General features: G+C 44.5%; 2 protein-coding genes and 1 pseudogene across 3 annotated transcripts; 1 reads left to right on the top strand and 2 right to left on the bottom strand.

The window, feature by feature from the left end:
- Positions 1–31,658: 31,658 nt before the first annotated feature.
- LOC120918346 lies at positions 31,659–36,844 on the bottom strand (annotated as a pseudogene).
- A 1,478-nt stretch (positions 36,845–38,322) lies between these two features.
- Positions 38,323–39,936, top strand: LOC120918345 (uncharacterized protein K02A2.6-like). The gene is made up of 3 exons (XM_040329885.1): positions 38,323–38,405; positions 38,532–38,781; positions 38,938–39,936. The coding sequence occupies exons 1-3, from the start codon at positions 38,323–38,325 to the stop codon at positions 39,934–39,936; spliced, it is 1,332 nt and encodes a 443-aa protein (XP_040185819.1).
- A 32,858-nt stretch (positions 39,937–72,794) lies between these two features.
- On the bottom strand, positions 72,795–232,752 carry LLGL2 (LLGL scribble cell polarity complex component 2). 2 transcript variants are annotated; one of them, XM_040331683.1, is made up of 26 exons: positions 232,650–232,752; positions 180,524–180,626; positions 168,419–168,516; positions 140,756–140,837; positions 137,017–137,132; positions 136,617–136,775; positions 136,372–136,534; positions 127,139–127,271; positions 126,944–126,998; positions 126,671–126,825; positions 122,047–122,264; positions 119,817–119,884; positions 118,643–118,796; positions 118,409–118,540; positions 117,181–117,473; positions 115,645–115,786; positions 115,395–115,545; positions 113,404–113,520; positions 112,167–112,333; positions 109,952–110,216; positions 104,837–104,978; positions 104,709–104,740; positions 89,794–89,844; positions 89,297–89,339; positions 74,162–74,223; positions 72,795–73,278 (listed from the first exon to the last, which is right to left on the bottom strand). In XM_040331683.1, exons 2-26 carry the CDS (start codon positions 180,596–180,598, stop codon positions 73,274–73,276), a joined length of 3,078 nt encoding a protein of 1,025 aa, XP_040187617.1. In that variant the 5' UTR covers positions 180,599–180,626; positions 232,650–232,752; the 3' UTR covers positions 72,795–73,273. The 2 variants fall into 2 exon arrangements, with proteins under 2 accessions (XP_040187617.1, XP_040187618.1); XM_040331684.1 differs by having other exon boundaries at positions 118,409–118,513.
- Between the last annotated feature and the right edge of the window lie 18,844 nt (positions 232,753–251,596).

Below are 251,596 nucleotides of genomic sequence, written 5' to 3'. Positions count from 1 at the left end.
GCAAAGTGGATGATCTATTTGCCTTTAGTAAATCCGCCCCAAAGTTTCCCATAGTATATATACTCGCTAATAATAGCCACAGAGATGGCGTTGAACACATGGGGGGGGTTATTTACTAAAGGCAAATCCACTTTGCACTACAAGTGCAAAGTGCAAAGTGCACTTGAAATTGCACTGAAAGTACACTTGGAAGTGCAGTCGCTGTAGATCCAAGGGGGAAATGCAAAACTGCATTTTAGCTTGCACATGATTGGATAATAAAATCATCAGAGCTTCCCCTCCTTTCAGATCTACCCCTCAGATTTACAGCGACTGCACTTCCAAGTGCAATTTCAAGTGCACTTTGCCTTTCGTAAATAACCCCCATAGTTCCCAGTGCAAAGGTCATGATCCTTACAAAGTAATTCACCTTTACACAGAAAACCTACTCATATTTTTGGATATTAACTAAGAGGAAAACTCTTTCTATTTTTCCACACCATCATTTATTTCACTGTGGAAGCAGCCCTAGTTTTCCCATTACACAATTAAAGGATTTTTTTTTGGGGCTCACGAAAAAGAAAGAGTTTGAAAAGAAGACTAATTTAAGAGAATACGAACCCCCTCTTACCCCTGGGCAGCTCAATGGCAGAGTGATTAAAACATCATGGCAAATTCTCTGTGGGGTGAAAGGCACCAGTCACTTTAGAATATTTTATAAATTCATTCAGCTAAAAAAAAGAACTCATGGTGAAGCAGGATACTGAAAAAAAGCCCCAGACTAAGAGTGCACTCAACAGGGAGGAAATAAGGGCGCTCTGGTGGAGGTGGATAGCTGTTCAGAGGGATGATAGTGATGAGATTGCACTTCTGGCAGCACTTTGTTTAGAGGAGAAGCAACTCTGAAGATATAAAAAAGGAAAAGAAAGGCACCTCTAAGTGCAGTATGCAAAATTGTATAAAGTGCACAAAGGGTTAAAAGCACTTATAAGATCGTTGAGTGTAAAAAGATATGATAAACTCAGGAGTCCTCATCTGTGGCATGTGTCCATCCTTGGCACGGTGGTAGAGAGCCGTCCAGCAGCTGTAAAGTGTTCTTTGACCTGGTCTGACGAAGGAGCCGCACATGCTCCGAAATGAGTTACCTCTCCCTTTTCCCCACTGACACCATCAGCCTTGTGTGTCCCGCAGTAAACCCGGAACACAGGCTTCAATGCTGCCTCCTTTCTCCAACACGTACGAGAACACTTTACAGCTGCTGGACGGCTCTACACTAAAGCTCTCTACCACCATGCCGAGGATGGACACATGACACAGATGAGGACTCCTGATTTTATCATGTCTTTTAACACTCAACGATCATGTAAGTGCTTTTAACCCTTTGTGCACTTTATTAAATTTTAACTTTTATACTGCACTTAGAGGCGCCTTTCTTTTGCTTTTTTAAGAGTGCACTCACACTGTGGCAGGTTAAAGTGAACCGTGCTGGAGTTTGATTCTGCCCTGCTGATCTGCACTCACACTGGACTATAAAGAATTGTTCCTGGGCAAACTCCTCTGCTAACTAGAGCAGTGAGCTGTGTTTCAGTACACTGTGTTCTATGAGGAGTCCTGTGCTCCAGCATGGTTTGCACTCACACTGAAGTAGACCATACTGGACCAAAAGTGAACTGTGCCTGGGACCACCTCTCCCAAGTTTTCCCCTGCACAGTACACTTACATGATCCAGGGCACAGTTCGGAGCCCTCACACTACACATTTCAGCCCTAGGGGTAGAACCGTGCCCAAGACTGGTTCAAAATGCCAGTGTGAGTACACCCCAAGAACCAGAGAGGAATAAGTATTCATAACTTCAGCGATATTGTTTCTTAGGTTTCTCTTTGCCAGGGACAATGCCTAACAACTAGGCAGAGGTAAACAATAATTTGAACTTAGGATAAACCCAACGAGCACAGAAATAATAACAAGTATAGCTCAAGCTGACTACAGCCCAGCTTCCCACCAAATTTGAACTAGGGACATTCCAAATGAAAGCAGATCCAGCTTAGACCAATGTACAGGTATGTATATGCCATACCTGTGGGATCCCTCTAGAAGCTGGAAATCAGTGTTGTAGACACCACTACTAGAGTGATCTCCATTAGCTTCCGGGTCCCATGCTGAGCAGTGTACTGCTGTATTGTGAACACAGGAAATCGTTTGCTTAATACTAATGCAATTCAGGGAACACTTTTCATTGTCTCCATGAATGTGAAGTGTTCTTTCATTGGATGAGGTGGAGAGGCAGGCTGGTGAATCACAATCTTCACTTTGTCCAAACAGACAGCACTTTTCTACCACAGGGATCACACAGGTATGGCGCATACATACTTACATTGATCCAAGCTGGACCAATGTAACTGTGTAACAATTGCTATGTCTATTTTTCAGCTTTAAGGCTGGGTCCCTTTAAATACAGTGGGACAAATATTTATTTGATCTCCTGCCGATTTTGTAAGTTTGCCCACTTAAAAAGAAATGAAAGGTTCTGAGTTGCAGTTCAGTGAGTAAAATAAGTATTTGAGCCCCTATCAACCAACAATAGATTTCACTTAATGAGGTAAGGATGACTATGAGAAAAGTGAGGGATCATCCCAAAACTACACAGGAGGAGCTGGTTAATGATTTCAAGGCAGTTGGGACCACAGTTGCCTAACAAACCATTGGTAACACAGTATGCTGCCATGGATTAAAATCCTGCAGCAACCGCAAGGTCCCCCTCCTCAAGAAGGCACGTTCCAATGAACATCTAAATGATTCAGAGAAGGATTGGGCGAAAGTGCTGTTTTCAGATGAGACCAAAATTAATCACTTTGGCATTAACTTGTCTCGCCATGTTTGGAGAAAGAAAAATGCTGACTATGACGCTAAGAACACCATCCCTACGGTCAAACACAGAGGTGGAAATGTGATGCTTTGGGGCTGTTTGTTTGCTAAAGGTACAGGCTGACTTTGCCATGTTGAAGGGCCAATGGACAGGGTCATGTATTGTAAAATCTTGGATAAGAACCTTCCCTCAGCCAGAACACTGAAGATGGGTCATTGATGTGTCTTCTAGCATGACAATGACCCAGCAAAATACCGCCAAGGTAGGGACATACAGTCAGGAACATAAAAAAATACAAACAAAAACATTGAGCTTCAAGGGTCACAGCTCAGAGACCTAGGGAGTAGGTAGCTGAAGTCCTACCCCATCACTGATTCAAAATTTGGGCTCCTGTCACCTATAGTTTCGGAGATCCGGGGCTTTTTGTGCAGCCTATCAGACGCTACATACAGAGCAGCCAGTTTAAATACAAGCTGGCACACTGTTTGCAGAAGACTGAGAGGATGAGCTCACTTCTTGTCTGAGGCAGTGAGCTTAATGGACAGCTTGGAGCCTTGGATCAATGGTAAAGCACCATTGGAACAAGCTGTCCAATAAAAATGCTGTAGTGGAGCATGCCTCTCAATGCAGTGTCACAGAAAGAAGGGGACATGTGTCTAAAAGACAAATGCTCCCTTCCAGCCCAGCCCTCCTAACTACAAGGGGAAACAAATGGGTTTTTAAGGTTAAGACTTAACCACAATCCCATGTTTTTGTCACACAGTTAAGAGGGAGAATGATAATCTGCTGCCTGCTGAAAAGGTACTGTTTTAATCAAGCTAAATAATATATTATGATGCTATATGTTATAACATAATAATTTATTATTTATCTATTTACTGTGAAATTACTGGTTTGAAGTTATAACTTAAAACTTCAGTAATTTGTCCAAAAAGCCACCTGCTTGAGTACAGATTTCGAAAATATAGTATATGACCTGAAAAACAATATATAATATTTATTTGTATATTACTTACTTATGGTAATTAACCCCTTGCCACCCAGGCCAATTCTCTCCTACATGTAAAAAATCATCTTTATTTGCTAGAAAATTACTTAGAATCCCCACACTATATATATATATATATATATATTTTTTTAGCAGATACCCTAGGGAATAAAATGGTAAAACTTTTTATGTTACACAGTATTTGTGCAGCAATTTTTCAAACGCTCTTTTTAGGGGAAAAAAACGGTTTCATGAATATATAAAAAAAACACTAACGTTAGCCCGATTTTTTTTGTATAATGTAAAAGATGATGTTACGCAGAGTATATAGATAAATAACATGTCACACTTTAAAATTGTGCACACTCGTGGAATGGCACCAAACAGAATTATTGCTCTCACTCTGTTTGTGGCATATGTAACCTGTGTGTATCTGTCTCTGATACTAGCCAGTGCCTCACCAGCCACTGACCTCACCGCATGTCCCTGCACCAAGGCAGCGAGGGAGTGGCTCAAAAATAAGCACATTAAGGTAATGGAGTGGCCTAGCCAGTCTCCAGACCTTAACCCCATAGAAAATGTATGAACGGAGCTGAAACGTTGAGTTGCCAAGCGACAGCCAAGAAACCTTAAGAATTTAGAGAAGATTTGTAAAGAGTGGATCAAAATCCTTCCTGAGATGTGTGCAAACCTGGTAACCAACTACACGAAATGTCTTACCTCTGTGCTTGCCAACAAGGGTTTCTCCACCCAAGTACTAAGTCATGTTTTTCTTTGGGATCAAATACTTATTTTAGTCACTGAACTGTAACTCAATTTATAACATTTGTATCATGTGTTTGTTCTAGATTTCTGGTTAATATTTTGTATCTATCATTTATAATACACATATGACAAAAATTATAGACCCTTCATTTCTTTGTAAGTGGGCAAACTTACAAAATCTGCAGGGGATTAAATAATTATTTTCCCCACTGTATAAGACCACTTTCACACTGAGGCAGTTTTCAGGCGTTTTAGAAAATCTCCTGAAAACTGTCTCCCAATCATTGCAATGGGTGCTTTCACACCTTTCATACCTTGTAAACATAGCCTAAGCCCACATTTACACTGGTAGTGTGAACTTTAGTTTTAGGACCGTTTAAACACCCACTGAGAACCACAGTAAGGTCTGCAGGGTGTAAAGAGGGGCTATATGGAGAAAAAAATGCCTAAGGACCCTAAAAGTAAAATTCATAGTGGTATTCTAGTAAATATCCAAACATGTCAAAGATGATTTACTCTACACGATTAACACAAAGTAGATCTCATTAATTAATAATTATTATCTAAACAATCTGTAGAAAAAAACGTCATACCCCGTTCTGTGAAATATGCCCTATAGGCTCTGCAATATGATTGTTTCCTCTCACACCCACCATACTGAGCCACCCATAAGTCCCTTTCATACTTCCCTGCACTAAATATGAGTAGATGATTTTGCCAAATTGGATTGTTTATTAAACTGACCAATTTTGGCCTCACATTTTCAACTGCTTAGGTGAACGTTTCTTGAAAGAAATAAGAACAAATAATGATAAAGCATCCTCACAGTAACCATAAATTAACTTTAACACTAACTCAAACTTTTAACCTCAACTCAAATGCAAACTCTAACCCTTAATGCTTGCCCTTGACCCTGGCCCTAACTTCAATGCTAAGCCTATCACCAACCTACACTTAGTTTTATAAGAAAGCCATTGACCATCTCTTTTTGTGCTGACATTGGGATCACATGGCTTTATTGATAGACAAAACCATGGTACTCACATGATTTTGTGATTTTGTTTATCAACAAAGCTACCACTGTATTCAGTTTTGAGGTGCACATCCAGTATAGTATTTTATTAAAAGTAGTTTAACAAATGTTCAAAAAATTGACAAAAAATTATAATAATAATAATAATAATAATTTAAAGGGTTCTATGTGAACCTTGGGGGGCAATTGAAGCTCATTATACCCTTTGTACAACCCAAAACCACATTAATTTTCCCTTTGCCAAAATGGTGAATTTTACTGAAATGTGGGAATTGATGCTGAAATTTTAATGACCCAAAAACTCCCAATTTCCTTCATCTTTTTTCTGCACTAGGAATCCATTTCTCAGCTGGTTTCAGCAACCACATTTAAAGCCTTCCTCAACAGTATTGTGTTGGAACAGGATGTCCCACAACAGGCCCTTGCTTCTTCACACACTATTTCTCTTGTTGTGCCCCCTGTTGCGATGCCACTGGGATCTTGCTCTTACATGTAAAGCTAAACTCACAGGAAATAACAAACTACCCTTGCAATGGGACACCCCCTGTACAGCAAGGGTTAAATGCTAAGGTACCATGAAAATACGTTTTATTTACTTACCGTATTCTTCACTCCTATAGGTTTCCCTCTTTCCTTGCAACTGGTCCCTCAAAGCTGCTTCTCTTTAGGGCTCCATCAGTCATTTGTACCATGAAAACATCACTTATAATAATACGAGATCAGCCTGCATTTTAAGTGAGGATACTGAGGGATCATCCACAATATCAGAGGGAAGAGGAACGCGTCTCAAGCTAGGGAAGTGAGACATTTTATTTGTTCCTTAGACAGACACAAGCATTTAACCCTTGCAGTTAGATGGGGGGGGGGGAAGAGAGTGGAGATCCACTGCACTGCAGGGGTAGTTTTGTAATTTCCCCAGGTATTAGCTTTAAATGCCTTGTGTTACACCCTATAATGTTTGCATGCGTCTAGAAGGGCACAGACTGCATATCGTGGGGGTACAAGCAGATTCTTGATGGCTATTAACTGGTTTAATGCCAAAAGATCCAGTGGGCAAGTGTGTATGGTGCAAAAATGTAGTGTAGATACATCAGAATATATGCATTTACCTTTGTGAATTATAGTGTGTATATGTAGATCTGTAATTTAATATTGTATATAAATCAATACTGTACAAACATGAATAAACATGTATCATTATATGTATACATAGTCAATTTTACATCATCCAGTCTGGAAATACTATTTTATAATAAATAATGTTTTAAAAATGATACCTACTGTATGTATTTTGTAATCCAAAAATTCAATTGCTCATCCTTCTACTTCCATTTAAAAGACAGGAATCTGCAACTAAGGATTAAATGTTGATATTTTCTGGTTACTATTTTCTGGTAGTACTCCTGGCTAAAAAGAGGTAGCAAGAGTGAAATAAGACACGTCTAGCTGGTCATCTTTGTGATTTCGCGACAGATGTCAAGAATCTCAACTGAGAGTCAGCCATGTGTAGACACCCATCCCCGATCTCATGGCAGACAACTTCCCATCCACTATTAGGCCCTACAACCAATTAAAACCCTTTTGAGATTGACAATCGTATCTCCTGTAACTTCCAGCCCTTCAAACCCTGATCTGGGATCCCAACTTTTCCCTCACAGTTCTACGGATTCCCGATTTTGGAATTTAATCAAACAGGCCAAGATTTTGATTCTCAGATTCTTGCCTATCGCATCTTGGAGTACACGCCCTATTTTATCTTTTGAAACACTATGTTTACACAAAGCCCCTGTGCAAAATTCATTGTCCTGAATATGTTCCATGCTAATCTGTGGTAAATACACTCAGGATCCTACATTTTTATGGAAATGGTGCCTGCCACAATACCCAGGCTCTAAGAGATCGGATACTTCTCTTAGCACACAAAGCCTTAGTGGGAAATACCATGAGAACAGATAAAAGCTCTTACTACAACAGTAGAAAACCCCCACAACTACTACATAAAATATATCTTTAGGTATCCCCTCTCTGTTGGCGGTGTCAGGAGACTGGAGGGAATACTTCTACACATTTTCTGGGACTACCCTAGACTACGGGACTTTTGGGCTTGTCAGAGAATGCCTGAATGATTCATTTAATCAGCTAAATTGATCAAATCACAGTGCCTCCAATACAAGAATAACTTGTAAAAATAATTTAACTGCCTTAATTATTTTGAGTTATTTTTAAAAGCGGAAATCTTTAGATAACACGAGAAGATGAATGTAAGTATAGACTGCAGACTATCAAAATAAATGTATATTTATTTACAATAAGTTACTTACAAACACCACTAAGGCCGCGTACACACGATCGGTCAAAACCGATGAAAACGGACGGAAGGACCTTTTCATCGTTCCAAACTGATCGTGTGTGGGCCCCATCGGTCAGTTAACCTTCGGTCAAAAAAATGAGAACTTGCTTTAAAATTTAACCGATGGACACCTAACCGATCGTTGGTACGCAAAACGATCGGTTAAAAACCTGCGCATGCTCAGAATCAAGTCGACGCATGCTTGGAAGCATTGAACTTCGTTTTTTTTCAGCGCGTCGTTGTGTTTTACGTCACTGTGTTCTGACACGATCGTTTTTTTAACTGATGGTGTGTACGCAACGACGGACCATCAGTCAGCCTCATCGGTTAACCGATGACAACGGACCGTTCTCATCAAATGGACTGATCGTGTGTATGCGGCCTAACAGTTTGCTTAATAGGTTGACACAGACGCTATAATTTACAACGGCTTGCTAAAGTCTTGGCATATCTGTTGGATTAAACAAAATATTTAATTTCCCCTATTGTAGGATATCCTAACTAGTTTTTATAAAATTATGCAGATAATAATCTGTGCTTGACAAACTCGCTGCATTCATACTTCTGGCTGAAGTCCGTCTAAAGTTATGCCAATAAGGCCAATTAAAATTACCAAATGTTGGTGTGTTAGGATATTTAAAGGAGTAGCAAATCAGCTAGCATAAAATAATTGCACACAGAAAATCAATAAAATATATGAAACTTTAGTTACCCATTAAAAATTGATATTGGCCAGACTCTCCTAAGATGGCTGCTGACTAATGAGTGGAGTTGGCCTTCCCAAAATGGCATCTAGATAGATTGGCTTCAGTGAGGTGAGTGATTTGATGGAGTTGGCCTTCCCAAAATGGCATCTAGATAGGTTGGCTTCAGTGAGGTGAGTGATTTGATGGTAAAGTCTCCCAGATGATGCGATCTCTAGATAATAGGCGTGTGTGTGTCTTGATGGTGTGATGATGAGTGTCCTTCAGATAATGTTATTCCTAGATGACTGTCATCTGTCCCCCCTGTCTATCTGACTTGCTATTTTATCTACACATATAAAATATGTATACATTCATAAGACTTTTGATAATGCTGGCCCAAATGGTAAAACCTTCTCTCTGATTGGTGAGGCAATATAATCATCAACCCTGTGTTTATCTATGTATTAGCTCACTTGGCCACCAGATGGCACACCAGGATCAGAAATGTTTATTTCCCAGGAAAAATTGATCTTCTGGTGATTAATCCATATAAAATAAATGTATCTTTTCCTACACAGCAACAATTATGTCAGTATGAATAAAGGTGATTGATGAGCGCAAAAACAATAGTGTAAAGAAAATTCAATAACAGTGAAACGTCCAATGAGGAATAACTCTAGTAAAGAGTGAACTCCAAAAGTGATGCAAAAATTAATACCACTTAGGTAACATAGGTGACAAGTAGGCACAATGGATATAAATAATCCAGTGTGTAAGTATGATACTAGAAATTAAAGCAAATTGTGATAAAAGTTCATATGTGGCAATTCCAAAAAACAGGAGTGATTAGAAATTCCAAAACGGTGACTGGATGTCCGTGCAGAGTGATGACAACAATCCACAAAAAGCAGCTGAGCTCACAGTGCGCTTACCTCACCCACATGCAATGACAGCATGGTATCTCCACAGATGGAATGTCTCCCGAGAAACGAATCCTCCTCACCTTTCCTGTAGTGACAGTAGCTGGAAGCCTGTATATTATGGAAATAGCGTCCTTCTGGCTATGTCTGCAGATGCGGTCTTCACAAAGATGGAGGCTCCGTGTGCAGAAACCACATTCAGATGACCCAAAATAAACGGAAAAGAACTCCAATAGTGAAGTAATTCCAGATGGATTTAATAGCGTCCACAAAGTAAAATAAAACAAAGCAGGGTTCAGTTGAACAAAATCTGAACCAAACGAAACAGCGAGTGAAACGGCTGTGTGATCGGGTAGATTCGACACTTCCGGTCACGTCTTTCGATGCCTTACGCGTTGCGTCACGTCACGTGACTTCATCAGAGGTTAGTGATTGGCTGAGCTGCCTACACCTTTATACAGCAAAGCCGGAAATGCAGTTGTGGCCATTTTGGAACCTGGTTACCCATAGAGGACGCCGCGGCCATAATGCTAATGGGCACAGGATATAGGAAAATGTTGGCAAAAAGTGTAATGTCACAGAACATGTGTACAAATCAAATATAGAGGACCGTAAGGGCCAATCATGCACTGGACTCATTACACAAGTATATAGATGGGTGTCATAAATTAAAATAGAAACGTCTATATTAATATAGTTCCACCTGGCAAAAAACGCTAAAAAAAGGGGGGTACATGTCCAAAAGAGAACAAAGTTCACCCTGGAAGAATTAAAATGTATCGTAATATCATCCATATAAACATAATGGGTATATTACCAATTTAATATAAAAAACTGTTATATTAAGATATTTAAAATATGTTTAAAATATTAAAAGAGAATTAATAGACAGTAGTGAACAAGGTCACCCTCCTTCTGATACTTCTTCATGAAGTTATATTGGTAGGGAAATATTGAGCTTGCAATGTCAAGTGTGTGATTAGAAAAACGAAAACAAGGTCTAACAAGAAAGACTAGACCAGAGTGACGTTTCATACCTTCATCACAACCTCCTTGGTACAATAATACAGTTTCAATTAAAAATTGCTTAAAAAACAATTAACATCAAAGTCCACGTTGAGGCCATCAGGCACCAATGTGTGGAGGGTATGTATCCAATGGGACTCTTTCTGACTAATGGTCCTAACTAGATGGGCTCCCCTCCATGGTTTTTTAAATTTATCAATGGCCCAAAATGATAGATGTCGTGGATCTTTGTTGTGAACCTCAGCAAAGTGTCTACTGACACTATGCTTATCGAAACCTTTTAGGATGTTCTTAATGTGTTCCTTGATGCGGACCATTAATGGTCTTTTCGTTCTACCTACGTATTGGAGCTTACAAGTACATTGTAGTACATAAACCACACCCTCAGTGTGACAGCTAATAAAATCCTTAATGGGGTACCACATGTTGGTATGGGTGCCCAGAAACTCTGTTCTTTTGAGTTGTGGGCCTTTTGCATGCAAACAAGCAAAGCAATACTTACATGGAACAAACCCTTTTGTATTGAAAAATGTGTAGCCACTCTTTGGGGGGGATCTACTACATTTTTAACCAACAGATCTCTAATTGTAGGTGCTCTTTTGTAGACAATATTCGGCCTAATTGGTAAAATATTTTTTAGATGTTTATCTGTTGTTAAAACATGCCAGTGTTTTCTCAACACTTTCTCCACATCCTTATGTTGGACATTATAGTCCAAGATTATAGCTGGTGCTTCTACTTTCCGTTGTGTTTTAACATTGCCTTGTAGCATCGAGTTCCTGTCAAGATCAGCCACTGTTTGTATTTGTTGTTGTATAAATTGGTCAGAGTATCCCTTCTTTTTAAACCGTTCTCCAATAAATTCAGCCTGAGTGCGAAAGTCCATTTCCTTTGTGCAGTTACGTTTGATCCGAACTAGCTGGCCTTTTGGGATATTGAGTAGCCAGGATCTATAGTGACAACTCTTTAATGATAAGTAGCTATTAGTATCTACACTCTTGAAATGGGTCTTGGTGACCAATCTCTCTTTTGAGATCGTAATATCCAGATCCAAAAAATTAATGGACTTATCACTCATATTTGCCACTAATTTGATATTATTATCATTAGTATTGAGACTTGAGAAAAAATCTTCTAGAGTGTCCTTGGTACCATTCCAAACAATCAATACATCATCGATGTATCTTTTATACATGATGAGTTGTGGTGGCGTATTGGAATAAACCACACCTTCCTCCCACTCGGCCATGAATGCATTGGCCACAGATGGTGCAAATTTAGCCCCCATGGCTATACCCGTCTTTTGATTGTAGTAGGTTTGGTTATACCAAAAATAATTGGACTTCAAGCAGAACTCTAAACACTTGATTAAGAACTTACGCTGCTTACATGGAAGAATGGTATAATTTCTCAAGAGCCATTTAGTGGCACTACAGGCTTGATGGTGTTTCACGATTGTGTACAGGGACGACACGTCTGCAGAGGCTATGATTGTATTGCCTTCTGTGACGGGTACTTCCTCTAATAACTGTAAGACATGCTTAGTGTCCCTTATATACGATTTGGTTTGCTGGACAGCTGGCTGCAAAAAATAATCAAGGTATTGACCCATCCGGGCCGTAAGGGAATCAATCCCGTTAACAATCGGTCTACCGGGAGGATTAATCTTGTCCTTGTGTAATTTCGGGATGGTGTAGATGACAGGGATTCTGCAAGTTTCTGGTAATAAAAAAGTCGCCTCTTTTTTATTTAGAATGTCCCTTTTGAGTCCTAAACGAATCAATTGTTTAAGTTGTGTTTTATAATTCACAATAGGGTTTCCGGGTAGTTTTGTGTATGTCTCTTCATCCATTAATTGGCCAAGGAGCTCTTCATGGTACTGCTCTTTGGACTGCACTACTACCCCTCCCCCTTTGTCCGCTGGGCGGATAACAATATCTTTTCGCTTTTTTAGACTTTGTATCCCTCTTTTTAAGTGTGGAGGGTCTGAGACATTTTTCAATTTAAGCTGATCCAGATCTTGTAGCACTAATTTTTTAAAAACCTCTATATGTTGGTTATTGCCAACCTGAGGGTTAAACACAGAATTGTTGCGTAAAGTGCTGTGTTGTATAGCATTTCTTACTGGAGATGTGGAGAATGGACTTTTTGATGGGTTTCCTATGAAGTATTTTTTAATGTTAATCTTTCTAATATATTTTTGAATGTTGATATATGTATCGAACTTGTTTAGGTTTTTTATTGGTGCATGTTTAAGGCCCACATCCAATACTGCTAATTCATCTGCAGTTAGGATTTTACCACTTATGTTGAAGACCCCCTCTCCTTTTCCAATCTCTTTCTTTTGGGATCTCTTTCCCGCTCTACATCCCCGTTTTCTTCTTCTGGTGTGCGGGTTGCCCTTGCCTCCCTTGGTCTTCTCGGGGATCTGGGGGGTTCCCTGATGTTTCTTGATGGTGATTGGTTTTCTTGTCTGTGTCTCCTCGGGGATCGATATGTTTCCTGAGGGAGTCTCCTTGGTGAATGGTCCCTCCGATCCCGATCTAAAAAAGACCTTTGGGGGTCATAGTTATAATGATGTGGTTGATAGTAATGCTCCTGATATGGTCGTAAAGTATCATAACGATTGTAAGTAGAAACAGGACTCCGTTGTGAATAGTTGTAATACTGGGGATGATAGGGTGGAGGAATGGGAGGTGGTGGATGATACACAGATCCTCTATTATCCCTATGGTCCCTTTCCGAGTTTCGACGGTTCTAATTGTTCTTTTTAAAAGGTTTCTTGAAAGGTTTTTTCTGTCTATTGTTGTGAGGTGTTTGCTGATTATATCCCTCACCATTTCTCTGAGGGTGTTGTTGTTCCTGTTGATTTCTTCCAGCTAATCCTTGATCTTGCCAGCCCATGTGCTTTATGGGTCGAGTTGAAGTGGGATCTTGTACTTGCACTTCTTTTTCGGGTGTAGATTGCGTAGATGCAGGTAAAAGAGAAGAATTCTTTGTCTGCCATTTAAAAACCTGATCCGCTGTATAGTCCGTTATGTCTCGTTGATATTTTTTAGCTTTTCTTTTTTGGACTTCTAAGTCCTTGGTGGCTCTTAGCCACCAAGGACTTAGAAGTCCAAAAAAGAAAAGCTAAAAAATATCAACGAGACATAACGGACTATACGGCGGATCAGGTTTTTAAATGGCAGACAAAGAATTCTTCTCTTTTACCTGCATCTACGCAATCTACACCCGAAAAAGAAGTGCAAGTACAAGATCCCACTTCAACTCGACCCATAAAGCACATGGGCTGGCAAGATCAAGGATTAGCTGGAAGAAATCAACAGGAACAACAACACCCTCAGAGAAATGGTGAGGGATATAATCAGCAAACACCTCACAACAATAGACAGAAAAAACCTTTCAAGAAACCTTTTAAAAAGAACAATTGGAACCGTCGAAACTCGGAAAGGGACCATAGGGATAATAGAGGATCTGTGTATCATCCACCACCTCCCATTCCTCCACCCTATCATCCCCAGTATTACAACTATTCACAACGGAGTCCTGTTTCTACTTACAATCGTTATGATACTTTACGACCATATCAGGAGCATTACTATCAACCACATCATTATAACTATGACCCCCAAAGGTCTTTTTTAGATCGGGATCGGAGGGACCATTCACCAAGGAGACTCCCTCAGGAAACATATCGATCCCCGAGGAGACACAGACAAGAAAACCAATCACCATCAAGAAACATCAGGGAACCCCCCAGATCCCCGAGAAGACCAAGGGAGGCAAGGGCAACCCGCACACCAGAAGAAGAAAACGGGGATGTAGAGCGGGAAAGAGATCCCAAAAGAAAGAGATTGGAAAAGGAGAGGGGGTCTTCAACATAAGTGGTAAAATCCTAACTGCAGATGAATTAGCAGTATTGGATGTGGGCCTTAAACATGCACCAATAAAAAACCTAAACAAGTTCGATACATATATCAACATTCAAAAATATATTAGAAAGATTAACATTAAAAAATACTTCATAGGAAACCCATCAAAAAGTCCATTCTCCACATCTCCAGTAAGAAATGCTATACAACACAGCACTTTACGCAACAATTCTGTGTTTAACCCTCAGGTTGGCAATACCCAACATATAGAGGTTTTTAAAAAATTAGTGCTACAAGATCTGGATCAGCTTAAATTGAAAAATGTCTCAGACCCTCCACACTTAAAAAGAGGGATACAAAGTCTAAAAAAGCGAAAAGATATTGTTATCCGCCCAGCGGACAAAGGGGGAGGGGTAGTAGTGCAGTCCAAAGAGCAGTACCATGAAGAGCTCCTTGGCCAATTAATGGATGAAGAGACATACACAAAACTACCCGGAAACCCCATTGTGAATTATAAAACACAACTTAAACAATTGATTCGTTTAGGACTCAAAAGGGACATTCTAAATAAAAAAGAGGCGACTTTTTTATTACCAGAAACTTGCAGAATCCCTGTCATCTACACCATCCCGAAATTACACAAGGACAAGATTAATCCTCCCGGTAGACCGATTGTTAACGGGATTGATTCCCTTACGGCCCGGATGGGTCAATACCTTGATTATTTTTTGCAGCCAGCTGTCCAGCAAACCAAATCGTATTTAAGGGACACTAAGCATGTCTTACAGTTATTAGAGGAAGTACCCGTCACAGAAGGCAATACAATCATAGCCTCTGCAGACGTGTCGTCCCTGTACACAATCGTGAAACACCATCAAGCCTGTAGTGCCACTAAATGGCTCTTGAGAAATTATACCATTCTTCCATGTAAGCAGCGTAAGTTCTTAATCAAGTGTTTAGAGTTCTGCTTGAAGTCCAATTATTTTTGGTATAACCAAACCTACTACAATCAAAAGACGGGTATAGCCATGGGGGCTAAATTTGCACCATCTGTGGCCAATGCATTCATGGCCGAGTGGGAGGAAGGTGTGGTTTATTCCAATACGCCACCACAACTCATCATGTATAAAAGATACATCGATGATGTATTGATTGTTTGGAATGGTACCAAGGACACTCTAGAAGATTTTTTCTCAAGTCTCAATACTAATGATAATAATATCAAATTAGTGGCAAATATGAGTGATAAGTCCATTAATTTTTTGGATCTGGATATTACGATCTCAAAAGAGAGATTGGTCACCAAGACCCATTTCAAGAGTGTAGATACTAATAGCTACTTATCATTAAAGAGTTGTCACTATAGATCCTGGCTACTCAATATCCCAAAAGGCCAGCTAGTTCGGATCAAACGTAACTGCACAAAGGAAATGGACTTTCGCACTCAGGCTGAATTTATTGGAGAACGGTTTAAAAAGAAGGGATACTCTGACCAATTTATACAACAACAAATACAAACAGTGGCTGATCTTGACAGGAACTCGATGCTACAAGGCAATGTTAAAACACAACGGAAAGTAGAAGCACCAGCTATAATCTTGGACTATAATGTCCAACATAAGGATGTGGAGAAAGTGTTGAGAAAACACTGGCATGTTTTAACAACAGATAAACATCTAAAAAATATTTTACCAATTAGGCCGAATATTGTCTACAAAAGAGCACCTACAATTAGAGATCTGTTGGTTAAAAATGTAGTAGATCCCCCCCCAAAGAGTGGCTACACATTTTTCAATACAAAAGGGTTTGTTCCATGTAAGTATTGCTTTGCTTGTTTGCATGCAAAAGGCCCACAACTCAAAAGAACAGAGTTTCTGGGCACCCATACCAACATGTGGTACCCCATTAAGGATTTTATTAGCTGTCACACTGAGGGTGTGGTTTATGTACTACAATGTACTTGTAAGCTCCAATACGTAGGTAGAACGAAAAGACCATTAATGGTCCGCATCAAGGAACACATTAAGAACATCCTAAAAGGTTTCGATAAGCATAGTGTCAGTAGACACTTTGCTGAGGTTCACAACAAAGATCCACGACATCTATCATTTTGGGCCATTGATAAATTTAAAAAACCATGGAGGGGAGCCCATCTAGTTAGGACCATTAGTCAGAAAGAGTCCCATTGGATACATACCCTCCACACATTGGTGCCTGATGGCCTCAACGTGGACTTTGATGTTAATTGTTTTTTAAGCAATTTTTAATTGAAACTGTATTATTGTACCAAGGAGGTTGTGATGAAGGTATGAAACGTCACTCTGGTCTAGTCTTTCTTGTTAGACCTTGTTTTCGTTTTTCTAATCACACACTTGACATTGCAAGCTCAATATTTCCCTACCAATATAACTTCATGAAGAAGTATCAGAAGGAGGGTGACCTTGTTCACTACTGTCTATTAATTCTCTTTTAATATTTTAAACATATTTTAAATATCTTAATATAACAGTTTTTTATATTAAATTGGTAATATACCCATTATGTTTATATGGATGATATTACGATACATTTTAATTCTTCCAGGGTGAACTTTGTTCTCTTTTGGACATGTACCCCCCTTTTTTTAGCGTTTTTTGCCAGGTGGAACTATATTAATATAGACGTTTCTATTTTAATTTATGACACCCATCTATATACTTGTGTAATGAGTCCAGTGCATGATTGGCCCTTACGGTCCTCTATATTTGATTTGTACACATGTTCTGTGACATTACACTTTTTGCCAACATTTTCCTATATCCTGTGCCCATTAGCATTATGGCCGCGGCGTCCTCTATGGGTAACCAGGTTCCAAAATGGCCACAACTGCATTTCCGGCTTTGCTGTATAAAGGTGTAGGCAGCTCAGCCAATCACTAGCCTCTGATGAAGTCACGTGACGTGACGCAACGCGTAAGGCATCGAAAGACGTGACCGGAAGTGTCGAATCTACCCGATCACACAGCCGTTTCACTCGCTGTTTCGTTTGGTTCAGATTTTGTTCAACTGAACCCTGCTTTGTTTTATTTTACTTTGTGGACGCTATTAAATCCATCTGGAATTACTTCACTATTGGAGTTCTTTTCCGTTTATTTTGGGTCATCTGAATGTGGTTTCTGCACACGGAGCCTCCATCTTTGTGAAGACCGCATCTGCAGACATAGCCAGAAGGACGCTATTTCCATAATATACAGGCTTCCAGCTACTGTCACTACAGGAAAGGTGAGGAGGATTCGTTTCTCGGGAGACATTCCATCTGTGGAGATACCATGCTGTCATTGCATGTGGGTGAGGTAAGCGCACTGTGAGCTCAGCTGCTTTTTGTGGATTGTTGTCATCACTCTGCACGGACATCCAGTCACCGTTTTGGAATTTCTAATCACTCCTGTTTTTTGGAATTGCCACATATGAACTTTTATCACAATTTGCTTTAATTTCTAGTATCATACTTACACACTGGATTATTTATATCCATTGTGCCTACTTGTCACCTATGTTACCTAAGTGGTATTAATTTTTGCATCACTTTTGGAGTTCACTCTTTACTAGAGTTATTCCTCATTGGACGTTTCACTGTTATTGAATTTTCTTTACACTATTGTTTTTGCGCTCATCAATCACCTTTATTCATATTATTCATTTGTTGTTATTGCAATTTTAGATTTGAGCAGCACTAATTTATTCATTATTTCATTTTAAGTCATTATTTTCCACTCTTCACTTTGGGTTATTGGCTAGCGCTTTAGTTCCCCCCTTTCAATTATGTCAGTATATATAAAATATGTAGAACACCTTGGAGTTTCTGGTGATTTCCTATTTTATGGTAGTAGCAATTAAATGGAAATAATTTTTCTGCACAGAGGTGTCATTTCAGACATAGCAGTTAAAATACAGAAACATAATTTGCATACTTTAAACTGCTATTTAACTACATGCCGACCAGCCGCCACAGTTCTACGGTGGCAGGTCGGCTCTCCTGCGCGAGAGCACGTAGTATAACGTCGGCTCTCGAAGCGATCAGTCATTTCCCCTAGTAAGTCCACCCCCCCTACAGTTAGAACACACCCAGGGAACATACTTAACCCTTTCCCTGCCTCCTAGTGTTAACCCCTTCCCTGCCAGTGGCATTTTTATAGTAATCAATGCATTTTTATAGCACTGATCGCTATAAAAATGCCAATGGTCCCAAAACTTTGTCAAAAGTGTCCGCCATAATGTCGCAGTACCGAAAAAAAATCGCTGATCGCCACCATTACTAGTAAAAAATAAAAAAATAAAAATGCCATAAAACTACCCCCTATTTTGTAAACGCTATAACTTTTGCGCAAATCAATCAATAAGCGCTTATTGCGATTTTTTTTTATGACAAATATGTAGAAGAATAAGTATCGGCCTAAATTGAGGAAAAAAAATGTTTTTTTATATATTTTTGGGGGATATTTATTATGGTAAAAAGTAAAAAATATTATTTTTTTTCAAAATTGTTGCTCTATTTTTGTTTATAGCGCAAAAACTAAAAACCGCAGGGGTGATCAAATACCACCAAAAGAAAGCTATATTTGTGGGAAAAAATGAACGCCAATTTTATTAAGGAGCCACGTCGCACGACCGCGCAATTGTCAATTAAAGCGACGCAGTGCCGAATCGCAAAAAGTGCTCTGGTCTTTGACCAGCAATATGGTCCGGGGCTTAAGTGGTTTAATATGGTAACATTATAACACACAGATATTCCTAACAATATTGATTACAATTAAACAAACATATGATGATATTAAGAACCCTTTTTCCAGTGTCCTGTCGAGAAATGCTACCTATTGAAAAATGCCCAGGGGGAGCTGCGCATGCGCAAAACGGTCCTCAGAACAACTGAGTTTGCATCAGCTGTTGTCTCACGTTGCCAAGGCACATTCATGTAGGAGAGGAGCGGATATTTACATGAAGGGGGCGTATTTTTCAATGATGCACAGTGCTGAGGGCGGTATTTTTATCAATGGCCAAACAAATCTACTAAAGAAATGTTTATTTAAAGTGGTTGTAAACCCACTTTTTTTTACTTTTACCTACAGGTAAGCCTATAATAAGGCTTACCTGTAGGTCTAAAGAATATCTCCTAAACCTGCACGGTGCATATTAGCTCATTATGACTTTTGCCTTGCAGGAGAAAAAAAATTGATGCGGGTTTACAACCGCTTTAATATAGAAAAAGCCGCCCTTCAATTGACTAAACACGTCCCGCAAGCGTTGATGAAAATGAATAGCAGATAAAGATTTCTTTGAAATCTTTCTTCAATCAAAAATGTTTTAAATAAAATAATATATATATATATATATATATATATATATATATATATATATATATTATAATTGTTTTCATAAACGTTCTGAAAGTCTGCAGTTAAAACCTTCACCTAAAACTTTGACAGATTTGTCTCTTGCAGATAAACCTCCAGTATACTTAAGCCCCATACACACCATCAGATTTTCTGCAGATTTTTGTCTTCAGATTTACCAAAACCATCTAATATGAGGTCAAACCTTAAGGCCCCATACACACGAGAGGATTTATCCGCGAATACGGTCCAGCGGACCGTTTCCGCGGATAAATCCTCTCGAGGATTTCAGCGGATTTCTCTGCGATGGAGTGTACTCACCATCGCATTGAAATCCGCGCCGAAATCCTCTGGCGATGACGTGTCGCGCCGTCGCCGCGATTATGACGCGGCGACGTGCGCGACGCTGTCATATAAGGAATTCCATGCATGCGTTGAATCATTACGACGCATGCGGGGGATCCCTTCGGACGGATGGATCCGGTGAGTCTATACAGACCAGCGGATCCATCCGTTGGGATGGATTCCAGCAGATAGATTTGTTTAGCATGTCAGCAAATATCTGATCTGCTGGAATCCATCCCAGGGGATAAATATCCGTGGAAACAGATCCGCTGGAGTGTACACACCATAGGATCTATCCGCTGAAACCCATTCGCTGGGATTTTTCAGCGGATGGATTCTATCGTGTGTATGGGGCCTTAGAGTTTCAATTTGTATGCAATCAGGCAGGCCCTTGTACTACATGGTTTTGGTAAATCTAAAGACAAAAATCTGCAGATAATCTGATGGTGTGTATGGGACATAACTCCATAATACTCTGTTATTATTGAAACGTTATAAGAATTTTTTTATGTTGCACAATATTTGAGCAGCCATTTTTAAAGCATTCATTTTCAGGGGAAAAAAATACACAATAACCTCTTCCTGCCAACGTGGTGCATATATGCAGCCTCTTGGCAGGTGGGCTTTAACGTTGAGAGGCCACATGTATGTGGCCCTATGTAAACCCTTTTCTGTGCTGAGAGCGCACACCCTGTCACGAGCGGGGACCGGAAAGCTCCCAATGCATACTTGTGTAGCACTTACTCCCATAGAAGCCACTGGAATTTTGCCCAGGTTCTTCCCCAGTGGATTGCCCCACAGTCAGGCACACAATTTTAGCCACACTTCTTCTCAATTACCAGTCTAGGGGTGTTGTTTTTGTTTTCTTTTCGAAGAGGGTTGAGGAAATTTAGTTGGATACTCCAAAAACAGAAACTATTTACAGAATGAGGACAATAAACTCCTTTCTGAGAAGCTGAAGCAACAGTGGTTACATATAGCAGCAAACTGTGGACTTGGATTGTAGTGGAAACAATTAAAGAGGTTGTAAAAGTTATTTTTTTATTTTATAAATAGGTTCCTTTAAGCGAGTGCATTGTTGGTTCACTTACCGTTTCCTTCAATTTCCCTTCTAAATGTTTTTTTTTTCTTTGTTTTCTTTGTCTGAATTTCTCACTTCCTGTTCCTCCTCAGTAAGCTGTTCAGTAAGCTGTTCTGGCTGACTAACCAAAGCTCGGATGATGGGGGCAAGCTTACTGAGGAGAATCAGGAAGTGAGAATTTCAGACAAAAAAAAAACATTTAGAAGGGAAATTGAAGGAAAAGGTAAGTGAACCAACAATGCACTAGCTTAAAGGAACCTATTTAGAAAATAAAAAACAAACCTTTACAACCCCTTTAAGTGTAAAGCTGAAACAAAAGTCCTTGCATATAGCAAACTGTAGACTTGGCATGTAATAGAAGCAGTTAATAGCAAACTTCTTTCTTTAGAGCACTAAGAGCAGAGTCTCTTTACAGAGACTACATAGACTAAGCTTCTCAGAACACCAGCCGATGTCCCCTTTGAAGAGACACACATAGCCGACTCTCTAGCATAAGAGTGATCAATGACTAATTGCTTAGGAATGCAAAATGCTGGAAAAGCTAACTTTATAAAAGTCAAATATCCCAAGAGATGCTCGCCACGCAATAGGGACATCAATACGGACATCTTGTGGGCATTTATATTATTGCAATTCCCACTTCAAACCATTCATCAAATAAATGAGTTCGCAAAAATTGCTCACTGTAATTATTACATATATGTGTGGGACTTTCTTTATCTCCCCTGCATAAACTAAAAATACTACTTATAAAAAGTACTAATTATAAAAAGCAATAATTATAATTTTTTTTTGCTCATTTCACATATTTAAAAAAATATATAAAAAAAATTAACTAGAATATTGTTATAAAAAATATATGACACACAAAAAAAATAGCTCCATGATTGTCTCCTCTTTACATTTGAATGTCTTCCCACCTTAATACTAACCGATTTACTGATTGTTCCTCATAAAAGGTTATCAATAATAAATCAACTATCCACTTATTACTACTCCTATAGCTAGATTCAAATAGACCGCCGCATCATTGCGGCAGCGTAGCGTATCATATTTACACTACGCCGCCGTAAGTTAGCTAGGCAAGTACTGTATTCACAAAGTACTTGCCTGCTAAGTTACGGCTGCGTAGCGTGAATAGGTCGGCGTAAGCTTGCCGAATTCAAATGAGAATGTGGGGGGCGTGTTTTATGTAGATTAACTGTGACCCGACGTGATTGACGTTTTTTACGAACGGCGCATGCGCCGTCCGTGTACATATCCCAGTGTGCATTGCGGCAAAGTACGCCGCCAGGACGTATTGGTTTTCGACGTGGACGTAAATCACGTCCAGCCCTATTCACGGACAACTTACGCAAACTACGTAAAATTTCCAAATTTCGACGCGGGAACAACGGCCATACTTAACATGGAATAACACGGAATAACTTTACGCCTGAAAATGCCTTACGTAAACGACGTATCTTTACTGCGACGGGCGCAAGTACGTTCGTGAATAGGCGTATCTAGTCATTTACATATTCTACGCCGAACGCAATGGAAGCGCCACCTAGCGACCAGCCTAAATATTGCACCCTAAGATACGACGGCGCAAGCCGTCGTATCTTAGATAGGTTTGAGGCCCCGTACTCACGACCAAACATGTCTGCTGAAACTGGTCCGCAGGCCAGTTTCAGCAGACATGTTTGGTCGTGTGTGGGCGCGAGCGGGCCGAATTCCAGCAAACATTTGCCCGCCGGGCCTTTTCCCAGCAGACAAATATTCCTGGACTTGTTTTAAAACAGTCCGCTGGAATTCTGCCCGCTCGGACATGTACGGTCGTCAGTACAGACCTACCGTACATGTCCAGGCGCCCGCCGTCCCTCGCATGCGTCGAATGACTTCGACGCATGCGTGGAAGCATTTTAAAGGCGGGCCGCCCACGTCGCTGCGTCATTGTCGCGGCGACACCGCGTCATCGACGCGGCGACACCGCGGACACGCCCCGCGTATTGTTTACGCGCGGACTTCTGTACGATGGTGTGTACAACCATCGTACAGAAGCCCTCTGGCAGACATGTATGGTGAAAACGGTCCGACGGACCGCTTTCACCATACATGTTTGGTCGTGAGTACCCGGCCTAAGTGTATCTCTGTTTGAGAATACACTTAAACTTAGGACGGCGCAGATTCTGAGTTAGGTCGGCGTATCTGCTGATACGCCGGCCTAACTCCTTATGAATCTAGCTACTAGTGTTTAAAATAATTTACCTCTCTTAAATAATTAGATAGTCCAAATCTTTATTCAACCTTCTGAGCTGAGAGTACACAGTTCATGTATCCAAAGTGTCTCGCTCTGTGATATGGCCCTACACATGTCAATCAATACCCCTCCAATGTCGCTCTTATTTATACCCTATTGTGATATAGTCAGAAGTGTTTAGACAGGCTGTGTTTTTTGTACCCCTTTTTGATATTATTTAAGTGTTCCCCCAGTCTAACACTTAATTTATTTTTATTTTTGTATATATTGGCCACATGGACAAGCTAGCAAGTATGTCCATTTGGTATACCTTTTGGGTGACAAAAGGATTTATATGTTGTAGTCTTTCTGGATTGATTTCTGACAGTAAAATCTCTTATAGTCTCTACATGGCAGCTTAAAATCTCTATAAAAAAACACCCTACCTTCAGAAGTGTGATGTGCAGTCTGTGTCTCTGCTCAACCTGCCTGGAAACAATTACAGCATTACTGAAATGTATTTTATTGGCTGAAGTTCCTCCATTAACCACTTCAGCTCTGAAAGGGTTTACTCCCTTCATGACCAGGCCATTTTTTGCTATTTAGTACTTTGCTACTTTAACTGGTAATTGCTTGGATATGCAATGCTTTTCACACAAATAGAGCTTTCTTATTGGTGGTATTTGATCACCACTGTGATTTAAACAAAAAAAAGGCCAAACATTTTGAAATAAAAAACAAATTTTACTTTCTGCTATAAAACATATCCAATAGAAAATAAAGAAAACCAAATGTCTTCATAATTTTTTTGCCAAAATGTATTCCGCTACATGTTTTTGGTAAAGAAAATCCCAATGAGTATACAGTATATATCCAATAGTTTGTAGATGCTATAACTTTCACACAAACCAATCAATATACAAATTCTACTTTTGGCGGTAATCAGCAACTTAAAATGGGACTGCATTAGTGTGGTGGTCAATTAAACACTAACTGACTCTGGGGGGATCGACTAACTGCCATTGACATCACCAGTGACACTAATAAAGTGATCAGTGCTTATACTATACACTGTCACTGTACTAATGACAATGGCTGGAAAGGAGTATTTCTGCAATTTTACTTTATTTTATTATTATATTTATCAGCAAGCGAATAAAGTAATATACGTGGATACCATCTTTTGTCTGTATCAGAACCTAGGCAATGCAGCTCTTACCATAAAGTTAATAACAATTTTAACATATTTACACAGAAAGAAATGTTTGCTATTAATTAAATATATAAAATTATAAAGTAGCTGGTATATCGTTAAAAAAAACTGTGATGTTACAGATTAAAATACAAAATGTTGCCAATGGACAGAGACAATTACAGAAAAGAAAGTTACAGATAAAGAAAAATAATAATGTGGTTCTGTTACACAGACAATATAGGCATGGTTGAGGTGCAAATGATACAAATACAAGGCCAACAGAGGATATACTGTACTTAAACAACATGGAAATTGGACACTATTAGCCAGATTCAGATACAAGTGTGTATCTGTCGGCGGGCGTAACATATCTCATATACATTACGCCGCCGTAAATTAGGGCGCAAGTTCCGTATTCAGAAAGAACTTGCGCCCTAAGTTACGGCGGCGTAGCATATGTGGTCCGGCGTAAGCCCGCCTAATTCAAATGTGGATGATGTGGGCGTGTTTTATCTAAATTTAGTGTGTCCCCACGTATTTGACGTTTTTCACGAACGGCGCATGTCGTGAAAGAATCCCAGTGCGCATGCGTCGGATAGAATGCCTAAGATACGTCGAACACTGCCTACGACGTGACGTAACTTACGCAGAGCCCTATTCGCGTACGACTTACGCAAACGACGTAAAAAGATAGGCCTGTTCCGACGTCCATACCTTGCATGGGCTATGCCACCTAGGGAGCAGCTTTATCTTTACGCCGGCGTATCTCTAACGTAAACGGCGTAACTAATTGCGACGGGCGCACGTACATTTGTGAATCGGCGTATCTTGCTCATTTGCATATTCAACACTGTAAACAACGGAAGCGCCACCTAGCGGCCAGCGTAAATATACACCCTAAGATACGACGGCGTAGGAGACTTACGCCAACTTAGCCTAATTTAAGCGTATCTGGTTTCCAGAATACGCTTAAATTTACGACGGCGTAGATTCAGAGTTATGACGGCGAGAGGACACATAGTTGGTCAGATAGAGCTCTGGATATTGTCAAATATGTTAATGGACACTCCACTAATTGTTGCTTACGAGGATGGTCTTGCATGTAAACATGTATTGAAAATCTCTAAATAAAACTGTTATTGATAAAAAGAAATGAGGGGTTGAGCTGTGATGGTAGATTTGAGGTGTGGGTCCTCGTAGTATAGACCAAAGTTTTTGGAATATGCATTCCATGTTTTTGAATTTAGTATGGAAATTGGTTGTTAATATCAGGGGTTGCCTTGGGGGAGTAATGTCGTTATGTTTATCTGTTGGGTTATGTTGTTGTTTATAGAACATGAAGGCTTTGTCAATGAGAATGGGTGGATAACCTTTATCTAAGAACTTTTGTTTGAGAAGTTGACCATATGTGACGTAATCTTCATCTTTGGTACAATTGTGTTTGAGGCAGCAATATTGGCTTTTGGGTACGTTTTTAATCCAGCGTGGGTAATGGCAGCTTTTGTAATGTAAATAAGAATTACCCACAGTAGGTTTAGTGTAATTTTGTGAATGAATGGTCCCATTGTGGTGGCTACATGTAAGATCAGGGAACGCTAGTGTGTTCTCATCACAGACCGAGGTGAACGACAGACCCATGTCGTTGGCATTACAATGGGCTACAATTTGCTGGATGCTGATTTTGGGCCGTCCCAAATGATGATGACATCATTAATGTAGTGACCGTAGAAGATCAGGTTTGAGGTAAAGGGATTATTGTTCCAAATGTATCTGTTCTTCCACAGACCCATGGTGAGACTGGCATAGCTTGGGGCAAAGTTCGCACCCATTGCTGTGCAGTTTGTCTGTAGGTAGAAATCGCCATCTAATTTGAAGTAGTTGTGGGTTAGACAAAAGTTGGTGGCTTCTAGTATAAATTGGGCTTGACTGGAATTTAACATGGGATTATCATTGAGAAATTGTAATACAGCTCTTAAACCTACCTCATGGGGTATGGAAGTATACAACAAAGCTACATCTAAAGAGAGCCATGAGTAAGATGGTTCCCATGAATAATTTTGGAGGGTATGTAATAGATGTATACTATCTTTGATGTAGGATGGTAGCTGTTGTAAAAAATGATCTATATATATATATATATATATATATATATATATATATATATATATATATATATATATATATATATATATATATATATATATATATATGATATATATATATATATATAGAGAGAGAGAGATAACTGGTGATACTCTCCATGTTGGCCACGATAGGTCTACCGGGTGGATGTCTGGGATTTTTGTGAATTTTGAGCAGATGGTATCATTGACAAATCAGAAACATCCTTCCTGAAACATCAATTCTACCATTGACCGTATTTTGAGGATCTGCCCAAAATTCATAAAAATTTCACACATCTACCAGGTAGACCTATCGTGGTAACCATGGAGAGTATCACCTTTGCAAACAAAAGTTCTAAGATAAACATTATCCACCCACACTCAATGACAAAGCCTTCATGTTCTATAAACAACATAACCCAACAGATAAACATAACATCACTCCCCCAAGGCAACCACTGAGATTTACAACCAATTTCCATACTAAATTCAAAAACATGGAACGCATATTCCAAAAACATTGGTCTATACTACAAGCTTGACGCCTCATTTCTTATAGACGCTCTAGAAACCTAAAAACTAAAATTGCACAGAGTAAAATTAAATCAACTGCTTTCACCTCCAGTGCCCCTTTTAAGTTCTTCAAAATTCAAGGCATGTACCAATGCCATAAGCCTTTATGCCTGACTTGTTCACACACTACCCACAGACAAAAATAATTTAATTTGAAGGGCAAAACTTACCTCTATGCATGTTCATCAGAATTTGTAGTATATTTTCTGTCCTGTCCATGTGGTTTACTATACATAGGCTGCACGATTCATACTCTTCATAAAATATTTGAGGAACACAGGCACCTAGTCTGACGAACAGAGTGTCCTAAAACTAAAACACATTCCATCATGTACATTCTTCCCAGGATCTTAAAGTTTAGGTAATCAAAGCGATACCAAAAAACCTTCCAGCAGCTGAACGCTTCAAACGCCTGAGCACATGCAAATCCACCGGGTGGATTAAACAAGGGGTTAGAAATCAATCCCTTACTTTAATTTTAGATTTTTAGTTATTCATTTTAACTATTAGGCCCCTTTCACATGGTCGATCTGTTCAGGTCCGCCTGTCAGTTTTGTCCTGACCCGAATAGTATGCTTACTGTCCCCTGGCCCCCACTGAATACAGGGGGTCCAGGGAACTTTTTTCTAAATAGCTGCACATCTATTTTTTTCTAAATAGCTGCACATCTATTCCCTGCCCACCCTACCTCCAGGCCCCCCTGCTAAGATCCGGGCCCGGTACGGGAGGACTGGTGGCCCCCCTCATCAGCGGCTCTGACCACTCTTGCTTCTGAGACCACCAGATTTCCCCAGTCCTCTGGACTCACCTAGTGTCCCAAGCTCTCCCAGTCTCTCAGACTCACTTAGCAGCCTCAACTCTCACAGTCCTATGGGCAAAAATCTTCCCTCCAGCATTTATTACGGTCTCTAAAGGGAACACACAATTCTCTCCAAACGGGAGCCCCATACTATGGTCTGGTCCTTGCTTATAACTCACACAGCCTGCACGTTTTCAATAAGACCTGGGCACAGGACTGAAGGTTTTGTTCCACCCAAGACCCTCGAAGCCTTTGGACCCTGAACTCTGATCCGGGTTTACAAAACCTGGAGAACACCAAATATCCATTTTAATCCACTCAATACAGATACTCTCGAGCCTCAGACTCCATATTCGTGAGAACCCTGCATTTTGCCTGCTTTCACCTAGTGGCAGGGAATAGCACTGTCACTTCCTTTCCTCCCCCCCTCTGTTTCAATCCGGAGGGCAAAACGCATGAGCCCATTACTTTGGTCGGGACACCTCTGTGTCAACTGTCAGCCAGGTATTCCCCACCCTTTTTTCCGGGTATGTTTCCAGATACACCCTTCTATAAATCTGAACCGGATCCCACTGATCTTCATACCAAGCCTTCTCCCTCTTTTTATGGGGTTCCTGAGCTTATCCTTTTTTTCTAGGGGTATGCTGGCTTACCTGACACTAATACTAGCTTTAGGCTACATCAGTAGTTTTCCAGATTCATCAACTTTTTGTGGTTATCCTTGGCAACCAAAACATCAGCATAAGATACAGTGATATCTTTTACTGTTACCAATACTGTCAGTATTTTTTTCACAGTGTCTCCGGATACCTTAACCTGTACCTCTTTGTGGGACAAGATCTCTGCTGCTGCTGTATTCATTTTAGGTCTTTCCATTTTTTGAGGTCTGGTGAGAGGTATACACGCCTTCTAACAACCACTGCTCAGCCCTGAAGATCCATTGGTCAGCTTAAGATGGGATGTCTTCATTCAAGACCTTTTTTAGGGACATGGAGGGGCTCATTTAATGAGGCTCGAGAATCTGAGACATCTAAAGAAAGCTCCTCCTCATTGGAGGTTGCCAACATCACAGCCCGGTGTTCCTCCGGAGCACTGCCAGATGCTTAACTCACTCTCTTCCCCTCTAGCTCAGCGTCAGTGAGCCACTTCAAGTCATGGCCAGTTACACTGTCCTTCTGACACTCAACATTAAACATTTGTTGGGCTGTGGACAAAACACCTTCCATGCATACTTACCATTAGGTGGGGATTAATCTTGGCAGCAGCTAACGTGCCTTCAACTACCGGCTGTCCTGTAGTCCCTCCACGTGCATCTGCAGCTGAAATGACAGAGGTTCTATGTGTAACAGTGATGTGGACAAGTATTGTGCACAATCTTGTGGTCCAACTATCTCAGACCATTGTGGGTGCTCCGCAGCAATACATCACCTGCCCAAGGTACAGACAGATCATGGGGTCAACAGCAGGTACATTGCATCTGTCACTTTTATTCACATCAAGTAGAAATAAAACATTTTCAACCCCATACACCTCAAGTTAGAATTCCCCCTACATCCCTCTTTACCCATACCAAATCTTCCCGATAATAACAGATTATCCTGCTCACGAATAGGCCCACTTAAACCACCATACTCAACAGGGTTTGCTAGTGGTCCAGATACCACAACCCTACGAGATTCAACCAGTTCGAAACACAGCTGGTCTACAAAAGTGGTAGATGCAATTTATAAATTTATACTGTTTTGAAGTTGTTTTATTTTTATTTATTTTATTTTTTTACACATAATGGTGTGTTTTATTACAAGCAATACGTCACTTAAAAGAAGTGGCGGCTGGTGCTCAACATTTTTGGGGGGGGACACAAACAAACGAAAAAAAAAAAAAAAAACAATTGCAGCCTCACTGTGCCCATCAAACGCAGCCACTGTGCCATGAATTGTCGCTACTGTGCCATGCTTTCAAACACAGCCACTGTGCCATCATTTATTGCCACTGTGCCCATCAATTGTCACCACTGTGCCATCAATTGTCGCCACTGTGCCATGCCAAACACAGCCACTGTGCCATCAAACGCAGCCACTATGCCATCAAACGCAGCCACTGTTTCATCAATTGTCACCACTGTGCCATCAATTGTCTTCACTGTGCCCTGTAAAATGCTGCCAGATTTGCCCCCCTCCCCCCACGGCACTTAACTTTCTAGGGTCAGCCATCCTCCTTCCACGGTCCCTAGATGTCTTCTCCCGCCCTCGATGTCGCTTCAGCCAATCAGGTTACCGGTAACCAGAACCGGTGAACCTGATTGGCTGAGACGCCTGTCAGTGTTAGCCAGAGAACGCACCCCCCCGTGCGTCCCCTGGTTAACTATTTGGAAGCCTATTACAGCCCTTAGGCTTCCAAAGCCAACCAGCTGCCGTTATTTAGATGGCCGGCGCTCAACAGGGGGCAGCAACAATACATGGATTCATGCAATGCATGAATCTATGTATTGTTGATCAGTGGCGGTGCAGGAGAGAGAGGGGGCGGCGGTCCTGCGCCCTCTATGGAAGCACCGCCACTGGTGCCATCAGTTGTCGCCACTGTGCCATGCCATCAATTGTCGCCACTGTGCCATGCCATCAATTGTCGCCACTGTGCCATCAATTGTCACCACTGTGCCATGCCATCAAATGCAGCCACTGTGCCCATCAATTGTCACCACTGTGCCATGCCATCAAACGCAGCCACTGTGCCCATCAATTGTCACCACTGTGACATGCCAAACGCAGCCACTATGCCATCAATTGTCGCCACTGTGCCCATTGTCACCACTGTGCCATTCCATCAAGCGCAGCCACTGTGCCGTCAATTGATACCACTGTGCCATCAATTGTCGCCACTGTGCCATCAAACGCAGCCACTATGCCATCAAACGCAGCCACTGTGCCATCAATTGTCTTCACTGTGCCCTGTAAAATGCTGCCAGATTGCCCCCCCCCCCGGAACTTACCTTTCTGGGGTCAGCCATCCTCCTTCCACAGTCCCTCATAGTCTTCTCCCACCCTCAATGTCGCTTCAGCCAATCAGGCTACCGGTAACCAGAACCGGTGAACCTGACTGGCTGAGACGACTGTCAGTGTTAGCCAGGGAACGCACCCCCCGTGCGTCCCCTGTTTAACTATTTGGAAGCCGATTATAGCCCTCAGGCTGTAAATCGGAAAGCCTATCAGAGCCTTTGGCTCTGATAGGCACTTCCAAAGCCAACCAGCTGCCGTTATTCCGATGGCCGGCGGTCACCAGGGGGCAGCAACAATACATGGATTCATGCAATGCATGAATCTATGTATTGTTGATCAGTGGCGATGCAGGAGAGAGAGGGGGCGGCGCTCCTGCGCCCTCTATGGACGCACCGCCACTGCTTAAAATTATTTATACATTTAGATCTTGTTCATGCACTGTTGCCTGAATTTTAAATACTTAACGGTGTTAAAAACTTTTCATCATTGAACACAGATAAAGTGATGAAATACCAGGCACCAATCCAGCACAAATTTTAAGAATATTCAGTACATGCTGTGCTGTATAAGTAACATCATCTTCAGTATCAAGTTCAGATTGGATCAAGGTACTCAAATGTTTGTCTGCAAGATCTTCCACTGTGACTATATCTACTACACACAGGATTGCCTCTTGTAGCCAGAAAGCTAATTTTTCCAAGATAAAAATAGGCATCCAAATGCATCATGGAAGACAGAACATTGTTGAGGCTGTGTAGATTTATTAAAACACAACCAGGTCAAAACGTGGAAGGAGGTGATCTCCTTCAAAAGACAAAGGCAGGCTCTGGGTCAAATGCGAATCTTCACATCAAAGATTTTGGGCTCTTTTAGCATTGACTGGGCAAGGCGTTCAATGACTTTCTTCTGACACAACTAACAGAACGGCAGCAGCGTTAACTACAGGCATTTTCTCAAACGACCATAATCCTCAATGCCCCCACCCGGGTGTCACACTGCACTAAACCGGGCCATTTACATTCAAGCTTGAAGTTGTTTTTCAATGATCTTTCACCACATGTATATTATAGATGCAAAAACTATTATTGCCATTTGTTTTCCTGACAGTACCTATTGCATTTATATGTCCGATAATTCTGTATACCTATAAAATTCATACTTTCCTATACAATAAAAACGTATTGCAAAAAAAAAAAAATTCTATCATGGTAGCGTGCATTACTCCACTTTTACCAGCTTGCTCTGGTGGCGCTTCACCAACCTTTGTACTTTCAGCTTTGACAAGCTAAATTAACTCATTAACAGGCTTACATTTAGTGTTAAAGGGGTTGTAAAGGTAATATTTTTTCCCAAAATAGCTTCCTTTACCTTAGTGCAGTCCTGTGATGGAGTTAATAAAATTATTATTTTGTGTTTATGTTATTTTTCTCCTAAACCACTCAAATATTGGTTTCCTTTCTCATATTGTTTTATTTCTTGAGAATATATATATATATATATATATATATATATATATATATATATATATATATATATAGTGTGTGGGTATATACAATAGTGTTATCTTCCTTGAATAAAGTTATGATAGAGTTACAGTAAATCTCAGCCTGGAAGGAAAACTGAAGACAGATGGCCCCTTCTACTCCTTACTCCAAACCCCTCGCTTCTACTCCTTATTCCAAACCCCCTCCATCGAGTAAAGCAAAGATGGCCCCCGTGAGTCTGAGTGAAGGACCTCATGTCAAGAATAAACGTCACAAGAAGAAAACCTTATATGGACTGACGAATCAGATGTGCTCATATGAATGATGTCATTCTGTCTATAAAGCTGTGATAATAAAAAAGGTTCCGTCTCTTTACGGCTGGACACTGAAAGAAGCAGACTGCTCCTCGTTTTCTGCATGCTTTCACAATTTCACTTCCCGTTCTTCTGTCTGTAACTACACACAGTAATGTGACACTTTCTCCCTGGTGTGGAGAAAGCCTCTTGAGGGGGGAGAGGCGAGCAGGAGTGTCAGGACGCCCACTAACACACAGCTCCTTTCTCTATCTGCAAAGAAGAGAGTGTCCTGACTTGCCTGCTCACCCCCTCCAGAGGCTTTCTCCACACCAGGGAGAAATCCTTGCATTACTGTGTGTAGTTACAGACAGAAGAACAGGAAGGGAGGATTTCTCAGAAGAAATAAGGACATTTAAAAGCATAATCGAAGGATGAGGTAAGTGAAGGAGGACTGCACTAAGGTAAAGGAAGCGATTTAGGGAAAACATTTTTTTTTACCTTTACCACCCCTTTAATGAACATACTCTCACTGTATGGTGCAGATCCACTCTGTTTCACCAGAGCAACATCAGAGATGTCTTGGATAACCTCCTGGTTGCCATGGGAGACATCCCAAATTTATCATCTGCATTCATAGACATAGCCGTTTTGTTAGCTATAGTAGGTTGCCCTTCACCATTACCAGCCAGAACCTGTGATCTGCTTATCAAACAACTCTTCCTCTGTAAAGGGATACTCTTGTGCACTAGGGCGGCTCCACAGTTGTCCTGGGAAACCTTAAGCTCCAACGCTGCAGCCTCCTAAATATTTCCAATTACCGTATTTATCTTAATCTTATCTTAAAATCAGGGGAAAATCGTGGGTGCGTGATATATGCCGATCCCCGCGCTGTGTTTGAACGCCGCCGCTGCCGACATATACCGAGCGCAGTACACTCGGTTACACTGTGCCAGGCTCGGCTCCCCTCGCGGTCACGCCCTGTGCCGCCTCCTAGCCTTTATGCAAGAGGAACCGAGCGTGGCGAGTGTATTGCACTCGGTATATGTCGGCGGCGGCGTTCAAACACAGCGTGAGAAGCGGGGATCGACTCAAAAACAGCGCGGGAGAAGCGGGGAGGACACCACCAAGGCCGCAGACGGACGCCGGACCGGGCAAGACACCGACGAGGGGCATTCAAACTAAGTATTTTCTTTTTTTCCTGAAATTTCCCTTCCAGGTTGTAGGTGCGCGCTATACGCCGGGGCGCGATATATGAAGATAAATACGGTACATCTCTGTCACGGGAAAATGGCATACATAGTTCATGGCCACCCCTATATCTGTCTCAGCACTCTGCGGTTGTTTCAGGCACATACAGAGAAGAAATGTTTTTATCAGTCCTCAATATCGCTGCAGGTTTAGTGCTAATCCATTCTTTCCCACTACACATGGTACTACACAGCAGCAAGTCTCTCTTTACACAAATAATGGATCAGCTAGACTCACTCTCACTATACTGGGATCAATCCCACACACAGTCTTTTGCCCATTTAAAATGGCAATAGTCTTTCCCTTCTCCAAGATAAGTGTTGTGATATTCAGTTCAGAGCATTGTTTTTCTTCTCTGCTGCACTTTCACAGGCTAATTATCCCATATGGCCACAGTGCAGAATTGCAGCCTAATGCTTTAACACCCCCTGAAAACCAAACAGGTTTGATGTTGCCAGGGGTAACAACAGATCCAAAACACCTGGTCATACCTCTTGCAGGATGCTGCAGTGTGTCACAACTCCTTGGCTGACAACTTCACACAAGCAGCCATAATGCAAAACTCTGCATTTCTCATGCTCACTGGTGCTTTGGCCTCCTGGTTAAACCTCTACCATTGGTAACTGACACTTCTCCCATACTGGAGTGTTGCTGACAGTCCCAGTCAAGCCAGGTGTTCTCCTCTGATAGGATAACGGCTTTGTACTGGTCATAATCTTGCCAATTTTAGTCTATCCAATGTTGGGTTCCTCAAACTGCCTCTGTAGTACATACTGTAGCAATTCTGATCACTAGGTCATGCACTCTGTCTGGTAACCACTGTCACTATAGCTTTTGGAGAAGAATGGGGGCAAGCCTTCTACCCACCGATTATGGCCCATGAGGGAGACCAGGGATTTTTTTTGTTTCTCCCGGTCAGAGCATGGAAAAGAGCTCAGTCCAGTCTCTGATCACATGGAGAAAACAGATCATTCTCTAAGGATAGGCAACAATGTGATGAACATTCCTGGGCACTGATTGACATATCCCTGGTTGTCTAGGATGGCATACCTGGTGGCCCAGTGTGGTGGCCATCCCTGGACATGGCTGATTATGTGGTAAAGAGCCTCCGTCAGAGGCTCTTTACTGAGATTGGTGACTGACACACCGCACCACCAATTGCCACGTGACTGTTATCCTGCTGGACGTCATATGACGCCCAGTCAGGATAACTGAACCACCGCCCAGTCGTCATTCTGCTATAGATTGGGCGGGAAATGGTTAAAAAAAGGACATAAAAAAAATAGGATTTTTTGTACTCACCGTAAAATCCTTCGGTCGTCCATGGACAGACACAGCCTTCACAAGTCTTGACATATGGGTTATGTTCCTGTTCATAGGAGAGGACTAGGCAGAACATGTTCGATATTTAAACACATGTTACTTTAACAGAGTTGAACAGCCCCGCCCCGGGGGGCGGTCTCTCCGGACATAACCCTCCGCCGTGCAGCCTCAGTTCTTAACAAGTTCTCAGTTCTTAACAATCCATGGACGACAGAGAAAAAGATTTTACGGTGAGTACAAAAAATCCTATTTTCTCTTTTCGTCCATGGACAGACACAGCTCCTTAAATCTTGACTTGTGGGACGTCCCCAAGCAGTGTCAAAAAAACGAGGGGTGGGAACAGTATCAAAACAAACAATTAACTTCACACCAAAACAAGCAGCGCTCCTCAACGGAGGCAACTTTAAACAGCCGCCTGCAAAACCTTGCAGCCAAATGAAGCATCTGAAGATGCACTCACATCAACCCTGTACAATTTGGAAAAGGTGTGCACTGACCACCAAGTAGCCGCTTTGCACACCTGTAAGACAGACGCTTGATGTCGGAAAGCCCAGGAAGCACCAATTGCCCTGGTTGAATGTGCCGTGACCGGAAAGGGGGGGGGGCACCCACCCCTTAAGAGCATAGGCCTGTATGACGGTCTGCCTGATCCACCGAGAAATGGTCTCCGACGAGACCGCCAGGCCCTTTTGTGGACCAGACACTGACACAAATAGTGAGTCAGACCTCCGAAACTGAGCCATAGCATACAGGTACACCCGCAAGGTACGTACCTCGTCCAAAGTATGAAGCGCAACCTCTCTGGGATGCGCCGGCCGAGGACACAAGGATGGAAGTATAATGTTCTCGTTAAGGTGGAAGGCCAAAACCACCTTCGGAAGAAAGGAAGGCTGAAGGCGCCTTATCCTCATGGAGGACCAAGTATGGCGACTTGCAAGACAAGGTCGCCGATTCAGAAACATGTCTGACAGATGTAATGGCCATTAAAAAGGCCACCTTCTGAGATAGTGTCGAGAGGAATTTCTCTGATATTTTCAAAGGGAGGTTCCTGAAGAACCGAGAGCACCAGATTCAAAGCCCATGGAGGAAGAGGTGGTCTAATAGGGGGAAGCACATGACGAACTGTGATGTTTGTGATAGATCACTGTGACCTTTACCCTCTGTCTCCTGATGCATGATGGGAGGGGGAGGAGCTGTACCAGGAAGTCAGACAGTGTGTGAGGAGAACTGGAAGCAGACACATGAGGCTGAGAAGGGATTACATCTGATAAGGACAGAAGCTGTTTGGAATAAGACTCCTCCATGTAAGAATGCCATAATGTTCTGAGTAATAAACCTCGCTCTGGTTAAGTAGTACATTGGACTGTGTGTGTAACTTGCTGAGCAGATACTGGCAGCATTGCCAGCAGCACCTGAGAGACACAGAGCGGCAAGGGGACATAACAGTGGCGACGAGGATTGTGGATTTTAGCACACATGGCCTTCATAGGGTTTATTCAACCATTTGATCCTGCAGCTGAGTCATGGAGCTCCTGGGTGGAGAGGCTGGAACAGTATATGGAAGCAAATAATGTGACTGTTGAAAAGAAAGTTGCAGTTTTTCTCACTGCATTGGGTCAAGCTGCATATGGAACCCTCAGAGACCTTGTTTCTCCAGACAAGCCGGCCTCTAAGCCCCTGCCTGAGTTAATTCAGACGCTACATGCACACTACAACCCGAAGCCGTTAGAAATCGCAGAGCGGTTTAAATTCTACAGTAGAAGGCAGCAGGCCGGGGAGGATATAAAGACATATATCATCGCTTTACGTAAACTAGCTGCCACTTGTCAGTTTGGAGACTACCTGCAGACGGCTCTCCGTGACATGTTCGTCATGGGACTCTGCGACCCAGCCATACAGAAACGTTTACTCACAGAACCCGACTTGACTCTGACGAAAGTCACTGACCTTGCTACGGTCATGGAGTTGGCAACACGGGACGCCACCCTACTAAAGGCACCACCTACAACTCCTGCAAGCCAGGGTGAGGAAATATTCCACACTGCTATCACTCAACGCTCGAGACGCCCGTCCCCTGCCACTCAGCTTAAACCTCGCCACCCTAATTCTTCTGTCTCTGGGACCCCGACTTGCTACCGTTGTGGTAACACTACTCACAGTGCGCCTGCTTGCAAGTTCAAGGATGTCGTTTGTTTTCGCTGTGGAAAGACTGGTCATATTGGGCACGTTTGCCGCAGCTCTCACTCCCCGAACACTACCACAAAAGATAGACATAAACAGACATTCCGTGTGGATATGGACAATAACGGTTTCAGCTCTGATGAGGAGACCTGTGTCCAGCATGTTGGACTGTTTCGAGTAGCTGGGAGTACTCCTGCGATTAAAGTGGATGTCACACTCAATAGCTGTCCTGTCTCCATGGATGTTGATACAGGGGCAGCTGTGTCTCATTTCATGGACTGATTTAAAGGCATCGGGTCTGTCCCTGCCGCTAAAACCTACAAAGCTCACTCTACAAACCTACAGCAAGGAACTACTACAGCCCTTGGGTTATGTAAAACCCCTTGTTACATTAGGCAACCGCAGTCAAAGTCTACGCCTTTATGTTGTAAGGAAAGGAGGTCCTCCGCTGTATGGAAGGGACTGGATCAAAGCCCTGGGCATGCCTCCTTTTACCATTGCCCAATGTACATTGCTTTCTAAAGTAGACCATTGGGTGGAATCCCTGAAGTCACGTTTTAAAGAGGTTTTTGAGGACTCTTTGGGCACCGTAAAAGGAAAGATGGCCCACCTCCTCTTGAAGCCTGGTGCTACACCTCGTTTTTGTAAGGCAAGATCAGTACCTTTTGCCTTGCGGAAGAAAGTGTAAGCAGAGCTGGACCACCTATTGGCTGAAAAGATCATAACGAAAGTGGATAGAAGTGAATGGGCATCACCAATTGTGCCTGTCAAGAAAAAGAATGGAGACATTAGGATTTGTGGTGATTTCAGGGTAGCTCTGAACAACCAACTTCTTGTGGATCAATACCAATTGCCTCGACTTGAAGATCTATTTGGCTCACTGGCTGCGGGGCAAAAGTTTACAAAAATAGACTTAAAGCAAGCTTACCTGCAACTGCAAGTACACCCAGATTCACGCCATCTGTTGACCATTAACACTCATAAAGGATTATTCCAGTATAACCGCATGGTTTTTGGCATAGCCCAAGCTCCAGCCATCTGGCAGCGGATCATGAATGAGGTACTGGCAGGAATACCTTTCACCCAATGTCTACTGGATGACATGCTCATCACTGGTCCCACTGATGAAGAACACAGAAAGAATGTTGAAGCTGTGCTAGAGAGACTCTAAAAGTATGGTTTACGTGTCAATCTTTCAAAATGCGAATTTCTCAAGTCTCAACTGGAGTTTTGTGCCCACACGGTGGACCGACATGGGTTACACACTACTGAAGAAAAGGTTAAAGCCCTTACCCATGCCCCTACCCCCCGGAATGTCACTCAGCTCAGGTCCTACCTTGGCCTCCTAAATTACTACCACCGTTTCTTGCCAAACCTAGCACACCAGCTCTACCCATTACATCGCTTACTGGATGCAAGAGCTAAATGGATATGGACAGACAAATGTGAAGAAGCTTTTCGGCTTACTAAAGAACTCATTCTGTCTTCTCTTTTCCTGTCTCAGATATTCTCTTATGTTCAGACTGGATGGCCAGAGAGAGTTTCAGGTGAATTTCGTCCGTACTTTGCCAGAAAATGTGAGCTTGTGACTAATGCTGGTTGCCTACAATGGGGCAATAGAGTGATTGTACCCCAGTACTTGCAATCAACCATGCTAAGGATACTGCATGAAGGCCATCCTGGTGTGGTGCGCATGAAGCAGCGAGCCCGGAGCTATGTTTGGTGGCCACAAATGGATACGGCAATTGAAGATTATGTTGCTCAATGTCCTGGGTGCCGTCAAGCCCAGCGACCCCAAAAGAGAGGAACCCTGCAACCTTGGCCATGGCCAACAGAACCGTGGTCCAGACTCCATCTTGATTTTGCTGGCCCCATCCAGGGTAAAATGTATTTGATCGTGGTAGATGCGCATTCAAAATGGCCGGAGGTTTTTCAAATGCCTTCTATTACCTCAGCTGCTACCATTCTAGTCTTAAGGAAGCTCTTTGCTCAATATGGCTTGCCAACAGCCATAGTCTCCGACAATGGAACTCAATTTACATCGCATGAGTTTCAATCCTTCCTTAGTGGCTTGGGCGTCCAACACTACAAAACAGCTCCTTATCATCCAGCTTCAAATGGGCTGGCAGAACGATTTGTGCAGACATTTAAGAAGCACTTACTGTCCACTCTGGACCAGGTTGGACTGTCAGAAGAAAGCTGCTGGAATTCTTGATCATGTACCGTAACACGAAACACGCTACTACTGGGCTGTCACCGGCTTTTCTTATGTTTGGCAGGCATCTCCGCACCAAACTTGATTTAGTTCGTCCGCAGGAACAGTCACCAACACCTCCTCCGCCGGGCCGTCTGGGATTCCGTGCCGGTGATCTTGTATGGTCTCGGAATTACAGAGCTTTGCCTCCTTGGCTTCCTGGCGTTATTGATGGAACTCTTGGCAGAAGAATGTACCTTGTCCGCCTGGAGGAAGGCATTTGTGTTCGGCGACACCTTTCACAATTGAGGAAACGCATTTGTCGGCCACTAGTGACAAACCCGACCCCTCTTTCTAACCACCCAACAGAGTCTACTCTGAACTCTGCTGGTGACATATGGCATGGTGTCTGGCATGATCCCACAAGTTTACAACCAAACCCTGAACCGGTTGGTGACCATATTCCTGAGGAGCCCGGACATGTGCCCGGAGTTACAGAGACTGATTTGTCACGCCCACTGACCTCTCCAGAACCTTTGACTGACTCTATCCCTCCCGGTGCTGTGCTTCTTCGTAAGTCTACCCGTCAAAGACGTCAAACGCCTCGCTGGCAAAGTGCTGAAATCTTACGGGACACATTGGAGGTCAGGGAACAGAGACAAAGGGCTCATGAAGTGCTGCGGAAATCACAGAACTGAGTTGGAGATACTACTTGCTGAACTGATCTTGCTTGCCTTGTTATGTGTTCAACATTTTGTTCTCTTGTTATGTTTTGTTATGTTTTTTTTTTTTGGGAAGGAAAGGAGGTGTGATGTTTGTGATAGATCACTGTGACCTTTACCCTCTGTCTCCTGATGCATGATGGGAGGGGGAGGAGCTGTACCAGGAAGTCAGACAGTGTGTGAGGAGAACTGGAAGCAGACACATGAGGCTAAGAAGGGATTACATCTGATAAGGACAGAAGCTGTTTGGAATAAGACTCCTCCATGTAAGAATGCCATAATTTTCTGAGTAATAAACCTCGCTCTGGTTAAGTAGTACATTGGCCTGTGTGTGTAACTTGCTGAGCAGATACTGGCAGCATTGCCAGCAGCACCTGAGAGACACAGAGCGGCAAGGGGACATAACACGAACCCCCTGCACAAAGGTACCCACCAGAGAATGGGCCACCAAAGGCTGTTGAAAGAACACCGCCAAGGCTGAAATCTGCCCCTTATTGGTGCTTAAGGCAAGTTTCTGATCTACTCCGGGCTGTAGAAACAGCAGGACCCTGGAAACCGAATACGTCCGTGGACACCACCCCATCTCTTCACACATAGAGATGTAAGCCTTCCAGGTGCGATGGTAGATCTGGAAGACTTCCATGCCCTCAGCATGGTTGAGATGACCGAGTCCGAAAGACCTCGGTCCCTCAGCACCTGGCTTTCAATAGCCATGCTGTTAAAGCCAGCAACTGTAAAGCAGGATGCAGTATGGGACCTTGAGACAGAAGGTCCTCTGGCATTGGCAGCCGCCAGGGTGCATCCGCCACCAGGCGCATGAAATCGGCGTACCAAGAATGCGTCTGCCCAGGGATCTCTGGACCTGGCCACGAACCTCGACACCTTGCGGTTGAGGCGAGAAGCCAGGAGATCCACGTCCGGTGTGCCCCACCTCCTGCAAAGGAGTCAAAAACACCTCCAGATACAATGACCATTCCCCCTGGTCCAGCAACTGGCGACTTAGGTAGTCCGCCTGCCAGTTTTCTAAGCCCGGAATGTAGACGGTCGACAGAGCCAGCACATTTCTTTCCACCCACCGCAGGATGTGAGCGGCCAAAATCTGTGTTCCCCCTGATGGTTGACATAAGCCACCGCCGTGGCGTTGTCCGACTGGATCCTGATCGGATGATAGTAGCCTGTAGCTTCTGCAGCCACGAGGAGAGGCACAGCCTTATCACCCGAAGTTACAGGACATTGATCAGTAGAAGGGATTCTTCTAGAGTCCAGCAAACCTGCACTGACTGGACCCCCCAAACTCCCCCCCAACCTGTGAGGCTGGCATCCGTCGTAATCACCGTCCACTGGAAGGGGACAAAAGGACTTTGTGAAGGATGCTTCAGTTTAATCCTCCCTGCTGGTTTACTGCTGTGTGTGTGTGTGATAGAGGGAAGGTGGTTTCAGGTGGGACTCACTCCTCTAACAGACTATTGATATGTTAATGACCCTTCCTCAGCCAGCTCCCTATTTCAAAGGGTTAATTGATCTATTGTGTTGTGTGAAGAAGCCCTGTGGTTACTGTTTACTGTGATTAGAAGTGGCTCATGTTAATTATTCTGATTGCTTCATTGTGGTAATTATCTCTTCTATCCACTGGGCCAAGCTGTCTAGATAATGTATTCTGTTTGAACTAGTAATTAACGTCACTGATGTCATTATCTAAAGAAATGTCGTCAGGGTCGGCTCCGTCGTGTCTGCCTAATCATCTGTATGGGAGCCCCCACTGTGTGAGGGGGCGGAGATTTGTTATTGTAACAGTTTGTAAATTACATATAAGCTCTGTGTTATACCATTAAAGCGGTCTTGTTCTAGCAGTAAGCTCTGACTCATGTGTGGCTTATTATTGGGCGATTCCAGGAATATCCCTCCTCGTGGAATATTGGGGTGATTTGCTTTTATGGGAAGAAGGGAAGACTTTGACGGGGATATCATTCTAATACCGTCACAATTGGTTGGCAGCAGCGGGATTTTCCCTTCTACTCTCCTTTACACCCGGATTCCAAGCAGACACTGGAAGAACTACTGGAAGTTCGTGGAAGGATTGCTAGCAACAAAACCAAGTGGGTCATCATAGCAGAATCAATGGAGCTAGATCAGGAGAACTTGGTTGCAGCAACGCCAGCAGTACAAGAGATGGAGACACCAGTGATTCAGGAGGAGGAATCGCCAGCCAACAAAGTAATGAGAGAGAAGCTAGCATGGTTCGGTCCGAACCAAACGGCGGACGTGGTGCTGAAAGTGATGGACCGGTTAGTAAACGCAGAGCTACAGAAGGCTAAACAAATAAGAGACGCAGAACTACAGAAGGCTAAATAAATAAGAGACACAGAACTACAGAAGGATAAACAAATAAGAGACGCAGAACTACAGTTAAAACTGGCAGCAGTCCAACAAGCAGCCGCACATTCTCCAAACAGTGAGTACAGCACAGCAGACGCAAGGAAGATTCCGTTTAGCGCTTTTAAAGCTTTTGATGAAAAGGACTGTGAGATTGATAACTACCTGGCAGATTTTGAGCGACAATGTAACCTGCACCGAATAGCTAGAGGAGAGTGGGTTGCAATATTGTCAGGCAAACTGTCAGGCAAAGCTTCTGATGCTTTCCGGACCATGCCAGATCAGGATATCCATAGCTACGCCCGGGTTAAAGAAGTGCTCCTGGCTCGTTATGCAGTAACCCCAGAGTCCCACCGACAGAAGTTCAGGGACTCACGCAAAACCACGAAAGACTCTTACGCGGAATGGGCATGCCAGTTATGCCTGTCGGCCTCTAACTGTTTTAACATCAGCCAGGCCACCACCGCAGAGGACATTTTGCAACTAATGCTCCTGGAGCAATTTTACAATCACATCCAGACGGACGTCAAAGACTGGGTGAGAGATCGCAGGCCCATGACTCTACCAGAGGCCGCTAAGTTGGCGGATGAATATGCGGATACTCGCAAGACAAACCAGGTCACACCACAGGTACAACCTCCACGACCAACGGTGCCCTCATACCCACCAGCCGCTAGATACCAACCTCCTAACAGACCGGTGACATCTAGCCCTCGCTATCCCCGCCAGGAGGACAACGAACAACGCCGCTTCCGGTGCAAACAGCTGGGTCACTTCAAGCAGAATTGCCCCCTGAATGACAACACCAGGTCAAATTGGTCTCAACCTGGGTACCGCCCACCAGCAGCAGCCCATTGTGTAGACTCGGCTTGGGATCCCCAGGAGCTGGGCCAGGAAGAACCATTGGGCACCCCTTACGAAGCCCTCATGGTACAATCTGTTATTACGGACAACAGGGAACACCATTGTCAGCTGGTCATGGGCAACAGCCATGAGCCGGAGGGGCCCTGGAGGGAGCTGGGCAGAAAGAGGCACCGCCGGCTACCCTCCAAGAAGAAGAGGTCCTGGAAGCCGTATCACAAGCTGACCTGGGAGGAGAAGAAGCGACTGGAGGAGAGAGTCGCAGCGGGCGTCCCAGAAGCAGGCCGAGATGTTCGCCAAGGGCCCACCGGTGGCCCCCTACACCACCACCCAGTTCCTGATGATGGACCACGTGGAAAGCCTGCAGGACATGAGCAAGCAGGAGCTGATCCGTGAGTACATGGAGCTAGAGGAGTGCATCAGCCGCATGGAGGAGGAGAACAACCACCTGAGGTCACAGCAGGCTGACCCCCCCAGGCTCCATGAACTGGAGATGGAGCTGGAGAAGCTCAAAGAGGAGAACCGGCGGCTGCGGAGGGAGCAGGGGGTGGCTGACCCTATGGGGCACTGATCCCCCCCCCCGGACTCTGAGCACCAGTGCTACAGCATTCCAACAAATATAACTTTTTCTTTTTTATGAATCTCCTGTGATTATCACTTCAGAGCCATAACCTGCCCCCTCCCATAGCGGGACACCTAGACGGCGGCGCTCAGACCCATTCGCCGTCTTCACACTGACTTCTGGTGACTCTGCAGATCGCACAGAGACTTGGGGACTGACCGGCGTGTGATCTGACGACCCGGTGACATACCCGAGTCGGAAGCAGTTGCCAAGGAAGGTCAGTCACGCCAAACGGAGTTAACCTCGGACTAAAAGCTCTGAACCCGTCAACCCTACTGGACCAGGGAAGGTCCAACCGGGTTGCCGGAGCAGGGAGAAAAAGGGGGGCCATTGTGAAGGATGCTTCAGTTTAATCCTCCCTGCTGGTTTACTGCTGTGTGTGTGTGTTAGAGGGAAGGTGGTTTCAGGTGGGACTCACTCCTCTAACAGACTATTGATATGTTAATGACCCTTCCTCAGCCAGCTCCCTATTTCAAAGGGTTAATTGATCTATTGTGTTGTGTGAAGAAGCCCTGTGGTTACTGTTTACTGTGATTAGAAGTGGCTCATGTTAATTATTCTAATTGCTTCATTGTGGTAATTATCTCTTCTATCCACGGGGACAAGCTGCTAGATAATGTATTCTGTTTGAACTAGTAATTAACGTCACTGATGTCATTATCTAAAGAAATGTCGTCAGGGTCGGCTCCGTCGTGTCTGCCTAATCATCTGTATGGGAGCCCCCACTGTGTGAGGGGAGGAGATTTGTCATTGTAACAGTTTGTAAATTACATATAAGCTCTGTGTTATACCATTAAAGCTGTCTTGTTCCAGCAGTAAGCTCTGACTCATGTGTGGCTTATTATTGGGCGATTCCAGGAATTTCCCTCCTCGTGGAATATTGGGGTGATTTGCTTTTATGGGAAGAAGGGAAGACTTTGACGGGGATATCATTCTAATACCGTCACAGACTTCCCGGACCGAAGAGTCGGGGATCTCAGCCACCAATTAAGAGAGACTGACTAGGTGACCTACCTGAATCTGACGATCCAGAGACAATGGAGATTTGTTCCATTTGGACAGGATCGCCCTCTCCAATACTCAAGTGTGGAATTGGGCATACGGTACCGCCTCGAAGGAGGCTACCATGAGGCCCAGGACTCACATGCAAAAACGGAGAAACGACCATTTTCGGGATGCCAACAGTTTCACCGCAGACTGGAGAGTATGCAACTTCTCCAAGGGAAGAAAAACTCTCGCCTCTGCGGGGTCCAGAATCAACCCCAGGTATTCCAAATGCTGAGTCAGCACCAGGACCGACTTCTGGATATTTAAACACCCAACCAAAGTCTTGGAGGGTCTGGCTGGCTATAGACAAATCTACCTCTAATTCTGAGCCAGAAGCTGCTCTCAGAAGATCGTCTAAGGAGCCCACGATGTCAATGTCTCGCTGTCTCAACAAAGCTAGAATCGGGGCTAGCACCTTGGTGAAAACTCTTGGTGCTGACGCTAGGCCAAAGGGAAGAGCCACAAACTGCTAGTGGTCTTCGCCAATCGCAAAACGCAGAAACCTCTGGTGTCCTGCGCAAATTGGGACATGCAAGTATACGTCCTTGATATCCAAAGATGCCAGAAAGTCCCCCGGATGGAGCGCAGCCACCACCTAACGAATTGATTCCATACGGAACTTCCATACTCTCACAAAGGTATTTAGGGATTTTAGGTCCAAGATTGGACGGACTCTGTCCTTCTTCGGGACCACAAACAGATTCCGATAAAATCCCTGAAACCTCTAGTCCTGTGGAACAGGTAAGATTACCCCGCAACTTAGCAAGTCTTGTACTGCCCCCAATAGGGCAGACTGACGAGCCGGAAGGAGAGGAAAGTTTGAGGGAAAGAATCTGTTCTGTGGACAGGAAAGAAACTCGATCTTGTACCCAAAGTGACCACCTCGCAAACCCACTGGTCGGAGAGCAGGGAGGTCCACAGAGCCGTGAACCTGCAAAGCAGTCTCCCCACCCATGAGTCGGGCGGGGCAAAACTTCATGCAGTGGCGGGTTTGGTTGCCGGCTTGTTTGGCTTACGCACCCAGGAACGCTTCTGTCCCCCAGCTGAGCCTTTGTCAGCCTGGGAGGGTCTACCCGCGGGCCCTGACGGACAAAAATACCGCTTCTGCGTGGGAAAGGAAGGGGCTGGCTTACGGCGTGGCTCCTTCCCCTTGGTGGACTGAGGGAGGAGAGTGCTCTTACCTCCAGTGACATCTTTAATAATGTCGTCCAGCTAGGTACCAAAAAGTCTCCCACCCTTGAAGGGTAAATCTGCCAAAGCTTTTTTGGATGCTTGGTCAGCGGACCAGCATTTCAGCCAAATCAGGCGGCGCAATACCACCGCAGATACAGAGGCTCTGGAGATCAAGGGGGCCGCATCTAGAGTGGCATCACAGACATATACAAGGCCCTGGACCAACTGGTCGGCCAGTCTTACACACTCCAGAGGGAGCCGATGCTCCTCCAGTCTGGTGCAAAATCTTTGCCCATTCAGTGAGAGTCTGAGACACCAAAGTTGCAGCCAAAATAGGCTGCAACACCGGCCCCGAGCATGGTAAACATGGAGCGTGTCACAGCCTCGGACCTCCTATCAGTATGGTCTTTGAAAGCAGGGGTCCTTTCCACAGGGAGAGTGGTTACCTTATTCAACCGAGTGACCGGGGGGTCAACCACTGGAGCCGAAGCCCATTTTTTCAAGAGGCTGTCCTCAAAAGGGTAACGGACCGCCAGGCGCTGAGGGACCACAAAAGGACTTCTGCGGCTTTTCCCATTCCTTATCTATGAACTTATCAAAAGGATGATACATAAGGAAAAACTTTTACAGAGCGGTCCGATTTGTGCGACCCAAAAGAGACTGACCCCTCAGCTGCACCATCCAGTTTAACCAGTTAATCACCGCCCTATAGCCGAAATACGGCTACAAGGCGGTTGCTTAACTCCATGGACGTCCTCCCAGAGAATCTCACACGCGATCAATGATGCTTGCCGGGTCCACGGGACCCGCAGCAACAAGGATCACGGTAAAGGGCCAATGAAATTGGCTCTTTACCACGTGATCGCGCCGTCCAATGACGGCGCGATCACAAATGTAAACAAACCTGGCAAACAGGTCGTTTCCAGGTCATCTCTCTCCTCACACCGTTGCAGCGTGAGAGAAGAGGAGAGAGATATAGGACAAAAAGTGAGTGCCCAGCAGTGCCCACTAGTGCCCCATCTCTGCCCCATCTGTGCCCAAACAGTGCCATCTGTGCCTCACCAGTGCCATCTGTGCCCACCAGTGCCACCAGTTCCACCTGCACCACTGCAGTCCCGCCTGTGCCCGCCCGTGCCGCCTGCTAATCAGCGACCCTAGAGCCACAGCAGTTCAGACCAGTTCCACCTGCACCACTGCAGTGCCGCCTGTGCCCAACCGTGCCGCCTGTGCCCACCCGTGCCACTTGCTAATCAGCGACCCTAGAGCCACAGCAGTGCAACCAGAGCCACAGCAGTTCACACCAGTGCCACCTTTGCCCATCAGTTCCACCAGTGCCCACCAATGTTTTGCATTGCAGCCTCACTAGCCACAAGTATGGCAAAAAAATATTTTACCGCCGAGGAGGCCTTCCAGCAACTATGCGCGACTGATGAGAGCTGCGGGGAGCTCTCTGAGTCTCTGTCCGATTCAGATTCGGCCTATGAGCCCATAACAAGTAGCGGGTCTGATACAGAATCAGAGGAGGAATGTGTGCCCACTAAAATAAGGCGTTCTGGCGTGGAGCAGCAGCAGCCTACTACTAGCAGCACAGTGCCGTCCACCCCGCGAGCAGTGCCGTCCACCCCGCGAGCAGTGCCGTCCACCCCGCAAGCAGTGCCGTCCACCTAGCGAGCAGTGCAACAAAGGCCAGGCACCAGTAGGATGTCCTCTCCGCCCCAAAGGGATAGGGGCCACGCCAGCCTTCCCTATGGCCTTCAAAACCCCCTGTGGCTGCCTTCTAATTCTGGAGCAACAAATATCCCCCCTTTCACCGCCCAGCCAGGTGTCCAGGTGAACACCGATAATTTTGCCATGATCGATTTTTTTTATTTGCTTTTTACCGAAGAATTATCATCATCTATTGTGGCCCAGTGCAACCTCTATGCTCAGCAGTTCATAGAAAGCAACCCCGATTCCAGCTATGCGCGCCCCTTTGAGTGGAGAGAACTGACCGTAGAGGAGTTCAAAATATTTTTAGGCCTAACCTTCAACATGGGTCTCTCTCAAAAACAAAAAAAAACAATCCTACTCCTATTGGTCTACCAAAGCCATCCACCACATGCCAGCCTTCTCATCCCGTATGCCCAGATCGCGATACTTTATGATTCTACGGTTCCTCCACTATAATGATAACACCCAGTGCCCTCCCAGAAATTACCCTTCTTTTGACAAATTATTTAAAATTCGGCCACTCCTAAATTTTTTCTCTGAAAAATTCCCCCAGTTATATACCCCTGAACAGAATATATCCATAGAGGAGTCCCTTGTGAACAGTTCATCCCCAGCAAAAGGGCCCGATATGGGGTGAAAATGTACAAACTGTGCGACCGAGACACGGGGTACATCTACTCCTTCCTTGTATAGGAAGGGAAGGACTCCCAACTGCATCCCCCCGAATGCCCAGAGTATATTGGAAGCAGTGGAAAAGTGGTCTGGGAGCTTATCTATCCGCTCCTTGGAAAGGCATACCACCTTTATGTGGACAATTTTTATACCAGCTTGCCCCTGTTTTGCAATCTACACCAGAGAGACACCCCAGCATGTGGCACAGTAAGAACCAACAGAAAGGGCTTCCCACAAAAATTGGTCAATCAGAAGCTAAAACAAGGAGAGACGACATCTTTGCGGAACCAGGAGCTATTGGCTGTCAATCTGAGGGACATGCTCACTACCATCCACGACGACACCTACGTTGAAGTCCCCAAAAGAAAAGGCCCAGTCCAGAAACCATCTTGTGTCTACGACTACAATTTGTTTATGGGAGGAGTGGACTTCAACGATCAAATGATTGAACCCTACCTTCCCTCAAGAAAATCCCATCACTGGTACAAAAAAGTGTCCATTTATTTTTTCAGTTTGGCCTTCTATAACGCTTATGTTATATACAAAAAATCAACACCGAATCCCGCACCCTATCTTTACTTTCAAGAAGAAGTCATCACCGCCCTTTTGTTCCCTGAAATCCCACCAGAAATTCTTTGCACGGATCGCGTGAGCAGACTTCACGAACGCCACTTTCCTGACAAAATCCCCCCCCCCCCCCCGTGAAAATGGGCCAACGCCAGAAGAGATGCCGGGTGTGCTCCAGAGGAGGAGTCAGAAGAGACACCACAGTTTATTGTCCCGTTTGTCCTTCCCAACCAGGCCTCTGTTTAGGTGTATGTTTCCGCCGTACTGCTCCAGATTATTAGGTAAAAAAAATCAAATTTCCTGTCATTTTCCTCCACACCCCTGATGCCACTGCACTGTACATACCTCTGCCTTCTCCGGAACCAACCCTTGACTGTTATACGACCACTCTTTTTGCCTAACGCTAAAAATACCTCTGCCTTCTCCGGAACTGACCCTGGCTTGTTTTACGACCACGCTTCTGCCTAACGCTTAACTGTACCTACCTCTGCCTGCTCTGGAATTGACCCTGGCATGTTATACGACCACGCTTCTGCCTAACGCTTAACTGTACCTACCTCTGCCTGCTCTGGAATTGACCCTGGCATGTTATACGACCACGCTTCTGCCTAACGCTTAACTGTACCTACCTCTGCCTGCTCTGGAACTGACCCTGGACTGTTTGACCACGTTTTTTGCCTGCCTCTTGGATTGATCTTTTACCCTGCTATGCTAGTGGGAACACATGGGTCTCACATATGTGAGGGGCTCCAGAATTGTTTTTCTGGGTGAAAAAAATAATTTTTTAGTTTTCTCATTCCCGGATTAGGGTCTGGTTGCCCGGAGGCTTCAAAGAGATTTGGGTGGGAGAAGCCTCTACCCCTGTCCCCATTCTTTCCTGGCCTGCTACCTGGACCATGTTCCTGCTTACTACCAGGACCAATATTTTGGCACTGCTGGCAATGTTTCTACTTGCACTGGCCCTGGACTGTGATAGATTGTAAGGAAATTGGATGTGTATTTTATGCTCCTAGAACGCTTGAAGTTGCTACTTCGGTGTTGGGCCTCTGTATGTGGCCAGACTGTGTAAAAGTCTCACACATGCGGTATCGCCATACTCAGGAGGAGCAGGAGAACATATTTTGGGGTGTAATTTTTGCTATGTACATGCTATGGTGTTGGAAATATCCTATAAATGGACAACTTTGTGTAAAAAAAATAAATAATGCGTTTTCATTTTTTCCCCACATTTTCCAAAAACACCTGGAAAAAAATGAACCATTCAAAAGACTCATTATGCCTCATAGGTTGTACGTTGGGGTGGGATGAAAGAAAAATCCTGGATCTCCGCACTCCTCAAAACATGAAAAAACAACAAAAATTCATATGGAAAAAACAGCCAAAATTCATGCAGTCAAACAAGAAGTGGACTAGGAAAAAAGAGCTGACATGTTTCGTATCATGTGATGCTTACTCGTAGCTAGTGAAAAAATGACCAAAATGTGCTTAAATGGAGGAGGGAAAGAGGTGAATGGGGCGTTTCACCAAACACTCCCAGGTGATCATTAGTCAAAGAAACACTATTTTCCTTGATGTATCACACATGAGGTGCTCCTGTGTATGAGATTGAAAAGATTTGTGAATGAAAAAAATCTCTCGTTTCTCAATCTCTTGATGATGAGACTAAACAAGAGAAAGGAAAAAAGGAGAGACCCCATGTGTGAGACACATATATGTCATAACCAGTGTAAAGGACGAATAAAAAACAACAAATAAGACGGATAATAAAAAATTTGTGTGACGTTATAAAAAGATTGTGAAGTAGACATATGTGGCTATAGGATAAAATGGGCAATAGATAAAGAATGTGGAAATTCTGAAGACTGCAGCCTTTTGTATGTCTAAAAACAAACAAAACAAAATTTATATGTATAAAAATACGATGTTTTAATTAAAATGGTATATGTGTGGTTATGATACCATGCACTATATCACTGGGCATTTCTGGCTTACATGTCATTATTGAACGTATATAATGATTGTAATGTTTACATAAAAAGAAAAAAGGATGCAATATATATGCTCCGAAAAAACTTTCTTAAAAAAATGACATAATGAACAAAGACTAAACCTGAAAAGACCCAGTGGTATGTGTCAAGGGCAGAACCGCTTAAAAAGCTCCACTAACATTTATCTTCTATTTTTTTATTTATTTATTTAAATTGAGGCACAGATTTGTGCCTATTTAGAAGGAGAGATAATAAAGGAGCCACGAAGTTCCTAATGTCCCTAAGAGTATCCCACTACTGGAATAATAATTCCAGGTTGCAGAGGAGGCTATATATGAAAAAATTGAATAAATTGATTAAATAAGTACATGGATGGTGACCTGACATTTTTAATACGTCACCAAGTACTGTATGAAAAGAAAACGCCTGCTCATTTTAAGAGAAAGTGATCAGAATTTTTTTTTGGCCAAAGGAAAAGAGTATATACAATGAGAATATCTGAAACAAAACAGAGAATTATATGTTTCATATATAATGGGGTATAAATGATGTGGACCAGCCAGACCCAACTAATCAAAGTGGGACACATCCCACTCAAAGTTGAGCCCCGAGGGGCGTCTATACGTTGGGGTGTTAGATTTCCAAAATCGGGTCACTTTGTGGGCGTTTCCATTGTCCTGGTGCTCCAGGGCCTTCAAAACTGTAATAGGTGGTTGAGAGATTAGATGTGTCATTTATGCTCCTAGAACGCTTGAAGTTGCTACTTCGGTGTTGGGCCTCTGTATGTGGCCAGACTGTGTAAAAGTCTCACACATGTGGTATTGCCATACTCAGGAGGAGCAGGAGAATATATTTTGGGGTGTCATTTGTGGAATATACATGCCATGCGAGAGAAATAACCTGTTATAATGACAATATGGTGTGAAAAAAAAACCTCTTAATTTTGCAAAGAATTGTGGGAAAAAATTACAACTTCAAAAAACTAACTATACCTCTTACTAACTACCATGGAATGTCTACTTTCTAAAAATGGGTCATTTGGGGGGTATTTGTACTTTACTGGCTTGTTAGGGTCTCAAGAAATGAGAGAGGCTGTCAGTACATCAGATGTGATCAAATTGATCAATTTTCAGTAATTGGTACTATAGCTTGTAGACCCTATAACTTTCACCCAGACTAAATAATATCCCATTTTTTTTTTTTTTTTTTAACAAAGATATGTAGCAGTATACATTTTAGGCCAAATTTATGAAGAAAAATTACTTTTTTGCAAAATTTTATGATAGAAATGAAGAAAAATTCATTTTTTTACAACATTTTCGTTCTTTTTTCATTTATAGCGAACAAAATAAAAAATTAAAAAAATCGCAGAGGTGATCAAATACCACCAAAAGAAAGTGCTATTTGTGGGAAAAAAGGACAAAAATGTCATATGGTTACAGTGTTGTATGACTGAGTTATTGTCATCCAAACTGTGAGAGCAGTGGTCAAGTGGTTAAGGAAATCCCTCACAGCATTGATAACGCACTGACTGTCCTGCACTGACCCGGGCAAGGGGTCTTCCTCACAAGGAAGGTCCTGGTCCACATCCTCTGACAACCCAGAACCGGGGTTCTGTGCCTCAGCCATTCCCCAGGAGATGGTGGGGGGAATGGCTGAGGCGCATGCCGCTTCTACCCTGGCAACAAATGATTCCAGGACTGCCGAAAAGTGTCCATGGGAACCGCAGGTGCAGGGGCACCAGCTGCCACCTCTGGCATGTTTGGGGGAAGAAGGACAAGGCAATGACTCCATAACACCACAGACAGCTCTCAGGGACCAAATCAAAACCTGAAAAAGTCCACCCTCCTTGCTGCACTGACCGGGGGGGGGGGGGGGGGGTTACCCAGGGGACACACCAACCCAGCGCCGCTGCCCGCCCTCTGTACACAGCGTGTGTGCGAGGAAAATCTGTGAGGAAAGTCTGAGGAGAATTTGTGCTGCGCGCCGTTCAGGAAGCCGACACTAGAGGCCAAAAACCCACACCAAAATGGCCGCCAGACGCCTCCGAAAAAGGCCGGCCACAATATCAACCTGCACCACAGCGTGGCCACGACAAAATGGCTGCCAATGGGAAAATGCAATAGAAACAGCAGGCATACTAATAATGGCGTCGGCGCGGACAAAAGGGCGGCAGAGCATCGCGATGTGGATGAAAAGGCCGAGGTAGGGACTTCAGAAAAATGTGTATATCCAGGGCGCTCCAAGCATTTGAATTCTGACAGATAAAGTCTGTGTTGGAGAGGGTAGCAAATCTTCACACACGAGGTAGGGACTTTCCCAAGGCAGAGCACCCCTCAGAAAAAACGGGCCCCGACACCCCACAGTCCCCCACTGGGACCCAGAGTCCCCCCACAAGTCCGCCCGGGTCGCAGCGAGTCCTTTAGAGCAGAAGGGGAAATGTGACAGAGAGCAAAGAAAGGGAGGATAGGAGAAACCCCTCATCCCAGGAATGCCCAGCTATTGCAACCCGCCAAGGCAGGAGGGACTGTACTTACCAGTCCATGCGAGGACCCGCTGGTGCGTTCCTAAAAGGCCTACAACCAGTTGGAGTAGCTGTCGGCCCGGTCCACTGTGAGAGACAAAACGTCACATTCATATGTGGACCCTGGAGCAAAAAGCCCACCGGCCACCCCTGGAGCCATGGGGTATGTCGTGGCCGACCCAGCGCGTAGCCAAGGTCTGCTCACGCTCGATGGCTGGACTGAGGAGACTACAAGGATCCATATTATCCAGTCTGTCACCCAGCCGGCAGTTGATAGAAGAATCTCAAAAAAAAAAAAAAAAATGTCTTCAGGGCGCTGGGCCCAAAAGGGAGCCAGGTCCTTCTCTGCTAGGTAGAAAAAAATCTGAGGCTGCATGCTGCAGGGCAGATGGTTATGTCCGGAGGGACCGCCCCCGGGGCGGGGCTGTTTAACTCTGGTAAAGTAACATGTATTTACATATCGAACATGTTCTGCCTAGTCCTCTCCTATCAACAGGAACATAACCCATATGTCAAACCTGTGAAGGCTGTGTCCGTCCATGGACGAAAAGAGAAAATTGGTTTGCATTAGCCAAAAGACTGCAACAGTTGTAAAACGTTTTTCAATGCAATATTAAAAAATACAAAAGGCTTTGGAACCAACAAATAGTCCTCCTGGTTCAGCTGACTCGCACTAGGCTTGACGCGTTTCGTCATTAGTATGACGGCTTCTACATGGTTTCAATTTTTGTCTGATTGTTGTGTTGGCTGCTTGCACTCTTGGTAATCTATGGTCGGCGCAGTATTTGCGTTTTTTAATTTAACTCTTTTAAATGACTGCCCCACACGCTGGTCAAGTACATTTAACATGATCGTAAGACTCCCCAAACTGAAAGGGTCAGTCTGCCGAATCGCGAACATGGGATGGGACAGCTTGCTCCCTAGTGAATGGCAAAAGCTCACATAACCTACTGCCTTTTGCAGAACATACTAAAACCCTCCCGAGCTGCCTTCATTCTAGAAAGCTCTGACATCACACGCTGTTGCACAAACAGAATGTCACCATCTCCTCAGAAGGAAACAGCCGCCTTCCTCTCTGGCTCCTTGAAGCTTTCATAGCCTGGACTTGGGACTGCTCTGGACGCGCTCTAGACACCAGCAAAACTATCATGAGATGTTGATCTCCTACGAGCACATCTGTACTTACCCACATGTAAGTGTTGGATACTTCTGTTGTATTTTGTATTAAACATTGCATAGTGCTTTTTTCCATGTTGATATTCTGCATTGGCTTCACTCTTAAGAGCTGCCCTTAGTGCTTGTTACCTAAAAAAAAAAACCTCTGCCATCATTATCAGCCTTCAAGATCCACTATCTTCCATAATTGATTGGACTTTTTTTCCTTACAGTATGTTGGACGGACAACCCGGAAGTTGCGGGATCATCTTCACGATCATTTATATGACATACAAAAGGATCACAACACCAATATAGCCAGGCATTGGAATGACATACACCAAAAAGATGTTTCTAGTTTGGTCATTCAGGCAGTGCATAAAATAGTTATGCCAATTCAGAGGAGGGGACAAATTCAGACTTATGTAAAAGAGAGGTCTACTGGATCTTCTTATTTAATACCAGAAAGCCGGCCGTGATGAATCATGCCCATGGGATGTTTCTCCTTTATTGTGAATAGTGCTTTGAACGTTTCCTACTCAGGAATCTGAACATTTATGATTTATGTTCTGGTGGGGGTTGATGAACAAAAAAAAAAAAATTCACCAGTGGTTTTTGATTTAATGAATTTGATTAAATATAAGTGATTCAACATCCTACTGGTGACATACAAGAGTGTGACATGCGCAATACACATGATATTTTTAGGTATTCATGTGCATCTCATATATTAGATACATTTCTCTTTCCAAACTTGTATTCATTTTTGATCTTATCTTGCATGCTTACAGTGTAGATTTATTAATCTTAAATAAGGTCATTATGAATGAAGGGGGTCTCATGTTAGTGCCGTTGGGGCTGTCTAGCTGGAAGAACACAGATGTAGAAGAAGAACTATGATGATTTTATTTTCTCCATACATATTTAGAGGATAGTATAGATGGACAGATATCACTATATAGACGGTGTTAATATTGAGAGTGGGTTATTTATAAATCCACTTTGCACTACAAGTGCACTTGGAAGTGCAGTCGCTGTAAATCTGAGGGGAAGATCTGAAATGAGGGGGAAGCTCTGCTGGTTTTATCATCCAATCATGTGCAAGCTAAAAATAGGATTTTTTGTACTCACCGTAAAATCCTTTTCTCCATGGACGGACACAGCTCCTTAAATCTTGACAAGTTGGTTATGTTCCCTGATTACAGGAGAGGACTAGGCAGAAACATGTTAAATGGTTAAATACATGTTACATTAACAGAGTTGAACAGCCCCGCCCAGGGGAACCACCTCCCTGCAGCATGCAACCTCAGTACATAACAAGCAGTACAAACCTAAAAAAGGAGGGGTGGGGGCTGTGTCCGTCCATGGACAACAGAGAAAAGGATTTTACGGCGAGTACAAAAAATCCTATTTTCTCTTATCGTTCATGGACTGACACAGCCTTCTCAAGTCTTGACAAGTAGGACGTCCCCAAGCAGTGTAAAAAAAATGAGGGGTGGGAACAGTATCAGTAAAAAAACACACAACTTCACCCCAAACAAGCAGAGCTCCTCAACAAAGGAGGTGCAACTTTAAACAGCCGCCTGCAAAACCTTGCGGCCAAAGGAAGCATCTGAAGATGCACTCACATCAACCCTGTAAAATTTGGAAAAGGTGTGAACAGACGACCAAGTCGCCGCTTTGCACACCTGTGAGACAGACGCTTGATGTCGGAAAGCCCAGGAAGCACCAATTGCCCTGGTCGAATGTGCCGTGACCGGAAAGGGGGGCGCCCGCCCCTTAAGAGCATAGGCCTGTATGACGTTCTGCCTGATCCACCGATAAATGGTGGCCAACGAGACCGCCAGGCCCTTTTGTGGACCGGATACCAACACAAAAAGTAAGTCAGACCTCTGAAACGGAGCTGTAGCAGACAAGTACACTCGCAAAGCGCGTACCACATCCAACGCATGCAGCGCAACCTCCTTAGGATGCGCCGGTCGAGGACACAAGGATGGAAGTAAAATGTCCTTGTTAAGGTGAAAGGCCGAAACCACCTTCGGAAGAAAGGAAGGTTGCGGGCACAACACCACCTTATCCTTATGGAGGACCAAGTATGGCGACTTGCAGGACAAGGCCGCCAACTCAGAAACCCGTCTGACAGAAGTAATGGCCGCCAAAAGGGCCACCTTCTGAGATGGTGTCTAGAGAGGAATCTCTCTGATGTCTTCAAAGGGAGGTTCCTGAAGAACCGAGAGCACCAGATTCAAATCCCAAGGGGGTAGAGGTGGAATAATATGACAAACCCCCTGCACAAAGGTACCCATCAGAGAATGGGCCGCCAAATGCCGCTGAAAGAACACAGCCAAGGCTGAAATCTGTCCCTTGATGGTGCTTAAGGCAAGTTTTTGATCCACTCCATGCTGTAAAAACAGCAGGATCCTGGACACCACCCCATCTCTTCGCACATAGAGATGTAGGCCTTCCAGGTGCGATGGTAGATCTTCCTGGAAGACGACTTCTGTACCCTCAACATAGTTGAGATGACCGAGTCGGAAAGACCTCGGTCCCTTCGGCATTCCCTGATCTCCTGCTCTCCAGGATTGAGTCTGAAAGAGTGACTCCTCCCCAGGGCGAGAACTGAGCTCCAGTAGTAATCGGCGTGCGGTCCTAGCAGTAGGACGTACGGCTCCTGGAGCCAGACAGGCAGGGCTCTCCACCCCCAGCCTCACACCCCTCTCCCCCCCCCCCGTCACAATGCTCTGCTCCCCCCGGTCCTCTGCTTGTCGGCCTTTCTCTGCAGACTTACCACGCAGCTTCCCCTGGCTTAACCTGACGTCCCCTGGCTCTCTCCTTCTCCCCCTTTCCAGGAAGCCTGCAGGTAAGCCCCGGTTCCCAGGGCCATCCACCAGCACCGTTGGCGGCCGTCCTTTTCAGGACAAGCCGCCGCAAATAGCTCTCAAACAGCACGGCTCTCCCCTCCTCCTTACCCCCACAGTACCTCCGTCACTCGGGACATCCCCCTACCACCTCCCCGCCTCAATCGCCTGCCTTCTCTGGCGCCTCTCCAGACATCCACGCCGGCCTGTGTGAAGCCGCGGCAGCCGCGATCTAGGAAAGACCGCGGCTTCACCCACGGCCTAGCGGAGCGCCGCTTCCCTCTCCCGGGTATCTCCTCCAATCCGCCAGAAATCCCCCCTCCCATACCCCAGAAGGATACCTGGCTCTCCCGATTATCCATCCAGTCTCCCCTGGCAGCACGGATCTCTACAGACAATCCCAGCCTGGATCCTGCTGCCTGACCAGCAGCCATCTTGCTACACCCAGCAACAAGGGCACCCCTCATCCCCATCTTGCTACACCCAGCAACAAGGGCACCCCTCATCCCCATCTTGCTACACCCAGCAACAAAGGCACCCCTCATCCCCACTCCCCCCTTCTTAAATCACAACCAAAAACTTGATCCAGGGCTTGGCCCGATCGCCTCTCTAGGGGTCAGGAAGGAATTTTTTCCCTGCCGTAGCATATTGGCAGAGCTCGGCCAGGGTTTTTTTTTTTCCTTCCTCTGGACCAAGCTAGGAGAGAAGATTAAGCTAATCTTCCCTCCATCACCCAAACCCCCCCCCCTCCCCCCGGCGTCCATGGTTAATCTGGAATATTCTGCAGAAACCATTTGGGGCCTGAGGCGTTTTGCCGCAATACTACCAGCCATCACCAAAAAAGCCCTAAGATTTGAACGATTGAGAATCGATCAACGATCGACTGTCAAAAACTTCAGCCATTTACCCCAGCCTAAACACATATTATGTGCTCTGATCAACACAAGATCGGCAGTAAAACACCGACTAGAAATCCACAATTTCATTCGACAATATGATTTAGACTGCCTCTTTATTACAGAGAACTGGCTCACAGCCGACTGTAACACCATACTGGGAGAACTGGTGCCTGAAAACTATCGTATCATAACCGAAAACAGAATAGGACAAAGAGGAGGAGGCCTGGCAGCGATCCACAAGAATCACCTTGCGATCACTAAACCGGTCCTTCAAAACCCTCTTCCATTCATGGAAACCCTTACTCTGCAACTACAAACAAGTTCCCAGCAGACCGTTCGCATTCTTCTCTGCTATAGACCACCCGGCCCAAAATCGCAGCTTACTTCATCATTGACGGAGTTTATCTCCACTTACACCCTTAAAAGCAAACACCTTTTGCTGCTCGGGGATTTCAACCTTTGGGCCAATTCTTCACAAGACCCCGTTGCCGATGCCTGCATTGACCACCTGGAAGGATTAGGGCTGCAGCAATTAGTATGTGGGCCCACACATACCTCAGGTCACATGCTTGATCTCATTTTCAGACAAGATCTGGAAATAAACATTTTGGAAAATGAACCGTTGCCATGGACAGATCACCATGCAATTAAAATTCATAATCTCCAAAATCCCCCCTTAACAAAAACATCAAAACCAGTGACAACACACTGGACTAGATGTCAGAAGAAGCTCCATTCGGAACTCTTCAAAACCACATTAAGGGAAAAAATAAAAACAATTCAACCCCTTCAAACGACCTTAGAAACACTAGACGCCATAAACACTGCCCTATTACAGTCAGCTGACTTAATAGCGCCGAAACGTAAAACCTGCATCCGGAAAAACACTTCCAGATGGTTTAACAACCAGATGACGTCCCTGAAGCAAGAGCGCAGAAGGGCGGAAGCCGCCTGGAAAAGAAGCTCCTCAGAAGAAAACCTCACCATCTACAAAGCAATAACAAGAAAATACCACAAAGAAATCTTCATAGCCAAGAAAAACTATTTTTCCAAGGCTATCAACAGCGCCCTAAACCGCCCCCTCGAACTCTTCAAGATGGTCACTCAGACCATGAATCCCGTCTGTAGAGAATAAAAAAGAGTTGGCATATATTAGGGGAGGACAGTTCCTCTCCGAATATAGGGATTTTTTAAGTGAGATGTGTTGCTCTTGGTATATAAGGTAGGCGCACAAAACACAAAGTTTAAAGTAGTATCAAAAATAATTTAATTATGAAAATATAAAATATCATATTTCATATAATTTACACAATAAGATATACATATGGTCAGAAACCACAGTTTCATGAAAAACAAGGTAAAGGGAAAACAGGTTATTTGGAGGAAGATTCATGCGAGTTTGCCAACTAGTTTCGCACTATGTGTGCTTCATCAGGGCTTGCATAATGTTCCTGTTCCTTTTATGTATGTAGCAGTCTGCGTACGACATAAAGATTCATCATTAATACAACAGTTTATTATATTTATGTGATTTTAAACTTTGAACAAATGTGTTTTAAACACATATATATAGAAGGGGGAGTATATAGCGCGCTTACCATTTCTGTTAAAAAGCTCTTAGAACTGGGCAGAAAGACCTGCCTAAGATTCAGCGAGGGGGCACTGGATGCAATCAGGAGACTCGTTACTCCACTTATAATCAATGGAAGCCAGATCCACTTGATTTTAGCAGGTGCGGACAATGAAATGTTTGAGGGATTCAACACAAAAGAGGATACAGATGACTAATAGTTGTATTTATATTCTTTCTAAAAACAAGCAAAAAGGTTTAAATAATATTAAAGAATCTAAAAAAGTATGTATATATTAATTAATATATTAAGTGTCCATGCATTTAATGATTGTTATAGAATAGAATATATCCAATGAGAGCTTAATGGCGATGTTTACCTCAATAGTAGCAAGATTAATTTTTGTACTGTTAGATGGATCCTAGGGGGTTCCCAATAGGTTTTCACAAAATTCTATGAATGGAAAGTAAATATATATATGTATAAATATAAAAGTTTTAATAACTATCCTATGAAAAGTAATAATAAACACAGTGCCTGTGACTGAATGTCATAATGAGGCAATTGTCTATATATATAAGCAGGAGTTTTTTACCTTAAGTAGTAATGGAAAAAGATATATTAATATTTCCAGTTGTAATCCAGGAATGTAATGCCTCCGTTGAATTACAATTAAGGGTAGTATTGATAAAGTGGTCCAAGGAAAGTACCATATGTTACCACTTGAATTCTACAGGGAAATAAATACAGAAAGGGAATTAGTATTTTGGAATAGTGGAGATGGCTAAATAGCCTGAGTGGGGCACTAATTAATCAGAGTAAAGAATCATTACCTTTGTTGAATAGTGGCAGCATAAGGACAGAAGGGTCCGTATGCTGGCTTCTCAAATATAGTTGTGTTGTCCTTCCTCCAGCTGTCCAAGTCAGCGTCTGACATATACACTGTCCGCGCTGACTTAAATAGCTGCATTTCCACCGGAAGTGAAAAGAGTCAAGACTGACTCCTGGCATCACCTCCGGTTCACGTGTCCCAAAACGAATGCGCACGCAGATGATGCGCTTCAGCGTGATGACGTATGCTGGAGCGCATAATGAAGAGACATAAACAGGACGTCTCTTACCAGCCAAAGGAAAAACGATCGGCTGGATGTGCGTGTGCGTCCCATCTGATGAAATTGATGGGAAACAGAGGCGTCTAGGATATCGCGCCCCCTGTGTTGGGACATGTGATTGGCCGCACCACGCTTAGTGTGAGGTCCAATCTCGCTTTGCATCAAGAAGCCCCCTGCATAATGAATCGTACAGCTCAAAGCTCAAAAAACAGAAATAATAATTTAGTATACAATAATAAGTAAAACATATATAATTAGACATATATTTAACTCCAGAGAGACAAACCAGAGTCTGTTCTTAGTTTTACATCACAAAACATCCAATAGTGGTTCAATTTTACATTGCCTGATATGAGGAGAAAAATGATAGAGGCAGTGTCCATAATAGTACCGATTGTTTAGAGATTTTACTACCGTCCAGCTATTTTATCATACGGCCTGACAGAGCAAAAGAAATCATTATAGTCATAAAATAATAATAGCAGGATTAAATCAGACTGGAATGAAAGGTATCAAAATACAAAGAATACATACAAAAAATACATACAAAAAATATATATATATCTATATATACATATAGATATTTGACGTAAGGGGCGAAGCTATAGAGCCAACCAAACAGATCAAGAGTTGTATACCTATCGGAGCATCCACTAAATATATAAGAGCAAAATAAAGTTAAGGTAGACCTAGCAATGACCCATATGTAGCAACTAAAGATGGTTATATATATACAGGGTCCTTAAGTGACATCTCTGTGATTCAGAACCAGTAACAACTGGTTGTAATAATAAACAGCTCAAAGGCTTTGCCTATAAAAAGGGTTTGAATGACAGAGATGTATTAAGCCCTGGCGAATATGTGGCTCGCTGGTCAAAGATCCAACGAGCTTCGCGTTGGAGGATTTTTTTGTCGAAATCCCCACCTCTTTCTGGTAAGGGAATGACTTCCAATGCAAAAAAAGAAATAAATGAGGGGTCATAGCTATGGTGCAGGCCTACATGTTTACAAATAGGAGTATAGAGCAATCCCGCATCTAAGTAATAGAGATGGTCCTTAATTCTTCTCGCAAAGGTTCTTTTCGTCTTTCCTATATAGAATGCTCCACAGCGACATTTGGCAAGATATACAATGCCTATGGTTGTGCAATTGGCATGCCTCTTGGACTTAAGGAAACCTCCTCTAGGGAGTGAACAGCCGTCTCCTTCCTCAATCCAAGGGCAGATATCACATTGTCCACACTTATAGGTACCTGGTATCTCAGGCTCCTGAAGATCCGGAGCATCAGGTACCAGGTGGCTATGTGTGAGACCGTCCTTGATGGACCTACATTTCCTATAAACAATTTCAGGTCTCTGGGAAATGTATTTTGAGATAATGGGGTCTTCGGCAAGAAAATGCCAATTATGGCTGACCAATTGGCGGAAGATGTTTTGATCAGAGCTAAAAGTAGTTATAAGTTTGGTTGTCGGATTGTGCTCTTTTTCCTTCTGCTTAAATAATAATGCATCTCTAGTATTTATCTTAGACTTTATATATGCTTGTTTCAAAACCTTTTTACTATATCCTCTCAATAGGAGTCGTGAATAGAGGGCAGATGCCTCTTTTTCAAAATCCTCCTCCTTTGCACAATTGCGCCGAAGTCTTAGGTACTGACTGTAAGGGATGCTTCGCACCAAGGATCTTGGATGCGAGCTGGAGTAGTGAAGAATAGTATTTCCTGCTGTTTCTTTTCTATATAAGTTAGTGTATAGAGTACCGTCATCATTTATTGAGATTGTTAGATCGAGGAAGGGGATGCTTTTTGTATCTGATTGGATCGTAAATTTTAGATTGTAGTCATTGAGGGATAAGTACTCCATAAATTTGCCTAGTAGGTCTACTCCACCAGTCCAGACGACTAAAATGTCGTCGATGTACCTCCGCCACAGTAAAATGTGGCGGAGGTATATCGCGGCGGAGTCATGAATCCCGTCTGTCTTGAACCCCCCAATTCAGATACCCAGGAGTTTTGCGGTGAATTGTCAGATTACTTCATTAATAAAATTGAGGGAATCCGGGAAAGCATTCAGCAGAACAATAGCCCCCGAAACCCCCCCACAATTATCCTCATAACACCCATAGAAATTCACCACAAGCAGGAAAGTTCACCCTAAAACCCATCTCCATCGATGCCACTAAAAATATCATCGGTTCTCTGCGAAACAGCACAGCGCCAATGGATATCATCCCCACCAAACTGCTGATGGAATGCGCCGACATCCTGGCACCTCCTATCACGCAGCTCATAAACCAGTCTTTCAAGGAGGGCTCAGTGCCCTCCCAGTTGAAAGAAGGCATAATCCAACCCATCTTGAAGAAACCCACCCTAGACCCCAAGGACCCACTTCACCGCCGTCCCATAACAGGCCTAAGCGTTCTCTCCAAGGTAATGGAAAAAGCATTGGTACAACAGTTGCAACAGCATCTACATACCCACAATCTACTTGATCCATTTCAATCGGGTTTCCGTCCCGGATACGGGACGGAAACAGCATTGCTCAAAATATGGGACGACGCTCTCGAGGCCGCAGACGAAGGAGAATCTTGTCTTCTGGTTCTGTTGGACCTAAGCGCAGCCTTCGACACTGTAGACCACAAACTATTACTGACTCGGCTAGCTGAAGTAGCCAGAGTCGCAGAAGGCGATTTATCTTGGTTCTCCTTTTTTTTGAAAAACCGATCACAAATAGTGAAATTGGGACCTTTCACTTCTGAGAAACGCACATTATCGTGCGGAGTCCCTCAAGGATCGCCTCTATCGCCGGTGTTGTTCAACATCTATCTTCGTCCTCTTTTTGAAATTATTAGTAGCCAAAAACTACTTTATCACTCATATGCAGACGACACGCAACTGTATTTCCGCATTTGCAACAAAAAGGATCATCACCTCAATCTAGAGACATGCCTCTCTTTAATAGAGAACTGGATGACAAAGAGTTATCTTAAACTCAACGGCGCGAAAACAGAACTTCTCCCGTTTCATGCCAAGCGTCTGAATCAACCTGCAACAACTTGGATACCGCCGCCCATTCTGGGCAAAATCATCACCCCAAGCGCCAAAGTCAAAAGTCTTGGGGTCATCTTCGACTCTCACATGACAATGGACGCACAAATAGGGTCAGTAGTCAGCGGATCTCACCATCTGCTGCGCCTACTTCGCAAACTTACTCCTTTTATTCCCAAAGAAGACATAGCGGCCGTGGTGGGAGCGATTGTAAACTCCAGATTGGATTATGCAAACGCCCTTTACCTCGGACTCCCAAAGTACCAAATCGCTCGTCTGCAAGTCGTTCAAAAATACGGCCGCCAGACTAGTGACTGGGAAAAAAACATGGGAATCAAATCTCACCTTCACTGAGATCCCTTCATTGGTTGCCAGTAAAAGACAGAATTGCTTTTAAAGCACTCTGCCTAACGCATAGATGTATCCATGGGAACGCTCCCCATTATCTGTGCGAAAAAATAAAAGCTCACAACTCCAATCGCGTTCTGCGATCCACCAACCAAAATCTGCTTCAGATACCGAAAGCCAAAGGAGAAAGAAGATTCGCGGTCCAGGGTCCCAGACTATGGAATGCTTTACCAACCAACCAGCATTCGGTTGGAGGAAAACCATTTAGCATTCAGGAGAAAGATCAAAACTCATCTCTTTTGATATCAAAGGAGACAGGAACAACAAGCGCCCAGAGGCGATTTAGTTCGCATGTGCCGCGCTATATAAGTTATTCATTCATTCCCTTAGTACCTGGCTTTCAGTAGCCATGCTGTTCAAGTCAGCGACTGTAAAGCAGGATGCAGTATGGGACCTTGAGACAGAAGGTCTTCCCGCATTGGCAGCCGCCAGGGCACAAATTAGCCGATACTGACCGCACAGGGCTTACAGACTCCACTACAGACAGCTCAAAGGGCCCTATTCAGACTTTAACAACCCACCCTCATGCTGCACTGACTGGGGGGTTACCCAGGGGACTCACCACCACAGGAAGAGACTGTACAGCGCCGCTGCCCGCCCTCAGTACACAGCATGTGTGAGGAAGAAAAACCGCAAGGTAAAGCTGTGAGGTAATCTGAGGAGATCTGTGCTGCGTGCCGTAGGAACCAGCACTAGAGGCCAAAAGCTCTTCCAAGATGGCCGCCGGACGCCTCAGATAGAGCAGGACATGGCCACAGTAAAATGCCCAAATGCAATAGTAAGCTGCGCCATAGTGCAGCCACAACAAAATGGCCACCAATGGGAGATTACAATAGAAACTTTAAAACCACCTGAAAATGGCACTGGCGCCGCCACCAAGAAGAGAAAGCCAATTAGGGCTTAAACAGTGGCAAAGAGCTCTCTTTTAAAAACAAAAAAAAACAGCAATATAAGCGCAGGCCAGACACACCACAGTCCCCTGGTGAGGTCCCCCCCGACAGCAGCAATAGTAATGCAGTAGAGGGAAAAAAAGGAGGAGGGAAGGGAGGATAGGAGGACCCCCGAACCCCAGGAATGCTCAGCCGTACCAACCCGCCTAGGCAGGAGGACCTGTACTTTCCCGTCCACGCGAAGACCCACTGACGCAATCCTGACAGGCATACAACCGCGTTGGAAGTAGCTGTTGGCCCCGCCCGGTCCACTGTGAGTGAGACAACACCACAGCCCAGTCATATGTGGACCTTGGAGCAGAAAGCTCACCGGCCACCCCAGGAGTCATAGGGTATGTCGTGGCAGACCCAGCCTCTTTGCAAAGGTGTGCCCACGCTCGCTGGCCGGACTGAGGAGACTACAAGGATCTATATATCCAGCCTGTCTCTCAGCCGACCAGTGGCAATTGGTCCATAGAGGGCACTGGAGCGCCACCCCCTCTGGCTCTCACCGCCACATGAGTCTTATAACATAGATGCATGCATTCCACGAATCTATGTTATTGTCACCGCTGCGCTGTTCTATTCAGATGGCCAGACATGAGGCGCCGACCATCTGAATAACAGCAGCTGGTTGGCTGTACGGGTCCCCGGAAGCTTATCCTCGGAACGCACGGGTGTGCGTTCCTTGGATAAGACTGACAGGCGTCTCAGCCAATCAGGTTGGCCGGTTCTGGCTACCGGTAACCTGATTGGCTGAAGCGTCATCGAGGGCGGGAGAAGACATCGAGGCGAGGGTCGAGGACGTGGATGGCTGACTCCAGTAAAGGTAAGTGCCGGGCTGGGGAGGGGGGGAAGGGGCACAGCGGCGACGAAGGGCACAGTGACATCAATGGGGACAATTGGCACAGCGGCGACAATTAAAGGGCACAGTGACGACAATAGGCACAGTGGGGACGATTGGCACAGCGGCATGAGCACAGTGGCGACAATTGATGGCACAGTGGCTGTGTTTGATGGCATGGCACAGTGGTGACAATTGATGGCACAGTGGCTGCATTTGATGGCATTGTATAGTGACTGCATTTGATGGCATGGAACAGTGGTGAGAATTGATGGCACAGTGGCTGCGTTTGATGGCATGGCACAGTGGCTGCGTTTGATGGCATGGAACAGTGGTAACAATTGATGGCACAGTGGCTGCGTTTGATGGCATGGCACAGTGGTGACAATTGATGGCACAGTGGCTGAGTTTTGATGGGCACAGTGAGGCTGCAATTTTTTTTTCCCGTTTGCACCCCCCCAAAAATTTTGAGCACCAGCCGCCACTGCAGCTGACAGTTGATAGAAGATTCAAGAAAAAAATAAAAATAAAACAAAAATAAAATTTTCCTCAGGGCGCTGGGCCCAAAGGGAGCCATATTTCGTCCTCCTTTGCTAGGCAGAAAGAAATTGAGGCTGCATGCTGCAGGGAGGTGGGTTATGTCTGGAGGGACCGCCCCCTCGGTGAGGCTGTTCAACTGTTCAATGTGTTTAAATATCTAACATGTTTCTGCCTAGTCATCTCCTGTGAACAGGAACATAACCCACTTGTCAAGGCTGTGTCTCTGCGTAAATGTGTACTGGATGGTGGCATCGCCACACACACAAAAAAAAAAATATTTTAACATTATACTTCTGTCAAAATAGCAATATTCTTGTAAGGAAACTTGGTTTTACTTAGACGTTCTTTAATGACTAAATCTGTAGTGCATGTTTAAACCTTAATACCATAAAAAATAACATTAGATTTTCCACACAGGAGTATGCAATGAGTTTGGAAATTGTAGAGAAGTGCTTAAATAATGCATTACAATAGTCTACTAAAATGTACTGGAGAGTTTAGTCGACTACATACAAATAAAACAATTGCAAATGACTAAAATGGGGCTAAAACTAAAATGGCATTTTAGTCAAAAGACTAAAACTAAATCAAAATTTGCTGCCAGCAAACAAATGGTTTGAAGCCCTATATAGCAGATTATACCTTAGACATGCAAAAAAATAAAAATAAAACAAAAATGAATTAGGTGCAGAAACAATCTTTATGCTGCATTATCTAGCAAGAATTGTAGCTGTACCAAACAAATAACTATGATGTTCTCATAAACATTTATAAATAACACCAAGTGACTACTATATTAGGCATACCTATTTGTTAACAGCCGAACCCGTAAGGGCCGATTCACACTGCTACGATGTCAGAGCGGATGTGATTCGCACCGCACTGCAGTGAAAAATCACATGCAATCTCTGTGCAATGCAATTCCCACCATAAAGATCGTATGGCTGAACTTGAATCAAAACAGGACCCTTTTTTTGTCTGCAGTGGAATCGGATCGCATGGGTGTTCAAACCCATGCGATCCGATTCCTATCCAAGTTTGCAAATCGCACTGCAATATGCGAACTGATTTGGGGGTGTCATTAACTTAACTGACATTCCCAGCAGTTCGCATAGGGCAGTGTGAACTGCCGTCGGGAAACGTAATGCAGTGGATTCCCAGGGTTCCCGCAACGCAGCAGTGTGAACCGGCCCTGAAGCATGTATAGCTGTTAATCCATAGCTACACCCATTCCTCATGTTTGCATTCTTTATTACAGAGTTAAGTATCAGAATGGGGAGGATGTGTAAGCTGTATGGCCGAGTATGAAATGACAATGGGTGTAGGGACAATATATCAGAAACTACTGACCTTCTGGATTTTTTTTTTTATGCACTACAGCAGCTTTGAGATGGAGGTTGTGACATCATGTGCCCCATTCTCCACCTCAACTAGAGAAGTCTTGTATCCATTGAAAAAAGTCGTAAAGGAAATGGTTCATTTTGGCCACCTTGACCTAAACAAACCAAGTACAATAAAACGTAAACCATGGAGTCAAGCTTTAAAGTGGTTGTAAAGTCCTCTGTGCAATGGTATTGTACAGAGCCTTCCCTTACCTCTTCTTCTGGTGTCTTTCATCAGCGCTGTCGCCGCCTCCTCTTCGCCGAGTGCCCTCACAGCAAGCCAGGCTGCTGTGGGGCACTCATGCAGGCCGCGCTCCCAAGCTGGTCTGTGCGAGTCCAGACAGACAGACACACACACACACACACACACCAGCTTGGCCACACTCTCCTCTCCCTCCTTACAGGATCTGACTGATAGCAGGAGGAACCAATGGCTCCCACTGTTCTCAGAGTCACTTGTGAGATGTGGAAGAGGGAGCACAGCTGATGTAGACAGGCACAGCACTGGATCGAGAGAGGCCTCAGGTAAATGTTTAGGGGGGGGGGGGGGCACGGCTATTGGAAGTTTTTTTTTACCGTGATGCAGAGAATGTGACAAAAAAATTAAATAAAATAATAAAACGTGTAGAGAAAAATCTCAGCCACCGCACACCATACAATCCCAGCATGTAAATGGGTGGTAGCAGCCCCAGTCCAACTTCATCCAGGCCACACTCCCCGACATGTTTCACCCCATCCATGGGGCTTAGTCGTGGACTAAGCCCCGTGGGTGGGGCAAAACTTATCAGGGGCGAGGCCTTGGAGTTAGACTGAGGCTGCTATCACCTATCACACACTGAGCCTGTATGCTCAGGATCATGTACCTGGTACCTAATCCTAGACTTCCAGTCTGGGTCATGAATGCACGCCGCTGGTGATCTGCCTATGTAAACAAGCCATATTGCCGTTTTGTCAGTGGGGAAGGCACTGCTCCTGTGTTCATGAAAATCAGGAACCTAGGTCAATGCCTTCTCCTTGTTTTTAAATAAAGGGTATCAGGAAACAGACCTCTTTAAACAAACGCGAGAAGCTAAAATTATCGATAGAAATGTGTTGTTGCAGGATAAATGCGTTTCTAGTGAGGAAAATAATCAATACATATCTCCTTTCATCACTAGTTATTCAAATCAGCACTATCTAATTAAAAAACTGGTTAAGAAACATTGGCATCTCATCAAAGAGGATGCTATCCTTGGCCCTGCGTTACCAGAACAACCTCGGGTAGTCTTTAGAGGGGTCCCCTCATTAAGGGATTCTCTGGCTCCAGGAGTCGTGGATCCACCATTGAATAAACCCATGTTCTTTCAAAATATAATTGGCTACCATAAATGCCAAAAATGTGCGGTATGTAAAATCAATGCCATTAAAGAACGCAAGACCTTGAATTTCATTTCAAATAGCACCTCACAAGTGTTTAACATCAAATCTTTTATTACATGCTCTATGACCCATGTAGTTTATTTACTTATCTGCCCATGTGGGTTACAGTACATTGGACGTACTGTAAGAAAGTTCCAGGTAAGGGTCAATGAACACATTGGGAACATAAGGAGAGGATTTAGAGAACATTCTGTTTCTCGGCAGTATAGGGAGGTGCATGCCAGGGATCCTAGTGGCACTTCCTTTATTGCCATTGACATCCTCAAACCCCACTGGAGAGGTGGATCGAAAAGGATAGCGATATCAAAACTCGAGATGAGTTGGATATATCGCATGAAATGTCTTAAACCGCAGGGTTTGAATGTGGACATAGAGGTCAATGCCTTTTTAGACAATTCTTAGTGATCTCTTGCTGAACTATTCATTTTCTTCCCCCCTTTCTTGCCACTCCAATTTTCTGGGTCCATCTGAGGATTGTATACTATTGAAATTTGATACTAAAGATGAGGATAGTATACGATTATCGGTTTAATTTTTTGCCTTTAAGATCCGTGTGGGACCCCTTGGGGAGGTAGGTTACCCTTCTGGGGATTGTTCTTGTCTCCAATAGGGATTTACCTACCTGTAATACTCACAGATGCTGGTTAAATGGCAATGTAATTTTTTTATCAACCACTAGAGGGCTCTCAATGTGATATATTAGATTTATTAATTTTTAGATTTTTTATGTTTTGACCTTTATGATTTTAATGTATAGGGAGAATACAGATGTTAGCCAACTGCGATTTCTCTTTCAGATATTAAAATCCCTGTTTTGGCTGATATGATATTAATTTGGGTATAATGTTCATGCTGCTATCTTTCTGGCGTTTTTAATAGATGCTATAAAGTGGTGACATGAATTTACCCGTTTTTAGGTTAATATGGCGTTATCTGTTTATGTATAGTAAGAACATACGATGTGACAGACAGTGACTCTTTAACTAAAACATTTATATGAAATGAATGGTGGGATGTCTGCTGACCATTGAGAATATCCTCATGAGGTAGGACCTTACCCTGCTGACATAGGATAGTCCTATCTATGTCAAGGGCGGTCTTACTGGTAGGAAGTTCCGGGTCATTCAGATCCTCCCCTTCCGGGTTCATTGATCCTGCGGCCGTTCCTGATTGGAGGCTGCTAGCTGAGAGAGAGGCTTGGTTGCCTGCTCTGTAGGCATATAAGGCTGACGTTCAGTGCGTCGCCCGTGCCCTTTGACAACGCCATCTGTGGTGAAATCGATCAGGGCGGAGCCACGCACTGAACGTCATTGCGTTTTACGTGACCCCGGATGCACGGGCGCACGTTTTTTATTTGTATCTGTTTGCTTGTTTTAGCCGGCAATTTTAAATTATATGTACCGCTGTGTATATGTTGCACAATTTTTAATAAATATTTGACGGTACTTCACATTCTGAGCCTATTTCTTCCCCTGGTTCGCCGGATGGACGTGGAGCCGTTAAACACATTGGAGAGGATATTCTGCCTGTCAGCTGTGACCGAGTTTTCTCCATGACCTGAGTGGATCGACACGCTTTTTATGATCGTGGATCTGGTAAGAGCACACCCTTACTTACCTCTCGGTGGGAATATATGTTTCTTCTGACCAGAGACCAGAGGCTGTTCAATATTTGGATCATTTTATTACTCTGCAACTGTTTTTTGCCCATCTATTTGGACATTCATATGTTTTGGGGTTCTGCTGTTGATTTCCCCTCTCATTTTGGACTGCCTAACAATTGATTAGTATGCAATTCTAATGGACTAACAAAGTTTTTTAAGCGTTTGGTCCCAAATAGCAGATTGTTGTAATTACCCCGAAAGGTTTTTCCCATGACTGTTTGGGCATCATCCCTTTTTTTTTTTTTTTTTTTTTTTTTGCTATTTTTTGCACTAGCACTTTATTCATTTATTCATTTATGCATTTATTTATTTATATTATTTTCGCATTAAGTTGCGACTCCTAGCGCAACTCATCTTTTTTCTTTTTACTTTTTGCGTGTATATCACATGTTTAGCGTTGCTGCTGGAATTACTCACTATTTATTTATTCACTTATCCATTTGAAATTCATTTATATTCATTCTCCTAGCGCGAGGAAAACCCCCCCTCTTTCCTTTACTTCTCCTTGTGTGCACCTCACACACAGTTCAAAAGCACTGGCTAGACAGTTAACCCTTTGATCGCCGCTAATGTTTAACCCCCTTCCCAGCCAGTGTCATTAGTACAGTGACAGTGCATTTTTTAGCACTGATCACTGTATTAGTGTCACTGGTCCCCAAAAAGTGTCATTGTTTGTCTGCCGCAATATCGCAGTCCTGCAATAAATAGATGATCGCCGCCATTACTAAAAAATAAAAAAAGTTTGATTTTTAATAAACTTATTTTCTAGGTAAAGAAAGTGAAATACCCACATGTAGCTGGAATGTATAATTTATTGGTGTGCAAGACAAACAAAATAATTACTTCCTACAAAAATAGATTGCATGGCAGCAAGATCACTGGAAAGCACAATAACCCAATAAATTTAAAGCACCCATTAGGGTGATTTACACCACATTTTACAGTATAAAAACAGTACTCCTAAAATAATTCAAGCAGCTGAAAATACCTTAAAAAAAAAACATTATAAAAAAACAGTTTGGCCATTTTCCATTTCTACACACAAACTGTACAGGATGGGGAGTAAGGCAGTAAAATTTATAACTTATAAAATGATTTCCTGTAAAATCAGCTAAAATGAACATGTGCAGAATGGACATCATATGGCCGCAAAGATTTCAAAAGTCTGGAGAAAAATGAATAGGTCTTCCATCTCCGCTGACTTCAGATTAGTGTTTTGACAATGGAGGGGGGATGGGGGATAATGTCAGTATCAGCAGTCAGTGTTGGCATCTCATTCTGTTTCACAGGGAAATACAAAAAAGAAACCGCATTAAGACTAGTAAAAACCAAATCTAATCCTCATACACAAACTATAATTCTGTGCATCATAACAGACTAAATCAAATTGAAAACCCCTTTTTTACATAAAACAATCCACCTGTAGGCATTTAAACTTTGTTTGCCTTGAATGCCCCATTAATGTATATCTGTCATTAAACAGAGAGACAAAACTAATCTAAAAACCCAAATAGTAGATTAACGGACACATTTCATTTACACCAGTGTGCTGCAATAACGCACATTTTCTTTGTTGTGGTAGTGTTCATTCTGAAATTCACCCCAGTGCAACTGTTTTGCAGTGTGCTGTACATGTGTTATTTGTGGCCTGCTGTGGTACCATATAAGCCCATTCAAATGATCAGGGTCCCTTGCCATATTGTTTGTGTGTGTGCAATTTGTGGGAGAAGAACCAACACTTCACACAACAGCCCAGATGTCTTCCAACGTGACCCGACAGTGACACAAGTGTGCGATTAGGCAAAGTAAAAAAACAAACAAAAAAAATGCAGTACATCTCTGCAAAAGACGAACAGCGCTACATGTTTGGTCTCTTTATCGATCCCAGGATAAAATTTAGGAAATGTGCATGCATTAAAGATGTCCTTAACAAGTTTTTTTTGTTTGTTTTCATTTTAGAATTTTTCAGACACACTTTAAATCTGTTCTACCCTTTGCAGCGATGGGACTGCATATGGCCACTGTCAGCTTTAGGTCTACCTGATGTTCCAAACTATCTGTATGCAACATTGTTAAAAAATAAAATAAAATTGAAAAGCATTCAGGAGAATAAATAGCATTACCATATAGAACATGCCAAATACAATTTAAAATATGTCACCTGCTCCATTACTGAGACGGCTTCCTACAGTGATGTGTCGGGAGTTTCTCTCACCAAAACTTCTGCAAAACAAGAAAACTAGTGTGAAGACCAGCAGAGCAAGTCACCAGAAATGAGATAATATGCTATAAAAATTGAAGCTTCCATTAAGGACTTGAATTTGCCATGGTCTGACTAATAGAGCTAGTGCTAGTTCCAAGGCAGAGAACAGTGCATCATAAAGCACCCTTGATCTAGCACTGTCTCTCTGGGTGGCAGGCAATAAAACTTCACAGCAATGAGTAGGAGCTACATATGCGCTAGCTGGCTTTACAGGATTGTTTACAAGCAAGAACAAAAGCATCCTAAATTGCAAGCTTCTTCCAGGGATATGAACTAATGGGTCAGCATTATATATAGGCATAAAAATCTGTACAGTTTATACATTTTTCCACTGAAAACAGCAAGTAAACCTGGCACGAGAAAACCACAAAATTTGGATTTTTGGCCCATTGCTTGAAGTTCATACACTGTTGGGTTATGCTCCTACCAACAGTGGCCAGCCCCTATAACCATACTCCTACTCCCAGCATGCCTCAGTTCTGTGGAAAGCAGTACCAAGAGCATGACCAGAGACAGAGGGGTGGGACCAGTGTCCTTCAATGAACTGGTAAGTGCAAAAATCCCATTTCCACCCTCATTGATTGAGGGACACAGGAATTCAGAGATTATTGGAATGTCTAAAAAAACGGTTCAACTGAGGGGTGGGCAGCAGCAACAAAACAGTACAGGCCCGCGAGAAAATAGAACTGGGGGCTGCTTACAGCTCAAAGAGCCTCCTGAAGATTCTTACACCTAAAGCTAGCATCAGATGAGCCGTGCAAATCTGGGAAATCGTAACCCATTGCTGAAAGCCCAAGAAACACTCACATCTAGATCTAGTAAAGCTCCTTGACAGGAAAGGGTGGAACCTGATCCTTAAGACCATACACATAAATGATGATCTGTCTGAGCCATGAAGAACTGGTTCATTAAAAAGCTGGTTCCCCTTTACAAGGACCATCAGGGATGACAAAGTCAATATTTGTAATAAATAGCAGTGGCTGAGAGGTAGGCATGCACAACATGAATTACAACCAGGCAATGGAGGGATATCTCCCTCCAATGAGCTGGACAGAAGGACAAAAGAACAATGTCTGGGTTAGAGTGAAAGGTCAAAACCACCTTAGGAAGGAGGCTTTAGGCCTTGACACCACGTCCAGGTGTAAGACCAGAACAAGCCACCAGCTCAAAACACACGCCTCAGAGGTGATGGCAAGAAAACAAAAAAAAAGCAACTTTTTGAGTGCGAGTGGAAAGGAGAATCTCTTAATAGGTTATAAAGGAAGTTTTTCAAATTCTGGGAGAACTACAGTATATCAAGATCCCATGGAGCCACATGAGACACCCTGTAAAAAGTCTTAAAGAGTGAGAAGATAGCGGGTCTCTGAATCGCCAACACCAAAATGGATCCCTTGACAGTACTCGGGAATTGCCGATTCAGAGATGTCCCTCAAGACCTAGGCTTCAACAGCTATGCCATTAAAGCCAGTGGCCCGAAAACTAGATGGTAAGCCAATGCTTGGGACAGAACATTCGGACAAATCCACAAAGCATCAGCCAGGAGAATGATCTGATCAAAATGAGAAAGTCTGCCTGCCAAATTGTTCTCATCTGGGAAGTAAATGACAGACACGTCTAGAACATGCAGTTCTGCCCAGGACATAATCCTAAAGCTCATGGTGTGGCAAGGCTTGCCGTTTCCTCTTAGAGTTGATGTATGGCAAAACTGTGATGATTTAACTAAAGCCTAATCGGATGACCATCCAGTTTGGATGTCCAGTGTTGTAGCGATAAACCAAACTAGCCAAAGTTTGAGAATGTTTATTAGGGAGGCAGGATTCCTCCAAAGCCCAAGTCCTTCGTACTAGCAAGGTGTCCATGACTGCTCTCCAGCCCCATAGGTTGGCATCTGTCAGAAAGATCTTCCTAGACATCACAGAAAGGACTCCCCACTCCAAAACAGGGTTCCTAAGCCGGGTTCCTAAGCCACCAAGCAGGGGACAACCTGGTCTTTAACAACAGGTGAATTGATGATAGGATGTGGAGTTGTAGGGGACTCGGGTCGATCTAGGAAAATGGGACAGCCTTGATGGAGGCTACCCCATCAGTCCCAGAACTCTCATTGAAAAGTGAAGAGTGAGCATGGGTGCAGAAATTTTAATTTTTCCTAGGAAACAAAAAACCCTCAGCCATGTTTATGTGACGAGCGATCGCTCGTCACCCTGCTGCTCCCCCCTCCATCCACGGTGAGGGAACCAGGAAGTGAAGCGTTCCGGCTTCACTGCCCGGTTCCCTACGGCGCATGCGCGAGTCGCGCTGTGCCCGCCGATTGGCTCCCGCTGTGTGCTGGGAGCAGAGTGTTCCCAGCACACAACGGGGGACGGACGAGATGTCAGAAAAAACCCGTCTTTTGCCCGTGACGTGTGGCCGGAAGTGGGTGCAAATACCTGTCTTTAGACAGGTATCTGCACCCCCCTCCCCCCTGAAAGGTGTCAAATGTGACACCGGAGGGGGGGAGGGTGCCGATCAGCGCGACTTCACTTTAGGGTGGAGATCCGCTTTAAGGACTTTGAGTCTGAGTCTCAGCCGATAGCTCAAAAGCCTGGGGCAAATAAGACAATCTGCAGAAGAAGCCACAGGAGCTCAGCACTCAGTCCCAACTGTTTCAAGCCTTTCTGTAGTAAAACTGGCAGTACTAAAAAATCTGAAAGGTGTCCAGTGGTGCAAATTACAGGGTAGCTTCTGGTGCTCAGTCTGCTCAACCTACTCACATTGGAGAGTCTTTATAGACCAGGCAAGCGACAGGGACGGAGGGGCCTACTGCGATACAGGGAAATTTCCTCGTAGGCCGTCTGCCCTGGAGCCGCTTTGAGTTGCGGCTGCAGTGCTCCCCTCTCCTGCTCCTGTGTATCACGGGGCTGGCTGTGTCTGTTCAGCAGCGGCGCTGTAACAAGGTCCCGACCCCTAGACCGGCTTGTGTGCTAGTAGATAGAATCAGTGTTTCGTCTATCACACAAGCCGGTCTAGGGGGCTGGGACCTTGTTACAGCGCCAAACACAGACCCAGCCAGCTCTGTGATACACAGGAGGAGATGCCTGTACCGCCCGCCCTGTGTGCCTGGATAGGAGGATCGGCAGGGGGATCGCATTTAGGAGGACATTCACTTTCTATATTCCTCCATGCAGCCGCTGAATGCTTGCAGGAGGGAGAGGAGAATCAAGCATTTAGCTGCTGCATGGAGGAATATAGAAAGCTCAATTCCTCTATATGCAGCTGCCCCTGCTACTCCTCCTATTCAACTTATTTTACTGGTCCCTTTCCCATTTCTCCTTGTGCTCCCTGGTCCCCCCCCCAGTGCTTTCCTCCCCCACCACACTCTCCAGCCCCTCCCCCAGTTCTTTCTGGCCCCCTGCCACCACCCCAGTGCTCTCCACTCCCCCCCAGTACTCTCCACCCCTGTTCTCTCCCCAAATACCCCCCCCCCCCCAGTGGTCTCCAGCTCTCCCCATCACCCATCCCTGTGCTCTCCACTCCCCCCCAGTGCTCCCCACCCATCGCTCTCCAGCCCCCAAATTTGCTCTCCACTCCTGTTCTTTTCGGCTCCCCCTCCAGTGCGCTCAAGCTTCCCCCCAGCACTCTCCGCTCCCCACCCCTGTACTTTGCCCACAGCCATGTGCTCTCCAACCCCACCAGTGCACTCCACTCCCCCTGCATTTTTCCCCCACCCATGTGCTCTCCGCCCCTGTTCTTTCTGTCCCCCAGTGCTCTCAGCCTCCCATGCTCTCTAACCCTGTTCTTTTTGGCTCCCCCCCAGCAGTCTCCACTACACTCCCCTGTGAAATCCACTCCCCCTGCTCTTTTCCCCCACCCATGTGCTCTCCAACCCTGCCAGTGCTCTCTGCGCCCCCATTTCTCCAGCTCCCACCCAGTGCTATCCACTTCCCCAATACCAGAGGACAGGCTGACTGGGGCCGGAAAATGAGGACGGCTGATGGTGCAGGTGGCCAGGGACAACTCCATCTCACAGCAAACAGATCCTCTGGAAGAAACTCCGCCCCCATCCAAAACTAGAACAGACCCGTCTGCTGATGGCCATTATTGATATCCTGCTGGCATGGAAGGTACCATACCGAGCATCAACACACCTTCCTACAGACAGACTGCAGACTGGGAAATGGGGCACAGGAGGGGCTGCAATGATGGGCACTGGTGAGGCTGCATTGAGCTCTTGTATAAGGTCTGCAGTCTCTAACCATCACCTGTATCATGTCTGCAGTCTTTGAGGGAGTCTGGAGAGGAGACGATAGTAGGAGCACCGCCGGGATGGGGGTCATGGAAGAAGTCAGATGTGTGGACTGTGGTGAGGTGACTATACTGTAGCACTACCCCCGGAGGAGCTGCTGGCTTTTTGGGTGGCACATTTCCCTTATGGCACCTCCGAATTCCTAGGGATGCATGATGCGTATTGCATATAGTAGAAGTAAAGGAATGTCCACGACAGGTGCTCTTTGCTGTGCTCTTTATTACCCAGCCGGGTAAAAACAAACTTGTGGTGAGGAAAGTAAAGTTGAAGGAGAAAGGAGAATAGCAGATTCAGGCATCATAATAGGAAACAGTCCTGCTCCCAAGCGCAACACTTCTCTGCGCCACTCCCGCCGGAGTGGGTTTAGTGTACCCGGACAGGCCTCTCTCACTGACCTGGCAGCCGGAGTATCACTCGGACAATTGTAGGACAAAGTCTCTGCCACAGACCCTCCTTGGTGAACTTGAACTTGAGGAAATAGTCTGCCACAAACGCCCCTCAGTGAGCCCCAGAAAGACACCTCTGCCACAGGCCCTCTCTGGATTGAATTCTTGTAGATATCCCTCCTTGGATAAGTTACGCCTGGATCTCCTTCAACTTGTCGCCCAGGTGCCGACTGACAGGTGATCAATCCCTCAGTGTGCAGCTACCTTGATCCCCGGTGGTTTGGCCATGCCATTTTGGACCGCCAGCCTCTCAATGGCTCTCCTCAGACTGACTCCCCACTGAACAGCAGTACAGCTTGGGATCTTCAGAAGTGGGAACCCAGTCACTCACTGGGTCCCAGTTGCTGCTCAGATGCTCCGGGCCAGCATGGTCCCGGAACCAGGAACACCGCGTGGCACGCACGGCCAGGTAGGCCATATCACCGGGGCGCCGTGATGTGGTCACCCTAAAAAGGTGGGTGCCACACTGGACGAAGAAAAACCCAGAACCCATGGAGTCTGCCTCATAAATACCCCTCCCCAGCATGCACAGTGAGGACAAATCCTTGCGATTGGCTGCTGGGAAAGAGCACCCAAACCTTGACTCCACTGCTGCCACCTGCAGCACCGGGGCTGGAAGAACACCCCAGTACAACAGAATAAGCCCACAGCACAGCCAATCTGAAACAGAGACCCTGTTTTGCACTTAATCTGGATCAGAGTTTAACTACACTCTGAGCTAGCCTTAAATTTAACTAGCACCAGTACCATAAAGTACACAGGCGCTACAATAGGATAAAACCAGAGCCACTGAGCTGGAGCCGACTAACTGAGCCCTGCACGGTGCACCCGAGAGGTCAGTGACAGCACCACTGGGCCAGTCTTTTACTGATGTAAGAGGGGAGTGAATACGATAATGTAAGGCGGCACTGATATAAAGGTTTCCCCCTTATATCAGTAACCCACCCCACTTACCTCTTAGTGTATTCTGAGTACCTGGGGTCCCCCTTGATGATCAACCACTTTTAACTGGAATTTGCTTTTTTATATATAGATATATATATCTCTGAGGAAATTAAAGATTAATTCCTCGATTAATCTTACATTTTTTTTTGATTGATCAAAATTCTTGACGTCACCGGACAGCCTGGGCAGTGAGACTTACCCTGCTGGATGCGAGCAAACTGCACCCATTGGATTGAGGTACCTTTGCATCTGTGGAGCAGGAGGATGCATCAGGCTCCATCAGGGGAAGGGAGCAAAAATAACCATTGTTTTCCTGTCCTAAGCAGTTTTGTGCAGACAATTCTTTGTGTATCGGCAACATCTGTTCCGTGCGAAAGACTGTTCAGTTCTTCAGGGTATATTGTCAATAAAATGCGATCATGTCTGCTTCCAGAAAATGTAAACACTCTGGTATGTCTGTGTGACTGGCTAAAGTGATGCCTACAATAAAGTGACTAACAGTCAATATACTAGATACTGTACGCTTTAAATTAAAGTTACACTAACTTTCTACGTTTTTCTTAAAGTTTAATAAGAAAAAATTACTTATGTCAGTGCTACAGTTTAAATTTAAAACGTATTTGTGTGAACTGTGAAGTTAAGTCATGGATTGTGTTAACCAACTAGTGTCGGGTGATTGTATATAGTGTATACCACATTTACCACTGACTAGTGCAGAGTTGCAATGCAAGGAGATCAGCTAAAAGTAGTTGGATCTGTATGTGCGTTATAATTAAATCGAAATTAGTCGATTAATCGATTAAAAAAAATAACGATTAATCGAACACGAAAATTTTAATCAGTAACAGCCCTAATATATATATATCCCTATGTGATTTCATATCTGTCTTATCTATATATAATACACTCTTCAAATGTGCTTTAAAATGTATAGTTTTTCCCTTTCATGAACAAGAAAATAATGACGTTATGCTGTTGCGCTGGTATAATAATGCTATGGGGCTGGTATATTTTTTCCAGGGCTGGATTTTATACCGAGTCTGGCCCTGGCAAGCACTGAGGCAATGCCACAGCTCTGGACCTGGAAAGTGCTCAGCGACTAACTTTTACTAGTACAGAATGTCTGAAAAGTGACACGAGCGGATCCTGATGCCAAAGGTCACATTCCAAGCTAGCTACAGATGTCCAGCCCAGAAGGGCCTGGGTATGTCCAGTCGGGCCTCCATATAATGACCAGTTTAAGCAGAAAAAAGCAAGCAAAACTTTGTACTTCAACTCTGCTGAGGAAAGTCTGACAAGCATCCGTTTAAGACCGTAACAAAAAAATTAAGAGGGGTTATCCCGGGGCTAACAAGCATTTTTGTTTGCCAAGTGTTCAGTTCATCTGTAGGTGGCAGTACAAGCCAACAGTATCTTTCAATAGACAAAAAAAAAAAAAATACATTTACAAAATACTGCAAAGATCAAAGCTGGGCTGGAAATCTCAGGAAACTCCCACCAATTTGATGGAATGGGTATGTAAAAGCACAGGAGGATATTGTTTCTGGAGTGTGTAAGGTCCAACAATCAGATTTCCCATCAATCAAGCTACAGTAAACTTGTTAGCAGGGCGTTGCTTGCATGATCCTGAAAACAAAACAGGGAATCAGTCTTACTGATCTAAGCTGTTGCTTTAGATCAGACATGGGCAAACTACGGCCCGCGGGCCGTATACGGCCGGCGGACCTTTTAATCCGGCCCCCCCCGCCGCTGCCACGTTAATCACCGCGGCAGGGAACATTACAGACAGCGTTCGTTTGAACAGCTGTTTTCCCCGCCGCGCATAGACACTCCCCCTTGGACGGATCTGTCCAATCGCGAGCAAGGGGGAGTGTCTATGCGACTCCCCCTTGCTCGCGATTGGACAGATCCGTCCAAGGGGGAGTGTCTATGCGCAGCGGGGAAAACAGCTGTTCAAACGAACGCTGTCTGTAATGTTCCCTGCCGCGGTGATAACAGTAGGCAGGGGCGGGAGGGGTCACTGTGCCCATCACATGCAGCCACTTGTGCCAACACATGCAGCCACTTGTGCCAACACATGCAGCCACTTGTGCCAACACATGCAGCCACTTGTGCCAACACACGCAGCCACTGTGCCACCATAAATTGTCGCCACTGTGCCAATCACACGCAGCCACTGTGCCAATCACACGCAGCCACTGTGCCAATCACACGCAGCCACTGTGCCAATCACACGCAGCCACTGAGCCAATAACACGCAGCCACTCTGCCCAAACGCAGCCACTGTGCCCATCAAACGCAGCTACTGTGCCATCACATGCAGCCACTGTGCCAACACATGCAGTCACTGTGCCATCAATTGTTGCCACTGTGCCCATCACACGCAGCCACTGTGCCATCAATTGTCGCCACTGTGCCCATCAAACGCAACCACTGTGCCATCACACGCAGCCACTGTGCCATCACACGCAGCCACTGTGCCATCACACGCAGCCACTGTGCCATCACACGCAGCCACTGTTTAATCAATTGTTATTGATTAAACAGTGGCTGCCTGTCCCCAGCCTCTGTCCCCCTCCTGTATCATGTCCCCAGCGTCTGTTCCCCTCCTGTGTCATGTCCCCAGCGTCTGTCCCCCTCCTGTGTCATGTCCCCAGCGTCTGTCCCCCTCCTGCGTCATGTCCCCAGCGTCTGTCCCCCTCCTGTGCCATGTCCCCAGCGTCTGTCCCCCTCCTGTGCCATGTCCCCAGCGTCTGTCCCCCTCCTGTGCCATGTCCCCAGCGTCTGTCCCCCTCCTGTGCCATGTCCCCAGCGTCTGTCCCCCTCCTGTGCCATGTCCCCAGCGTCTGTCCCCCTCCTGTGCCATGTCCCCAGCCTTTTTCCCCCTCCTGTGCCATGTCCCCAGCCTCTGTCCCCCTCCTGTGCCATGTCCCCAGCCTCTGTCCCCCTCCTGTGTCATGTCCCCCAGCCTCTGTCCCCCTCCTGTGTCATGTCCCCAGCCTCTGTCCCCCTCCTGTGTCATGTCCCCAGCCTCTGTCCCCCTCCTGTGTCATGTCCCCAGCCTCTGTCCGCCTCCTGTGTCATGTCCCCAGCCTCTGTCCCCCTCCTGTGTCATGTCCCCAGCCTCTGTCCCCCTCCTGTGTCATGTCCCCAGCCTCTGTCCCCCTCCTGTGTCATGTCCCCAGCCTCTGTCCCCCTCCTGTGTCATGTCCCCAGCCTCTGTCCCCCTCCTGTGCCATGTCTATAACAAGTACTTGTACCAGTTGTCCAACAATGATATTTACTGCTTTTTATAAAGAAATACAATTGATTTTATGCAGTATTGAGTTTAGCCTTTTGGCCCGGCCCTCCAAAATATTTTTAGTTTCTTATGTGGCCCCATCGAAAAAATAATTGCCCACCCCTGCTTTAGATTAATGCTGATGCAGCCCACAATGAAATTGGGTTTGACACCCTTGCTTCAGAGGTAGACTAAGGCTGCTTTCACGCTGGAAACGCCGGTCGTACGAGCTAAAGCGACGCTCGCTTTGGCGATGATTTAGCGCCGTTTAAGCTGTACTTTTGCGCCACTTTTTGGTCGCTAGCGGGGTGCTTTTAACCCCAACTCCCAAGTTGCGGTGCTTCCAAAGCATTGCCCATTCATTGCAATGGGCAGAGGCATTTTGGGAGCGCTGTATATAGAGCTCCCAACCCACCCCAAAGATGCTGCTTGCTCCAAACTTCCTGCATGCGAGCCGCACCGGTGTGATAGCACCCATTGCAGAGAATGGGAGGCAGTTGTCAGGCGCTAAAATACCCAAAAACTGCCTCAGGGTGAGAGGGTTTTTTTGACTGACTTTGTCCAGGCAAGGAAGAGGTTTTTTTGTTGCTTTAGAGAAGGGCATAAGGATAGTAGAACTATGTCCTCAGAGGTGGAAGACTGATACCACCCAAGGAAGAAAGGACTGTCTTGTCATTGTAAAGGATTGAATAACGGCTACTTTCAAGAGAGCCACCAACTATCACATGTGACAGATGTGGCAGCATCCAAAACGGACAAGCCCAAAACTTGACCTTTCAGAATGCATAAGGCTAAAATTCTGGTCAAGTAATCTCTAGGGCTGAAATACCCATGTTCACATCAGGCAATAAAGGATTTCTAGGTATAATAGATATTTCTGGAAGTGTTTTTTCTTGCTTTCAGCAAAGTATTAACAGACTGAGAGGCCCCTCTATGTCACAAGACCTTGGCTTCAACAGCCATGCGGTAAAGCAAGAAACTGAGAAGCAGGATGGAATAGAGGGCCCCGAATCACATTTGGCTGCTAGAAGTCTGAGTAGGTTTGTGTACCAGGTTCTTCTGGGCTAGTTTAATGTAATGAGAATCAGTCTTTCCCTCTTGCTCTATCTTTTTTGAGTAGACAAGCCAGAATTCACACACTAGGAAAAATATATATTAGCCTGAACTGAGATCAGGTAATTAAGACATCCAAAGTCAGCACTAGAGAATCCTTGGTCCTGGCCACAAATTTCAGTGGTTTGTTCCTGAATCTGGAGAACAGAAAGCCTACGTTTCTGACAAATCAGATTGAAGATGTCTTGATCCAGGCAGTGGCAGCTGAGGTAGTTGGCTTTCCAGCTGTCCACTCCTGGGCTGTGGAATGCAGAGATCACTGGACAGTGAATTACTACTAATGCTCTGGATTTCGAGGGACTGGTACAGACTTTCCAGTGATGAGGAAAGAAAAACATCCCTATTGTTAAGGCTGAGTTGAAGATCCAAGTTAGGGAATTCCTTGTTTGGCTGCATTGTACCATGGGTAGATCAAAAGAGGGAGCATGCTTGCTCCAGGGTGAAAAGATGTACATGGAGAATCTCATTGTGTGATAGCTCTTAGAGCTCATGCTCAGGAGTTGAGGTCAGAGTGAGGGAAATTTCTTCTCTGCAAAAGACCCTTGATTGGAATATTTCCAGGACCAGACCCAAATATCCTAGGCAAAGAGAAGGCTGGAGAGCAGACATCTGAAAATTGATCACCCAGTCAAAAGCCTGGAGCATCTGACTTGCCTTGTGGACATTTGCAGACAGCTGGAAAGGTGATGAGTCTTTTAGAAGGTGGTCTAGATCAGTGGTCATCAACCCTGTCCTGCAGGGCCCACTAACAGGCCAGGTTTGCAAGATAACTGAAATACATCACAGCTGATATCATTTGCTCCTCAGTGACTGCAGTATTTTAGACTGCATCTCCCCAAGGTAATACATAAAACCTGGCCCGTTAGTGGGCCCTGCAGGACAGGGTTGATGACCACTGGTCTAGATAACCTGTAACCTGACCCTTAAGGGCAAGACTACTGTGCTAGGATCCTTTTGAATACCCTGGATTCACTGGAAGTGACTGTCTGCCACTGCAGGGCATGGAAAGCATTGATGACATGGATAAATGGGAATATGCAGATAGGCATCTTGTCTGTCTACAGACTCAAGGTATTCCTCTTGTCCCAGAAAGGCAATCAAATAATTTGGAATTTGAGTGTATTTTAAAAAAGGAGAAGTTCACCTTTTAATAAATAAAACAAATAAATGCCCATGCATGAATTTTGACCATAGCTAAGCCTATTATGGAAAGAGGTTTGGGACTTTGCATGAAGCATACAGCTGGGGGGGGTTGACCATGATGCAAATTGTGTATGACCAGTTCGCTATATAACCGATTACTACATTTCAATACAATGCACATAACGAGTATAATAGAATAAAAATGTATTCCATATATAATGAATGTGTACAACTAAAACATAACATGGCATAATAATCCATAATAATATCAGACACACCACATATATAAGGCATGATTGTTACAACATATTGCAATAAAACCAAATAAAATTGATGGAATGATGCCAACTGTAAACATAATGGCATCAACATAGCGCGACTCATTAGGAGCAGATGTTTGATATACATCTATAATTAATAAGTTGTACACATTAATAAAATCGGTCTCAATGTAACAGGGCAGGGGAAGGGGAGGAAAAACAAAAGTATGGAAAATATCCACCCATACTTACAATATAGCTACGAGTCTGAAATGGAGCGATGAGAGCCGCAGGCCGGCCAAACAACTGGACGGTGTGTGTTGGTCTAGAAGTTTCAGGTAGTTCTATGGTAGAATTTCTTTCCTTGGGTGTGTGGTTTCTATTTCACATGTAGCCCCATGGGTTGGGGTACATTAAGTCACCTCTTATACTTCCTTTTACTCTACACTTAGATATGGCATTTTCCCCCCATACAATCACATGTTCACTCACTACCTTTCTGTGATCGCATTGGCCCACACTCTTTCAGACTCATAGCTATATTGTAAGTATGGGTGGATATTTTCCATACTTTTGTTTTTACTCCCCCTTCCCTCTTACAATAAGACCTTTTATTAATGTGTACAACTTAATTATAGATATATATCAAGCATCTGCTCCTGATGAGTGGAGGTCATCCAGGAAATACATCAAGCTACGTTGATGCCATTATGTTTACAGTCAGGATCATTCCATCAATTTTATTGCAATATGTTGTAACAATCATGCACTTTTATATCTGTATTGTGTGATACATGGGTTATGTGTCTGACATTATTATGCCATCTTATTAGGTTTTGTTTGTTCACATCATATATGGAATGCATTTTTATTCTATTATACTCTTTATGTGCATTGTATTGAAATTTAGTAATTACAGTGATATAATGAACTGGTCAGACACACATTTGCATCATGGCCCCCGCCCCCCAGCTGTATGCTTCATACAAAGTCCCAAACCTCTCTTTAATAATATGTTAAACAGGGATGGAGGCACTGTACCTACAGGTCCTATGCCTCATATAAAAAGTCCTAATTCCGCCTAGAAGGCTTATCAAAGGGTACTGTAAATCTAAACATGCACCGTTTGGAAAATATTTACTGTACATGCAGCCAGTGACATTACCGTGCCTTTCCTTTAGAGTCCTGCAAGTCATGTGCAGTCAACAGCAGCTCCTATACATATGCGCGGAAGTGACGGCATCGCGACTTGGACCACTCACACAGCCGGGGGTTCACAAACCCGGTAGGAAGACCAGGTGAAGATAGAAGCGCCTTCAGTGGTGACAGTGCACCACTGAAAGGCTTCGTTTTCAGGCAAGTTTTACCCAACGTACTAGTATGCTATGCATACTAGCATATTATGACATTGCCTTTCAGGTTTAAAAAAACAAAAATAAAAAACAACCACTATCGCTTTAAGCCCAGAATAGGAAAAATATCTTAGTTGGGCTTTGGTACCATGAACCTGTCTTGTACTAGCATAACTACTCAATATGACAAGAGAGGGCATTGTGCAAATCTTACTGTCCTTTGACAGTTTTTGGTTAAATTTGAGGTTATAAAGCGGTGAGGGGGTAGAGCTTTGAACTTGTGTTTTGAAACCACCGATTGAACCCACAGGTCTGGCAAACTATAAGAGCCACCCCAAGTCTTGCGCCAAAGTCTGCGCCGAATGTAAGGGCTGAATTTATGTTTTGAATCTGAAGTCTGGGTAGAGCTGTTAGGTGCTCTGTGGTTTGAGAATGGGGATGGAAGGGTGTTATGGAATATGCCACAGTCAAAGTAGAACCTCTCTTTCTGTAAAATATTTGATGAATTGGTCAAGTGCCTCCCCACAAAAAAAAAAAAAAAGCACTTTCCTCAGGCAACTTCAGCTATCCAATCTTTGACACTAGACTTGGCATATGTTAATGGAATTAAAGCCATTCTGGAAATTTGTGACCTCATATGGTCTAGGGAAGGCGTCTCAAATTGGCAGCCCTCCAGCTTTTGCAAAACTACAAGTCCCATTAATAATTGCAAGGCTGACCGTTACAAGCATTAAGCCCACAGGCAAAGGCATGATGGGACTTGTAGTTTCGCAACAGCTGGAGGGCCACAAGTTTTAGACCCCTGTGAGGGCATCCACACAAGAGAGCAGACAGTAACTGCTGTAATTGCTCTGTTAAAGCATGGTCCTGGAATATAGGATCATGTTTAGGGTTGCACAGATACCTTTTTTTTTATTTTTTATCGTTGAGTACAAGTACTGATACTTTTGGTCAAGTACTCGCCGATACCAAGTACCGATACTTTGCGGTGCAATTTGCATCCATACAATAAATGGGTGCAAATCGCACTGCATAGCATCACGTTCGATTCCTGTCCAATTCGCATGTGATTTCCCCACCACTCATGCGTGAATTCAGGTTTGTCAAAGTATTGTTAGCCTGAGTTCACACAGAAGTAGGGCGGGAAAGCAAATGTGATTTGAACAGGAATCGCATGCAATTTTTGCAGTGCGATTTACGCCCATTCATTTTGTAGGGACGCAAAATCGCACCGCAGAGTATTGGTTTTGGAGCATTTTCACGAGTACTATTAAAAAAAAATTGGTATCAGCACATCCCTAATCATGTTGCTTGTTTACTGCCCTAGTCCAGTTTGCCATACTGAAATTGCAGCGAGAGCTAGTCGCAGGGCTGGGCCTGCAAGAGTAAACATAACTTTTAGGAGCATCTCAAAGTTTCCATCTGCAGAACCGGTCAATGAAGGAACATCTTCAATTATTCAATTTTTTTTAAGACCGAGATGGTAAGAGCAAGTAAACGACCAGACCACTTTTAAGTGAACTCCTTTTCCACTGGAAAGGATTCAAAGATTTATTTTTGGGAGAAGTAAATCTCTTCCTGGAGTAAATCAATCGTCATATACTGGAGATTGTATTTGTTCATGAACAGTAAACGTTTTTTCAGGTCTCTTTGTACCCAAAGGATCATGGCGAGACAAAAGGAGAATCAATTTTTACAATGCCGTGGCTTTTGTGCACAGCTGCCACAAGCTTATCCACATTAGCAAGCATGGTTGTGTGAAGCTTCTGCTTCAAATGTAAAAAAGTGTGGGAGTGAAAAATCGTCCGCAGCTTCTTCTAACACTGCTTCTATATTCTCATTTCCTTCTGTGTCTGTCTTGTCTAGGCCAGGCATATTGTAATCTGACTCAGGTAGAGGACAGAAGTGATGGGGAAGGGGGATTGGCATTTTGCAGCCCTGGAAAAAGGTGGCTGTATTAAAGCCATTAGATATTGTCCGAGGAATTGTGACAGATACAGAAAATTCTGCTGCATGTTGAGTGCCAGAGAGCGCTAAAACCAGTGTTAAATCTGTTCCTGCTCTGGTGAAAGGGAAGCATAACTCTTGAGGTCAAGTATTGTGTGGGCTTCTAGCCAGGGTCTATAAATATTTTACTTATGTTCTGTATTTTATGATCAAGATAATACTTAATTCAAATGTCATACACATATTGTATATACAGGCTACTTACGTTCTTGAACCTTCCAGAGTACTCTGGATCTCTTTGAGAGTCTCTGCAAAGAGAACAAAGTCAGTGCATACACTTCTACAACTACCTGGCATGCATGATCTACAGTTATTTCAATGCTGGGTGTGAGAGACAAGCTTCTCAGCAACAAGCTCACTCCTAGACCGCCCAAGACACATCGGTGTATATGAAATCGTAAGTCTACACTAACAAATGCAAAACTGCATTGTCAGTTCAGTGAAACCACCCCCAATGCAAATTCATCAAATTATGATTCTAGTGTCAAAATGTTGATACCTAGAACGGTTTCCATGGAGCAAGCAATTCGTTTTGCTAGACTTTAAGGAGCAGTAACGGCCACAAGAAGTCTTTCCACAACAGTTTAAGGCTACATGGAGCACAGCTATGACCATCTGATATTTAGCAGCTTTAGACACCCAGGAATAATGGGGCCCTGGGACACCTACAGTTCTGTCATGAGGCATATGGAAGATACTTACTCTCATCATTCAGCAATGCATGTTCCATCAGTGGTCCTTTGGCCCTGTGTGCTGACAAGCATGAAAAGTTATTTACTATCCAAGCTTAACAGTAGCTGGCACAAAAAAAAACAAAAAACTGTGCGTTTGAATGACAAATGCAATTAATTTTGTCTAATGTATGTAGATCGTATTATCTGCTACATTACATAGCTTTTAGCAGACATTACATGGTTAGAGATGCATTTCTTTCATCAAACAATGTGAGAGGCCAAGACTGACTAGGATTTATCGCATATTTTATGCTTTTTCTTACCCTCTGAAGACACTGCTTGGAAGCTATAAATGCTGCTTATGTTTATTTAACCACTTGCCGACCAGGCTTTTTCTGGCACTTTGTTTACAGGTTTAAATCCGTATTTTTTTGCTGGAAACCTACTTATAACCCCCTAAACATACTTTTTTTTAGCCGAGACCCTGAGAATTAAAAATGCCATCTTGGCAATTTTTTATTCTGTCACACGGTATTTGCGCAGCGGTTTTGCAAACGCAATTTTTTGGGGAAAAATACACTTTAAGTAAACCACTGAAAGACTAGCCGCTGCAATTGTATTCTATTACGTGAATAGCGGTCATTGTATGTCACTTCGTGTAATAGATATGGCCCCAGAGCCCGTACGCGTGGCCGGCAGGCACGATGTCCCATCGTCCACCCGCTATCGCTCCACACAGAGGCAGAACGGGAATCTGCCAGTGTCAACACAGCGGATCTCCATTCTGACAGGGGAGCTGAGAGTTCTCGTCTGTTCCTAGCGATTAGGAACAGCAATCTCTCTCCTCAGCCCAGCCCCCATACACTTAGAAACACCTCTTGGGAACACAAGTAACCCTTTGATCGCCCCTTAGTGTTAACCTCTTCCCTGCCACTAAAATGTATACAGTAATTAGTGCATTTTTATAGCACTGATCGCTGTATAAAAAAAAAAAAAAAAAAACACTGGTCCCAAAAGAAAGTGTCCAATCTGTATGCCGCAATATCTCAGTCCCGCTGAAAAGAAAAAAAATGCTATAAAATCTCCTATTTTGTAGACACTACAACTTTTGCGCAAACCAATATATGCGTATTGCGATATTTTTTACCAAAAATATGTAGAACACATATTGGCCTAAACTGAGGAAAAAATCCTTTTCTCTGAAGTCCATGGACGGACTTGATATTTGGGTTATGTTCCGTCTATTAGGAGAGGACTAGGCAGACATGTTCGATATATAAAAACATGTAATTATATCAAAGCTGAACAGCCCCGCCCAGGGGGGCGGTCCCTCTGGTCATAACCCCTCACCCTGCACTCAGCAGCTCAGTTCGTTCAAAAGCAGTACAAACTTAAAGCGGAGGTTCACCCTATTAGGTCACTTTGTTGACTTTAATAGTCCCCCCGGTGTACCTGACGATTTGGCCGTTCCTAAAAAATATAAAAATCTACATACCCCCTTTGCAGCATCTCGAGCAGGCACATCCGGGTTGCAGGGCTTCGGGAATGGGCGTGTCGGTTAGCTCCACAAAGGATTTTGGGAGCTAACACGTGTGTCTCTGGACGGTGACGAGACACAGCAGCCAGAGGAGCAATCTCGCGATATCTCGGCCGTTGTCCTAGCAACTCTGCAGTGTTGACGGCGCGCCTCGCCGTCACACTGCGCATGCGCGGGATAGAGCGGTGAATGCTGGGACAGCATTCACCGCATCCCGGAAGATACTGCAGGAGGGCTTCAGAGTGCCCTGACTAAAGATGGCAATGTCCATCGCAATATTTTATAAAATATCTTTCGGAGGGATATCGCCATGCCTGCGGCTATGAGGATTAGACTGGTGAGTACTAATTTCTTTGTACCACCAGCGTTTCAAAATGCTATTTAAAAAAACCCGTTTTGCCACGGAACTCCCGCTTTAAGAGGAGTGGGTGCCGTGTCTGTCCATGGACTTCAGAGAAAAGGATTTTAAGTCGAGTACAAAAATCCTATTTTCTCTACTCCATGGACAGACACAGCTTCCTTATATTCTTGACATTTGGGACGTCCCCAAGCAGTGTCATAAAACGGGGGTGGGAACAGCAATCAAAAGTCACCCCAAACAAACAAAGCTCCTCAACAGAGGAGTTGCAACCTTAAACAGCCGCCTGTAAAACCTTGCGGCCGAAGCAAGCATCCGCAGATGCATGCACGTCAACCTTGTACCCTGATGAAACCACTTCGCAAGGCCACTTGTTGGAAAGCAGGGAGGTCCATTGAGCTGCAAATTCCCGAAGGCGACCCCCCACCCGAGAGTCAGGTGGGGGCACACCTTCATGCTATCGCAGATTTGTTTACAGGCTTGTTTGGCTTGCGAACCCATGGACGCTTTTGTCCCTCAGCTGGCCCTTTGTCAGCCTGGGGACACTTACCCGAGGGTCCGGACTGATGAAAAAAAATAGGATTTTTGTACTCCCCGTAAAATTCATTTCTCTGAGTTCATGTACGGACACAGCATCAATTGATATTAGGGTATTACATCCTTCCTTCCAGGAGAGACTAGGCAGAAAAAACAGCACTTAAAGTGTTAAAACACTTTTCAATACAGCTCCTCCCAGGGGGCGTGGTTCCCCCGGGTATAACCCACTCTCTGACTCAGCAGCTCCAGTTTGTAACAAGCAGTACAAACAAAAAAGGAGGGGTGGGTGCTGTGTCCGTCCATGAACTCAGAGAAATGGATTTTACGGTGAGTACAAAAATCCTATTTTCTCTTCCGTTCATGGACGGACACAGCAGCAATTGACCTTGGGGACGTCCCCAAGCAGTGTCAAAAAATTCGAGGGGTGGGGAAAAAAAAGAGATTTTTAATACAGCTTACCTGTAAAATCTTTTTCTTGGAGTACATCACGGGACACAGAGCGGCATTCATTACTATATGGGTTATATGGAGTACCTTCAGGTGTAGACACTGGCAATCTCAAACAGGAAATGCCCCTCCCTATATAACCCCCTCCCATAGGAGGAGTACCTCAGTTTTGTAGCAAGCAGTATGCCTCCCAAAATGGTCCTCAAAAAAGAGGGGTGGGAGCTCTGTGTCCCGTGATGTACTCCAAGAAAAAGATTTTACAGGTAAGCTGTATTAAAAATCTCTTTTTCTTTATCGTACATCACGGGACACAGAGCGGCATTCATTACTATATGGGATGTCCCAAAGCAATGCTTACAATGAGGGGAGGGAGAACATCTCCAAGACAAAAGGATTTAATTTAGAGATATACTCAAATCATAATAAATCCAACTTAGTTGAGAAAAATAATTTTAAATTTTAAATTTAACTCAAAAAAGAGGAGCCCCCGGAATCCGAGGGTCTCAAACTGCAGCCTGCAGCACTGCCTGCCCGAAGGCAGTATCAGTATTCCTTCTTACGTCCAACTTGTAGAATTTTGTAAACGTGTGGACAGAAGACCAGGTTGCCGCCTTGCAAACTTGAGCCATAGAGATCTGGTGGTGTGCTGCCCAGGAGGCGCCCATGGCTCTAGTAGAATGAGCCTTTAATGATACTGGAGGAGGCAACCCTTTCAAGCCGTAGGCCTGAGTGATTAATTGCTTAATCCACCTAGAAATGGTGGACTTTGCAGCTGCCTGCCCCTTCTTGGGCCCATCCGGTAGAATGAACAGCACATCTGTTTTCCGGATCTTCTTTGTAGCTTTAAGATAGGCCTTCATGGCCCTGACAATATCCAAGGTATGCAGCAACCCTTCCTTTCTGGAAGTAGGTTTAGGGAAGAAGGATGGTAATACCAAATCCTGGTTCAAATGAAAACTGGATATGACCTTCGGTAGGAAGGAAGGATGAGGGCGGAGAACGACCCTGTCCTTATGAAAAACAAGATATGGTTCCTTACAGGATAAGGCCGCTAGCTCCGAAACTCTTCTTGCGGAAACTATGGCAACCAAAAATACTAACTTCCTTGTCAGTAGAACCAAAGGAATTTCAGCCAACGGCTCAAACGGTTGTTTCTGTAAACTTGACAGAACAAGATTTAAATCCCACGGACAAAGCGGGGATTTAACTGGAGGTCTAATACGTAAGACCCCTTGAAGGAAGGTCTTAACCAGCGAGTGGGTGGCCAGCGGCCGCTGAAACCACACTGACAGAGCAGAAATCTGTCCTTTGATTGTGCTTAATGCCAATCCTTTATCCACTCCTAGCTGGAGAAAACTTAATACTCTATCGATGGTAAATTTGCGAGAAAGCCATCGCTTGGACTCACACCAGCCTACATAGGCCTTCCAGACCCTGTAATAAATCACCCTAGAGACCGGTTTCCTGGCTCTGATTAGGGTAGAGACTACTTTCTGAGACAGACCTCTACCCCTGAGAATCAGGGATTCAGCTTCCAGGCCGTCAAATTTAGATGCCGTAAGGCAGGGTGGAGGATCGGACCTTGCGATAGCAGGTCTGGCCGTAGAGGAAGAGTCCAAGGGTCTCCCACTACCATCTTTAGGATGAGTGAGTACCATGCCCTTCTGGGCCATGCTGGAGCTACCAGGATGACTGGTATGTGTTCCACCCGGATCCTGCGCAGCAGGCGGGGTAGTAACTGGAGCGGGGGAAACGCATAAAGAAGTTTGAACTGATGCCAAGGGCAAACCAACGCATCGGTTCCGCAGGCCATCGGATCCCTTGAGCGGGATATGAACCTGTCTAGTTTCTTGTTGAGTCTCGATGCCATGATATCCACGTCCGGCACTCCCCATCTTTGGCAGAGTGCTTGAAAGACTTGTGGATGCAGAGACCATTCCCCCGGCCATAGAGTCTGGCGGCTTAAGAAGTCCGCCTGAAAGTTGTCCACTCCTGGAATGAATATTGCCGATATGCAGGGCACATGCGCCTCTGCCCATAGGAGAATCAAGCTCACCTCTCTCTGAGCGGCTTGACTCCTGGTTCCCCCTTGGTGATTTATGTATGCCACGGCATTGTCTGATTGAATTCTCACCGGGAACCCCTGCAATTTTGACGTCCAAGCCCTGAGGGCTAGTCGAGCAGCTCTGAGCTCCAAGATGTTGATGGGCAACTGCTTCTCTGGCTTTGCCCAAGTACCTTGGCGAGTGCAACCATCCAAAATTGCTCCCCAGCCCGTCAGGCTGGCATCTGTGGTCACTATCTTCCAAGCCACTGGGCTGAAAGACTTCCCCTTCAGTAGATTCTGAGGGTCTAACCACCAACACAGACTTTGTCGGACTCTTGATAAGAGCGGCAACGGGATATCCAAGGCCTGTGGCCTTCTGCTCCATGCTGACAGGATGGCTGCCTGTAGGATGCGAGTGCTTAGAACCAGTAGGATTAATTCCTTGATGGCTTTTACCTTCCTCAGAGGTAGGAACACTCCTTGTTGTTCTGTGTCTAATCTCATGCCGAGATATTCCAACTGCCTTGTGGGCTGGAAAGCTGACTTTTCTCGATTTAGGACCCAGCCGAACCTCTCGAGGTATTGGACCGTGAGGGCCACTGCTCGCTCCAAGCCGGGAGACGAGTGGTCTATGACTAGGAGGTCGTCCAGGTATGCTAGGATCGTGACCCCTTGGATCCTTAGCTTGGCTAGGATCGGAGCTAGGACCTTCGTGAACACCCGGGGGGCCGTAGCCAACCCGAAGGGAAGCGCCACGAATTGGAAGTGACGCGAAGCCACCATGAAGCGTAGATATCTTTGATGTGGCTGATAAATTGGAACATGAAGGTAGGCATCCTTTATGTCTATGGACGCCATGAAGTCGTCCTTCTGGAGTGTGGCAGCTGCTGACCGCACGGATTCCATCCGAAATGAGCGGATCTTTAGATATGCATTTACCATCTTTAGGTCCAAAATTGGCCTGACATCTCCATTGGATTTTGGGATGATGAATAGGTTGGAGTAGAAACCCAGCCCCTGTTCCAGGACTGGTACCTCTACTATTACTTCCTGGGAAAGTAGATGATCTAATGCCGATCTTAATGCGGCTCCCTTTTCCGGATCGTTTGGAATCCTCGACTTCTGGAAATGAGGAGGAGGAAACCTTAGGAAATCTAATTTGTAGCCTGTGGCCACGGAAGACCGTACCCACTCGTCGGGAATGCTGGCTTCCCAAATCTCTGAAAAGAGTCGCAGCCTTCCCCCCACCTTTGTGGGTGGGGGCGCCCCTTCATAAGGTTGGCTTGGGGGCTGGTTTTGCTGGTTTGCGAAACCACTGCCTTTTGCCTCTAACAGCCTGTCCTTGTGATTTGCTGTTGAAGCCGAAGTTTGCTTTTGCAGGAGGCCGTCGATACTGCTTGGCATTAGAGGGCCCCTGCCCAGGGGAATACTGTCGTTTAAACGCAGGCCCCTGAACCTTCTTCTTAGTTGGCAAGAGAGTACTCTTGCCGTTTGAAATGGTCTGAATGTATTTATCTAGGTCTTCTCCGAAGAGTCGTCCTCCATGGAAGGGGAACCCTACCAGGAGCTTCTTGCATGGGGGCTCATATGGATAAGGGATAACGATAAACGTGACGCTTGCTGGATAGAATCCTTGATTGCGTCTACCGTAAAACATATGGCCTTAGGGACATCCGAAAATTCTTCTGCCTGCTGGGCAGGAATAAGTTTAAGCATCTGCTTAAATTGATCCGATAATGCTTGAGCGACCCCAATCGCAGCCACAGCTGGCTGTACTACTGCCCCTGCAGTAGTGAAGGAGTTCTTAAGTAGTGCTTCCAAGCGCTTATCAACTGGATCCTTGAACACCTGTATGTTTTCTACAGGGCATGTTAACGATTTGTTAACACATGAGATGGCTGCGTCCACTGCAGGAGTAGCCCATCTTTTGGAAAATTTTTCTTCCATAGGATATAGGACAGAGAACTTCTTAGGTGGTAAGAAGATCTTATCTGGCTTGTTCCAATCTTGGAACAAAACTCCCTCTAATAGGGGATGGATCGGAAACACAGCATTGCTTTGAGGCGCCCTCAGTGAGCCCAAAGCTGAAACCGTCGATACCTGGAGATCTGGTACTGGCAAATTGAATGCCCTATGGACCAAGTCCGACAATCCTTGAATCCACCAGCTCTCCCTCAGGGAGACTGCCCCAGACTCCTCTGTATCCGGATCCTCGATCCCTGAACCTACTTGGTCCTTGTCCAAGAGGTCGTCCAATTCCCCTGAGGAAAGGACCTCCTCTTCTGAGGGTCCGCGCTCGGGCGACGGAGATCTATTCCGCTTACTGCCCCGCATAGCTGCGGCTATCATTTTACCCATGCTTTTCTGCATCTCTTTTAAAGAGGTGAGTAATACCTCCTCCGTGACCATCTTAGGGTTGGACTGACCCGCGTCAGCTCCAGCCCCAGATCCCGATGGCCCCAAGGCTCCCTGTGGGGAAAGCAGCGGCATAGCTTTGTCCGAGACCTCAGACTCTCTGGGGGAATCCCCACCTCTTGTACCCTTGTTTTTTGATGCCATGGTACAATACCGAGGTACACCTGCTACTTATTGGTACCTGGGACTTATAAATAGTTAAATGCCCAAACACCTGTTTGGGGGATAAAAAAAAATGCTTCCTCTCCCCTAGATGACACTTTTTTTTTTTTTTTTTTTTTTTCAAATCTAGGAAAGAAAAAACATTCTGTCCCCCTGAGTAGTATTGCAAGAAAAACTATGAGATGGAAAAGAAACAGCCTATTCCTAGGCTTGAAAACAGTCTTTCTGAAGACTGCAATATTCTTTCTGGCCACTGTGTGTCCTCGGCGCCCCGTGCTTGCCGTTCTGGTCTTTCCTCCTCAGTTCCAAAGTATTGAATGAGCTATATGGAACAAACAAGGAAGGGCCGCCCCTTCCTTAAGCCACTGACCCGCCCTTCCCCCCCAGCAATCTCAAACAGGAAATGCCCCTCCCGACAGGGGGGGGGGTGGGGTTGGGAGGAAGGGACCTCTCTGCTCCAGCAAACTGCAGCCTGCAGCCTGGAACCATGAGGAGGTCAGCGTTTTGCCTGCTTTGCAGGCCGTGAGGAGGAAGACTGAATGGAGCATCGCCTGGAGGCTTGCAGGTAAGCACAGCTCTCTGACACACACATATACTTTTATATCACACAGGCCCCACTCAATGCTTTTCCAACACTACAAGGGAGGTCACATCTTATGGGGAATAATACATATAGAGCCATCCTATCTTTATGATATGTGACTAGTTTGCCAGATGCAGTGCATAACTTTAGGCATGTCCCCTGTGACCCCCCAGAAAAAACCTGCTAAGAACCAAGTTCCGCAAGTTTTCCCCTCACTTACCTGCTCCATGCCGCAGGACTTTGCCAAGCAAGAGGCCCAATCTTCCCCCATCTCGGTGGGGATGTCTAGACCTTCAGGCCCTGGGTTCCTATGAAGGATCCACTGTCCTGGGCCCATATAGCACTCTGGCAACAGAAACATTAGGCACCCAAAGGTTTCTAAGTTCTGGGCCCAGGGTCCAGCTCTCTAAAAAGAAAAGCATTATGGGCTATACCCCAAGGGTTTGGGGTCCGGTTACTGACCACTTTAGCGCTGAGGCTTTTTTGGACAGAACCGGTTAGCTCACCTAATCCCAAGGATGTGGAGGCAAGCTAAACCATGACTAACACCTAAGACACTGGCGGAAAAACTGAGGTACTCCTCCTATGGGAGGGGGTTATATAGGGAGGGGCATTTCCTGTTTGAGATTGCCAGTGTCTACACCTGAAGGTACTCCATATAACCCATATAGTAATGAATGCCGCTCTGTGTCCCGTGATGTACGATAAAGAAACACAGCAATTAAGCTTCACCCCAAACAAACCAGAGTTCTTCAACGGAGGAACTTCAACCTGAAACAGCTGCCTGCAAAACCTTGCAGCCAAAAGAAGCATCTGCAGATGCACTGACATCCATCTTTTAAAACTTGAAAAGGTGTGGATTGACGACCAGATCGCTGTCTTGCACACCTGTAAAACAGACGCTTGATAGCGGAAAACCCAAGAGGGATCAATCGCCCTGGTCGAATGCGCCGTAACCAGAAAGGGAGGTGCCCGTCCGTTTAGGGCATAGGCCTGCAGCACGACCTGTCTGATCCACCTGAAAATGGAGGCCGACGAGACCGCCAGACCTCTCTCAGGACCAGTCACTGACACGAACAGTGAGTCCGATCTCCGGAACGGAGCCGTAGCAGACAAGTACACCTGTAGGGCTCGCACCACGTCCAATAGAAGCAACGTGGAGTTCTTCGGCTGAGCACATAAGGATAGTAAAACAAATGTCCTCATTATAAAAGAGCCTTGCAAGACAAGGCCGCCAGATCAAAAACTCGTCTGACTGAAGGAAGGGCTACTAAGAAAGACCACCTTCTGGGACAGAGAGAACAGAGGAATCTCCCGAATGTCCTCAAACGGAGCCCTTTTGAAGCACCGAGAGGACCAAATTCAAGTCCCACGGAGGCAGTGGAGGACACACAGGAAGGTCACAAGCCTGACCTCCTGTACAAAACGTACGCACCAGGGAGTGCGTCACCAACGGTCACTGAAAATAAACAGCCAAGGCTGAAATCTGACCCATAACCATACTTAAGGTGAGAGCTTGACCCACTCCCCGCTGTAGGAAAAAACAGCAGCATCTGGGACAGCGAGTATGTGCGGGGGTGTCCTTTCATCTCTGCACACAAAGAGATGTAGGCCTTCCACGTACGATGGCAAATCCTACGTGAAGTAGACTTCCGTGCAAGTAGCATGGTAGAGATCACCGAGTCCGACGGACCTCCAGCTCCCGGCTCCCAACAGCCATGCCGTTAAAGCCAGCGACTGTAAAGCAGGGTGAGGAAAAAAAAAAAAAAATCGGACCCTGCGACAGAAGATCTACTCTCAGGGGTAGAATCCAAGGGACGTCTGCCACCAGACGCACCAGGTCCACGTACCAGGAAAGGCGCGGCCAATCCGGAGCGACCAGGATTGTTGGCATCCCCTCCGCTTCCACTCTGTGCAACAGGTGAGGGAGAAGCTTCAGAGGAGGAAAAGCGTAGATTTAGGCGATAGTGACCCCACGGTGCCACCAACGTGTCTGCCCAAGGGTCTCTTGACCTGGCCACAAAACGTGACACCTTTCGATTGAGACGGGACGCCTGAAGGTCCACGCCTGGCGTGCCCCATTTTTGGCACAACTCTGAAAACACTTCCGGGTGCAACGACCATTCTCCCTGGTCCAGTGTTTGGCGACTTAGGTAGTCGGCTTGCCAACTCTGCACCCTCGGAATGTACACGGCCGACAGAGCCGGAGCGTACCTTGTGGCTCACTGGAGGATGTGTGCAACCTCCACCACCGCGGCCGAGCTCCGCGTGCCCCCTCGATGGTAGACATACGCCACGGCCGTGGTGTTGTCGGACTGGATCCTGACCGAACGGTCCTGCAGACCCAGAAACCACTTGGGGAGACGCAGCCCGATAGCCCGGAGCTCCAGGACATTGACTGGCAGACGGGACTTCACCTGAGTCCAGCGCCCTGGGCTGACTGGACACTCTAGAACGCCCCCAGCCGGAGAGGCTGGCACCTGTCATGACCACTGTCCGATAGCACGGCAAAAATTATTTCCCGGTCCGAAGTACCGGAGATGTCAGCCACCACACTAGGGAGGACCTGACCAGGCGACTTCAAATCTGGTAATCCAGACGAAGGGAGCTTGTCCCAACGTGACAGAATCTCTTTCTGTAACACTCGGGTGTGGAATTGGGCATACAGAACCGCTTCGAAAGAGGCTACCATGGGACCCAGAAGTCTCTTGCAAAGGCGAAGCGACGACCACTGCTGAGTCGCAAACCGCTGCACCGCAGATTGCAGTGTCTGGAGTTCTTCCGTCGGGAGAAAAAACTTGCTTCTGAGGAATCCAGGACCAACCCCAGGTATTCCAGTCGCTAGGATGGAACCAACATTGACTCCTGGGCATTCAGTAGCCACCCGAATCTTTTAGAGGGGCTGGCAGGTGATGAACCCATCCTCTCCTATGTCTGAGCTTAAAGAAGCTCTCAGGAGAAAGTCGCCCAGATATCTCACAATAGTGATTCCGCGCTGCCTTAGCAGGGCCATAATCGGAGCGAGCACCATTGTGAAAACTTGTGGTGCCGAAGCCAGGCCGAAGGGGAGGGCCACAAACTAAAAATGATCCTCTTCGATTGCAAAACGCAGAAACCTCTGGTGTTTCGCGCGTATGGGAATATGCAGGTACGCGTCCTGAGTACCCAAGGACGCCATAAAGTTCCCCTGATGGAGAGCCGTCACTACCGAGTGAACAGTTCCATCCTGAATCTTTGCACTTTGACAAAGGAGTTAAGGGTCTTGAGGTCCAGGATTGGACGGACCCCTCCTTTTTTGGGGACTACAAACAGATTGGAGTAAAAACCCCTGAAACCGCTCCCTTGAAGGAACCTGTATAATCACTTCCCTGACCAGCCCCTGACAGGGCCACCCGGCGTACCGGAGGAAGCTGGAGGCTGAAAGGAAAAATCTGTTTTGTGGACAAGAGAGAAACTCTATTTTGTACCCCGAGGAAATTACCTCGCAAACCCAGCGGTCGGAAAGAGGGATCTCCACCGAGCCACGCATCCGCAAAGTCGGCCCCCCACCCGAGTGTCTGGCGGGGGCAGACCTACATGCAGAAGCAGGCTTGTCTGCAGGTTTGTTGGGCTTGCGGTACCAGGTGCGCTTTTTGATCTACAGTGGGCACCTTAGCACCCTGGAAAACGTTTTCCTGCCGCACCTGGGGGCGAAAAAAATCGATTGGGGGAGGTAAAGGAGGGACCCTGCTTATGACGAGGCTCCTTACCCTTCCCAGATTGCAGGAGCAGAGTGCTCTTACCCCCTGTAGCATCTATAATGATGTCATCCAGGGACGCCCCAAAAGGCCGTACACCCTTCAAGGGTAAGTCCTCCTAAGGACCTTTTAGAGGTTTGGTCCGCAGACCAACACTTGAGCCACACAAGGTGGCATAGTACCACCGCGGAGGCCCTGGAGAGCAAGAGGAGCGTATCCAGGGCCAATTCACAGACAAACTGCAGGCCCTGCACCAACTGGTCAGACAGGCCCGCACGGAGCTCAGGAGCATTATGCGCCTCCAGCTCCTGCAGCGGGGAAGAATTGTCTGACACAAGAGCTCCGGCCCAAAACCGTTCTCACTGCCGAACCCTACTACTGTGAACATGGAGCGGGCCACAGCCTCAGCTCTCCTATCTGCGGGGTCCATAAAGGCGGGAGCCCCTTCCACAGGTAACGTGGTAGACTTGTTAAGTCTGGACACAGAGGGGTCCACTGACGGAGGACTTAAAAAAAAAAAAAAAAAAGATATCTCTTGCTCGAGATTATAACGGACCGCAAAAACTTTCTGCGGCCGATCCCATTCCTTGTATAATATTTTGTCCAGGTCCGCCGTCCTCAAGTTTTTGAGTATCCTGCACCGCAGTGATAAAAGCTCCAACAAAACGCCTGATCAAGCGCTGACCCTGAAGCAGAGTCATCCTTGCTGACCGTGTGGGCTAAGCCTGCAACATCTGCATGACAGAACCAGAGCCAGCAGCAGGGTCTGGATCCGTGTCAGAGCCGTCCCCAGACGCAGGCGCAGGGAGGGGGTTTTTACCCCCCTTCTGGCCGCTTGTCACTTCAATCCTGGCGATAAACACCTAAACGACTGCCGTATGGGCTCTACTGAGACCGCAGGGGCACTAAGGGTTAACTCAGGCATGGTTGGGGTAGAAGCCTCTGTTCAGACTTCATGTTGACCCACCGCTATGCCGCCCTAGTACTGCAAGGCAGAGACCCACAGGTCACCCTCCCGGCTGCAAAACAGAGCAGGGGACCCCCAGGTAACTCACCACCCGGCCAGGCCGTAGTGCTGCTGAAGCGCTGAGAGTGCTGTCCGCTCTGCGCCGTCCATCAGGAAGCAATTTGCGGGCTGCAAAATGGCGGCCATACACGTGTTTAAAGCAACAATGACACAGCAGAAAACACAGCCCAGCACACACAGCAACTCCAGTACAACAAATTAATAAGAAGGGAGAAGCTGCTGCTCCAGGTGAGCACACCTGAGCAATCAATGTCCTCTCAGAAACAGGTGGGTGCCTGCAATGCATGAGGCAAAAACTTGAAGGCAGGGTATGGACAGCCGCACACTAATAAATCTTAAAAAAGTAAGCCTTTAATGGTGAAAAAGGAAAGGCACTACAAAAAATTAATAGCACCACACAGCAGCACAGCCCCTGTAGTGAGAGCCCCAAGCAGACACCCCCCCCCCCCCCCTTACAGCCGCCACCCAGCATGGAGCCACTACTTACCCGTCCTGCGACCACCGGCTGGAGGCATTCCGGACAGAAAAAAAAAAAAAAAAAAAAAAAAAAAAAAAAAAAATTCCAGAGTACATGGACTCCAGAAGGCCATGTCTACTGCTGACGCTAGGCAGAAAAAAACTGGAGCTGCCGAGTCAGAGAGTGGGTTATACCCGGGGGACCACGCCCCCTGGGAGGAACTGTACTGAAAAGTGTTTTAACACTTAAGTGCTGTTTTTTTCTGCCTAGTCTCTCCTGAAAGGAAGGATATAATACCCCAAGGTCAATTGCTGCTGTGTCCATCCATGAACGGAAGCGAACGCTTCCGAGCGGAAAAGGAGGGCCCTGGCCTACGGCGTGGCTCCTTACCCTTTCCGGATTATGGGAGCAGTGTGCCCATACCCCCAGTGACATTCTTAATAATGTCGTCCAGCGAGGGTCCAAATTAGCCTCTCTCCCTGGAAGGGCAAATCCGCCAGAGGGTCCCTGGGACGTCCTCCCAGAATCTTGCTCTCGTGCTCGGGGCACGCTCCCGGAATCATCTGTAACCGCCGGGGTTTAGAATAACCGGCGCATCACGGATCGCTGTAAATTGCCGCTGATAGCTGCCGTTTACCACGTGATGATGCCGGTTCCTCTCTGTACCGATCGGTAAAGTGTGAGAGGAGAGGGGGAGGGATCTGTGACAACTGTAGTCACAGATCCATCCCTGCCAATAGCCTCCGATGCTTCTACCGACTCACCGCTACGATCAAAGCCAGGATTGTTTTTTATTAGGTGAGATGTGGGGTCTTATTGACCCCACATCTCACTGTAAAGAGGACCTGTCATGCTATATTCCTATTACAAGGGATGTTTACATTCCTTATAATAGGAATAAAAGTGATCAAAAAAAAAATGAATAATTTTTTTTTTTTTAAAGCGCCCCTGTCCCCGTGTGCTCGCATGCAGAAGCGAACGCATACCTAATTCCCGCCGACATTTCAAACCGGTGCTCAAGCTACACATGTGAGGTATCGCTGCGAACGTTAGAGTGAGAGCAATAATTTTGGCCCTAGACCTCCTCTACAACTTAAAACATGTAACCGATAAAAAAAATAAAAATTAAAGCGTCACCTATGGGGATTTTTAAGTAGCGAAGTTTGGCGCCATTCCACGAGTGTGTGCAATTTTAAATAGGGTGACATGTTAGGTATCCATTTTCTCGGCGTAACTTCCTCTTTCATATTATGCAAAAACATTGCATAAAAACTTTACCGTTTTGTTTGTTTAAGCACAAAAACAGTTTATTTTTAAAACGCGTTCGAAAAATTCCTGCGCAAATACTATGCAAGATAAAAATCACCACGTGTGTGTGTGTGATTATATAGACAAAGTGATGAGATCCAATCAGGATAACGCAACCACTGCTCGGCCGTCATTCTGCTATAGTCCAGGCGGGAAGTTAAGGCTGTCTACTCCCAATAACTAAAGAAACCAAGATCGCTGACACACACACACACACACACACACACACACACACACACACACACACACACTCTCTCTAAGAGATGCGTCATTCATCTAAATCTAAACAAGGCAAAGTGGTCCATACAGCCTGTAATTTCATTCTTACCATCCGCATTTCCATCTCCCCTTCCAGATACCCTGTATAGAACAAAAACAAAAAAAATTGCTTATTTAACAAGATTGGATTTCCCCATATGAATAAATCATAATTACAGCATCTGCTTAAACACATGCCTGGTTTTCTCTGTACTGCTGCCTCTTTGAAGCCTTCCATTACACGGGGTCTCCGGAGGGTCCACCTTGCAGCGAGGAGCAATGAGCCAGCATGTAGACAGTGAAAATCTCTCCATTTCAGAAGGAGATATAAGATAAAAACCTAAAATAAAAAAAATGATAAAAAAGACAGGCAAACCATTAATGCAAGAGTGTTAAGAAAATTAGCAAAGTATAACTGCAGAGCAAAATGTTTAGGGAACATCACCACTATAAGACAAATACAAAAGGAATGGGGATTTCCAAAGCAATTAGCTTGATAAAAAGGCATTCGCACAAGCCAAACCTTGTCATTCTGTCACAAGGGCTGCGGAGGATTCAACAAACATTACGCACGACATTGCCCATTTTTTTCACCATCAGGAAACCCACCCCGAGAAATGACATCCAGACATCACACTGAAATGCATGTAGACAGGAAGTGACTGCAACGAGGCTGCAGTAGCACAGAAATAGAACAAAGGATGAAAATGGTATAAAGTTTTTTTTCCCCCAGACTATAAAAAAAAGGCACTTGTTTGATACACCATACTTTAGCAAACTAAAATGTCATTCAAGTCAACTTGAATTATACAATTTATTTTACAACACATGTTTTTACTCTTAATTTGACAAATAAGCTTTTATGACACTCCGCTTGTAGAGCAGTTTGTGTTGTCTAATAAAGTGGGGAAGGTCTGAACAGCCCCCACCGGAGAGCTCTTGTGACAGACTACCCATCTTTCCACTTTATCTTCAACATATCCTCCACCCCTCATGTACATTTACACGGATATTAATCTAAAGCATCACCACCCCCTTTCCTCCTATAGACCCCTTTCACACTGGCGCATATTGCAGGCGCTATAGTGTTAAAAATCGCGCCTGCAATAAGCCCTTAAAAATCTGTCCCCCCTTCACACTGGAGCGGTGCGCTAGCAGGATGGTAAAAAAAAGTCCTGCTAGCCACATCTTTGGAGCTGACAAGGAGCAGTGTGTTTACCGCTCCGCCTCCGCTGCAGACCATTAAAATCAATGGGACAGCGTGGCTATACCGCCCGCAATGCTCTACGGCCAAAATGCGCCGCAAACCCACCCATAGCGTCGGCGGTAAAAATAGAAAAGTTTTACTGACGACGCGATGGGCAGCACAGTGTGAAAGGGCTCAGAGGTTTTACCCTAGTTGGGAGGGTCTCATTAGCCATTGTACAAAACCTCCTATCTGCATTTTTTCCCCTCCTCAACCAACCCTCCTTAGCCAACCAAATACATTTTATGCTTATTCCAGAATTCCCCCTTTCTTCCCCCTCCCCCTGGTTTTACTTACAATTTTTTCCCCCCTTTATTATTTTTCTTCTGTCCTTCAAATACCCTCTTCAAAAAAGGGGAAGGGAGGAATTTCCTTGGGGGACAACGACGAGAGCGTAAAGTCCCTCCAAGCCAAAAAGCCATTTACTCTGTGGAAGGGAGCAGGGCTGAGCCATGCTCTATGTCTCTCAGAAGCGTATATGCGTGTCCCCATAGCAAGTAAGCCAGGAATGCCAGCGGGGGACCCAAAAAGAGGGGCAGGATTGGGGCAGCAGTGTGCAAAACCAAGTATGACGTCTTTTATTTAACCACTTGCGGACCGCTTGGCGATATTATATGGCGGCTGTTTGAAGTGGAATCCCGGTTTCCTCTTAAACGGCGGATGGTCCTCTAAGATAAAAGTGGTCTCCGCGAGCCGTAGGTCGCGGAGGAAACGCTTGCGTCCTTTCCCTTGTGAGGCTGGACGCCGAGTGGGGAAGAGATGGCCCCCTGCTCGGGTACATACCATTGGGACGACAGAAGCGACGCCAAATGTCACTTCTGCCCAATGGTCATAAAAATAGGATTTTTTTGTACTCACCGTAAAATCCTTTTCTCTGAGTCCATGGACGGACACAGCTCCTTAAATCTTGACAAGTGGGTTATGTTCCCTGTTTACAGGAGAGGACTAGGCAGAAACATGTTAGATAATTAAATACATGTTACATTAACAGAGTTGAACAGCTCCGCCCAAGGGGCGGTCCCTCCAGACATAACCCTCCTCACTGCAGCATGCAGCCTCAGTTCGTAACAAGCAGCACAAACCTAAAATGGAGGGGTGGGTGCTGTGTCCGTCCATTGACTCGGAGAAAAGGATTTTACGGCGAGTACAAAAAATCCTATTTTCTCTTATCGTCCATGGACGGACACAGCTCCTTAAATCTTGACAAGTGTGACATCCCCGAGCAGTGTCAAAAACGAGGGGTGGGAAATATCAGTAAAACCAATTTTAACTTCACCCCAAAACAAGCAGAGCTCCTCAACGGAGGAGGTGCATCTACCCAGGTACCTGGTCCATGGCTTCATAAACAGAGCATTCACCAGGGGATAACGGGGGAAGGGGGCACTTTTACCGCCCGTCCGCAGTCCACCACCACCCTGGCACAAACGTGTCCAGGACCAACAAAACCTCTGTGGGAATCCCAGGTGCTAACACCTGCTGCCACCAGATACTGACTCCAAATATTAATAATATTTACATAGTGTGTATGTATAATATGGAGGTGTATGCACACCTGTCCTTACAAATAAACAAAAGCTCCTAGAGCCCTATTCAGGGCCTCTCACCCACTTGCTGCGCTGATCAGGGGTACCCAGGAGACTCACCTCAGGAGGAGACTGCCCAGCGCTGCTGTCTGCTCTCAGCACACAGTGTGCGAGAGGAAAAGAACCGTGAGGTAACTGTGCGGCATCTGCAGGGACCCGTGTGCCAAATGGCAGAAAAATGCAGCGTTTAAACAGTGAAAAACCCCTCACAGGAAAGCCCCATACAAAAAAGAAAAAAACACAGGCCCCTCAGGAAGGCCCCCTCCCCCTGACAGCGGCAATGTTAGCAATGCAGCAAGGGAAAAAGAAGCAGGAAAGGGAGGAGAAAAGGACCCCCGAACCCCAGCAGTACCAACCCACCGAAGTGGGAGGGACTGTACTTACCCGTCCGAGCGAGGACTCACTGACACATTCATGACTGAACTACAACCGCAATGGAGGTAGCCGGCGGCCCAGTCCACTGAGTGAGACAACGCCACAGCCCAGCCATATGTGGACCTCGGAGCAAAGCTCACCGGCCACCCCAGGAGTCATGGGGTATGGTGTGGCAGACCCAGCCTCTTTGCAAAGGTGTGCCCACGCTTGCTGGTCAGACTGAGTAGACTACAAGGATCTATATTATCCAGCCTGTCTCTCAGCCGACAGTTGAAAGAAGATTCTTCAAGAAAAAGTAAAATAAAATTTCTCCTCAGGGCGCTGGGCCCAAAGGGAGCCATACGTCCTTCTCCTTGCTAGGCAGAACGAAACTGAGGCTGCAAGCTGCAGTGAGGAGGGTTATGTCTGGAGGGACCGCCCCCATGGCGGGGCTGTTAAACTCTGTTAATGCAACATGTATTTAATTATCCAACATGTTTCTGCCTAGTCCTCTCCTGTAAACAGGGAACATAACCCCCTTGTCAAGATTTAAGGAGCTGTGTCCGTCCATGGACGATAAGAGAAAGGGGACGTTTTATTGCATTTAAGTGTAAATGTAAATGTGAGATCTGAGGTCTTATGACCCCAGATCCCACATTTAAGGAGGTCCTGTCATGCTTTTCTATTACAAGGGATGCTTACATTTCTTGTAATAGGAATAAAAAAAAAGTCACCCAAAATGTTTTATTTTATTTTTTTAAAAAGGACAGTGTAAAAAATAATTACATTTTAAAATATGCAAGAATTGCCCCCTCCCCCCTTTTTTGTTCTCTTCCTCAACTCGGTGAGGGGAGGTAGAATTACAAAGGACCTAAAATGGCCACGTTTTTAGGCTCTGGTCCTCGTTAGCACAGATATGTTTCTCAGACATATGAGTCAATGGCTCAATAGTTTTGTATGCTTTGGGTTAATTTTGCAGTGCGGTCTTGTGGACACAAAACCCTAATCTCATCAATATTAACCTTATTGGTTTATCAATATGCAACGTATGACACTTTTCAAATTTGGCGTTTTATATTGTAGGTCTGTAATTTTTAGAAATAACTCACTTAAATCTGACCAAACAAGATTCTAATAGGCATCCCGGGTATGACATTTTTTTAAAAACAAAATTATAAATTATAATATAATAAATAATTATAAATAATTATAACAAATAATAATATAATTATAATAAAAATTATTCAATGTAATCAAATTAAAATCACTGAAATTTGCTCAGTTGCAGAATTGTTGCTGTCATTATTTTTTTTTTTTTATGACGAATTTCCCCACAAATCGCTATCGCACAATTCTGCAAGTGATTATAATTTATTATCGCTGTTTTTTAGCTGATCTAAAACTATTTTTGACATAAAGGGACACTTTTGGTTGCTATGGACAATCTACAGTTTGCAGGGAGAAAGAAAAGTTTTTTTTTATATAAAATGACATGCATGACACAGGGCAGACCACTAAGGACAGGGGGGGTGTGTTTTTTTTACATACAGTACTGTAATCTATAAGATTACAGTATACTGTATGTAAGGTGTTTGTTTACGTTTTTGAATTTGGCGCCGTTCTCCGTCCCCGTGCGTCGTAACGTCGCAGGGAACGGAGATCGGCGTCACACGGAGGCACTATGTGAATCGAGCGAGGTCCCGCTCGCTCACACAGCGCGGTGGCATCGCTGGATCCAGGGACAAGGTAAGTAAAAAGTGCCTGTGGATTCAGCGAGGCGAGCCGAAACTGACTCGGGGTTACCGATCGTAGCAGGAAAATCAAACCCCGAGTCAGTCTCGGGAAGACCGCCAGGGAGGTTAACTAAAAAGAGCAAAAAAAAATGTAATTCAAATATTATGGGTTTACAATCACTTCAATGCTATTAAAAAACAGAAGACAGCTTCACACAAAAGCCAATCCCTAAAAATTCAGATAAATGTAAACTACAGATGTCATATTTTTTTTTTTTTATGTTTTGTTTTAGGAGATATTTACATCATTTTTGAAAGTGGCAAAAGTCTTTCTACTCCATGTAGAAAACGCAACAAAATAAGAGTAGAGAGATGTTTGGTGAATCTTTGCACTCACCTTGTCCATACTTTGTAAATACACAGGATGCAATACCACTGACATCTTCCTTCCTGATGCAATCATATCGCACTTGTGGTTTAAGATGTGGCAGGGATATCACCTGGATATCTCCTAGATTTGTGAGGACAGTCAAATGGTTTTCATTGTGATCTTCTGATCGACAGCTGCCAAAATTGCACACTGATGACTTGCGCACCCGACATCCTTCTGTTGCTGTCAGTTTCAGCTTGAGTTTGCTGCTCACTTTGGGCAGGGTGAACACCTGTAAAAAAGGTATGTTTGACCACAAATTACAAAAAACTACCACAGCAAACAAAATTTAAAGCAAAATTGGAAATGTACATAGAACCAATACACAGCTAAAATACAGGTTCTGTGCATTCTTGTTTTTTTTTTTCTGGTGACTTCTGTGCAATTTTACTTGATGGTAATAAAATGCATTAGAATAGAACTCTGTATATTTCAAAGGATGGTGTCAACTAATTTTACCTAGAAGCCCCCCTACGCTTACTGCAGATAACACAGACCAGGAATTATGGGCTACTGTAGATGCCACGCTGGTTCTCCTAAGCCTGCAAGGGTTCACTGTGCTGTATCTATAGATCCTATTCTCCATAAACTTGCAGGTAGATGGCTTTTACACCAGGGCCTATAAAATAAGTCCACTATTGCTGGGACCGGCTGGATCAAGGAAAGGCTGAAAAACACGATCCAGTCCAGTACAGATCACAGCAGCTGAACCAGTTTGACTGAAACAACAACTGTTCATGATATGTACAGTTCTATTCATAGTATGTTTAGCATACTTTATACTGTGTGCAAAAGTTGCTTCATCACACAAAAAAACTTACATTTTGAGCCATACGGTTATGCAGTTAAACACATATGAACAGCAATTTTCTGTGGGAATCCCCTCCAACAGTATCATTGTATGTCACCGTCATCCTGTAGTTATTCATACTACCTTGGCAAGATCATGTGATCAAATATGGTCATACAATAGAGAATGTCAGTTTTTAAACTACAGGTGGTATGACAATTTTTAGACCACGAGTCTTAAGCAGGGAGCTCAGTTTAAAGTTGTTTAACCAATTTTGTAAAGGTCTATTTAAGAGAAGGATCAGAAAAATACACTACTCACAAAACAGGTAGCAACAAGGATAGCACACTTGTCACACTTTTTGCTACCAGTCAACATTTGTATTGCATGGATCTTAACATTTCCAACACGCACATTATCAAAATGCTTGTGGTATTTTGTACGTAGATTTACCAAGATTGCTTCTCTCAAGCCCTCTCCCCCTTCACTAGCCACTACCCGTTCTACTTTATTAGAGTAGAACGGCTGGTACTGATACTCTTATAGGCAGTACCAGTGGGGAAGCTAGACATTATTTCACCCGGGGCAAAGAATCAGTTCGGTGCCCCCCTTATGGTACAAGATTAGGCAGAAGTGAGAAACTCCCAGGCCATAGCTGTTGAGTCAGCTGTCTGTCCCCTTCCCCATGCTCCTCTGTCGTCCTCCCTGCTCCTCTGAGAGCAATTTGTTTCCCTTTTTTTTTTTAAAGATAATTTTTTTTTCAATGATCTGCACTGTAATGGTCACATGACACACTGTAAATCAGCTCCATAGGAACACATTATAACCGATTAAATTTTCTGAAAAAAACACTAAACGTAAATTGCTTTTTCACAAAAACTATAAAAGATATCAATCTGAAAAGTCATAGCCGGATAGCTGAATATTTTGTGACCGCTTTAAAGTTTGTTTGGTGTCTGTAAGTGAAAGTATGAAGTATGAAGGAGCTAAAACTTTTGGCAGCGCGTGTGATTTGAAGCGGTAAAAAGGATGTTCTCATTGACTTCAATGTTAAAAAAAAGTTTCTAAAAGCTTAATATTTTAAAAAGTATAAATAGTACAAAAAAACTTGAAGAAGTCCCATCGTTAGCTGAACGAGATGAACATTTTAATAGTTGAATGGTCTCAATAGCTGAAAGTATGCAGAAGTTACGCAGAGCCAAAAAACGTACGGAATAATAATAATAAAAAACGAATATCAATACTGGGAATGCTTATTAAGCATTCCCACTAAATACTGGGAATGCTTATTAAAAGCATTCCCACTAATAAATTTACGGATATCAATACTGGGAATGCTTATTAAAGCATTCCCACTAATTATTGGAGCAAGAAACAGAGTGGAACTCTAACCTTGAGCTGTTCCTCAGATATGACCAGCAATTGATGGCTTCCTTGCATGTCTGGGCTTTTTGAGAGATCATGAGCAGCTTCAAGAGGTTCTGGTAGGGGAACGCTGTGACCATCCAGGATGAGGATGCCCACCACTGGTGCTCTGTGCATGAGCTGAATTTCCTTGGCTGAGAAAAAGGTATTAAAAAGAAAGAGAATAATGTTTCTTGTTTCAACTCATGAATGTAATAACACCACACACACACACACACACACACACACACACACACAGCAGATTTGGCTTTTTTATTGGCACTCCAGGGTTTGACAAATTTTCTTAAAATCTAGGAGCCAGCTAAAAAAGTTAGGAGCCAGAAAACGCGCCCTGTCCCGCTAGGTTGCGTGCAGAAGCGAACACATACGTGAGTAGCGCCCGCATATGTAAAAATGGTATTCAAACTACACATGTGAGGTATCACCGGGATCTTTGGAGTGAGAGCAATAATTCTAGCTCTAGACCTCCTCTGTAACTCAAAACATGCAACCTGTAGAATCTTTTAAACGTCGCTTAAGGAGATTTTAAAAAGGTAAAAGTTTGTCGCCATTCCACGAGCGGACGCAATTTTGAAGCGTGACATGTTGGGTATTAATTTACTTGGCGTAATATTAATCTTTCACAATATAAAAAAAAAATTGTGATAACTTTACTGTTGTCTTATTTTTTAAATAAAAAAAAAAGTGAATTTCCCCCCCAAAAAAAGTGCGCTTGCAAGACCACTGCGCAAATACGGTGTGACAGAAAGTATTGCAACGACTGCCATTTTATTCTCTAGGGTGTTGGAATAAAAAAAATATATAGAATGGAATAAAAAAAATATATATGAGGCCGCGGCCTCAATTACCGGTGGGCGCCAGGTCACAATTTCTCATCGCAATTGCGTCCTGGCGCCCAGATTTTGTCAAGCCCTGTGGCACTCCATTATAACATTTTTGTAAAAAGTGCCCTAAAGGGAATGCCATCAATGCACTGCATGAAAAGCTCACCAAACTACAGAATGCAGGAATATGGGAGTTTATGGTCAAATTGCAATTAGGCAACATCATAAAATTGATAAGTTCTTATGCGATCATCATATGGATCAATGCGAATGTAAAAAAAAACGTTCAGGTGTAACAAAGCCCCTAGAGTGCACAGTAATCCCAAGAAGAATGTAAGACATACTGATAAAACCACAACAGACCCCAGCATATAACTTACCCTGAGCTGCAGACACTACCTCCTCCATTCGTCGCTCAACTGGAGGGACACGTAAAGAAAACGCATAAACCGTACCACCATTTGTACCTGCCCATAAAGAAGGACAATGCCGAGAACCTGGAAAATGAAAGTCACAAACTAAACTATGTGCACAGTGTCAGCCCTAATAAAAGGGTGTATACAATCTAGAACAATTCCATTTGTTTTTTTATATCAACCCTCATCTTATATGCTACCCTTTGCTCAGTTAAAAATACCCTGAAAGCTTTTTGTTAATATCCATTTGAGAAGTGCAAATAATATAAAAAAAAAAAAAAACCTGTTGATCATGTCAGAGCTGTCCTGGGAACACTTCCTGTGTTTTCTCCAAGGAGCCCATTTCGACACCCCAGTTTTTTGTTCCTCTTTGCCATGAAAATTAACTTAATCTTATAAAAAAAAAATTCCACTGCATTTGTGAAGAAGGCTTCAGGGTGCCCAAGAAAGTCCAGCAAGCGCCAGGACCATCTCCTAAAGAGGATTCAGCTGCGGGATCAGAGTGCCACCAGTGCAGAGCTTGCTCAGGAATGGCAGCAGGCAGGTGTGAGCGCATCTGCACGCACAGTGAGGCGAAGACTTTTGGAAGATGGCCTGGTGTCAAGAAGGGCAGCAAAGAAGACACTTCTCTCCAAAAAAACATCAGGGACAGATTGATCTTCTGCAGAAAGTATGGTGAATGGACTGCTGAGGACTGGGGCAAAGTCATATTCTCCGATGAAGCCTCTTTCCGATTGTTTTGGGGCATCAGGAAAAAGGCTTGTCCGGAGAAGAAAAAAGGTGAGTGCTACCATCAGTCCTGTGTCAAGCCAACAGAAAAGCATCCTGAGACCATTCATGTGTGGGGTTGCTTCTCATCCAAGGGAGTGGGCTCACTCACAATTTTGCCCAAAAACTCAGCGAAAAATTAAGAATGGTACCAAAACACCCTCCAACAGCAACTTCTTCCAACAATCCAACGACAGTTTGGTGAAGAACAATGCATTTTCCAGCACGATGGAGCACTGTGCCATAAGGCAAAAGTGATAACCAAGTGGCTAGGGGACCAAAACGTTGACATTTTGGGTCCATGGCCTGGAAACTCCCCAGATCTTAATCCCATTGAGAACTTGTGGTCAATCAAAAACCCACTAATTCTGTCAAACTCCAAGAAGTGATTATTAAAAAGAATGGGTTGCCGTCAGGAATTGGCCCAGAAGTTGATTGAGAGCATGCCCAGTCGAATTGCAGAGGTCCTGAAAAAGAAGGTCCAACACTGCAAATACTGACTCTTTGCATAAATATATGTCCTGTAATTGTCGATAAAAGCCTTTGAAACCTATGAAGTGCGTGTAATAATATTTCACTACATCACAGAAACAACTGAAACAAATATCTAAAAGCAGTTTAGCAGCAAACTTTGTGAAAACTAATATTTGTGTCATTCTCAAAACTTTACATCAGTAAAAGCACAGATTACAACTTGTAATTTTCATAATGTCACCCACCCTCTTCCTATAAAAAGTCTTATCTGCATGCCAGAGTACAAAGAGGATAGAAGGTAATTTGCAACCAGGACAGAAATAATTCTGTTGCATTAGAAATCTGTGACAGGTTACCAATGATTCCTCACAGAAACGCAGTCTCCTGCGCTCGGAAGCTCGATTACTTAGTGACACAACCAGAGTCTTCAGTTGGAATAGGGAATGACCAGGGATCTTGCTGCCCTCCTCAGAATAATTGGTATTCTTGAGGACATTTTAGTCTCAAGAATACCAAATGATACCTGTTGGCACCTAGGCTGCCTGCAGGCACTGCAACTGCACTCTCCCACACTCGTTATTGCAGTAACAGGGACACTTATGAGATACCAACATTCCCTACATGGACAAAAATGTGTCCTTGCAGACACAGTGGGATCGTACAAGTACATACTGCAGTTGTCCATGTTAACAAAAAAAAAAAACATAACTTACTGTCACGGATGAAGGTATCTGCAAAATATAGAGTGCGAACAAATCCAGTGAAGGAATCCTCTGCGGTTCGGGCTTCAATTCTACGCTGTACAGGAGCCAGTTCCATCTCACGCAACGCTTCCTGTTCAAACCGTGTATTTGCTTCCTGCACCTGACACCAGACACAGGAATGTCAAGACACAACTTTAAGAACTGTACTGAACAAAATCCACCAATTAGTCCCTTAAAAAAAGGCAGAGTAATTTCTCACTTTGGTCGCTGTTCCTTCCCTTCGTTTATTGACTTGACTTCTTCTTATACGCCTGAAGGATTGGCGCAAAGACTTTTTCAGTGACTTGACTCGGGACAAAGGACCTTCTAGGGCTAACTGGTCACTGGCATGCAGCGTACACCTGGAAGTTCAGTGCAAAGATTAGAGAAAAATCATTCCATAAAAGCTGAATATTTTTTTTTTTCCATCTTTTCAAAATCCACACAAATCTATAGGACACAGGTCAGCTTGATATGACATTTTGTATAAGAAATATATATTTTTTAACCATTTGTCCTGCTGTAGCATATTCTACATGACAAGTGGTCTCCAAACTGCTGCCCTTTGCATGCCTTTAGCTGGCCCTTGGGGAACTATTCCTCCCACTGACACGAAAGACTATTCTGTCCATTGACACCAACAATGGGGCACCATTTCTCCCAATATTACCAACAATGAGGCACTATTACTCCTTTCAATACTAAATGTAAGACACTTACTCACACTGATCCCAGGAAAAATGTTTTGCTCCCACTGGCCACAGTCCAGCCCCCTAAAGTCTGAACAAAAACAAACAAACTGGCCCTTTGATTAGAAAGTTTGGAGACCCCTGTGCATGACCTTTAAAATACATACAGGGTTACTGAAGATGAAAAGTAGTTATTTTCACAATAGTTCAGATTTTGAGCGTGACCATAACGAATAATTCTAGTAGAATCATAGAACAATGTTCTAAAAGTAGAACTATGGACCAAAATAAATTGAAGCATATAATGCATAACAAGTAATATGGCATTGTATGTCTTGATTAACTTTCCTCACTTCTGGTAATTAGGTGTTACTGCTGAGGTTCTGTCAGCAAAATGCAGCATTGTCACCCTTTTGCACTAGAACTACAGTTCAGCGTAGGAAAGTCACCCTGGGGGGGGGGTGCTAAACCACTGGAAAGCTAGATGTACCCCCACAGTGCAGGGTAATACAGAAGATTAGGCAAAAAATGAATATGACAATAGTGCTGGGACTTCTTATAAGTAAATAATGATTTGCATAAACAGCCTTTAGTGGCGTTCTAATATGGACTTGTTCCAAGAATGTAACCTCTTGATATCCCTTGAAAATTTGTCTTGGAAAAACAAATGTTCAAATCCTGGCAAATAGGAGATGTAATGGGGTTGCTTTACCCAAGGAGTATATCATGTTCACTTTCCAAAAGTGAATGTTCATTGAGCTTAGTGAAATAGGTGAGGCCAAGTGTAAAACTTTCCTTTGCAACGATCGAAACCATACAATTACTGACCAGGGAAAATGTAAAAAAATAGGACTTTTGCTCACAATTATATGGTTGAACTCCAACTTTATCTTGAATCACTAAGATAAGTAAAAAAAATTTGCAAAGTGATCATTCTCTACTCCTTTAGCAAATCAACCAACTGTACATTTCAGTTTGACCATCATGTGGGGAAGGGTTTAAAAAAAAGATAAGGGTCTGTGTGAAAAAAAAAGTCAAAAAGCCAAGCTTCTACCTTCAGCACTTACTTTACCATTACTTGACGGCGCTGCTGAAAATCGTACACACCAAACCCATGACTCGTCCCGAAAGCCAACAGCCTCCATTCAGAATGCAGTGTTAAAGATGTGACAGCTGCTGGTGGCTGGCACTGTACCAGTGAGAAGGGTTGAAATCCAGGAGGAAAGCGCACTGGGTCTTCTCTTGCATGAAGGCGCTCATGCCCTTTCCAACGATAACCTTCCTGTTCTTGTAACAAGTCCACCACTGTCTGATCCACCACTTGCTGTGCAGCCTCATCATTTAGCTCCAGAACAAGAACCTACAGAGTGAGAAGGCCAGACCCAGCAAGGAAATTATAGCAAGTATACAAAAAAGAAAAATCAAGATTTAGGCACAACACCAGCCATTACTTAAAGACCTCTGTCGGGTTTTTATTGATTTTTTCAAGTCCAAAAACCGCAGAAGGAAAGTCAGGTGAAAACTCCCAAACATGAACAGACAGTAGTAAAAACTTGACAAATTAAAACCCCTCTTCACTCCAATCCAAAAAAAGTGTCTATGCTTGAGGGGAGAAACAGAAGCATGAGCAAGCAGGTAGTTTGCTTTACTGGAACAATAAAGTAAAGTCTCATGGCGGATTTGGCACTGATGGACACTGGTACTGTCCGACACTCACAGCTGAAATAAGCAACCAAGGACCGTTAAAAAATCAATGCAACTAAGGAGCTGCGGTGGCTCAACGCGATTGGCACTGCGCTGACAAGCCATTCACCTCTGCAGCTAGAAATTGGGTTAACATGCACGCACTTTGACCACGAGGTCTCTAAAAAATAGAGGCGAAGGACTAACAGGGCTGGTTGAGCGGGCAAGTCCTCTCACTCCCTTATAGTATAGGGAGTCCCTCTGCCCCGTTGGGCTTCACACCCGCCATTGCCACCCGGGGCATGGAGAAAGGTGGCAGACTGCCTCTGGGGAGGCCTGCCTACTCCCAACTCCTGAAGTCCGGCTCCTCTCTCGAGTACACGCACAAAATACAAAAAAAGAAAAAAAGGGTAGAGTAAAATTTAAAAGAAAAAAAAAAAAATCAATGCAACTTTGACTCTAAAGTTTTAGCTGGTAAAGATCTCTATAGGTAAACGAAAAAAGTGAAAACCTCTTCTCACTTTTGTTGGAGACCATCACATAATTGCTATTACAATGATATGATCTAAAAAAGCAGCACAGCAAGTTCTTATTAAGCTTTTTCTAACTGACCTGTCCAGCAGTTCCAGCAACTGATAAGTAGCCACTGAATTTACACATGTAAATTTTCTGAATGCCAAGACGAGGATCATCGCTGTATGGGTCAAAACAGCCAACCTGTGAAGGGCCAAAAAGAGAAGATACATGCGCAGAAAAAAATTGGGAGATTATCTAATAAGTCAACGTACAGGAGAAAAATGTGATTTATGAAACACAGAACAGAAAATTAAAATGCTAGGCACTTACTTTCCTAAGTGGGGGCCATTCTTCCTCCCCATGGGAATTCAGGTTGTCGTTAGGGTCGGAGTCAGTCTGAAAAACTCCCACTGTACTCATCTTGTACAATAGCTGGAGACAAACACCGGAGGCGTCCCAGAAACGCACAGTACCATCCTCATGCCTGAGCAGAGGAAATATGGAAAATTTATCATGAAAAACAACCGGTTAGAAAAAAAATGAACTACGTTAAAATACTCCTCTTGAAAAAGATAATAAAATACCACCAATTACCCAAGAGATGCTTTAAAAAAAAAAAAAAAACATAAAAATTGCAGGTAAAAAGCACAGCAAAGGTATTTTAATGCATACTTGCAGCATATTCCATAAAACAATGTGCCTTTGAATTGTCTCCTGGTGTGGGAGTGGCTAATTATGATCTGTGCTGGCCAAGCTCCTCCACCCTTCCCCTTGCCTCCCTACATAACCTTTTTTGAAGCTCAGGAAGCAATAAAAGGAATATTATGGCATGTCACTTGCTGACATCAAGATGGTGGCACTCAGCAGTATAAGGTCTTTTGAATGTTCACAGAATGTGGTCTAGCGACAGGTACGTGGACCTTCTTGAAGAAATAAATATTTTAGTTGTCCAGCCAATACTAGGACAAACTTCTGTAGTGGGCAACGGATAGGAAAAAATGAATACTTACTATATGCCGCCTTTCAGCTGTACAGCCTGTATGCAGCAGTTTACGCTGTGCATGCTCTGGCAATCCAGCAATAGGGCACAAGGCGAGAACAAGGAAGGATGGATTGTCCAGCTGGCTTCTTTGTGAATGGCCTGCCTATCACACATGTTGCCCCCACTCACCTCTGGATAAGCCTTCACATAATAAGCACAGGGTGGTTTTAAGTTCAATGGACAGTTTCTATTTAAAAACGATAACCAAAAGCTGTTGCACAAAATGGATCTAAACGTCCGATGGTATATCATTTACGAATGGGAGTTGGATGCTGAATCTCTTAAAGAAATTACGCTTTTCTGTTACCATTTGTTGCGTTCATTGTGAAGAGACATTTGTGCTATTCATTTTTATCCACGATTCTCTTCATGAATAAATAAAAAGCATTTTTAAAGTGTGATAAAAAGGGTGACAATGACATGGTCTCATTGGTCTTGGCTGTTCACATAATGAATACTTACCCTGTTAGCAGCAAATCCCTTTGAGGTGGAGCTGGGGCTAAATCCACGCCTCCATCAATTGGCCATGGCTGAGGAGAAAGCATATGGTTAATTTCCTAGTTCCTGTAACTTAAATGCAACTTAAAATAGATTTGCAGCATATCTAAAAGCAGGGGTGCCCAACCAGTGGCCCGGGGGGCCACATGTGGCCCTTGACCTCCTGCTCTGGGATGGCAGGTTGGCAAGCCAAGATCGTGGGTTGCCGACCCGCCATCCCAGAGCATCAGTGTTGTGAATGAAGCTGGCGGTAGAGGAAGCAAGTGGCTGTGGAGAAGAGCTGTATAAGCTGATGCTTCCTGTATAGCACCCACTCCCGTCACAGACTGAGTGATACCTAATGCGCTCTGTCTGGGACAGCTACAGCCTTAGGCCCCTTTCACATGATCGGTTCAACCCAAATCAGACCTTCTATTCTCCTCTATGCAGCGGCAGATGTAGAGGATCCTACCTCCAATTTGCTAAAAAAAAATAAAAAAAAAATAATAATAAGCTGAAGGGGATCCACCCCTTCCATCTGGGCAGATTGTATCAGAAAGCCCATTCAGTAGAGTGGGCTGTATTCGTGTCTGCTCTGCATATGCAGAGCGGACACGGACCAGACATCTGCCCACTCCACTCATTGTGGCCCACGGCCAGTTACCAAGTTGCTTAAGTGGTCCTCGCTCTTCAAAAGATTGGACACCCCTGCCTTAAAGCAATTCTTCGTTATTAATTGCAAATAAAAACATTTACGAGTGGGTGAAAGATGCCCTGTCCTTTTAGTTACAAGAGCGTATATCCCCCTTCTGTGTCCACATGACCACAGCAAAGAGAAAAGGATAAGCGATGCTCAGACACTGCTACAACACTAGGCATCTGCAATGGCTCTCAATGTGATTGGAAAACAGATGCCCTTTACAAAACCTCCCCCCTCCTATTACACAGGCAACTTGTATGGGTTTTACGATTTATGGGTTTATCACAACAAAAATGTGGGAAGACTTCTAAAAACCTAGTTGCTTGGCTGCAACGTGAATTCATTGGGTTCAATCATTTACGATGCCTTCACCCGGAACAACTAAGCACCTTCTGAGGTTGACGACTCAAAATACAAAAGCCAGAAGCAGCCAGGCAGAGCGAAGCAAAATCAGCATCTTGTTTTTGACTGATTTTATTTAAATCCCCAAGTAGTTTAGGATAAAAGTATATTAAAACTGAGCACAACCACTGATCCCATTAACAATTTATGATAGAGTCATGGGCCTTTAACCACTTAAGACCTGGACCAAAATGCAGGTACCAGGCCCCTTTTTGCGGTTTGGCACTGCGCCGCTTTAACCGACAATTGCGCGGTCGTGCAACGTGGCTCCCAAACAAAATTGGCGTCATTTTTTCCCACAAATAGAGCTTTCTTTTGGTGGCATTTGATCACCTCTGCAGTTTTTATTTTTTGCGCTATAAACAAAAATAGAGCGACAATTTTGAAAAAAAAAAATGCAATATTTTTTACTTTTTGCTAAAATAAATATCCCCCCCCCAGTTTAGGCCGATACGTATTCTTCTACCTATTTTTGGTATATATATATATATATATATATATATATATATATATATATATATATATATATATATATATATATATATAAAAATCGCAATAAGCGTTTATCGATTGATTTGTGCAGAATTTATAGCGTTTACAAAATATGGGATTTTATTGCATTTTTAGAAAGTTTTTTTCTTTACTACCAATGGCGGCGATCAGCGATTTTTTTCGTGACTGCGACATTATGGCAGACACATCGGACAATTTTGACACATTTTTGGGACCATTGTCATTTTCACAGCAAAAAAAATGCTATAAAAATGCATGGTTTACTGTGAAAATGACAACAATTGCAGTTTGAGAGTTAACCACTAGGGGGCGCTGAAGGGGGTTAAGTGTGACCTCATGTGTTTCTAACTGTAGGGGGGCGGGGCTGGACGTGTGAGATTATTGATCGCCTTTCCCTATATCAGGGAACAGACGATCAATGACAGCGCCCGCGACCCACGGCTGGGCATTTAACAATCACGTACATTCTGCTGACGTATATCGGCGTTAGGCGGTCCTTAAGTGGTTAATCTAAAACTCTTTGGTCACCAAATACGGTGATATGTTACATACAAAAGAAGGTGAAAAAAAATAAAAAAAAACAAGCGGAACTATCCTTACCATGGTAGAGTAATGAGTGTTCTGTTTCCTGCCTGCACCGATTATCCTCTCCCATAGTTTTAGTGGAATAGAAGAGATGTGATGGGAACAGGTGATTGCTGAACAGTGTAGTGACACAAGGTAAGGGCACTGTATTACCGGCCAGCCAGGTGTCTGTAGATCAATGGCCACCAGTTCCTCCTCTGCAAGCACCAGAAGTGCACGAGGATCATCACATTCTAGAATAAAAAGTTTTTAATCAATTGGTACAATGGCTTTTTGCCATAACATTTCTGTACTTCTGCCTGGTATAGACGGAGGACAAAATATCAGTGAGGACTGTAGAAGAAAATTCCTCAGACAAAAATATAGCTATCTTTATATATAAAATCTCCCCAAAAACTACATAAAATTGCTGTCAAGTGAAGGCTGATGAATTTGAAAACACGGAGCTGATTTTCCAAAAACGTTAAAAAAAAAAAAAAAAAAAACTCAGATATCCAAATGGTCCCAATTTGGTCAAGGAATGGAATAAATATCTTGCGAATTTTACTGGTACCAGAGAAGGACAATGAGACAAAATTTAATAAAAATGATGTTTATTACAAAGATAGTTTAAAAACCCATTCATAAAAACATGAAATGGGTGCTTATTTGGATAACACAGTCAAAGCTGCAACAATATTTATTTGCTATATTTTGCAGCGATTTGCATTTTTACTTTTTTTGGGCCAATTTGTTGTCGGGCAGATTAAACCACTTTCATACAGGGCATTTTCACCCCCTTCCTGCCGAGACCAATTTTTCGTTTTCGGCGCTGTCGCACTTAGAATGACAATTGCGCGGTCGTGCGACGTGGCTCCCAAACAAAATTGACGCCCTTTTTTTCCCACAAATAGAGCTTTCTTTTGGTGGTATTTGATCACCTCTGCGGTTTTTATTTTTGTGCGCTATAAAGAGCGACAATTTTGAAAAAAACACAATATCTTTTACTTTTTGATTTAATATCATAATTTTTTTTTTTTTTTTAAAGCCATTTTTTTTTCCTCCGTTTAGACTGATACGTATTCTACATATTTTTGGTAAATGTTGAACCAAAAACAAAAATAAAAAACAGTTTTGCGTTAAAAAAGACATTGCCCTTTCCAAATACACAGCAGCTGAAAAAATCATGGATGTGAACGTGTCCCATAGGAAAAACTATGTAAATGAACTCGTGTGTTTCTGCAAAAAGCATAAAAAAACAAAAAAAAAAAAAAACACACACACACACACACACACACACACACACACGTGTGACCGAGGTCTGAGATGTTTAGTAACAAAATTAGTACAAAGAGCGCAAATAATCGCCACTGTAAGGAGTTAATTTTTAACATGATGTTACTGGCCGATTAATAGATTATGAAAATGGTAATCAATTTCATAAATCTATTCGTTGTCGATTAATCGATCAGTTGTGTCGGCCCTAGTTCTTGGAAATGCATGCCAATGTTCTTTGTTGCCAAGCAATTTTTTGTGAAACACATCGACCTCTAGCAATATATAGCAAAGAATTATTGTTGCTATTACTCTTGTGGGAGGACACAATTTTAAACCATTCATAGGAGGTGGAAAAGCAAGCCTCTAGCAAGCAGTTATCTTTGTCTTTATTTTGGGGGTGACGTGTATTAGTGGGGGGGGGGTTCAGTCTGGTCTTTTAGTTGGATGGGGGTCAATCTGAGGTGTCAGTATTGTTTTGTGGGTTGTCAGTCTGGGGGGGGGGATCTATGCGTCTGTAGCCAGCGGTGGGGGGGGGGGGGGGGATTCCTAATTATTTTTTGGTTTGGAGTAAGTAGGCTTCCTCACTCCTCAACGTACTTATAATATTTGAATTCAACTATTTTTTAAAAACTCTGTGTGTACCTTTCCCTAAAGATGTAGAGATACCCCTCATTTACCAAGTTACTGTCTTTCCATCCCCCCATCCCTTTCTGCCTTTATTTTTCTTCCCCCTTCCTCTTTACCTCCTGATCTTCTACTGTTCGACATAAATTGAACCCAAGCCTATTCATTAAACCTTTGGGCGCAAGTGCCGCCGTAGGCGATAGCCATTTGGCACGCTCGTTACTGCTTTCTTATAAGTGATATGACAACTTTATTTATGATGTACTGTTTATTCTGCAAATAAAAATTTTCAACTCTTAAAAAATAAAAAAAAATAAAAAAATATTAAATTATTGTTGCAGCTTCGACTGTATGGCCTGTATAATTCAAATAAGCACCCATTTCATGGTTTTATGAATGTGTTTTTTTTTAAACTATTTTTGTAATAAAACATAATTTTAATTCAATTTTGTCTCACCATCCATCGCTGGTACTAGTAATGTTTGCAAGGTTTTTATTCTATTCTTTCGTTATGGATGAGGTACTCATATATAGCCTATTTTAGCTTCATGGTCCCAATTTCAACAGACAACTCAAGAGAAGATCAGGTCCATAATAGTATTTTACACTGAGGAATTGGACATTACAGTTAAATACAACTTTTAGAAACGACCAATCCTAGTTGAGGATCAAATATTGCTGCATCTAGTAATACAAGCCGTGTAATAACGTGAAAGACCAAAAATGATAAATGCCCTTTCTTGTCTGTAGCAAACACATGCATGCAAGTTTGGCATCAAACAAATGAAGCTTCAATCTCGGATTTCTTTGTTCTACAAGTAGGAAACCAGAATAATCCCAACTGCGATTGCACAATCTTGTCCCATCACCTTTTAGTTAGAACATTTAGATTGTCAATTCATCTGGCCACACAGAGACCTTAAAGCGGGGGTTCACCCTTAGAGGGCACTTTTCCCCCTTAGATTCCTGCTCGTTTTTACTAGGGGAATCGGCTATTTATTTTAAAATATGTGCAGTACTTACCCGTTTACGAGATGCATCCTCTCCGTCGCTTCCGAGTATGGGCTTCGGGAATGGGCGTTCCTTCTTGATTGACAGTCTTCCGAGAGGCTTCCGACGGTCGCATCCATCGCGTCACGATTTTCCGAAAGATGCCGAACGTCGGTGCGCAGGCGCAGTATAGAGCCGCACCGACGTTCGGCTTCTTTCGGCTACGAGTGACGCGACGGATGAGACCGTCGGAAGCCTCTCGGAAGGCTGTCACTCAAGAAGGAACGCCCGCTCCCGAAGACCCATACCCGGAAGCGACGGAAGAAGATGCAGCTCGAAAACGGGTAAGTACTGCTCATATTTTAATACAAATAGCCGATTCCCCTAGACCGAACGAGCAGGAAGCTAAGGGGATAAAAAAAAATTTGTTTACAAATGGGTGAACTCCCGCTTTAAAGTGGAGGTTCACCCTATAAAAAATTTCTAACACTACATCCAGCACCGTGCTGCATATAAAATGTCACGGACCTTTATTTTTTTTCCCCCCCGTAGATATCGTTTAGCCGTGGAATTCACCGCGGCTTCCGGGTTGGGAATCCCGCGGGAGTGGGCGTTCCTATTGACATGCCAATCAATTGGCATGCTAAATGACGGCCCACACAGCGCGTTACGACTTCCCGAAAGAAGCTCGGGTCGGCTCTAGTCGGCGCCGGTGCGCAGGCGCCGAATAGAGCCGAGCCGACCAGAGCTTCCTTCGGGAAGTCGTGACGCACTGTGTTCGTCGTCGTTTAGCATGCCAATTGATTGGCATGTCAATAGGAACGCCCACTCCCGCGGGAGTCCCTACCCGGAAGCCGTGGTGAATTCCACGGCTAAACGATATCTACGGGGAAAAAAAAAATAAAGGTCCGTGACATTTTATATGCAGCACGGTGCTGGATGTAGTGTTAGAAATTTTTTATAGGGTGAACCTCCACTTTAATGAGAACATTTGTAAAAAAGCCATATGAACATTTGTAAAAAAGCCATATAATTTGTATTGTATTCATAATGCATCGGGGGAGGGAGGAGGACTGCATAGAAGAACCACCACTTCAGAAAGTTGCCTAAAGATCTATCCATGAGATCTAGTGGTAGATCACAAGCTAGATACTCACATCTAATGTAAGTGGATTCTGCCTCAAATGGCTTACCCCTGGAAAAACTTGACGCTTTCTGCCTTGCCATTAAAGAATCCCTGGGTCTGAACTTCTAGAAAGAATTAATTGAGGGTTCTCCTGTCCATTTCTGCAAGCTTTGGTAAAGTCGAGAAGTCAATTCCTAGTTGCATTTTCTTTTAGTAGTAGACCTTGCCAACTAGCACTGGGTTTCTATACCGCTTTACCTAACATTCATGCCCCCTGCCTCGCATGCACTGGAGCTTCCCATGTGTGCCTATTCTTTCACTCATAGTCAGTGTGTCTGATCACTCAGCATTTATGATTTTACACTTTTACAATAAGTAGCAACCCATTCCAAACATGCCTGGGTGCCAACCCACAGCTTAACACCACCTTTCTCATGTTTTAGAAAAAAAAAAGGACATCATATTAGGCAATTTGGCACTAAAACATACAACCAAGGTAGTACTAGGATTACAAATGAAACTAACGGAACAGCAGCAAGGACAAGCTTATGGCATACAAAAAATACCAAGTTCAAGTTATATACTGAAGGAGCATTAACTATTTTCGCCTCCATAACATTTCGATGAACTGTGTTTACTCACCAGCTGAAGGGTCAGGGTTGGCAATTACCAAATGGTCAATGATCCTAGAAGTGAAGTCAAATGCTATTTGCTGACTGCCATGAACAACCGAGATGCTATGCCTGTCCCCATAGCTTGCCATTGGCATACCTCCTTGGAACACAATATATGGTGACCTAAACAAAGCAAAACACACATTTATGGATCATTACATAACCACACCTCACAAACAGAACCATCCCACTGCTATCAAAAAATATATGCAAAACAAGAACTGTTAAATTCAAGGCTTACCCCCTACGTGTGGTCATCCATGTTATTTTACCAATTGCCTTGCAGCGAAAGGGACCTATGAAAAAAAAATTATATTTATATACATATACACACACACACACACACACACACACACACACACACACACACACACAGTATGTTCAATCCACATCTCATTTAACGCAATTACAATCAAGGTTGCAATCAAATAGTTACCATATGGCACTTTGCTCTCCATAGGAGACTGTTGGACACATTCCCCAGTTGCATCCCACTGGTTGTATCCTCCATCATTATGACAGCTTATTATTTGCTGTGCATCTCGACACCAGAACACATTTTCCAGTTGCTGAGAGAAAACATTGAAGAAAAAAAAAAACAGTTCAACAAATTGCAATTTAAAGATCACATCAGAAAGCGAAATAAGATGGTTCCATGGAAGGGTTTTGAAAGCACATGCCACTAAATGTCACTTAAATCCCCTATTCCAACCAAAGGTTTAGAAACAGAAGGTTTTTTTTATTGCAGTCTGTAACCCGAATGGCTAATTTCCCTCACTTTCTATCAGGCCAGGAAGTAATGGCAAATGTCTCCAACAAACACACAGCCTGCAACAAAAATAGGATTTCTTGCATGCACAGTAAAATCCTTCTCTTGGTTTATAGACCGACGTAGTTCATGGACAGACCTAGATCGATTGACAGTTGGGTCATACCGTCACCCGCTTGAACAGATCACTAGGTAGAAGACAAAAGCTAAACCCAGAGGTAACCCCTGCTGGTGGCCAACTCCCTCACTTCGGTTGAGCTCAGTTAGAAAACAAGCAGTAAAATAAAATTTAAAAAAAAGACTCCAAAACAATGGCAAAAACCAACAGACTAGAGAGGCAGGTGCTCTTAGAGAAAAGGTTTTACAGAGAGTACAAAAAAAAAAAAAATGGTACCGAGGGCATGATCATGAAGGGGTAGGACCAGTTTTCCCTCAATGGACCCCAAGAAACAGATTTTACAGCAAGTACAAAAACACAAGCCTTTCTTGTGCATTGCAGGGACACACAAGCCTCAAAGCTTTAGCTCAACCAAAAGCAACCAAAAAGCAGTCCAACTGAGGGTTGAGCAACACAGCAAACAGTAATAGGCCAAAGGAAAAAAAAAAAAAAAAACCTGGGACACCTGCTGCTCAAGGAGCAGCCTAAAGAACCTTATGCCCAGAACTGGTATTGGATGAGGCCGAAAAAAGAAAATGTGGTAGAACTTCAAGAACACGTGAACAGAAGATTGGGTGGCCTTGAAAATATGGCTGATGCTTAAAAGTCCCAGAAGCACTTACTGCTCTAGTAGAGCCCTTAAAGGCCATAGACTCAAATAAATGGCCTGCCTGTGCCACCTAGAAGATGAAACTGAAGCCAGTGTACCCCTTTTCAGGATGGCAAAAAAAAACACATGCCAAAACCACATGCAGACAATGGACAAGCTTCCCTATGGTTAACTCAGTGTTTCTCAATTCCAGTCCTCAGGCCCCCCCAACAGGTCAGGTTTTCAGGATTTCCCTCAGATGAAAAGGCTGTGGTGATTACTAAGGCAGTGAAACTGATCAAATCACCTGTGCAAAATAATGGAAATCCTGAAAACCTGACCTGTTGGGGGGGCCTGAGGACTGGAATTGAGAAACACTGGGTTAACTGGAGATGACAAAGGAACAGAAGAACATTGTCCTGGTTGAGGTGAAAAGGCAGAAACTACATTAGGCAAGAAGTTGTCTTGGTGGCTCAGCAACATGTCACCCTGCAAACCCAGAAAGGTTTTACTACTGAATAAGACTGCTGGTTCAAACACTCAACTCCGAGGTAATGGCTACAAGAAACACCATCTTGTGACTGATATTAGAGACAGGGCTACAGCCATCTGCTCCAAACATTCAATAAGGATCAACCGCAGCAATAGTTAAATCCATTTACATGGGGATTTTAACCAATCAGATGTGGCCCAGCAAAGTAAAGTCACAGCTATGATCGAGTGAAGGACAGGACTTGTCAAAGAGAACCAAGCTCAATAAAAAAGGGGTTCCAACTGCTTCCTGACTGTGTCCTTGTTGGACAAGACTGGACCTACAGTGGGAATAGACCACTTCTGTACACAATCCTCACATAGATATAAAGGCCAGCCTTAGGGAAGCCTTTGTGGCCTTGGAGTTTTAAAGTCTAATGGGGACAACAGCACTGGTAAAAGCAACAGGCCGATCTAGTTTCACAGCGATGCACACCTGCATCAATAAAGCCTCATACACACGATCGGATTTTCTGTGGACAAAGCGTATTACTTTTAGGAACTTGCATACAAACGGCAAATAATTGTCGGCCAACAAACACAAAACAAAGTGTTTTCAGCTCTTTAGCGCAACCCTTAGGTCAACGTCTGCCAATGTTGCGTTATGGTGAGCATTGCTTCTGAGCATGCATGTTTGTACTTTGGTGTTTTGAAGATCACGATCAGAAAATCCGACAACACACAATTGTTGGCAGACAATTTTAAAGCATGCTATCCCACATTTGTCTGTGGAAAATCCGACAATTGTCAGAGCATACAAAACAGTCGGATTTTCCGGCAAAAGCCCATCACACAATTCCTGTTGGATAATCCGATCGTGTGTATGAGGCTTTAGAGCTGAAACTGTATACATTTTTAAACAGCAGACTTGGACACCTCAGGGGTAAGCTCATCAATTAAGGACTGAAGCAACTCCGCTAGGGTTGCAAGCAAAACAGCTACAGAATCTGCAGGACAGGGCACAGGAGAGTTCACTTGTGATCAAAGTCAACAAATAATTGGATGATATGGTTCATTGGTTCATAAAGTCTTGCATGACTGGTAATGACCTCAGCCGAAAGGACAGAGGATGCAACCAAACCTGACAGAGCTACAAAGAACTCCAGTCTGTATATCAGCACCATCAGCTAGTACCACTGACTGTAGTAATCCCATGTATAAAAACCAGACATGTTGCGACCACATGGCAGTAAGTAAGCGACAAGGCCTCAGGTACTCAGGAAACTAGTAGCCGGTAAAGGGGGCTAGCCCAAAGCCACCAAGTAGACAGTAAGAACACATCAAAGATCTAAGTTTCACATGGCACAGGTAGCTGCATAAACTGTATACAGTGGAGCCTCGGATTGCGAGTAACGTAGGTAACGAGCGTGTCGCAATACGAGCACGGTTTTTAAAAAATCCTAACTCGGTTTGCGAGTGCCGTTTCGCAAAATGAGCAGGATTCAGGCCAAAGCGTTGTGCAGTACCACATTTGGCCTGAGGTGGGGGAGGGCGCCGGAGCCGAACGGCACCGTTCGGAAATGCCCAAGGACAGCTCAGCTGACCTTGGCAAACCTCAGGAACAGAGTCTTGTCAAGGTTTCCTTGGGCCTTTCCGGCCGTTTGAGGCTCTCCGGCCCACCCCCCACCCCTCTGGCTGCATGCGGTATTGCATGCCATTGAAGTTAATGCGGAACAAAATTTATTTAGTTTCAATTGACTTCAATAGGGAAACTCGCTTTGATATGCAAGTACTTTGGATTACGAGCATTCTCCTGGAACGGACAATGCTCGTAATCCGAGGTTCCACTGTAGTGGGAAAGAGCATGGAGCGTGCACAACACTCAACCGAGCACGATATCAGCACTCAGTCCCACAGAGTTAACCCCATCTGTGGCAAAAAGTATCAGGCATACAGGTGCAGACCAATGCAAATGAAGTTGCTCCCGATGCCCAGCTCGACTGTCCTAATACCCGAGCCTTCAGAGACAGCGCAAGCACTGAGGCTAGTGCGTTCTGAACCTTAAAAGTGCTCTGCAGTCAACAAGTAAGAATCTGGAAGGCACCCCACATGGAATTCAGTGCCCAAAAGGTCACTCACAGGCTATTCCCCCCAGTCATGCAGGGCACGGATGCAGTATGCCCAATGACAGGCTGAGGCTGACTGTGCCAGATAGCTGCAATCAAAGAGAAAGCTCTAGCAGCTGTGTAAAGAAGTGTCTTGATTGAAGGGAAAAAAAAACAACAGGAGGGGAAAAAAAAAAAAAAAAGTAAAAAAGCAAAAAACTGGTACCTCTAACATTGCAAAGCTGAAGAAAAGACATTCATACCTTCTAGACCACCAGCAAAAAGCTGGAGGCATGCTGGTAACAGGAGACCATTATCCTCGTATGAGGCAGTATAACCCAAGGGTTTAAGACTTCCTGTGTCTCTCAATGGATGAGAAAGAAATCCTAATCGAACCAATGACTCTAGTGCTGCAAGAGGTTCAAACCAATGTGCTGTCCTATTGCAAATGAGAAAGAATGTTCCGATATCCGATTTTTCAAAATTTCCATACAAACTTTCTAAGGAAAAACTGTGTCCAGCTTAAGTGAGATGAAAGCTTCCCACTAAGGTCAAAGACAGCAATAAAAAGTTGACAGAAGTATTTACCATTCTCCAAGAAAAAAACGAGCTGGAATTGGGCTTTAAAGACACCTCAATATAGATGGCTTCAATCAGTGTAGGACTATTGGTATTAAACATGGTATTAATGAATCTCTCATAAAGATACATAAAGATGACAAATTGCATTTTTTCCCCCCCTCACCCATTTAGTGTAAATGTAGCCATTTAAAGCACAGACTCTCGAACATTAACTATACTCTATATAGAGTGGCAAGTTTAAAAGTGGTTGTAAACCCTTTTTTACAACATTATGCTACAGGTAAGCCTATATTAAGGCTTACCTGTAGCTTACCCAGGATATATCTCCTAAACCTGCACAGTTTAGGAGATATCCCCTGGCATTGGCACATGCGCACTGGGGCAAACTGAAGCAATGGTAGCTAAAAAAAAAAAAAAATTCTGTAGTGACCCTTTAAACATTCACAGTGCATGGGGGAAAAGAAAACTAGCATTGGGACTTTAAATGAGGCACATAAAAAACAAACATACGCCTCCATCCCTGTTGGATACAAAAAAAATAAATAAAGAAAAAGGAGGGGAGATTTTGGGACTTTAGATGAGATGCGTTTTTAAAGCGGTTGTAAACCGCATAAACTTTTTTTTTTTTCCCCCAAACCTGCAATGCAAAAGGCATAATAGGCTAGTATGCACCGCATACTAGCCTATTATGAAATACTTACCTCGGAACGAGGTGTGTACCACTTACCTGGTCCACGCCGAGCAGGATGTCATCTTGCTCCGGCGTGTCTTCCGGGTATCGCCGCTCCAGCGCTGTGATTGGCTGGAGCGGCGATGACGTCACTCCCGCGCGTGCGCGCGGGAGATTTAAAATCGGCAGGGTCCGGCGATGCCGGTCCTTCAGCCGTGGAGTCCCCCCTGCGCATGCGCCGCCCGCATTGCGGGGGTAATATCTCCTAAACCGTGCAGGTTTAGGAGATATTCTCCTTACCTACAGGTAAGCCTTGTTGTAGGCTTACCTGTAGGTAAAAGTCCAAATAGTGGGTTTACAACCACTTTAAGCAAACAGTAAGTATAAATAAAGTTGTAAACGTTTTTAATCAGGCTCACACCACCCAAACAGCAAGCCAAATTCAACTGTCTAACTGTGTACATTAAAAGCAGAGGATTGGTTGCACGCGTTTGCAAGTACATGATTAAGCTGCAGAGCCATCGCCAAGGCTCTCTGCGTTCTGCAGTCCTAACTAAACTTTTAAAGTCTCTTCAATAGAGGCATATAAATACTGATGGGTAGATAGAGGGCAGGTGACTAGGGTGACTAGGGTGACTAGGTGACTCCCCGCCTCCACCTATGCTTGGTATGGTAGTAAGGAGCACTGCTTTTAACGCATCCCATCTAAAGTCCCAAAATCTCCCCTCTTTTTTTGTATCCAACAGGGATGGAGGCGTATGTTTTTCATATGCCTCATTTAAAGTCCCAATGCTAGTTTTCTTTATACCATACAGCGATGGAGATGCGTTTTATACCTTTATACATTTATGCGTTTTTTTCCAGTGCTCCTTACTACCATACCAAGCATAGGTGGAGGCAGGGACACACCCCTAGTCACCTGCCCTCTATCTACCCATCAGTATTTATATGCCTCTATTGAGGAGACTTTAAAAGTTTAGTTAGGACTGCAGAACGCAGAGAGCCTTGGCGAAGGCTCTGCAGCTTTATCATGTACTTGCAAACGCGTGCAACCAATCCTCTGCTTTTAACGTACACAGTTAGACAGTTGAATTTGGCTTGCTGTTTGGGTGGTAAGTGTGAGCCTGATTAAAAACGTTTACAACTTTATTTATACTTACTCTTTGCTTAAAAACGCATCTCATCTAAAGTCCCAAAATCTCCCCTCTTTTTTTGTGCATTACTTCAACAAACACCAACTGAATTCAGTAGTTTGCACACTTGGGAGTCCAATTTTTTAGTCAGCAATTTTAATTTTTTTACATTTCCTTTAACAGCCAGCTATAAACAGGTTAAAAAAAAAAACGCAAATCGCAGTAAAACCGCGATACCTGCGTTTTGGATGCGGGTCCATTGAATTCTATTACATGCAAAACGCTGCTTTTTTGCAGGGAAAAAGTCCCTGACCCTTTCCAAAAATGCAGAGGCACAAAAATGCATTGATGTGAACATGTTCCATAGGAAACCATGTTAAAAAATTTCCCTGCCTTTCTGCAAAATGCATCAAAAAACACATCAGTGTGAATGGAGCCTTAGAGCCATTTTGCCTGATAAGGCTCCATTCACACTAATGCTTTTTTTGATGCATTTTGCAGAAATGCAGGGAAATTTTTTAACATGGTTTCCTATGGAACATGTTCACATCAATGCTTTCTTGTGCCTCTGCGTTTTTGGAAAGGGTCAGGGACTTTATTTCCTGCAAAAAGCAGCGTTTTGCATGCAAAAGAATTCAATGGACCTGCATCAAAAACGCAAGTGCCGCAATTTGCGTTTTTTTTTAACCTGTTTATAGCTGGTTGCTAAAAGAAAAGTAAAAAAAAAAAAAAAAAACGCAAATCGCGGTAAAAACGCACGTCGAAAAACGCAGCAAGCACTGCAAAAACGCTCAAAAGCAACATGCATAGGTGTGAATCGAGCCTAAGAGACACTCAAGGATTTTAAGATTGCTGTTCATAAGAAACATCAGATGTGAACCATGCCTCACACAAAACAAACTCTGTGAAGATAATACAATCAAGAGTACTTGATCTAAATTAGGCTGGAAAGAAATACAAAGTAATCTAAAAAAGCAGTTAGACAGATTGTCTATGAATGGAGACAGTTTAGTACTGTGGCTATTATCTTCCTAGAAGCAGGCATCCAGCCAGTTGCCACCCAAGGCACAAAGCAGAATCCTCAATGAGGCAAAGAACCCACAATTAACTGCTAAAGGCTTAACCACTTCCCGACCGCCGCATGTAGATATACGTCGGCAGAATGGCACGGACAGGCACATCAACGTACCTGTACGTGCCTGCCTAGACGTGGGTCGGGGGTCCGATCGGGACCCCCCACCCCCCTACATGCGGCGGTCGGGTTCCCTTGGGGAGCGATCCGGGACAACGGCGCGGCTATTTGTTTCTAGCCGCTCCATCGCGATCGCTCCCCAGAGCTGAGGAAAGGGGAGAGACGTATGTAAACACGGCTTCCCCGTGCTTCACTATGGCGCTGCATCGATCGAGTGATCCCTTATATAGGGAGACTCGATTGATGACGTCATTCCTACAGCCACACCCCCCTAAAGTTGTAAACACACACTAGGTGAACACTAAATCCTACAGCGCCCCCTGTGGTTAACTCCCAAACTGCAACTGTCATTTTCACAATAAACAATGCAATTTAAATGCATTTTTTGCTGTGAAAATGACAATGGTCCCAAAAATGTGTCAAAATTGTCCGAAGTGTCCGCCATAATGTCGCAGTCACGAAAAAAAACGCTGATCGCCGCCATTAGTAGTAAAAAAAAATAATTAATAAAAATGCAATACAACTATCCCCTATTTTGTAAACGCTATAAATTTTGCGCAAACCAACCGATAAACGCTTATTGCGATTTTTTTTACCAAAAATAGTTAGAAGAATACGTATCGGCCTAAACTGAGGGAAAAATTTTTTTTTAGATATGTTTTCGGGGGATATTTATTATAGCAAAAAGTAAAAAATATTGCATTTTTTTCAAAATTGTCGCTCTATTTTTATTTATAGAGCAAAAAATAAAATCCGCAGAGGTGATCAAATACCACCAAAAGAAAGCTCTATTTGTGGGAAAAAAGGACGCCAATTTTGTTTGGGAGCCACGTCGCACGACCGCGCAATTATCTGTTAAAGCGACGCAGTGCCGAATTGTAAAAACCCCTTGGGTCATGTAGCAGCATATTGGTCCGGTCCTTAAGTGGTTAAAATCATCACTGGAACGGGCAAACTTCCCTGAATCTACCATTTAAGTATTTTAACAGGCAGGGTGTCCATGGCAGACTACCACAAAGAAAGCCACTGATCTCCGCTGAAAAAAAAATAAAAAACACACCACACAATGCTGTGTGCCTGAAGTATGCAAAAGGGAACCTTGGAAAACCACAACGGTACTGGAAAAATGTTTTGTGAACCAATGAAACAAAAGTTGATCTGTTTGGGAAGAAAAGGGCACAGCTTACCAACATCAACACATCATGCCACGAGTGAAGTATGGTGGAGGGATCATCATCATCTGGGCTGGCTTTACTGCCTCAGGGCCTAGACCACTTGCCATTGTTGGGGGGGGGGGGGGGGGGCGAATTCAAGTTTACAAAAATAAAATCATTTTGGAGTGACCCAGTCAGAGCCCAGACCTTAACCCCATAGGGATGCTGACTTTAAGAACCCCAAGAAAGTAATTTGTACCAGACATCCTACAAATGTGTCCAAGCTGAAGCAGTTTTGAAAAGGAATGAGGAATTGGTCAAAAATTCCTCCTGAACATTGTGCAGGTCTGATCCAGAGTTACTAAAAGTGCTTGCTTTTAGTCATTGCTGCAAAATGAGGTTTGACCAGCCATTATCTCCAAGGGTTCACTTCCTTCCTCCATCACTGTAAATGTTTAATGGGTGTGTTCAATAAAAACACGAGAAGTTAGAATGGTTTGCGTTATCAGCTTAAGTACATTGGGGGTTATTTACTAAAACTGGAGAGTGCAAAATCTGGTGCAGCTCTGCATGTTAACCAATCAGCTTCCAGGTTTCATTGTCAAAGCTTAATTGAACAAGCTGAAGTTAGAAGCCGATTGGCTACCATGCACAGCTGCACCAGATTCTGAGTGCTCCAGTTTTTTAGTAAATTTCCCCCATTGTGTTTATTATTGCGAGTTAGCGGAGGATCGGATAAACTTTGTAGCCAATTACAGCAGAAAACCAGTTAATTCCAAGTCGTTCACACATCTTTTGTTGCCACTGTAAATGAACAGAGCTACCCCATTTTTAGAAATTCCTTTACCTGTGTGCCGAGAAAATGCCGCACACTGCAACCAGTTGAGGTATCCCATGCCATCATAAGGCCACGACTGTAGCCAATCAGGATCTGATTTGGGTTCCGCGGGTGCTCCTCTAAGGCTTCCACTGACTCAAAGGGACGTCTGTTTGCATAATCATCTGGAAGACTGAGACCAGAGAAGGATGAGAGTTAGGACGAGTTTTTCTAGCACAACTTAACAAAACAACGTTCGGTTTAGGAAAACTTACTCTTGCAATGCCACATCATGTGAAACAGTCTTTTCTGCTACTACTTGCAAGTTTGGTAAAGAGATGGTGAAAACACTGCCTCCCTCTGTACCCACATATAGTCTTTCCCCAGAGGAGTGTGTTAGCAGAACCTTAATTTGTGTTACACTAGGAGGTGCCCTGTGAAAAACAAAGATCAATCAACATTTGAGGAAACATTTCAGACAGCAGCACAAATAAAGGATAATAGACCTGTAATGCACATATACATACATACATACATACAGGTTACACTATATACAGTAAAAGACTGAGCAGAATTAAAAATAATCTAGTACAGACTTTCGTGTAACATGCTACATGTAGAATCATTATAAAGTAGTTATATTGTGGAGAAGAATTAGAGGGTTTTACTACCCACCCTGGGGGTCCACGAAGGGTAAACTTCTTTTCCTCATGCAGCTCAGAGAGTCCATCATGCTGCTTTAAGGACCATAAGTGGAGGCTGTTGTCATCCAGCAAGGTGACAATTTGGCACTAGAGTATTGTGAAAAAAAGTCCAATAAGTCAGCTTTTATAAATCCCAGCACAAATATAAGAAATCAGACATGGCAAACAACACTATAATAATATGTACATTGCAGTGATTATACTGCTTGATAGCCATTTGCTCATGAAGAATCATGTCCAAGTATATGATCATATACATACAAATACACACACACACACACACACACACACACACACACACACTTGTGCTCAAAAGTCTGCATACCCTGGCAGAAAATGTGAAATGTTGGCATTAAATATTGAAATTATGACTGATCATGCCACAAAACTTTTCTTTAAGGATAGCAATCAAATTAAGTAATTTATTATCACGATTTAAAAAGAATAAAAAAAAACAAATCACCCAAATGGCCCTGATAAAAAGTTTACATACCCTGGAATTTTTGGCCTTGGTACAGACACAGAAGGTGGCACACACAGGTTAAAAAGGCAAGTAAAGGGTTAATTTCCCACATTTGTGGATTTTTAAATGGCAATTAGTGTGTGTATTAATAGACAATGAGTTTGTTAGCTCTCACATGGATGCACCAAGGCTAGACACTGAGCCATGAGGAGGTAGAAAAGAACAGTCAAAAGACATGCGTAAAAAGGTAATGAAACTTTACAAAGATGGAAAAGGATATAAGATGGTATCCAAAGCCTTGAATATGCCAGTCGGTACTGTTCAATCACTCAATAAGTGGAAAATTTGGGGGGGGGGATCTCTTGATACCAAGCCAAGGTCAGGGAGATCAAAGAAAGATTTCAGCCACAACTGCCACAGGAAATGTTCCGGATACATGGTAAAGTTGCCAGAAAGAAGCCTTTACTGCACAAGTTCCACAAAATAAAAAGCCTGGCTAGAATATGCCCAACACCTTGACAGGCCTCATTGGCTTTTTTTTGGTGGCATTGGCGCAGCAAAGGCTTCCTTCTGGCAGCTCAACCATGCAGCTCTTTTTTGTTCAAGTATCATTGAATTGTGCTCCTTAAAAACAAACACACCATCTTTTTAGAGAGCAGCCTGTATTTCTCCTGAGGTTACCTGTGGGTTTTTCTTTGTATCCCGAGCAATTCTTTCACCAATTGTGGCTGCAATCTTTCTTGGTCTACCTGACGTTGGCTTGGTAGCAAAAGAGCCCCTAATTTTCCTTTTAAGCGATCAAACTGACCGGCATATTATCTTCTTATATCCTTTTCCATCTTTGTAAAGTTTCATTACCTTGTTACGCAGGTCTTTTGGCTGTTCTTTTCTATCTCCTTATGGCTCAGTGTCTAGCCTGCTCAGCGCATCCTTGTGAGAGCTACAAACAAACTGACCATTTATACACAGACACTAATTTTGATATAAAAAGCCACAAATGTGGGAAATTGACCTTTAAATTTCCATTTTAACCTGTGTGTGTGCCACCTTTTGTGTCTGTACCAAGGCCCAACATTCCAGGGTATGCAATTTTTTTTATCAGGGCCATTTGGGAGATTTCTGTTACAATTTAAAAAGAATCCCCCCAAAAAAACAAATAAATATGATCCCCTCAGCCATCCAGTACACTCCTCCTGATTGGCTAAGACAGAGCAGCATCGCTATTGGCTCCCACGACTGTCAGTCAATCAGGGGAGTGGGTGGGAAAAGGCCAGGCTCCATGTCAATAGATACACAGAGGTCTGACTCAGCTTGGGTGACAACTTGTAACAAGCTGCTGGCTGAGGGGCACTCAAAAAGGAGGGAGGGACTAAGAGCAGCAAAGAAGAACCCGAGAAGCATGATCTGGGCTTCTCTGCGCAAAACCGACTGCAAAGGAGGAGGCAAGTATAACGTTTGAAAAAAAAAAAAAAAAAAAAAAATTATATAATTATATAATTATATATATATATATATATATATACATACACACACACACACACACAGTTTTTGGCATATCTGTCATTTTCAATATTAGTGCCAAAATTTCACAATTTCTGCCAGGGTATGCTAACTTTTGAGCATGAATATATATATATATATATATATATATATATATATATATATATATATATATATATATATATATATATATATATATATATATATATATATATATATATATATATATATATATATATATATATATTTTTTTTTTTTTTAAATGCACACACACACACACACCTTTTTGTGAATGTGACTCATACAATTCATCCATAAAACAGAAACATGAGAAAAGACCAACAGGCAGCTTATGCCATATAATGTGCTAGGCCGGGCATCACTAAATGGCGGCCCGCAAAAAGTCAACCCGACAGCTCCTGCGCCTTCAGTCCACAACTGTCCCGCCTCCCGCTCTGTGAAAGGTAGGAGTGGAGAGGGAAGGGAGGAAAATGTATGAAAATGTTAAGGATGGGGAGCGGGGGCAGTGCTGTGTGTGTGGAGGGGGGGGGGGGGGGTCATGTAAAGGGGGCAGTACTATGTGGGGGGGATATGTGATGGGGGCAGTACTGTGTGGGGGGATATGAAATGGGGCAATACTGTGTGGGGGGGGGGGCAATATGTGATGGGGCAATACTGTGTGGGGGGATATGTGATGGGGTACTACTGTGTGGGGGGATATGTAATGGGGCAATACTGTGTGGGGGGGAGGGGATATGTGAAGGGGGGGGTAATACTGTGTGGGGGTGATATGTGAAGTGGGGTAATACTGTGTGGGGGGATATGTAAAGGGGGGGGCAATACTGTGTGGGAGCAATACTGTGTGGGGGGGGGGATATGTAAAGGGGGGCAATACTGTGTGGGGGGGGATATGTAAAGGGGGGCAATACTGTGTGGGAGCAATACTGTGTGGGGGGGGGGATATGTAAAGGGGGGCAATACTGTGTGGGGGGGGATATGTAAAGGGGGGCAATACTGTGTGAGGGGGGATATGTAAAGGGGGGCAATACTGTGTGGGGGGGGATATGTAAAGGGGGACAGGGCTGTGGTGGGGAAGATGTGAAGGGGACAAGCAGCTGCGCACAAAATGAGGTGCTGCACAGAAAAACGTGAAGAGGTACCATTGACTCCTAAATGCACTAAAAATTACATTTTCTGCACATGGAAATTGCATGGTACGAAAAACGCATCATGCAGTTTCCATGTGGCTGCCTTTTTAAAAAGATGCCAGGACCTTTTCCCAGCAGAAACACAGGCAAAATAGCCCATTCAAACGAATGGTGTGTCGTGCCTGCACCCCTGGGCTGCGATGTGAAGAATCGGGGTAATCGCACAAAACTGCGATGCGGACCTCGGCTGGAAGAAAATTTTACTAATCGGACCTCCATGAATTTTAATTCAATACCCCTGTGCTAGGCCATCTAACAGTACCGGTGCACAAGGGCTCTTGCAAGCTCTTTATTGTAGCCCCTTTCAGTTCACAGCTCTTTATAAAATCCCTAGATTCCCAGACTAGCTGGGAAAGGAGAGGTGTCACTGTAACCAGGCAGACTGCCGCTCAGACTTCTGAAAGTAAAGTCAGTTTTTACACTGGGTTTTCACAACTGCTATATAGGTACTGCTAGAGACCTGCCAAATGAGAGGGCGAGCGATAAAGAGCTAACAATTTCTATGTACATACACTGTTAGAAATAGCATTGTAGCTCACCTGGTTGGGAATAAAGCTGATCTTGATCACTGCATTATTCTCATCATGCAAGCCCATAAATTCCACTCCAGGACAACCATAACTGAGGGGAAACTAGGTTAAGAAAATATTTTAAAATGAAAACTACACATGCAAAATGTCACCACACAATCTGGGAGTGCAGCCTTTATATAGACTCAAAGACCAGAAATAGAACAGGATAGTGAAATGTACCTGCTGTCCACACAAAGCCACAAAATACAGTACATAAAATTTGCCATTATAACCATCTACATTATGCTGTATCATCATACTAGACTGATGGACTTCCCAGACTTATTCTTCCATTGCATTTGCTTTATTACCATTTTACCAAAGGATGGCAAAAATGATGTGTTGTAAAATGCTGACAGCGTTTTACTGGCAATAGGATTGACATTTTTTTATACCGATGAACGGGACTGTTCACATCTAGTTTGCAATTTAAATATATTTCTACATATTTCAATTGTAATATTCCATTGAAATGGATAGATCATCATATATAGTTTTATTTTCAAATATTTTATTGAAATTTTTTCATAAACAAGTACAGAATATTAGACATGTACAAATTGCAGAATATGCACACCATATAAAAACATTCCTTAAAAGGAAAATATAAGCGACATATAAATATTTATGAAGTCAATAGAGGATAAAAGGTAAGGAAAGGATGAGGGAGGGGAGTAAAAGAAGGGAGAGGAAAAAAAAAAAATCTAGGAGAGGGAAAATATATGCATTTCAATGGATAAAACCCCCCTATCGAGATTGAAAAAGAAGGGGAGTCTGGAGAGGGTGAAATAAAACATTCTTTAATGAAAGAAATTCAGTGGAACTTTTGAAAGATAACCAGCATGCCCATTTTTCATAAAAGGCCTTAGGTGAATCTTTGGATTGAGAAATAAGTTCTTCCATTTCGGCCATGTACCCAATTTTAATAAACCAATCCGAAATGGGAGGTGAAGACTGTGTCCATCTAATGGGTATACAGAGTTTGGCGGCAATGATTAGGTGAAACAAACGATTTTTTATAAATGTACTGAGGTAGCAAGGAGTGGTGTAGCAAATATTGGGCAGCAGTGAAGTCAGGGGTATATGTTGTAATGTGAGAAATGAATCGATGGACTTCCTTCCAGAAGGATTTGATCAGATCACATTCCCACCATATGTGTAAGAGTGTGCCCTGAGCACGGTTACAACGCCAACATAATGGTGAAATGTTTGCATTATATTTATGAATGATCATATATAGTTTTTATTGTGTGTGCTAAAGCAAGTGCAACACATACAGGTATTTACTACCACTTATGGAGATCACGGTACTCCCCCTGATAAAAGGCTTCATCTGCTTTTCTCATCATATTGACACTATTCAGGATCAGTGTCTATTTCCTGGAGTGAGAAGGTGGCTCAGATAGGACACAATCATTCAAATCTTGATGCTGTGCAGTTCTTGGCAGTGTTCACAAATGTGACACAAATCAGCCCCTGCTATTTGATACAAAGTTACAATGTTGCTGTCTGATCACTGGGAAAATTACGGAGGAAATGCTTTCACCTGCATGCAGCAGACTGACAACATAATCTCAGCCTAGACAAAGTCACCTGACTGGAGCTCAGGGACTGCTTTTGATTTGATGGAGTTTTCTGAAACTTATAGTTGCTGTATGCCATGGTGACAATACACAAAAGTTAAAATAGGAGTACAAATAACTTGAGTCCATGCAAAACCAAATAGTACAGTACAAAAAGTCCAAATGCTTAATGACGATATGCTCACAGGAGAGGAAGATTGGCCAAAAGCTTTCTTTAAACAGGATAGCCAACTCTGACTACATCCTCCATAAAATTCCAACCTAGTTCCCGGAAATTGACTTTACAATCCCAGACTGTACCAGTATGCTGGAGAGCAAACTAGAACCATTAGAGGTGTGGGTGTCCCACAAGCCTGTCATTTGTAAGTGGTGGCTGCTAGGGTATTTGTTTCCCATGTCTTAACCAGGGTGCTCATTATTATTATACAGGATTTATATAGCGCCAACAGTTTGCGCAGCGCTTGCTCATGTTATTGACCGGTATTTTGGTACATTTTGAAGGACAGGCTAGACAGGGATTCCCTTTTGCTTGGTTCTGCTCTTACTGTCCATCGCTCTCCATCTGTGACACTGTAAATTGTAACATGCCAAGAATTTATTAATGCAGACTGAGGTTTTTGAAAGGTTCAATGCAAAGCACCTGATACACTTCCAACCTATAAATGAAACACAGAATTCTCTCAGAAGTCTTTATTCCAACCACCAAGCCTATTCTGGGCCAAGTCTCCATTTACATCTTCCTCTGCCCAGTGTACTTCAAGTTGAATATGGGGGGCAGGTTCTGCATCAAGGTAGCTTGGGGTGATGGGGTCAGCCTATGCTCTCATCTTACTCCTGGTATATACTGCCATCACAAAGTCTCTAGATCAGGAGCAACAACCTAAATGCTCCAATTTTAAATAGAGGTACACTTGAGTGCCAGAACATATGTAATAGTTTAAAGCAGAGGGGGCAGGGTGCGTTTTATTTTTAAGCAATCTTCCACGTTATCAGGTTTTTATTTATGTCTGTAAAACCACTGGGGAGATGTTCCCCCACTATGATATGAGAACAAGAAATAGGGAGAGCAGGGCACAAAAAGAAAGAAAAGCCCTGTCACGCACTCTAACCCTTTACTGCTTAAAAATAGGATTTTTTGTACTCACCGTAAAATCCTTTTCTCTGAAGTCCATGGACGGACACAGCTCCTTAAATCTTGACAAGTGGGTTATGTTCCCTGTTTACAGGAGAGGACTAGGCAGAAACATGTTAAATAGTTAAATACATGTTACATTAACAGAGTTGAACAGCCCCGCCCAGGGGGCGGTCCCTCCAGACATAACCCTCCTCACTGCAGCTTGCAGCCTCAGTTCGTAACAAGCAGTACAAACCTAAAAAGGAGGGGTGGGAGCTGTGTCCGTCCATGGACTTCAGAGAAAAGGATTTTACGGTGAGTACAAAAAATCCTATTTTCTCTTATCGTCCATGGACGGACACAGCTCCTTAAATCTTGACAAGTGGGACGTCCCCAAGCAGTGTCAAAAAACGAGGGGTGGGAAATATATCAGTAAAAACAATTTTAACTTCACCCCAAAACAAGCAGAGCTCCTCAACGGAGGAGGTGCAACTTTAAACAGCCGCCGGCAAAAACTAGCGGCTGAAAAAAACATCATAAGATGCACTCACAGCAACCATGTAAATTCTGGAAAAAGCGTGAACGGACGAGCAAATCGCCGCCTCGCACACCTGTGAGACCGACGCATGATGTCGGAAAAAAAAAAAAAAACCCAGGAAGCACCAATTGCCCTGGTCGAAAGTGCCGGGACCGGAAAGGGGGGCCCGCCCTTAGGAGCATAGGCCTGTATGACGGCCTGCCCGATCCACCGAGAAATGGTGGTCGACGAGACCGCCAGGCCCTTTTGTGGACCAGACACCGACACAAAAGAGAGTCAGAAGCTCCGAAATGGAGCCGTAGTAGGCTGGTATACCCGCAAAGCGCGTACCACGCCTAAAGTATGAAAGGCCGAAACCTCCTTCGGAAGAAGGGAAGGTCGCGGGCGCACCATCACCTAATCCTTATGGGGGATCAAGCATGGCGGCTTGCAAGACAAGACCGCCAACTCAGAAACCCCTCTAACAGAGGTAAAGGCCACTAAAGGGGCCACCTTCTGAGATAGTGTCAAGAGAAAATCTCTCTGATGTTTCCAAAAGGAAGGTTCCTGAAGAACCGAGAGCACCAGAGTCAAAACTCATGGGGGAAGAGATGGGCCAAGAGGGGAAAGTATATGACAAACCCCTTGCACACAAAAAAAAAAGGGGACCCACCAGGGAACGGGCCGCAAAAAGGCCACTAAAAGAACACAGCCAAGGCTGAAATCTGCCCCCAAACGGTGCTTTAAGCAATTTTTAGATCCAATCCAAGCTTTAAAAACAGCAGGACCCTGGACATTGAAAGTACGCCCGTGGACGTCACTCCATCCCTTCGCACCAAGAGAGGTGCGACGGTAGATCCTCCGGAAGAAGACTACGGTGCCCTGTTGAGATGACCGAGTCAGACAGACCCTGGTCACCTAAAGTCTGGCTTCCAATAACCATGTTAAGCAAGTCAGTGACTGTACAACAGGAGGAAGTATGGGACCTTGAGACAGGAACCTCCTGCCCTGGCAATCGCCAGGGTGCCTCCGCTACCAGGCGCCCGATATCAGCGTACCAAGGACGCCGAGATTAATCTGGAGCGATTAGAATCATCGGGATCTCCTCAGCATCCACTCTGTGGAGCGGCCAAGGAAGCAACTACCATGGAGGAATGGCAAAAAATCACCGATACAGACAACACAGGGCCACCAGCGCGACTGACGCGTCTGTACAAGATCACTAGACCTGGCCACTAACTGACACCCTTGCGGCGGAGACAAGCTGCCAGGAGATCCATGCCATGTGAGGCTCACCTCCTGCAAGGGAGCCGAAACACCCCAAGCACAAAGACCAGTCGCCCTGGTCCAGCATCTGGCGACTCCAGTAGTCTGCCTGCCGGCATACCTGATGGTAGACTGAAGCCACGGCCGTGGCGTTGTCCGGCTGAAACCAGATTGGTCGACCACAAGGAGAAGCATAGCCTGATCGCCTAAAATAGTAGGACAATGAACAGTAGACAGCACCTGGTATTCCCAGGCGGTCTTCCACCAGGCACTAGCCAGGCCCGACCCTGGGTAGCTACCGAGACCAGACACATTCAAGGAGGTGTGGTCATAGGTCCACGCAAGTCCAGCGACTCAGGGCCGACTGGACCCGCCGGTTTTGTGAACCTCCAGGTTCACAACCCGTGAGCTGGCATTCGTCGTAAACACCGACCACTGGAAGGAAGGAACAACTTCCCGGACCGAAGAGTCGGGAATCTCTGTCACCAACTCAGAGAGACTCTGACTAGGTGGCGCACAGGAATCTAATGATTTCAGAGACAAGAGATTTTTACCACCTGGACAGTAGTTCCACTGGAAAACCAGGGTGTGGAACTGGGCATACAGTACCACCTTGAAGGAGGCTACCCACAGACCCTGAACCAGCAGGCGCCCGGAGAGAAGACCGATTGCGTGATGCCAATACCTTCTCCGCAGACTGAAGAGTCTGCAATTTCTCCAGGGGAAGAAGGACCTTTGCCACTGAGGAGTCTGGATCAACACTAGATACTCCTACGCTGAGTCGGAACCTAGCATGCCCATAATTTGAACCCTGGGTCGCACACATGTAGGGCAGGCTTGCTGCCACTGAGCTACACTTTCTGGCCTAAACGTTTAACATCCACCCGAATCTTCGGAGGGTCTGAATGGGAATAACCCATCCACTAGGTCGGAGACAGAAGCTGCTCTCAGAAGAAAGTCGTCAAAGTAGCCAATGAGGCAAAGCCTCGCTGTCCCAACAAAATTCAAATAAGTGCGAGCTCCTAGCTGAAAACCCATGGTGCTGACGCCAGATCAAAAGGGAGGGCCACAGGCTGACAGAGACCCTTCTCTCATCACGAAGCACAGAAAAAAACACTGACATGTGCAAAACGGGACATGCATGTATGCGTCCCTGATGTCCGAGGACGTCAGGACATCCCCCGGATGAAGCGCAGCTACCACCGAACAAATGGATTCCATGCGGAACTACCCGACGTTCACAAAGGTATTTAGGGCCTGAGGCCCATAGAAAACCCCAAAACTCTCGTCCTGCAGGAAAGGTAAAATTACCTTGCAGCTTAGCAAATCCCACACTGCCCAAGGCAGACCGACGTGCCGGGAGGGGAAGACACAAGGACAGAACTTTGTTCTGTGGATAGGAGGAAACCCTATCTAGTACTCCGAAGAGACCACCTCGCAGACCCACTAGTCGGAGAGCAGGGAGGTTTCACTGAATTGTGAACCTGCAAGCCGCCCCTCCCACCTAGAGACAGGGAGGGAAGGCTATATACATTGGCAGGATTTGGGTGCCGGCGTGATCGGCTTATGCACCCAGGGACAGATTAGTCCCCCAGCTGGGCCTTTGACGGCCTGGGAGGGTTGCCCCTAAATAATACACACACATAGTGTGTATGTATATTATGTAGGTGTATGCACACATGTCTTTGGAGGAAACCGGAGTACCCGGAGGAAACCCACACAGACACAGGGAGCGACAATGCAAGCTCCAGGCAGATTGGCGTCAGTGTGCAGATTCGAACCAATGACTCTTTTGCTGCCAAGTAATGGAGTTAAGCACTACACCACCGTGTGCATAAAACCATTCTGAAACAGACGCCCTGGATAACAAGGGCGCAGCATTCAATGAAGCATCACAGACCTATATGAGATGAGGCCCTGGACCAGCTGGTCCGCTAGGCTAATAACCTCAGGAGAGAGTCGGTGCTCCTCCACTGTCTGGTGCAAAATGCTCACTCTGTGAGTTGTATACAGCACTAGGGGTCAGGACTACTCCAAGATGGCCGCCGAGCGTTCAGAACGCGGCCACAGGAAAAAGGCCAGCACAATGTAAGCTGCGCCATAGCGTGGCTACGACAAAATGGGCGCCAATGGGAGTTTTCAATGTAATTGAAAAATCTCCCAAAAAATAGCGCCAGCGACCACTGAGACCCCAGTGTAGTGGCCACAATAGGCCGCAAGCCAGACCCCAGCATGGTAAACATGGAACGGGTCAGTACTTCGGATCTTCTATCAGTCAGATCCAGACAAGTAGGGGTTCCCGCCCGGCGGTGAGGGACTACAAAAGCCCTCAGTGGCTTTTCTCATTCCGCATCTCAGAAATTATCAAAGAAGGGCACAGAAGGAAAAACCTACACAGCGGTCTGATTTGTGTCATCCAAAAAAGACCGAGCCCTCAGCGGAAACCCAGCTGCACTATGCAGCTTAGGAGAGTCCCTTGCAGCAGTAAAAAGCGCACCCATAAATGCCTTATTCTGCCTTTTTTTTTTTTTTTAAACTAGGTACCTAGTCCATGGCTCCATAACAGAGCATTCCCCAGGGGATAACGGGGGAAGGGGGCACTCTTTTACCGCCCGCCCGCAGTCCACCCCCACCCTGGCACAAACTGTGTCCAGGACTAACAATAAAAACTCTGTGGGAATCACAGGTGCCAACACCTGCTGCCACCACCAGCATGTGGGGAAGGACCCAGATACTGACTCCAATATTTACATATAGTGTGTATTATAATATGCACACCTGTCCATACAAATAGACAAAAGCTCCTAGAGCCCTATTCAGGGCCTCTCACCCACTTGCTGCGCTGACCAGGGGTAACCAGGGGACTCCCTCAGGAGGAGACTGCACAGCGCTGCCTGTGAGGAAAAGAACCGTGAGGTAACTTTTGCAGGGACCTGTGTTTAAACAGGAAAAGCCTCATAGGGCTGTTTTATTTAAGGACAAGTCACAGATACAGCATAAAAAGCAAAACCATTACAGGTGTCACCAATCAGTCAGCGTCTGCTGAAGTATAATCATAAACATCTGTGCTCATCACAGGGCTTTTTACCTCACAGGAAAGCCCAATACAAAAAAGAAAAAACACAGGCCAGATAACAGTCCCCTCAGGAAGGCCCCCTCCCCCCTGACAGCGGCAATGTTAGCAATGCAGCAAGGGAAAGGAGCAGGGAAGTAAGGGGAAGGGACCCCCGAACCCCAGGAATGCCCAGCTGTACCAACCCACCGAAGCAGGAGGGACTGTACTTACCCGTCCGAGCGAGGACTCGCTGACGCATTCCTGACAGACCTACAACCGCAATGGAGGTAGCTGTCGGCCCGGTCCACTGTGATTGAGGCAACACCACAGCTCAGTCATATGTGGACCTCGGAGCAAAGCTCACCGGCCACCTCAGGAGTCATGAGGTATGGCGTGGCAGACCAAGCCTCTTTGCAAAGGTGTGCCCACGCTTGCTGGTCGGACTGAGTAGACTACAAGGATCTATAATATCCAGCCTGTCTCTCAGCCAACAGTTGAAAGAAGATTCTTCAAGAAAAAGTAAAGTAAAATAAAATTTCTCCTCAGGGCGCTGGGCCCAAAGGGAGCCATACGTCCTTCTCCTTTGCTAGGCAGAACGAAACTGAGGCTGCAAGCTGCAGTGAGGAGGGTTATGTCTGGAGGGACCGCCCCCTGGGCGGGGCTGTTCAACTCTGTTAATGTAACATGTATTTAACTATTTAACATGTTTCTGCCTAGTCCTCTCCTGTAAACAGGGAACATAACCCACTTGTCAAGATTTAAGGAGCTGTGTCCGTCCATGGACGATAAGAGAAAATGGGTTTTTATTGTGGTCTGTGTCCTTGTGAGAAATTTCCTATTAGTTCCTCTCTACAGCACATCAAACACAAGGCACTTGGGCCTAAACCAGCCCTCCAGGCCATTTTATGTGGCCCTCGCACCCAGGGCTTTTTTCAGCCAGAACGTAGCCCTCACCCTTTGCTTCTCACTCACTGTCACATGTAAACACAGAAGCCTTCTGTGTATACAAAGACAGCTTTCCTCTCAGTGGCCATGTCTGCCCGCCCTGCACTCCTGGTGGGGCAAGGGGGATGCAGGTACAGTGTGGCATGGAGCATCTTGTGGTAAGCTGCACTGTGATCTCCTTCTCTGTTCGGGTGCACAGATGCCGACCGATGATCTCCCTGCAAGCGAGAGAGGCTGAGAGTGTGTGTGTGTGTGTGTGTGTGTGTGTGTGTGTGTGTGTGTGTGTGTGTGTGTGTGTAATATATTTATATATATATATATATATATATATATATATATATATATATACATATATATATATATACATATATATATATATATACATACACACACATACATACATATATACACACACACACATATATACACACACACACACATATATACATACACACACACACACAGATCCAACCGAAATGCTGATGCAGCCCGCAATGATGTGGAGTCTGAAGGAAAAAGCCAACCTTTTCATGCTCTATCCAAAACACAATAAGAAGCTTTACCTGGAGCTGAAATGTAATGCTCTACTGCAGTTTTATAACCCCCCCCCCCCACACACACACACAACTATAAAAGCACTAATGCTGGTCTAGCAATAACCAGATGGAGAGAGTGGGACTGGTGATTGACTGAAGAGGCACTAATGAAACATGGGAATTCTGGGGCCTCGTAGGGTAGGTAGGGGAGGAAAGCATTCTAAAAAGGATGCACCATCCATGTGTGGTACCATCCAATATACTAGTGAAAGAACTCACTGTAGTATGACTATTGCACAAGAAATGCTGGCCATACATGCAATAACCAGAATTTTGATTGAAAAAATCATTCAATGGATATAAATGAATCGGTTTTTAGTTTGTTTTGTCACATATGCCCAGTGAAAACGGTTTCATTTTTAATGGGCGAGAAACGCATTAACTTTTCAAGGAAGTTCAGCAGAATTTTTCAACCAGTTTTAGATTTTTCAGCTCTGAAATGGTTTCCATTTGTGCCCACTAGAAAAATGTATGTACGGGCCAAATGACAGATTCAGTTTTTTTTTCCAGCCAATATATGGCTAGTATAAGTCCTCTGCCTAGGGTACACTGATGCAATGTGGTCTTCAGGTAGCTGTGCAATAGACTTCTACTATGTCCTGTGGCAAAATACAGCTAACCTGCACCAAAACCATGGGTACACTGTTCTCCAAGTGGTGTGGTAAAAAAACACCCTTATTCAAGCAGCTAGACACTGAAAATTGCATCATATGCCATCCATAACCAATTTGTAAACATACATATTTGTAAACATACACACACACACACACACACACACACACACACATGTATATGCATATTGTTTTTCAATGCCCTTTACTGTCTGTCTAGAACAGTGGTTCTCAACCTGGGGGTTGGAACCCCCTTGAGGGTCAAATGATGATTAGCCAGGGGTCACCATATCCTGGGCTGTTCCTGAAGCCCACACTGCTCTCCCAGCCTTTTTGCAGCCACCCAGCTAGGCTGTTCCTGGAGCCCACAGCCACTTTTGCAGCCGCCCATTCAGTTCACGGCATGGCTTGGGGGCAGAGACTAGAGGTCAGCTTACTGGTGAGGAATGTGAAGTGGGAGGGGCTGGAGGAGACCCTATCTTGATTTCGGCATAGGTGTCACTGCTACGAAACACCACAAAGTCGTAGACACAGTGAGTAACACTACCTGTGATTATAGTTGCCATTAAAAGTCCCCACTACAGTTCTCAGATCAGCAGGTGACCTTGATCAAGAGCACCTAAGTTGGCTGATCAGAACTCCCCCCAACATTGCCACTTATCCCAACTCCCCGCCAGCACTGCCACTCGTCCCTTTTCCCCCACCCTCCACCAAGGAGTAAGAGAAGGAATAATGTAAAGGAGGGAGCAACAAAGAAAAAAAGGGAGAGAAAGGATAAGAGAAAGAACAAGAAATAGGGTTAGAGAGAGGGATGGGGGAAACAAGAAATTGGGATAGAGCGAGATAAAAGGGAAAGTAAGGAGAACAAAGAAAGAGTGGTACATCCTAAAATGTATCAGAAGGGGTTTTAATACTGTACGAGTGGAAGGGACTCGGAGTGCTAAATGTCCATGGGTTGGGGGCGCAAATTCCTTTTCTTGCCTTGGGTGCTGACAACCCATGTTTCGAAAATAATTTTACTGTTAGGGGTCCCCACAACTTGGAAAATTTTATCAAGGGGTCACGGCACTAGAAAGGTTGAGAACCACTGCTCTAGAACATTACATGGCACTTTCATCCCATTGTAACCCTTCCCTTTATACACAAATACATGGAGACAATAATACAATAGCGGTGTAGTATCCCTAGTATATATCCACTAATCTCAGACCTATGCAGCCAATGTTCATTTTATAGTGGTTTAGCAGGAAATAAAATTATTATTTGCAAAGATTATAAGATTATAACTCGTCATTCAAGTTTCCTTGTAAAGTAAAGCACAAGTTGTGGGGCTCCTTTTATCAGGCAAGAATAAGATATTAGAAATAGATTTTTTGTTAAAATTGCTGGGGAAGCATTTTTTTGATAAAACATGTTTAATGGGAGTAGTCTGTGATATCTTCACACCCAACTAGAAATAATCAGTGCCCCCGCTCCTGGTGCACAGATGTGGAAAAAGCAAGTTCTTTTTAGATTTGCTTCTAAAAAAGCTTTTGGTATTATGCTATGTGAGCCTCTTCTCCCTTACTTTTTCCAAGTTACTACTGAAAGAAGAACCTTCACAAAATTGTAACAAACTTAGAGGGAAGTGGTCAAAATTATGTGGCGAATGCTTATCCCTTGTGGTGTGCACTGTGGTAAACCATCCACAAAATTAAGGAAGACACAGAGGAGCATTTAAAAAAACTGTTTAACCCCTTCCTCCAGTGGAGAGTGCAAAATCTGGTGCAGCTCTGCGTAGGTTAGGTTAACCAATCGGCTTCTATTTTTTTTTGTCAAATCTTTGAACAAGCCAAATAATTTTACGAAGCTCATTGGCTAGCCCAATATACTCAGCTGCACTAAATTTTTCAATCTCTCCAATTTCAGCAAATCAACGCAACAATCTCTGGTGCTTGGAAGTAGGCCCCAGACTGTTGCCTACATTTCTTCCCTGCTGGCTTAACTGGACATGCCTCGCCTTGATGCCCTATGACTAGGGAAATCAGTGGAGAATACTAGTTACACTAAAAACAAGACAGAGGGCTCACCGGCCTAGTGCATCATCTTAAGGAGGACCTTTGTCAATATGGTAACTTAACATACAGGACAAAACCATCAACCTTGTCGTCAAAGTAAGCTTCAAGTCCACAATACATCATATCACATCACCTATAACCTAGGACAACAGGAAAACCCAACAGGCCCGTGAGCAAGTCTATTTTGAAGACGAAACGTTGGGAGGTTGTCGTGCTGACGTCACCGCGTACCGAGGACGTGCCTCGTTTGTTTGCCGGCCGGCTACTGTTATTATCTGCTTTAAAAAAACTTCTTAATCGTAAGTGTTCTACTTACTTTATTTTATTAAAAACTTGGCGGTACTTCACCATGTGAGTCTATTTTTTTATATATGATCTGGCCACCTGATTTCCCGGATCGTAAGGACCATCTGAGACCGTTTCTCTGCTATTCATCATATAAATTATCTATGCACCCGAGATCCCCTATTGTGGTAAGGGTCAGTGTGTTCTTTTTGGTGGTGGTACTCTGTCTTTCAATCACAGTGTCTGTCAATCTTAGCCACTGTGGGCCAGTTAGAGTGTTCATACCAAAAGTTTTTTGCACTATTGTTTTGTTTTTTTTTTTTTTTTTTTTTCCCCTGTCACTGGGTCGAGTTTGCTGAAGTTGGAGCTTCCACATCCACTGTGAACGGATTCTTGATCTCCATTATGGATGGCTCATTCTGATCCTTGTGATCTTTATTTCTGGTAAGGGTCAAACGAATTACTTTTTCATCCAGAAATCGATCCAGCATTATACACAAGAAATTGGACTCAGCAATATTCATAATATTGAACTTTATTTTTGATTAACTAACATTTGTTCCAATTTACATGTACACTTATTTCTGGACTTTATTTGGTTGACCTTTTGGTCACTACTGAGAGGTGTCATCACACAACTCGTTTATACTTTTTTCTTTTTATATAGTCACTTATATATGAATTTTTGAGCGCAACTCCCTTTTTATAATCATCCATGTTTATGTTGTATAACATTTTTGAGTTTGCTGCTGTTTTTTATTTATTTTTTGGTATGCGCATTTTTTCACTTTTCACATGTTTTGAGGACTTGCCTGTCCTCGGAGCTTAGCCTGTTGGGTTTTCCATTTGTCCCACTCCCATAATGTGATGTGAATAATGCATGATGGTCTGGCAGCTTAGTACGATGTGTATAATAGCCCGCGCGCCCCGTCTGTTTTATGGTTCTATATTTTTTTTTTTTTAACAATATAAACAGTGCAAATACCATACATCTACTCAAACAGAGGCTCTTGGTCTTTGCCATTTTTATATTATGCCCATTTGTTTATTTTTTTATTATGGTGCAATGACTGCAGGATATGTACTGTAAGTTACTTTAACTTATTTTGGATTTGATTTTCTGTGTTCAATTTATGTGGGTTACTTTTTATTAAAGTACTTTTTACATTACTGGATTGTACTATTTTTTTAAATAAAATTAATGATTAATGCGAATATGAATAATAACGAGTATGACAATTTTATATATCAAGAAATTTTTTGTTCATCATTAAGGACCGGACCAATATGCTGCTAAAAGACCCAAGGTGTTTTTACAATTTGGCACTGCGCTGCTTTAACTGGTAATTGCGCGGTCATGCAATGTTGTACCGAAACGAAACTTGCGTCCTTTTCTTCCCACAAATAGAGCTTTCTTTTAATGGTATTTGATTGCCTCTGCGATTTTTATTTTTTGCGATATAAACGGAAAAAAGACCATAAATTTTGAAAAAAAATGATTTTTCTTATAACAAAAAGTAAAAAATATCGAATAAATTAAATTTTAGTCAAACATTTAGACCAAAAATGTATTCAGCCACGTCTTTAGTAAAAAAAAAAAAAAAAAAAAAAAAAATAATCGCAATAAGCGTATAGATTTATTTGTTTTCGCAAAAATTATAGCGTCTACAAACTAGGGTACATTTTCTGGAATTTACACAGCTTTTATTTTATGACTGCCTATCTCATTTCTTGAGGTGCTAAAATGGCAAGGCAGTACAAAACCCCCCCAAATGACCCCATTTTGAAAAGTAGACACCCCAAGGAAACTGCTGAGGGGCATGTTGAGTCCATTGAATATTTTTTTTTTTGTCCCAAGTGATTGAATAATGACAAAAAAAAAAAAAATACAAAAAGTTGTCACTAAATGATATATTGCTCACACATGCCATGGTTATATGTGGAATTGCACCCCAAAATACATTCTGCTGCTTCTGAGTACGGGGATACCACATGTTTGGGACTTTTTGGGAGCCTAGCCACGTACGGGACCCCGAAAACCAAGCACCGCCTTCAGCATTTCTAAGGGCGCAAATTTTTGATTTCACTCCTCACTACCTATCACAGTTTCGAAGGCCATAAAATGCCAAAATAGCACAAAACCCCCCCCCCAAATGACCCCATTTTGGAAAGTAGTCACCCCAAGCCATTTTCTGAGAGGCATGTCGAGTCCATGGAATATTTTATATTTTGACACAAGTTGCGGGAATATGACAAACTGATTTTTTTTTGCACAAAGTTGTCACTAAATTATATATTTCTCACACATGCCATGGTTATATGTGGAATTGCACCCCAAAATACATTCTGCTGCTTCTACCGAGTATGGGGATACCACATATGTGGGACTTTTTGGGAGCCTAGCCGCGTACGGGACCCCAAAAACCAATCACCACCTTCAAGATTTCTAAGGACATTAATTTTTTGATTGGGTTTTGGGGTCCCGTACGTGGCTAGGCTCCCAAAAAGTCCCACACATGTGGTATCTCCGTACTCAGAAGCAGCAGAATGTATTTTGGGATGCAATTCCACATATAACCATGGCATGTGTGAGAAATATATCATTTAGTGACAACGTTTTGTAATTTTTATTTTTTTTGGTCAATATTCAATCACTTGGGGCAAAAAAATTAAATATTCCATGGACTCAACATGCCTCTCAGCAAATAGCTTGGGGTGTCTTCTTTCCAAAATGGGGTCATTTGGGGGGGGTTGTGTGCCATCTTGGCATTTTACAGTGCAGGCAGAGGAGGACGTGCATTGGCTGAGAGCGAACGAACCGCCGCCCCCTCATCCCGGATCGCTCCCAGAGCCACGGGGACCGCCGCAAGTACCGGGGGGGAGGTCCGATCGGACCCCCGACCCACGTCTAGGCAGGGACGTACAGGTACGCCAATGTGCCTGTCCGTGCCATGCTGCCGACGTATGTACATGCGGCGGTCTGGAAGTGGTTAAAAAAATAAATTTTCGGAATCTGTTTTTGACCTAGTGTATTCCTCATAATTGGTTTTGGCACGTTTTTTTATACAAAAAGCTTCTTTTTTTTCGTGTCAGCATGTTTTAGGTAGGATAAATAAATAAAATAAATAAATAAAACATGCACCATTGTTTCTGGGCTGTTCTACAGGAACATACTCATATGTGATATTGCTGCGATCGCCAGGAGCAGGAGAATTTATTTTGGGCTGTTCTTAAGTGGAAGGTTATGGTAGTTGCAAGAAAATACCAGTTACTCACCGGTAGCTGTTTTTCTATGAGTCTTACAGGACGGCACCTTGAGAGTAGACTGGCTTCACCTGACAGGAAACACAATCAAAAAGAGGTTTAAAAACCCCGCCCCTCCCCGTGCACCTCAGTTCGTGATAAAGTAACCACCATAAGAGCACGGGAACCAGTATATGAAAATACAAACCATACAAAGTCATCAGGGTGGGAAATAGGCCTGCCGTCCTGTAAGACTCATAGAAAAACAGCTACCGGTGAGTAACTGGTATTTTCTCGAGTCGTCTTCCAGGACGGCACCTTGAGAGATAAGCAAGTAACCCTCAGGCCTACCTTAGGGCGGGACCACTGCCTGCAGGACTCTTCTGCCAAACGTCAAGTCTTGGGGTGACAGGAGTTCCACTCGGTAGTGTTTTAGAAAGGTGTTCTGGCTTGACCACGTTGCTGATCTACAGATTTGTTCCACTGAAACTCCTGCTCTCTCTGCCCAGGAGGTTGCTATAGATCTCGTGGAATGTGCCTTCACTTTAGGTACTGTTTTGCCAGCCTTACTGTATGCTATTGAAATTGCCTGTCTTATCCATCTAGATATGGAGGCTCTAGATGCTTGGCAACCCTTTTTCTGTCCTGAAAAGTTGATTAGCAAGTGTGATGAGCGTCTGAACTCGCTCACCCTTTCTAAATAAATTAACAAACAGCGTCTTACATCCAAACAATGAAAGGTTCGTTCTCTTTCATTCTGTGGGTTTGCGCAAAAAGAAGGAAGTATAACTTCTTGTGACCTATGAAACTTCGTTGCCACCTTAGGTAGGTACAGGGGATCCTGACTTAGGATTACCCTGTCCTCGAATAAACGAAAATAAGGCTCTTTGATTGAGAGCGCTTGCATGTCTCCTATTCTTTTAGCCGTGGTGATGGCCAAAAGAAAGGAGAATTTAAATACTAACAGCCTAACCGGAATGCTGTCTATCGGTTCAAACGGAGGTTTGGATAGCTGGTCTAACACCAGGGAGAGGTCCCAAGGGGGAACTCTGGATATCTGTATAGGAGACAACCTATCCCTGGCCATCAGGAACCTCTTAATAAGAGGATCCAGAGCCAGCCTCTTGTCTAAAAAGTAGGACAAGGCGGCAACCTGTACTCTTAGGGTTCTCGTAGCTAGACCTAGATCTACCCCTTCCTGAAGGAACTCCAAGATAACTGATATTTCGGGTAGTGGAGCTTGTCTTGCCGCGCACCAGCGTGAAAACACTCCCCAGGTCTTGGCATAGATCTTCCTGGTAACTTCCTTACGACTCGCTAAGAGGGTATCTATTACCTTCTCTGAGCAACCCTTCCGCTGCAGGTTCCACCTCTCAAGTACCAGGCCGTCAGACTGAAAAAGCCTGGCTCTGGATGAAAGATCGGCCCTTGCCGCAGAAGGTCCACCCGGACCGGGAGAGGGAGGGGAGGAAGTACTGACCACTGTTCTAATATTGGAAACCAAGATCTTTTGGGCCACCAGGGAGCGATCAGGATCAGCTTCCCTTGTGAACGACTCAGTTTTTGCAATACCCTCGGGATCAGATTCAGGGGAGGGAAGGCATAGGCTAGGTAAAATGTCCAGGCCTGGGCCAACGCGTCCACACCCTCCGATCCCTGATCCCGGGAGAGGGAGAAGAACCTTTCTATCTTCTTGTTCCTCCTGTGAGCAAAGAGGTCTATTTCTGGGTTGCCGAAATGATGACATACCCAATCGAAGACCTCCTGACTTAGTTCCCACTCTCCCTGGAGAATGGGATGGCGGCTTAGAAAGTCCGCTTCTAGGTTTAGGACTCCCCTGATGTGAACTGCTGACAGGGAGCGGACCCTCTGTTCTGCCCAGCCTAGAATTTCTAGGGACAACCTTAGGAGCGAACGGGACCTGGTGCCTCCCTGATGGTTCAGAAACGCCACCGTGGTCGCGTTGTCGGAGAGAATTTGTATTTCCTGGTTCAGGATTCTCTCCTCGAACGCTTCCAAGGCTCTTCCGACCGCTGATAATTCTCGGAAGTTGGAAGACGACTCCCTTTGGTGTCGATCCCAGGAACCCTGGGCCTGTAGGCCCGCCATGTGGGCTCCCCATCCCCAGGAGCTGGCATCCGTGGTTATCCTGAGGGGGTTTGACTGGTTCCACTGAAGGCCTCTTCCCAAGTTCCGAGGAATGAGCCACCACTCTAGAGTGTTCTTTACCGACTCTGGAATGGAGACCCTGGAGTCTAGGGATGTTTCCTTCCCGTCCCAGGAGGAGAGGAGGAAGGCCTGTAGTGGCCTGTAGTGGAGCTGGGCCCACGGAACTGCTGGGATGCATGAGGTCATAAGTCCCAACAATCTCATGATCTCCCTGAGTGAAATATCTGCTGTTCCCCTGACAGACCTGACCACTGAGATGAGTCTCTGGACCTTGTCTACTGGTAGGAGAAGCTTTTTCTCTAAGGAATCTATTAAGAATCCCAGATAGATCTTTCTCTGTTCTGGGAGGAGAGAAGATTTTTCTCTGTTTATAATCCATCCTAAGGATTCCAGTGTAGTCAGGATGGTGGTCAGGTCCGTGAGAAGAAGTGCTCGACTGGGATTGAACAGCAGCAGATCGTCGAGGTAGGGAACAAGGGAGATGCCCTTTAGATGTAGAAAGGCGACCACCTCTGCTAGCACCTTCGTGAAAACTCTTGGGCTGGAGGCAAGCCCAAAGGGAAGAGCAGTGAATTGCCAGTGTTGGATCCCCTGAGGGGAAACAATGGCGAATCTCAGGAATCTTTGATGGTCCTGGTAAATGGGGACATGGAGGTAGGCGTCCTTCAGGTCTATGGTTATCATAAATACCCCTTCTAAAAAGAAGTCCTTTGAGACTGTAAATGTTCTCCATGCGGAACCTCTTGTAGAGGAGATAAGTATTCAGGGGTTTTAAGTTGATGATTAGACGGAATTTTCCCGAGGGTTTTGGTACTACGAAGATGTGAGAGTACACCCCCTGACCCTGTTGGTCTACCGGAACTGGGACTATGACCCCCTGTTGTGCTAGGTCTGACACATTCCCTAGAAGGCTTGCCGCTTTGAGGGGATTTTGGGGTAAATGAGTGAGGAGGAAAATTGGTGGGGGAAGATGGCGGAATTCCAATCTGTAGCCTTCCTTCACTATCTGCAAAGTATGAGGACTCCGTGTTATGCTTTCCCAAGCTGGAAGAAATCGGGAGAGCCTTCCCCCGACTCTCGAGTCACTTGGAGTCTTTCCCAGCGGGTTTAGGATCAGGGAAAAGGATTCCCCCTTTTGGTTTATCCTTTCCTGTGATCCACCTCCTATTAAAGGCCGCTCTTCGGTCTGAAGGTCGGTTTTTATTCTGGGGGCCTCGAAAAAATCTCCTCCTATTTGTTTAGGTTTGGGAGGGAACCGTTTACCCTTTTCTGAGGCCCTAGTTAGAGCCTGGTCTAAACCTGTCCCAAAGAGGAGGGATCCCTCAAAGGGCAGGGCACAGAGACGGGATTTGGAGGCCAAATCTCCTTCCCATGTTTTGAGCCATAGTGCCCTTCTTGAGGCGTTAATAAGAGCGCCCGTTTTAGCAGAGGCTCGAGCGGACTCAATTGATGCGTCTGCTAGATAGGCGACAGCGCTACCTATGACTCTAAGGGAATCTCGGATATCCTTAAACTTTGGAGTCTGCGGGATATGTTCCAACATCCTGGATAGCCAGGTATCCGTATTCCTGGCAATGCAGGATGAGGCCAGGGCGGGCCCCAGGGCTGCCGCATTAGCCTCCCAGGCCCTGCGAAGGGAGGTCTCTGCCCGTCTGTCTAGTGAATCCTTTAAATTCCCAGCATCCTCAAAGGAAAGGTCAGACTGTCTAGACAGTTGAGCTAGGGAAGCGTCTAGTTTAGGGACTTTGAAAAATTTGTTTTCTAGTTCCTCCTTAAAGGGACAGCGCCTTTTCCAGGTTTTGTACCTTAGTAACTTCTTTTCAGGTTCAGCCCATTCTCTTAGAACCAAGTCCTGAAGAGATTGGTGAACTGGGATAACCTTTGGCTGGGGTTTAGCCAAACCCTGGTACATCTTATCCTGTGCTGACACTAGTTCGGCCAGCTGCTGAATCCCCTCAGAGGTATAGATAGCCGCCAGTAAACCACCCATGTCATCCGCTGAAAAAATGAATTTGCCTGATCTAGCATCTTCATCCTCCTCATCTGTCTGGCTATCAATGAGACCTTCTTCCTGAGCCTCTGAATCCTCAGAGTCTGACAGAAGAACGTCCCTAGCCCTCAACAATTTTGGAGCCGAGGTGGATAAGCTTTCCTGTGAGGAGGGTCCAGCTGCTAGGGGATCAGGTTCTTTGGTTTTTAAGACTTCCTTAAACTCTTTTAATGTGGAAAGCATCTCTGACTGAACCGTCAGGAATTCTTTCATTATTAGCGAAGTTTCCTTCCCTGTGAGCTTTTGAATGCACTTAGCACACAAAAGCTTGGAATAGTCTGTGGCTAGCTTAATGCTACAATTCCCACATCTTTTAGCTTTAGATGTATGTTTAGCAGAAACACTAGAAGCCTCCCCCTGGGCAATAACCTCTTCCCCTGAAAGTAAAAGACAGAGGCTTTAATACAAAAGGAGTAGGGGAAGGGAAGGGGGGTGTGTGGGGAATAAGGACCCAGTCCAAGTGCCCCAATGCAGTTTCTGGAGGTAGACTCACCCCTGGTGGATTCCTCTGCAGCAGCGGTTAGTGCCGGGCGGTCCTCACGCTCCATGGCACCGTCGAATCGGGCGCCACTCTCTCCCCTGCTGCGCTCCGTGCGTGTGAGCTAACGCCGATGGCGGCCGCCATTTTGGTGAAGACCGGAACTGGAAGTGCGTCATCACCATGCGCCGCCATCGATGCTGCGTCGAAATGCTGGCTCCACCGAGAAACGAGCCTGGGAGAACAGCAGCCGAGTCCACAGCGCGGAGATGCGTCTTTACCCGGCCCAGCAGGTAGGAGGACGCTCGGGAGAGAGGGATTCCAGCCACCTAGGTGTTCTGAGGTAGCCACTATCCCAGATACACCTAGCAGGGGGGGGTTTCCAAACAAAGTTTTCCTTCAGCTCCCCCCCCCCTCAATACGGGGAGACCCTCTGGACAGGCAATAGCCTCACTGAGCTCAAGGCCTCCCAGGACCCATGGCTCACCTTCCAAGAGGGGGACCACCAGCCCCAGGCCTTAGGTCTTTTTAGAAAACAAAAAAACGTTTCGCTGGGGGAAACACAATCATGAACTGAGGTGCACGGGGAGGGGCGGGGTTTTTAAACCTCTTTTTGATTGTGTTTCCTGTCAGGTGAAGCCAGTCTACTCTCAAGGTGCCGTCCTGGAAGACGACTCGAGAAATATACAGCTACATTTCTTCACTATTTTGGTCCAGTTTTCCCTTAATTAAAAAAAAAAAAAAAAAAAAACACTCCATACCATTTACCACCAAATAAAAAGCCCAAATCTGTCATAAAAATAAAACAAAAACAAACAATAATCCACCTGGATGCACAAATAAAAAAAAAAAAGAAAGAAAGGAGTTGCGATGATATGTACTGTACAGTTTTACCAACATGTCAAAGTTGCAAAATTGTGCTTAGGGCATCAACAACTTGTCGACCAGCCGCCGTTGTTTTGCGGCGGCAGGCCGGCTCCCCTGCGCGAGAGCACGTAGCTATACGTTGGCTCTCGCGCAGGCCACGTGCCCCCGACTCCCGTGCCCGATCACCGCTGGGCACACGCGGTCGCTCGTTGCAGAGCGGGGACTGGTCCTGTCAGGGAGAGAAATGCTGATCTTCTGTTCATACAATGTATGAACAGAAGATCGGTCATTTCCCCTAGTGAGGCCACCACCCTACAGTTAGAACACACCCAGGGACATACTTAACCCCTTCACTGCCAGTGGCATTTTTATAGTAATCCAATGCATTTTTATAGCACTGATCGCTATAAAAATGCCAATGGTCCCAAAAACGTGTCAAAAGTGTCCGCCATAATGACGCAGTACGCTATAACTTTTGCGCAAACCAATCAATAAGCGCTTATTGCGATTTTTTATGAAAAATATGTAGAAGAATACCTAAACTGAGGAAAAAAATAGTTTTTTTTCACAAAAAGTGCTCTGGTCTTTGGGCAGCAATATAGTCCGGGGGTTAAGTGGTTAACATTTGTTTCATGCTTAGGCACAAATTTTGTTGGGTGGTGCCAACAGGGTATACCTTTAATAAGAGTAACACATAACATGTTTCTTACCCATAAAGTTTCTAACCTTCAGCAATAGCAACAAACAGCTCAATGGTATGCTAGCCAGTTCTACTTTGAAAGGCCACGTTATAAAAACTGGTAAACAAAAGTGTAACATGGCCCATAGCCACCAAATAGAATTTGTTTGTAAAGATTAGAAAATAAAAGATGTTCTCAAAACTCCAGCCTGATACAACATGTATATCAGGCACACATAAATGCAGCACTGTATTCAATAATTTATCACTCCAAATTTTTTATGCAAGCAGTGCCAGAACCTGAATTTGGCAACGTGGCAGGTGACGTGGCAAGTGACATTCAGCATCTGGTGGCATGCGACGTGGCAAGTGAGACGCTCAGGGCTCCCTTGATAATCCTATCACGGTGCCAGAATAGAAACCAGACATATTTTTTTTAATCAAAAATAGAAAAGTTTTATTTTTTATACATAAATAAATTTGATTTACAAAACAATAGAAAAAGGTGAATTGTGGGAGCTGTACACAGAGATAAAGTTGTTCAAAGCAGTGGTCATTAACCGTTTGTACAGTGGATTGACATGATCTTTGATACGTTTCAGAAACGATCTTTGTTTTACCAACGTAAAAACATCCACATTGGCAATTTGCCAGATAAACAACACCTATAGATTGACATGTGATACGGAATTTAGGTTTGTGAATTTTGCCATTTGGTAGAACAGTAACGTTGTTGTTGCTAATAAATGGACAAACACCACAGTGACCACAGGCAAAGGTGCCCCTAGATATGGGCACGTGACCATCCTTTCGTGTATGGTGACTTTTTACAAGACGATCCCTTAAAGAGGGAGTTCGTTTAAATGTAATCTCTGGGTATGGTTTAACATACTTAGGCTAGGTTCACACCACGATTTTTACATCCGATAATCGGACCGTTTAATCGGATGGAATCGTATATGACAAAATCGTATGTAATCGTATGTCAAAATTTTCACAAAAAAAAAAAAATCGGATCCTGATTTTAAATAATGTCTGGGAAAAAGATGATTTTTGAAGTTATGGATATTCAGGGGAACCCCGCCGTCAATTTAACACAAAAATGACGTGCGGTTCCCCCTAAATATCCATAACCAGACCCGTTATCCGAGCACGTTGACCTGGCATGTGGCCTGGTGCGGCCCCCCCCCCCCCCCCTCTCCTGAACCGCACCAGGCCACATGCCCTCAACATGGGGAGGATGTCCCCATGTTGATGGGGACAAGGGTCTCATCCCCACAACCCTTGCCCGGTGGTTGTGGGGGTATGCGGGCGGGAGGTTTATCAGAATCTGGAAGACCCCTTTAACAAAGGGGACCCCCAGATCCTGACCCCCCCCCCCTGTGTGAAATGGTAATGGGGTACACTGTACCTCTACCATTTCACAAAGGAAGTGTAAAGTATTGTAAAAAAAACACACTGACACCTTAGAATAAAAGTCATTAAAAAAAAAAAAAAAAAAAAACACACACACTCGTTCCCGGCTTCCAGCGTTGTCCTGATCCTGCGAGGGCTGATCTCCCGCGATGAGACGATCCTGCGACGGCCGGGTGTTCTCCGATCCAGCGCTGAGAAGATCCATCCGGAGCGCAGCATCCCCGCCGGACACAGCCCAGCGGAATGACGCAATGGAGCTGTGACATTACTTACATAGAGCAGGCAGGGACACCCGTCACGTGACCCCGCCCCCTCTGACGTACCCTCTGGTACGTCACTGACGAACCCCAATGTCTTTCCTCTTCTTGGGCTTCCCCAGTGATAGCAGAGGGTACGTCAGAGGGGGCGGGGTCACGTGACGGGTGTCCCTGCCTCCTCTATATAAGAAATGTCACATCTGCAGCGCGTCATTCCGCTGGGCTGAGGTCGGGGATGCTGCGCTCCGGATGGATCTTCTCAGCGCTGGATCGGAGAACACCCGGCCGTCGCAGGATCTTCTCATCGCGGGAGATCAGCCCTCGCAGGATCAGGACAACGCTGGAAGCCGGGAACGAGTGTTTTTTTTTTTTTTTTAAATAAAGGACTTTACTCTAAGGTGTCAGTGTGTTTTTTTACAATACTTTACACTTCCTTCGTGAAATGGTAGAGGTACAGTGTACCCCATTACCATTTCACACAGGGGGGGGGGGTCAGGATCTGGGGGTCCCCTTTGTTAAAGGGGTCTTCCAGATTCTGATAAACCTCCCGCATAACCCCACAACCACCGGGCAAGGGTTGTGGGGATGAGACCCTTGTCCCCATCAACATGGGGACATCCTCCCCATGTTGAGGGCATGTGGCCTGGTGCGGTTCAGGAGAGGGGGGGGGGCCGCACTCTGTCCCCCCCCCTTTTTGCGGGCGGCCAGGTCAACATGCTCGGATAACGGGTCTGGTTATGGATATTTAGGGGGAACCGCACGTCATTTTTGTTTTAAATTGACGGCGGGGTTCCCCTGAATATCCATACCAGACCTAAAGGGTCTGGTTATTGAATTTGCGGGGACCTCCGTTCGGGTTCGCTCAACCCTAGTAATAAAAAAAAAAATAAAAAAAAAAAAAAAAAAAAAAATCGGGTACGATTTATCGCACAGTCATCCGATTTAGTACGATTTAGATTGACCACAATATAAAAAAAAAAAAAAAAATCGGACACGATTTTAATACGATTTCAAATCAGAACCAAAAATCGTGGTCAAACACGATTTTTGATGCGATTTTAAATCGTATCAAATCTGATGCGGATCAAATCGGATGCACTTGGGGACCTAAATTAATGAATGGAAGTGAATGGATAAGTTTTGCCATACAGATTTGTATGATTTTAAAGCTAAAATCGTGAGAACAAGTAGGATGACAAAATCGTGGTGTGTATGCACCCTTAGAGATTATGTGGTCTGCTCTGAGCAAAGGCCAGAACTTCTTGAAAATCTGTCTCATTTCTACATGTTGTTGCGAGAATTGCGTCACTATTCTGACAGAATTAGTGTCTCCATGTTGTTTTTTTGCGCTTGAATGAATAAGGGTAGAGCGATCCAGCTTAATGACCTTGTTAAATGATCGCTTAAGCAGGGATCGGCTGTAGCCACGAGAGAGTAATCTCCAATATAATTTGTTTGCTGCAGTATAAAAGTCTGTGTCCCTGGTGCAGTTTCTCTTAAGTCTGAGGAACTGGCTGTAGGGGATGCTGTCTAACAAAGGTTCGGGGTGCGCACTAGACGCATAAAGGATAGTGTTGCCTGCTAAAGGCTTGCTATATAAAGAGGATTGTAGACAACCAGCCCGGTCGACATGGATCCGTAGATCCAGGAAGCTCACAGTGGTCTGGCTGCACTCCATAGTAAACTTAAGATTGTAAGAATTGGTTGCAAGCAATTCTATTAAGTATGTGAGCTCGTCCCTGGTACCCAACCAGAAGATAAGAATATCGTCTATGTATCTGTACCATGTTATGACATTTGAAAGCAAATTAGATAAACGGGGATTCGAAAAAATCTCCTTCTCCCACCCCCCCAGATACAGGTTGGCGTAGCTGGGGGCACATTTGGTCCCCATAGCCACTCCCTGTATCTGGTGAAAGTGGGAGGAGCCAAACAAATAAATTTCTTGTGAGAATGAAGTTTAATAGCTTAAGAACAAAATCATTGTAAGAGTCAAAAGCCATACCACATGTTTGAAGCTCAGTTGATATGACTTCCAGGCCTCTGACATGGGGAATACAATTGTATAAACTCTCCACGTCAAGGGCTACCAGCCATGATCCTGGAGGGATAGATTTACCATCAATGGTTTGAAGCAAATGGATCGTGTCCTTTACATGAGAAGGAAGGGAAATTACATGGGGCAGTAAATATTTATCCACCAAGGCACTTGCGTTCTCAGTTAAACCTTTACATCCCGAGACGATAGGTCATCCTGGGGGATGTGCGAGTGAATTGTGTACTTTTGGGAGCACATAGAATGTAGGGATTTTAGACTCCCTAACATTCAAAAAGTTCCAAGTGTTCAAATCAATGCCTTTCTGGTAGGCTCCATGGGCCACTTTATGCACTTTTCTTTGGCACTATGGTTTCTGATGCCTCGCCACTTATCCCAGCCAAACTATTTTTTGAATTGAATTGTGTAATAATGACTTATAATTTTTTTTACTGTAATTTATTGATGAAAGTGCTAAAATTGCTTTGTTCTATTTTAGAGCCTTCTACTGAGATGATCTAGTCTTAAATCCCCTGACGAAGCCAGTGTCTGGCGAAACTAGTAGGGTATACTTGATCAACAACTTTATCTCTGTGTACAGCTCCCACAATTCACCTTTTTCTATTGTTTTGAAAATCAAACTTATTTATGTATAAAAAATAAAAATCTTTTCTATTTTTGATAAAAAATATGTCTGATTTCTATTCTGGCACAGCGATAATCCCCCACTCTCCCAATCCCTTTATCTTACTAAACTAGGGATGAGGTGCTGTATCTCATGAGGACTTTCGATCACTAGCCTTTCACCTGTATTAAGCAGTTTGCTTGAAATTCACCTGTAAAATAGCACCTGTTTTGAAAGAATGAAGCACAAGCTATGAATTGTCCTATAAAGCTAGACATGTTAAAGCATGATATTTATATACCACAATACCATCTGTCCAAGGGGCCATCAAAGGTTTGCTCTAGGTGAGAAAACAAAAGCCTGCAGTGCAAACTTCTAAAGCCAGCTTCCCTGTAGCCCCAAAAAATAAATGAAAAAAAAGCAAAAAAAAAAAAAAAGGTGGTCAGTGCTATACTGCTTTGCATAGCACACAACCATACTGGCAGGTTAAAGGACACTTTGAAAAAGAGAACTGCCAACCTTTCCTCTCAAAAATGCTATCTGCCTGGCTGTCATTCCAATCTTCTGAAGTCAATTATTTCTGGAGTTGCTACTCCAGAACAAGCATGCTTATCAATGGTCAGTGGATCCATGAATTAAAGCCAGGGACAGTCTGGCAACTAGCAACCAAGCAATTCTGTATTGCACATGGAAGAGGTGAGCATGTGATCACAATCTCAAGAACCTTAAATTGGCAGCAGCACTGAACCAGTCACATAGGAGGGAGCCTACAGAGTCAGGAATAAGGCGAGTAATACACCTAGACCAAACAAGCCTTTACCCCCTCCATTTCAAGATTGCCCCACTGCAAATGTACATTTTATCAGATTCCTGGAGTTCAGCTTTAGAAAATGATTGTTGAGAATCATTGTGCAACACATCGCAGAATCATTCAAAATTATGTTTGTATAAACTGCAGTCGAAGAATGTCAGGTCCCCCAGGCTCTCTTGCAAAGCTGTTCAAATCTCAGCACTAAATACAACTACACTGGCAAGAAAAACAGCTATTTTATATGCATTTCAGTTGTGCATTTAACCAATTATATGGAAGTTCTGTTTCACCCAGGTATTCGTGCCTAAAAATGTCAGAATTGATTAAAAACAAACAAAAAGAATTGGGTGATGAAGACTGTCAGCGTTCCAAGGATGTAACCATAAGGATGAATTTCTGGACAGCTGCACTCTTGAACAATCGTTTTTATTTAAAACAGGAACAGCACTACAAGTCACAGCAATCGAACCTCGGACAGCTGACACGTTTCACACTATATCTAGTGTTTAGTTAAGCTAGATAAAGTGTGAAACGCGTCAGTGGTCCGAGGTTCAATTTCTGCGACTTGTAGTGCTGTTCCTGTTCTAAATAAAAGGCAACAATTGTTGAAGAGTGCGGCTGTCCAGAAATTCATCCTGGTTATTCCTGCCTTGCTGAATGCATTGCCTGCACCTGGGATCTCTGTGGGGTGGATTTTTGCCAAGGTCTCCACCTGGAGCGGCCATCTCTCTCTCCTCAGCGTTCTAAGGATGTAAGCTCCACTGGGGCACAGAGCAGAATAAGCTGGAGATATATAAATATCGATTTCTCAAGCTCGATTGCCTTTAGTGTAATCTTCCAGTAGTACACTTATGAAAGAACAACATTGACTCCGCTGTATGCCGATTTATGCTTTTTTGATCTTGCTGTCAAATTTCAATATGCTCTAAAAATAGGAAATGCAGTAAAGGCACAGCTGAAAAAAAAGATACACCTTGATGGCTCCCGAGCGTGTTCCGATTGCCATGAGCCGTAGAGAGTCACTGAATCCCAAGGCACTAGGCTGGTGGGGAAATCCATGTTCCACAGTCTGTAGAAACAAAATAGACAAAAATTACTATATACATCACAAACACCATACGACAAAATGACCCGTCTACAAATTATCTACAGTAGGCACGGCAAACTCAAAGCAGAGGACTAAATCTTCAAGCTGCATTATGTCTACAGAGGGCCAGATATTCTCCATTTCAAAAAGGTTTTGGCACTTCAGTAAAACATTGCAACTTATTATGCTCAGTCCCACAGAAAAGGGTTATATTGTATATCAGAGTTATTAAGAGTTAGCTAAAGAGCACAGCAGACGCAGTCTAGCTTTTAATTCACTTTGAAAAGAACCATGGTGGGTTTGATTAAAAAATCAAGCCGATTTAAATCAATAGTAAAAAAGCATGATTTAAATCATAATCTTTAAAGAGCAACTGTCATCTGTCCCACAGCGGCTTCTCCTCTGACCTGCTGTTGACGCACTGACCGTCCCATTCACTTTAATGGGACGGCTGGTGATGCGGCGGTGAAACAACAAGGTGAGGGATCTTTTGAGGTTTTTAAAAATATCTGCGATTTTTATCCACCCTGAACAGAACAGAGCCGGCTTATAGGAGCAGAGTCTCCCTCCGATTTCAATCACTAGTGTGAATAAAGCAGTGTTTCTCAAAACATTTATCAGTCATGGCACCCCTCTTAAAATGATACACAATCTCAGGGCATATCAGTCTAAAATGAGCTTGTTACGCCAAATTCAGTGGCCAGTAATTTGCAATGTACAGTTGCCTTGCACCTGTACAATATTCAAAGTCAGTGAGTAGGGTGGGCAGTAGAGGTAGACCGATATGGGTTTTTCTCTGGCCGATGCCGATATTTAGAATTTGGGGCAGCCGATGGCCGATATATGATGCCGATTTTTGCGGCCGATATTTTAGGCCGATTTTTTATTTTTTGGCAGGTGGCGCTAATTGGCACTGGTAGGTTGCACTGGATGGAACCAATTGGCAATAGCAGATGGCACTGATTGGCAGGTGGCACTGAACGGTACTGGCAGGTGGCACTGGTTGGCACGTGGCACTAAGGTGACACTGGCAGGTGGCACTAATTGGCACTGGCAGGTGGCACTAATTGGCACTGGCAGGTGGCACTAATTGGCATATGGCACTGGCAGGTGGCACTAATTGGCAGGTGGCACTGGATGGCAATAGTTAGCACTGGCAGGTGGCACTGGATGGCAATAGTTGGCACTGGCAGGTGGCACTGGATGGTATTGGCAGGTGGCACTGGATGGTATTGGCAGGTGGCACTGGATGGTATTGGCAGGTGGCACTGGATGGCATTGGCAGGTGGCACTGGATGGCATTGGCAGGTGGCACTGGATGGCATTGGCAGGTGGCACTGGATGGCATTGGCAGGTGGCACTGGCAGGTTTCACAGCACAGAATGTAGCGGATAATGTGTGAAACTCTCTCTATACAGTTTCACATGGTGCTGCAGAGAGCAGAGCTCAGATTCATTGTGATGTTGAAGGTGGGCGGGACCCGGGTTGGGCGGGACTCAGCTGTCCACCAGCCAATGGGATGAGATCATTGGCTGGATAGCTGCTGAGTCCCGCCCACCCCGGGTCCCGCCCACCTTCATCACAATGAATCTGAGCTCCTCTCTCTCTGCAGCACCATGTGAACCTGTATGAAGAGAGAGTTTCACACATTATCCGCTACATTCTGTGCTGTGAAACAGAGCAGAGAGAGAGAGGAGCTCAGATTCATCGTGATGTTGAAGGTGGGCGGGACCCGGGGTGGGCGGGACTCAGCAGCTATCCAGCCAATGATCTCATCCCATTGGCTGGTGTTGGACAGCTGAGTCCCGCCCACCCCGACATCAGTCCGACAGCTCCATTCTCTATCACACACACGGCACTGCTCTGCAGACAGTGTGGAGAAGGGAGGGGGAACCCCATGTTCTCCTTCCTTCTCCACACTCTGCTGATGCAGATCTGCTAAATATCGGCCACATTTGGATAATAATCGGCCGATGCCGAGTTCTCCAAAATGACTGTATATCGGTCGACCTCTAGTGGGCAGTGTGTAGCGGTGGGGTTGTCAGTGAGCAGTATGTAGGGGCAAGGAGGGGAGGTTGTTAGTGAGCTGATGGATAGAATTTCTGCTGTGGAAGCTTCTCCACTGCAGATAAAGACTTGCAGGGCTGCCATCTCTGCTCGTCCTCCTGCCCTTTTATTCAGCAGCTGGATCAGCCAGAGTAGCCACATGTGCAAGGGGAGGGGGGTGGGGGGACGGAGGAGGTGGCCACACCCCTGATCCTGCACACCGCCTCTGGCTGACTAAGAATGCTGTTGAGTGCCCCCTGGCTTCCAGCCCCCAAGATACCTTGCATGAAGCACAGGAGAGGAGAAATCCCACCTGAACTTTGGGAAGAGGAGAGTCACAGGCAGCCTCCCTTCGGCCTCCCCTGCTGACACATACCTCCCTATTAGTGGCCATGAAAGCAGGCAAGGGGAAACCAAGGATGCTGTATGGACACTCGACATGCTCCTTAGCAACCGATGATCATCGGTTTTTAGGATGTGGACAAGCAGTCTTGCTTGTATTTGCAACCTGTGACTCTAAAATAAAGGCAGACTTTGACAAAATACTTTACTCACCTGCCTTACCCGTGTTGGTAAACTTTTTAGAATTCAGAATTAACCTCTGGACACTGTGGGGTTATTTACTAAAAAACTGGAGAGTGCAGCTCTGCAGAGACACCAATCAGCTTCCGGGTTATTTTTTTGCCAAAGCGTAACTGAACAAGCTGAAGTTAGAAACCGATTGGCTTCCATGCACAGCTGCACCAGATTTTGCACTCTTCAAAGTTTAGTAAATACAGTCAGGTCCATAAATATTGGACATCGACAATGCTAATCTTTTTGGCTCTGTATACCACCACAATGGATTTGAAATGAAACAAACAAGATGTTCGTTACATCCAAATCAGGTGAACGGTGTAGGAATTACAACAGTTTGTATATGTGCCGCACACTTTTTAAAAAAGGGACCAAAAGTAATGGGACAGATTAACAATCATAAATCAAAACTTTCACTTTTTAATACTTGGTTGAAAAAACCTTTGCAGTCAATTACAGCCTGAAGTGTGGAACACATAGACATCACCAGACGCTGGGTTTCATCCCTGGTGATGCTCTGCCAGGCCTCTACTGTAACCATCTTCAGTTCCTGCTTGTTCTTGGGGCATTTTCCCTTCAGCAAGTGAAATGCATGCTCAAATCAGGTTCAGGTCAGGTGATTGACTTGGCCATTGCATAACATGCCACTTCTTTCCCTTAAAAACTATTTGGTTGCTTTCGCAGTATGCTTCGTGTCATTGTCCATCTGCACTGTGAAGCGCCGTCCAATGAGTTCTGAAGCATTTGGCTGAATATGAGATAATATTGCCCTAAACACTTCAGAATTCATCCTGCTGCTTTTGTCAGTAGTCACATCATCAATAAATACAAGAGAACCAGTTCCATTGGCAGCCATACATGCCCACGCCATGACACTACCACCACCATGCTTCACTGACGAGGTGGTATGCCTTTCGGAGAAAAGAAATCACCGCTCCCGGTGGGTCTGCTATGCAATCACAGGCTGGCTCAGGATACCGAGGGTGCTGGCAGTGCACTAGGCAAGCATGAAAATGAAGGGAAAGATGGATAGCCGCACTCCAAAGACCGCTGAGGTTGTCTTTATTAAACGAACAGCAAATACATCACAGGGTTACAGCAATAGAAACAAGGGAACATCCGATGCGTTTCGCACTGGGTTAGTGCTTATTCATGGCTAAATGGTAGTGGTATGCCTTTCCTTCTCATCACTCTGGTACAAGTTGATCTTGGTCTCATCTGTCCATAGGATGTTGTTCCAGAACTATGAAGGCTTTTTTAGATGTAGTTTGGCAAACTCTAATCTGGCCTTCCTGTTTGAGGCTTACCAATGGTTTACATCTTGTAGTGCAGGACTCAAAAATTTCAAGTCCTGAGTTACTAGCCGGGGCTTAAGAGTTACTCGCCACCATTTTCCCCACCCAACCCCTCCCCTGCCTTGCTCCCAAGTCCGCCCCTAAACACTCCCTCGCAAATTATCTCATGAAATTACACTGTTAAATGTTTTATGCAGAATTAAGCTACAAAAATAAATATGAACAACAACAACTTTAACAAAGCATATTTCATTCATCTGATTGTGATAAATAGAATAAGGACAAAATATGATTGGCTACTAAAAAGGTACTGTACCCCAGTACAGTGAAAAAAAAAAAAAAAAACGCATCTGGAATGCATCCGGAAACGCATAAAAAATGAGCATGCAGAAATGCAATTGGAATGAATCTGGAGGTCGCTTTTGTGGTGTAATTGAGAACTTAAATCGAGCTGCCTCCTCCGAAATTAAAGCATCAGCATGAAAAATAACAAACGCACAATGTCGCACTGCAAAAACGCACTGGTTCACAATAGAATACATGCATTCCCATTTTGACATGCAAAAAGTAGCGCAAGCACAACTTTCTTAAATTGTGCCGCACCAAAAAGCATGCTACTACGCTTACCATACGGCCTTGGTGGCTGCAACTGATGCGTTTTGGGTGACATTACAAATGAATAGTTCTGCCCGCATCTCTCAAAGGCAGTGCATTAACGTGTGGTACAGGAAACCAGCATGAAATGCGATTTTGCTGCAACACATTCTAGTGTGAATTGGCCCAACACTAATTTGGCAAGCTGCCCAGTGTCACAAATAGAAAGGCAGAAGGAGAAGGGGAGTTTCACTGACAAAAAGACACTTTTACTGCACAGAAGTGAGTTGCCCTTTCTGCTCCAGCTATCATCAGACTGGATGTAAAGTTTGCCATTGACATGAGAGGTTGCAGAGGAAGAAATCCCTGACCTGGAACAAGCCTGCAAACACAGCTCTGAATGAGGACATGCCACATAACTGACCTCTGAGGACTCCACCACTCGCACAGGAAGCCACTTACATTTCCTGTCATGTCACTGATGAAGTTCCAATGAATGGTAGCTTTGGAGACACCTTATTGGTATCTGGTTGCCATGGGTAGGTAGAGCGGCTGTCAGTCTGAGTTGCGGTGCGTTCACCTCCCCGCCCAAGCCAAGCGGACCCGCCCCCGCACGGGTCAAGCCAAGCTGAGCCGGCTGCCTAAGCCGAGCGGACCCGCCCCTGCCCGAGTTAAGCCGAGCTGGATTGGCCCGCCTCCCCACCTGAGCCGAGCTGTGCAGAGCCACCTCCACACCAGACACTCGCCGCCTGGAGCCAAACCTCCCCGCCTGGACCAGCCCCAGCCAAGCCGAGCTAAACCAGCCCGCCTCCCCTGCCCGAGCCAAGCGGACCTGCCTTCTGAGCAAGACAAGCAACCTGTCATGCAGGTACACTCGCCCTAAACGTTTTTCCACTTATCAAATGCGAGCAGGCGAGTGGAAATTTTGAGGGCTGTTGTAGTGGACCCTCTGTATTCACTCTGGTGAAGTCTTCTCTTGATTTTTGGCTTTGAAACACATACACCTACCTCCTGGAGAGTGTTCTTGATCTGGCCAACTGTTGTGAGGGGTGTTTTCTTCACCAGGGAAAGCACTTATCGGTCATCCACCACAGCAGTTGTTTTCTGTGGTCTTCCGGGTCTTTTGGTGTTGCTGTGCTCACCGGTGCGTTCTTTTTAAGGATGCTCCAAACAGTCGATTTGGCCACACCTAATGTTTTTGCCATCTCTGTGATGGGTTAGTTTTGTTTTTTCAGCCCAATGATGGCTTGCTTCACTGATAGTGACAGCTCTTTGGATCTCATATTGAGAGTTGACAGCAACAGATTCCAAATGCAAATGGCACACTTGAAATGAACTCTGGACCTTTTATCTGCTCCTTGTAAATGGGATAATGAGGGAATAACACACACCAGGCCATGGAACAGCTTAGCAGCCAATTGTCCCATTACTTTTGGTCCCTTAAAAAGTGTGAGGCACATATACAAACTGTTGTAATTCCTACACCGTTCACCTGATTTGGATGTAAATACCCTCAAATTAAAGCTGAAAGTCTGCAGTTAAAGCACATCATGTGCTTGTATATAGAGACAAAAAGATTAGAATTGTGTTGATGTCCAAATATTTATGGACCCGACTGTAAATCCCTGTATTCCCAGAATGTTCTGCATACTCCAAATTGACTATTCCATGGCTGCATCAATAAAAGCTTACAAAAATAGGACCCAGACCTACACCCACTTGGCTGGATCATGACAGAAGTCAGTAAAAGGCAGCCTGTATATTTCTTTCAGCAGAGGCTGCGTCATTTGCTCAAATTACAGTAAACGCTTGGTTTGAGAGCGTTTTGCAAGAGGCATGGAGGAGCTCAGCTATGAGGAAAGATTAGAAGAACTAAATGTATTCACTCTTGAGAAGAGGAGAATAAGGGGGGATATGAACCACATGTACAAATATATAAGAGGTCCATACAGTGTACTTGGTGTTGAATTATTCACTTTACGGTCAACACTGAGGACAAGGGGGCACTCTTTATGTCTAGAGGAAAAGAGATTTCATCTCCAAATACGGAAAGGTTTTTTCACAGTAAGAGCTGTGAAAATGTGGAACAGACTCCCTCCAGAGGTGGTTCTGGCCAGCTCAGTAGATTGCTTTAAGAAGGGCCTGGATTCTTTCCTAAATGTACAGAATATAACTGAGTACTAAGATTTGTAGGTAAAGTTGATCCAGGGTAAATCCGATTGCCTCTCGGGGGATCAGGAAGGAATTTTTTCCCCTGCTGTAGCAAATTGGATCATGCTCTGCTGGGGTTTTTTGCCTTCCTCTGGATCAACTGTGGGTATGGAGTTGGGTGTATGGGATTGTACTGTGTTTTTTATTTTGTTTTTTTATTTTTTGTGGTTGAACTGGATGGACTTGTGTCTTTTTTCAACCTGACTAACTATAACTATGTAACAAGCAAAATGTTTTAATAAAATTTTGCTTCGATATACAAGCGATGTCTTGATATAAGAGTAGCGTCATGTCACAATGGAGTATATAAAAAAAAAAAAGAGGGGGAGCCTCTATGTGTAGCAATATGGTTACATTTAATGAAGGTACAACATTTAGCAATGCTTTGGTATACAAGTGCTTTGGATTACAAGCATGTTTCTGGAACAAATTATGCTCGCAAACCAAGGTTTTACTGTACAATATTTAGTTGTATGAGGAAGGAGAGGACTTCGCCAATTGATTTTATGGTAGTCATCACCCATTGCCACAACACTAGAGTGAAGTGAATCATTGTTTTTGCAGGGCCCAAGGGAACAAAATGATATGTCAATAAGCCAATATTACTTAAGATTTATATTTTGTTGAACTCAACAGGCATGTTTCAATTTTCAACCAAAGTTATTTTTATGGGTATGCTGCAAAGTATGAAGACAAGAATGAACAACCAACTACAAAAAGGCAGGATGGGAAGGATATCTCAACCCAGAAGAAAATCACACAATAAAAGTTGAACAAGGACCGAGATGACCGACAAGGGGGTTTGAAACATTCAGTGCTCAAACCTATGAACATTTGTGCAAACTGAACTAAAATTTTAACCTATGTTCTTTAATAGACAAACTCCTGTATAAACAGCAGTGTCAGGGAGAAAAGATACCATGTTTTAGCCACTAGAGGGCGATGAGGATACAGGAGTTTGCCCATTTGAAAACATGCAGTAAAATTTAGTTTGTGTAAAGAATGTTTCATAAATGTAACCCAAAGGGTTCACCCGATCTGATGACGGATGGAAAAATAGGGTTTTCCTCCGTTTGCAGAATCAGAGGAATGCGGACCCGGTTGAGATCTCATAGGGACCAATGCATGCCCTTTTTCATCCGTACACGGATGGATGAAAAAGTGGACATACGGTCCCGCATGTGTGAACGGGGCCAAAGAGAATGTCGCATCTAAATGGGTTGCACATGCAAAGATTCAACAGTTTTAAACGCCTCAGCCCCCACCAAAGTCACACAAATAGGTCCAGGCCACGTCCTGCACAGGCACAACCTTCGGTCTATTTCCAAAGACATGCTGGTAGGTGAATTGGCTTCTGTCTAAAAATTGTACCTAGTATAAATAAGGCTTAAGCCATACCCCCAGCATCCCCAGCCATAAAGAGGAATATGAACCAAGCCTTGAGTCACAACTATGCAGTTCACACCACCTACAGTGAAAATGCCCTACTGTGAGAAGACACATGAAATGGCAGCCCCACGAATAGAAAAAACGCAGCACGTTTGCAGGTGTAGGAACCAAAAGGGAAATCATATGGGCAAAAAAAAAACCTGTGATTTCTCTGCGGGCCACGTTTTGAAAAAGGTGCATGCACCTTTTTTTGTGAGAAACACAGGCATGGCAGCTCATTTTAATGATTGGGCTTCTGTGCCTGATCAAATGCACACAGGCATAGGTGTGAACAGAGCCTTAGGGATTAATGGGGCGAGTGTGCATAGTAGGTACAGGACACAGCCTTGATTTTTGCAAAGGCTGGACATTAAAAACAAATGCACTTTTGAGACAGTCTCCAGCAAAGCAAGCAAAAATTACTTTTCCCATTCCCGTGACCACGTCTAGAGTAGACGAAACGTTGGGAGGCGACGTGCTGACGTCACCGCGATTTGAGGACCCGTTCTGACACGCCGGCCAGCTTTCTCTTTCTCTGCTGTTATTTGCATTTTAAACTGTAAGTGTTACTACCCTTTTTTATTAAACATCTTTACGATATTACACCATGTGAGTTCTCTTTCCTCCTCTCACATATCGGACCTGCTGTTCCTCCCGTTCCATCATTGGTTGAGACGCTCCATCGCTACCTACTGTATACATCCCCTATGCTCTGACTGATCCTGTTGGATCATAGGCTCTGGTAAGGGTCAGTGTGTGTACCGGTGGTGGTTGTTTTCATGTTCACACTGTCGTTTGCCAGTCACTGGGGGATGCACCTATGTGTTTTACCTTACACGGATTTACACTATATGAGTTTCTTTTTTCTCTGGTTGCTACATTGATGGATTGGTGACCCCTGGAGGGACCGTTTATACAGACAAGTTCTACTTCAACATACCCAGTGATTTCAGCTTGACTAGGTCCGTTAGGACCTCTCTTTGTGGTAAGGGTCAGCAAGTTGCATTTCCATGTTGGAGCCAGCCTTCTTTCTTTTGTTTCACATTGGGGTGTGATGCTCCGAATTTGATTTTCACTTGGACTATTCAAATTTACTTTCACTGAGGTGTATCACCCAATATTGATTGACATTGTTCTTTCACATAGCCTTCTGTCCTCTGAAGGCCTTCAATTTATGTTTTTTATAGCGCTACTCCATTTTTTTGTGCAAGCAAAAATTACTACAAAAAAGTGTCAATGCATACAGAAAATACATTAGTATAAATAAAAAAGGATATTAAAATGGCACTCAAGTGTAAAAGCCTCTCGTAATACTTCTACAAGACCCATTCCCCCATGGAGGTACAATCATGGTTTTGCAAAAAAAAAAAAAAAAAACACACCATCACTACATCTGGACGGTGTCTGCTTCCTTGAGGCCGTCAGTCATATTCTAGCATTGTGCTTTGTATTCCTCTCACAACATAATCATGATCATATTCCATACACAAGGAAGACCCTGTAATCATGTGTATGTCAGTGCAACCACCATTCTTGGTGCCCAAAAGCTGTAAAATTCAATTACATGAGAAGCCATCTGCAGAGAGCATTGTGTTCCAGACAATGACTAGGCTGACCTGAATATCACAGACTCCCAGTAGTATATAGTCATATGCGCTACCCCTCACCGCCTTGTAAAAGCCTGCTACTGCACTATGCTGAGCAACGCTATCCCAAATAATAACCCGTTCTCTGAACCCATTCATGTACTCCTAATACCATTTCAGGGATTGTGCCAAACAAGTTTGCTGTGATCCTGCACACATTTTCATCTTCCTTCAGGAACAAGAAAAGCTGGTTTGTATGCCAGCCTAAACTTGCCCATCACAAGCAAACAAATTGAGTCACTGCCAGGAAGGGCATGACACAGAGCTTGGCCACCAACTCCCATGACATTCACTGATGTGTTGTTAACCCTTTCATTACTGACAGTTTAGTGAAAGGCTCCAACCATTAAAAAAAGGGCAACTAAGGTTTTTAGGAATGCCATTGACACTTGTAAATACAACAGCCAGGGGTAGCAGTCATCAGGTTTTGTGTTCCATCTCTGCAGTCAGGGATGAGAAGGGAGCTCAGGAATTTGTATACAGACAAGGGCTGACTATACTTCTGGCTCAATGGAATGCAAGGCAAGAAAACCATGAGGGTTCAGAACTCCACTGCCTCACTAAATAGACATAGCTATGACCGATTCAGCTATGACCGATTCGGCTCCTGGAGCACCATACTGAAATGTAAAACGGTACAACTTACTTCTATGAGCTGATGGGATCAAACAGCAACACAGTGAAAAAGCACTTACAAAAAGGTTTCTTGTTATCAGCAATACAAAATACAAGATACCTGCACTGCCCCCCCCTAATCTACATGCAGTTCGCCAGACGCATGTATTCCAATGTTTTTTTTGTTTTTTTTTTAAGCACATGGATAGAGACTGAGGCTCAAATATTCGTTATGGTATTCCCCGATTCTCCTCCTGGCCAATCAGGACCTATTGGGGGGGGGGGGGGGGGGGGGGGGATTGTTTGTCTGTGACCCAGTTAAGGCTCAGTTTACGGAGGGGGCAGCAGCAATAAAAACTGGCAAGGGTTCCAACCTCTCTGCAAAAACTAAGAAAAAAAAAAAAGCAATGGCATAATGTGCTAGTATGCATCACATACAAGCACATTACTGTATGTGAAACTTACCTTAGAACAAAGCCTTCCAGTGCCGCGCTGTTGCTGCTGAAGGCACAGAAATCATTCCCCGGTCTTCTTTCCAGGGTTGCAGACTCCAGCTGTGTGCGTGGCCGGAGCCGCGATGATGTCACTCCCACGCATGTGCGCAGGAGCCACTGTTTATGGCACAGAACTCTATAGGAACGGGACAGGTGTCCGTTCCTTCAGAGCACATGCGCTGGTGACATCACCGGCTGCATGTACAGTAAATATCTCCTAAACAGTGCAAGTGATACCGTATTTATCGGCGTACAACACGCACCCTAACTTCATTGCCATGGACGATTTTACAGCCACTTTTCTGAGCGTTTTTTGCAGCTTAAAAACAGCTCTTCATGTTAGTCTATGGCCTCATGCCCACCATGACGTTTTTGAGCTGTAGATGGCTGAGCCGTTTTTAAGCTGCAAAAAAAAAAAAAAAAAAAAAACAGGACCAATGCGTTCTGAAGCTCCAGCGTTAGAGCTGTAAAAACGCCAGACGTTAAAAAACGCTCAAAAAACGCAACCGCAGCGTTTTTGAGCTCCAGCTCAAAAAAAAGGGTCAGGCGTTAAGCTGTATAATAGGCTAAAAAAAAGTGGCTGTAAAAACATCTATGGAAATGAAGCCTTAGAGGGAAGTTTCAGGGAAAAATTTTTTTTTATAAAAAATAAAATTACCACAGCCCCATGGGTATAACACGCAGTCACAGTTTACCTTCTATTTTTAGGGTAAAAAAAAGTGATATACGCCAATAGATACAGTACCTATAGGCAAGCCTTATGGTAAAAATTATGCATTAGAGTTTACTCACACTCTTGGTGTACAATATACAAGAGTGCTGGCTAACATTTTACAGTAGCCAGGAAAACCGTTAAATATTGGTAGATTAAAAGTTATTAAAAAGACTAAGAAAATTAAAAAATAATTCAATGGTATGATCTATTAAATGAGGCATCATAATCCTTTCACTCTGCACAGTGAGACCCGTGTACAGCTGGGCACTGAAAACCAAATGGTAGACCGGAGTGCTCAAGATCAGTCAAATGACTCCCATTAACCTCCTGGGGGGGGGGGGGGCACTTGCTCTTCTGCATTTACATCACCTTGTTGAATTGAAACAAGTCCCGTTTGAGTCTCTCCCTCACAGAGTCCTGACCAGAACGTAGGAAGCGTTTCATCTCTGCAGCTCCTGAGCTCAGTGCGGCCCTTAAAAATGAACAAAAAATAACAATTAGAAATTCTGACAAACTACAACGACCACCACTTCACAAAAAAAACAAAAAAAAAAAACCCCACACCCCCCTAAGGCTTAATGTACACGGGACGTTTTAAAACCTCTCCTGAACTATTTAACGTGACATATAGTAACCAACGTTTAAAAACGTCAGTTTCCCCCCCCCCCCCCCCCATTTAGTTTTTTTCCCCCCCTTAAAATAGTCAAAAACGTATCTCCATGAAAAATACCTGTAAACAAAAAACCTGTCTAAAAACGCGAGTTACCGCGTTTACAAGCTGTTACAGGCATTTGGAGTTTTAAAATGACGCTGAACATCCATCCTGAACGCATTTTTTCTTTCCAAAAAATGCTTCTAAACTCAACTGCCTAGAAACAACTATAAACGACCCCGTGTACATGTACTGATAAGATACCCTAGAGGAGAGTTCAGGGGCAGCGAAAAAACACACACACACACACACACACACACACACACACACACACACACACACCTAATTGCTTCTAAAACATCCGTTTACCAGCCTCAGTGTACATTTTTACTACAATACCCCAACAATTTAAAACCTAAAAATCATGTATACGATGCCTTCAAGTTTCACCGGAGTGAAAGCTCATGTATTGGAAAAATGACTACACTACTCAGGAGGATACACACACAAAAAACAAAAAAACACTGGTTAGTATTTCAGGAATTAAAAAGCTGATGCAAAACAGGACAAGGCCAAACAGAAATTCAATGTACAGGCATACCCCGCTTTAAGTACACTCACTTTACATACACTCGCGAGTAAGGACATACCCGTGAGTGTATGTAAAGTGCCTAACAAAGACTGTACAGACATTTTTCTGCCGCAGTAGAAGGAGCTGAAGCTCAGAGAGCATAGCCCGCCCTGTTCCAGTGTGCCCCTGACACCCCCACTACAGCCCCTGAGACCTTAACTACAGCTCCTAACACCCCCACTACACCCCCTGACCCCCCACTACACCTTATAAGTGAAAAAAGGTATTGTTTCACTTTAAGTACATTTTCGTTTTACATACATGCTCTGGTCCCATTGTGTACTTAAAAGTGGGGTATGCCTGTATACTGCATCGTCAATACCCTGAACTAGATTTAAATGGATAACTTCTAAACGCTGATCAATAGTCATTCTACATTTTACATCAAAAACCCACACACATAGGAAAGTAATGCCACCCCAGGGGATCAGCGCTATCAGAGGCCAAGCATACAACATATAGCGTTGGTCATTTGTACATGTTAATCATTAACTTGCAGACAGCTGAGTACACTGAACCTTCACCCCATCAACAGGAACCAAGAGATATTAACCACCTACCTCCTTCTACACAACCATAGCTAAAACTAATAGCAAAAAATTCCATATCATTTGATTTATGAAGCATCGGATTTCCAGCAGACACACCCACAAGCAATTTTTCTTTAGCATCATCTTATCTAGAAATAAGCATGCACCACCAGTAGCTATTAGAGGGCTGCATGACGTACGCAGCATTACACAACACCACATAATCAATATAAACTAATGTTCCATTGTGACTACAGACATTGCAAACAAGTATTGATGTTATTGGCCTATATATTCTTTTTTTTTTATTTGATAAACTTTAGAGAAACTGGTATCGTCATTAGCAGTCTGACAGGATGGTAAATCGGCCTGAGAAAAGTATAGTATACCATAATATTATAATCCAATAGTGCAGCGCTCAAAATAAATGAAAATGGAAAATATTAGTCCAAATAAAACAATGTGTATAAAGTCCACAAATTATATGTTCATCAATGAAGTTGAAGATATAGAACCTCCACTGAAGTTTCAGTGTGTAGATACGGAAAAAACGCACCACACCACCGTGCAAACAATCCGCTTACCAGAACAAAAAGGTTATGGGCATGTAATCAGATAACGTGCAGGTCAATGGCAATGGCACTTCCAGAGTGTACAGGTGAAAACGGTTATCCCCAGGCAGCATCAATGATGAAACATCTCGAATGTCATGAAGGTCCAAAAGCATACATTGCGTTCATCAGCAGATATGTGGTCATAAAATGCAGAGAGGATACTACAATAGTGAAGCCTGTTTGATAAAACCAATAAGCAATCTGAAGATATCCCTTTAGGGTCCTTTCACACTAGCGGACCATTCGTCCGCTCATTACAAGTCCGTTAACGGACTTGTAATGAGTCCCTATGGGAACGCGTCCGTTAGCGGATGTGTGCGGGGACCGCCCTATCTGCCGACAGCCAGAAACGGTCCGCTCCGTGTGAAAGACCCTTAGGATGAAAAACATGTAAGGCTGACCCACACAAGCACGCTATGAGCCGCGGATTTTTAGATTCTTTGATGCCTTTACCTGTCTAAGTACCACACAATAAATTGTATATTGGTTTTATCAAACAGGCTTCACTATTGTAGTTTCCTCTCTGCATTTTATGACCATATATCTGCTGATGAACGCAATGTATGCTTTTGGACCTTCATGACATTCGAGATGTTTCATCATTCATGCTGCCTGCGGATAACCGGGAGAGGGGGGGGGGGGGCAATGTTCCGAAACTGAAGTGGTTAGGTCGTTTATGCAAGGACTGCCAAATGCATGCAGACAGTGTTGAACTTTTCTAACGAAAGCCCATCATGCTTCACAGAGTCAACCAGGCATTCGGTATTGCATGTTTTGAAGAGTGACTTCAATTTAAAAACATGATAGAAGATTGCATTCTCTCAAAAACAGCATTGTCACTGCTAATCTAACAATGTTCTGAATCGCAGTGGATGGCAATTGGAACGCTCATTCTCCAAGCTGAGCAGAGTTTTATTCTATATCTCCCCTTGTCACTAGTGAAGCAGACATATTTTGGCTGAGCACGTCCTAAAAATAGGACTCCTCTGGTACAGAGACCTACAACCCCCTCCCTCCCCTCCGTTTCCACTTTTATTCAGCAAACTCATTCCTGCGGCTCTCTCTGCCATTGAAGAATAAATACCTCTTGATTTACAGTGGCAGTGCACACATTGTGTTTGGGTTTCCTCTTGTTTCTGCAACAGAATTCTGTTACTTTGTGCACACAAGACTTCACTTTCATGTTAACAAGTCTCTGCCGTTATAAACAATGTCTGGAGCTCACAGGGCAAAACAAAAATCGTGTTTCTTCCAGTATTCATGAGCATTCAGGCCCCATTCACACCTGAGTGTTTTGGAGCTTGAAGCTCCAAAGTGATGGGATGGGGCTTTTGTAGCTCAATTCAGGCAGATTTTGGCATTTTTCTGCTGTTTACATTGGTGACCTTTTGGCCTGTACAAAAATTGCAGTAAAAACGCGACTTTCCACCTGAAAATGACACGCTCGGGTGTGAATGAAGCCTCAGTTAGACCCCTTTCACACTGGGGCAGTGCTAGCGTTAGAGGTAAAGGGCCGCTAGTTTTAGCTTTACAGTTGTTAAAGTGGCGCATTTTGGCCGCTAGCGGGGTGCTTTTAAGGGTCAATAGCGCCTGTACTGTGGTGCTGCTGAAGCACTTTGCAGGCGCTTTGGCAGCGCTGTCCATTAATTTCAATGTGCACAGCCCCAAAGATGCGGCTTGCAGGACTTTTTTTCCTCCATCCTGCAAGCGCACCACCCCCAGTTTGAAAGCACTGGGGCGGCTTGAGAGGTGCTTTTCAGGCTAAAACGTGCCCCAATGTGAAAGGGGTCTAACAGTAATAAGAGTTAGTCCATCCAAAAATATAAATTTTGCTTACAGATAGTGTCTGGACTTGACTTCTAATATCTGTGGGGGGGGGGGGGTCATGAGGTTGGCATTTTCAGCAGCAGTATACACACTGTGTGTGCGCGCAACTCTCACAAGTCCACTGTCAGCTGTCAGATGCAAGCCGTCTGATCACTTCCACATACCCGGCAGCATTTGGTCGTTATAAGGTTTTAGGTAATCTTCAGGTCTAAAGAGTTTTTTGTATGTATTAAAAGGTGTAGTAACCGGTTAATCATTTAAAATGCCTGAAAATAAAATAACTTGCATCTCTAAAATATAGCACTGTGCATCCACCTATAGCATGTATGTAGGTATAGTTCTCTTCCCACAGCACATGCTAAACAGCATTGAGGGGTCATTTTGGCACACCGATTTCAGCAGAGAAATTCTGGAGTTACACGGTCTACAAACTATGGGATATATACTGGAATTTTTTTTATACTAGTAATGGCGGTGATCAGCAACGCGGTACTGCAATATTGCAGCGGACAGCCGGACACTTTGCCTGAACAAGTGACACCAATACAGAGATCAGTGCTAAAAATATGGTCACTGTATAAATGACAGACTGGGAAGGGGGTTAAACATCTAGGGCGATCAAAGGGTTAACTGTGTGCCTAACCAGTGTGTGTGTGTACTGTGAGGTGCTTTCACTAAGATGTGATGGATTTTATTCCCCACTTTGTAGGGAAAGAAAATCCATTAAATCCACACTGACAAGACAGAGCTCTGCCTTGTTTACATAGGCGGAGCTCCATCCAGGCTCTCTCCCTTGATGATCGGCAGGTGCTGGCGGTCTAACCACAGCAGAAGCAGCGCACGCTCCCCCTATGTGGAAATGCAGAATCTCGTATACAGCGGGGGGGCAAAGTATTTAATCTCCTGCCGATTTTGTACATTTGCCCACTGACAAAGAAACGGTCTATAATTTTAAAGGAAGGTTTATTTTAATAGTGAGAAACAAAAAAATATCCAGAAAAACGCATTTCAAAAAAGTTATAAAATCGATTTGCATTTTAAAATGAGTGAAATAAGTATTTGATGCCCTATCTAAAATCAGCAAGATTTCTGGCTCCCAGGTGTCTTCTATACAGGTAACCAGATGAGATCAGGAGCGCTCTCTTAACCACTAGCCGACCAGCCGCCGCAGTTATACGGCGACAGGTCGGCTCGGCTGCGCGAGATCACGTAGCTATACGTCATCTCATGATTCAGCCAATAGGGGCGCGCGCCCCCAGCGCGTTGCCCGGCGGGCGCGATCACCGCCGGGCACCCGCGATCAGCGAGAACCGGGAGCTGTGTGTAAACACACAGCTCCCGGTCCTGTCAGGGGGAGAAATGCTGATCTTCTGTTCAAACAATGTATGAACAGCGATCTGTCATTTCCCCAAGTCAGTCCCACACCCCCTTCAGTTAGAGAACACACAGGAAACATAATTAACCCCTTCCTCGCTCCCTAGTGTTAACCCCTTCCCTGCCAGTGGCATTTTTATAGTAATCAATGCATTTTTATAGCACTGATCGCTATCAAAATGCCAATGGTCCCAAAAATGTGTCAAAAGTGTACGAAGTGTCCGCCATAAGGTCGCAGTATCGATAAAAATCGCTACCATAGTAAAAAAAAAATTAAAAAGCCATAAAACTATGCCCTATTTTGTAGACGCTATAACTTTTGTGCAAACCACTCAAACGCTTTTTGCTTTTTTTTTTTTTTTTTTTTTTTTTACGAAAAATAAGAATACGTATCGGCCTAAACTGAGGGGGAAAAAAAATAGTTGGGGATATTTATTATAGCAAAAAGTAAAAAATATTCATTTTTTTTTCAAAATTGTCGCTCTATTTTTGTTTATAGCGCAAAAACTAAAAACCGCAGAGGTGATCAAAATACCACCAAAAGAAAGCTCTATTTGTGGGGGGGAAAAAAATAATAATAAAAAGAAGGACGCCAATTTTATTTGGGAGCCACGTCGCACGACCGCGCAATTGTCAGTTGATTGATTGATTGATTTTTGAGCTTAATTAGGCGCCAAATGCCCACTGTGAAGTGAGCGTCTAAGCGCCGCTGGTGAGATGTAACTTTGAATCAATCCGTGGTGAAGAAGAGAGAGAAAAGAAAAGAGGGCGGTAAAAGGAAAGGGTATCCAGCCCTTAGGGGAGCAAGAGGAATGAGCCGTGAAGTGTATGAGAAAAAATATAAAAGAAAAAAGGAACAGTGGGGATACTAGAGGAGGGGTAGAAGACATCATAGTTATTGGAGAGGCAAGTGGCCCCTTCAATGAGGGGGCGGACTGTAAGAGGGAAAAGAATATAAATTTAACCATAGGCCTGGATGAACAGTTCCGTCTTTAGTTTTTTTCTGAAGAGGAGCAGGTTAGATGTCATCTTAAGTTCCAAGGAGAGGGCATTCCACAGCATGGCACCCCTACTCTGGAGTCGTTTGCCTCCCATGGAAGAAAGTTTAGATGGAATGACTGTGGCTAAATGTTGGGTCTTGGATCTTAATGGGCGCGAGGGTTCATAGTGCACCGCCAAGCTGTGTAAGTACTTGGGACCCTGTCCCCAGTATGCACGGAAGAAGATACAGAGCGTTTTAAAGATCACTCTCTGCTCGATAGGGAGCCAATGAAGTGATCTCCTGGCCAGGCTAATATGGTCTCTTCTCGCTAGACCGAGTAAAAAGCGAGCAGTGTGGTTCTGAACCACCTGAAGCTTATGGGCCCATTTCTGCGGGGCACCCAATAGGAATACGTTTGCCCCGTCTAACCGGGAATGGATAAAAGCCTGGGCAAGTAGTGATCTGTTATTTTGGGTGAATAGATGTTTTACTTTTCTGAGGAGCCATAGATGGTAATTGGCATTCCGCAGGATGTTTCTGAAGTGGGGAACAAACGAGAGGGTGTCATCGATTATGACTCCTAGGTTTTTTACCTGCTTGGCTGGAATGGGTGTGGGTCCGAAAGACAGAGGCCAAGCAGCCAGCAATAGGGGGCTAGTAGGACCAATTAATAGAACTTCAGTTTTAGCTGCGTTCAGTCCAAGCCTATTGCCAGCCATCCAGTCCTGTATTTCTACCAGGCATTTCGCCAACTGAACTGGCTGCTGAGGTCCTCTTGCTGAATCAACCAGAATTTGTGTGTCATCGGCATAAAGCTGACACTCCAAGTTATTGTTCTGGATGATGTCAGCAAGAGGACGGATATAGCAGTTAAAGAGGAGTGGCGATAGAGCACTCCCCTGTGGAACTCCGCATGTCAGAGGTCTTGGGGTAGACCGGTGTGTTCCCATCTTGACACATTGTGTTCTCTCATGGAGAAATGAGCGTATCCAACTCAGGACCACCCTGTTAAGACCAAAAAGATTTTTTAATCTGTCCAACAGTATATTATAGTCGACAGTGTCGAATGCTGCGGAGAGGTCTAGCAAAATCAGGGCTGCCGACCCCCCTGCGTCACGGATTGTCAATAGTCTTTCTCGCATGGCCAGCACAGATATCTCGGTTCCTCTTCCCGGACGAAACCCCGACTGGGTGTCATGGAAGAGGTTGCCCCCCTCAAAATAGTTTTGTAGCTGCCTGAAGACTACTTGCTCTAGGATTTTTGCCAGGAAGGGGATGGCGGAAATGGGCCTGAAATTGAGCGGGTCATTTATGTCTAGACCCATCTTTTTCAGAAGGGGTGTTACTATGGCATGCTTCATTTTTCCTGGGACGATGCCTAATTGCAGAGAAAGGTTAATAACTTTGCAAATGTCCAGGGCCAATGTTTTTGCATTTAAAGCGACGCAGTGCCGAATTGCAAAAAGTGGCCCGGTCATTGACCAGCAATATGGTCTGGGGTTGAAGTTACCTGTATAAAATACACATGTCCACAGAAGCAATCAGATTCCAATCTTTCCACCATGGCCATGACCCACAAGCTGTCCAAGGATGTCAGGGACAAGATTTTAGACCTACACAAGGCTGGAATGGGCTACAGTTGGTGAGGTTATTCGCAAATGGAAGAAAAAACACAAATTACTCAATCTTCCTTAGTTTGTGGCTCCATGCAACATCTCACCTCATGGAGTTTTCAAAAATCATGAGAACGGTGAGGAAACAGCCCAGAACTACATGGGAGAATCTTGTCCATGATCTCAAGGCAGCTGGGACCATAGTCACCAAGAAAACAATTGGTAACACACTACACCGTGAAGGACTGAAATCCTGCAGCGGCCGCAAGGTCCCCCTGCTCAAGAAAGCACATGTACAGGCTGTCTAAAGTTTTCTAATGAACATCTGAATGATTCAGAGAACAGGAGGAAAGTGCTGTGGTCAGATGAGATCAAAATCTAGCCCTTTGGCATCAACTCGAAAAACCGCAGTGTTTGGAGGAGGAATGCTGCCTATGACCCCTAACACCATCAAACATGGAAACATTATGCTTTGGGGGTGTTATTCTGCTAAGAGGACAGGACAACTTCACTGCATCAATATGGACGATGGACACGGCCATGTACCAGGTGAGAACCTCCTTCCCTCAGCCAGGGCATTGAAAATAGGTTGTGGATGTGTATTTCAGCATGACAATGACCCAAAACACAGTCAAGGCAACAAAGCAGCAGCTCAAGAAGAAGCACTTTAAGGCCCAGGGAAACGTCTGACCTCCGATTACCAACAATGGTTTTGCCACCAACTACCAAGTCACGTTTTGCTAAGGGTTTAAATACTTATTTCACTCATTAACCACTTGCTTACTGTGCACATATACCCCCTTCCTGCCCAGTCGAAATTTCAGCTTCCGGCACTGCGTCGCTTCAACTGACAACTGCGCATTCGTGCGACATGGCTCCCAAACAAAATTTACGTCCTTTTTTTCACACAAATAAAGCCTTCTTTTGGTGGTATTTAACCTCCGTGTGCGGTTTTTAATTTTTTGTGTTAAACAAAAAAAAGAGCGTAAATATTGAAAAAACACAATATTTTTTACTTTTTTCTATAATAAATATCCCATATAAAAAAAAACGCAATAAGCGTATAGTGACTGGTTTGCGCAAAAGTTATAGCGCCTACAAAATAGGGGACATTATTAAGTTTTTTTTTTTTTACTAGGAATGGCGGCGATCTGCGATTTTTATTGGGACTGCGACATTATAGCGGACACTTTGACACATTTTCGGGACTATTCGCATTTATACAGTGAATAGTGCTATAAATATGCACCGATTACTGTATAAATGTGACTGGCAGGGAAGGGGGTTAACACTAGGGGGCGAGGAAGGGGTTAAACGTGTAGCCTAGTGAGTGACTCTAACTGTAGGGGGGAGGGGACTGACTGGGGAGGTGACCGATCTGTGTCCCCCATGTACAAGGGACACAGCATCAGCCTCCTCTCCCTGACAGGACGTGGATCTCTGTTTACACAGAGATCCACGGTCCTGCTCAGTTACTGGGCAATCGCCGGTGCCCGGCGGCCATCGTGTTCCCAGTAACACGGCGGGTGCACGCGCACCCCCTAGCGCATGGGTCTTCAAACTACGGCCCTCCAGGTGTTCAGGAACTACAATTCCCATCATGCCTAGTCATGTCTGTGAATGTCAGAGTTTTACAATGCCTCATGGGATGTGTAGTTCAGCAACAGCTGGAGGGCCGTAGTTTGAGGATCCCTGCCCTAGCGGCATTAAAAGACGAGTATGTCATATGACGTCCTCTCAGAACAATTGGGTTACTGTGCCGCCGTCAATTGATGGCGACCGGTAGTAGAGTGGTTAAAATGCAAATCAATTTATAACTTTTTTGAAACGCGTTTTTCTGGATATTTTTGTTGTTATTCTGTCTCACATAAAATAAACCTACCATTAAAATTATAGACTGAATATTTATCAGCAGGCAAATGTCCAAAATCAGAACTAGATAAAATTATTTTTTCCCCCTCAGTGTAAAATGCTGGAATTTTTTAATACTAGTAATGGTGGCGATCAACAACTTCTAGAGGGACTGCAATATTGCAGCGGAAAGCCTGACACTTTTGGCACTTTGTGGGAACCAGTGACACCAATACAGAGATCAGTGCTAAAAATATGCATGATCACTGTACAAATGACAGGCTGGGGAGGAGTTAACATCTAGGGCGAGCAAAGGGTTAACTGTGTGCACCGTGAGGCGCTTTCACCAAGGGATGTGATTTTTTTTTTTCCTACAAAGGAGGGAATAAAATCAAAGTTCATCACATATACGCTGACAGGACAGAGCTCTGCCTTGTTTACATAAGCAGAGCTCTGTCCAGCCTCTCCCCCTCGTTCATCGGCAGGTGCCGGCGGACTAATCACAGCAGAAGCGTTGCACACGCCCCCCTATGTGATGGTTTGGTCCCCACAGAGCCCTCAACATCCAGTCTGCCTGGGATTTCATGAAGAGACAGAAGGATGAGGCAGCCTACATCCACAGAAAATCTGTAGTTCGTTTTCCGAGATGTTTGAAGGAACTTGGCAGGAAGGTTGTTCCAAAAACTGTGCAAGTGTACCTAGAAGAATTGATGCAGGTTTGATGACAAAGGGTGATATTTATTTGATTCTCTTTTGTTCATTTACTTTCCATTTTTTTAATTGATGAAAATGAAACTATGAACGCTTCTATTTCTGAAAGCGTTAATTTACAGAATTTCTTCACACCTACCCAAAACCTTTGCACAGTACTATAGATCCACTACAGGATCCCTTCAACTGGCAATCAACCTAGAACCCCTCCAATTGTGATGAAAATCAGATTCTCATCTGGGGTACCCCAATGGTCTTTGCCTTTGTCATGATTATGTGTAGGTAGTGCCAACCCACAGCAGTGTTGGATTCAAAGTGGCTGCAACCAGTTTGTTGGATAACTGCAGCTAGTCCACAACATAGCAACCAAACCACAGAAAATAAACCCTGACCTTTCCAGTACCAGCTAGGAAAAAATAAAAAATCAAGTGACCGTTATTTTCAGGTCAAATGAGAGGTGTAAATCAGTCACATGGCTAAAGATAAAGATCTTTATCTCTGGGTAAAGCTACGTGAATTGAGCCTCATATAGCGTGTCTGAAAATCAGGAGTTCAGAGAGACAACTGCAAGGAGAACAAATCAGAGACCTTATTGTCCTTGATTACTCCAACTTCTCAGGTACACAGAGAACACTTTAATCAGACTGGCTTTTCCAGAATCACAGCGAGTATACATTAAAGCATATGTAAACTAGTAAATAAAAAATCCTGGTTGTGGACACGCCCACGTGCAAAGCACCAACTTATCCAACAACAGACCATGCAAGATCCGTAGCCCCACCCAGCCTCTGCCTCGTATCATGGGACGTGTAGTCTTGAAAGGGAGGCAGTGAGTTTAGGGGCGAGACAACCAATCGAATAATCAGCCTGCATACAGAATGCATTATTTGTTTACATATCAGGAAAATACAGCTCAGTAAAACCATCCACACTTGTTAGTATTTGCAGCTGAGAACTTGTGAGGAGCAATACCTTATGTGACATGTAGTTCTGGGCAGAAAGTGAGTGGTTCTAAAGTCAGAAGTTTTTATACCTTGCTATTGGGGCACTCTGAATGCAGGAGGGGACCCCAGAAGAGGAGAATCAGGGCTGCTCTGTGAAAAAACATTACACAGTTCTCTCTCTCAAATTGTCCTGGTGGTGCTCCAGGGCCTTCAAACGTGTAATAGGTTGTTAGGAAAACTTTATCTGCAATTTATACTCCTAGAATGCCTGACGGTGCTCCCGGCATGTTGGACCTCTATGTTGCCAGGCTGTGAAAAATCTCCATACTAGGGAGGAACAACGGAATGTATTTTGGGGTGCAACTAAAAAAGTATGCATATGCTGTGTGTGAGAATTAACTTATGACAATTGTGCAAAAAAAAAAAAAAAACCCACACACAGTATAAATGAACTCCTTATATAGTAGCAATTATCTCTTTTTTTTTTACTATAAAAAAAGCCAATTGAGTTTTCTTTTAAAATGCCATAACAGATGGAAAAAAAACACGAACGCCACACGTCTCACCTATGCGTTTGTGCTTTTTGCAGACACGCACTACAGTTCATTCAACATGGGTTCCTATGGGACACGTCGACATCTTTGCTTTTTCAGCCGCTGCGTATTTGGAAAGGGTCAAGGGCTTTTTCCAATGCAAAAACTTTGCTTTTTCTGGTTCAATAGACTTTAAATGGAGAAGCTGCAGAAAAGCATGTATTGCGTTTTTGCAGCATTTCGAATTTTTTAATCTGCCCAACACCAAATTGAGGTGTGAACCGAGCTCAATGCTGGCCATACACGTATCGATTTTTGGATGAGAATATTCATACAAAAAAAATCTTTGTACATTCGCTGAACAAAAGAATGTCCTTTGAAAAGAAAGACATTGTTTTTGTATTTCCAGCATATAATATTGCAGTTCGGTCTGAAGAGAAAAAAAAAAAAAACCCACACACATGGCAAAGCAGTCTTTAATTTGTTTCTTTGAATAAAATAAAAATCTGATCCGAGTCCATTTACCAGATTCAACCTCTAATAGTATATACACATTATAAATCGCTTCTGTCTGTTTTAACAGAGTGGATTAGAGATTTTGCTCTTGAACCATATTAGTTGGTTATTTATATTTACCACTGCATAGATATGTTTAAAGCAGAGTTCTGCCAGGAAAAAAAAAAAAAAAAAAAAAAAAAATCAGCAGCGACAAATTACTGCAGCTGCTGACTTTTTAATGACACTTGCTTGTCCTGGGCACCTGAAGCCGATCTCTCCCTCAGCTCTTGGGTGCCGCCGCCATCTTTGGTAAGGGAATCGTGAAGTCTTGCAGCTTCACTTCCTGGCTCCCTACTGCGCATCTCGCGCTGTGTGATCCTGCTGTCTTCTGGGACCTGTGTCTCCCAGAAGACATCGGGGGGGGGGGCAGATTAGGTGCTTGACATGGTGTAGGTCACCGCAGTGATCTATGCCCGGAAGTGGGAGCAAATACCTGTATTAGCCCCCGTTCACACCTAGGCGTATATTCGCCTGTAGTGCGACGCCGCAGCCGCCCCTGAGACGCTGGAGGGATGATTTCACATTGCCCTCTATGGAGATGGTTCACATCTGAACGCTGTACGCCTACCGCCTGAAAACAAGTCCCGGACCTTTTTTTTTAGGCGGCGTTCGGCATAGGAGATGTGAACCATCTCCATAGAGGGGGTAAGGCTGCATTCACAATTGCGGCGTTTTGTCGCCGCAAATCGCGGTACAAAACGCCGCAATGTGTCGCCGCAATTCGCCAAGGTGTGGATGCAGCCTTACACAGGTATCTCCTCCCTCCTCCCCCTGAAAAGTGCCTAATGTAAACTACTCCAGAAAGAGTCGGGGTATGGAGTCAGCTAGGAGATGGTCAGAGGCTGGGGGGGTCAGCTAGGAAGACTGGGGATATGCTGCAGAAAAGACAGGTCATAGACTGGAGACATACTATTAGGAAACTGATCAAATCACAAAAACACAGATCGGATGCAGTGGCCCAGAGGGCAGCACAAAGTGCCAAAAGGCCACAGGATAGACACCACAGCTTTTTTTTTTTGTTCTGCCGCTGGGAAATCACAAAATGGCACAACATCTGTGCCAATGGTGCCTTTGATAGTTGTAACAGCATTATAATGTAAAATACTTTCAATATACATTCCTTTGTCAATCTTGTGAGAGTCTCATGGCCTTGCAGCAATATGTAGCATGCCAAAGGACTGCACTTCTGACTGATCTGGCAGGAACTCAGAAATTCTTCCTGAACAGGACATAAAATATATTGTAGACCTAATGAATGAGTTTGGCAGCTCTCACCTGGCTCATACACCCTGCTGAACCGCACTGCCTGTATATATTAAAGCACGTGGTGGCATGCTGACGGCAGCTCAGAGGTTTCTGGGTGTGTTTATACTCTCACCGAGTGGGTGTAGGAGCTGGGAGAAGTTAGAGCGCTCTGTGACCTGTACACTAGGCCGACTTACATTTTGTTTTATTATTGCAGTTTGCTATATTTTACTCTGAGGAGGTCATTCTGCTACAGCAAGCAGTGCTGTATAATGGGTGCAATGAACAAAACACAAGGCTGATGATATAATACTACAGGTGAAAAGCACCTGCCTATTTCTGCTGCCAGTGGAGTAATGATCAGGCTCAGCAAAAGACATGGGAATGTGTAGGAGCCAGCAACACACCACATTCCTGAGGCCCTTTCATTGTGTCACTCTGAATGCTCCATGGATCCAGTGACATTAAAGGAAACCTGTACCAAGAGAAATAGGAGCTCCTTGTAAAAGCATTCATTCTTTGTCAGAAATGGATTAAAGCGGAAATACTCACCTCCTCTCTCTTTGCTGGGATTGGGATCTTCAGCCATCTTGATTTGCCAGGGTGACATACCCCCGTGCATGCCCACAGGATTTCATTCATTCTGGCACCAAGCTATGCAGAGTTAATACACAATGGGTTGCATATGCCCCATTTGGATGGTCTATATACTGACATGACCCCATCAGACACCTGCCTATAAATACCATCTTCCCCAACAATGGCCAGGCAGGTGAGCACAGCTTTTCCCAATAGTGCCATCCTCTGGTTTAATACAGAAGCACAAATGTTGGAGCTGACCCCCCATGATATCCACCAAACCCTAGGCTCAGTCACTCAAGTCATTTGACCTGGAACAAGCATACACATAAGATAAATCAGAATTCTGGATCGTCATACTTATTCCAGGTCCTAGCCTTAAAAGTATGAAAGCTTCAGCACCATAACATAATAACCAGGCAACTAGAATTTTAAAAGGAGAGATCCGCAACAGCGACCTCCAAATCCAAGTCGAAGGGTTTTACTGCTACAGGATCACACACCAAGTCCCTATGCAACAATCCTGCTAAGCACCTTGGTGACTCACGTGACCCAGGTAAGGAGAAGTGAGCCTATGCAAGTGCCTGTTCAGAGTCTACTCTGTGTCTCACAGATGCCTTCTGGAAACACTGCATGCTTGGCATATACAGCTTAAATAAGCTGGCTGTGCACCAGATTGTTCTGTGCGTGCACGGTCCCGGAAAACGGGCATGGCTGTATTTGCGTATGACGCAAATGCTCAGACACACAAATAAGGCAACAGCGCAAGTGCGGCAAAGCCGCGTGTCCCATGGCCACCAAACTGGCAAGTCCAGCGGCACGTGCACCAGGATTAACCAACGCAAAATGGAGCACCGTTGTGCGCCATCATACAGGTAAAAAACAGCCAAGCAGAAGCACAAAAAGGTACACTTTGCAAACACTCACAGCTAGCCAAAAACTCCCCCGTTTGGCCACCGCACACAGGTGTTCAGCCTTTGGCTAGCTTGACTGATTGTAACAATCACTGGGACACCCCACAATAATAAAGGGGTTTCACTAACCCATCCAGAAGCAGGGCTACTTAGAAACTAAGGTCCCAATCTTTGCCCCTTCACGGTGGGTTCCTGTCACTTGAGGACCTTCAGGGACTGGGTGCCCTTTTCATGTTTAGGATCCACTCCTAGACCTCTACAGCACCCTGCAGGAATTCCTTTGCATTGTAGTGTCCAGGAGTCCACTTTGCAGGGTCCAGCGCCCGGAGGACGCATTACAGACAAAACCTTGCAAGATCTTAAGTCTTCTTTGCGAGGCTCGGGTACCATTTATCCAAGCATATAAAGCCTGTGTCAAAAGGATCTGATCGGTCAATCCCTTGATTCGTTTTGGAACCGTTTGTGGTACTAGAGACCTGGAACTCAGAAAGCCCAAATAAACCGTACCATCCACCTTGCAGACACAAAATAAAAAAACTGAAGTACTTCCTGTATGGGAGGGGTTATATAGGCAATCGCTTCCTGTCTAAAGACCTTTGGTCTACCAGTGTCCATTCACCTGGAGATGGAGTATAACCCAGCAGGTAATGAATATTGGCCCGACTCTGTGTCCCATGATGTATGAAAAAGAAATGCTTTTTTGTAAAAGTAAAAAAAGATCTGACACACTCAACAGGTGGAATTTCTAGCGAGGATGAAATCCAAGGATTGCTCATGAACATACCAGACAGCACTTTACATTTGAATGAATCCATTTAAAATGACAGTGGCTGTGGTAATAGGGAGAGCAAGTGCTCATTCACACCAGCCTGTCCGCTAAAACATACGCACACTGGTCTGCATTGTATTACACGATTTATATAGCACCAACAGTTTATGCAGTGCTTTACAACATAGAGGGGGGAACAGCACAGCTCAATACAGAAGGGACAGGAGGGCCCTGCTCGTAGAGTTTACATTCTAAAAAGGGAGTGGGTGGTGGTATAAAAAGGTAATAGACGCTGGGAATGATTTGATGGGGGTGGCTCTGGGATAGACCTCCCTGAATAAATGAGTTTTCAGGGATCTCCTAAAGGTGGACAGGTTAGGGGCTGATTAGACATACCAGGGCAGGGAGCTAGAGAGGAATTGGGACCGATGCAAATGCCGAGATGATGTACCTCGCCAAGATTAGGATGGAAGTCCTGCTGGAGAACGAAAAAAAAAAATATATCACTGCTAAGATTGGTAGATTTAACCCCCCCCCCCTTTCAGCAATGATCACATGCCCGAGTGTCACAAGTGACAATGATCAGCTTTTTGTGGAGAAAAGTCAGGATTTTAAGTCTATTCTTTTATGATCAATCTCAGCAATATGGTAAACCCAGGATAACATTTCACTATAGGTTCACTTTACAGAAGTACCAAACACATTTGCCATTAAGAGATCTTCTTTGCACAGCACATTAAAAAAAGAAGTCAAGGACACGGCACACATCACAATCTGATGGAAAGAATGCTACAAACCATATGTTGTGACTGGCTGTATATCCTACACCGCCAATGGTGTCTGCTAGCTCATTATACTGGTGCTTTACCAATGCCATCTCAACTTTAGGTTTACCTGCAATATACAGTACATATGATAAAACCTTCTGCTCCAGGCTCCCCCCCCCCCCATGCTGGCTAGTTATGTCATATGTCCTGATCTAGTCTAGTGAAGTAATCTCATACGAGGGGACTTGGAGAGCTGACCCTACCTTTTAGCAGAAATCACAAGACCAGTCCTCTGGCATTTTAGTCACATGGCTGACTTTGGATGGAGTCCAGAGAAGTATTTTCTGCAGCAAAGGTGTGCAATTCAGGGCTTGGATTTCCTAATGCAGTGTTTTAGTGAGCAGAATGGTCAGGTGGAGGGTCTTGTAGCACGGCCAGCCATCCATGCAATATGCACAGGCAATAAAACCCATCTGGGCACTGCGTGAGACAGTCGCACTGCATATGGTTAGCAGCAAGTTTTATCAAGCTACAGAAAAGTATTTCCACTGACAGCAAACAGGTTCCAGGTCTAAATGTTCTAGGCATATAAGAATTTTGGCTGTTAGGATGTGTAAAGCCCTGGTTTAGCCACTTCCCAACCGCAATACATATATTTACATTGCGGCTTGCAAGTGATTTACCGGGGTTATGGCCGATCACCCCAGAATTTTTTTTCCAGCCTGCAGCTGGCTTTCTCAGAAGCGGTGATGGCATGAGATACCGTGTGACAAAGAAATTGCAACGATCGCCATTTAATTCTCTAGAGCAAGGGTGTCAAACTCAATTTCATCGTGGGCCGCATCAGCATTATGATTGCCCTCAAAAGGGCCGATTGTAAGATTAGATGTCCAGCGCATCCCCTCACCATATATTAGATGTCAAGAGCCATCCCACAATCAGAAGTCGAGTCCTCCACTCTCCCTTACATCAGTGCACCCCCCTTTCCTTATGCTGCTGCTGGGAAGAAGCTGGATGCATTGCTTGAAAGCAGAAAGTAAGGCCCCTTTCACACTGGGGCAGGACATGTGGTGGCGGTATAGCGCCGCTAAAAACAGCAGCCCTATACCATCGGAATCCAGCCGCTAGCGGAGCAGTATTAACCCCCGCTAGCGGCTGAAAAAGGGTTAATAGCTCCCGCAATGCGCCACTGCAGAGGCGGTATTACCGCGGTGTCCTATTGTTTTCAATGGGAAGGAGCGGTATACACACACACACACACACACACACACACACCACTCCAAAGATGCTGCTTGCAGGAGATTTTTTGCTCTCCCGCCAGCGCATCGCCTCAGGCTTTCACATTGAGAATGCTGGGGCAGGAGTTTTTCAGGCGGTATTTAGGCGCCATTTTTAGCGCTAAGCCGCCTGAAAAACTCCTCAGTGTGAAAGGGGCCTTAGGGTCTGGAGCTCTCCTGCAGTGGCAGGAGAGGTGCGAGGGCCACATGAAATGGCCTGGAGGGCCAGATTGGGCCTGGGGGCCTTGTGTGACACCTGTGCCCTAGGGTGTTTGGTAAAAAAAAAAAAAAAGATAAAAATCGTGCATGCAAAAAGCAGTGTAGAAATGGATCAAAAGCAAACTGCAGAGGTGTGGACCAAGCTTAATGCTGGCCATACACGTATAGATTTGTGGACAAGAACATTCATACAAAACATCTTTGAACATTCGCTGAATGAAAGAATGTCCTTTGAAAATTTCACTTGCTTAGAATATTCAGTTTTAAAATTCTATTTAGAATAATAAGCTGTCAGGTTAATAAAACAGCGATGTCAGAACCGATTTTGGGTTAAATCACACATAGTTGGAGAAATACTCAAATTCTGTTATTTAAAACAATAACATTGGCAGTGCATGTTATCTCTTGGATGAGCTTGGATTGATTGAATGAGTTTACCAAAAAAAAAAAAAAAAAAAAATCGAAATATTGCCGAATATAGACCCTCATGCTACATACCCAAGCTCCATTTCACGCTGAACAAATAATCTATCTTAAAATAGAAAAAACTATCCTTAAATAGATTTTTACTCCAAAAGCATTTTGTTAAAAAAACGATTTTTATCCACCCTGCCAAAAGTAGAACACACACACACACACACACACACACACACACACTGCTGTCCATCATAACTGCTTATGTTAACTTGGGGCAAATGTACAGTTAAAGATGTACTTTTTGGCAAAGTTAAAGCAAACATGAAATTACTACAAGGCAAACTTCTAATTTTTTTTTTTTTATATATATATATATAAACCACACTTTACAAAGGAATGGTGTTCAGGGGGGTTTGGCTTGAATGCATGCTTTGTGGACAGAATTTGTGAAAAGAACAGTAAATATAGGAATGTGTCATTACCTAGTCATGATGCCTTGGGTGGTTGAATACAAAAAAAAAAAGGGAACAGTCCGTAACCACCTGCATGGAAATCAATAAACAAGCAACCATTGCTGGCCCCTTCCCAAAAATACTCATTGTCTGGCTACATCCAATCACTGAGCGCACACACATACAGCAAAATAGGTCAGAGGGAAGGCAGAACACATTGTACACTTATTCCAGGTCAGTGACTCAAATTACTGAAGCTAATGGATCAGCATGGCAGTTACACAACCACCATTTCCAAAAGACCTCTGTGTATTCATTTCTCTCCCACAATATTGTTTTCCTGAATGGCTTCTAGGCCACATTTTATACTGTACCAAGTTCCATGGTCACAGGGGCAATATGGTGATTTTTAGTACAAAACATATCAAAATGTCCAACACAAAATAAAAAAATGGGTGTGAAAAGTGAGACCTAAAAAAAAAAAAAAAAAACACACACACACACACACTTGGAAAAACATTAAAACATAATAAACGGTCAGTGCTGACTTTGTTTAGGGCAGAGGAGAAGCATCTTTACCCATCTGATCTTTTACACCCTCGCAGGCAGTGCTTCCCCCATGCGCCGACTGAACTGTCCCTTGAAGCCATCATGTCCAATGCATGGACCCTGCATCCATGTTGAGGATGTTAGGACCCTCAACTGTTAGTGTGGGGGGGGGGGGGGGGGGGGGGAGAAGATGCTGTGGGGACCAGTCTAGCAGCATGAGCATATAGGAGCCTGCAGAAGTGTGGGGGGGGGGGGCAAGTAGACTGGAGTTGGGCTTTAAACTGTATTCCAGGGCAACAAAACATATGCAGTACAAATACATTTCCTCACGTTTTATTCCTTTAGCCACTTGAACATCAGGCTTTTTCTGCCAGTTTGTTTAAATCAGTATTTTTTGCTTAGAACCTCTAAACACACACACACACACACACACTTTTTTTATTTTTTTAAGCAGAGACCCTATGGAATAAAATGGCAATCGTTGCCATTTTTCTATGTCACACAATATTTGTGCAGTGTTTTTTTTAACCAGTTAGCAACCGCCCTATAGACAAAATACGTCTACAAGGCGGTTGCTTAACCCTAGGAGGGCGTCAATGTACGTCCTCCTAGAATCGCTCTCCCGCGCGCCCTATGGGGCGCGCACACGGGAGTCTCCGTGATCGCCGGGTCCTCCGGACCCGACTGATCACGGTAAATCGCCGCTGATAGCGGCGCTTTACCACGTGATCGCTCCGTCCAATGACGGAGCGATCACTAGTAAACAAACCGGCGTCATGTGATGACGCCGGTTCCTCCCTCTCCTCTCTGTACCGAACGGTACAGTGTGAGAGAGGAGAGGGGAGAGAGCGGAAGCAGCAGCAGCTGCTGCTGCTGCGGGCTGGATCTGTGACACATTCAGTCACAGATCCAGCCATCCATCCCTCCCTGTGCAATACTCTGCAATGCCCCGCAATACTCTGCAATGCCCCGCAATACTCTGCAATGCCTCCCAAAACACCACAATACCCCGCAATACCCCGCAACGTCGTCTATGGGGATTTTTAAGTAGCGAAGTTTGGCGCCATTCCACGAGCGTGTGCAATTTTGAAGGGTGACATGTTGGGTATCTATTTACTCGGCGTAACTTCATCTTTCACATTTATGCAAAAGAATGAAGAAAAATACTAAATTTGCCAAATTTTATAACAGAAACAAAGAAAAATTATTATTTTTTTACAGAATTTTCAGTCTTTTTTCTCTTATAGCGCAAAAAATAAAAAACCCAACGGTGATTAAATACCACCAAAAGAAAGCTCTATTTGTGTGAAAAAAAGGACGAAAATTTCATTTGGGTACAGTGTTATATGACTGAGTAATTGTCATTCAAATTGTGAGAGCACCGAAAGCTGAAAATTGGTCTGGTTATTAACCAGTTCCCGACGGCTGTACGACTTTGTACGGCCGTTGGGTGGCTCTGAATCTCTGGGAGGCCGTGTTTTTACGGCCGCCCCTTTCCTCGCTCCCGAGCGCGCATCGGGGAACTCCTGTACTGGCCGTGTCCCTTGGACACAGCCAATTACAGATCGCGGTAAATAGCCAATCACAGCGGCTATTTACAGCGCGATTCTGTGGCCAATGAGAGATGATCTCAAATGTAAACATATGAGATCATCTCTCATTGCCGGCTCTCCCTCCTCACACACACACAGCGCGTGTGAGGAGAGAGAGAGTCTGTGAGTAAAAAAAAGTATCTAATGTGAAAAAAAAAACGTGCCCAATCAGTGCCCAGTGATACCAGTGTCCATCTGTGCCACCAGTGTCCACCTGTGCCACCAGTGTCCACCTGTGCCACCAGTGCCAAGTGCCCACCTCTGCCAAGTGCCCACCTCTGCCAAGTGCCCACCTCTGCCAAGTGCCCACCTCAGTACCCAATCAGTGCCCAGTGATACCTGTGCCACCAGTGTCCACCTGTGCCAAGTGCCCACCTCTGCCAAGTGCCCACCTCTGCCAAGTGCCCACCTCTGCCAAGTGCCCACCTCAGTACTTTTCAGTGCCCACCTGTGCCACCTCATCAGTGCCTACCTGTGCCACCTCATCAGTGCCTACCTGTGCCACCTCATCAGTGCCTACCTGTGCCACCTCATCAGTGCCTACCTGTGCCACCTCATCAGTGCCTACCTGTGCCACCTCATCAGTGCACATCTGTGCCGCCTCATCGGTGCACATCAGTACCCATCTCAGTGCCCACCTGTTTCGCCAAATTAGTGCCATCTGAGCCGCCTCATCAGTGCCATCTGTGCCGCCTCATCAGTGCCATCTGTGCAATCAATCATCGCACATCTGTGCCGTCTCATCAGTGCACATCTGTGCAATCAGTGCACATCTGTGCCGCCTCATCAGTGCACATCTATTCCACCCCATCTCTGCCACCTCAGTACCCATCTCTGCCACCTCAGTACCCATCTCTGCCACCTCAGTACCCATCTCTGCCACCTCAGTACCCATCTCTGCCACCTCAGTACCCATCTCTGCCCATCTGTGTCGCCTCAGTGCACATCTGTGCCACACATCTGTGTGAAGTCGCCAGCAACAATGTCTAAGCGTCTCTATTCCACCGAGCAGGCATTTGCAATTATTGCCGCAAGTGACGAGAGCAACGGGGAGCTCTCGTCTTCCGATTCACAGCTGGATTCGGATGTGGATGTAGACTACGAGCCAGTCTACAGCAGTGGAACCGATACAGGCTCAGAGGGGGAAGATAATCAGCCCGCCAAAAGAAGGCGCTCTGGTGAGGCAGTGCCATCCACCAGCACCGTCATGCCATCCACCAGCCCCGTCATGCCATCCACCAGCCCCGTCATGCCATCCACCAGCCCCGTCGTGCCATCCACCAGCCCCGTCGTGCCATCCACCAGCACCGAAGTGCCATCCACCAGCACTGCAGTGCCTCGGCAGCAAAGGCCAAGGACCCATGCAAGCCTTCCCTATGCCCTTCAGTACCCCCTTGTGGCTTCCTCCAAATTCCGGAGAAGCCAACATTCCCCCTTTTACTGCCCAGCCAGGAGTCCAGGTGGACACGGACAATTTTTCACCAATACATTTTTTCAATTTATTTTTTACTGAGGAACTGCTTTCTAGCGTTGTGGCCCAGTGCAACCTATATGCCCAACAGTTTATCACCAACAACCCCACATCGTCCTATGCCCGTCCCTACAATTGGAGAGATCTAACAGTGGAGGAGTTCAGAATTTTTTTAGGCCTCACCTTTTGTATGGGACTCAACCCAAAAAAACGAAAAACATTCATTTTGGTCCAAACGCCCCATTTATCATATGCCCGTCTTTTCTGCATCAATGCCCCGAAACCGATATTTCACGATCCTGAGGTTCCTCCACTTCAATGATAACACCCAGTGCCTTCCCCGAAATGACCCAAATTTTGATAGGCTTTTCAAAATTCGCCCCTTATTAGATTATTTTTCAGAATTATTCCCCCAAATATTTTCCCCCGGAACAACACATTTGTGTCGACGAGTCCCTAGTAAAATTTTGTGGCCGACTTAAGATCAAACAGTTCATTCCAAGCAAAAGAGCCCGCTATGGGGTGAAGATGTACAAGTTATGTGAACGAGCCACAGGGTACTTGTATTCCTTTTTGGTGTACGAAGGGAAGGACACCCAGCTGAATCCCCCCGATTGCCCAGACTACTTGGGATCAAGTGCAAAAGTTGTCTGGCAACTTATCACCCCCCTCCTGGATAAAGGATACCACCTGTACGTGGACAACTTCTACACGTCTCTTCCTCTGTTCCACAACCTGCACCGAAAGAAGACGCCAGCATGTGGCACCGCCAGAAAGAACCGGAAAGGCTTTCCTCAAAGCCTTGTGAATACAAAGCTGAAGAAAGGGGAATCGGCGAGTCTGCGCAACAAGGAGGTTCTGGCAGTGAAGTGGAGGGACAGAAGAGACGTGTACATGTTGTCGTCCATCCACAACGATTCCTTTGTAGAAACCCGCAGAAGGCGTGGCACCACCATCCAAAAACCCACCTGCATTCAGGACTACAATTTGTTCATGGGGGGAGTCGACCTAAATGATCAAATGATGGAACCATATCTACCCACAAGACGCACGTACCATTGGTACAAGAAAGTAGCAATTTATTTTTTTCATTTGGCCGTCTACAACTCCCATATTATTTACCGCAAATCCACCCAAAACCCCCTACCCTTCCTTGGCTACCTGGAGGAAATTACCACTACCCTGATATTCCCGAACGACCTGCCCCAACACATCCGATCAGATGTTCTAAGTCGGCTCTCCGAACGGCACTTCCCGGATAAGGTCCCTCCCACAGCATCAGGCCGCCGAGCTCAAAAAAATGTAGAGTGTGTGCCAGTGTAGGAGTCAGACGGGACACAGTTTATTATTGTGCAGAGTGTCCTTCACAACCAGGCCTCTGTATAATTGACTGTTTCAAACGTTACCATACTAAACTAAAGTATTAGTTTAGTATGGTAAACGTAATCCTCCGTTCCTGCCTTCTCACCCCTTATGCCACTGCCTGCTTTGTAACTGACCCCGGCTTGTTATTGGACCACCCTTCTGCCTAATGATTTTGTAATACCGCTGCCTGATTTGGAATTGACCCTGGACTGTTTTTTGACCATTCTTCTGCCCAACGATTTTGTAATACCTCTGCCCGATTTGGAATTGACCCTGGACTGTTTTTCGACCATTCTTCTGCCTAACGATTCTGTACTGCCTCTGCCTGATCTGGAACTGACCTCGGACTGTTTGACCATGCCTTTTGCCTGCCTCTTGGACTGATCTTGTACCCTGCTACTGGACTAGTGGGATTCAACACAGGGGTCTCACATATGTGAGGGGCGCCAGAAAAGTTTTTCTGGATGAAGAAAACTTTTTTGTTTTCTCATGCTAGATTAGGGTCTGGTTGCCCAGAGGCTTCAAAGAGATTTGGGTGGGAGAAGCCTCTACCCCTGTCCCCATTCTGTCCTGAACGAGGCCCTCCTGCTGCCTGTAGGACCTATGCCATCATGCCTCTGCCTGTTGCATGAACTGACCACCTGCAGTATCCCTGCCTGGACGTTGCTGACCAAGTCCCTGCCTGCTGCCTGGACCAGTGCTATCCTGCTGTGTAGAACTGCGCTACTATTACCAAGGTAATCTTTTGTTTACGCTTTGCTCAGCATAATGTATTTTGGGGTGTAATTCTTGGTATGTGCATGCTATGTGTCTCTGGAACACCTGACGGTGTTCCTTGCATGTTGGATCTCTATATGTGGTCAGGCTGTGTAGAAGTCTCACACATGGGGTATCGTTTTACTCAGGAGGAGTAGCAGAATGTATTTTGGGGTGTCATTTTTGCTATGTACATGCTATGTGTTGGAAATATCTTATCAATGGACAACTTTGTGTAAAAAATATGCGATTTCATTTTTTTTCCCACATATTCCAAAAAATTCTGGAAAAAAATGAACCGTTCAAAAGACTCATTATGCCTCATAGATTATACGTTGGGGTGTTAGCTTTCCAAAATGGGGTCATTTTGTGGGTAATTCCATTGTCCTGGTGTTCCAGGGCCTTCAAACGTGTAATAGGTTGTCAACTAGTTAGATGTGCAATTTATGCTCCTAAAACCCCTGATGGCGCTCCCTGCAGGTTGGGCATCGGTATGTGGCCAGGCAGTGGAAAAGTCTCACACATGGGGTATCGTTTTACTCAGGGGGAGTAGCAGAATGTATTTTGGGGTGTCATTTGTGGTATGCACATGCCATGTGAGAGAAATAAGCTATTACAATGACACTTTTGAGAAATTTTTTAAATAAAAAGTGTTTTGGGAAAAAAATTACAACTTCAAATAACTCACCATGCCTCTTACTAAATACCTTGGGATGTCTACTTTCCAAAAAGGGGTTATTTGGGGGGCATTTGTACTTTCCTGGCTTGTTAGGGTCTCAAGAAATGAGATAGGCTGTCAGTACTTCTGGTGTGATCAATTTTCAGATATTGGCACCATAGCTTTTGGACGCTATAACTTTTCACAAAGACCAAATAATATCCACCAATTTGTACTTATTTTTACCAAAGATATGTAGCAGTATAAATTTTGGCCAAAATTTATGAAGAAAAATTACTAATTTGCTAAATTTTATAACAGAAACTAAGTTTATTTTTTTTATGGTGCAAAAAAAAAAAAAAAAAAAAAAAAAAATGTAATTAACCACTTAAGCCCCGGACCATTTTGCAGCTAAATGCCCAGTCCAGGTTTTGCGATTCGGCACTGCGTCGCTTTAACAGACAATTGTGCGACGTGACTCCCAAACAAAATTGGCGTCCTTTTTTCCCACAAATAGAGCTTTCTTTTGGTGGTATTTGATCACCTCTGCGGTTTTTATTTTTTGCGCTATAAACAAAAATAGAGCGACAATTTTGAAAAAAATGCTATATTTTTTACTTTTTGCTATAATAAATATCCCCCAAAAACACACATACATACATATATATATATATATATATATATATATATATATGTGTTTTCCTCAGTTTTGGCCGATATGTATTCTTCTACCTATTTTTGGTAAAAAAAAAATCGCAATAAGCGTTTATCGATTGGTTTGTGCAAAATTTATAGCGTTTACAAAATAGGGGATAGTTTTATTGTATTTTTATTAATTTTTTTAATTTTTCCCTATCGGACCCCCACCCGCTAGAAGGCAAGGACGTGTGATGTATGTATGTATGTATGTATGTATGTATGTATGTATGTATGTATGTATGTATGTATGTATGTATGTATGTATGTATGTATGTATGTATGTATGTATGTATGTATATATATATATATATATATATATATATATATATATATATATATATATATATATATACGCCCATCTGCCTGTCCGTGCCATTTTGCGGATGTAAATAGTCGTGCGGCGGGTGTTAAGGGGTTAAACACCACCAAAAGAAAGCTCTATTTGTGGGGGGGAAAAAAAGGACAAAATGTAATTTGGGTACAGTGTCACATGACTGAGTAATTGTCATTCAAAATGTGGGAGCACCGAAAGCTGAAAAACATCAGGTGTGATCAGATGTGATAATTTATTATGATTTGCACTATAGCTTGTAGACTCTAAAACTTTCACACAGACCAAATAAAAATAACCCAAATTTTTTGGAAATTATCAAAGACATGTAGCAGTATAAATTGTGGCCAAAATTTATGAAGAAAAATTAATATTTTGCAAAATTTTATCACAGAAACTAAGAAAAAAACATTTTTTTTCTAAATTTTCGGTCTTTTTTCATTAATAGCGCAAAAAATAAAAAACACAGAGGTGATCAAATACCACCAAAAGAAAGCTCTATTTGTGGGAAAAAAAAGGACAAAAAATCATTTGGGTACAGTGTTGCATGACTGAGTAATTGTCATTCAAAGTGTGAGAGCCCTGAAAGCTGAAAATTGGTCTGGTCAGGAGAGTGTTTAAGTGCCCAGTATGGAAGTGGTTAAGGGGGTTTACGTGCCCAGTGGTCAAGTGGTTAAACACAATTTTTGGGGGGGGAAAAAAATGTAATAGCATTACAAGGAATGTAAACATAATAGAAATAAGGATGACAGGTCTTCTTTATTGAAAGATCTGGGTTCAAAAAGACCCCAAACCTCTTTACCTTTAAAAAGCAAAAGATTTTAGGTTTTGCTTTAAACCACTTGCCCACTTAAACCCCCTTAATAACCAGATACATTTTCAGCTTTCGGTGCTCCCACATTTTGAATGACAATTACTCAGTCATGTGACACTGTACCCAAATTACATTTTGTCCTTTTTTCCCCCCCACAAATAGAGCTTTCTTTTGGTGGTGTTTAACCCCTTAACACCCGCCGCACGACTATTTACATCCGCAAAATGGCACGGACAGGCAGATGGGCGTATATATATATATATATATATATATATATATATATATATATATATATATATATATATATATATATACACATACATACACACACGTCCTTGCCTTCTAGCGGGTGGGGGTCCGATAGGGAAAAATTAAAAAAATTAATAAAAATACAATAAAACTATCCCCTATTTTGTAAACGCTATAAATTTTGCGCAAACCAATCGATAAACGCTTATTGCGATTTTTTTTTACCAAAAATAGGTAGAAGAATACATATCGGCCAAAACTGAGGAAAACACATACATATATATATATATATATATATATATATATATATATATATATATATATATATATATATATATATATATATGTATGTGTGTTTTTGGGGGATATTTATTATAGCAAAAAGTAAAAAATATAGCATTTTTTTCAAAATTGTCGCTCTATTTTTGTTTATAGCGCAAAAAATAAAAACCGCAGAGGTGATCAAATACCACCAAAAGAAAGCTCTATTTGTGGGAAAAAAGGACGCCAATTTTGTTTGGGAGTCACGTCGCACAATTGTCTGTTAAAGCGACGCAGTGCCGAATCGCAAAACCTGGACTGGGCATTTAGCTGCAAAATGGTCCGGGGCTTAAGTGGTTAATTACATTTTTTTTTTTTTTTTTTTTTGCACCATAAAAAAAATAAACTTAGTTTCTGTTATAAAATTTAGCAAATTAGTAATTTTTCTTCATAAATTTTGGCCAAAATTTATACTGCTACATATCTTTGGTAAAAATAAGTACAAATTGGTGGATATTATTTGGTCTTTGTGAAAAGTTATAGCGTCCAAAAGCTATGGTGCCAATATCTGAAAATTGATCACACCAGAAGTACTGACAGCCTATCTCATTTCTTGAGACCCCAACATGCCAGGAAAGTACAAATACCCCCCAAATTATTCTTTTTTTAGAAAGAAGACATTCCAAGGTATTTAGAAAGGAGGCATTGTGAGTTTTTTGAAGTTCAAAATTGCACACGATCGTGGAATGGCGACAAACTCCCCTACTTTAAAACGCTTAGTTTTTTAGGGCTAGAATTATTGCTCTAATGTTCGCAGCGATACCTCACATGTGTGGTTTAAACATCTTTCACTTCTGCATGCGAGCACACTGGCACTTTAACCACTTAAGACCCGGACCTTTAGGCAGCTAAAGGACCCGGACAGTTTTTGCGATTCGGCATTGCTTCACTTTAACCGACAATTGCGCGGTTGTGCGACATGGCTCCCAAACGAAATTGGCGACCTTTTTTTTCCCACAAAGAGAGCTTTCTTTTGGTGGTATTTGATCACCTCTGCGGTTTTTATTTTTTGCACTATAAACAAAAATAGTGACAATTTTGAAAAAAATATAATATTTTTTTTACTATAATAAATATCCCCCCCAAAAAAAAAAAAAAAAACCTAAATAATATCGCAATAAGCGTTTATCTGTTGGTTTGCACAAAATTTATATCGTTTACAAAATAGGGGATAGTTTTATTGCATTTTTTTTTTTTTTTTTTACTACTGATGGCAGCGATCCGCAATTTTTTTTGTGACTGCGACATTATGGCAGACACTTCGGACAATTTTGACACATTTTAAAAAATGCGTTGTTTACTGTGAAAATGACAATTGCAGTTTGGGAGTTAACCACAAGAGGGTGCTGAAGGGGTTATGTATGACCTCGTCTGTGTTCCTAACTGTGGGGGGGTGTGGCTGCAGGTGTGACATCGATGACGGCGCCACAGTGAAGAACGGGGAAGCTGTGTTTACACACAGCTCTCCCCGTTCTTCAGCTCCGGGGACCGATCGCGGGTCCCGCGGTCACGGAGCTTCGGACCGGGTCACGGGCCCGCGACCCACGGCTGGGCAATTAAAGAGGACGTACAGGTACGTGCTTGTGCCCAGCCGTGCCATTCTGCCAACGTATATGTGCAGGAGGCGGTCCTTAAGTGGTTAAAATTAAAAATTGTTAGTTTTACTTGACACCCCCCCAAATTATTTTTTTTGATCACTTTTATTCCTATTACAAGGAATGTAAAAATCCCTTGTAATAGGAATATGGCATGACAGGCCCTCTTTACAGTGAGACATGGACCCCACATCTCACCTCTAGGCTGGGAAGGCTGAAAAAAAACAAAAACAAAAAACAAACAAACAAACAAACAAACAAACACACAAAACAAACACACAAAACAAACAAACACACAAAACAAACAAACACACAAAACAAACAAACACACAAAACAAACAAACACACAAAACAAACAAACACACAAAACAAACAAACACACAAAACAAACAAACACACAAAACAAACAAACACACAAAACAAACAAACACACAAAACAAACAAACACACAAAACAAACAAACACACACACACACACACACCACGATCCTGTCTTTGATCGTAGCGGTGAGTTCGTAGAAGCAACGAAGGGCGGCAGGTGCGGGACACGTCCCCTCTCGCCTCCTGTAAGAACGATCAAGCAGCGGAACAGCCACTATGATCATTCTTATTGTGTAGGGAATCGCCGGCTGAAAAAGCCGATATCTGAATGATGCCTGTAGCTGCACCCATCATTCAGATATCCCCGCACAAAGTCAAGGAAGTCATACAATGGCCGGCGGGTGGGAAGTGGTTAAAAACGCTTTTTTTTTTTTTTTAATACAAAAGTTGTCAGTTTATACAATATTTCTAGCACATCGCATGTACATACCAAAAATGACACCCTGAAATAGATTCTCCTATTCCCGAGTACAGCGATACCACAGGTGTGAGACTTCCACAGCCTGGCCACATACAGTGGCAGAGCACGGCGGGATGGATGGCTGGGATGAGTGCTGCAGTTGTCACAGAGCAGCACTGGGCACTACAGATCCAGCCTACAGCGCTGCTGCCACCGATACCTCCCCCTCTCCTCTCACAATGTACCGATCAGTACACTGAGGGGAGAGATTATCCGGCATCATGACATGACGTTGGTTTGTTTACAAGTGACCGCTCCGTCATTTGACCGAGCGATCACGTGGTAAACAGCCGCTAAACCCGGCTGTCACAGACACTCCCGTGTACGCGCCCCAGGTGGCTTAGCGAACCGCCTTGCAGTCGTCATTTGGCTATGGACGGGTCGTCAAGTGGTTAAAAAAAAATTCAAATTAAAAAAAAAACAAGTTTACTTTCAGCCTGGACCAGAAATAATGGCATGACGTCACCCTGGTCCTCCAAGGCCACATAGTTAAAGAGTATCTACTCTTTGATCGCATATGGATCAGCCAGCAGCACCGTCGGATCATTTCTCAGATATCGACGCTTCGCAAAGTATTCCAGCGGCTCATAAGCAGCTCAGAATGTTTTCATGAGAAAGCCACCTGCCAGATGGGGGAAAAAAAAAACAGTTCCGGTGTTATGGCCAATATCTTCAGCCACAACCCCGGAAACTACTTGCAAACCGCAACATGTATGTATGTATGTATGTATGTATGTATGTATGTATGTATGTATGTATGTATGTATGTATGTATGTATATATATATATATATATATTATACACACACACACACACACAGTACGTATTGCGGTCACCTTCAAGTACAGAAAAATACAGTACGTATAGATCTACCACAAATGCACTCAGCTCCTAACCCCTTTTGTGGGCTGACAACAAAGAACATTTTTGTAAACTGAGTGGTGTCAGCCCTGCCAAGTTTTCTTATGCTATACTACGTAAAGTGGTAGTAAACGCTGCTTGTTGACTTGTGACAGGCAAGTTTACTTGTAGGTACAATGAAGATCTCCTAAACGTGCACCGTTTAGGAATATTTCTGCAGCCGGTGATGTCACTTCAGAGTGCTGTGCCACAGCCGTGGCTCCCATGTGCATCTGCAGGAGGGTAGTCATTGCAGCTCAGCCATTTAAATGGCCAGAACCAAGGAACCCAGAAGGAAGACCAGGTGAAGATTGAAGCCCTGTCAGCGGAGACAGGATGTCTTCATTTTAAGCCAAGTCTTTTATAATGTGCTAATATGCGATACATACTAGCACATTATGACATTATCTTGCAGGGACCACTTTAAAGCAGAATGGAAGTCACAATTTTAAAAACTAATCAGGCAGGCTCCTTTTTTCACAATATCTCTTCTGCAATAACATAAACCTACCTGCCTGCAGTCTTCTGTAGAATGTATACGGAGCTGCACAAGCACAGCTCAGTTAAAAGAGGAAGTAAATGCTACTTTTTTTTCTGACCTGTAAAGTAAAGGCATAATGTGCTAGTATGCATCACAAAGCCCTTGTTGTCATCGATGGAGGCCACATCCATCTTCGTCCGTCTTCCTTCCAGGTCCTTAGACTTCGGCTCGGTGACTGGCCGAGAAACGCGTGATGTCATGGCACAGGGTTCTGAAGAAATGCCACAGATGGCCGTTTCTTCAAAGAGCATGCGCCGATGGCATAAACAGTAAAAATCTCCTAAACGGTACAAGGTTAGTAAACAAACCAGGGAAGTTTACTTCCTTTAACCATCTGGCACAGATCCTGTGAGCTGGGGTGACTGAACTCCTGCATATAGGCACACAAAAATTCAATACACTTCAAGAAAAAAAAAAAAAAAAAAAAAAACTTTATTAGCATCTCTCCCACCCCCAGCTGTAACCAGACTTTACCATTATTACACAACATAATTTAGAGGAATATAAAAGCGGTGAAGACAAATACCAGTGGTGGATGAAAGGGAAGCCATGTCTACATAGTGAATGTGAGCTTTCAGGGCCTGCAGGGTTGGGTGGAAAAACAACAGCATGATTCAGGAGGATGGCCGTCGATTTATGACCCATGACAGATAAATGTCACTGAGGCTCAAAAAGGACAAAACCATGAACGGAAGGTAAATAACACAGAATGAATGGGGTCTGAACAGGGGGAGGAAGGAGAGCATACACAGTTGCCACTGAAAAGGAGTCATATTTTTTTTTTTTTTTTTTTTAAGAACGTATGATCGGATATCATTTGGGAAAAAAATTTGGAGGGCTTTTTTTCCCCCATAAAGAAAAGTAAAGATAAGTGGAGAAAATCTGGTAGTGAAGAACAAAAATGACCTAAGATGCAACCATGGCCGAAGCCTCGAGAGACGTACGGAGCACAGGCTTCTGTACCAATCACCATCCTGTTATATAATTGCACATCGATGGTAAGGAAAGTGATTTGTAAGCCAGGAACATGAAAATTATTACACTGCAACTTACCAGATGAGCTGAGGATTTGTGTCAGGCATTTCCCCACTTTATTTTTCACCTTATGATCCTGCCAAGGGTTCATTTACATTTGCATCGACTTCAACACACATTAAAGCGCCTACCACTTAAACATGCTTTTTTAAATGTGTTTTTGATGCTTCAGTGGTGTGTTTTTTTTGTTTTTGCAAGCTTTAAATGAAGCTTGGCAGATGCCCTGTGTGTTTACACTCCCGATATCTCATACCTGCAATTATTTCAAAAACAATGAAGCTAAAACTGAATTAACCACTTTCCGATCGCCTGCTGTACATATACTGTAGCAAGGCGTCTATTGCACAAAATCACGTACCCATTTGTGATTTTGTCAATAGCCGGAGCTGTGATCACGCGCTGATTGGCCACAGGTGGGGGGGGGGTCTGAACACCCCACACACACACACATACCACCAAAAGAAAGCTCTATTTGAGCAAAAAAAAATAAAAAATTATTTGGGTACAATATCGCATGCCCGCGTAATTGTCAGTTAAAGTACTACAGTGCCGTATCGCAAAAATTGGCCTGGTCATTAAGGGGGTAAAACCTTCCAGGACTGAATTGGTTAAAGCCTCTCAAAAAGCTAAAGGCGTTTCAAGCAAGCTTTGCCATAGACTTCTAGGGAGGCTTTAAAAGACGCTTTGAAGCGCCACTAAAGCAACATGGGGTATAATTTATGGAGCAAAGCAAAACGCAAGGTGTAAACAGGACTGTAAACTAACCATTTTATTTAGTGGCAGGAGCTTTGACTGGCGTTCAGAGAGCTTGAACAAAGCCCATCTCTGAAGCAAGTGTAAACTAGCCCTAACACGTATCTGTTCCGTCCACTGCACTAATATATATATATATATATATATATATATATATATAGAAGCAGTGTTGTCATCGTAGTGCAGGAGTATGTAGGATTAGACTACAGAACCCCCCCCCCTCAACTGTATAACAGAGTGAGCGTTCTAGTCCACAGCAGGCCCGGACTGGCCATAGGCCCGGTGGGCCGCAGGTCACGTCTCTGTAATGTAGGGAGGTCTGTGCAACATGCAGGTGGTCCAGAACTGTTAAGGGGGGGGTCTGTGTAATGTAAAGGGGTCCAGAGGTACAAGGTGCTGGAACCCCACATCCCATCATTAACTGCAGAACTAAAGCACCCCCACCTCCCGGGCTGCTCAGTCTAAAATGCCCGGGCCTTTTTTTTGTCCCAGTCCCAGCCTGGTCCACAGAGTGGAATGGACAAAGCTGGATAGAATGGGGCAGTGTTCCCGGTAAATATGGATATTTTCTAGCAAAATTTTGGCCACTTTTCACCCACCAACATTTGCGTATAAGATCACAAGAAAATGAGCGAAACTAAGCAATCAACCAAAAGGTCGTGCATTTTAAGATTGAATCTAAAATGGGGATACTACAACAAAATCACTGAAAAGTACTGTATTTTTTCAGCTAGGATTGATAAGGGCTATACCATCTTTGTCTCCAAAGCCACCTTTTTAAGTCCTTGATTACTTTGCGATTAAAAAAAACAAAAAAAACACAAACACAAACACAAACACAAACACAAACACAAACAAACACAAACACAAACAAAAAAACACAAACACAAACACACAAACACAAACACACACACAAACACAAACACACACACAAACACACACACAAACACACACACAAACACACACACAAACACACACACACACTCTAATTGCCACATGTATGGCCAGCTTTACACATGGCAGAGATTCAAGAGAACTTATTCCAGGTATGATCTTTAAATGGTATATAGTTTATACTGGACTAGCTTGGACCAATAGAAGTATGCATATCTCATACCCGAGTGATCCCTGTGGAAGCTGAAAAATCATCTTTAGCACATTCATATCAACACTCCTCTAGAACCAGTACCATGTGGTTGAAGTTCTGCATTAAGATCACAGGGGGTCATTTGGCAATGTGGAGAACTTGACATCAGCACCCTGCATCTTCACCATGTCCAATCAGAGAATGCCTTGTATTCCAAGCATTCCGTCAGTGCCAAGCAAGCAACCCCCTGTGATTGCTATGTAGAACAGAAGGGCAGCCCCTTGGCACTGGACCTGTAACTGCTATTACTGTAGTAGTGGGAACTACTATAGTGATTTGCTGTGTCAATGCGCAGTTACATTAATCCAAGCTGGGCTGTTGTAACTACGGAAAAATAATACACTATGCAACCCCCCACACCTTTACATTGTCATCAAATGTTTGTGCTCATCTCTCCAAGACACCAGCTCATCATATCTACAAACCCATTTCCTTACTTCAGTATAGCCATCATATTAAAAAAAGCAAATAAAATCTGTCAGCACACAGGTTGTGTAGGTCTGACATAAAAGTGTACAGGGCACGCCGCTGACTCAAAAGCTAGGAAGCAAACAGGGAAAACTACCTGGAATTTGTCGCTGCCCTTGCCTAAATCCACCCAAACACCACGCTACAGTCCCTTCAATTTCCAAGCACACCCTCCCCCGACATTCTCATTTATTGTGGAAGGCCTAATTAAGGCACCCTCAGAAAGATTGAGTGACTGTACAAAGTTCACCTACAGCAAGCAGATAATGTTAACTCTCAATGTACCTCTGTGACCTGAACTGCTGGGAAGATTTAGCAGCACAATATCAGGGCTCAGACAGGTGTTGAGTGCTGTCCTCCATGCATCTGCACCCTCTTTTGAACTGCATGCAGACAGCCAATACAAGTGGATGAAGATGCAGCAGCTGTGTCTGTATACACTTCTATTGACTGCCTGCATGCAGTTCAAAAGAAAGTGCAGACGCAGCAAAAACGGCTCTAAACAGAGAATGGGATCCGGTACCCACTTGAATAAGCCCTTAATGTGGAAGACTGGGTATACATGGTAAGATTATAGAACAGATTCCTCCATCCACCTAGAGGAATCCCTCCCCCCCCCCCCCCCCCCTCACTGGGACATTGATCAGCGAGTACACCGATAAGCAGCTGCTGCCGCCGATCGTCAAAACTTTCCAACATGTCAATTGGAAAGAAGTCAATTAAACACTTGACATCTGTCGAGCCAGGGAGCCCACACACCGAGTTCCTGCCAGTCTCAGCTGGCCACCTTAAAGGACAAGTTTATCCCTTAAAAAAAATAAAAAAATAAAATGAATGCATGTTTTTGCAGGGAAAGAAAACCAAAAAAAAGTGCATATATATCTATCAGTGAATTGTGGGTGCAACATCAGACTCTTCCTACAGCATTTTAACAGCCCATACAGAGGTATAGGCAGAAAGCGTGAATGAACTATGAGAGTGCTCACCAGCGTCCTTGCAATTCATAGAGAACTACAAACCGTCTTCCGCGGTGGAAGACAATACTTGTAGTTCCCTCATTCACAGATTCCTGGGAATGAATCACATGGCAGTGCTGGCAGAGCCACGTTATTTTTAAACCTTACAGCAAGTGCAGGGAAAGGATCCCCCTCCCATGGTAACAAGGGGGGTGCCAAGTTACCCTTCTGGAGCATCTTACAGATTACACCCCAAAAATAGGCAAAAAATACCCCTGTCAGACTATTGTATTTTGACATCTACTGGAACCAGTTGTCTGAACACCTGAACAGTGTCTGCAGCCGATTGACTGCAGGTGCTAGTCAGACAACAATTTTCAGCCTGGCTCCTTTGACAGGGAGTAGGGCTCAGACAAATATACTGTGCAACTGTCACCTAAACATGACTTCACGGACACACAAAGAGGATTATAAAGACCGTGCCTGGCACAAGAGAGGATGACAGAACTGTGGGCATCTAGTACAGGAGGGGGGAAAAACACACACACACACACACACTGAACTATGCAGGTGATCAACTAGAACTATGTGCGTGACTGTGTATGGGTCACGCACATAGGTTACCGGCGTATAAGACGACCCCCTAACATGCAGACCGCAGCCGTATAGTATAGCCAGCTCAAGACAGCTGAAAGCAGAACATATGTCTCCAGTGGGCTTGCAACTCTACAAATCGTAGGTTTAACATTACACAGAGGGTCCAAGGTCTTGTTCACATAGGTGTGCTATATCGTATGCCCATGCAGGGTTAGGTTTACCCACATGAAGAACCACAGGTGTGTCATGCATCACCTTGCATGCAGTCTTAAATCCCTGCATCTACAGACATCCACGATCGCCCTGTAAAGAACAAATCAGTACACAAACCTTTTTTGAAGCCGACCCGACCCAATCCCATGCTGAGCTGTCATCTGCAGCTTGGCTGTGGAGGTGGGTGCAGAGAACACGTCCGACAACAGAAGTCCCATAGTAAGTCTATGGGCAACATCATTCCCATTAATTTCACAGCTGTTGCTGGCTGTGTCCTCTGCAGAGCTTCCGCCACTGGAGATCAGATCGGCTTCAGAAAAGGTATGTATACTTATTTTTTCTTTACAGGGCTAGATAGGTTAGTGTTAGATCATGGATGTCTGTAGATGCAGGGATTTTAGTTTTAGGGTGGACTGCTACTTTAAAGTAGTCACTGCATGGAAAACACAGAAACCAACACTTCCAGGAGCGTCATACTCATGTGTCCCCCACAAGGACCACCAAGTCGTTACAGGTCAGAGTGACTTTTCCCATTCAGACCTGTCCATTATCGTTTGCTGTGTTGGAGTGCATGCATCTTGAGCTCAGTCGCAGAGACAGTGCATGTGCAGGGCTGTGAACAAGGATAATACAAGCAATGGCTGGCTTACTCTGGTAACAGGAAATAGCGATTAGAATATGAGAAATGACAGTCATGCCTCATGATGGTAATATACAACTTTCATCAGATAACACGCCCCCTTCATTCCCTACCTGACTGGCACTGAGACAAGCAGAACATGTCTTCCATTGACTTGATACCATCTGGGCAGGAAGTGGAGGGGACGTTTGATCCCATTGCAAATTATAGGCGATGAGCGTGTTCAGCGCTTCACTTTACATGCATCCATTTTTGCACAAAGAAGTGATTGTACTTAACCACTTAACTCCCGGACCATATTGCTGGTCAAAGACCAGAGCACTTTTTGCGATTCGGCACGGCGTCGCTTTAACTGACAATTGCGCGGTCGTGCGACGTGGATCCCAAACAAAATTGGCGTCCTTTTTTTCCCACAAATAGAGCTTTCTTTTGGTGGTATTTGATCACCTCTGCGGTTTTTAGTTTTTGCGCTATAAACAAAAATAGAGCGACAATTTATTTTTCCCTCAGTTTAGGCCGATACATTTTCTTTTACATATTTTTCGTAAAAAAATAGGATTACTATAAAAATGCCACTGGCAGGAAAGGGGTCAACATGTTCCCTGGGTGTGTTCTAACTGTGGGGGGGGGGGGGGATGGACTCACTAGGGGAAATTACTGATTGCTGTTCATACATTGCACATTGTACGAGTCAGGCATTTCTCCCCCTGACAGGACCGGGAGCTGTGTGTTTACACACACACACAGCTCCCGGTCCTCGCTCTGTAACGAGCGATTGCGGGTGCCCGGCGGTGATCGCGAGGCGACGTCGAGCTACGGGCTCTTGCGCAGGGCACGGCGGCTGGTCGGCAAGTAGTTAAAGTGGATGTAAACATACTCTCATAGTGCTGATCTATAAGGATATACACGCCTCCTGCATGTATCCTTACCTGTCAAATGTCTCCCCTCTGTCTGTTATAAGAACTGAAAAAAAAAAAAAAAAAGTCAGATTTTTTGGGTGGGTCTGTTGTCTGGAGCTCGTGGGTGGGAGTCGTGATGTCAGTAGTCTCTCCACCCTCCTCTACACTCCCCTTGTCAACATGCATTTTTTCCCCGTGTATTCATTACACTAAATTCTGCTATGATCACTAATATCCAGTCAAAATCCAGAAAAGTGACAACATGACTTCAGAAAAGGAGTGGGGGTGGGAATTAAAAAATAATGCCTTTCTCCAGGCTAGTGCATGGGATATGTAAATAACCTGTCACTCACAGCAAGGGGGCGGAACGGACTAAGATTTTTCTCTGTAAGTCCGTTTTATTATTTCACTGAACAATAAAAAAGAGGATTGCTCAGAGCTGGATTAACTCTGTGTGGCAAGACTGGGCACAGATGATGGGAAATATTATACTGTATATTGTGACAAAAAATAAAAATAAAAAAAAATTTGGGGTTTACATCCACTTTAACAATAAATTGTGTAGGGCCCAATTTTTTCCCTCACAGGGGCCCTTTGCTGAATAAGTAGTGTCAATATTCCCAATGCACACATTGCTGGAATGGACTTAAAAATAGAGGGGGCAGCAAGAGCCAGCTAGAGACTGCAAACATCACTGATCAATGTACATATTTGCCAGCACACCAAGGATCGTCAAATGTCCAAAGGTTTTATTGAAGAATGATCACAGTGCACAAAGTGTAACATTCGAGAACACCACAAGACCCCTGAGCATGATCACATCAGAGGGGTCCTGCGCAGGTTTCGAAACGTTGCACTTTGTGCACTGGGATGTGATATTTCTTTCATAAAACCCTTGGATGGCATTTAAAGATCCCTGGTGTGCTGGCAAATATGTATACTGATCTTTGCTCAATAGGTCCACCATTGCACAGCATCTACTACCCTTTGTATTCCAGTCAGTCTAAAAGCACCCACCCACTTACAAGTGGGAACAGAAGGTTCCAATTCCACGTAAACAATGGCAGGATTCTAACTCAACCTGGTTCCAGGGTCATAAACGTTCAAGCCCACTGAACATAATGTACCCAAATCAGCATAGGAAAAAACTCTCCTGGATGTTTAGCCAATTTACATACAGGTAGCTTGACATCACACACAAACATAGGACCAGCAGCCCTGCATTATACACAATGACGACGTGGGCCCACCCACTTCCTGCAAGCATCGAATAGCATAGCTAAGCACCAGCTGTCGGGGGAGAGAGGGATATGGTCTGTGTACTTTTTACTTTCACCCCAAGATTAGCAAGCATTTAAAAGTAGAATTTCAGCTAAAACCTGGCCCCATCTGAAGCCTGCCCTTAGCTCCCTGCATTAAAGGGTCACTAAAGGAAAAAAAATGTTTTGCTGAAATGACTGTTTATTGGGTATAGAGACATAAAGTTAACTGATTCCTTTTAAAAATGATTAAAAATTGAATTTAATCTATCATATAATGTGCCTCTAGTTTCACTTTAGGTTTTGAAGGTACATACATGAAGTTCCGGGTGAGAGGTGAGTCGGGAAGACTCACAGAACAAAAACAAACAAATCCAGGGTAGTGTTTTGTTTTTAAAATGAATCCGATAGGCTCTGAGGAGTTTTAGAAACACTGTAATGACAGCTTAGACCACCGTGAGAAATCTCCCAGTACGATGGTTATAAGGAAACAGGCAACCAGGAAGTGTGGAGATCACAGCAGAATTACAGCTACTTCAAAGCAATAACGAACGATGAGGACATGAAACCAGTACTGCAGTAAGGTAAAGGAAGCTATTTAGCTAAAAAAAAAAATTCCTTTAGTGACCCTTTAAGGTAAAAAAGCCATAAAGCCCCTTTTACATCAGTGTCTTCTATGGAGTAGTAGATGTCAGCGGACACATGTGCGCTAGCACCTACCACGATATGATCTGATCCCATCTGCCAAAAATAGATGGGATGTTGGTCCTATTCCCCATCCGTCCGATCAGATGGAAAGGGACAGGTGGTCCATAGAGGAGAGCGGCACTGTGTCCATGTCATCCAGGGCCGGTGCTACCACTAGGCAAACTAGGTAGCCGCCTAGGGCGCACTTTTGCCTAGGGTGCCCGGCCACTTGTATTCCTTCTCTCTGTGTCCTGACTCCCGAATGAATGGAAGCAAACATTTATTGATGGGCACTGGTGAGGCTGCATTGATGGGCACTTCATTAAAAAGGTGGGGTATACATGAGCAAGGGGGGGGGGGGGGCGGCAAAATGAGGCTTCACCTAGGGTGTCCAAAATCCTTACACCAGTCCTGGTGTCATCCGCCTACTCAGCGGGGATCAGCAGAGAGATTCCCCACTGAGCAAGTGGATTCCGCATAGCAGAGGCACCCACATTCCTCCACTTTCACAGGCTCCCTCCAGGCTGTAAAATCAGTCCCTGCCGCCAATGCTCCAGGTCATTTGATGTCATCAAGTTCATAGCTTTGCACTCAAAGTGTGGGATACAGAGTATGCTGGAGCATAGGAACACACATTTTCCAACAAGTCTGTTTATGAGAGGGAGAGGGCCTTTTTGTAACCTTATTACCTATGACAGCAGTATTTGGAATTTGACTGGTTGCTATGGGTTACTGCACCATGCATGACAAGTGCTTTTTCATTGTCCTTACTGCATCAAACTCTCAGTGGAACAATTTGCATACAACATCACAATAAATGGTTTGAGTTCTTCTCTGATGTATACACTACACCCAATGTTTCCATAAACCCTGTATAAAATGACGAGTATAAACAATGGCAAGATCCTTCTACTTTTAGTGTTCCATTTTCTCAGAGGTTTGCCCGGGTCTATAGAAAAACTCAGTACATAAATAATATCAGCTGCTCTTAATCCACAGTAACTTTCCCATTACGAAGGGTGAATTTACAAGATTTTGTTGCAGTAAATTGTTTTAACGCAATGCACGATAAAGCAGAAATATACTCACCTCCACTTCAGGAAAGCGGTATTTACAAGATCCCTTGCTGGCCATTGACCTCTTCAGCTGGTTTCTTCAAGGTTCCGATCTTCGGCCAAGATGCATGTGTACAGCTCAGTGTACTTTACAAAATGGGCAGGTGGGAAAATTTATATGCAAGGGACACAGATTTAAAAAAGGCCTTACTTGTTCTTATTTTATTCTTTTAAAGTGTATTTCCTATGGTAAAATGCGAGAACACAACCATATATGTTTGTTGCGTTTTCCCATTCACACAGTGTGCCTTTTTATTATTATTATTATTATTATATTTAAAAAAAAAAAAGAAAAAATTAACATTTACCTTTTAGATGTTTCTCAGCAGTTACTTAGGATGAAATGTATGAAGCCCCGCCTCTATACCTGTAAACCTTTGTTAGGACAGACCGTGTTCAAATCTAGTTAGAATTTATAAATAAGATCTGCATGCACTGTGCAGACAGGGATAATTATGACAAGTACAATGGCCCCATCTCCTCAAACAAAAAGAACAAGGATGATTTTTTTTGCCGGAGGGCCCAATATGGAGCATCTACAAAAGGCAAGCTGCAATTAAATTAAAAAATTTTTAAGTTATGATATGTGAATAGGGACATGTAACAAATATAATGTAGGCGTTTTCCCAATTTGAGTGCAAAAGTGGAACCATTCGAGTCCCCAGCACAATTTTAATGCAGCACTAGAATAGTGGCTTTTTAAAACAGCGATGGGGATAGTCCACTCCTGTGGGTCGCGGCAGGGGTAGACGCTAGAACCACTGGCTGCTAGTGACAGCTGACATCCATTGCTAAGCCCAGTAGCTGAAAGCTCCAAAAAGGAGCGCTTTGTGAAAGTATAGTGTCCCTGCCGTGTTTACATTGGGAGTGTGATGCATCACATTCACACCACTCATGAGGACATCACTGCACACTAGAGCTGCACGATTAAACGTGAAGAATCGAAATCGCGATCTTTAAATCAGCATGTCACGGTCTTACTAAGAAGTGCAGAGAGTTCTCACAGCTGGAAAAACAAAATCCAGGCAGCCTGCCAAGTTTTAATACAACACAAGAATAAGTGGAAACAAAGTATCTCTTTGTTCTTTTATCAAAGGAAAAAACTCCTGCGTGTAGATGAAGGAAGTTTAACCATTTAAAGCTGAGGCCCCACTTAAAAAAAAAAAAAATATATATTAAAAGCCAGCAGCTACAAATACAGCAGCTGCCGACTTTTAATAAATTACCTGTCCATGGTGCCCGCAATGTCGGCAGCCGAGGCATCACTCGGCTCCCCCCGCCACCATCCTTGTTGAGGGAATCATGAAATGAAGCATCACGAGGTGATCTATGCCAGGAAGTGGGAGCAAATACCTGTATTAGACAATCCCCCCCTGAAAGGGGGAGGGTTCCAAAAAGTAGAAGTTCCATTTTTGGGTGGAACTCCACTTTAACCACTTCCAGACCGCCGCATGTATATGTACGTCGGCAGAATGGCACGTACAGGCACATTGGCGTACCTGTACATCCCTACTTAGACGTGGGTCCGATCGGGACGACGGCACGGCTATTCGTTTATAGCCGCTCCGTCGCGATCGCTCCCCGGAGCTGAAGAACGGGGAGAGCCGTATGTAAACACGGCTTCCCCGTGCTTCACTGTGGCATCGATCGAGTGATCCCTTATATAAGGGAGACTTGATCGATGACGTCATTCCTACAGCCACACCCCCCTACAGTTGTAAACACACACTAGGTGAACCCTAACTCCTACATCGCCCCCTGTGGTTAACTCCCAAACTGCAACTGTCATTTTCACAATAAACAATGCAATTTAAATGCATTTTTTTGCTGTGAAAATGACAATGGTCCCAAAAATGTGTCAAAATTGTCCGAAGTGTTCGCCATAATGTCGCAGTCACAAAAAAAATAAAAAATAATAAAAAAAAATAAAATAAAAAAAAAACACACGCTGATCGTTGCCATTAGTAGTAAAAAAAAAATTATTAATAAAAATGCAATAAAAATATTCCCTATTGTGTAAACGCTATAAATTTTGCGCAAACCAACCGATAAACGCTTATTGCGATTTTTTTTTACCAAAAATATGTAGAAGAATACGTATCGGCCTAAACTGAGAAAAAAAAAAAAAGAAGGTTTATATATATATATATATATATATATATATATATATATATATATATATATATATATATATATATATATATATATATATATATATATATATAATCTTTTTTTTTTTTTTGGGGGGGATATTTATTATAGCAAAAAGTAAAAAATATTGCATTTTTTTCAAAATTGTCACTATTTTTGTTTATAGCGCAAAAAATAAAAACCGCAGAGGTGATCAAATGCCACCAAAAGAAAGCTCTATTTGTGGGGAAAAAAGGATGCCGAATTTTAAAAACCCCTTGGGTCATTTAGCAGCATATTGGTCCGGTCCTTAAGTGGTTAAAGGCCAAACCTTTTCTGACATGTGTTGCTTACAAGTAAAAAAACATTTTCTGCTACAAAATTACTTGAAACAGCAAAACTATTTTTTTTTTTTTTTTATAGCAGAGACCCTAAAGAACAAAATGGTGGTTGTTGCAATATTTTATGTCACACTGTATTCGTGCAGCGGTTTTTCAAACGCAATTTTGGAAAAAAATACACTTTAATGGATCAAAAAAAAATAATGTGAAAGAAGAGGTTATACTGCAAGAGCATTGTGATCATTATTCTAAGCAAAAAAAAAATCAATAAATAAAAAATAAAAAAAAATCGCGATTCTCATTTTTGTCAGAATCGTGCAGCTCTACTGGCGGGCAGAGCTGCCATAGCTCTACCCAGCCTTACACACAGCAGCCAATCACTGATAGTGATCTAATGCTGGCTGCTTGCAGCCAATAGATGACTAATAGCAGGAATCTACTGCTGAAAATTTACTTGGGGTCTGGATCAGATCGCCACTGGTGGTGGGTTTTTTGTAGAAGGTTGTCACAATTGGGGATGCAGTGCAACGAGGATAGCGAGCAGGCGTGCACACAGCAGGAGCGTGCCCACAGGCCCTGCGATAGCTGTGTACAGTGACAGAACAGGGAACAGCCTAGGTAAACAAGGCAATTCCCCACTCTGCCGAATAACAAGTCAGATCTTCTGTTCCCAGTGATCGGGAACAGTTAGAATGCACTTAACCCCTTGATTGCTCCCACTGTTAACCCCCTTCCCTGCCAGTGTCATTTTTACATTGATCAGTGCATTTTTAAAGCACTGATTAATGTTATAGTGTCACTGGTACCCAAAAAGTGTAATCAGTGAGGCGGAGAACGGATCTGTCGGCACCGGATGTTGACCATAGAGATTTCCAATGGACCAAATGGTAGCCAGAGTCTAGGATCGTTCGGAGGCCAGGTGCGATTATGTTTTTTTTTCAGGCTTCCCAGACTAGCGGTAAGATGTGGGGTCTGATTGTAAAGTAAAGAGGATCTGGCATGCTTATTCCTATTTAGGGCTGCAACTAATGATTATTTTCATAATCTATTAGTTGGCCGATTATTGTTTCGATTAATCGGATAACAGCCTAAAAAAAAAAACATTTTTGGGCCCAATTTGTTGTTGGGCAGATTACAAATCACAAATTGACGCAAAAACACATTACATGCTTTTCTGCAGCTTCTCCATTGAAGTATATTGAGCCCAAAAAAACAAAATAGCACCGTTTTGCATTAAAAAGTTCTTGCCCTTTCCAAATACGCAGCAGCTGAAAAAAAAGTCATGCATGTGAATGTGTCCCATAGGATAACATGTAAATGAACTGTAGTGTGTTTCTGCAAAAAGCACCAAAAAAAACAGGTGTGACCCAGGCATGAGATGTTTACCAACATGATGGGGTTAAAAAAAAAAAAAAAAAAAAAATTAAGTAAATTTTTTTACTGTGGGACAGTGAAAGTAATATTTACCGTAGCGATTTGCTTTATTGTACTATAAAGGGCTAATTTTAGTTTTTTTTTAAATTTCATAATCGATCGATTAGTTGTTTCAGCCCTATTCCTATTGCAAGGAATGTGTACATTCATTGTAATAGGAATAAAAGTAAAAACATAAATAAAAAAAAGGAAGAGGAATTGATCAAAGTGCAACAACCCCATTGTATTTTATAGGGTCTTTGCTTAACAAAAAAAAAAAAAAAAAAAAAACATAAATGTTTGGGTGTTGTATGTAATTTTCTAGCAAAAAAAAAAAAGTGGTTAAGGATGATTGGAGTAAAATAAGGGGTTAAGCAGAGGAACATTAAAAACACTTTTTTTTTTTTTTTTTAACTTGACAGGTTGCTTTAAACTGACTTTATTTACAGATCGAAGTACATGCATTTGAGGCCGGGTTCACACTGGTACGACATTAGTTCTGACTTTAGGAGCACATGTCGCATGATGTGTGCAAATCAATGATTCCCTATGAGAGCCGTCTGACTTTGAAAAAAGGTTCCTGCACTACTTTGGTCCGACTTCAGCCCATTAAAAATCATTGAAGTCGGATCAAAATAGGATCACTGTCCTGACCATCCATGTTGCGTTCTTTAGAGCGGACGGTTAGCTTTACTGTAACAACCGATGTGACTCAGCAGCCGTTCGGCTGTTATTACAGGCAGTGGGAGGGGACGTACCCCCTCCATCCCACCGGGAGGCCTGAGCAACCAGCCAACACACCTGCCGGCTGGCTGAAGACCCAAACAAAGCCGATTCTTCACTTCCGGGTTACTAGATCCGAGACCTGATGTCATGACATCACTTCCCAGATTACTGGCATCTTAAAGGTGCCAGTCTTAAATAATAAAGTATTCAAAAAACACAGATCTTGACGTTTTGAATACTTTGAAGTGCAGAAAAGGGGTCTGGGGGGGGGGGGGGGTCTTACGGACCCCAGATCTCTTCATAAAGAGTACCTCTCACATGCCTATTACTGTCACAAGGGATGTTTACATTCCTTGTGACAGCAATAACAGAAAAAAAACTGTAAATTTTTATTTTTATAATGTACAAATTATCGTCAAAAAAATATCGGCTATCAGCAGGAGAGGTGGCTGAAATATCGGTGTTGTATCGGCACAGAAAAAATAAATAAAGTACCTTTCGGGGGGGAGAGCAGATACCCATCTAATATAGGTATTTGCTCCCACTTCCTGTGAAAAAGTGCCAGAGAATCTGCGAAAAACGATGCTATGTCCAGCCCCCCTCCCCCCGCTGTTTTCTGGGAGACACACAGGTCCCAGAAGACAGCAGCGATATTTACTCCCACAGATGCAAGGAAAATGTCCACTCCTGCTGGCCACAGCCCGGATCCATTAAAGTCTGAAGGACAATAAACCGGCCCTTTGTTTAAAAAGTTTGGAGACCTCTGCTTTAAAACTGCTTGAAGAACAACAACTAAAAAGAGTGAAGAGATTTTTTTTTTTTTTTAGGTTGTTAAGGATTAGGACAAAAAGATGGCAACACAATGTCCTGATTCAGGTGGAACGAGGAAACCACCTCGGGTAAGAGGAGCGAGGCCTTGACACCACCTTATCTTGGTGAAGAATCAGGAAAGGTTCCTTGCAGAAGGCAGCAGCCAGCTCTGTAACCAAAAAGACAGCCTTCTGTGCAAGATGTGATAAGTGAATCTCTTTAATAGGCTTTAAGTGATTGGAACGGAATTTAAAACAACAAGCATGTTAGGCCCATGTCACACTGGTTCCATCAGGTTGAGGTCAGGACTCTGTGCAGACCCGTCAAGTTCCTCCACTCCAAACTCGCTCATCCATGTCTTTATGGGCTTTGCTTTGCTTTGTACACTGGTCCAAATCATTTGTTGGAGGGTTGTTCTTGGCCCCTTGGCTCCAGTGAAGGGAACTCTTAAGGCATCAGCATGCCAAGACATTTTGGACAATTTCACGCTCCCAACTTTGTGGTAACAGTTTGGGGGTGGCCCCTTCCTGTTCCAACATGACTGTGCATGGTACACCCTGAAAACACTGATTGCGATACAGGTTACATATTGCACGCCAGAATGAGATCAATATTTCTAGCACCAGACCTCCTTCCTAAAGCTAAACTGATGACCTATAGGAGGATTTAAAGCCTCACCTATGGAAAATATAGGGTACTAAAGTTTGTCATTTCACAGGCGCATGTAAAATGTAAGGTTTAACGTGTTGGGTATCTATGTACTCTGTGCAACCTTGGCTTTTATACTTAACCACTTAACCCCCGGACCATATTGCTGCCCAAAGACCAGAGCACTTTTTGCGATTCGGGACTGCGTCGCTTTAACAGACAATTGCGCGGTCGTGCTACGTGGCTCCCAAACAAAATTGGCGTCCTTTTTTTTTCCACAAATAGAGCTTTCTTTTGGTGGTATTTGATCACCTCTGCGGTTTTTATTTTTTTGCGCTATAAACAAAAATATAGCGACAATTTTGAAAAAAAATAATATTTTTTACTTTTTGCCATAATAAATATTCCCCAAAAATATATAAAAAAACATTTTTTTTCCTCAGTTTAGGACGATACGTATTCTTCTATATATTTTTCGTAAAAAAAAAAAAAAAACGCAATAAGCGTTGATTGGTTTGCACAAATGTTATAGCGTTTACAAAATAGGGGGTATTTTTAATGGCATTTTTATTAGTATATTTTTTTTACTAGTAATGGCGGCGATCAGCGATTTTTTTTTCGGTACTGCGACATTATGGCGGACACGCGCCCCTAGTGGCCGCAAAAAGAGCCGACGTCATTGTACGGGCTCTCGCTCCCAGGAGAGCCGACCTGCCGCCGTAGAATGACGGCGGCTGGTCGGCAAGCAGTTAAACAAAAAATTGGGTAATTTATTGCGTTTTGTGCCTCAAAAAAATACATAGGGGCAGATCCACAAAGAAATTACACCGGCGTATCTATTGATACGCCGGCGTAATTTCAAATTTCCTGCGTCGTATCTTTGTTTTGAATCCTCAAAACAAGATACGACGGCATCTCGGCTAGATCCGACAGGCGTATGTCTTAGTACGCTGTCGGATCTTAGATGCAATTTTTCGGCGGTCGCTAGGTGGCGTTTCCGTCGAAATCTGGGTCGAGTATGCAAATAAGCTATTTACGCCGATCCACGAACGTACGTCCGGCGCATTTTTTACGTCGTTTTCCGGCGTATAGTTAAAGCTGCTATTCTGAGGCGTACTTAATGTCAAGTATGGCCGTTCTTCCCGCGTACAATTTAGAATTTTTTACGTCGTTTGCGTAAGTTGTTCGCAAATAGGAATTTGCGTAGAATGACGTCACCGTCGTAAGCATTGGCTGGTTCCGTTTTAATTTCGAGCATGCGCACTGGGATACCCCCAGGGACGGCGCATGCGCAGTTGCGAAAAAAATTGTTTACGTCGGGTCACGACGTATTGACATAAAACACGCCCCCATTAGATCCATTTGAATTACGCGCCCTTACGCCGCAAGAGATACACTACGCCGCCGTAACTTATGGCGCAGATTCTTTGTGGATTAAAAAAAAAAAAAAAAGTTAAGTTACGGCGGAGTAGCGTATCTTAGATACGCTGCGCCCAGCGCAGATGTATGTGGATCTGCCCCATAATGTTTTGGGAGTTTTATATAATCTTCAGGCCTAAAATGATTAAACGTGTGCAAAATAAAAAAAGTTATGAGCTTGGGCAGCAAAAGGGATAAAAGAAAAAAATTCACCTTCAAGAATGTTACATGTTCTCCCCGTAAACTCGCTCCTAGAGTCAAATCAAATTTGTCAAGCTCTGCTTTAATCTTACTTTAACCATTGATTGAAGTCCACTTTGTGTGCTCCATATCAATCAAATGGGTTATCCACTATAGATTATTACCTATTGGGAGAGATTGATCTGAAAAGAAATCTATCATTTATCAAAGTGCACTTCCTCACCAGAACTCAGGAGACGAGCCAGATGTCACACAGGAGGAGTATACAGCTCACACAGTGTAATGTAGTATATGGAGGTCAGTTAGTATCCATCTCTCTCACAGTGTAATGTAGTATACGGGAGGGGTAGCGGTAGCAGTGAAGAGTAGTACAGAGGAGGAGGAGTGGCGGAAGTAGTACAGAGGAGGAGGAGTGGCGGAAGTAGTACAGAGGAGGAGGAGTGGCGGAAGTAGTACAGAGGAGGAGGAGTGGCGGAAGTAGTACAGAGGAGGAGGAGGAGGAGGAGGAGGAGGAGGAGTGGCGGAAGTAGTACAGAGGAGGAGGAGTGGCGGAAGTAGTACAGAGGAGGAGGAGTGGCGGAAGTAGTACAGAGGAGGAGGAGGAGGAGGAGGAGGAGTGGCGGAAGTAGTACAGAGGAGGAGGAGTGGCGGAAGTAGTACAGAGGAGGAGGAGTGGCGGAAGTAGTACAGAGGAGGAGGAGGAGGAGGAGGAGGAGGAGGAGGAGGAGTGGCGGAAGTAGTACAGAGGAGGAGGAGTGGCGGAAGTAGTACAGAGGAGGAGGAGTGGCGGAAGTAGTACAGAGGAGGAGGAGTGGCGGAAGTAGTACGGAGGAGGAGGAGTGGCGGAAGTAGTACAGAGGAGTTTACACTATAAATGTAGTATTCAGTATAATGTAGTATACAGGAGGAGTGGTTGTAGTAGTATACACTATAATGTAGTATACAGGCTGAGTATATGGAGGTTAGTATCCATCTCTCTCACATAGTGAGATGTATGTAGCGGGCTGCTCCTGTTGGGCTGGCGCTGCTTTAAATTTAGAGGGAAGTCAGAGTTGTTACTCCAGGCCAAGGGTGGCAGCAGCTAAGTCAGGGTGAATTGAGTGATTCCCCTCGGCAGCCAATCAGTGGGGGTTGATCGACCCGCTGTGCATGCTGGGGAGGGGTACATAAGGGACAGACGTGATTGGACAAGGGTCGTCGATCCTGGTCTGTCGTCCCACCACCCCTTGTGTGGCCCTCCTGGCCGGGGGTACGTGTTCCTGGTTTCGGATCACGTTGGTCCAGGGTTGTGATCTGCCAAGTAGGCCCAGTAAGCAGATTGGGTCTATGCTTTCAAGGGTGATCCCGTGCTGTCCATCCTGGAGGGAGGAAGCCGCTTGAAGGACCTATCTTGGAGAGGACCGAGCATGAGACTGGTATCTCAGGAGAGGCCTTGTACTTCATCGAAGGATGCACCATTTACTGAAAGGCTTGATAGTGATCGCCTGTCAGTTCCAAGTTCTGCAAGAAGTTAATCTGGAGAGATCCGGGTGTTGAATCCTGTGCCATGAGGATTCCGGACAAAAAGTATCTCCATCTGTGGGAAAGTCTGTGGCAGAGACTGTACCATATTCCATGCGCCATTCCGGCTGCTAGGCTAGTGAGAGAAACCTATCTGGGTGCGCAATACCCACTCTGGCTGGAGTGGCGACAAGAACTGTGTTGCTGGAAGCAGGAGTGTTTCCCGACTGAATTAATACACCTGAACCTATCTACCCGTTACCCTTCCATCACTTTTATTCTTTTAGCAAGGTCAGCAAATAAATCTTTAAAAGGGAAGCGTACAGTGTGGACATTTTACTTGCTCTACTCTCATCCACTACCCTGGACGGCGAGGAAATAGAGACAACATGCCACCCGAAAACATCCAGCAGCTCCTTCATGGGTAGTGCTAGGTGTGGTATACAGGAGGAGTGGCAGTAGTAGTATTATACAGGAAGAAAGGTAGTATTAGGTAGTATACAGGGGGGAGTAGTACAATATAGTATACAGGAGGGGTGGTGGTAGTAGTATACAGGAAGAAAGGTAGTATACAGGGGGGGGGGGGAGTAGTATAATACAGTATAATGTAGTATACAGGAAGAAAGGTAGTAATATGTAGTATACAGGGGGGGGGGGGAGTAGTGGTGGTAGTATAATACAGTATACATGAGGAGTGGTAGTATTATACAGTATAATGTAGTATACAGGAGGAGTGGTAGTAGTATTATACAGTTATGTATACAGGAGGAGTGGTAGTAGTATTATACAGTATAATGTAGTATACAGGAGGAGTGGTAGTAGTATTATACAGTTATGTATACAGGAGGAGTGGTAGTAGTATTATACAGTATAATGTAGTATACAGGAGGAGTAGTAGTATTATACAGTATAATGTAGTATACAGGAGGAGTAGTAGTATTATACAGTATAATGTAGTATACAGGAGGAGTGGTGTTAGTAGTATTATACAGTATAATGTAGTATACAGGAGGAGTGGTAGTATAAATATTAAACAGTATAATGTAGTATACAGGAGGAGTGGTAGTAGTATTATACAGTATAATGTAGTATATAATGTAGTACATGGAGGTCAGTCAGTATCTCTCTCTCACACATCCAGAGTGAACTTAGGCCCCGCCCCCGGGTACACACCTGTTGTGTGAGGCAGAGCCGTGCGCCGTGTTGGCCGGATCACACCCCGGGCTCCGTCCACCTCACACCTGTCCTATCACCCCGGAGCCCCGTACACCGACCCCCAGCGGCCAGTCACCGCTCTGCAGCCTGCTATCACTGCCCCTGTATTCCCATCACCGGGCCACCGATCCTCACACAGCCGTCACATCGCCGCTCCCTCACCGCCAGCAGCACACTCCTCACCTGTCCTGTGTCCGGTATCTCCCCCGATCCGTGTCCCGCGGGAGGCGCCTGGGCCGCAGCCGCTTCCTGGTTCTCTCAGCCAGGGGCCGGCTTATTACATATTCATAACTCCCTCATGCCGGGCAGCCAATAAAAAAGGGGGCCTGTAGCTCTCAGACCACGCCCTGTATGGCTAGATGACGTTCAGTGTCTGTAGGCCCGCCCCTCAGCTCATGAATAATGTGTGATGAGAAGCGCTGCTTTGATTCCTCCGCGCACCTGGCTCACCTGTGTACAACACTGGGAGGACCCGCCCGTAACACTCCGCCGTGCAGAAAAGTAAACCCTGAGTCGGGGTGGGGGGGCCTCATAGACGGGGCAGAGATCGGGGGTGGGTGCTGGGGACATCGTTCACAGGGGACACTACAGTGGAAGCCTTCCTGATCTTATGGCTCGGGGCTCGGGGCTTTCTACATTCCTACACAGTTCTCCTGCAAAAACGACTTTTCTATACAATGATTTCAGTGCAATGTATGATAATGGAGGAGAAATGTCCAACCAGTCCATGTCACTCTATAATCCTCCACTTTCCAGGAGTACCCCTATATCCCCCCCCCCCCCCCCCACTATACACCCAGGGCTCATCCACACCACAGGCCATAAAGGAAGCAAGTTCTGCTGTGGATTAACCACCCCACAGGGCCGGATCCGGAGCCACGGGGTCTGATGTGGGGTGCAGTAAAAAATGTCAGGGGGGCAGAGGATGCAAGGTCAGTAGGGCAGGGGCAGCAAACAGGGGTCACTAGGGCTGAGTACAGGGGTCAGTAGTGTAAGGTACAGGGGTCAGTACGACAGGGCATAGGGGTCAGTATTGCAAGGTTCATGGGGCAACATACAAGGTCAGTGCGGCAAGGCATAGGGGTCAGTGGTACAGGGGTCATTAGGGCAGGGTACAGGGGGCAGTAGACAGGGTCAGTAGTGCAAGGTACAGGGGTCAGAGGGGTACACGGGGCAGCAGACGAGGTCAGTATGGCAGAGAACAGGGGTCAGCAGACGGAGGTCAGTAGGACAGGAAGCAGCAGATGGGGGTTAGTAGTACAGGGGTCAGCAGACGGAGGTCAGTAGGACAGGAAGCCTCAGATGGGGGTAAGTAGTACAGGGGTCAGCAGACGGGGTCAGTAGGACAGGAAGCAGCAGATGGGGGTTAGTAGTACAGGGGTCAGCAGACGGAGGTCAGTAGGACAGGAAGCAGCAGATAGGGGTTAGTAGTACAGGGGTCAGCAGACATGGTCAGTAGTTCAAGGTACAGGGGTCAGTAGGGTACAACGGGCAGCAGACGAGGTCAATACGGCAGGGCATGGGGGTCAGTAGGACAGGGGTCAATAGGGTAGGGTGCAGCAGACGGGGGTCAGTACGGCAGGGCACAGGGGTCAGCAAATGGGGGTCATTAGGGCAGGGTATAGGGCAGTGGCGGCTGGTGATCAATATTTTGGGGGGTGCGTGCGATCCGTGATCTTCCCTTTACTGCGGTAGAGGTGCGGGGAGAAGGAAGGATGAGGTGGTGGTGTACTGTTGATTTTGGGCTCCTGGAAGAGGCTGTTACTGCCCCCGGGGGGCCAATGCTTCTCCTCCCAACCAAACAGGAGGCAGAGGGAGTCTTAAGACTCTGAAAGAGTCAGGACCCGCTTCCTGATTGGAGGAGAAGCATGAAGACATTAGTGAATATTAATTCACTAATGTCACACAAGGGGGTGGGCTCACTGTTCCCCCGAGCCCACCCTTTTTTTAAGCCAATTAAAGTTTAGGGGGCTGGGCACAATGGATTTGGGGGGGTAACCCTGCGCCCCTAATTGACAGGCCGCCACTGGTGCAGGGGGCAGCAGATGGGGATCAGTGGGGGCAAGGTACAGGGGGCAGCAGACAGGGGTCAATAGGGCAGGGTACAGGGGACAGCAGGGCAGAAGACAGTGGTCCGCAGGGTACAGGGGGTCAGTAGGGCAGTGTAGAGGGTTAAGCAGGACAGAAGACAGTGGTCAGCAGGGTACATTGGGTTAGTAGGGCAGTGTAGAGGGGTTAGTAGGTCAGAAGGGTTCAGTGGTTAGCAGGGCAGAAGATAGTGGTCATCAGGGTACAGGGGGTTAGCAGGGTAGTGTACCGGGTTTAAGCAGGGTCAGAAGACAGTGGTCAGCAGGGTACAGGGGGTCAGTAGAGCAGTGTACAGGGGTAAGCAGGGCAAAAGACAGTGGTCACCAGGGTACAGGGGGTTAGTAGGGCAGTGTGCAGGGTTAGTGGGTCAGAAGGGTACAGTCGTTAGCAGGGCAGAAGACAGTAGTCAACAGGGTACAGGAGGGCAGTGTACAGGGGTTAGTAGGGCAGAAGACAGCGCTCAGCAGGGTACAGGGGGTCAATAGGGCAGTGTACAGAGGTAAGCAGGGCAGAAGACACTGGTCAGCAGGGTACAGGGGGTCAGTAGGGCAGTGTACAGGGGTTAGTAGGGCTGAAGACATTTGTCAGTAGGGTACGGGGAGTCAGTAGGGCAGTGTACAGGGGTTAGCAGGGCAGAAAACAGTGATCGGCAGAGAAGAGGACAGGGTCACGGCTGGTAGTGCACTCAGCAGATCTCTTTCTCCCCACACAGCACAAAGCTGAGATCTGATTCCCTTACAGACACAGCTTTGATCTGCACAGTGTGTGTAGCTGGCTACTACCCTGTGTGCAGTGCGGGCAAGGCTGGGACAAGTTCATCTAGCACCCAGGGCAAAGATGACAAACTGTGCCTCCCCCAAGGCGCAGATACAACCATGTAAAGCCCAATCTGAGAGTGATCATCTGCTGCATGGAGGAGCACTGTTATGACAGAAGGGGGAGCACAGCCCGCACCTCCTTCGGCTCTCTCCTCTCTGCTGCTGTCACTTCTGTCTAGACTTTACTGTTCACTTAGGTTCCCTGTGTCAGGCTCCAACCCCCCCCCCCTTTCACCTTGTCCCGACACTTGAGTGAGGAGCTTAGTGCGGCGGGCACAACATCCATGGGGGGGGGGCTGGCCTGGCAGGGCATGCCACCCCACGACCACCTACCTGAAGAAGGATATGCAGCTGTTCAGGACTGTACATGTGGTGTGACCACAATGTTCTGCTGTGCAGCTGCTGCAAAAAGTAAACCACATGTCACATACAGCAGGAGGTACTGCTGCTGACATGAGCCATTTAGGTGTATGAGGCCATGCAATGCATATGGCTGTGCAGTAGTATACCTGGCATGTCTAGCCCCGGCTTGCTTCCGTAGAATACATGTGTAGCGCCTGTGTACTTTATCGTACCAGTGCTAGTTAAATTTAGAGGTAGATCAGAGTGTAGTTGAACTCTGATCCAGATTGTTAAGTGCAAAACAGGGTCTCTGTCTCAGCTGGGCTGTGCTGTGGGCTATTCTGTTGCGATGGGGTGTTCTTCCAACCCTGGTGCTGCAGGTGGCAGCAGTGGAGTCAAGGTTTTGGTGCTCTTTCCCAGCAGCCAATCAGGAGGGTTTGACCTCGCTGTGCATGCTGGGGAGGGGTATTTATGAGACAGATGCCATTGGTTCTGGGTCTTCTTCGAGTGTGGCACCCACCTTTAGGGTGACCACATCATGGCGCCCCGGCGTTATGGCCTACCTGGCCGGGGCATGCGTGCCACGCGGTGTTCCTGGTTCCCGGAACCATGTTGGCCCGGAGCATCTGAACAGCGACGGGGACCCAGTGAGCGACTGGCTCCCCACCTTTGAAGATCCCAAGCTGTACTGTGGTTCGGTGGGGAGTCCGTCTGAGGAGCGCCATTGAGATGCTGGCGGTCCAAAATGGCCTGGACAAACCACCGGGGGTGATTGGAGGCACAGCAGAGAGGGATGGTGGCATTGCAGAGGGTGGGGATGGAGACAGGGGCTGTTGGTGGCACCGCAGAGGGGGATGGAGGCAGGGGGCCAGCGGAGATTGGAGGCAGAGAGAGATTGTGGCACCGTAGAGGGGGGTGAAGGCAGGGGGTGGTGGTGGCAGAGGGGGATGGAGGCAGGGGGTGATGTGACTAAATAATTTGCCCTTATTATATCGAAAATAACAAAAATATGTTTTTTTACCTTAATATCTACCTTAAATCACATTGCTATTTGCCTAGTGTACTTGTTTGTAGCCTAAATACTGAAATTTGCACCTAAAAATGTAATTTAGTAACTTCTGTGAAAAACTTGGTTGCGCCAGTAAATTTCGGGTGTCGTGCCAGTAAATTTCAATCTGGCAGGTTGGCAACACTGCTGCGCAGGTGTAGGGCAGGGTCAATAAAGCCCCCCTCTGCCTTAGCTGTTTAAAACCATTTAATTAGAAGTGACCTAAAAGCTTAGAGGGTGACCAGTCCATTGTCATCTAAAACTCTGACAAATGGGGCTTAATTGTAGTTTTGAATACAGACAAGTATAGGGAAGAAGCCATCCGACAGCTGTCAGACACTCATACCTACATCAGAGTTGGGGGTGATCCAACCAAGAAGTATAAAACCATACTAACCGGCCTAGTGGACGGAGGGGGGGGGGGGGCGGGTTAGGCCGGCATTATTTAACCAAAAAGAAGCTGATTTATTCATTTCCGACTTTCCTACCCTCCTGATGTTTTACCATTTACCCAAGACCCACAAGGGGTTAGATACCTTACATGGGTGACCCATTATATCGAGGATCGGGTCTCTTAATGAGAGACTGAGTCAGTGGATAAAAAAGCAACTGCATCCCTTGGTAGTACAATTACTGGGATATTTGAAAGATACAAATCATCTTCTGCACATGGTCAATAGCTTTGATTGGGAGGACAGTTTCTCTTGGGTGACATGCGATGTTACCAGTTTATATCTATCGATACCTCACAATTTAGATGTAGAGGCGGGTTTCCCTATATTTGGAAGTGATGACTGATGACTGATTTATCTATGTAGCATGTCTCCCAGAGTTACTTCCGGTGCTGTGATTGGCAGGAGCCGTGATGACACCCTTCCGCGCACTCGCATGGGAGCCACCGGTAACGGCACACTACCTGTCATTGCTTCAGTGCACATGTGCCGATGACATCAGAACATGCAAACACAGGAGACATTTCCTAAACCGTGTAGGTTTAGGAGATATCCTGGGTAGCTACAGGAAAGCCTTACTATAGGCTTGCATGCAATAAAAAGTGGTTGTAAAGGGTTTACAACCACTTTTAGGTCATCTATTAGGATGTACCTGAGGTTCATAGATGACCTTTTGATAATAATGGAGGATGGAGTGACCGTTTCCTTAAATTTTTAAGCACCAATAACAGAAATCTATCTTTCACGGGACAGGCTGACAGCAGAAGCATTTGTTACCTAGATGTCAAATTGATGGGTATGAGCTTGAGAGTTATCACTACTCTGTATAGTAAGCATACAGAGTAGTGCAATTCCCTTTTATTGGCCCAATCGGGCCATCCGAGACACACCATTAAAGGTATGCCTGTGGGACAATTTTAGCAAGTAAGGAGCATCTGTAGTAACGATCAAGAATTTGAGCAGGAAGCCTCTCTTCTGTATAGGGAATTCTTAAATTGGGGCTATCCTAGATGAATGATAGACAGAGCCCTCAAAATCGCCAGGGATAAGAACAGAGACAACCTATTAACAAAAAAGCTTGGCGCTCGCAGCTCACCCAGATGTGTTAGAACCGTCACTCCGCCAATCAGGTGCTCGGTCTGTTACCCTTCACCTGATTGGCTGAAACGATAGGTGCTGTGATTGGACGCCTGACGGGAGGAGAGGAAGGGATGAGACACATGAAGCCACCGCTCAGAGGACACCGCTCACCGCCGTCACCCGCTGCCCGACATGGTAATGGCAGATGGCGAGCGGGTGCAGGGTCACAGTGGCAGCATTGGGTGGCACAGTTGCAGCATTTGATGGGCAGAGTGGCAGCGTTTAATGGCACAGTGGAAGCCTTTAAACGGCACAATGGCTGCAATTGATGGGCACAGCGGCTGCGTTTGATGGCACAGTGGCTGCGTTTGATGGGCACAGTGGCTGCGTTTGATGGGCACAGTGGCTGCGTTTGATGGGCACAGTGGCTGCGTTTGATGGGCACAGTGGCTGCGTTTGATGGGCACAGTGGCTGCGTTTGATGAGCACAGTGGCTGCGTTTGATGAGCACAATGGCTGTGTTTGATGGCACAGTTGCTGCGTTTGATGGCACAGTAGCTGCAATTGATGTTTTTTTTCAGTATTTTTCAGTTTGTTTGCGCTCCCCAAACACTTTGAGCACCAGCCGCCACTGTGTGGTACCCCATTGGGCACCGACCTTGGGTCGATATTTATCCCCCAGTTTTTTCAACAGGGAACCCATTAGGGTTGTTACTTGGTTACACTGCAAGGGGAACTACAAGTGTAGTGCAACTGAATGCCCCTGCTGTACAGGTAAGGTAGGTAAGAAAGGAGGAGGTAATAAATGTTGTTCTATGGTCAACCAGAGAGAATTTGACATTGACTCTTTCTATAACTGCAACACTAGTACACCCCTCACATTTTTGTAAATATTTTATTATATCTTTTCATGTGACAACATTGAAGAAATTACACTTTTCTACAATGTAAAGTAGTGAGTGTACAGCTTGTATAACAGTGTAAATTTTCTGCCCCCTCAAAATAACCCCTAAGTGAAAATGTCCAAATTAGGCCCAATTAGCCATTTTCCCTCCCCGGTGTCATGTGACTCGTTAGTGTTACAAGGTCTCAGGTGTGAATGGTGAGCAGGCGGGTAAAATTTGGTGTTATGGATCTCACTCTCTCATACTGATCACTGGATGTTCAACATGGCACCTCATGGCAAAGAACTCTCTAAGGATCTGAAAAAAATAATTATTGCTCTATATAAAGATGGCCTAGGCCAGGGGTCTCCAATCTTTTCAAGCAAAGGGCCAGTTTACTGTCCTTCAGACTTCAGGGGGGCCGGATTCCGACCAGTGGGGGTAGAAATGCCCCGGGCCAAGCATCAGTGAGAATAAACATGGCCTCAGTGTTGGTGGTCAGTAGGAGCAGGAATAGTGCTCCATCATTGGTGTTAGTGGAAGAAATAGTGCCCCATTGTTGGTGTCATTGGGAGGAATAGTGCCCCATCATTGGTGTTAGTGGAAGAAATAGTGCGCCATTGTTGGCGTCATTGGGAGGAATAGTGCCTCATATCATTGGGAGCAATAGTGCCCCAAGGGCCAAATGAAGGCTAGCAAAGGGCCACATTCGGCCCTCAGGCCGCAGTTTGGAGACCCCTGGCCTAGGCTATAATGCCGCGTACACACGATCGGATTTCTGATGGCATAAAATCCAATGTAATTTTTGTCAGAATTCCGATGAAGCTGACTCTCATCAGTCTTGCATACACACAGACTAAATTCTGACCGTGCCAAAACGCGGTGACGTAAAACACTATGACAAACCAAAAAAAATGAAGTTCAATGCTTCCGAGCATGCGTCGACTTGATTCTGAGCATGCGTGGATTTTTCTCCGATGGAGTTCCACACAGAAGATCGGAATTTTACTATTGTTTTTTTTTTTTTTTTTATCTGAAAAATTTAAAACATGTTGGGCTAGATTCAGGTAGGGGCGCGCAATCTAACGGTGGCGCAGCGTACCGTATTTACGATACGCCGCCGCAACTTACAGGAGCAAGTGCAGTATTCACAAAGCACTTGCACCGTAAGTAAATGGGGCCGGCGTAAGCGCACGCAGGGGCGGACTGACAGCTCATGGGGCCCCCGGGCAAAAGAAGATCATGGGGCCCCCTGTGTCCCCGCCCACGTTCAAGCTATATCCACACAAAGTCCCACCTACATATTGCACTGCCCACATTGCAAATAATTTCTCTACACAATGTTCAAAATAAATGTTTATTATAGGAATTTAATTCTTGCCACTGATCACCAATGTAAATAACATTCTTCTCACTGATCACCAATGTAAATAACATTCTTCTCACTGATCACCAATGTAAGGGACATTCTTCCCACTGATTACCAATGTAAGGAACATTCTTCCCACTGATCACCAATGTAAGGAACATTCTTCCCACTGATCACCAATGTAAGGAACATTCTTCCCACTGATCATCAATGTAAGGGACATTCTTCCCACTGTTTACCAATGTAAGGAACATTCTTCCCACTGATCATCAATGTAAGGAACATTCTTCCCACTGATCACCAATGTAAGGAACATTCTTCCCACTGATCATCAATGTAAGGGACATTCTTCCCACTGTTTACCAATGTAAGGAACATTCTTCCCACTGATCACCAATGTAAGGGACATTCTTCCCACTGATCACCAGTGTAAGGGACATTCTTCTCACTGATCACCAATGTAAGGGACATTCTTCCCACTGATCACCAATGTAAGGAACATTCTTCCCACTGATCACCAATGTAAGGAGCATTCTTCCCACTGATCACCAATGTAAGGGACATTCTTCTCACTGATCACCAATGTAAGGGACATTCTTCTCACTGATCACCAATGTAAGGGACATTCTTCCCACTGATCACCAATGTAAGGAGCATTCTTCCCACTGATCACCAATGTAAGAAACATTCTTCTCACTGATCACCAATGTAAGGAGCATTCTTCCCACTGATCACCAATGTAAGGGACATTCTTCCTACTGATCACCAATGTAAGGAACATTCTTCTCACTGATCACCAATGTAAGGGACATTCTTCTCACTGATCACCAATGTAAGGGACATTCTTCTCACTGATCACCAATGTAAGGGACATTCTTCTCACTGATCACCAATGTAAGGGACATTCTTCTCACTGATCACCAATGTAAGGGACATTCTTCTCACTGATCACCAATGTAAGGGGCATTCTTCCCACTGATCACCAATGTAAGGGACATTCTTCCTACTGATCACCAATGTAAGGAACATTCTTCTCACTGATCACCAATGTAAGGGACATTCTTCTCACTGATCACCAATGTAAGGGACATTCTTCCCACTGATCACCAATGTAAGGGACATTCTTCTCACTGATCACCAATGTAAGGGACATTCTTCTCACTGATCACCAATGTAAGGGACATTCTTCTCACTGATCACCAATGTAAGGGACATTCTTCTCACTGATCACCAATGTAAGGGACATTCTTCTCACTGATCACCAATGTAAGGGACATTCTTCTCACTGATCACCAATGTAAGGGACATTCTTCCCACTGATCACCAATGTAAGGAACATTCTTCCCACTGATCACCAATGTAAGGGACATTCTTCCCACTGATCACCAATGTAAGGAACATTCTTCTCACTGATCACCAATGTAAGGAACATTCTTCCCACTGATCACCAATGTAAGGGACATTCTTCTCACTGATCACCAATGTAAGGGACATTCTTCTCACTGATCACCAATGTAAGGGACATTCTTCTCACTGATCACCAATGTAAGGAACATTCTTCTCACTGATCACCAATGTAAGGAACATTCTTCTCACTGATCACCAATGTAAGGAACATTCTTCCCACTGATCACCAATGTAAGGAACATTCTTCCCACTGATCACCAATGTAAGGGACATTCTTCCCACTGATCACCAATGTAAGGGACATTCTTCCCACTGATCACCAATGTAAGGGACATTCTTCTCACTGATCACCAATGTAAGGGACATTCTTCCCACTGATCACCAATGTAAGGGACATTCTTCTCACTGATCACCAATGTAAGGGACATTCTTCTCACTGATCACCAATGTAAGGGACATTCTTCCCACTGATCACCAATGTAAGGAACATTCTTCTCACTGATCACCAATGTAAGGAACATTCTTCCCACTGATCACCAATGTAAGGGACATTCTTCTCACTGATCACCAATGTAAGGGACATTCTTCCCACTGATCACCAATGTAAGGGACATTCTTCCCAATGATCACCAATGTAAGAAACATTCTTCCCACTGATCAACAATGTAAGGAACATTCTTCTCACTGATCACCAATGTAAGGGACATTCTTCCCACTGATCACCAATGTAAGGGACATTCTTCCCACTGATCACCAATGTAAGGGACATTCTTCCCAATGATCACCAATGTAAGAAACATTCTTCCCAATGATCACCAATGTAAGAAACATTCTTCCCAATGATCACCAATGTAAGAAACATTCTTCCCACTGATCATTAATGTAAGGTGCATTCTTAGTGTACAGATGACAGTATCAGGCCGCTTTCACACTGGGGTGGCGGCAGCGGTAAAGCGCCGCTATTTTTAGCGGCGCTTTACCGTAATTTTTGTGGAGATATTCGGCTGCTAGTGGGGCGCTTTTAACCCCCACTAGTGTCTGAAAAAGGGATAAAACAACCTGCAAAGTGCCGCTGCATTTCAATGGGCATAGATGCTGCTTGCAGGACATTTTTTAACGTCCTGCTAGCGCATCGCCTCAGTGTGAAAGTATCTGGCTTTCACATTTACACTGCAGGGGAGACATTTTTCAGGTGCTTTTCAGGCGCTATTTTTAGCCCAAAAGCGCATGAAAAACATCCCAGTGTGAAAGGGGACTTAGGGAAAAGCACTCAGTGTATACATTTCAATGATTTTATGTAATTCATATATAGGGAATAACACTCACTTACGCCCAGGTTTACACTGACAGCAGGAATTAAATCATGCAAGTTCAGCTAAACTCGCACGATTTCATACCCGCACGTCAGTGCGAGTTTGGCGGGCGATTTCAGAGACATCTGAGCGGGTTGCTGCACAGATGTCGATGGAAATTGCACCCCAAAGTCAGCAAAAGTTGCAAAGAAACTACTTTTGGGAATCGGTGCAGGGCCACAAATGGGGCATCGCACTGATTCAGGTAGTGCCTTTACCATGCGATTTGACATGTCAAATCGCATGGCAAATTGCTCCTATGTAAACCAGAGCTAAGTGCTATTCCATATATATATATATATATATAACACTGATATCTATACACTGAGTGCTGTACCAGATATCAGTGTGCATTAGTGAATAGCACTTGATCTGGTAAATAGGCACAGCACAGGGCAAGAAGGAAGGAACCAGGAAGTGACACTCAGCATGGCTCTTAGAACAACACACAGACACAGTAACTGCACTGATTTCATTATCACACTGACCTCCTGCTGCTGCACAAGGCAGATCAGTGTGGATAGATGCCGTTTGAAATTCCAAGCTGACTCAGTCAGCTCTCCTCTATGTGCAGTGCTTTCTGCCTCAAAGGCTCCAGCTCCTTCACAGACTGTAACCCACGGCAGACTTATGGCCCCGCCCCCTCAGCTGGATTCCCCAGGAGAGAGCAGGGGGGAGAGGTGGCTTGAGCGCCTGTCTCAGAATATCCCCGCACGGCTCAGGGCTCTGATGAGCCACCCATCCCAGCCAACAAACACCTCTGAGCTGCTCACACAGCCACAGGCAATGGTTCCATGGCACTGCTTCCTCGGGGGTACAGTTTTTTATTTTATTGTGCATAATAATCAGCGCTGCTGCGGGCACCTTCAGGGACAGACTGAGCCGGCCGGGCCCCCCTCCCCACGGGCCCTCGGGAACTGCCCGACTCACCGAATGGTCAGTCCGCCCCTGAGCGCACGTAATTCAAATGTGTAAGGGGGGGCGTGTTTTATGTTAATGTGTGTTGACCTGACGTGATTGACGTTTTGTACGAACGGCGCATGTGCCGTCCGTGTACATATCCCAGTGTGCATTGCTCCAAATGACGTCGCAAGGACGTCATTGGTTTCGACTTGAACGTAAATTACGTCCAGCCTCATCGCGAATGACTTACGCAAACAACGTAAAAAATTCAAAAATCGAAGCGGGAACGACGTCCATACTTAACATTGAGTGCGCCTCATAGAAGCAGGCACAACGTTATGCCGAAAAAGCCTTACGCAAACGACGTAAAAAACGAACGCCGGGTGCACGTACGTTTGTGAATCTGCGTATCTAGGTAATTTGCATACTCTCCGCCGAAAACAACGGAAGCGCCACCTAGCGGCCAGTGTGAGAATTCACCCTAAGATACGACGGCGTAAGAGAATTACGCCAGTCGGATCTTAGGCTAATGTCGGTGTATCTTGCTTTCTGAATACAGAAAGTAGATACGCCGCGTAAATTCAAAGCTGCGCCGGCGTATCTATGGATACGCTGGCGTAATTCTTTGCTGAATCTAGCCCGTTCTATTTTTTTACACCGATGGAAAAAAGTCCGATGGGGCCCACACACGATCGGTTTCTCAGATGAAAAAGGTCCATCGGACTTTTATCATCGGAAAAAACGATTGTGTGTACAAGGCATTAGAAGATTGCCAGGACCCTGAAACTGAGCTGCAGCAAGGTGGCCAAGACCATACAGCGGTTTGACAGGACAGGTTCCACTCAGAACAGGCCTCACCATGGTCAACCAAAGAAGTTGAGTGGACGTGCTCAGCACCATATCCATGGCTGTATGTCTTTGGGAAATAGACGTATGAGTGCTGCCAGCATTGCTGCAGAGGTTGAAGGGGTGAGTGGGTTAAGCCTGTTAGTGCTTAGACCATACGCCGCACACTGCATCAAATTGGTCTGCAGGATACTCAGAGAGACGGATGTCAGTTGTAAGGGAAAGAACCAGCAACAGTAATACTTAAAGGGGTGGTTCCCCCTTAAAAACGACTTTTTCTTATTCCACTGCCCCCCCACATTCCATCACGATTAAGGCTCTTATTATTTTTTTCATGCTGTACATACCTTAGTACAGCATATTCACCCGTGCATCCGGGTTACGAGTCCCGCGGGAGTGGGCGTTCCTCACATGCTGGTGATTGACGTTTTGCCCAAAAACGAGCTCCCCCCCGTCGCGTAAGCCGCGTCACGGTTGGCGAAAGGAGCCGAACGGCGAGTCGGCGCTATACTGCGCATGCGCATCGCCGTTCGGCTCCTTTCGCCAATCGTGACGCGGCTTACGCGACGGGGGGGGAGCTCGTTTTTGGGCAAAACGTCAATCACCAGCATGTGAGAAACGCCCACTCCCGCGGGACTCGCAACCCGGATGTACGGGTGAATATGCTGTACTAAGGTAGGTTTTTTTCATGCTGTACATACCTTAGTACAGCATATTCACCCGTGCATCCGGGTTGCGAGTCCCGCGGGAGTGGGCGTTCCTCACATGCTGGTGATTGACGTTTTGCCCAAAAACGAGCTCCCCCCCGTCGCGTAAGCCGCGTCACGATTGGCGAAAGGAGCCGAACGGCGATGCGCATGCGCAGTATAGCGCCGACTCGCCGTTCGGCTCCTTTCGCCAACCGTGACGCGGCTTACGCGACGGGGGGGAGCTCGTTTTTGGGCAAAACGTCAATCACCAGCATGTGAGAAACGCCCACTCCCGCGGGACTCGCAACCCGGATGTACGGGTGAATATGCTGTACTAAGGTATGTACAGCATGAAAAAAATAATAAGAGCCTTAATCGTGATGGAATGTGGGGGGGCAGTGGAATAAGAAAAAGTAGTTTTTAAGGGGGAACCACCGCTTTAATGTGAAGTTGTTAGCATGGCGTTACACTCAGGCAGTTCACACTGCCCTTTGCGAACCACTGCAGGTGTTAATACATAATGAACACCCATGCGATACGATTCCAGTGTGAAAAAAAAGGTTCCTGCGAATCCAATGCGAGTTCAGCCATACAAACTGTATAGCTGAATTCGCATTGCACAGACATAGCATGTGATTTGCACAGCAATGCGGTGAAAATCACATGCAATGTCTGCGTTCGCATTAGTGTGAACTCAGGCTGAAGCGCATTTAAACCCTCCTATACTTTACAGCCAAGGAAGCTGCTTCTGTTTGATTTGCAACTGCCATGGTGCTGCACATGTGATCAGTTATGACACCCTCCATTTGAGTTTGACAGTTTGATTGAGGACACAAGCAAATGGCACAGTTAGCAATCCCGGCATTCCAGGAACGTAACTGTTATTTTAAACCGTTAAATCGATGGGTTTAGTTCCACTTTATGATTTACTGCTGCTCAGTAGTTCTGGGCTTCAGCAAAATGGCAGCCTCCAGCAAGAAGAAACAGGAGCAATGCTGGAGGCAATTTATAGCACACACTAATATTGGTGGCATAATTATTCATCTGGAATATAAGTATGTTCCTTGCTAAAGAACATTCTTTTTTATCAAGTTGTTATGGGTAAAGTTTCTTTAAAGCGGGGTTCCAACCACAATTAGCATTTTTTAAATGTATGTCCTTTCATCATGCATTTTTATAATATAAATCCGGTCACTTACTATTTTACAATCCGCCGCCGCTCCGCATAGTTATTCAAAAAAGATAGTTTTATAAAACTATGTCCACACCGTTGTCATTTTGCTTGTGGGCATTGTGAAGCCCACAAGCACTTACTTCCTGGAAGTCTTGGATGGGGAGTTATAATGGGGTAGTGCACTGCATCCTGGGAAATGATGACACACATTTCCCAGGAACATTAGCGTGCTGAGGAGCCGAGGGAGATGATGTCAGAATCCTAGGTGATTCCGAAGGCAGATTTTGTGGGACTGCATAGCAACAGGCATTTCCAGATGAGTAAAAAACATTTTTTTTCTTTTTTAGGTCTAATGAGCACAATAATGAAAAAAAATTTGGGGATGGAAACTCCACTTTAAGATAAAAAGTAATACATATTGTTTTTTAAGGACAAACAATGCCTTTTTTTGTAATTATTGTCTTTTTACAATTATGTTTTTTTTTCTAAATCCTTAGACAAATAAACGTAACAAAACAAAACTTTTTTTTTGACCAGTGATAGTTTAAATATAAATAGTGTTACTAAAAAATGCATTTTATTCTAATTAAAATGATTAAAATGACGCTAAAATTATGGTTCTGGTACAAAGCATTACAATTATTTACAAATGAAATAAAGTGTTTTTTTTTTGTTTTTTTTGCACTTTTTAAATTTGTATATATCCCCTTCAGCTCTGGAAGGTTTTACCCCTTTCATTCCCAGGCCATTTTTTTGCTATTCAGTACCGTGATATTTTAACTGGTATTTGCGCGGTCATGCAACACTGTGCCCAAATTAGGTAGGACTAAGCATTGATATCCAATGCGAAAGGCGTCAGTTGTTTTTCCCACTGTGTGCTGATACCTGTAGTGCATTTTTCCTTTACCCAATAAAGGGCACGTCTTTTTAAGAAATTGAAGTGCGGCTGTCCATATCTTTCTTCTTTTGCACTGTGCCCAAATTACATTTATATAATTTTTTTTTTTTTTTTAACACAAATAGAACTTTCCTTTGGTGGCATTTGATTACCACTGTTATTTTTTATTTTGTATTATATAAATTAAAAAAAAAAATTCTGATATAAAACATATTTTTTTTTTGTAAATCAATTTTTTGGGCGTGTGAGTAGGATCCAACTAATGCCGCGTACACATGAACGTGTTTTCCGTAGGAAAACAATTGGATGGTTTTTCCGACGGAATTCCGCTCAAGCTTGGCTTGCATACACACGGTCACAAAAAAATCCGATTTCAAGAACGCGGTGACGTGCAACACTACAACAGTCGAAAAAATAGAGTCCGTCGGAATTTCCGATGGGAAAAGTCAGATGGGGTATACACACGGTCGGAATATCTGATGAAAAGCTCCCATCTGACTTTTTCCATCGAAATTGTGTACAAGGCATTGTGTACAAAATGTGTACAAGGCATTACAAGGCATTATTGCTCAATGCTCAGATTGTACCTGGAACATGTTGTGCCTGATATAAGATTTTTCCTGACTGACTCCATGGCAGCCTACGTGTGGGTTAATCCCGCCTCCTCTCCAATGTGATAGGACCCCATACCCATAAAAGTTAACTCACCAATAGTCTCAGTGTTCCTTTTTTTTCCTCCTCCATGGATCAAAATCGTTTTCTTCAAGGAATGGAAAAGGGCACACTTTAAGCGGTGCAGCTCGGATCCCAGCCATGGGCGGGTGGAGAGCTTCCCAGCACACTTGGTTGTGGCTGTGGTGTGCTGAAGACATCTAGGATCGGCTGGCAAGGTCCCTTTCTACATATTTCTCCATGGCAGTCGTTTATTTGTACCTCTGTGTTGTCTGTCTGTGTGTGTATGGCGGCTGGAGCGCTTCTGCGTTCCAGCACGCCTCTGACTTCCTGATTCCCCATCGCTAGTGCCCCGCGCATGCGCTGTATCCACCCTCAGAGCGAGGCTTGGTCGCGCATGCGCAGTCCGTTGGTTCCCGCGGCGGCCGCGCAGGCGCCGTGGGATCGCGATCCACTGCGCAGGCGCGTTCGTGGAGGACGCGTGACGTCACCGGCGGGTGATTTAAAATCAGCTGCTCGCCTGTGTTCATTGGGTTTCCCTTCAGGCGAGCAGCTGAGTGTCTGGGTGTCTCCCTTCTGGTTGCCATGTCAGTGAGTGGTTTCTTTGCTTCTGGCTAATATTGATTTTACCATGCTCTGATATTTGACTTATGTTTTATCTGCATTAATTTAATTATATTCAATTGATTTATCTAAATGAACTCTCTTTTAAATAGTTATATTTATTTATTTATTTATTTATTTATGTTTTAAAAAAAAAAAAAGAGCAGTAATGAGCAGAGAATTTCTTCTTAAGGGGACAGCACACTTTTTCTTATACTTTTTGTTCGGCACCATAGGTTCCTTGTTGGTTCCGAATTGTCATCCACTGTACGCAGGTCCAGAAAAATTATGGACCAGTCACCGTCTACAGGCGGCCAGCCCTCACGCACAAGGTATGTGCAGGAAAGGGATCAGGGCTAGGGGTTGCTAGTCACAATCCATGGGTGTTGACAAATTTTTCCCTAAATGTCTTTCTAGCCCTTCCAATCCAGAGCCGAATGTCGCAGACCTTGCCAGACCGCAACACTCTTCTTCCAAGTCGAGATCCAAACGTAGATCTCCATCTACTTCTTCCCACCGGAGGAGAAGCTCACATTCCTCCTCAAGACACCGCTCCCACCGCCATGATAGTCGCTCTGATCGCAGAGCCTGCTGGGGATGTGACACTCGTGTCCCGGAGGGCAAGTCATTGTGCGACCGATGCTACGCCCATGCGGTCAGGGAAAAAGAGACTGAAGGTCATCGTATCGAGTCTCTGGTGGAACGTGTGGTTCAACGAACTCTAAGAGAGAACATGCCCCACACGCAGATTCAGACCAACACTGACGGGTCTGTTTCTCCAAACTTGGAGATCCTAGAGGATCCAGGTCCTTCCCGGCCTCAAGCCTCCACTCCGGCTTTTCCTGAGGGTGACCTAGAGAGTGATGAAGAAGGCTTAGAATTTGACTTCGCGCAGGTGACGCCACTCGTCAAAGCGATTAAGGAGGCTCTCTTATGGGAGGAACAACCTGCTTCTCCAGCCAAGCAGAAAAAATATTTTAAGCGCTTGGGAAAAGAACGCCCTACGTTCCCGTTTCTGTCTGAACTGAAGGGTATCTTTGAAGAGGAATGGAGCAAGGTGGACAATAAATCTTCCATGGCTAACAAAGCCTCAAGGCTCTATCCCTTCAAACAGGAGGAGGTCAAACATTTGGAGAATGTTCCTCTAGTAGATGCGGCAGTAACGAGACTTGCTAAACACGTCACTTTACCTATTGCTGACTCCGTCTCTTTCAAAGATGGCCTGGACAGAAGAATGGACCAGGACCTCAGAAGAATTTATGGCCTAGCGGGCACAGCGTGCAAACCGGCTCTAGCTTTAGCGGCATTATCAAAGGCCATGGAAGCCTGGACGGAAAACGTTGATTCTTTCCTCAAAGGCGTCTCTGAAGAACTAGCCAAGAACTCAGCCACGGCAGAGCTAAAACTGGCGGTCGCATTCCTGGGTGAAGCCTCCGTTGACAGTCCTCCCTGTCCAAAGTTCATCTCCACCCTTCTTCCAGGGTCACTGGAGCAGAGACAGGTCCTTCTAGACTACATTCACCTCCTGAAGATTCAAGGTGCAGTGGTACATGTCCCAAAAGACGAACAGTTTCTTGGGGTGTACTCCCCTCTCTTCTTAGTACAGAAGAAGAACGGTACCTGGCGTCCAGTCATAGACTTAACGTACTTGAACAAATTTATAACACACAAAAAGTTCAAAATGGAAACTTTATCAACCATCCAACAAGCAATACAGCCGGGCGACTGGATGATTTCTGTGGACCTAAAGGATGCCTATTTCCACGTCCCAGTAGCAGCAGAGCTGCACAAGTTCCTCAGGTTCTATGTCAACCAGGAACATCTTCAGTTCGTATGTCTACCCTTCGGTCTAACAACATCCCCACGGGTCTTCACCAAAGTTCTTTTGGCACTGGTAGCTCTCATCAGGCTGAAGAAGATTCGTTTGTATCATTATCTGGACGATCTCCTGGTCCTGTCCCAAGACAAAACCCTTCTCTTGGCACAGAGGGATCAGGTCATCTCGACCTTGTCCGAATTTGGGTGGCTCCTGAACCTGGCAAAAAGCCATCTAGAGCCAACTCAGTGTCTAACCTATCTAGGGGCTCAATTCGACACGGTAAGGAAGACCATCTCTCTACCAGTAGAGAAGATTCCGGTAATTCAGGAGAGGATTTCCCGGGCCTTGAGTACTCGCCATCTAAGAGCTCATCAATGCTTGAAGATCATTGGGACAATGGTATCCACAACACCAATGGTGAAATGGGCGCTATGGAGGCTACGTCCCTTCCAATCCGGCTTTCTCAGGCAGTGGAAATCAGGGAGCATGAGTCAGCGGATCCACATTTCAACGTCAATGAGGGGCAGCCTCTTCTGGTGGCTTCAACCGAAGAATCTGCTGAATTGTCACTCCATCGCTCCAGTTTCTTGGGTCACAGTGACGACAGATGCCAGTGGCTCCGGTTGGGGGGCCCTGTGCGGCACAAGCATGGCGCAAGGCAGGTGGGACGCTCGCCTCCACAATCC

The sequence above is a fragment of the Rana temporaria genome, chromosome 12 (assembly GCF_905171775.1).
Source record: "Rana temporaria chromosome 12, aRanTem1.1, whole genome shotgun sequence".
NCBI classification, from domain to species: domain Eukaryota; kingdom Metazoa; phylum Chordata; class Amphibia; order Anura; family Ranidae; genus Rana; species Rana temporaria.
This window is presented reverse-complemented; position numbering and strand designations above follow the sequence as displayed.

Coding starts and splice junctions, on each gene's coding strand:
- LLGL2 (XM_040331683.1), bottom strand. CDS start 180,598: ATGAAACGCTTCCTACGTTCTGGTCAGGACTCTGTGAGGGAGAGACTC. Junction 140,838..168,418: donor CGCTCGGGAGCCATCAAGGT/GTATCTTTTTTT, acceptor GTTTCCCCTCAG/TTATGGTTGTCCTGGAGTGG. Junction 136,535..136,616: donor CATGATGTGGCATTGCAAGA/GTAAGTTTTCCT, acceptor CTCTGGTCTCAG/TCTTCCAGATGATTATGCAA.
- LOC120918345 (XM_040329885.1), top strand. CDS start 38,323: ATGGCCCACCTCCTCTTGAAGCCTGGTGCTACACCTCGTTTTTGTAAG. Junction 38,406..38,531: donor TTTGCCTTGCGGAAGAAAGT/GTAAGCAGAGCT, acceptor TGGTGATTTCAG/GGTAGCTCTGAACAACCAAC. Junction 38,782..38,937: donor GGCAGCGGATCATGAATGAG/GTACTGGCAGGA, acceptor GAATTTCTCAAG/TCTCAACTGGAGTTTTGTGC.